The 252,556-nt window shown below is 41.4% G+C and overlaps 2 protein-coding genes across 2 annotated transcripts; one reads left to right on the forward strand and one right to left on the reverse strand.

The window, feature by feature from the left end:
* Positions 1 to 289: 289 nt before the first annotated feature.
* GPRC6A (G protein-coupled receptor class C group 6 member A) lies at positions 290 to 26,505 on the reverse strand. Its single transcript, XM_040350287.1, has 6 exons — positions 25,720 to 26,505; positions 17,921 to 18,224; positions 14,303 to 15,130; positions 9,201 to 9,416; positions 4,798 to 4,921; positions 290 to 2,212 (listed from the first exon to the last, which is right to left on the reverse strand). Exons 1-6 carry the CDS (start codon positions 25,911 to 25,913, stop codon positions 1,101 to 1,103), a joined length of 2,778 nt encoding a protein of 925 aa, XP_040206221.1. The 5' UTR covers positions 25,914 to 26,505; the 3' UTR covers positions 290 to 1,100.
* A 50,896-nt stretch (positions 26,506 to 77,401) lies between these two features.
* RFX6 (regulatory factor X6) lies at positions 77,402 to 191,201 on the forward strand. Its single transcript, XM_040350292.1, has 20 exons — positions 77,402 to 77,967; positions 80,634 to 80,790; positions 88,819 to 88,942; positions 110,732 to 110,793; positions 122,497 to 122,574; positions 123,058 to 123,085; positions 133,511 to 133,618; positions 144,785 to 144,862; positions 144,953 to 145,066; positions 145,168 to 145,217; positions 146,959 to 147,118; positions 158,917 to 159,065; positions 159,912 to 159,922; positions 165,155 to 165,249; positions 169,515 to 169,632; positions 172,249 to 172,371; positions 173,315 to 173,524; positions 174,341 to 174,841; positions 186,654 to 186,872; positions 189,113 to 191,201. The coding sequence occupies exons 1-20, from the start codon at positions 77,745 to 77,747 to the stop codon at positions 189,295 to 189,297; spliced, it is 2,793 nt and encodes a 930-aa protein (XP_040206226.1). The 5' UTR covers positions 77,402 to 77,744; the 3' UTR covers positions 189,298 to 191,201.
* The last annotated feature ends 61,355 nt before the right edge of the window (positions 191,202 to 252,556 follow it).

The raw sequence follows: 252,556 nt of genomic DNA on the forward strand, positions 1-252,556 counted from the left end.
TTACTTTAAACTGAAGTTTAAAGCAGTAAAGGCATTTAAAGCACCACATATTGATAATTTGTCACGCCCTATTTTGTTTGCTATTTTGTGGGAGCACATAGTTTTAAGGCTTGACTTATTTGGTATCTATCTACTCGACAGTACCTCACCTTTTATCAGAGGGGGCAACTGGTTAATGTTGGCAATACAATAAAATATGTATTTGTAAATAGAAATATTTTTTGTATAAAAAAAAAGTTGAAAATAAGTATTGCTTAATTTATACCAAAAATAAAATACTAGTGTACTGTCCGACATACTGTATATATGTTGTACTTTTTCATTGTTTATAAGCAGAAACATTTTTTTTTTATGACCAACTTAGAAGTAAAGAACTAGGTAAGGACCTATAAGGCTTCTTTAGACAGTCTATTATTTACAGCTGACAAATATACTCAGAAAATAGTAGTTAATGCACAAACCAAGGCTGCTATCCTGTTCTAATAATAATTCCAGGTTCTATTACATATACTATGTTTACTTTGTAAAGCAGATGTCCAATATTACATGATAGAACTCCTTTTATCAAAAGCATAAATATAACTTTAGGATAGGACTGGTATTTACATTAACATTACCCATAAAACATATTTACTCAAGTAATCTTAAAATGTTTGACAGCAAGCTAAGTAAATGATGTTGATTTACCACAAGTAACTCTATACAGGCAAACATAGATTTAAGTGATTTTCCTGTTTAGAAGGGATCCACTTTATGTTGTAACATGGAGCAGTTCCCACTCAACATAGGTTCCTATTTTGCTAAGATATAAATCTGCCATTGAAATATAGTTCCACCTAATGGTGAAATCTGGCATTGCTGCATGACCTTAACAGACAATTTATTCACTTTAGAAACAATTGTATTTTAGCACATAGTTTTTAGTCCACTGTTCTGTCCACTGGAATCTTCAAACACAAGTAATGTCTTAGCCAATTGGAGTAGAATGGGACAGCTGCATGATTATTCTAAACCACCGCTCCAGTATTTGATGAACATACAAGTGCAGGTGTATGTTTTTTTTAAGTCCATACAATCACAAGTTTTGGACAATGCCAACATCAAATGCTTGATAGTCTTTTCCTTTGGAGACATCTGGCTTTTGTCGAAGCTATATCTGCAGCTACAAGTCTCTCGTGGAATGAAAAACTATTACTTACAGAACTTACAGAAGGTCTACCTGACACACTGGGCACCGTGATATTGCTCTCGGGTAAGGCCAATGAACTTGAGGATACTTGACCAATAGTTAAACTGCTGGCACTTTTGGATGAATATTTATAGATCATTTTAAGGAAAGCAGATTTGGTATTTGTGTCTTGTTTATACAAGATAATATAGCATTTGGGTAGAAATGTACAAGACAGAATGCCATAGTTTGATATCAATATAACTATCATTTCAACAGCTGGTAAATATATACCAAATGTTGTAGCATATATTGGAATAAAGGTGATCCAAGCTATAAAGTAAATTAACATGCCAAATGTGATAAATTTGGCTTCATTATAATTTTCTGGTAGTTTCCTACCCCGAAATGCAAAAATAAAACAAATGAATGCCTGGAGAGCAATATAACCTAACATGATGCTAAATGCCACCGTAGAGCCTTCATCACACTCCAGTATGATGCTCTTTGGAAGCGAGAAATTCTCCTTCGTATATGGAGACCAGAATACCAGCCAAGTAGTACAAATGATGACCTGAATCCCGGTGCACACAATGATTAGGGTAAATGGTTTGTAGAGGCGCTTTAGAATACTTTGCAGTTTGGGTTCAAAGGTGAATGCTAGCAATATTTTGATTGACTTTAACAATATGCACGCCACTGCAACTGTGAAGCTAATGCCAAACATAGTCTGCCTCATTTTGCACTTGATGTCTTCTGGTTCCCCGATGAAGAAGACTGCACTGACAAAACTGAAAAGAATAGAGAGGAGGATGATGTAGCAAAGGAAGCCTCCAGATGCCTTGACAACAGGCGTATCAAAATTCTTTGTGAATAGCAGCGCTATAGCAACAATAATAAAAATACCAATAAAAGAAATGACGAGGAGAACAATTGCAAAGCCATCATCCCAGCGCAGAAATTCAATCTTTTTCAAGTAGCAGACAGAGCTGTTTACTGGAGACCAGTGAGTTTTATTGTTGCATTTAAGACAATAAACCATATCTGAAAAAAGTAAAAACACATAAGTGAAAATTAAATAGACAGTCTAAAAGCTTTTGATTAAAAATGGAAATTTAGCAATTTCAGCTAAACTGGAGAAAACTAATGAAGCAGTGCTGTGTTTCTTAAAATGTTTTTTTTTTTCAAGCCCATAGACACAATCTTAGTACTGAGTTATGCAATATTTACACAGGCGCATGGGGTGGCCAGGGGCAGCTGCCAGAAAGAATTGGTAGATTCTTGCCAACGGTACTTAATTCTGCCTGCACACACTATGTGCGAACAGGATCAGCTTTCAGCGGTGGCTGTCAGATTGCACTCTGTACAAATCAATGGCCAATCTGTCATCTGAGCAGTTACTTGTGAACAGAGCCTCTGACTGACCCAGTGGCGTCACTAGGGTTGGTGTCACCTGGTGCGGTAAAACATGGTGTCACCCCCCCCCCCCCCTCCCATATTTATTTTTCCCTATACAACACTGCATACATTGGCAATAGTAATGCTGTTATGGTGATTTCTGGATCGGAGAGCAGACATTGGCTTCATTGGTATTGATGATTTGATTTGGAATTTGGAACTGACTTTCTGACACTCTGGGGGTTATTTAATAAAGGCAAATCCACTTTGTACTACAAGGGAACTGCACTTTAAATTGCACTGAAAGTACACTTGGAAGTGCAGTCACTGTAGATCTGAGGGGGACATGCAAGGAAAATTATCTTTCACATGATTGGATGATAAAATAAGCAAATCTTCCCTCATTTCAGATCTTCCCCTTAGATCTACAGCGACTGCACATCCAAGTGCACTTTCAGTGCAATTTTAAGTGCACTTTGCTGTAGTTTGCACTTGTAGTGGATTTGCCTTTCGTAAATAACCCCCAGTGTGTTGCTTGCTGTGCGGGATCTGATCGCTGCAGGGAAGATGGTAAGATGCTGTGACCAGGCTGCTGACAAGGTGTGTTGCTTGCTTGACCGTGGACGGTATCTGATGGCTGCAGCCAGGGAAGATGGCAAGATGCTGCTGGATGGATCTAATGGGTGCAAGATGTGGGTGTGGGCAGGGTCAGTGCTCCTGCTAGGCAGCTGTCTAGGGGGCACAGCTATGGCCACTGACTCCCTCATTAGCCTGGCTGGGGAACATGAGGGGCCCTACACAGGGCTGGGGTTTGGACTAACTCTCCAGAGAAAGCAGCAGCTGTGAATGACATCCATCACAGCTGCTGCAGAGGAGGTTAGCAGCAGCTCAGCCTGTGAGGAGGGCTATAGCAGAGGAGGCAGGCACAAGGACAGCTGGAGAGGTGGAGGAAGCGGGCATGAGGTCAGCTGGGGAGGTGGAGGAGGCGGGCACGAGGACAGCTGGGGAGGTGGAGGAGGCGGGCATGAGGACAATAGAGGAGGTGGGCATGAGGACAATGGAGGAGGCGGGCATAGGGACAGATGGGGAGGTGGAGGAGGTGGACACGAGGACAGCTGGGGAGGTGGAGGAGGTGGGCACGAGGACAGCTGGGGAGCTGGGCACGAGGACAGCTGGGAAGGTGTAGGAGGTAGGCATGAGGACCACGGAGGAAGCAGGCATGAGGAAAGCTGGTGAGGCAGGCACAAGGACAGCTGGGGAGGCGGGCACAAGGACAGCTGGGGAGGCGGGCACAAGGACAGTGGAGGAGGTGGTCATCATGTCTCTGGATGTAGCTGCTGCCCCAGTGAGTCCGCTCTCTGATACTGTTTTAGTCACCTGCATGCCCTAGGCAAGACTAATGACAACCTGTCCCCCCCAACCCCGGACGGGGGGTGTGAGTCTTGCCTAGGGCACAAAATAGCCAAGCACCAGCCCTAGGCGTGTGGGTCACTGGGCTGTGGACAACTCAGGACAGCCCAGCTACTATACTTGGATTGTATAGCAGCAAACCCCCCCTAAATACTTAAATGATATGCTATAGCTATGTCCAACACCCTGTCATCACAGGAGCACAGAGCGCCAGACACAAACATAAAATATCTCTCCCTGTAACTGGGCGGCAGATACCATGCCAGCACCCCCTCCCCCCCTTTCTTGTCACATCAACTCACCAGCTCAGGCGGCAGAGGACACCCGGGGCTCTGCCATCACAATACGCCACTCCCGCTCGTTACAGCACCAGCTTAGGGTGTGGGCTCAGGTACACCAGGGCAGCAGCTTGGGAGTCCAGGGAGTTTTTATTTTATTTTTGCACATACTGCAAGAAATTACTGAAGAAATAAATTCCTCATGGCTAAGCTCTTTTATGCCTCTTATCAGTTTGGTTGCCCTAATGTCCTTTCTGTAAACTAGAACCCAAGACGGAACTGCATATTCCAGATAAGGAATATGCACAGGGACAAACGTATATCTCTCTCTCTCTCTCTGGAGTCTATACATCTTTTAATACAAATAAGTATTTTGCTTGCTTTAGAAACCTCAGCTTGGCATTGCATCCTATTACCAAGTCTATGATCTAACAAAACACCCAGATCCTTCTTCATTTTAGACTCCCCCAGTTGTACTCCTACTAGAATGGATGTTGCCCTTGATACCAGTAAAAAATGAACTGACATTTTCTCTCTCCATACCTGCAGTATTGGTGTAGTGGTTTTCAGGACAGGCAACACATTCATAACAACAAGTGTGTTGACTTGCTGACGTTTTTTTCATTTGTCCTGGTTTACATTCATCTGAGCATCGGGAACGGATTTTCTGAAATGCCAAAGAATATTTTGCAATGAAGCATTTAGTCAAGGTCAGATAATAATGTAGAATGAAAATGTTATTTTACTAGACCTGTTTAACTGTCTGTGCATGATTACATGCCCTTTCCCTGCTAAATATCTCTGTGATATTCAGAGCTGTGTGATGGGGATCAGAGATAATAGACAACTGCCTCAATACCTACCTCTGTGGCATCAATGCATGTTGGAGAAAGGGCACTTTTGCCCTTTAACTCTGTAGAGTTACAAAGGGTGCCAGAGCTGAACAGCACTGACTTCCACTCCCTGTGAAAGCAAACAAATGAAGTGATGTTGGGAGGGAAGTGATGTGCCGGATGTAGGCAGATTCTGTCTGTTGAGGTCCTTCATACTGCTATCATTAGGCTATATGGAGCAGTGCATATTGGGGTGCATAGGGGATATGGGGGGGTGCATGGTACAGTGTGTATTGAGTTGCATTGTGTGAAGTGTATTGGATGGCATAGTTTGGTGTGCATTGAGTTGTGTAACCTGAAGTGTGCTGGGATACATAGTGTGGTGTGGGCTTCATGTTGCGGAGTGTATTGGGTTTCATTGTGCAGTGTGCATTAAATTGAGTAATGTACAGTATATTATAGTACCTCCTGCAGTTTGTTTTGGGCCACACGGTGCAGTGTGTACTAGGTTGCATGATACACTGTGTATCAGGTTGCGGTGTGTGCGACCCATGCCACAGTGTAGCATTTACAATTTATCCCTAAACTCAGAAAAGGAAATTATAATTTACAGATTATGTGCAAACTTCACAATTATTATTTACAGATTGCCTATTTGTGTCACCCAGCATCTAGCACTAAGCCAAAAACCTGAAATAATCAGCATCTCGGCATCGATGCTTCTATAGAGTACCCCATAGGAATGTGCTGTAGAAGCAAATATAAATACACTAAGTTAATTTTACTACACACAAACACAATATAGTTCTACTTTTTTTTTGGTCCAATATAAAATATGTGGTTGGGTTGAGTAAATAGATTCCAAGCATGTCAAGCCTTAAAATTGCGTGCGCCCCTGAAATGGTGTAAACTTCTCCTACAATAGCCATACTTTATTTGAACATTGATCAAATACCACTACATGAAAAGTGGTAACTCATCTGCTCTTAGCAGCAAGGCTTTCAGTGACAAAGCTATGGAAAGTACCTACACCTCTAAACGTGCTTGATGTAGTTAATTTGACCCAAACCCATTACACTCATGAACCTTTACTAACTAGGGATAGAGAGACCTACTTACGCGAGAGTACAGACTGGTCCTCCTGGACTGAATGGTATGAACAATATACTAGAAGAAATTCTGTATAACTTACCCACTTTGCCCTGTTTGATATAAACCTAGTGCACTCCTTACATTATCCTTTGCCTTTTTTTTTTCATTGACTGGATGGAACAAGTTTGTTAACCATTATGTTGTTGATTTCTGTTACTTAGTGACCTGTATGTATCAATCGTACTACTGTGCAATCCCTTGTTTGGACACTTGTTCAAAAACTCAATAAAAATGTATTGAAATGAAATAATGTTAATTATGGTACCCAATAATGTCCAAAGGCGACACTTTAAAAGACTTTACAGATCATTGCTTAGAGTTAATAATAAATGATGACACTAGAATTATTGCTCTTACTCTGGTCTGCACAGCCTTACCCAATGTGTGTAGCATTTCATAGGTAGGTCGGACTGTTTGAAAGCTCACACTGCCACACAAATTTGTAGTTAAAGGCAAAGTATGGACACATCAAATATTGATTCAATTTAGAGTTTTGTAGATCATTAATTGAGAAAAATACAATTAATTTCATTTTTTTTTTAAAGCGTCCTCAATTTACAAGTGCCCAAAATGTATCCACAGTACTGTAGGTTAGTAAACAGAAGTGCAAACTAAGGGCCAAATTCACGTAGATGAGCGGCGGCGTAACGTATCGTAGATACGTTACACCGCCGCAATTTTTCATCGCAAGTGCCTGATTCACCAAGCACTTGCGATGAAAACCTACGCCGGTGGCCTCCGGCGCCGCAAGGCGGGCCAATTTAAATGGGCGTGTGCCATTTAAATTAGGCGCGCTCCCGCGCCGGACCTACCGCGCATGCTCCGTTTCCGAACTCCCTCCGTGCTTTGCGCGCCGTGACGTAATTTTTTCGAACGGCGACGCGCGTAGCGTAATTCCGTATTCCTGGACGGCTTACGCAAATAACGTTATTTTTTAAATTTCGACGCGGGAACGACGGCCATACTTTATACAGCAATACGATTGCTGTGTAAAGTTAAGGCACCAAAAAAAACGACTAACTTTGCGACGGGAAACTAGACTAGCGGCGACGTAGCGAACGCGAAAAACCGTCGGGAATCGCCGTAACTCCTAATTTGCATACCCGGCGCTGGTTTATGACGCAAACTCCCCCCAGCGGCGAGAGATACGCCGTCGTATCTGCTCTGTGAATCTGGCCCTAAGCTTTTAATAATCAATCCTTTGGCTTCAATGCTTTCTCAATTTTTGACCCTGGACCAATATACAAATAAGGAATTATGAAACTTTTCTGACACTCATTTACAACATACATGTTCAGGCTTCATAACTCAAAAACACTTAAAGCAGACACAACCAGGCAACTAACATTTTCTTCTGTAGGCCAACAATGCTAGTCCCTGTACTTAAAGGTTGTATAGTCATAATTTTTTTTATTTTTTTACCACCTATAAGGTAAAAGGCATAATGAGCTAGTATGCACCGCATACTAGCTCATTATGAAATACTTACCTTAGAACGAGGCATCAGTAACTTACCTGGTCCACGCTGAGGGAGATGACATCTTGCCTCAACGTTTCTTCCGGGTATCACGGCTCCAGGCCGTCGTCACTCCCGTGCATGCGCGCTGGAGACTTCTTCCCGGCAAGGTCCGGCGTCTGCTGGGCCTTCAGCTGAGAATCCCCTGTGCGCATGTGCCGCTGCAGTCAGCGGCTCATTGCGAGGGGAATATCTGCTAAACCGTAAAGATTTAGGAGATATTTTTTGTACCTACAGGTAAGCCTTATTATAGGCTTACCTGTAGGTAAAGGTTAAAAATGTGCCTATACAACCACTTTAATAAACTCTAATATTACCAGTGCCTTGGATGCTTAATTTTCTAAGTAAACCCCAGCAGCTGCTCTGAATGTGCTAGCATAGTCCAATTCCATGTGCCCTGATCCCAGGTGCCCCAGTTAGGTATGCATTCACCAGAGTATTTCGACCCTTAGTAAATATATGCACTACACTACACTACACAGAACAGCATCAGTCAGAGTATGTACAGACTCTCACAGCGCATCAACAGTTTTGTGGAGTAGTAATGGAATCCCATACCAGATAGAATGCATTTTGACCCATATATCCACTAACGGTCACAAAAGGGGAGTTTATACCTAAGTGGGGCACCTGGGACTGATTGCTGATTTGAAAGTTAAGGTGCAATAATGGTTTGGCACTGGAGCACAGTTTTGATCGGTAGTAGATCACAGTATCTTTGGACTTGGAGCACTTGTATTATCTCCATGGACACATAGAATTGGACTATGCTATCTCTGTCCTGAGTATTGAGAACACCAATAATTTTGTTACTGGACACAATATTGTGATCACTGTTGAGTGACTGAGGCCTTGTACACACGACCGAACATGTCTGCTGAAACTGGTCCGCAGACCAGTTTCAGCGGACAGATCCGACCGTGTGTACAGCCTAGCAGACAGGTTTCCAGCAGACAAAAGTTTTAAAGCATGCTTTAAAACTTGTCGGCTGGAAACCCGTCCGTCCGACATGTCCGCTGGTTAGTACACCTAACCAGCGGACAGAAATCTCTGCATGCGTCGAATGGATTCGACGCATGCGTGGAAGTATTTTACTTCCTGGTTTGATGACGTGGCGGCGTCAGCGTCACCGCCACGTCACCGCGCTGTCTGTCTGCGGGGATTTCGGTTTGATGGTGTGTACAGCCATCAGACCAAAATCTCCCAGTGGACATGTCCGATGAAAGCGGACCGTTTTTCATCGGACATGTTCTATCGTGTATATAGGGCCTGACAGTTCACTATAATTTTTTTATATTTTATTAAGTGTGTGTATGTATGTTATGTGTCACAATTAATTTTGGTTATAGATTCAGCGCTGCTCATATTTCGTATTAGTCCCTGTACTTCTCTTGTAAAAATGCCTTTTAAAATTTGAAAAGTGAAGCTTGCTGTTGTTTTCTTACCTTCAAAAGTTTGAATTCATTTTCCTTATCCTTGGTGCTGAATATAAACATGGCTTTCTGTGTGTCATATTCTGCAAATGGGGTGATATTTATGTTCCCATCAGGGCCCATTTTCCAGATCACAACATCATATCCTGTACTGGCATCACCTTTGGAATCAAAGTAGAGAGTCCTACCATTGTAAGTGAAGTTTACGGTCTTTAAGGTTTGTAGAAGCTGTGACAAACAAAGGTTATTAATATACAAAAAAAGGAATCATATTATCGTAAACATTCAGAAGCATCAATATTATCAAGCTAAATAGCTTTATATTTTTTAAAGGAACATAACAATTACAATAATAATAGATAAACGTAATCAAAGTTAAACCCAAACTGCTCTATAAATATCCAAATGATAGTAAAAACGTATTGCAGGACTATAGCACCTTAAAGTGGATGTAAACCCCAATTTTTTTTTGTTGATGTGAGTGAGTGAGTGAGAAACTTGTAAAGCGCAACACATGCGAACTGAATCGCCTCTGGGCGCTGTATCCATTTCATGGGTAAGGAACCCCCTGACCTCAGAAAAGATGGGTTTTAATCTTTAATCATATGTTATGTTATGTTTATCATAATATGAGGTGATTCACAGTTCATTGTATATTACCAGGATGTGTTATGTGGGGGAGGGGTGGATTTCTCACTTTTTATACTGTGGATTACCTCATATTATGATAAACATAACATAACATATGATAAACATGTCCAAGCTAGATATGTAAATAACCTGTCACTCAAAGCAAGGAGAGAGGAATGGACTTTTTATTTAGACATGGTTTTATCTGGAAGTCTGTTAATTTTCACTGAACAATAAAAGAGGATTGCTCAGAGCTGGATTAACTCTGTGTGGCAAGACTGGGCACAGATGATAGGAAATCTTATACTCTACATTGTGACATAAAAATAAATACATTTGGGGTTTACATCCACTTTAAGCCATGCACACATATATGTGCACTAACCCAAGTAATAGAAAGCCCTATGTTTCCCCCAGGCATGTTCTGTTCACAATTTCTCATGTGGACCCAGGACAATATGTCACTGCTCGTGATTGCCTTCGATAACAAACAACTGGCAACCCTCTCTGCGCTAACTTTGAGTCTACTGTCTCAGTATTTACAGCTCTGCTGGTTCCTCAACTCACTAGCCCAAAAAGCCTCCCTTCACTGGGATCTGACCCAGCTTGAAGCTCTGTGGGCCAGATCCACAGACGAAGTACGCTGTCGTATCTACTGATACGCCGGCGTATCTACTGATACGCCAGCGTACTTTAAAATTTCCCGCGTCGTATCTTTAGTTTGAATCCTCAAACCAAGATACAACGGCATCTGGGTAAGATCCGACAGGCGTACGGCTTTGTACGCCTTCAGATCTTAGATGCAATACTTCGGCGCCCGCTGGGTGGAGTTCGCGCCGTTTTCCGCGTCGGGTATGCAAATTCGCGATTTACGACGATCCACAAACGTACATGCGGCCGTCGCATTTTCTAACGTCGGCTTTTTCCGGCGTATAGTTAAAGCTGGTATTTTGCGACATATAGATAGACTTGCCATGTTAAGTATGGCCGTCGTTCCCGCGTCAAAATTTTTTTTTTTTGCGTAAGTCGTCCGTGAATAGGGATGGACGTAACGTACGTCTAAGTTAAAAAAATGACGTCCTAGCGACGTCATTTAGCGCAATGCACGGAGGGTACAGATTGGTATGGTCATGTGAATGAGGTCTAAAAAGTATTCACAGTGTGACTTATTATAAAATGTAAGCATAGAGGATCACATCAAAGAGGAAGTTTATTTTAACAGGTGGTTTACTGGGTAAGCTTTCTTTAACTTTAAGATTAAGGTGATCAAAGCGCATCATTCACTTGTTGCTGACCATCTGTTTTTGGAACTGCCTTTATTTTGCAACATGCCACTGCATTGTTTGAAAGAAGAAAAAAATTAAGTGCAAGAGCATGGTGCACATGAACCACCCCACATTCACTTTTACCGCACCTCATAGTAAAAATAAAAGTTAGGCAAAGAAAACTGGTTAGAGCTATTTCCCATGGTTAAAATCGTCCTGCCACTGGTCAATTTTACATTGATGTATCCTCTATTGTCTCTTAATGAGAATTCGATATTGGTAATGAGAACAAGGACAGCCTCAGCAAACCACTGGCCAATTTCTATCCATATATTGCACATGTCACTGCTAGAATGATCGAAAAAAGGCTTTTATTTAACCGCTTTTCCTGGCTGCTTCACATAAAAGTATGGCAGCAGAGCGTCTCTCCTGCGCTGGATCATGTATAGTATCAGTACCTGACCCAGCACTTCCTGGGTAGGGGGTGCTCATGCGGCCACTGCGCCGGCTGTGCTATGATTAGTCATAGCATAAGCTGATCAGCTGGTTCTGGCCAATGATTGACCACCGGCACCAGCTGATAAGGCAAGAGTATGACAGGACAGAGCTATGTGAATGTAAACAATACAGGCACACCCCTGTCATTAGGGATGTGCCTGCTTTTGTTTCCCTACAAAGCAGGGAGTAAAAACTGACACATTCCTTAGTAAAAACAGCACACAGTGAATGTACCAAGCACTGTTAGACACACATTTACCTCTTGATCACCCTAGATGATCTTCCCAGCCAGTGTCATGAATACAGTGACAGTGTATATTTCTAGCATTGATCATTGTATTGTATCACTGGTTCCCACAAAGTGTTAAAAGTGACAGTTAGTGTCAGATTGCCCACTATACTATTACAGTCCTACTATAAGTCGCTGATCACAGACATTACTAGTATAAAAAAAATTCCAGTATATATACTGTACCATAGTTTGTAGACACTATAACTTTCCTGCAAACCAATCAATATACGATTATTGGGATTTACTAACAATTTTTTGCCCTCCTTGTTGTAAACCCCTTCCCCTCCTTATTTTTCATATTACCTTTTTAATTCAGGTAAACTCCACTATAGTTGGTTGACATACCATTAGATTATGCTTATATTAGGGCCCAAATCAGCGGTAGATTAACTATAATGTTCCACTATTGAAAAGAGCACCAAATATACTAGAGGGGAGAAACAATATCAAGCAAGTGGACATTGATGGTCAGACTTTAAGGCCAAGGAAGTATGGTTTTGTAAAAATATATAATTTAATAGCATATAAATAAATTAGACAGGATATACATAAAATAAATAAGTTCAAGAAAAATTATCACAAATTCATCAACAACAGATGACCACTGTACATTCCTCCGAAGTCGCCATGGCGACTTCGGAGGAATGTACAGTGGTCATCTGTTGTTGATGAATTTGTGATAATTTTTCTTGAACTTATTTATTTTATGTATATCCTGTCTAATTTATTTATATGCTATTAAATTATATATTTTTACAAAACCATACTTCCTTGGCCTTAAAGTCTGACCATCAATGTCCACTTGCTTGATATTGTTTCTCCCCTAATATTATTACAGATGTGGCCCATGTGAGTGCTATCCTTGTGTTTCCACTTTAATTTTCTTCTTTCTCCCCCTACGCCCTTTTTTTCTCTCCTTCTTTCCCCTTCCTTTCTTCTTGCTTATTTCTCTTTTCTCCTCTCTCTTTTTTTCTCTCCTCTCTACTCTTTCCCTAGGTTCTTTAACCCACCCCTCCCTTCTTTGAATCATTACAAATATACTAGAGACTCTACATAAATTTATATATGTATATATATAAGGTAGATTCTCATTTAGATAGATAACTATGATTTACTGTATTGATCTGTCTTAATTTAATTCTTAACTAAACAATTATATGATGTCATAAGCGCCTAGAGATATACTTTCCGGTAATAAGATTATCTGAATGTTACAATGTAAAACATTTCTCTTTACTTATTACATTAAATGTTTTCTGATAATCTTTAATAAAAAACTTGAACAAGTAGAATTAACTAACATTATGTGTCCCTATAGGCTTCAGGGAGATTGGCTCAATAATTAGGGTATGCCAAATTTAAACCAGGATCGCCAACTTCTTGACAAAATGAACCTGGATAGTCCATCCCTACTTTGAATGTTATAAGGTTAATAAGGTTGCTATAATGCTATAAGGTTAAAGGGGTTGTAAAGGTTTGTTTTTATTTTCTAAATATCTTCCTTTAAGCTAGTGCATTGTTGGTTCACTTTTCTTTTCCTTCGATTTCCCTTTGAAATGTTTTTTTTTCTTTGTCTGAATTTCTCACTTCCTGTTCCTCCTCAGTAAGCTTTCCACCATCATCCGAGCGGTGGAAAGTCAGTCAGAACAGCTTACTGAACAGCTTACTGAGGAGGAACAGGAAGTGAGAAATTCAGGCAAAGAAAACAAATTAAAAAAACATTTAGAAGGGAAATCCAAGGAAAAGGTAAGTTAACCAACAATGCACTAGCTTAAAGGAACCTATTTGGAAAATAAAAAACTAACCTTTACAACCCCTTTAATTCGAAGCAATTTACCATAGAAAGGCTCCATTGCTATAAATGTATATAGCTAAATCTCAGACTAAAGAAATATTGTTTAAATACAAGCATGTGTAGTCTTACTTGATGAAACTTTGCAAACCCGCCAATACATGTCCTCCAACTTTTTATGGGCAAGCTATGTAAAACAGGCAGAATAAGCTTGGTACTGCGTCTCCTGAAATCCAGTCATACAGGGGAAGGTAAAATAAAGCCCCCCCCCCCCCAAAAAAAAGCTAATTAAATCTTCCTACCTGATGGATGCAGTGGTGTTGGCATAGGGAATGTAATTAATAAAGACACACACAAATCACTAGGAGCAAAGATACAATTCCAGGAGGAGCCCAATCACAGCTCTGCTCTTTTTATAGGCTCTGTGCAGCCCAGTGATTATGCCACCACTTTATTTTAGTAATTTCGGGGGTTTGCAAAGGCATTTAGTGATCAGTGAACCAATATCCTGGTCAACATTTGAGAGATACACTTAAACACATGTAATTGTGCTTGGAGATCAGCTCTATGTGTAACTGTAAGTTATCATTTGTAAATTATTAATAGTAAATATGAAATGCATCATAAATAATTATACCTCCCATGGTGCAAAGGCATTAGGATTTCTGCAGTTTCTATTCAAACACAGTTTTTGAATAGCATATGCTATAGCAGTCACTGCCAGCTGAGTGCTAAAGATAAACCCTGGTTGTACTGTGGCCGAAAGAAAATCCTCTCCCAGAGCTTTGTTCTTTATCCTAGTGGAGGTCACCACAGCTTCTTTGGAATAATTATTAACACAACTGTACATATCACTGTATTTCCTTTTTGAACAGTCAGACACAAGCACTGCGTATTGGTCTAGGAAACGATTCATCTCAAAGTCCTTTTGGTTTAGGTCTTTTAAATACTCCTGAAACGATGTAGTATCACCACTCTTAAACATAAATCCAATCACTTTGCCGATCTTTTGAATATCGGGTATGCTACTTAATCCTGTAGATACAGCCCAGCTATCACTTGCAATCCATGTCTTCTTTATTTTCTTCTCCATAACTTTTAAAAATAGCTTTACGATAAGTGAAGGTTTTAGAAAAGCTACAATGACATTGACCCCTTTTTCTTTTAGTATGGTTTGAATTGTCTTATCTATCTGAGACTGTATGTTGCTGTCAGATAAATGAGCAGGTATGACTTCTTTAAAGGCGATACATACATTGATAAAGTTAGCCTGAGCTCCAAAACTCTCTACAGCTGATCGCCCATAGTCATCATCCATGGTTATAAGTCCAATCCAATTCCATCCAGAGAAATGAATGAGTTTTGCCATTGCCTTAGTTTGGTAGGAGTCATTTGGAATTGTTCGTAAGAAAGCAGGAAATCTAAATTTATCACTTAGTATTTGAGCAGATGATGCATGACTGACCTGTCAAAAAAAGGTTTTCATATAAATATTTATTTTATCGCAATACAATTGAAATAATTTTATTATGTAATTTCAAACCCTACACATCAGATGCCAATAGTCTCTATACTAATGTGGGCAAACATGCCAACAACAAATTGGCCTGGTCTCTGTAAACTGCTAAGACTGATTTCTCCTCTCTGCCGGACCTTAATGCCCTGTACACACGATCGGCCCATCCGATGAAAATGGACTGATGGATTTTTTCAATGAAGCTGACTGATGATCAGTCGTGCCTACACACCATCGGTTAAAAAAACGATTGTGTTAGAACGCGGTCACGTAAACCACATACGACGGCACTATAAAGGGGAAGTTCAAATGCAATGGCGCCACCCTTGGGGCTGCTTTAGCTGATTTTGTGTTAGTAAAAGACGTTTCGCACTTTTCTGTCTGTTCCATAACGAACGCTAGTTTTACCAGAACGAGCGCTTCCGTCCCCTAATTTAGTCTGAGCATGCATGGATTTTCAACCGATGGACGTGCCTACAGACGATCGTTTTTTTCCTATCGGTTAGTTAACCATCAGATAATTTTAAAACAAGTTCCTAGTTTTTTAACCGATGGATAAAAAACCGATGGGGCCCACACACGATTGGTTAGTCTGATGAAAATGGTCCATCAGACCGTTTTCTTTAGACAAACCAATCGTGTGTACGCAGCATTAGAGCACATGCTCCGGGTGATGAAAATGTTGGGCCAGATACACATACATTTCTATCAGCGCATTGTATCAGAGATACACTACGCCGCCGTACCTTACCTGGCGGATATTCGAATCCTCAGCGATTTTGCGCCGTAAGTTACGGCGGCATAGTGTATCTCTCGGCGCGTAATTCAAATCGGAGGGTAGGGGGCGTGATTCATTTAAAAGAAGCGCGTCCCCGCGCCAAATGAACTGCGCATGCTCCGTTTTAAAATATCCCGCCGTGCTTTGCGCAAAATGACGTCGCAAACAACATAATTTTTTGGACTTAGAGACGTGAGTTACGTCCATCCCTATTTACGGACGACTTTCGCAAAAAAAAAAAAATTTCAAATTTTGACGCGGGAACGACAGCCATACTTAACATGGCAAGTCTATCTATACGCCGCAAAATACCAGCTTTAACTATACGCCGGAAAAAGCCGACTGGTTGGGATGAAAGAAAAGAAGCTGGGATAGCCGCACTCCAAAAAAACTCCTCCTTTAATTAAAAATCACAAAACGCATGCCACAGCAAAAAACAGCACAACAAAAGAAAAGCTGATGTTTAGCACTATGCCTTAGTGCTTATTCATAGCTAAAAAGCCGACTACAGATGACGTTAGAAAATGCGACGGCCGCGCGTACGTTCGTGGATCGTCATAAATCGCTAATTTGCATACCCGACGTGGAAAACGATGCAAACTCCACTCAGCGGGCGCCGAAGTATTGCATCTAAGATCCGAAGGCGTACGAAGCCGTACGCCTGTCGGATCTTACCCAGATGCCGTCGTATCTTGGTTTGAGAATTCAAACTAAAGATACGACGCGGGTAATTTGAAAGTACACCGGCGTATCAGGCTATACGCCGACGTACTTGCTCTGAGGATCTGCCCTGTTGTGTCTATGGGCAGCAGTGCATGATACTAGACACTTCTGTTGACAGATCTAGTGAGAAAAAGCAATCACTCATATTGGAGCTATTAATTCCTGCCTTATCAACCATTGGCAAAAGTGTCTGGCATTGACTCCCCATCCTACCTATATATTGCAGCCATGGCTCAATCAGGAAATGCAGGATTTATTGATACATGAGCCAAAGTTGGACTGTGGCTGCCCATCTGACTGCCCTCTAATGTCGATGACCTTAGCATCATCTTGCAGTAATAACATCTATTAGGTACCATTTCAAAATGCTTCACAAATATGATGATCATTATTTATATAAATGAAACCTCTGCCTATAGCAATCTATTTCTACAAGTCAAAAAAGTTGGCATAGATGCTCTCCTTCTGAAAATACTAGCTGCCTGGCCGTTAACCTGAGCAGTTCATGTTTTCTATCTCTCCATGTGGAATCAAAGGTTTTATTATTGATGGTTCTTTAATAAAAAAAACTTGGCATGATGGTGAATACCGAAGTTAGTAAACACATATGTATGCCCTAAGTCAGTATTTCTCAACTCCAGTCCTCAAGGCGCCTCAACAGGTCATGTTTTTAGGCTTTCCATTATTTTGCACAGGTGATTTAATCAGTTTCACGGCCTTAGTAATTACCACAGCTGTTGGGGCGCCTTGAGGACTGAAGTTGAGAAACACTGCCCTAAGTAACTGTCAAATTATTATGCATGCTGTTTATACAGACATTGGTTGATGCATCTTTCTCATATGTTATACTATGGTTATTAGTTCTGCCACTAGGTGGTAGTGTTAGCTTAATGTACAGTAGCTGGAAAGGGTGGGCCAACTTAATATTGAGCCCTTCGGACTAAGACTGGGATGCCGTTAAAGTTTATGTGCGTGTAAAGGCAGGTGTCCCAATACTTTTGGTATTGTAGTGGTTATACAATGAAATGTTCTTTCTCTTAGAACATCGTGGTTATGATATAATTTCCTGTCTGTATGCTTCTGTTGTTTTTCAACAAAACTAAAGGGTCATGTGTCCAGCAAGAATTTGCAACTGGTAAGAGCCATATCTGCAGCAACTTTCCAACAAATTCAACACTGAAGATGTTTGTTTTTACAGTTTTATGTCTCGACAACATGCATTTCGATTAAGCTCTTACCTGTGGTATAAGCTGGGTGTTTAGTAACTTTGCAACAGCAATGGACACTTCTGAATAACTGTCTCCTATTACAGCTTTTACTTTGGGTATATAGTCCGAATAGTTGCATTTAAATTGAACAGCGTCTCCTGATGTATTGTATGTAGACAGAAATCGTAATGTAGCTGATATTGCTAGTGTGGACTCTGAACAGGTATCATAGATTTCATATCCCAGTTTAACTCCAGATAAAAGCGTGGAATTGTTTATTGACTCTATAGTGTGAACCATGGCTAGTATCTGTAAGAATCCCTGCATCTCAAACCTGCAACGTAAAAAATAATAATGTTCAGTTTTACCCAGTTAGGTAAATAAATGCACTAATTACATGTAAGAAAACCAAAAAAACATTAGATGTTTGTATCCTGAGCTAATTACATAGACATTAGAACTGGGCAGAAAGACCCATTAGAACCAGGCTCATATCTCATTGTTTAAATCTTGATGTAAAAATTCTGTCTAAACTTGTAGCAATTCTACTAGCTTATATTATACCCACATTGATCCAGCCCGCACAATCTGGATTTGTCAAAGGCTTCTCAATAAATATCTATAAAGTCCTGATGGTCCTAGAACAAGCTGAAATTAACCAAGAGGGGTATCTTGCAATTATGACCCTGAACGCAGAGAAAGTTTTCAATAATGTTAGCTTTGAATGGCTTGAATGGAATTTGTGCTTTTTTTTAAATGGGTTTCTTGTGCCTCTTCTTCCATCTCATCAATACCATTTCAAAAACATCAAAAACATTTCTCTGATGGCCAGATTAGTGGTTGTGAGTCTCCTGGCAGATTACATCTGGCTGTTTAAGGGCACCAGGTAGGGCTGCTCTCTGTCCTCCTTATTGTTCAACCTCGCCCTTGAACCATTGTCCAGTAATCTAACTGAGATAGCCCCCTTACACGGTCCACCTATAAGTTGTTCAGAATTACATACCACTCTTTTTGCGGATGATGTCCTAATGTTCACCTCCAACCCACTATCCGATATGCTAATAATAAACATATTTTTGATGAATTTCACTTGTACTCAGGCAGAATGTTGGCTGTTTTGTTTTTTGAATCGGCAAATGTCTCCCGACATTCTGCTCGTGTGTACAGGGGTTTAGACTGGATTTTGGAAGCATTGCGATATTCTAACTGGTCACTAGAGTCAGAGATAGCTCACCCTACCACCCAGGGTTCAACACAATATACTACCGAGGGACCGCATGGAGAGAGATCCAAACAAAATGGGCCTCTCCCCTTTCATCTCCAGGCACTTACCCCTATGTTTCTCCCGGAACTGCAACATGAGGCCCTCTCAATGAGGCAATGCAAAGGTTAGAACCTTAGGCACATTGATGTGTAATCTGGATTCTGACAATTCTTTTTCCATCCAAGACATCGCCACAACATTTTCCATCCCATCAGACCATCTCTTCTGTTACTGGCAATGCCTAAGCAATGCAAATTCTTGCTGTCAAGATCAGAACAAGAGATTTCAGCTATCCCTGGTAGAAATGTTTACTAGACAAAAGATTTTACTCCATTTCGGACATCTTTAAGTGCTATTTCCTATTGAAGGCATTTTTCAGGCATTTTAGCGCTAAAAATAGTGCCTTTAAAGCATCTGAAAAACGCCTCCCATGCCACCCCAGTGTGAAAAGCCAGAGTGCTTTCACACTGGTTGTGTGCATTTGTGGGACATTGCAAAAAGTCCTGCAAGCAGCATCTTTGGGGCCGTTTGGGTGTGCTGTATACAGTGCTCCTATACCGCCCCTGCCCATTGGAATGCATTGGCAGCGCTTCCAAATCACTTGAAGAACACTTTAAAGGTGCCGCAACACGGGCAGTTTTAACCCCTTTTTTGGTCACTAACGGGGGTTAAAAGCACCCCACTAGCTTCTGAAAAGCGATTCCAAAACGACGATAAAGCGCTGCTAAAACTAGCGTTGCTTTACCGATAACACGGACCCAATGTGAAAGTGCCCTTTACCGCTAAATTGAAAATGTAGCCAAGTTCCTGACCCCCTTTTGTCTAATGAGAACCTCCAGAGTCGGGTATGGCTGACATCCTTCTATGTAGAGTGGGTTACAAGGCATGGTGGGTGCAATGCAAGATAGATTCATGGGCGCCAGCCACTTCTTGAATACACAGTAGCTGAAAAGGGTGGGCCAGGACACCCGTTTGGTAGTTGCAATGTTAATTGGCAGACTCCGAGACCTCTATAGGTAGACAGCCATGCAGGGAAAAGCACCCAGCCGGACACCACATCTGCATGTTTAGACACGTTGTCTCCTATGGCAACAATCTTGAACAGTTCCTAACAAAGGTTACAATGAACTCTTTCACTTCCTCTACAATCTCCTTTTGTAGATCTTCACTCAGCTGAGCTCCCAGTCTATCTCACTAGACTCCACTGCCACTGTATCTCCTAAGCTTATCCGATCTTCTTTCTCAGTATCTTCCTCAAGCGTCACCCCACTGACCTGCTCGGTCCTTACCTTGACACACACGGCTGTTCTGCAAGCGTCACCTCCGCTGGCTGGGTCCCTGGATTGACACCTGCTGAAGTCTCCCAATTCTTCACCATCCCCAGTTGGTGAGAATACTGCTCCGGTACTTTCTTCAGCTACTCACAGTGGTCCCTGGTAACAAGGTGGATGACAGCTTCCCTTCTACCTCCGACCATGTCAGGTTTTCCAGCCAGCAGAACTCTCACTTCTGGTTGGACTGCAAGTCACAGTCCCAACCATACATTGCTCTCTCTTGCTTCTGGATAGGCCCTCAGACAGCTTAGCAGCCAGATGTTCCCAGAATAGGCCTCAGGCTCTGGCCTAGCAGCCCGGGACAGCACAACACATGTCCGCCCAGACAGCTGTCTAGGTGGCACAGAACCCCCGATCACCTGATCTCACCCAAATAATCAGTCTCTCCCAGCAGGCCAAGGGACCCAAGAAGATCCCTGCCCATTGGCTGAGAAACCCCATTTATTCCTAATCTGTCCTTGCAATGCCCCTGTTTTATCTAATGCCACCAGATACCCAGTCATCTAGTGACAGAAGAGAAAAGTGCAACAATTCCAGAATTAGGGGGGGAATCAATTGATCTCCTATCATATGGACAAGGCAATTATACCTGGCAGGTAAATTTACTAGCAACCCTGCCTAAACATCAGGGTGCTACACCAATGTATGACCTCCTTCAGTTCCTCTACAGCTGCTAACTGGGGCAAGGACTTCCCCGCTGAGTCAATCGCTGATAAAAAACTGAGCGGGATTAACAATATTTTTCTATGTCTATGGTCATGCCCGCCTATGTCGCTTTATTTTGACCAGGTGATTGCTTTTATTTATTGGGTCACAGATCATCACCTTCCAAAAGATCCTCTTCTTCTGCTATTTGGCTATAGCGCCCCCAATCCTCAGTCCCCAACACCTGATCGGGCAACCTCCTATCACCTACCTTGGATCCTCATTGACCTATTAGTAGCATGTGGAGCCATTTAAAAAAAATGACTTTCTCTACCTATCTAATAATTTTAGATGTGAAAAAGGAACTGAAATTCTTACTGTATAGAGAAAAGTTGTACTCTGATTCATCCCATTCCTCTTCAATAACCTGTTTCTATCAGAGATGGGGATCCTTCATGTCAACTGCTCTATCCACAGCGGAAACCCCTTCCCTTGCTAAATATTTCAGCTACTTTCAAAGACAACTCCACGATCAGAATGTCATCACCTGATACAGTTTTTCTCTGCTGTCTTTGTTTTTGAATAGACACCACCAAACACTGAGATATCTTTACCAACTTCTCCTAAGGCACTATCTTGCTCAAGGTGTTTAGGACTGGTTTAATTGCTAATTACTAGTTTGAATATAGCTGTTTCCTTCTCACTAGAGATTAGATTTCCCCTTTTCACCTCTCTGTTGAGGACATGTATTTACATCCCTTTGTATCCCCCCTCCTTATTAACAGATAGACAGACAAACACCTGTTGATCGCTCCCGCCCTGTTACAGCGACAGGTGCTGGCTTTGCGCTAATCCATGGAGAAAATGAAACATCCTGGACTGCCGCACTCTGCTTAAGCAAACTTTATTCGAAAGTAGCAAAGGATAAAAAAAATCATGCAGACACAAGTCAAATGGTGGACATGCAGGGACAAAAATGCTTACTCATAGCTTATTAACGGAGATTCATCCTTGTCTCTTCTTTGCTAAAAGGATACCCACCCTTTTCCAGTTGTTTGATGAACTACATGTATTAAACTGCATAGCGGTGACATTGTTTATCTTTCTTGGCTTTTGGATTATGTAAAACTCAATACATTCTCTTAAAAAAAAAGAAGAACTGGGCAGTACATTTCAGAAGATAAATGGACACAATTTGCCAAATTTTGTCATTAACATAGGTAATCATCATACCTACTTTATGATAATTGCCCCTACGTAGACTTACACTTACACACAATCTTACACTTTATGTACAGCAACAATCGGTATATTAAAACCAGTAGACCAGCATGACATAAAAGCAACAAGGTTTTTTTTTATGTGTTTTGACTGTTTTTTTATACATAATTTATGAGTAGTAAAACAGAACAAGTTTCAAAGAAATACAGTTTCTTCAATATAAGTCAGTAAATCTAAAGATTACAGACAAAGAAATAACACATATAGAATATGGGAAAGGAAAGAAGAAGGGGAGGGTAATGAGACATTTATCTGACCAGCAAGATATACAGTAATTTAAAACATATTATCTGTATACACCCCCCCCCCTCCTGAACTCAGATGCAAATTTTAATATATATATTGGTTTTCTTAAAGCTAAAAGCCCCTTGGCCTAGGGATTTAGAAATTAATTATATTTGGAAATAAATTTGTCTTTTTATTGCTTTCAAATTATTCATCCATTCTTAAAAGAATGGTTTATAATGTTTCCAGTCAGGGCAATTATCTTAGTGGCTGCTATAGAAAAAGTGGTTAGATTATATATATATATTTTTATTTTTGTTTTTAAATCTATGTCAAACTTCAGCTTACAAGCCAAATATGACCCTCTTAATTGCATTTTCAGTACTATTTCTCCCTCTGACACCTTAGATGGGACACTTTTGTTTTCACTGACACCAACACACCAACAATGGAACACTATTCTTTCCAGTTACACCATTGATAAGACAGTGCCCTCTTCCCACTTACCAAAGGTGCCAGACTTCCACTGACCATCAATCTTGGAAATTTTTACTTCAAATGACAAGTAAGCCTGGAATATTGTTTACGCTAATACTCGTTCAGTACATTTTTACCTATTTCAATCCATTTTGTTAAGGCTTAATTGAACCCTTGTTCAAGAATTACTGTAATATAGCCGGCTGCATGTATAGTAATAAATATAGAGCTTTTTCATAACACTAGTAATTGCTGCTCCATACCAGACAAGGGTCTATAGATATCAAGGGGGAACCCATCCAAAAAACAAGAAAGAAAGTGTGCCCCCTCAAAAAAAAAAAAAGAGCCTTATCTGAACATGAAAACTGGCAGGCCATGAAAGGAAATGAGGCAGCTCCTAACAAAAAGGAAAGCATAACATTAGGTGGTCCCCAGATACTGCCCCCCATGAGAATGAATAAGAAGTACATACATGAAAATCCATCATTAATTATGTCATCCAGCAATACAGATCCACACCAGTCACAATGAACAATGCACCCAAAAAAAACACCAAATATAGTCAGTGGCTATCATTGGTTAGTGATACCATGCTAACGCCTTTTGTTTACATGGCCGTGGATTCTTGGGGCTGGGTGACATCACTGGTTGCTAAGGATGGGGTGGGTGTCAACACCTGCCGCTTCCTTAGCCACCTTTGTCAGCAAAGATGCTTTCACGTATAGCAGTAACATTTCTACTACTACTATAGATGAGTCCAGACAAACATCCCAACAGCCACAGTTGGGTGTGAACTTGTGTTTGGACTGAACTTTGAGCTCATCCCTACCGTACTGGAAGTCTTACTGTTATGGTTAAAGTAGAACTAAAGGCAAAACTTTTTTTTTTTTCATTTTGGCTAAAGTAAGGGAGGTTATAACTTCTCCCAAAACAGGAAGTCAACTCCCAAATGAGAGAAGTACCTGTTGGTCACAAGAGTCATGGGAACTAGTACCCTCATTGGAAAAGTTCCCCTCTATTTCTGTTCTGGGGACAACCAATCTTTTACTTTCACTTTTAGTGATAAATAAAGGGGATGAATCTCCAAAATGGGGGCACAAATAGCAATAGAAATCTGACAGGGGTTCTAATTCCTCTCCACTTTACCTGAAACCCCCAAAAAACTGTTTTAGTTATACATGAACTTTAAATTATTCTGGTCATATATTTCACAATGTAAAATCCCAAACCTGAAATATCAGTTCTGGATGGACTTTTTTCTTTGAGGAGATTCGTATCCGTATTCAGTTAAGAATGCAAGTTTACTCTAAAAACAGCGATTGATTCTGATTTGTTGCTGTGGGTTAAAGCACTTAAGTATATGGCTATTAATTTATACTAAAGGGTGGTATGTTCTGTGTTTCCAAACTGTCACAAATTGAATTTAGGATAAAGGACATAATTGTCGAAACACATCAATGATGCTACTACATAAATTTCCAAAGCAGTATGTATTTTATTGAAAAAAACATGAACCTTTGTTTCTTTTTGTGTGTCTGTGCCAGAGTAAACTAAGCAAAAAATAAAGCATTTATCAACCCAGAAATATAATACATTGCAGCTTACAAGTCTATAGATGTGGTGGCTTCCTTGGGTTTTTGGGTGGCTACACTAACTCCTCTATTTTATGTATGGAAGAGCAACATAACCACACTTGGACAGCAGCACTGTCTGCCTGTGGAGAGGGTAATGGTAGATAGACTAGTAGATTTAGATTACTTTACATAAGTGACCAACAAATTAAAAACTAACTTCATCTAACATTTTTTAGGCAGTTACAGTAACATATTTTTTTCCTTATGGGATAATGGCTTTAACTATATGAGTAAAAACTGATCATAGTAGGTACCCCTGCCAATGTTAAATAGTTTGTCCTTATCCTGTAACTGACACTTTTGCTAGACAGATTGGTCTTTTAAAGAAAGTTGTAAAGTAACAGACTTACTGGTAAGACAAACAGACGAAAATAAAAGAACAAGTCTAAAAAAAGAAAACAAATGCAGGGATTGGTGAAATAAAATGTTTTGTTTTAGGCTTCAGATACACTTGTTGACAGTTGCAAACCTGTTTTTTTATTTTTGCATATCCCACTTTATTTGAGTATACTTCACCTTTGAAAGGAAAATAAGCTCTAATGAGCAGGGCTCTCTGATTCCTTCTGTATTGAATTGTATTGTAACTGTACTGTCTGCCCTGATGTTGTAAAGCGCTGCGCAAACCGTTGGCGCTATATAAATCCTATATAATAATAATAATAAAAAAATATTGCATGGCTTACCCTCCTATTAACATTCCATGGCCATAATATATTCAATATTATATAGATATCAAAATTCATTTTGCTGGTTAAATAATTGATCATTAAATTGCCTTTTTATTGCTAAATTGCCAAGTAAAAATACTAAGTTGATATTACCATATTCTCTGTTGATAACAATTATGCCATCCTAGTCAATATTTTTTTTAAAATGTATCAGATTTATTTTACAGGTAATAATAAAGAACTATGACATTTTTTAAAAACACCAAAAACAATACTTGTATAATCTGAAAATATTACTCACCCGGCACAATTCTCGATAGCTGGTTTATGTGGATATCCCCGAACCGAGTTCATCATTTTGCCATGTACTGAAAACAGGCCCCCAATAATAATGTCCCCATGTGCTCTTGCGCCCACAAAATCATCAGGAATCACACAGCAGTATATTCCATTGATCAGTATCCCAGTGATGACAGACATTCCATACAGTGCCATGTCTCTAGATCATATTCCTGCTGCTGAGGTCAGACCACTAATTTATCAACTTCAGTACAGTTACTATGTAAGCAGCTAATAAGCAGTGTGAGCCGGATGCACCTTGCCTAGGCTAATTCTCTTTGTTATGGGTACAGCTGCTTCCTATTCTGTATGACAGCTACAAGTTCAGATATCAGTTCTAGATGATGATAAAACACACACACATACAGTACATGGACATATTCACAACTGACAGTAATACAAAGACATCATAATGCTTATTGAACATTAACACATTTGTTCTGTTACTTCCCTTCTGTGTTAGAGAGTCTATGAAACAATCATTTGTCTGGTTATATCTTACATATTGATTATTTTGGGGATTTTGGTGTGTGTCATAAATTTAAGTATGAGTTAAATCTAGAGCCATAAATCTTTATCTGTATAAATCCCATGAAGATGACACCACATCAATAGGTTCCTATCAAGATATCAGAGGCAAAGCAGACGTTGGTATATATTTGCTATCTGCCTCTTTATGAGGTGTACTGTGTTCCAGACACTACCTGTCACTGAAAGTGGATTTTATGTCAGTGTCATGATTACTATACATCTGTGTTTATTCCAAAGCAGGATATCACTCCTCCCCTTTGTTATAGAAGCATAAAAGAGAAATGTCAGAAAGGGACCATGTGGTCCAATAATTCTTTGTTTCTTTCTTGCTCTTTGTCTGAGTATAGCTCTGTTTATCCCAAACATGTCTAAATGTTTACTGGAAGTCTATTCCAGGATTTTAATGCCTCTTTCCGTAATACAGTAAAACCTTGGTTTGAGAGTAACTTGGTTTGAGAGCATTTTGCAAGACAAGCAAAATGTTTTAATAAATTTTGCCTTGATATACAAGCGATGTCTTGATATAAGAGTAGCGTCATGTCACAACTGAGTATAAAAAAGAACAGAGGAACCTCTAAGTGTAGCAATATGGTTACATTTAATGAAGTTACAACATTTAGCAACTTATTGCTACACTAATGCCGCGTACACACTATCGGTTCGTCTGATGAAAACGGTCGGATGGACCGTTTTCATCAGACAAACCGATCGTGTGTGGGATCCATCGGTTTGTTATCCATCGGTGAAAAAACTAGGATCTTGTTTTAAAATTATATGATGGTTAAAAAACTGATAGAAAAAAACGATCGTCTGTGGGCATGTTCATCGGTTAAATATCCACGCATGCTCAGACTGAATTAGGAGACGGGAGCGCTCGTTCTGGTAAAACTAGCATTCGTTATGGAGATGGCACATTTTAGATTTTTAAAAATCTTGTATCGTTTAATGCAGTGCCTTGTTTTCTTCGTTCTACTGCTAGAATAAAGATGTTGTTTTGCTGATGTTATTTAGACAGGGTTCTCACATACTGACTTAATTAAATTTGTGCTTGTGATCTCATGAATAATGTTTTTTTTTGTTTTTAAAAGCCAGATCTCCATAATAATTTGCTTTACTCAACATCTCTTTTTTTTGGTTTTCATTTGTTTTTTTATATTTTCTGGTGATCTTTTTTTTTATCAAGTTATAACAACAACATCCCCCCCCCCCCAAGGAGGTTGTGTCCTTTGTTAATTACACATTGTATTTCTGAAATGTTTTATGGCTATTCACCAGAAAAACAGAAAAACACATAGACAAGTATTTAACTTAAATTAAATCTCCATTTATTCTGGTTAAATAAATTAAAGATGAAGGGCAACAATTGAACAATCAGCCAAATATGTGCAGACTTTGGATCCCAAAGGCAGATTTCACCATGATAAACAACAAAATAAATAACATGAGGAGTCCCTCTAATTGGGATCACAATCTGGTCCCCAAATCACTGAAATCAGGAGCAGCAGCAGATGTCATACATGTCATACATGTCCCCAAGCTGTGGTACTCCAACAACAACCTCCGTTTTCTGGCAGATCAGCTTGAAGCCAGGAAATCACTTTCTGGTCTTCCTTGTAGCCTTCCTTCCACGGCTCCCTGCAGTGTTCCTTCCACGGCTTCCTCCACAGCCCCTTGCAGGCTGTGGCGCTGGTAATGAGAATGTGACAGCAGGAGGAGGAGGAGAAGGATGGGCCAGGTCACTGAGGTGTGTGGTTTCAGTCAGCAGGCCCCTTCTTCCCCTCTGAATCACAGAGGCAAAAAGATCTTCTGCCAGTCCCCGTTGTCCCTCCTCCATCCTTTGCAGTTGGTCTGCGAGGTAGCAGCTGTAGCCCTCTACAGGGTTAAGGGGGGCTTTCATAATTGCAGCTGCCTCCCTAATAACCTGCAGAGACTCCTCCTCCAGCTGGGACATGCGCTTAGGTCTTTTTGCTCTCATCTGGAGGGGAGGCACCTGTGATTCAGTGCTCCCACTGGGCCTGGGCACCTATTGACTGCCACTTGGCCCAGCCTCCTCCTGTCTGCCACTCACCCCTTCCTCCTCCTGGCTGCCACATTCTGGAGCCTCCTCCTCCTCTTGGCTAAGCTCTTCCTATGTATAAAAAAGGGACATGGTTTTATTTGTTGCTTCATCAATCACACACATTTTAAAGCTCATGACTGTTGCAATTAGAATGTTATTATTGAAATTGAACAGACTCTCATTCTGACCCCTGCAGTTGGCATCCCTGTCACACTAATTTCTGGCCACAACTTTTTATTTTGTTTCAAGCTTTCATTTTGGTTAAAAAAACATCTTGTTAAACCAACAATAATTCGAGGCCAAGAAATATGTTGTAAACTACTATACCTGACTGAAGATGTTCAGATCTGGCTCTTCGAGCTCAGCCTGCTCCTCGACACCCTCTGCAGGGGTGGGTGGAACGGTGGAAGGAACACTGGAAGGGAACGGTGGAAAGAAGGGTGGAAGGAAGACTGGAAAGTGATTCTCTGGCTTACATATGATCGTCCAGAAAACGGAGGTGCTTGAAGTACCACAGCTTGGGTACATGAACTTTATCTGCTGCTGCTCCTGACCTCCGCGAAGCGCGGACCGATTTGTACTGTTTTTATACGAATTCCTCATGTTATTTATTTTGTTGTTGATTCTGCCTCTGGGATCCATGTCTGCATATAAATGGCTAATTGCTCAATTGTTGCCTTTCTTACATTGCTGTTGTGATACAGGTTGTTCTTTATCTCCCAGAGGTTTCTCATTTCCCGGTATTTATCGATGAACCTCATCATGTTCTCTGGCTCACGCAATTTATCCATAATAATTTCTAGAAGATAAAACAAAAATCATATAAACACTAGGTTAGCTTAAATTGTCCTAATCTTATCACAATCTAGACCTTTAAATGCAGTGTCTACTGCTGCCACTAAATGCTGCCCAGCTCTGCCCCATTATTGTGTAATGATGATTTACCTGCAGACCCTGTGTTTACATCTAAATCAATAAGTGGCATTAATATACAAAAGTAATGAGAGCATTCATCAAGGCACCATTCATGTGTGTATATCAAGCCCCTCTGCATTGATGAGATGATACACTGCTTAATTACCTCTGTCCAAGAATCACAATTATTGCCTGATCTGATACACAGTAAAATAATCTGTTTTTGAGTCTCGCATATATATATATATTGTATATGTCTCAGAGCAGATGGAGAGCAAAATTGCATGGGGGGCCCCAAGATTAAATTGGTCAAGGGTCCAATCAACATAAATCCCGACATCCCCGCCTTGATATCATGACTCAAGTATATATAGGCCACTGCTGGCCCCATTTTCATTTTTACCTTTGTTTCAGTCGGTCGGAAATTCCGCTCGTCCTTACTCCGCGTAACCAATGCAGTCACGTCGTTCTATATATCCAGCGCATGCATGAAATGCCGCCCTCTTCACCCACCCATGACGGACTTTTTCCTCTATTCCACGCCCCTTCTCAGTGTGAAACGACAATATGGCAGTGACACATGTGCGTGGTTTAACCCGTACCAATGAGGAAAGCCCGGAGGCGGGAATGTCACGATCCAGGCCCAGACAATACAAAACCACGAATATGTCACTTGAAGAAATGGTGTAGATGGTGGACATACTGCGGAGGAAAGATTACGATGGCGATCATGGGCCATACCACACCCCTAATCTGAGGAAGGCCCAAATAATGGAAAAAGTAGCGAAGAGTCTTTACCATAAATTTGGGGTCAGGAGATCCAAGGAGCAGGTGGTCTAACCTGAAATTGCGGGAGCCGGAGCAGTATAGGAAGATCAAGAAAATTATTGACAAAAGTACGTATTTCTCACGTGTTTATTGCAAATTTCTTTATTATATTTTTGCATGTTTTTCTCCATGTGTTTGGTTGGCCTGGTTGAACTTTTGAACATGGCAACTTTCAGGTTAGTGGCCAAAGTGTAGTATTTTCACGTTCGTAGTAAATATCGTTCCTTTAAAATCCAAAGTTTTCCGCAGATCCAGGAAAACCACACATGGTCATGCCTATTTGGCGTAAAACAACGTTTATAAACATTGGCCCAGATTCAGGTATGACTTGCGCGGGAGCAAGTGTAATTTGCGCCGCGCAAGTACGGATTTGCTCCCAGGAAAATTTGCGGGTGACCCAGAAAGCAAGCTAAGCCTGAAATGTGCCATTTTTGCACGGAGGCAGTTTCTCTGCCCCGGCGCAATTAAGGGGCAATTTTGCTCAGGGAGCAACTTGCGCTCTCATGGTTTTCCCTCAACAAATATGCAAATGAGGAACTGCCACTGATTCATAAACTTGCGCATGTGAGGCGCATTTTGCTCCCAAAGCGCGCAAGCTGTTTGGCCGGGGCAAATTTGCACTTTATAAAAGCAGGGGCAAGTTAGCAACAGATGGCCACAGGTCAGCTGGAGAGCAACTACAGCAGCACCAAGACGGACGAGCTGAACAAGCAGAGCACCCACACTTTCTGGATCTCACATCTGTGTGCCAACATGCCAGGGGCAGCTACAAAATAAAAAAAAGCTCATAATCTGAGCATCAATAAAAAAAAAAAAAAAAAAAATCTGAGCATAACCAAAAAACAAGCTCATAATCTGAGCCACCAAAAAAAAAAATGGTCATAAATTATTTTTTTCTTTTGGACATCTTTGCCCCAAGGGTGCCCTGGCTCTGGCTCCTCAGACGCCGTGGTGGAGCATGGGGTGGGGATCCTCAACTGCCATCGGGTAAGTCTCCCCTCCTCCCGCACAGCAGCAGTGTTGGCCTCCACCGCACCTGCCAACCTGCTCACCTCCGAAGTTAATAATGCAGTGGCATCCTGCTGTTCAACCAGACAGGTCACAATGGCTGCGCAGTTGCCACTAACATCCTCCAGGGTCTCATTCTTTTGGTCCCCCCGGTCAGCATGCAGGGTGAGGGCCTGCTCAACAGAGGAGGAGGAGGATGCCAGGCTGTCCGCCACCCGCCTCAGATCTACCACCATGGCCCCTAGATGGCGGGTCTGCCGGGCCTGCTCCAACTTGCAGACCTTGACGGAGGCTGGAGGGTACACCGCTCGTTTTTGAAAGAGCCTTCCTGGGAGGAGGAGAGGCTGGGGCATGAACAGAGGGAGAAGAAGGGGAGGGGGCCACACTGGAGGGGGGGACACTGGAGGGGGGGACACTGGAGGGGCTTGCCCTGGAGGGGGATGACGTGATGGCCGGGGGGGTGGTGGGTTGGTCCGGGATGGTGGGATCCTCCTGGAGGTAGCCAGAGTCCTCCAGGTTGAGGATAAATGACTCCTCCACCACTTCCTCCTCCATACTTGGCCTTGGTAAAATCTCCTCCTCAACAAACATGGCCAGTATGTCCATGGGGCCTGACTGGACCCCATGCTCATGTGGGGATGGCGTGGGTCGCCCCGCAGCCGACGACGGCCCAGCTTCATCATCACCACCTGTGGATGACACAAAAAAAAACATGTTGCTGGAGCAACACACTTCTCATATGTTCACTTCTACCCCCTCCCATGATACACAGCAGATATGAAAACAAAAAGCTTGTTACATGTTGCCTTCTACCCCCTCATATGTTCACTTCTACCCCCTCCCATGATACACAGCAGATATGAAAACAAAAAACTTGTTACATGTTGCCTTCTACCCCCTCATATGTTCACTTCTACCCCCTCCCATGATACACAGCAAATATGAAAAAAAAAAATACCAGTCCCCAAGTCCCCAACAGTGGAGTCGTAGCCTGGGACTCCCTCCACCTGCTCCAGCGCTAGACTTTGCGCGATCACCTCCTCATCAGGATTTAGACGGATCTTGCAGGGTGGTCCTCCTCCCGTGCCACTCGTATGCTTACGGATAAGCACAAGCTTATCCCGGACCCTACGCCGCATGTCATTCAACTTCTTTTGAATGTCCTCCCACGTCCTTTCTTCATTACCCAGGGCATTTATGTCCAGGGTAATGCCATCATAGATATCCCTCCTTTGGGCTACAGTGGAGTGCTGCCGCTGGGCACCATACAGCACATCACTATGGCGCGTGAGTGCCGCAAGAAGTATCTCCATCTCTGAAGCTATAAAATTAGCTTTTTTTTTTTTTTTTCATGAGGAGGTGCCATATCAGCAAAAAGGGCAAAATTACCTTGCTCAGGGGGGGGGGGGGGGGGGCGGGGATGGGAAGCAGGATGTAATTTTGCACAGGACCTGCGCAGGTCTGCCCCTATTTATTTGCTCAGTGCAAGCAGGTGGGCAAAATTTGCCCTGAAAATAGGAGCAAACCACTGCTGAGTGGAAAAAAGATCATTTGCATAGGGCACACCCACTTTCACTTGCGCTGCCTTATGCCCTGATTTTTGCCTTACAAAGGAGCAAGTTAGCAGACAAAAGGAATCCTGAATCAGGTGGCAATCTTTCCAATTTGCCCCAGCGCAGAGCAAATCAGCTGCTCTTCACATGTGTAACTAAAGGGCAAATCTACCTGAATCTGGGCCACTGTTGTCCAGATGATGTGTTTGTTCGAACTTACTAGAATGTGAAATGCAAACCTGATTCATTCTGTGTAAAGGTAGAGGATACTAAGCAGCTGGTTACACATCTGTACTCAGGAGCACCTGTGTGGCCCAACAAAACAACCTTTTTAGGGTCTCACACAAAGGATACTTTGGGGTGCCTCCATGTGTGTCACTTTGACAAAAAGCGTCAGTATTTCAGCTTGGGGAAACTCTGAAAAAAAAGTGTTGCTTTTATGAATGAGCCCAAACAGACAATTGTACCCCACTTCCAAGCAATGTTTTCTATTTCTGCCCTCCAATATCTGTGTGCTGAGTATACCTTTTCTTTCATTTTATTAGGGGATAGAAGAATTGGAGGACATCATTCGGAGGAGGCAAGGAAGCACAGACATGCAAAACACCAACCTCAGCATGTGGAGGAGGTAGATGTGGAAGGAGGTGTGGAAGAAGGAGAGGTTGAAGGAGAGGTTGAAGAAGGAGAGGTTGAAGAAGGAGGTGTGGAAGAAGGAGGTGTGGAAGAAGGAGGTGCGGAAGAAGGAGGTGTGGAAGAAGAAGAGGTAGAAAAAGGAGAGGTAGAGATTATCAGCACAACAGGTCAGTGTCTGTCACCACAGCTTCAGGTAAAGAGATGTAGGCCTGCATATTTCTACTAATACCTTTTGTTAAAATGTTAGGGGATGAACATGTTGGTGTCACAGCAACTACTAGTACTCCTTTCTCCAGTGCTAGTGCAAAAATCGTGATACAAGAAATCATGGAATGCAGTAGTGAAATGGACATTATCAGTGGTGTCACTAGGGTTGGTGTCACCTGGTGCGGTAAAATATGGTGTCCCCCCCCCCCCCCCCCCAATAACATTTTTCAAATATTTTTTACCCTACTGTTTGCTCTCTGTTCTCCTTTCTTCCCCTTTTCTCTCTCTCCCTATCCATCTTTCTTGTTCGTTCTATCCCTTCTTCTTTCTCTCAATTTTTCTTTGTCCCCTCCCCCCACCTCTCTTGCTCCAGAACCGGAATTCACATCTCAGGAGCCTATAGGCCAGGGGCGTACCTAGAGCATTTGGCACCCCCCCCACGTTAAAATGTAAAAACACCCCACTGTGCCCCCTGCATACCTCTGCATCCTTCAATATCTTTTTGTTACTACTGTGTACCCCTCTCCACAACTGCACCTCTGGACCACTTTACATTACACAGCACCCTGCATCACTGGACCCCTTTACATTACACAGCCCCCTGCATCACTGGACCCCTTTACATTACACAGCCCCCTGCACCACTGCACCCCTTTACATTACACAGCCCCCTGCATCACTGGACCCCTTTACATTACACAGCCCCCTGCATCACTGGACCCCTTTAAAATTACACAGTACCCTGCATCACTGGACCCCTTTAAAATTACACAGCACCCTGTATCACTGGACCCCTTTACATCTCACAGCCCCCTTCACCTCTGGACCCTTTTACATTACACAGCACCCTGCACCTCTGGGCCCCTTTACATTACACAGCACCCTGCACCTTTTGACCTCTTTACATTACACAGCACCCTGCATCACTGGACCCCTTTACATTACACAGCCCCCTGCATCACTGGACCCCTTTACATTACACAGCCCCCTGCACCACTGCACCCCTTTACATTACACAGCCCCCTGCATCACTGGACCCCTTTACATTACACAGCCCCTGCATCACTGGACCCCTTTAAAATTACACAGTACCCTGCATCACTGGACCCCTTTAAAATTACACAGCACCCTGTATCACTGGACCCCTTTACATCTCACAGCCCCCTTCACCTCTGGACCCTTTTACATTACACAGCACCCTGCACCTCTGGGCCCCTTTACATTACACAGCACCCTGCACCTTTTGACCTCTTTACATTACACAGCCCTCTGCACCACTGGACCCATTTACATCACATAGCCCCCTGCACCTCTGGACCCCTTTACATTACACAGCACCCTGCACCTCTGGACCTCTTTACATTACACAGCCCCCTGCATCACTGGACCCCTTTAAATTTACACAGTACCCTGCATCACTGCACCCCTTTACATTACACAGCACCCTGCATCACTGGACCCCTTTACATCTCATAGCCCCCTGCACCTCTGGACCCTTTTACATTACACAGCCCCCTGCACCACTGGACCCCTTTACATCACATAGCCCCTTGCACCTCTGGACCCCTTTACATTACACAGCACCCTGCATCACTGGACCCCTTTACATTACACAGCACCCTGTACCTCTGGACCTCTTTACATTACACAGTACCCTGCATCACTGGACCCCTTTAAAATTACACAGCACCCTGCATCACTGGACCCCTTTACATCTCAAAGCCCCCTTCACCTCTGGACCCTTTTACATTACACAGCACCCTGCACCTCTGGGCCCCTTTACATTACACAGCACCCTGCACCTCTTTACATTACACAGCCCCTGCACCACTGGACCCCTTTACATCACATAGCCCCCTGCACCTCTGGACCCCTTTACATTACACAGCACCCTGCACCTCTGGACCCCTTTACATTACACAGCACCCTGCATCACTGGACCCCTTTACATCTCATAGCACCCTGCATCTCTGGACCATTTTACATTACACAGCACCCTGCATCACTGCACCCCATTTACATTACACAGCCGTCTGCACCTCTGCACCCCTTTACATCACATAGCCCCCTGCACCTCTGGACCCTTTTACACTACACAGCCCTCTGCACCCCTTTACATTACACAGCACCCTGCACCTCTGGACCCTTTTGCATTACACAGCACCCTGCACCTCTGGACCCCTTTACATTACACAGCATCCTGCATCACTGGACCCCTTTACATTACACAGCACCCTGCATCACTGGCCCCCCTTTACATCTCATAGCCCCCTGCACCTCTGGACCCTTTTACATTACACAACACCCTGCATCACTGCACCCCTTTTACATTACACAGCCACCTGCACCTCTGGACCCCTGCATGTTACACAGACCCCCTTCAGTGCAGACACCCCCTCAGTGCAGACCCCCCCCCCCCTTTGTGCAACCCCCTCAGTGCAAATCCCCCCCCTCAGTGCAAACCCCCTCGGTGCAACCCCCCCAGTGCAAACCCCCCTTAGTGAAAACCCCCTCAGTGCAAAAACCCCCTTAGTACAACCCCCCCCCCCGCCTCAGTGCAAACACCCCCCCCCTTCAGTGAAATCCCCCCAGGTGCAAACACCCCCCCTTCCCATTCAGTACCTCAGATCATCGCAGGCAGCGCCACGGCACATGGACAGAAGGTCCCCTCGGCCCCTCCCCCTCTGTACACACAAACAGAGAGGAAGGGGCTGTGCCTGTGTGCCGACTGCCGAGGACCGCTAACAGCCGGTGGCTGTGAGAGGAGGGGATGGATGGTGCTGCGGTGTCACCCCGCAACCCCCCTCCTCTTGTACCGCGGTGCTCGTCGCTCCGACTCCGTGGCGCTCATCGCTGCAGTCGCGGGGGCCCCCCCCCCCCACATGTCAGCTAAAAAAAAAAAAAAAAAACATTTTTTTTTTAAATCGGGATGGTGTCACCCCGTGCGGACCGCACCCCCCGCACCCCCCTAGCAACGCCTCTGGCTCGGCATGTTAGTTTAGGTGGATGGCCATGTCTTGGTAGGTTTGCAGTTGTGCCATAAGCTTTCCATTTTTGGATGATGGATTGAACAGTGCTCCATGAGATATTCAAAGCTTGGGGTATTTTTTTAACCTAACCCTGCTTTAAACTTCTCCACAACTTTATCCCTGACCTGTTTGGTGTGTTTCGTGGCCTTCATGATGCTGTTTGTTCACTAAGGTTCTCTAACAAACCTCTAAGGGCTTCACAAAACAGTTGTATTTATACTGAGATTAAATTACATTTACTAATTAGGTGACTTCTGAAGGAAATTGGTTCCATTAGATTTTAGTTAGGGGCATCAGAGTAAAAGGGGGGTGAAGACAAATGAACGCCACACTTTTCAGATATTTGTTTGTAAAACAAATTGAAAACCTTTTATCATTTTCTTCCACTTCACAATTATGTGCCACTTTGTGTTGATCTATCACATAAAATACTTTTACATTTTTTGGTTGCAACATGGCAAAATGTGGAAATTTTCAAGGGGTATGAATACGTTTTCAGGGCACTGTAGTAGTACGATTTTACATACAATTAGTAGTACATTTTACATACGATTTTACATGCAACAAATGTTGCTGTTTGTTGTGCATTTCTTGAAAGTGTCCACATACAGTAATTTTGATGATGGTTGGCCAGTGTATGTAGGTCAATATATAAAAACAGAGCACCTTCAACGGACAAAAAAAATATACTTTGCAGCTCTCTGAATTTGACAAGGTGAAGAGATTGGGTGGGGACGTCAGGATCTCAACCTCTTTCAATCAGACAATGCCTCTGTGAATGGTGGCAGTGAAGAGTGAATCGTACCCTGTGGTTTTTATACAGAACGGCAGATGCTTGTCACAGGACCTAGAAGACTGCTGCTATTACTACTACTACGACTACTACAGGGATTTTCAGCTTTCATAGGGATCATACTTCCATACCGGACCTATTCTGGCACTTCTCTCCTACATGTAAAAATCATATTTTTTTGCTAGAAAATTACTTAGAACCCCTATATATATATATATATATATATATATATATATATATATATATATTAGCAGACACTCTAGGAAATAAAATGCCAGTCATTGCAACTGTTTATCTCGCAAGGTATTTGCGCAATAATTTTTCAAACGCCTTTTTTTATTATTTTATTTTTTTCAGAAAGTAAAAAATAACAAAACAGTAAAGTTAGCCCAATTGTTTTGTATAATGTGAAAGATAATGTTACGCCGAGTAAATAGATACCCATTTCATGCTTTAAAATTGCACACACTTATGGAATAGTGCCAAACTTTGGTCTAATGCTAGAATTGTTGCTCGCACTCTAACTCACGCAGCGATACCTCACATGTGTGGTTTGAACGGCGTTTACATATGTGGGTGGGACTTACGTGTATGTTCGCTTCTGAGCGCGAATTACCGGGGACAGGGGCACTTAAAATAATTTTTTATTTTTACACTTTTTTTTTACATTTGAATCTTTTTGATCGCTTTTATTCCTATTACAAGGAATGTAAACATCCCTTGTAATAGGAATCTATTGTGAGATGTCTTTTTTATGGAGAGATGTGGGGTCAATAAGACCCCACATTTCTCCTCCAGGCTGGGAAGCATGAGATTGAGAAAAAAAAATCACGATCTCATGCTGACAGCCGCGATCACAGCTTTGTTTACATCTGGGTCCCTTTGACAGTCAAATCTCTATGCTTGTTATCTGGCGCCAGCTGATTCTTTCTCTGGGTCCCAGATGGCACGGGAGAGCCCGGAGAAGCACCGGATGGCGGCGGGAGGGGGGATGTAAGAACGATCAAGCGGAGTAACTACCGCAATGATCGTCTTACTGTGCACAGAATTTCCGGCAAAAAATAATGATATCTGAATGATGCCTGTAGCTGCAGGCATCATTCAGATGCCCGCTGAAAGTCCAGGACGTCATATGACGTCCTTGGGCTGGAAGTGGTTAAAATGGTTGTAAACCCTTACAGATATCCAGTGAAGTAACTAACCTCAGGTGATGCATAGACATGAAACACATTTTTCTACATTTGTGTTACCTGTTTATCGCCTGTTTATCTGCAGCAATCTCTTCTCTACAGGTGTTCAAAGTCCAGAATTTATAAAGCTTGTCTGAGCTGACCAAAAAAGGGTGGCGGAGAGCTGAAGCTACACTCTGCAGAATGCAGAGATGGGAGCTGATTAGAGGGAGGGACACACCCCCTTCACACAGTGCACAGGATCAGAACCGAGGCTGTCAATCAGCTGAAGCTCCCTCCCCTGTCACCTTTTTCTCTTGGTGGGGCAGAAAAACTTGTCAGAAGTGACTCATGCTGATAGCAGAGGAATGAAGCAGTAGAAAGAAATGACACTAAAGCCATGTACACACGGGCAAGAATCTCGTCAGGGAAAAAACGTTGTTTTTCCTGACGAGATTCTTGGCAAGAATCTCTTGCCGCCCGAGTGTACAGACTCTCCTTTCAAAAGAACCGCGGTTCTCTTGAAAGGCAAGAACGCAGTGACGTCATCGCGTACGAGGAGCATGCGCTCATCACATTCGATGCCGTCGCCGCCATCTTGCTGCACCCTACCTATGCCTAGGAAGCTACCGCGCATGCGTCAAAGTCATTTCGAGAATGCATGGGTTTCCACGGTGACCAGGTAAGTATACACACTCTCGGGTTTCTCGGCAGGAAAACTGCAGAGAATCTCAAGACGAGAAAATAGAGAACATGTTCTCTATTTTTCTCGTCTAGATTCTGGGCATGAGATGAAAGAAAAATCCTGGATTGCCGCACTCCTCAAAAAACGATGTCTTTATTCAAAACATGAAAAAACAACAAAAATTCAAATGGAAAAAACAGCCAAAATTCATGCAGTCAAACCAAGAAGTGGATTAGGAAAAAAGAGCTGACATGATTCGCATCCTGTGATGCCTGTGGGCAGTTTTCTTGTCGAGAATCCTGAAAGCCTCGTACACACGCTCTGTATACTTGGCAAGAAAGCTCTGCTCTAATTTGAGATAGACGCACACTATAGAGGGATATGCTTTGTTCATATTTCACGTCTGAGGTTTACAACCACACTAAGGTACAACATTTGCATACTTACAATTGTCCATCCTGGATATTATTGTCCTGATCTTCTCAGCAGACACATACTTGAACTCACAGTTTTCAACTGGCTGAAGCTAGTATCAGAGGCGTGGTGACCTGTGGGATCGTTTTTGTGAACTATTAAATTGTTCATAACAGCTAATAAAATAATGCTGACGGTTTTATAATAGCATTAGAGGTAGTAAAACACCACTACACACAGAGCAGGCTAAATAAAGACACTTATTCAACTTTCTAAACTGTACTGTATGTAACTCATATTATAAATTTAAAAAAAATAATAGCCAACAAAAGAAAACAGCTAAACAGAAAAGGAAAAAAAGAAAACAAGCATAGACTCCACATCTAAAGATTGGTGAGCTGTTTATATTACATTTTTTCTTTTGGGTTAACCCCTTTATGAAAAAGGTAAAACAAATCCTAGTGCTCTGAACACAATTTTGCAACTTTGACATGTGTTAGTAAAACTGTACATATCATCACAACTACTTAGTGTGTTCAGGTGAATTACACCTTGTTTTTTTTTTCAGGGCACATTGGGCCTTAATTTTATGTGCAGTGTGCTCCCAGCTCAAAGGCATGTATGCATATACTGTATGCAGTCTCACGGCAGAAGACCCTCTTCAGTGAGGCCACATATATATGTGTAAATGCTGCTGCAAGGGCTTAAGATGCTCTTTATATGTATGTGTAGCCAGTAGGGTATTTAGGTTTTGTGCTGCCCTAGGTCTGACTAAACTTGTGCACCCCCTAATTTAACTATTACCCACCCCTTCCCATCAAGGCCGCTCCTCTTGCTGTTTAAGACTCGCCCTGAAATGTACAAGTGGGGGCACTAGTTCTGAGTGTCTGGGGTTTCGGCAATGGATTCCCTTAATTTGCATAGATTTCCTCTCACTTCCTGTTTGGCTATGGGGCAGGAAGTGAAAGTAAATATCTCCAATGGGACAGGGATGGTAAAAAATAAACTGACAGGGGCTATAACCCTCCCTTACTCTATCCAAAATGAAAAAAAAAAAGTGGACACCGCAGCCAAGAAGAGCACACTGCGCCCGAGAGAAAGACAGAACACCACAGCCCCGCCACATAAGTGCCCGAGCCCACCGTTTTTTGAAGGCAATTAGAGCCTCAGGTTGTGCTTTAATAATAATAAAAACATTGAAATCCATGCATCCGGTGCCTGCATGTAGATTAGGGGGGCCGGACACATGGATGGGGGGCTGTGCCCAATGCGCCCTACATTACGGGCCACCACTGCTCCCTCCATATATTTTCTATAGGATTAAGGACTGGAGAATGGCTAGGCCACTCCTTGACCTTAATGTGCTTCTTCTTGAGCTACTCCCTTGTTGCCTTGGCAATATGTTTTGAGTCATTGTCATGCTGAAAGACCCATCCATGACCCATCTTCAGTGTTCTGGCTGAGGGAAGAAGGTTCTCATCCAAAATTTTACAATACGGGGCTCCATCCATTAGCCCCTCAATGCAGCAAGGTTGGTCTGTGCCTTTAGCAGAGAAACAGCAACAATGCATAATGTTTCCACCTCTGTGCATGACTCTAGGAATGGTGTTCTTAGGGTCATAGTCAGCATTTTTCTTCCTGCCTAAACCTTCCCTGTGTCATCCAAAATAATAAAAAAAATTAGGGATACAACTAAATTAAAAATCCCATTTACCTTGTTTATGACAAACTGACAAAAGGCGAAAAGAAGAAAGGTGAAAAGAATCATGCAGTACCATTTCTGTTAGTGCAGAATGGTCAGTGGACCCCACTATAGAAGGAGCCCACACTCAAGAAGAACAAAATCTCCATCCTCTGGTTAAGCTCTAGTCACCTGGTGAGATACAGTGGGATATATAGTTCTGACAAATGCAAGCCTCATTGGATCTGTTCCAACCTTTCCACCCTCTAGGCCGTCCTTTTTCAACCAGGGTGCCTTAAGGTTTCTTCAGGGGTGCCTTGGAAAAGTGCCTAAAAATTGCCCCAAAATTGTATACAAGCCAGTGGGTCGATGAAACCCTTTTAGTTACACAAAGCCACAGGTTTTTATTGTACATCATTACAACCTTCTAGTTGCCAACCTCCTAAAGACCAATGACATCATCATCAGTTGATAAGGAGGATGTCCCTTGCCTCTTTCCATCAGCTTTGGGGTTTTATTAGCTAAATGATGGAGAAAAACTGAGGGAGAAGAGAAACATTAGAGTTTGCAAAAGTGTATTTGCTTTGGAAGACTAAATCACCTCTAACATTGGGTGTCCTACATGTATTGATATTGCTGCATTATGTAAAACTATTAAGCCCTGTACACACGATCGGTGGGCTCTGTGGGCTGCATCAATTTGTTTTCCATCAGTGAAAAAAAATAAAACATGTTTTAAATCTTTCCTATGGATAAAGAACCGATAGAAAAAAACAATCGTCTGTGTGGAAGTCCATTGGTCAAAAATCCACGCATGCTCAGAATCAAGTCGACGCATGCTTGGAAGCATTGAACTTCATTTTTTTCAGCACGTCGTTGTGTTTTACGTCACCGCGTTTTGGCACGGTCGGATTTTTGACTGATGGTGTGTAGGTAAGACTGATGAAAGTCAGCTTCATCGGATATCCGACGAAAAAATCCATCGGATTAGATTCCATCAGATATCCGAGCGTGTGTACAGGGCTTTAGAATAGTTTTTAAATTTTAGAACCTCAAGACTGTCCATAATTTTAAAGGATGCCTTAACTGAAAAAAGGTTGAGAAACACTGCTGTAGGCAGTATATATCACATAAACTTCAGCAATAATTTCTCTGCAGCACAGTTCCTTGTATTTGGTGCCCTCTAATGGCCATAACGAAATTGTAACATTCTTCTAGCTAAATTTTCCACCGCACTCACTGTATATTCTGCAGAAGTATGACATCAACATTTGTTAATTTAACAATGTCAAGTATATACACTAGGGAAGAGCCCAATGTTTGAGTCAAACCGAATACTGAACTTTATGGGGCATTCGTTGGAAATACAAACGCCCCAAAATGCACTGCAAGATCACAGTGCATTGATGTGTGATGATTGGCCAAAGCATGCACCTGACCTGCATGCTTTGGCCAATCACAGCGTGCTCTGCTGCTGCGGCCATAATTGGCCAAAGGCAAGGTGCCTTTGGCCAATCATGGCTCAAGGGGACTAAGTCCACGCTCCCACCATACATAATACAGTGCAGTCGTTGTACAGTATATAATACAGTGTGTACCGTTTCTAATACACTTTAGGTGGTGTACACAGTATATAATACAGTGCAGCAGGTGAACAGTTTCTAATACAGTGCAGGCGGTGTACACAGTATATAATACAGTGCAGCAGGTGAACAGTTTCTAATACAGTGCAGGCGGTGTACACAGTATATAATACAGTGCAGCAGGCGAACAGTTTCTAATACAGTGCAGTCGTTGTACAGTATTTAATGCAATGTAGTGCGATGTTAAAAAAAATTCCTGGATGAGAGATGCGAGTGTTGCACCACCAAAACTGATAACGGATAGATTCTCTATATAGAGAGCAGAGGATAGGGGGTGGGGGTATAAAAAAAATATATAGAGACGTACATTGTAATCTTATAGGAATGTAAAAACGCAGCATAATGTATGTCAATTGAAATGTAATGGATGCCGAATAGGCATATTTATGTATGAAATAAGAAAATAAATAAAAATAAAGTGGAAAAAAAAATCCCCATCATGCCTGGAAGGCCACCAAAGAGAGGCAGATGCTGACAAGCCACTAAAAGAGTGAACTAGCCTCTGTGTCTACAGTGAACTGTGGTGGTCATGGACATGGTGCATCCTCTGCAGGCGGGTCATACTTGTCCTTTTTGTTCTGCTGCTGGCCGTATTATTGAGCCACAACATGCAGAAGAGTTGGTGGAGTGGATAACATAGTTACATAGTTACATAGTTAGTCAGGTTGAAAAAAGACACAAGTCCATCCAGTTCAACCACAAAAAATAAAAAAACAAAATAAAAAACAGTACAATCCTATACACCCAACTCCATACCCACAGTTGATCCAGAGGAAGGCAAAAAACCCCAGCAGAGCATGATCCAATTTGCTACAGCAGGGGAAAAAATTCCTTCCTGATCCCCCGAGATTTACCCTGGATCAACTTTACCTACAAATCTTAGTACTCAGTTATATTCTGTACATTTAGGAAAGAATCCAGGCCTTTCTTAAAGCAATCTACTGATCTGGCCAGAACCACCTCTGGAGGGAGTCTGTTCCACATTTTCACAGCTCTTACTGTGAAAAAACCTTTCCATATTTGGAGGTGAAATCTCTTTTCCTCTAGACGTAAAGAGTGCCCCCTTGTCCTCAGTGTTGACCGTAAAGTGAATAACTCAACACCAAGTTCACTGTATGGACCTCTTATATATTTGTACATGTTGATCATATCCCCCCTTATTCTCCTCTTCTCAAGAGTGAATAAATTTAGTTCTTCTAATCTTTCCTCATAGCTGAGCTCCTCCATTCCTCTTATCAGTTTGGTTGCCCTTCTCTGCACTTTCTCCAGTTCTCCGATATCCTTTTTGAGAACTGGTGCCCAAAACTGAACAGCATATTCCAGATGAGGTCTTACTAATGATTTGTACAGGGGCAAAATTATATCTCTGTCTCTGGAGTCCATCCCTCTCTTAATACAAGAAAGGACTTGCTTTGGAAACCGCAGCTTGGCATTGCATGCCATTATTGAGCTTATGATCAACTAAAACCCCCAGATCCTTCTCCACTACAGATCCCCCCAGTTGTACTCCCCCTAGTATGTATGATGCATGCATATTCTTAGCCCCCAAGTGCATAACTTTACATTTATCTACATTAAACCTCATCTGCCACTTAGTCGCCCAATTAGACAGAGCATTGAGGTCGGCTTGTAAATTGGAGACATCCTGCAAGGACGTTATTCCACTGCATAGCTTGGTGTCATCTGCAAAGACAGAAATTTTACTTTTGATCTCAGACCCAATATCATTTATAAATATATTGAAAAGTAAGGGTCCCAGCACTGAACCTTGGGGTACACCACTGATAAGCTTGGACCATTCAGAGTAAGAATCATTAACCACGACTCTCTGAATTCTGTCTTTCAGCCAGTTTTCTATCCATTTACAAACTGATATATCCAATCCTGTAGACCTTACCTTACACATGAGCCGTGTGTGCGGAACTGTATCGAACGCTTTTGCAAAATCCAAATATATCACGTCCACAGCCACGCCTCTGTCCAGGGTTTTACTTACCTCTTCATAAAAGGAAATCAGGTTTGTCTGACAACTTATGTCTTTCACGAATCCATGCTGTCTGTTGCTTAAATAGTTTTTTTCCAGCAAGAACTCATCCATGTGGTCTTTTATTAAATTAACGAAGCCGTCCTCATTATCTGTCACCCAGACTCATAATATTTTGCCTTCCAACGCAGCTGCTAAATCAGCCTTTTCCACCAGCTCCTTGTCCACAGTTACTCGTTCCGTAGCCCCGCCATCATGCACAGAGGAGTCACCAGAATTATTCGACCATAGTGTAAGTTACATGCTGCTGGAGGATGCACAGCAATTTGAAGGCTCCGATGTTGGTTCCCAGGTTGAGGAAGGGAGTAATATTAGCCTAAAGAGGGGGTGCCACAGAAGGGCAAGAAACTGTCAGTCATGTTCCCCCAGCTGCAGCATACTGCCAAATTTTCTCCAGTGATGAGAAGGGAGGGGATGATGAGGTCACTTACTGTACTTGGGTGCCTGAGAGAAGACAGGAGGAAAGTCGAGAGGAAGAGGCACAACTCCAATGAGGCAGAATGTCCTCCAGGGGTCAGCTTAAGCCAGCCAGCCCATTGCATCACACCACAGAGCTCCGCAGGTGCAGGGCACTGTTGACTCCCAACTGACTTGCAAAAGTTGCTTGGTGTGGGCTTTTTTCGACATGTATGCAGTAGATTGCACCGTTGCTGTTTGCAATCTATGTCTGAAGCGGATCAAGTGTAGCCAGAACAGCAGCCGATTGGACATCACATGCTTGACAAGACATATGATGACCTTCCATGCAGTCCGATGGCAACAGCATCTGAAAAACCCACATCATAGAAAAAGGAAGACTTCTCCTTGCTCCTCATCTGGGATCTCAAACCCTACTATACCTCCAGTCCTCTTAAAAACCTGCACTGAGAGGAATGAAGGTATAGCAATAGGTGCCACAAGTATTTGCAGCCAATCTGCTAGCAGTACACCACTAGATTTCGCTACCCCAGTTGCTGAATTGTAACAAAAAATTCTCTCCCATCAGCATCTAAATGCTAGCTTGGCCAAATTGCTAGCACAGCAACTGCTGCCTTTTCAGCTGGTAGACTCTGCTCACTATTGTAAAATTTGTGGAATGTGCTATACCACAGTGGCAGGTTCCAAAAGGCCATTCCAGCTCTCTACATTCACGTGAAAGGCAATGTGTTGACCCCCATGGACTGGGCAGTCAGCAGCAAGTTTCATATTACCGCTGACTCATGGTCCAGCAGGCATGGGCATGGACGTTACCTATCCTTTACGGCGCACTGGGTAACTCTGCTGGGAAGGATGCAGGACAGGGTTCAGTGTTGGAGCTTGTTTTACCACCATGCCTTCAAAAAGCTGGTGGTGATTCTGCCACATCTGTATGCTCCCCTCCCTCCTCTTCTTCTTCCTCTATGACCTCTTCTGCAGAATTGTCCTCTGAACGAGCAGTGCTCCGTAAGTGCTCAAGGTGCTACACAAGCAGTCAGGATAAAAGATGTCATGTGGTGCTTCAGTTGGTCTGCCTAGGGGACAGGAGCCACACTGGGGCAGAGATTCTGTCAGCTCTGCAGGGGCAGGCTCAGAGGGGGTTGCATGCAACAATGGCACCAACCTCCACTCCGCCCTCCAACAGGGACACTTGAACCATGTTCCATTTTTGGCACACATCCTCAATTTGGTGGTGCAGCGTTTCTTGACCAGATACCCACACTTACAAGATCTCCAGAGGAAGGCCATAAAAGTCTGTGGTTATTTCCAGCGGTCATACAATGCCAGTGCTAGGCTGGCTGATATTCAAAGGGAATTTAATCTGCTCACCAACTGCCTCATTTGTGATATAACCACCAGGTGGAACTCAACATTGGCAATGCTGCAGCAGCTGCACACACAGCAGAGAGCCATCAATGAGTACCTGTGTGAGTATGGCACCAGGACAAAGTCAGTGGTGCTTGGCTTCTTTTTGCCATGCCAGTGGCTACTGATCAAGGATGCATGCACAGTCCTGTCACCATTTGAGGAGGCCACATGGATGGGGAGCAATGGCAATGCATGCATTAGTGAAACTGTCCCTTTAGTCTTCCTGCTGGAGAACACGCTTTGTGGAATCATGGACAGGGCACTTGAGGCAGCGGGAGGAAGAGGAGGACTTCCTTTCCTCTCAAGGCCCCCTTTATGCAGATAGCATTCCTGTGGGACCGCCAAACACACAGGTGGAAGAGGAGGAGGAGGATTGTGTCAGCATGGATGTAGAGAATAACATGCAGCAGTCTTCAAGTGATGGTTTTCAGTCCCCAGAAACCCAATGAGTTGTACGTGGCTGGGAGGAGGTAGTTCCAGATAATGTTATCCTTAGTGACCCAGAGGACTCAGAATTGATTGCCTCTGCAAACTTACGCTGCATGGCCTCCCTGATTCTGCAAAACCTGTAATTTGGACCCTAGGATTTGTGGTATCAAGGAGAGGGATCATTACTGGCTGGCAACTCTTCTTAAACCATGTTACAAGGGGAAAGTTGCAGAACTCATCCTGCCTTTGCAGAGGCAGCCTTGAAGAAAAGTTTGTGTAACGCCTTTCCAGACCATGGAAGGTTAACATTTTCTGGTGCTGGACAACGTGCTGAGGCTTTGTTCGGATAGAGGAAGAGCCGTGGAGAAGGTGGCTCGCTGGCTGATGCCTTTAAACAATTTTTCAGTCCTATGCTCCAAGGTCTGATAGGTTCAAGCAACCATTGCCAGCGTCTGCATTATATGGTGCAGAAATATCTAGGGGCAAGAGCAGACTTGGAGATCTTTCCAGCAAAGAATCCACTGTGTTACTGGGTCTTGAGGATGGACCACTGGCCACTGGCCACCCCCCGGTTCTGTTCACAGCAGAACATGCGAACAGGCAAAAAATGTGTTCGAACACGCAAACACTGTTTAAGTCTATGGGACACGAACATTAAAAATCAAGTGCAAATTTTAAAGGCTAATATGCAAGTTATTGTCATAAAAAGTGTTTGGGGAGCAGTGATTTTACCAATTCTTAAAGTGAAACAATAAAAGTTAAATATTCCTTTAAATTTCGTACCTGGGGGGTGTCTATAGTATGCCTGTAAAGTGGCACATTTTTCCCGTGTTTATAACAGTCCCTGCACAAAATTAAATTTCTAAATGCGTCGAGCCCCATTTGGATGCCACAGTATTATTATACATTTTTAACCATGTACCTGTACCTGAGGCTGTTGTTAATAATTTTTTCAATCATTACCAACCATTTGGATTCTTTATGTGAACTCTGGTGTCAGTATTGGGTCCTCACCTTTCGTACAATACCATGTATATATATGAATTTACCCCATTTACTTATGTATATATTTTTTGCTTGCATTATGTATGTATTTATCTGTATTGTTATATGAAATAAATCCTTTACAGATACACAGTGCATTTTTTCCTCCTTTTTGCATGCTCGCTCGTCCCCCCGATCCTGGCCTGCCAGGCTGTTTGCTTGGATAAGGGTCTTTTATGGGTTTTGGGGGGGCTTCCACGCAATTTTTTTTAAAACTTTTGCGTGGTGTTCCCCTTAATGTCCATACTAGACCTGAAGTGCATGGTATGGACTGTGGGGGGAACCCCCACCAATTTTTTCCTTGATTTTTTATCTATATTTGCTCGGATGCGACAATATATTACAAATGTAATTTTTCTGCGGCACAGTAAAACACATGAAGTAGATGCGCCACTTTACAGGCATACTAAGGGGACCCTTGGCACGATATTTAAAGGAATATACTGCTCCTGAAAAAACAGACATTTAAAAAAAAAATATTTGTATTGATTCATGTCCCCTGGGGCAGTACCTGGGTCCCCATACACTTTTCATGGCAATAACTTGCATAAAAGCCTTTAAGATGAGCACTTTTGATTTTTCACATTCGTGTCCCATAAACTTTAACGGTGTTCCCATGTTCACACACATTTTTTGTCTGTTCGCATGTTCTGGTGCACCCGGGGGGTGTTCGGCTCATCCCTAATATACACATAGGAACTGTAGTGATCAAGGCTTGATGCTGACCTTAGAAACTAATAAGGGATTCAGCTACCTGATAACCCATGAAAGGCAGCAAAAACTGTGTTTAAAAATACATAAACACAGAATATTATTCCTGCCAGTGTTTCTGTTGATGGCAAAACAATTCCACGAGTTTTACTCATGACAGCACAAAGCACAAAGCAAGTTACTCCTTGTTTTGCAATCGGATTTACAAGATAATTCCTTAGATAACATAGACCACTAAGATAGGCGTACGACCATGTTAGTTTTACTGGCAAACATCCATGTCATGCACTGGCTAAAGAGGAGCAGTGCCTTGAAAAAGTATTCATACCCCTTGAAATTTTCCACATTTTGTCATGTTACAACCACAAACGTAAATGTATTTTATTGGGATGTGATAGACCAACACAAAGTGGCACATATTTTTGAAGTGAAAGGAAAATGAGAAATGCTTTTCAATTTTTTTTTTACAAATAAATATGTGAAAAGTGTGGCATGCATTTGTATTCAGCCCCCTTTACTCTGATACCCCTAACTAAAATCTAGTGGAACCAATTGCCTTTAGAAGTTATTTAATTTTCGTTTCACTTCACAATTATGTGCCACTTTATGTTGGTCTGTTGGTCTATCACATAAAATCCCAATAAAATACATTTACGTTTTTGGTTGTAACATGACAAAATGTGAAAAACTTCAAGGGGTATGAATACTTTTTTAAGGCACTGTATATGAACATGTGATATTGAAAATCTACAAACAAGAAAGAGGGTGTGGCTTTACCTCAAGAAAACAAAAGATACATATAATACTCTACTAAAATTTAATTAAGAATCTAATAACTCTGATTGTATATAGAATATAACTAAAACATGATTGACAATCAGCTTCAAAAGAATATACAATTAAGAAAAAATCCAATAAAAAAATATAAATCAAAACACTGTGATAAAATGTGAAAGAGTTCAAAAATATATTGTGAGGGATGCAGTTCTAAAGGTGATAAGAGTGTCAAATCACCCTAAAATATACATGGGGTGTTCAAACTCACCAGAGCAGTACACAGCAAATTAAAGGTTACCTTGAATGGAAGGGATCCTGCAGTATGAAAGATAGGCTGCACACAGACTTAAAGATAACCAAAGTAATACTTTACTTGAAATGGAAACAAAAGAACATGGGCAAAACAGTAACAGACTATCTGCAGAGCCCTGCAGGATCAGTAACAATAATAACATATAGGTGTGAGCTGAACTACAATATCATACAGACCTGTGTAAGCACACAGCAAGGGGGACCCCTTCAACAAAACATACACATTGAAACGCCCCCTTGCCAAGCCTCACCCAGCTCTCTGTCTCTCTACAATGCTATACAATGTAATAGAACCAATTACTCGATCAAAGAGCAATAAAATGAATATCAACAATATGCAACACTAAGTAGATAGTCTTTGAGTATTATAGCTATATATAATCAATATGATTTGGCGGGCCAGGCCAAACCTAAATATAATTTATACTACCTAATAGTTTGTGCACTTATGCGTCGGCGCGCAAAGAGAAATTTATAATCCAAAAGGGAAATAGTAAACTGGTGAAAGTTTCCTGAACAGTCAAACCGCAAAGATGGATATCAGCAATCCGCCCTCCCGCAAGACACTCAGTACTCTCGGGCAAGTGCCCGTCTCACCCAACCGGTTCAGGCCATGTCCTTCTGTGGCACTTCGTCCCGATCTCCAGTCACAGTCCTGTTAGCCGGCAGCCTCCGGTTCTCAGACAGGTTGCAGGGATACTGGAAGCCCGTCCGATCACTCCGACCGAGGTTCCGTCTCTTCTTCTCCAAGGCGCTCCGCCCGGGCGTATGTAGGCCTCAGCTGCGGCCTACTTCCCGTGGAGACACTTCTGGCACTGTACTCCTGGGTTGAAGAGGCGGTCCTGAGAAAGCGCGCCAAACATGACCTCTCCCTTAAATTACCTCCCCTAGCAGGCGGCGCGGAAGGCAAAGCATCTTGGGGTTGTACAGCTGCTCTCTGGGTAATGTAGTTTATTACAGGCCAGGGCAAATGGAGTCTCTTCTCCTCCTGAACTCAATTCCTCAACATTCTCTGCGGTACCAGAACAAAATGTAAACAACAGGTGGCTCTGACCCATCTCGCCACAAGAGGGAGCTGAGTTTCCTCACTAGGGATGAACTTTCGACTCGAACATCGTATGTTCGACAGTTCGTCGAAATACGAACGTTACGGGCCGTTCGTGCCAAATTCAAGTGGCGCATCACGGCCCATAATTCACTGCAGCATCGCAGTGCATTGCTGGCTGATGATTGGCCAAGCATGCACTATGACCCGCATGCTTGGCCAATCACAGCGCGCAAAAAACGGAGAGCCATAATTGGCCAAAGCCAGGGTGGCTTTGGCCAACTATGGCTCAGGGGGTTTAGTACACGCCCCACACTATAAAAGGCCGCCTGCAGGTCGGCCTTGTGTAGTGTGTTGCGGCGGTGGTTAAAGACAGACAGAGAGAGAGAGAGAGAGAGAGAGACAGTGTCATTTTACTAGGTAGATAGAGCAGGCAGGCTAGTCAGTTAAAATTACAGGGCCGGATTCAGATACCTGAGCGTATGTGTCTGGCCGGCGTAACGTATCTCCGATACGTTATGCCGCTCTAACTTTGGGCGCAAGTTCTGTATTCAGAAAGAACTTGCGCCCTTAGTTACGGCGGTGTAACGCATGTGTTGCGGCGTAAGGCCACGTAATTCAAATGGGGATGTAGGGGGTGTGTTTCATATAAATTTGGCTTGACCCCACGTATTTGACGTTTTTTTTGAACGGCACATGCGCCGTTCGTGAAAACATCCCAGTGCGCATGCTCGAAAATACGCCGCAAAACGGCATTGCTTTCGACGTGAACGTAAATTACGTCCAGCCGTATTCGCGAACGATTAACGCAAACAACGTAAACATTTCAAAACTCGGCGCGGGAACGACGGCCATACTTAACATAGGATACGCCGCACATACCCCTCATATAGCAGGGGGAACTTTACGCCGGAAAAAGCCAAACGCAAACGACATAAAAAAAAACGCCGGGCGGTCATTCGTTTCTGAATCGACGTAAATAGAAATTTGCATATTCCTCGCGTAAACAAACGGAAGCACCACCTAGCGGCCAGCGTGAAATTGCAGCCTAAGATACGACGGTGTAAGACACTTACACCTGTCGGATCTTAGGGATATCTATGCGTAACTGATTCTCTGAATCAGGCGCATAGATACGACCGAGCGCACTCGGAGATACGATGGCGTATCAGGAGATATGCCGTCGTATCTCTTTCTAAATCTGGCCCACAGTGTGTAGAGGATATATATGCATCCCAGGTGTTGTACATATATTTATACACTGTATAGTTTAGCTAGATCAGCTCTTCCTAATTTACTGGCAGGCAGGTGATTGTGCTAGCTGCAGTATTCTCATGTGGTGTATTGCCTGTGTCCTCTGTAGTGCCCACCATATAACTACGTGGTGTGTGTACTGCCTTTGTCCTCTGTAGTTTGTACCTAAAGCTACTTGGTGTGTACTGCCCGTGTGCTCTGCAGTTTGCACCTAAAGCTACTTGGTGTGTACTGCAAGTGTCCTCTGTAGATTGCACCTAAAGCTACGTGGTGTGTACTGCCTGTGTCCTCTGCAGTTTGCACCTAACTCTACTTGGTGTTTACTGCATGTGTCCTCTGTAGTTTGCACCTAAAGCTACTTGGTGTGTACTGCCCGTGTCCTCTGCAGTTTGCACCTAAAGCTACGTAGTGTGTACTGCACGTGTCCTCTGTAGTTTGCACCTTAAGCTACTTGGTGTGTACTGCCCGTGTCCTCTGTAGTTTGCACCTAAAGCTACTTGGTGTGTACTACCTTTGCCCTCTGCAGTTTGCACCTAAAGCTACTTGGTGTGTACTGCACGTCTCCGCTGCAGTTTGCACCTAAAGCTACATAGTGTGTGTACTGCCTTTGTCCTCTGCAGTTTACACCTAAAGCTACTTGGTGTGTACTGCCCGTGTCCTCTGTAGTTTGCACTTAAAGCTACTTGGTGTGTACTACACGTGTCCTCTGTAGTTTGAACCTAAAGCTAATTGGTGTGTACTGCACGTGTCCTCTGTAGTTTGCACCTAAAGCTACAAGGTGTGTGTACTGCCTTTGTCCTCTGCAGGCCATTAGTATGTCTGGAAGGACAACAAGGAGAGGCAGAGAGTCACGAGGGCAAGCAGTCTCTGTGTCTAAAGGCAACAGTGATGGTCGTGGACACGGTGCATCCTCATCAGCACGTGGTCGTTGGACACGCTCGTCCTTGTTTTCGGCAGCTGGCCGTGTTGAGCCGCAACATGCCGAAGACTTGGTAGAGTGGATGACCAAGCCGTCCTCATCCTCCTCATCCTCTCTCACCCAGGCTCAGTGTACTTTGTCTGGCAAAGCAGCTGCCAAGCTTCCTCTTCCCTCTGCTCAATGGCATCAGTCACTTCTTCCCTAGCCCCACCATGTCCTCCTGAGGAGTCCCCCGAACTGTTTTACCACAGTGTTGGGTACATGCCGCATGAGGATGCGCAGCGTTTTGAAGGCTCTGATGATGGTACACAGAAAGAGGAAGGCAGTAACGTGAGCCCAGAGAGAGGGGGTGCCCAAGAAGGACAGCAATCTGGCAGTCATGTTCCCCCAGCTGCAGCATACTGCCAGGTTTTCTACAGTGATGAGGAGGGAGGGGATGATGAGGTCACTGACTCTACATGGGTGCCTGATAGGGTAGGAGAGGAGGAGGCACAGGCACATCTCCAACGAGGCAGGATGCCCTCCAGGGGCCAGCTTAAGGGAACACTAAAGGCAGAATTTTTTTTTTAAATAACATGCAGCTCGTTTTGCACAGAGTGCCCCCGAATCCAGTCTTCTGGGGTCCCTCGACGGCTGTCTCGGCTCCTCCTCGCAAAAGCTTTCCACCTTCATGCGAGCGAGCATGAATGTTTTGGATTTGGATTTGGTGAGAGAGTTCTTTGGTCTATCTGAGTGGTCATCCTTCTCCCCCTTTCTCATTGACAAAGTGGTTTCATTAAAGGGGGCTTCCAGGTTTGGGTCAGGGTTGTGGGGAAGAGGCCCTTGTTCTCATCAACCTGGGGACAAGGTGCTTTGCTAGTGGTTCCCCCCCCCCCCCCAAGGTACTTCTGCCATATTGAGGGCATGTGGCTTGGTACGGTTCAGGAGGGGGGCCCACATTCTTTTTCCGGTTTCCTTGCTAGCCAGGCTATAAGGGTCTGAGGGAGCAAATTTTTTTTTTGGGGGGGGGGGGGGGGTCATCATATACACATGCTTTCTACATATGACAGCAGCAATATGAAGGGCGGAAAAATCCTAGACCCCATGAAAATGCTGTAGACAAAAACAAGTAGGTGTTAGGAGGTGCATGTTAACACTGATTGTCCTGTGACAGTTTGACTTGTGACAACAGCTAAAAATTACAGGGTGACCCCAGGAAATATTAGCCTTCATGATGTCTGAGTCACATGAGTTGATAAAAGTGTTTACCCAAAATTTTCAAAATTTTAGTAATTGAATAATGCAGTAAATAGGCATGTGCAAAAGGGAAAAATTTGTTTTGTTTCGTTTTAATTCGTTATTTAATTAATTTTGTTAAGTTAGATTCATTACATGTGTTAAATTCGTTTTCTGATTCGTTCGTTTTCGACCGAATTTCGAAAAATCCGGGCGAATTCGAGAATATTTTGACCGGATTCGATAATATTTCAATCGGATTCGAAAACAAATTCTATTCGAATCGAATTCGGATTCGAAATCAAAATCTAAAAAATATAAATCGATTTCTAAATAAGGATACAATAAAATAGAATATAAAATAATAAAACAATAGAATGAAAATCAAAGAATAGTAAAGAACAGAATGGAATTTAATAGAATGTAATCAAATACAATAGAATATGACCTGGCTTCTTCTATCTATCTTCTATCTATCTTCCATTTTCTGAAATTCGAAATTCATATAGAATGAACTCAAATTCGAATAGAAAAATATTAGAAGAGCAGAATAATAATAAAAAAAAAAAATATATATATATATATATATGTATATATATATATATATATTATTCTACTCTATTCTAATATTTTTCTATTCGAATTTGAGTTCATTCTATATGAATTTCGAATTTCAGAAGATGGTTATGTATATAAATGTAATTATATATATATATATATATATATATATATATATATATATATATATATATATATATATATATATATATATATATATATATATATATATATAAAATTACATTTATATATATAACCATCTTCTGAAATTCGAAATTCATATAGAATGAACTCAAATTCGAATAGAAAAATATTAGAATAGAGCAGAATAAAATATATTTATATTTTTATTATTCTACTCTTCTAATATTTTTCTATTAGAATTTGAGTTCATTCTATATGAATTTAGAATTTCAGAAAATGGAAGATAGATAGAAGATAGATAGAAGAAGCCAGGTCATATTCTATTGTATTTGATTACATTCTATTCAATTCCATTCTGTTCTTTACTATTCTTTGATTTTCATTCTATTGTTTTATTATTTTATATTCTATTTTGTTGTATTTTTTTTTAGAAATCGATTTATATTTTTTAGATTTTGATTCAAATTTGCTTTCAATTTTCATTAGAATTTGTTTTTGAATCGAATTTGTTTTCGAATTCGAGTCGAATAGAATTTGTTTTCGAATTCGAGTCCAATTTCGTCCGCGGGTTTTCGATTCGAAAACGTTCGTTCGGGATTCGGAAATTCGTTAATATTACAATTCGGGAATTCGTATACATCCGAATGTCCGAATAATGAAAAATTTGTCCGAATTTCGATTCGGAACGAAACTAAATGCACATGCCTAGCAGTAAATCAGCTACAAATACAATGAAATTTGAGTATACCTACATAAACCAGCCATACTTAAACTGTAGGGTGCATTTTTTTCATGGTAGAGTTTTCAAGCCAGCTGCAAAAACTGGCCACACTTTTATGTACAACCTTTTTCAAATGCAATTGTATGTTCCACTAATTGTAAGTAGGGACAACTGTGCTTGTTTTTGTGTGTGCATGGAGCTGTAGCTGCCTTATTTTCAGTGGGTACTGTCCTGGTCCGTATAGTACAAAAGGACTTGTGAGGCATGATTCTGTTCATGTGACTGATGTTGTATAAAAGCCTGCTATCTAAGTTACCCTTTCATCTTTATGAAAAAGCCTCACAGGCAGGGAAAAACTTGTCAGAAAAGCATAGCCGGGAGGAAATTAGGTTAAACTCCTCTTTACCTCTCTATGTGGTAGCTCGGTTCCAGTGTGCAGTGTTTTAACCTTTTGTTTTTCTAAAAATGATGGCGGTTGCTTTGTACATAGATATTCACAAGCTACAGTATATTTCTGTTAAATTAATTAACTCTACAATTTGTAATGAAATAGGTCAATATCTAATATCTATGTCTTTGTGTGTGCATAGAGCAGCAGCTGCCTTATTTTCGGTGGGTACTGTCTTGGTCCAGATAGTACAAACAGAAAAGGACTTGTGAGGTAGGATTCTGTTCATGTGACTGATCTTGTATAAAAGCCTGCTATCTCAGTTATCCTTTCATCTTTATGATTAAACCTTCAGACAGGTGGGGCAAAACATGTCAGAAGAGCATAGCCAAGAGGAGTTCAGGCCAAACACCTCTTTACTGTACCTCCCTATATGGAAGCTTGGTTCCAGTGTAAAGCGTTTCTATCCTTTGTTTTTCTAAAAATGATGGCTGCTGCTTTGTACATAGATATTTACAAGCTACAGTATTTTTCTGTTAAATTAATGGACTCTAAAATTTGTAATAAAATAGGTTAATATAGAATAAAATGATCGAACAATTTCTCCCATTCTTCTTTGCAGGACCTCTCAAGATCCATCAGGTTGGGTGGGGAGCTTTGATGCACAGCCATTTTAAGATCTATCCAGAGGTGTTCAATCAGGTTCATGTCTGGGCTCTGGCTGGGCTACTCAAGGACATTCACAGAGTTGTCTCATAGCCACTCCTTTGTTATCTTGGCTGTGTGCTTAGGGTCGTTGTCCTGTTGGAAGATGAACCTTTGCTCCAGTCTGAGGTCCAGAGCGCTCTGGAGCAGGTTTTCATCAAGGATGTCTCTGCACATGGCTGCTATCATCTTTCCGTTTAGTCTCCCAGTTTCTGCCACTGAAAAACATGACTTCACTGCAGGCAGTGGTGGCTGGTGCTCAAAATTTTTGGGGGAGCACAAACAAACTGAAAAAAACCCCTCATCAATTGCAGTCTCACAGTGTCCATCAAATTCAGCTACTGTGCCCATCAATTGCCGCCACTGTGCCCATCAAACGCTGCCACTGTACCCATAAATTGCCACCACTGTGCGCATTAAATGCTGCCACTGTGCCATCAAGCACTGCCACTGTGCCCATCAAACGCAGCCACTGTACCCATAAATTGCCGCCCCTGTGCCATCAAACGCAGCCACTGTAACCATCAATTGCTGCCAGGGTGCCCATCAATTGCCACCAGTGTGCCCCACCAATTGCCGCCAGTGTGCCCCATCAATTGCCGCCAGTGTGCCCCATCAATTGCTGCCAGTTTGCCCCTTCAATTGCTGCCAGTTTGCCCCATCATTAGCCATAAGTTTGCCCCATAAATTGCCACTAGTTTGCCCCATCAATTGCCACTAGTTTGCCCCATCAATTGCCGCCAGTGTGCCCCATCAATTGGCACTAGTTTGTCCCATAAAATGCTGCCAGTGTGCCCCCTCACCCGGCACTTACATGTCTCGGGTCAGCGCTGTCCTCCACTCTACCTCCGAGCCCTCAATGTCTTCTCCTGCCCTCTTCAGCTATGATTGGATGCCTGACAGGCATCCAATCACAGAGCCTGATGCTTCAGCCAATCAGGTGACAGGTAACCAGACCCGGTGCACCTAATTGGCTGAGAGGCGGATCAGTGTTAGGGAAGCGATTTATTCACCAGGTGATAAGTGGCTCCTGGTTTCCTTCAGACATTAGGCTTGTCATTCAGGCCAAAGAGTTTAATCCTTGTTTCATTAGACCAGAGAAATTTGTTTCTCATGGCCTGAGAGTCCTTCAGGTGCCTTTTGGAAAACTCCAGTTTACAGGAGTGGCTTCCCTTTGGCTACTCTACCATACATGCCTGATTGCTGGATGAGGCAGAGATGGTTGTTCTTTTGGAAGGTCCTCCTCTATTCACATAGAATCGCTGGAGCTCTGTCAGAGTGACCATTTGGCTGGGTGGCACGCTCTAGAAAGAGTCCTGGTTGTTCCAAACTTAAAACGTCTTCCATTTACGGATGATAGAGGCCACTGTGCTCATTGGGACCTTCAATGCTGCAGAGATTTTTCTGTACCCTTCCCCAGATCTGTGCCTTGATGCAATCCTGTCTCGGAGGTCTACAGACAATTCCTTGGACTTCATGGCTCAGACAGGCACTGTTAAATGTGGGACTTTGTGTAGACAGGTGTGTGCCTTTCCAAATCATGTCCAGTCAACTGAATTTACCTAAGGTGGACTTCAATCAAGTTGTAGAAACATCTCAAGGATGATCGGTGGAAACAGGGGGCCAGATTCAGAGACAATTACGTTATCCGCGGCGGCGTAACGTATCCCATTTACGTTACACCGCTGCAGGTTTACAGCGTAAGTGCCTGATTCACAAAGCTCTTACCTGTAAACTTGCGGCAGTGTAACGTAAATGCGCTCGGCGCAAGCCCGCCTAATTCAAATGGGGCGGGCACCATTTAAATTAGGCGCGTTCCCGTGCCGAACGATCTGCGCATGCTCCGTTAGGAAATTTCTCGACGTGCATTGCGCGAAATTACGGCGCCCCGATGGTTTTTTGAAATGCGACGTGCTTTACGGCGTTTCGTATTCCCGGATGTCTTACGCAAAAAAAAATAATCGAAATTCGACGCGGGAACGACGGCCATACTTTAACATGACTGATCTAAAGATAAGCCATGTTAAAGCAGGTGTAACTTTGCGACGGGTAAAAACGACTAGCGACGACGTACGGGATTGCGACGAACGCGCGGATTTTCGTGGATCGCCGTAACTAGTCATTTGCATATTCTACGCCGACCGCTATGGAATCGCCACCTAGCGGCCGGCATAGAATTGCATCCCAAGATCCGACGGTGTAAGTCAATTACACCTGTCGGATCTTTTGGCTATCTATGCGTAACTGATTCTATAAATCTGCCGCATAGTTAGGAGATACGCCGTCTTATCTCTTCTATGAATCTGGCCCTGGATGCTTCAGCAAAGGCTGTGAATACTTATGTATATGTGATTATTTAAAAAAAAAAATTTTTTATAAACTTGCAAAGATTTTAAACAAACTTTTTTCACATTGTCATTATGGGGTATTGTTTATAGTATTTTGAGGAAAATAATGAATTTAATCTATTTAAAAAAAAAGGCTGTAACATAACAAAATGTGGAAAAAGTGAAGCGCTGTGAATACTTTCTGGATGCACTGTATCCCTGTATACTTAACCCACACACAGATGCTATTATCTTTTCCTATGACTGAAATCTTTCGATTGCCCATACCCTTTCCAGCTATGGGCAAAGGAACTTTGCTATGATAGCATCTTACCATGACAGCAATAAGATGGTTTAAACCTAAATAGTCCTTATGTAGATTATAGGGGCAATACTCTGCTAGATATGGGTTTCTACATAGCTGCACGTCTTAGCTTGCATACAAGCTCATATGACTTTAGACATTGCTCTGCTTGCTTATGCACACTCATGTACATACAGTATACTGGACTACACAATAATTGTCCAACTGCAGCCAATTTTGCAGATGTGAACATTCTCTTCTTTACCACTAGATGGTGCAATGACTATACAAATATATGCATACTGGCGTATGTGTATTTACCTGTTAAAACAATATTCCATTCCTTCATCTCCCCAGCCACATCTAAAATAGATACAATTGATTGAATAGGTTGCCATCGAAGAACAGGTGGATATGGGTCTCATTCATATAAGCATTTTAAATTTGGATTCAAATGTGTGAAATTGGTGTCTGCAGTTGAATTATTATCTTACTGTATGTAGATTCCATAGACCATCCTGTTTATTTTTAAGTGTCTTTAAAGCAGACCTTCTGTAATTTTGTCATCTTTCCATCTATTAAATCTTCTGCCCCCTTGTTGTTTTAACTTTGGATAGTAAAACCTTTTTTTCTTCTGCCAGTAAATGCATTATACAGCCCACTTAATGCACAGTTCTCTCTCTCTCTCTCTCTCTCTCTCTCTCTCTGTGTGTTTGCCAGGAAGTGAGGGGGAATGAGCCATAAGAGAGCCAATGAGAGCTACAGAGCTGGAGGTGTGCTTCAGCTGCCCACAGTTAAAATGGTTGCAGCCAGACTCAGTGGAGCGATATTTCTGCAGCATATTTGGTACAGAATCACAGTATATATAAAATAATATGCAAAGTGGTTGGCAAAGATGTTTTTATTACAAATTATGTGAGCAGACTGCAGTTCCTCTTTAAGTCTTGTTTTTTCTAACTGCATTGCAATTACTGTCTGAGATTTGATACAGATTTGATACAGATAATTTGAAAGTCATGCTGTGCCTTCTCACCTTAACCTTAATACTATTTTATAGGTTAGTTTGATGTGAGCTGAGACAATGGGGTTGATTTTACCCTCTTGAGGTACTTAACCACTTCACCCTCGGAAGGTTTTACCCCCTTAATGACCAATGCACTTTTTACAATTTGGCACTGCGCTGTTTTAACTGGTAATTGTGTGGTCATGCAATTCTGTACACAAACAAAATGAGCGTCCTTTTTTTCCCCACAAATAGAGCTTTATATTGGTGGTATTTTATCACCTCTGGGATTTTTATTTTTGGAAAGTAGACACCCATTTTGGAAAGTAGACACCCCAAGCTATTTGCTGATAGGCATGTTGAGTCCATGGAATATTTTATATTTTGCCACAAGTTTCAGGAATTTTTTTTTTTTTTTTTTTACTCAAAGTTGTCACTAAATTATATATTGCTCATACATGCCATGGGTATACAGTATGTGGAATTACATTCCAAAATACATTCTGCTGCTTTTGAGTATGGGGATACCACATGTGTGAGACTTTTTGGGAGTCTAGCTGCGTACAGGACCCTGAAAACATTGAGCATGCAAAATACTCAACAATACTCAACATGGAAAATAGTCCACTTTTCACTGTGGACACAGAGGCTGCTTGCCCTCTTTTAGTGGCCTGTGAGCATCTGCCTTTCCTTGTTGGCCTTTCAGACATGATGGGGATTTTTTTCGGATATTTTTAAAACGTTTTATTATAGAGTGTGGGATGGGAATATGGTGCTTGGATGCAATACTTTTGTGCTGCTGCAAGAAAACTGAAAGACAGTAAATGTTAAAAAAATTAAGAAAGACCAAAAAAAAAAAAAAACAGTGGTGACGCAGAAGGAAGATCACCTGTGACCCAGAAGAAGGAACAGCAATTATGGAGAATTGTTTTTTGCTGCTGCTGGAAAAAAATAAAGAATTCAAAAAGCCTAAAAAAAGAAAAGAAAAAAGGGGAACCACTGCTAACGCAAAAAGAGGAACACCTGCAACGCAGAAGTGGGTACAGTAAATATGCCCTAAATATTCTTAGTGCTTCTGCGCAGAAAAAAAGAAAAAAGGAAAGCACTGCTTATGCAGAAAGAGAAATACCTATGAGGCAGAAGGGGGACAACAATTATGCCCTAAGTATGCCCTAAATTATTCACAACACTACACTGACTGCACTAAACTGACTGAACACACCATCTACTAACTACCCTGCCTATTCTCCACTAACACGCTGCACAAGACTGTTGTTTAAGCAGCCTCATATAGTGTTTAGCCCCTGAGCCATAATTGCCCAAAAGCATCCTGCCTTTGACCAATCATGGCTCTCACAGTACATTGTGCTGTAATTTTTTTACTGTAAGGTATTTATTACAATATGTGTGATTGTTTTCTTTATAAATTCATTAGATACATACCGGCTCCACATTGACTTCGGCCCCTGAAGAAGGGAAAACCCGAAACGCGTAGGACCTTGTACTCACTCTGTGGATCATCTTTTTCAACTTTTTTATTCATGTTCTTTGTTTTTAATCATTATGCTGTTTATGTCTTTTTCTATTTGAATAATAAAATTACTTTGTATATATTACCCTTACTTTAATTACTGTTGCCCTCAAAGCCCCACACTGGGGGATTCCTCGCTTTCCATTGTGCTGTAATTGGTCAAAGCATACAGATCAGGTGCATGCTTTGGCCAATCAGAAAATTATACATTTTTACTTGTCTCTACAGTCTCACAAAAAGGGCAAACGGTTTGGGCCAAGCAAAAGTTCAGCCTGAACATCGCCTGTTTGCCCATTTGGCGAACACCCGAATTTGCGGGGCGCTCAGCGGGATATTTGCCTGCTGAGTGCCCCACAATGCACTGCGTGCTGCACAGTGCATTCTAACATTCTAAGCCTTGATTGGGCAAAGCTTTGTGAGTGTATAGTGAATAGTTGGTTGTTAAGGAGCAGGCCAGGAAGCCAGCCGCTTAGGCCTTAAGAACAGATGAGTCATCAGCTATTAATGGGCTTCTACTGATTTATAGGGCACAAAGATATTTGCGCAAATGTTTATCAAAACAATATTTTTGCAAAAAATACACTAAAATCATTATTAGCAGATAAAAACACAGCACATGTTAGAACATTCCTGCTAAATTCCTACTAAATATAAAAGCTTAACCTGTATATTGAGTTAAGCAAAAATATAAATATCCAAATTTCTATAGAGGTTTTAATTTTTTCACTTTCAGAGTTTGTTAAAGACCCCACTAACCATTTATTTTCACACGACCTGCAGAATAAAAAGATGGTGCTACTACAAATATTTGTTCATTTTAAATTTCACCTTTTTGTGAAAACTAAATGCACTCAAAAATGTAAATAACCACATTTTAAAAATAATTTGGGGTTTTCATTTTTCACTTACAGCTTTCAGAGTTTGTAAAAGACACCCCCAAACTATACATTTTCTGAAAGCATAGGACCAGTACAATAAAAGGAAGGTGCTACTTATTTTTAAGGGACTGCAATATTTGCGCAAATGTTACGCTAAAATTTTACGATAACAAAATGCACTAAAATTAAACGTTGCCACTGTGCCCATCAAACGCAGCCACTGTACCCATAAATCGGTAGAGATCGCTGCCTGTGTCCATTATAGTACAGGGAGGGGGCTGGTAAACACATGCTTAAAGCCCCCCCAGCCCCAACCTCACCCGATCCACACTGCACTTCTCCTCCACACTCTTCAGACTGTCAGCTTGCTGGAGCTGAATGCCGGTCAGCAGCTGCAGATGGCGGGAGGGGAAAGAGGAAATGCCGCCCAGCAGCGATGGATTGGTGATGCAGGAGCCATTGTGGGGGGGGTGATTGGAGTGGTGGGAGGGACATATCTTGATCCCCTCTCAGCCCCTGTAGCACCTGAAGCTAGTGGGAGAGGCAGAGAAAGGCAGCCAGTGGGTCAAGGGTAGCTGCAGGGAATCAGGTTTTGGTCGGGGGGGGAGTCGGATCGGTGTGGAGGAGGAAATCAGTGATGGGGGGAAGGGGTAAATGAAGGAAATAGGAAAGAAGAGTGGGGGGAGCTGTCTTAGAAGAAGGGGAGTAGCGGGAGGTGGAGAGGCCGGAGACAGGGAAGCTGTGGCATGGGGGTTACATTTGAGGTGAAAAACTCTGATCAGCGGTAGAGATGAGTCGAACACCCCTCCCAGTTTGGTTCGCAGCAGAACATGCGAATAAGCAAAAAAATGTGTGCTAATTTTAAAGGTTAATATGCAAGTTATTGTCAGAAAAAGTGTATCAATGCAAAGAAAAGTTTTAAAAACGGACGTTTTTTCAGGAGCAGTGATTTTAATAATGCTTAAAGTGAAACAATAAAAGTGAAATATTCCTTTAAAATGTTGTACCTGGGGGTGTCTATAGCATGCCTGTAAAGTAGCGCATGTTTCCCATGTTTATAACAGTCTCTGCACAAAATGACATTTATAAAGGAAAAAAAGTAATTTAAAACTACTCGCGGCTATAATGAATGGTTGGGTCCCGGCAATACAGATCAAAGTCATTGAAAGTCATTGAAAAAGAAAAAAAAATGCGTGGGGGTCCCCCTAAAATCCATTACCAGGCCCTTCAGGTCTGGTGTGGATTTTAAGGGGAACCCCGCTCCATAATAAAAAAAAATGCGTGGAGTTCCCTCCAAAAATCCATACCAGACCCTTATCCGAGCACGCAACCTGGCAGGCCGCAGGAAAAGAGGGGGGAACGAGAGAGTGCCCCACTCCTGAACCGTACCAGGCCAAATGCCCTCAACATGGATAATGGATAATGGAAAAGGAGTCGGAACTTTATATGAAGCATGGGGATTGAAAGGATGTCCCCATGTTGATGGGGACAAGGGCCTCACCCCACAACCCTTGCCCGGTGGTTGTGGGGTTCAGCGGGCGGGGGCCTTATCGGAATCTGGAAGCCCCCTTTAACAAAGGGGAACTCCAGATCCGGCCCCCCCCATGTGAATTGGTACGAGGCGCGATCTTGCTTTGCTGGAGGCACCCGGCCAAATGACGCGCAAGCTCTTTGACAGGTCATTTATAACTGAGGGCTGGGCCCCCCGTGATGTGTGAACTCTTCTCTGATGCGTCACAGGAAACCCCCGTTGCGTCAGAGGGGCGGGATCACCCACCCACGTCACTGGCGGCCCCGCCCTCGGTTATAAAAGAGCTGTCAAAGAGCTTGCGTGTCATTGGGCCGGGTGCCTCTGTCAAGGCAGGATCGTACTTCGTTCCTTGCTGGAGAGAGCATCGCTGGAGAAGGGATCATCGCTGGACATCGAGAATGTATTACAACGCTGGACATCGAGACTGACATCGCTGGAATCGTTTTTTTTTTTTAATAAAGGACTTGTTCCAAGCCGTCTCCTGTCATTTTTTTAATTTTTACACTTTTATTTACAATGTACCCCTTACCAATTCACATGGGGAGGTGGGATCTGGAGTTCCCCTTTGTTAAAGGGTGCTTCCAGACTCCGATAAGCCCCCTGCCCGCAGACCCCCACAACCACCGAGTAAGGGTTGTGGGGATGAGGCCCTTGTCCCCATCAACATGGGGACAATGTCCCCATGTTGAGGGCATGTGACCTGGTACGGTTCAGGTGCTCTCTCGTCCCCCCCACCTCTTTTCCTGCAACCTCCTGGGTTGCATGCTCAGATAAGGGTCTGGTATGGATTTTTGGGGGGAACTCCACGCCATTTTTTTTATTTGGCGTAGGGTTCCTCTTAATATCCATACCAGACCTGAAGGGCCTGGTAAAGAAATTCAGGGGGACCCCCACGCATTTTTATTTTTTATTTTTCAATGACTTTCAATGACTTTGATTTGTATTGCTAGGGACCTGACAATTTATTATAGCCACCTGTTTTAAATGACTTTCTTTCCTTTAGAAATGTAATTTTGTGCAGAGACTGTTATAAACACGGGAAACATGAAATACTTTACAGGCATACTATAGACACCCCCCAGGTACTAAATTTAAAGGAATATTTAACTTTTATTGTTTAACTTCAAGCATTATTAAAATCACTGCTCCTGAAAAAATGGCAGTTTTTAAAACTTTTTTTCATTGATACATGTCCCCTGGGGCAGGACCCAGGTCCCCAAACACTTTTTATGACAATAACTTGCATACTAAGCTTTAAAATTAGCACTTTAGATTTCTCCCATAGACTTTTATAGGGTGTTCCGCGGCCTTTAGAATTTGCCGCAAACACCTCAAATTGTTCGCTGTACGGGGAACGGGCAAACAGCCAATGTTCGAGTCGAACTCATGTTTGGCTCGAACACAAAGCTCTTCCCTAATCAGCGGATTGTAATCCACTGATCAGAGCTATAGGTTTGTCTGCTAAACAATTCTGCTATACAGTAGGTGTTTGTGATATTGTGTTTTTAGCACGACAGCATCGCGCTGATTCTCGGCGACATGGTGCCGAGATCTCGACGACATCTCACACTCACTGGAATAGTGACAGCACATCCCAGCAAGCGCGTCATAGAAGCGACGGGAGATCCGACTTGGATTCCCGCCAATTCTACACGTGTGCGGCGTTTGTTATGAATCCTGAGGGGGAAGTCCCCGCCGGATTTTAAATAAAAATCCGGCATGGGTTCCCCCCTCAGGAGCATACCGGGCCCTTAGGTCTGTTATGGGTTGTAAGGAGAGCCCCCCTACGCCGAAAAAAATGGCGTAGGGGGTCCCCCTACAATCCATACCAGACCCGTATCCAAAGCACGCTACCCGGCCGGCCAGGAAGGGAGTGGGGACGAGCCAGCGCCCCCCCCCCTCCTGAGCCGTACCAGGCTGCATGCCCTCAACATGGGGGGGTTGGGTGCTCTGGGGCAGGGGGGCGCACTGCGGCCCCCCACCTCAGAGCACCCTGTCCCCATGTTGATGAGGACAGTGCCCCCTCCCGACAACCCTGGCCGTTGGTTGTCGGGGTATGCGGGCGGGAGGCTTATCGGAATCTGGAAACCCCCTTTAATAAGGGGGCCCCCAGATACCAGCCCCCCACCCTAAGTGAATGGATATGGGGTACATCGTACCCCTAACCATTCACCTGTAGGAAAAATGTCAAAGTTAATAAACACACCACACAAGGGTTTTTAAAATAATTTATTTTTCTGCTCCGGAGGCCCCCCCTGTCTTCTTTATTAGCTCTGTTTACCAGGGGGGGCTTCTTCTTTGACGTCTTCGGGTGGGTGGGGGCCGCCGTCTGATTCTCTTCCACCGCTGGGGGGGGTCGCTTTTAAAAAAGCCCCCACCCCCCGGCGGGTTTCCTCCGGCGTCTTCGGCGGGGGGGCTTCTTCTTCCGCTATCCCGACGGGTCTTCTCCGCTATCCGGGGGGTCTTCTCAACTCTCCGGGGGTCTCCTTCTATGTTCGCCACTCTCCGCTGTTGACTCGGCGCACCCCGGTTCTTCCTCTCGCTGTCCGGTGCCTTCTTCCGTGCTGTACGTCTTCTTCTCCTTCCGTGCTGTGAGTTCTTCTTCCGTGCTGTGACGTCATGTTCTTCACTTCTCTCCTTCTCCCGATGTTGACACGTCGCCTTTCCTCGCTGCAATGACAAGTGCGTGGCTTGCATCGGATTTATATAGACCTCACAATCCCATCATGCTCTGTACCTACCCATGTGATACCTACCCACGTGGGTAGGTATCACATGGGTAGGTACCAGAGCATGATGGAGCAGAAAAATAAATTATTTTAAAAACCCTTGTGTGGTGTGTTTATTAACTTTGACATTTTTCCTACAGGTGAATGGTTAGGGGTACGATGAACCCCATATCCATTCACTTAGGGTGGGGGGCCGGTATCTGGGGGCCCCCTTATTAAAGGGGGCTCCCAGATTCCGATAAGCCTCCCGCCCACATACCCCGACAACCAACGGCCAGGGTTGTCGGGAAGGGGCCCTGTCCTCATCAACATGGGGACAGGATGCTCTGAGGTGGGGGGGGCCGCAGTGCGCCCCCCTGCCCCAGAGCACCCAACCCCCCCATGTTGAGGGCATGCAGCCTGGTACGGCTCAGGAGGGGGGGGGGCGCTGGCTCGTCCCCACTTCCTTCCTGGCCGGCCGGGTAGCGTGCTTTGGATACGGGTCTGGTATGGATTGTAGGGGGCCGTTTTTTTTCGGCGTAGGGGGGCTCTCCTTACAACCCATAACAGACCTAAGGGCCCGGTATGCTCCTGAGGGGGGAACCCATGCCGGATTTTTATTTAAAATCCGGCTGGGACTTCCCCCTCAGGATTCATAACAAACGCCGCACACGTGTAGAATTGGCGGGAATCCAAGTCGGATCTCCCGTCGCTTCTATGACGGCTCTGTCTCCATCGCGGCAAGCCAGCTCGTAGGTGCTCAATCTCGCCGAGAAAGGGAGCGAGATTGACACAATATCGCGTTCACCTACTGTAGGTTTATCATCACTGAAGTAACCATAATCTTATAGCAGAAGGAGGAATGAGGTCCATATGGCGTACAAACCTGGTCAGCTGGAAGCAGTGCTGTAAGTCTGTACACCGTATGGACCTGGCAGTGAAAGGGTTAAATTATGGATTTGGGCAGGAGTAGACATACACAGGAGCAGTTGCCCATAGCAACCATAGCAAAAAAATAGCAATTGCATTTTTTCTAAGCTCATTGTTTTCTATTGTTAATCAATGTTCCACCCGTCATGTTTGACATATCACAATATTTGCAAATAGAATATATGGTAGGAAAGAAGATATCAACAAAATGGAGGTACCTGGGTGATCGCTACAAAAAATAACTCAATGGAGAGAGGTCCACAGAAAGAAGTGGAGTTGCTGCATCACACCATAGATCATGTATCACACCATGCAGAGGTCTCTTAATTTTTGATCTGCACCACGGAGATGCAACTGTATTTTTTGCATCCAATAAACCGCAAATACAGCCTACTCATAAGATAACTTCATGTTCAATGTACCTTATTATTTGCCCATGCCCATGTGGTGCTCAAAGTTCTATGCTATGATGTTTATGCAGAACTGTCTCAAAAACATGCAAATATGTTTTAAGGCAATGGAATGGAAGCAGAAACAAATCAATCAACAAATGAGGAGAAAGTACCTCCTAAAGAAAATCAAGAACTGACTCAAACAGCTGGGATATTTTTATTTGAAGATACATTTATCATAGGTTACTCAGGACAAAAAAACATTGTCCGGTCACATTCATAGAAATCTAGGTCCTGAGATCCACCTTGAACTTATAAATGGTATTGTTGACAACTTCATAAAAAAATTACAGCTGGTGTGTTGTGTTGTATTTTTAGATAAGCTTATTGAGTATTTTTCATTTTATTTACAAGCAAATGTTTATAACAGAGTTCAGATAATGCTGTTCTCAGCAAGAGCCCCCTATTGAAAACTTGTAATTGTCTTGAAGAATTTAAAAACATTTGCATACCTCAAACTCAGAAGTTGCTGATGAATTTGTAATATCTCAGACCCTGATGTAATGTTTTGCAGAATGTTCCTGTCTGTAATCAGCGTTCCCTCCTGAAAAGCGTATGGAAGTAAAAGGTAATATATATATATGCATATATTTTGTAAACTGTTTCCTCTTGCAAGTCCATTTCCTAGATTTCAGTCCTGGCGTTTGGGTTTTAATATACCTAGTGGCTCTTTTGCAAAATCACTGTCCAGCCCTAATTACCATCTGCCCCAGCTACGACCCATCCAAAAGTGACCACTTTACTGAGAATAATCTTCTTGATCCCCTTCAGTCTGGATTTTGCCCTCAACACTTCACTGAATCTGCTCTGCTAAAACTCACAAATGTTTTGCTATTGGCTAAATCCAATGGACACTATTCTGTATTCTGACTCCTGGACCTCTCTGCTGCCTTTGATATGTTGGATCAGCCCCTCTTCCTCAGAAAAATACAGGCCTATGGTCTCCATTCTACATATCCAACTGCACCATTAGCTTTTTTTACAATTCTACTTCCTCCTCTCCTCTTCCTTTCTCTGTCGGGTTCCCCCAAGATTCTATTCTTAAGACCTCTACTATTCTCCATCTACACCTCCTCCCTGGGTCAGCTAATAGCATCCCATGGCTTCCAATACCATCTCTACATTAACAACCCCCAAATGTATCTCAGACATACCAGCCTGGATGTCACACCACTTCCTCAAACTCAATCTATCCAAAACCGAGCTCATAATATTTCCTCCCCCATGTGCCTCTTCCTCTGATTTCTCTGTCTAGATTGATAGCACAATTATCAACCCGTCCCCGCATGCCAAGGTTCTAGGTGTAATCCTGGACTCTGAACCTTCCTTTCGGCCCCACATCCAATCACTGTCCAAATCTCGCCGCCTCAACCTACGCAACACCTCCAAAATATGCCCCTTCCTAACCAATAATACCACTAAGCTCCTACATAGGCTATTCCCCTGCAGTCCATCATGAATGCTACCTTCAGGCTCACCCACCTTACCAACCGTTCAGTGTCTGCTACTCCTCTCTGTCTATCACTGCACTGGCTTTCGCTCACCCAACCAATTAAATTCAAAATACTAACAACAACTTACAAAGCCATCCACGACTCAGCCCCCAACTACATCACTAACCTAGTCTCAAAATATCAACCTAATTGTTCTCATTGTTTCTCCCAAGACTTCCTGCTCTCTAGCTCCCTTGTTACCTCATCCCATGATTGCCCCCAGGCCTTTTCTTGAGCCTCTTCCAGCCTATGAATCTCTCTACCCCAATCTGTCAGACTATCTCCTACTATGTCCACTTAGACGTTCCCTGAAAACCCTTCTCTTTAGAGAAGCCTATTCTGCCCCCCACCTAACAACTGTACATTTATTTTCTCCACCATATCATCCCCACAGCTTTTACCTTTTGTATCACTTGACCCTCCCTCCTAGATTGTAAACTCAAATAAGCAGGGATCTCTGATTCCTCCTGTATTAAATTGTATTGTAACGGTACTGTCTGACCTCATGTTGTAAAGCGCTGGGCAAACTGTTGGTACTATATAAATCCTATATAATAATTTTACTAATCCTTATTCAGGACCCTCACAAATGTACCAGCCTTATGCATCCCATCAAGGTTTTCCATAAATGCATACCCAGATAGCAAGAAATTGTGCTGCAAGTTTGAAAATGACTTGCTAAGCTATTGCTAGACGCAGGCGGTCTGTTTCCATCTGACAGCCCCATAGAGAACAGCAGGGTTGTGTCACCCGCCTGCTCAGTGGGGATCAGTGTGGAAATCCCCTGCTGAGCATGTGGAAGTGCATTACTGAGCCCGTGTGAAATCAGCCTTAGTCTTTGGTCCTGCATCCTCCTGGAAGATGTAACATGGCATCCCAGGAGGCTGCAGGACTAAGAACGTGTGGCCATCAGGTCCTCTCCTGAACTGGGTGAACCAGAGGGTTTCTCTTCAGGAGAGCCCCTCACCTAGTATTCAGTGGTTGGCTATGGCTGACTACGAGGAGCGGGATCCGCCAGGCAGTCCTGGGACAAGGCCATTTGGTGCCCAGGGCGAAGATGGCAAACTGCGCCCCCCACCCGTTTTTAAGAAAGAATCAATGTCGTTTCAAAACAAGAATATACTTAAAACAATACAAATTCAATTAGGTTTAATGCGATAGAAACAGAGTTCAACACACACATTTTAATGATATGTATTTTTATTGGAGGCTCTTGGAAATAATAATGCAACAATTAAAGCTCTTTTTTTTTGTTTATAGCGTAAAAAATAAAAACTGCAGAGGTGATCAAATACCACCAAAAGAAAGCTCTATTCGTGGGAAAAAAGGACATAAATTGTATTTGGGTACAGCTTCACACGACAGCGCAATATACAAAGAAAAACCCTCTCTTACTATTCTGGGGTGCGTAACCGTGAGTTAACCCAAAAGACTGACTAGAGATCAGCTTGAAAACTTATGGCTGGAAAGGTGTCCACTATTTTAATAATTAATTTGGTTAGTTAGACACAATAGCAGAATTACAACAAAGTATTACATAAATACAGCAATGTATTCTGAATGTGAACGAAGACTGTAGCTGAAATACTTTCAGAGGTAATATTATCCATTAGGCAGAGAGTCAGAAAAGTAAGGCCTCATTCACACGACGAACCGTTCGGGTCCGCCTGTCAGTTTTGACGGCGGACCTGAACGGCCGCTCCATGCATCCCTATGGAGCATTGGATGTCAGCGGAGACATGTCCGCTGACATCCGACAGTATTCGATCTGCTAAAAACAGACGTATGATGGGCACGTCCCCATCCGTCCATGCGGATCGGATCGGGTAAGTTTTCATCAGATCGCTCCATAGGAGACAGCGGTGCCCGACAAGCCCCTCCCCGTTCAGTGAGCAGAGAGGAGCTTGTCATCCGTCGGCTCAGCGGAGATCTGCGGACTGATCTCCAGTTGAGCTGGCGGGAGCAGGCAGACTCCGTAGGAACGGAGTCCGCCTTGTGTGAATGGGGCCTCAATGTTATATGTCCTAATTAGAATCCTCCTCTCAGCCAGCCAGACAACCCCACCAGCACCCCCCCCCACTGACCCCCACCAAACCCAGGCCAAACACAGTCTGTCGGATCCGTCAACCATTTTATTATATCAGCTTCACTGTATGTCTTTATCTTGTATTTTACCCTATGTTCAAACCTATGTGTTTTTAGTGCCTTTTGCAGTTTGCAGAAATGCAGTACAGTCTATTTAAGGTTTTCTGTGGTACACGTTCACATCTATGCGTTTTGCAGCTGGTGCATTTTTGGAAAGGATCATTGACTTTTTTTAACGTTTTGCGTGTAATAGACTTCAATTGAATAGCACCAGAAACGCAAGTGTTGTGTTTGTGATGTGATTTTTGATGTGTTTTGCTTTTTTTATTTGTCTGGTTGCTAAGGAGGTGTCCGGGAAGCCGTCCACCGCATCCTTAACAACCGATGAGTCATGAGCTGTCAGCAGGGTTCCCCGCTGACAGCTGAATGTAAAATAAAAAAATTGCAGTAAAAAAAAAAAAAAGGCATGGGGTCCACCCAAAATCCATACCTGACATTTATCCGAGCATGCAGCCTGGCATGTCAGGAAAGGGAGGGGGACAAGCGAGCGCCCCCCACCTCCTTCCCGTGAACTATACCAGGCCCCATGTCCTCAACATGGGGGGTTGGGTGCCTTGGGGGGCTCTGGGGGTCCCCCTTGGGAACAAGGGCCTCTTCCAGACAACCCTGGCCAGTGGTTGTTGGGGTCTGCGGGCAGGGGGCTTATTGGAATCTGGATCCCCAGAAACCTCGGCCTCCCAATGTTAAAAGGGACCTGCGCATGTGTACCTGCAGGAGATTCATGCGGGATGCTTGCTGAACAGAGTCCATAATCGCATCAATCGCAAAACACAAGGCCTTAGAAAGGTCTTTATAACCTCAATCTCCTCTGTAGAGAGGAGGTTAATCATCTGCTTCATTTGTTCCTTGAGGAACTGACATACCAATTTCTGCAACTGCAGGTTGCACTACAGCACCAGCCATAGAGGAGGAGGCTTTCAATAGGGATTCCAGCTTTTTATCAGTTGGATCCTTAAAGCCCTGAGCATTGTCTTATAGGACAGGTTAGGCTTTTGTTTGCACAAGAAATAGCAGCATTATAGCAGGTACCCCCCATTTCTTAGTGAAACCTTCCTCCATAGGGAAAAACTGCTTAGGAGAAGAAATAGTTTATCTGGGTGAACCCAGTCATCATACATCAGTTTATCCAGCAAGGGATGAACTGGAAAAAAGCATGCAGCCTGTGGGGATTTCTGAGATCCCAAAGAGAACACAGAGGACATAGAAGCTTCAACAGGAGAAAATTTGCAAGTGGCACGCACCATCTCTGCCTAATATTGCACCTGCATCTTTAACGACTGATAGGTAGCAGGAATCCTCTCTTCCTCTAAGTCCTCAGACTGCAACTGATCCTCATCACCAGAGAGGGATTTTTTCACCCTCAAAATGCTCATCTGATGAGAGAGCCAGAGCAGATGAAGGTGATTTACCCTGTTTTCTGCTATCTTTCAAGGAGGTTGAGATTATAGTAGCAATCCTTCTTTCTAAGCCATCCAAAGCAACTTTTAGGCGTCCAGTGACGTATACAGGAGCTGCCATAGGAGAAGCTGCAGAACCAGACAGGGGGTTCATCCTGTGAGGCTGCTATCAGGCTGACAGAGGGGGATGGTAAACTACAAGCAAGCTCAGATTCCCTAGCCATAAGCGGGCATCTTCTAAAGCCTCTTTACTAGCCCTTGTACCTTTTCTCTGGGACATAGTCCTTACTGTAAAGCAAAGGTACTATCCACAAAAAAATGCAATAGTTATAGTATTACAATACACATATATTAGCTCACTGCACAACCTGATGCCGAGTAGGAGTCTTAGGTTTGCCTGGTTCAATACACAGGGATGCTTACAGCCCACAGCTCTGTGTCCGTGCCGCTTACAGAAGGCTTTTGGCGTGCTGGGTCTTTAAATCAGCCTCTTGGCGCCTGCACAACGGTGCGCCGTGTCTGCGCATGGGCACGAGCAACCACTCCCCTCCCTGACTCCATCTGCCCATTATACAGGATAAAGAACGCTCCCGGAACGTGCCGCTGTAATGGCGGCACCCAGGGCGAAGAGGAGAAGTGGGAGAGATTACTGAGGGCTTCATTGGGTGACCCCTGTATGTGTTTGTGGCAGAGCCTGCAGCAGAGGAGGTGAGTGGTGTTTTTATTTGACCGACTTCACTGAGCTTGTTCCTGGATGACTATGTAAGAATACACCAGGTATGCACTTACTCCCTCCACTGGTGAAAACCAGGAAAGACATCCTACTCACAGAAGATATGAATATAAAATAATCTAACCTCTTCTTACTTTATCCACGCCGCAGGAAAAGCTACTAATAAGTATTTCCAGCTTTCACCCATCACGGCGGGGAAGTTGTGACAACCTTCAGGTTTATCAAGGGTTCCATTAGAGAAACCTCAAAACTGGACCTGTAGAAGACTCTGCCAGAACCTTTCCTTTCCACAGTTGCATTAGTACACCAAAGTCTGGATCCCAGAGCCCAGACCTCCGCAGATAGACATTACAGGAAAACCTAATTTCTTCATTACACGAGGCCCGGTTACCACCCATCTTAGGCTTTTGATATCGGCCCAAGTTATAGATCCGGTTATAGCTCCTAGGCCTCCGCAGACAGACCATCAAAAGAACACTTTCTTCTTAGCACATGTTGAATGTGACCAACCACCTTAAACACTGGCGAAAAAACTGAGGCACTCTCCATTTGGGAGGGGTTATATAGGCGAGGAACTCAATTCTAATTGGGTTAACAAGTGTCCAATCACCTGTGGTGACTACATAACTCATTAAGTAATTAAGGCTCTGTGTCCCGTGATGTATGATCAAGAAATACCCTTTTTCCATTTTTTATAAGTGATCACATTCCCTCTGTTCTCAGCTGCATAAGAGCTGGAGGAGGAGAAGGAGCAGCACTCTGAGCAGCAGAGGTGTGTCAGGACAAGCCTGATCATTGGATGAGAGCATACTGAGTTCCCAGCATAGCTAGAAAACTGACCACAGTCTGTTCTCTGCCTAATGTGGTCAGTTTTAATTAGGAAAGCAAGGGGACTAGTGGATATTACAGTTGAAAAATGTGTAAAAAACTGTTTTATCCAACAATATAGTTCATAATCAACCAAATTTGGTTGTATAGTTTTTACCTCCTGCCAGGATGTGTCCCTGCCATCCAGTGACCTATTTTATATGTTAAGAAAGGAAATTGTGAGCTTGAACAAGATATGTCCTTTTTTGCCACTGTGTGCTGCATAGGGTTAGTGAACCTCTCTCATGCCTTATTCAGAGCCAAGACTATGTAAGGGGGGACCTTAGAAGGCTATGTGTGCAAATTGCATATTGTTCTCTTCTTGATACGAACACATGGAAGAAGGAGCATGAGCCTCTGGGAAAAAAAAGGTGAAATTCAAGGCTAGAATGAACATAAATAAAAAACCAACAAACATATTCAATTAAGTGGACTTACCTTTCTACACAAGAAAAATGTTGTCTATTTGGCGATGTCAAGTAAGTACGTGGTGTTGGCACATATGAGACTGAAAAACATCCTTCTTCTCAATGAGTCCCACAAAATGATTGGCACAAGCAGGTGCCACAGAGCTTTCCATTGCAGTGCAGCTGATTTGCTTGCACGTGGAATTTTGAAATCTAAAATAGTTGTTTTCAAGAATGCGTTCTGAACACTGTAGGATGAATTATTTTGGGATAACAGAAGTCTGTTTACGTAATACATTTTTAAAAGTAGCGATGCAATCCTGGTTAATAATGGTAAGGTATAGGGAGCTGATATCCATATTGGCTATAAAAAAATCAGAGGCATGTTCCATGTCAAATAATTTGGAAAGCAAATAAACCATATATGGTTGAATTATTTGGTCCAAAAATTTGGGCGAGTTACTGAGTCATGCGGTCTGAATCGGATACCATAGGCTGATATTTTAAAAGTGGGAAACCTTTATGGATCTTAGAAAATCCATATACCGGTATGTTAGGAAATACTGGATGATCCATGATGTGGAACTTGGTATTTTCTTTTGATAGAAACTCTAATGGACAGCATGAATTGCTAGTTGGGAATACACGTTGTCCTTCTCCTGTAGGCTTTTTACACTTGTTTTCTTTTTTAGTCTTTTTTTTAACCTTTGTTACTTTTTATTCTTTTTTTTTCATGTTGTTTTATGCTTCTTAGCAATTTGCACCAGGGCCATCTAGTGTTTGCTTTCCATAGTGCAGCCTGTGCATGAACCAGTCCTGGAATTTTTGTGATTCTTATGGGACAAATACACACAGGAAATGTGGGTTTTGTGAGAAATTTAGCTTACTGTGTACCAAACACATTTCATGTTTTTGGCCAGTTTGAATAGCTTTTCCCTCTTGATTATGATCTTGATTATGATAATTTTTAAATCTGTCAAAACCTAACACTTACATGCTGTGCTAATTATTTTTTAAAAAAAATGTTTGCCAGTTTATTATATAAAAAAATTGCAAGTATTATCTGAAGTGTAACATTTTTTACTGCTTTATAATTATGGAGAAACAATAAAAAATAAATAAAAGAAAAATCTACATTTAGGCAAAATCTGAAACTAGAGAAAATAACTTAAATTACCATGTTATAAGTAGGCAGCTGAAATTACTTGAGCAGATTCAGTCACTTACAGTATATGAATATTTTGTTATATAATATTGTATTAGTTCTCATTACATATTATTTGTAGGTCTATATACAGGTAAATGGGATAACTTTGTTCATTCTTGAAAGTGAGTCTATTGTTATATTATCATACAGAATCAGATTGATAAATTCAGATTCTTTTCCTTTATGGTTTCTAAATATATTTTATGCATACACTTTCCTTTGATTTTTATTCTGTCTCAGAGATGTAAAGACCACATATTTGACTCTAGCAGCTCTAGATATGGAAACACATAATAAACAAACATCCCTTTGCCTCACACAATCTGACAGGATTGTTTCAACCTGTTAATCATTAATATGGCTGATGTGATCACCACCATTTTTTCTATCTTTTTGAGACAACAGATAACCCAATTTACTGTGGCTACGTCACATCCAGAGTCATTATCTCTACCCCTCTGTGACTTTTTGTCAAAATAAAAGCACCTGAAAATCTAGGCTCCAACCTTTAGATGAACAACTGCCTTTCATTTGATAGGAGATATAGGCCAACAACAGGGTGTGCTTCTAGGTATACTTTAAAATAGCCAGTGATGTCAAAGCTTTTACAGCAACATTTGTCAGACCAGAAAGCAAATATTGTATGAAGCTCGTGAAGGACCAGACAAGCAATACTCTCCACATGGACTTTTACATGGTCTTCTTTATAATTCATATCTATTTTTACTCTATAACACCTGGGATGTTGGTTGGATTTTTTTTTAGACTGAAATTGTGATTTTGTCTTTTGAGTTTCTTTGACAGTTAATGTGCTGGAATAATTGTACATTTATATAATGCCAATTGAACAGTTTTCTGAGACACAAGAGGGAGACTGTCCATTCCAAACTGGGGAGCCACATAAAAAAAGTAACACAAGGATACCGGATTGCTATGGGTCTATGGTGGAGAAAGAGCTTATGGCTTATTCACAGGAAAGTCTCTGCACGGAGAGGAGTGATGGAATAATGCTTACACCAGATGAGGAAGAAACTCCAACTGGTCTTGGAATAAAAACAGGTATGAACTTCAGCTCTATATAATATTTAGTAGGCAGATCTTTCACAGAAAATGGGTGGCAGCGCAGGGTATACCTATCTAGTTCTTTGCACTAGAAGATATCCAGAACAGACCACTTTCAATAAGTAATGACCCCCTTTAAGAACTTTTTTTTTGGTTTTTAAAAAATGCCAGTGATTGATGATAGATTTTAGAATTTTTTTTAAGATATTGGTATCTGTAGGTGATTGTGAACACTGTTGCCCAAAAATGACTCAACCCTTAATTTCCATATCAGGCACATAGGGCATACATTTGAAAATGTCCATGAATATAATACAGCAGCCAGTTAATAAAGTACTGTATTTATTGGTGTATAATACTCACTTTTTTACCCTGAAAATAGAGGGTAAAATGTGCCTGCGTATAACCGTTATACGCAGGGGGCTGTGGATAGTTTTCTGAAACTTCCCTCTCAAAGTTAGGGTGCGTGTTATACGCCTGTGCGTGTTATACGCCGATAAATAACCATTATATTTCATGTTATGCATCTGATGCTCACATACACATACTGTACAGAGTTGTATTATATGGGGGGCAAATACTCTGAACCTCAGCAATAAAAAAAAAATTTTGCACAGCTAATATAGAAGTATAAGCTACTGGCAACAAAGTTCAAAGGTAACCAATGGTTTTGTACCAAGAGAACATGCTTAAAGATTACAATCCACACACAGCCCAATTCTAAAGATCTTCCAAAGGTGTAGGTATCTGACAACACACATCTTTTCTCTGTATTCAGTCCTGAGATGCCATATTTGCTTCAGATAATCAAATGTAAAATCAGAGTTCTCATATTTTTTGGTGGAAAACTGAAGTAAACACAGATTCTCAGGACTGCTACATTGTATATTGTACTTTTGGTAAAAATCAATATGTGATAATTTAACATTATTCAACATAGTATTATATTATTATTCTACAGGATTTGATATAGCACCAACAGTTTATGCAGCGCTTAAGGGAGGCAATACAACAATACAATTCAATACAAGAGGGTTAAGAGGAGCCCCTTGGAGCTTACAATCTAATAGAATAAAATAATAGTATGAAATATATCTAAATTTATATATGTGTTAAAAACGTAATTTTGCATGCATATCTCAGTGTAAATAGTGCATGTATTTGCGGGTTTGCTATAAATGCTTACATACATTTGCAACTGAGTTCAACATTTAGCTACAAGAATTGTCATTTGGAGTAATTACATCAAGGGAAACTATAGTGAATGAGCTTGGAGGATGCTACTGCCAACCTCTCCTTCTAAATTTAGTAATTACTTGACGGTCACAAGAGAGAGTTTGGATAGAATGGGGCAGCAGGATTTTCTCGGCACCGTCAAAGGATATTACAAGTTTTTTTTTAAATCAATACATTTTATTTACATACAGATACAAAATGTAACAAAATGTCCATCAGGACAAAAAGGGGTATTCCAACAATTCCCTCTTGACGGTTCCAACATCCCTACCATGGGAGTCAACACTAGTAGAGACATTACTCCATCAGGTTTCTCAACGTGTTTGGCTGTTGCCCACTTCTTCAGGAGAATACAGAGGGGGTAGATACTAAAATACAAATAAAGATTATTAGTATATATGCAAAGTTATAATGACAAATACATTTCATACAGTGAGAATACTTTTGGAACATATTAAAAGTAACGTGGGAACACTCACCCCAGGATCCAAACCTAGCCAATGAAAAGTTACACAGGGGGGCGATGACATGAATATTTTCCTTGTCACTGACTTATGCCACGTACACACGATCGTTTTTCGGCATGATCGTGTGTGGGCTTCACATCGTTTTTCGGCTTCTGAAAAACGACAAAAAAAAAATTCGAACATGCTGCATTTTTTAACGTTGTTTTTTAAAATGAAGTTTTTCGGTTTTCTGGTAAAACTACCATTCATAATAGAGTAGGCACATTCATCACGCTGTAACAGACAAAAAAGCACGAATCGTCTTTTACTAACACGGAATCAGCTAAAAGCAGCCCAAAGGCGAATAGAACTTCCCCTTTAGAGTGCCGTTGTACGTGTTGTAAGTCACCGCGCTTTGTTCGTCATTTTTCAAAAACGATGGTGTGTGGGCAACATCGTTTTTAATGATGAAGTTGGAAAAACATAGTTTTTTGGACATGCTAAAAAACTTCATTTTTTTCATGCCGAAAAACGATCATGTGTACACGGCTTTTAGACCTAGTAGTTAATTTAGGAGTACTGACTTTTCTAATGTGCATGCATGTTCCAAGCCAGTGTCTCAATTAAGCTGAAGCCAGAAACAGCCAGGCAACTAGTATTTTCAGGAACAATGGCAGTCTCTGTATTTCTCCAGAACAGTTTTTTTTTTATATATAGTAGGCGATGTTTAGAATGTAAAGTTAAGATGAAGAGCAGGCACTTTTGGTACATTGTACATTTGTATATGAAGTACATAGTCGAATTACCGTATACATACATATTTTTTTTTCTGTGGCATCAATAAAGTAGAGAATATTATTTATTTTTACAAGTACCAGAAATAAATACGTTTTTAGTTATGTTATCTATATGAAGAAATTGATAAGAATATAAATGATACATACATTTACATATCCTATGTTTTTTGCTTACTGTATTCAGAGATGCATCTGACGAATGACACATGTTCATCAGAAGATGAGGACCTTGATATCATTTATAGGAAGGATAGAGTTATTTGCAATAAGGCAGCACAGAAAAAATCAATCACACAGATTATTAAGGATAAGAAGAAACAGACACAACTCACTTTACAATGGTGAGTATATAAAAATGTATATGAAATACAAATTTTCTTCAGATTCTTAGATTCGTAAGAGAATGTTAATGGTGTCCATGAATCCAGCAATGTTATAGTATTATCAACCTGCTTTTGATCATAAAAATAGTTTCAGTGGGCCAGATTCTTGTAGATTCTTGTACACTACGCCGCCACAACTTACAGGAGCAAGTGCTGTATTCCCCAAACACTTGCTCTGTAATTTGCGGCGGCGTAGTGTAAAAGGCCCGGCGTATCCCCGCGTAATTCCAAGGGGGCGGCTTGTATTTAAATTAAGCGCGCCCCCGTGCCGATCGAACTGCGCAGGCTTAAAATAGCCCAGTGCGCATGCTCCAGTTCTCGACGGAAAACGTCAATGACGCCGACGTGTGCGTCATTGACGTAAAGTCGTATTCAAGAACGCCTTTGGAAAACGATGTACCCGACGGGAAAAGATGACACGGACCCGACGCCATACTTAACATGGCATACGGCGGACTGGCGTAAGGTTACCCCTCATATAGCAGGGGTAACCTTACGCTTACGCAAACGACGTAAGCGACGGCTACGCAACGCAAATTCGTTCGGGAATCGGCGTATCAGGCTCATTTGCATAAACAACTGAGACCTGAACGTAAACGCCACCTAGCGGTCGGCGTTGTATTGCATTTAGGATCCGACTGTGTAAGTGATTTACACCAGTCGGATCCTAGTCTAAATCCGTCGTATCATGTTTTGCGAATCCAAAACAATGATACGACGGCGGGAAATTCGAATTACGCCGGTGTATCAGTAGATACTCCGGCGTAACTCTTCTGAGAATCTGGCCCAGTGTTTTTTTTTTTTTTTTATTCTTTATTTTACATCTTTTTTTTCCAGAAATATCCATTGTAAGTTGTTACATTTACAAACATACATGACTTCTATATGTTGCTACATGCATTATTACAGTCTTCTTAGCCACTTCCAAGTTCTGTATATTGCTGTTTAAATTAACAACCACACCTTGTCAATAACCTAAACTTATAACTCATCCACCAGTATCCAACTCATCGCCTAGTAACCCCTTTCCTCCCCTCCCTCCCTTCTCCTAAACACAAAAAAAGTGTTTTTAAAAGTGGTTGAAATTGTCAAAAAATGTTTATGAATAACCCCAATAATAACAGCAAGGCATTGGGGGAGATTTACTAAAACTGGTGCACACAGAATCTGAGCAGCTGTGCATAGAAACCAATCAACTTCCAAGTTTTATTGTCAAAAAATAATGAAACAAGCTAGAAGTTGACCGGTTACTATGCACAGCTACACCAGATTCTGTGTGCAACAGTCTTAGTAAACCCCCCAACCCACCTATTTATTGGATGTTGTGAGTCTCCCTGTCCAGCTCCCAGTGCCTGAAACCTGTTAAGCAGCACTATGCAATGGTAGAATGACTCAATGCATATCATCCCTTGATTCCTATTAAACAAGGAAATGTGGAAACATAATATTTTCTCTTCAATTTTTGGGTGCTTGATGATCAGGGCCCTTTCATACGGGTGGACCAATCGGGTCTGCCTGTCAGTTTTTCAGGCAGACATGATCAGACCCTCCAGTCTCCTCTATAGAGTGGTGCGTGTCAATGTACATGTGTCCATTGACACCCGCTGACATCCAATCCGATCCTGTCTGCTAAAAACATCTGTTCCCCATCTGTCTGGCAGATCAGATTGGATGGCAGTCGAGTGTAAAGGGACAGGTGGTCTGTTTACATCCAATCGCCCATAGAGGAGAGCGGGCTGTGTCTGCTCTGCATCACCAGAGTGGTTACAGACCAGTTCATTGGACTTGATTTAGGTCATCAGACTAGTTTTGTCCTTTCTTCATATTATGTTGGATGTATTTTCTTTCCATATTGAATGATTACCACCATGTTGGACTTTCTTGTTCATTCACTTCATGAATGATTACTAAAAACATTCCTTCTTTTATGTGCACTTTCATTTCACATAAGGGTTAGCGCTACATTCCATCCACATTCCACCTTGAATACACACAATCGGGCAAACCGATGAGAACGGTTATTTTTTAAAGTCTCTTTCGTTTTGATAGATATATTTAGCGCTAAACCGATGAGAACAGTCTTATGGACCGTTTTCATCGGACCAAACCGATCGTGTGTGGGCCCATCGGTTATTTATCCATAGGTTAAAAAAAAGCAATCTTGTTTTAAATTTAACCGATGGACACCTAACCGATCGTTTGTAGGCACGTCCTTCGGTTAAAAATCCAGGCACGCTCAGAATCAAGTCGACGCATGCTTGGAAGCATTGAACTTCGTTGTTTTCAGCACGTCGTTGTGTTTTACGTCACCGTGTTCTGATACGATCATTTTTTTGAAGTCAGCTTCATCGGTTAACCGATGAAAACGGTCCATCAGACTGTTCTCATCGGTTTACCGCTAAATATATGTATCAAAACGAAAGAGACTTTAAAAAATAAGTCTTATAATCATAAAGTGTTAACACCAAGGTGCTCAAAAGTCCATAATAAGTGGTAAATAATTGCAATCTTAGTAAAGTTCCAAATCCAAAAAGATCCAAAACAGATGTGACATGTTGTGGAAAGTAGAACCACCAAGGTATAAACTGGAGGCTTTCCAGAGAAAGTGGACCTAAATAAGCATATACTTAATAGGTCATGAAGGCTTAAAAGGGTAGCGGTATCCCGGTTCCCAAAACAGCTTGTGGACAGGAAGGATAGAATTTACGTTGGCGTATCGTTTGATACGCCGCGTAAGTTCTAGGAAGCGCCGGCATATCTTCTTTCTGTATTCAGAAAGCAAGATACGCCAGAATTTTACTAAGATACGGCCAAGGTAAGTCTCTTACACCGTCGTATCTTAGTTGCATATTTACACTGGCCGCTAGGTGGCGCTTCCGTAGATTTACGTGTAGAATATGCAAATTAGGTAGATACGCTCCATTCACACTAGTGCGATTTCAGATGTGACTTGACTCAACAGAATTGTTGTTTCAATTTTGCTCATTCACATCAATGCAGTTCAGCACTGTGCGATTTTGAAAAAGGTTCCTATACTACTTTGGTGCAATTAGAGTGTGATTTTGGCCTCATAGAATATTAAAACTACATTCAAGTTCCATCCAAGTTGAACTACATAGTGGCACTGAAAATTGGATTAAAATGGGATTTCAGCAGTGTGATTCTGGCATAAATGTATTTCTGTGTATAGTTTGTAAACTAAAATGTACATAAAGCAGTTATAGTCCCTCATTACATGTGCTTCCTGCTCACAGTTGCTGCCAGTATTGTTTGCTTAAAGCCCATTACACACGTACCGAAACAGCAGGAACTAGACAATTTTTGGTACATGTGTACCACTGTCTGTTTACTAGAAGCCAGTCTAATGTCCAGCTTCTGTCAAATGGTCTTGATGGAAAACCAGCATTCGATCGTGCTTGCAGCTGTATTTTGGTGGGGAGAAAGTCCCCCCTATCAAAAAACAATTGCTCAGTGGGAGAGATCCCTGCACCACACATCATTGTGTTGATGTTGGGACCTGTCAGTTTCTACTGGTTGAAAGGTAAAAAAAAAAAAAAAAAAACGTAATGCGTATACCCAGCTTAACTGTTCCTTTCTCTTATTAAAGTCAGTGAATCAGATCTGAGAAACTGAAAACAATACACTCTCTATAGGACTAAGGCCGACCATAATTTCTTTCCTGCAACCACAGGTTCTTACAGGGGAATCCCTCCCACCGAGCCATTGTGTTCTCCCAACTGGGGTGGGGGAAGTCATCCCTGCTGGGAAAACACAATGTCTCGGCGAGAGGGATTCCCCTGTAACAACCTGTGGTTACAGTAAAGAAATGTACTTTGTCTATAGCCGGGTGTTCTCCCGGCAAGGGTGGTGGGGTAGCGGAAACCATCCCCACCGGTAGAACACAGTGATTATTGCTAATGGATATAACAGCTGCTAGAAATAATCACATGTAAAATCCAGCAGGCTTGTTGTACCCAAGTTGATCGATCAATCAGCTTGGGTACATTCAGCCTGCACATACATGGTTTGAATCTCGGCCGGTTCCTGCTGAACCAGCCAAGATTTTAACTGTCTTTGGCCGAATTAACTGATCTTATTCCAGGAGGCTAAGGAGCAAAAAGAAAAACCCTATGAAATTTTCCAAAAATACACTATAGATTGACCTTGAAATACCCATGCTTTGCCCATGCAGACCAAGGTAATTCCTGCTCCCCACCAATACAGATTCACCTTCCTAAACAAAGGAACTGCTTTGTACTTTCGGGTATTGGAGAGCATGTGACTGAGCCCATGTGACAGGTTTGGGCTAAACAGCAAGCATTCTCACATTGGGTGAATCCATAGTCCAATGTGAACTAATACTCATGGCTTACACAAGCAGCTTCTTCTGCTCCAGCTGCGGCACAGACCAAATTTTAGTTCAGACAAAAGGAGCCTCAAGTAGGCTTTTAGGATAGTTTAGGAGCTGCTGAGGTTAGAGGAGGTTCTACTTCCCCTAACCTCCCTCTCCTGAACATGGAAGAATCGCATCCAGAATAGCAATGTTTTGACCGCGGGCAGCGGTCAAAATAGTTCCAGTGTACATAAAGCCTAAGACCGCTACTTCTGTTCTGTCTCTTAGCTAACCTAATCCTTTGTAATATATTAAATGCCTATTTGTAAAATCAAAGACAGCATACATATTGCATAAATTATATAAACAGTGATTTAAAAACAGTCTGCAGTGGATAGTAATGAGCTGGGAGCTGTGTGGTAGTCCTTGGTGGAGAAGAAAGCTGGCAGTAGTGGGGAGCAAGATGAGCCTGGAGTCCGTGAAGGAAGACCGGCATCTGTCAGGCTGCCCTGTGTGGCTGTGATGGTATATCCAAAAATCAGATGTGTGCCCAAAGACAACGTGTCCAGCTGGAGAAGTGAGGAGCTGTCTGTCCAACCACTGTGTGAGCCAATCGGGGCGCCTTTCGGAAGCTTAACTACGCCTCCTTCATCACCCAATCAGGCTGATGAAGGAGGCTTAGTTAAGCTTCCGAAACACGTCCGAAACACATCCCGATTGGCTTACACAGCATTTGGACTGACAGCTCCTCTCACTAGTCCACATGGACACATCGTCTTTGGGCGGACATCCGATTTCTGGATATACCATCACAGCCCAGGGCAGCCTGACGCCGGTCTCCCTGCTCAGACTCCCTTTAAACTAGTAGAAGTGTAAAAACAATTATTGGGCCTAGTTTAGATCTTCTATTTTATTTATTTTCAATTCTAGCAGCACCTACCCCAACCCCAGCTTTAGAAACAATACATTTAGAGGTCTCAATGGATATGTGATCTTTTTAAACATAACTATGGAACAATTTAATCAGATCTAAAAAGTGCCAACTTTCATTTTAACATGCGTTTTTATCAGTTATTTTGGCCTCATTCACATGGGTGCTGTGGCCCATGAATCATGAATCAGCCTTTACTCATGCAACTGCAGGCTCCAGGAGCTGCATGTCTATTTACACTATCTCACAAAAGAGAGTACACCCATCACATTTTTGTAAATATTTTATTATATCTTTTCATGTGAAGAAATTACACTTTAATACAATGTAAAGTAATGAGTGTACAGCTTGTATAACAATGTAAATTTGCTGTCTTCTCAAAATAACTCTACGCACAGCCATTAATGTCTAAACTGCTGCAAAAAAAGTGAGTACATCACTTAGTGAAAATGTCCAAATAGGTCCCAATTAGCCATTTTCCCTCCCCGGTGCCATGTGACCCGTTAGTGTTACAGGGTCTCAGGTGTGAATGGGGAGCAGGTGTGTTAAATTTGGTGTTATGACTCTCACTTTCTCATGCTGGTTACTGGAAGTTCAACATGGCACCTCATGCCAAAGAACTCTCTGAGGAGCTAAAAAAAAAAGAATTGTTGCTCTACATAAAGATGGCCTAGGCTATAAGAAGATTGCCAAGACCCTGAAACTGAGCTGCAGCATGGTGGCCAAGACCATGCAGTGATTTACCAGGACAGGTTTCACTCAGAACAGGCCTTGACATGGTCAACCAAAGAAACTGAGTGCACATGCTCAGCGTCATATCTAGAGGTTGTCTTTGGGAAATAGACATACGAGTGCTGCCAGCATTGCTGCTGAGGTTGAAGGGGAGAGGGGTCAGTGCTCCGACAAGCACATTGCATCAAATTGGTCTGCATGGTGGTGGGAGTGTCATGGTCTGGGGCTGCATGAGTGCTGCTAGCACTATGGAGCTAGCTACAGTTCATTGAGGGAACCATGAATACCAACATGTACTGTGACATACTGAAGCAGAGCATGATCCCCTCCAATCGGACACTGGGCCGTAGGGCAGTATCCCAACATGATAACGACCCCAAACACACCTCCGAGATGACCACTGCCTTGCTAAAGAAGCTGAGGGTAAAAGTAATGGACTGGCCAAGCATGTCTTCAGACCTAAAATCTATTGAGCATCTGCCGGGGAATCATCAAACAGAAGGTGGAGGAGCGCAAGGTCTCTAACATCCACCAGCTCTGTGATGTTGTCATGGAGGAGTGGAAGAGGACTCCAGTGGTAACCTGTGAAGCTCTGGTAAACTCCCTGCCCAAGAGGGTTAAGGCAGTGCTGATAAATAATGGTGGCCACACAAAATATTGACACTTTGGGCCCAATTTGGACATTTTCACTTAGGGGTGTACTCACTTTGGTTGTCAGCAGTTTAGACATTAATAGCTGTGTGTTGAGTTATTTTGAAGGGACAGAAAATGTATACTGTTATACAAGCTGTGCACTCAGTACTTTACATTGTAGCAAAGTGTAATTTCTTCAGTGATATAATAAGATATAATAAAATATTTACAAAAATGTGAGGGGTGCACTCACTTTTGTGAGATACTGTAACTGTATGGGGATGAAGCAGCTGTATGGACAGCTGCTTGTCCTAATTTGACAGGCATGCAGGGTTGTGCGTGCGGCCCTAAATGCACAAGGGTTTATTTCTGAAAATTTGAGTTTGCAATATCTGATGAAGCTGTGCATGGTAGTCAATCAGCTTCTAACTTCAGCTTGTTTAGTTAAAGCGGTTGTATACCCGCATTTTTTTATTTATTTTTTTACACCTGTAAGTAAGGCAAAAGCCATATTGAGCTAGTATGCACCGCATATTAGCTCATTATGAAATACTTACCTTAAAACGAGGTGTAGAGAACTTACCTGGTCCACGCCGAGCGAGATGTCATCTTGCCTGGCGTGTCTTCCAGGTATCGCCGCTCCAGCGCTGTGATTGGCTGGAGCGGCGATGTCGTCACTCCCGCGCATGCACGTGGGAGATTTTATTCCGGCAAGGTCCAGCGGCTGCCAGCCCTTTAGCCGAGGATCCCCCCTGTGCATGCGCCGCTGCAATCAGTGGCGCATTGTGGGGAGAATATCTCATAAACCGTACAGGTTTAGGAGATATTCTTTATACCTACAGGTAAGCCTTATTATAGGCTTACGTGTAGGTAAAAGTTAAACAAATGACTATACAACCACTTTAAGCTTTGACAATAAAACCTGGAAACTGATTGGTTTCTATGCAGAGCTGCACCACATTTTTAACCACACACTGACAGTATTTGGGGCTGCACACCCACGCCTGTCAAGTTAGCTTCTATACAGTGGCTACATCCCTATATACTTACATAGGCTGCCTGCACACAGATCCAGGCAGTTTCAGCCACATAAACAAAGGGCCAATTCATGATGTACAGGCCTTAGTGCCCATGGAAACATCTCTCTATTCAATGATTAAATTATGAAAGAAATGTCTAAATATAGTAATTTACAAAAAAAATTTGGGTTACATTGATAATGGCTAGAGAAGAGAAAGCATGTGATAAGTTTATAAAGAAATTATCTCCCCCAGTCTGTTAAATTCAAACAAACGTAGTATGACTTGTAAAAGGAGTGAGATGAATACAAATGAAACGTATGACTTTTACATCACAGGTTGGAAGAAAACTACATTGTATGTGAAGGGGTATGCTTGCCAAGGTGTATACTGTACGCACATTATCTAGATTTCTGCAGAAAGGAGAAATTGGAGCCAGCTTGTGCAGCGACTTTTGGAAAGGTATGTTGTTTTTCATATATACTCTAGAAATGGACTGGGTTTTGTAGTCATAGGTCTGGAAGCAATAATAGTCTCTTTTACATGTTTGTGCAACTTTTGTTAAAAATGTCTCTCCTGGTAAATTATAGACATTGCAAGGATTCCCATTGTAATGTTTTCTGTGGATAGCAAAATGCCATGTTTGACATTATTTTGAGTTTTTTAAGTTTTAGATGTTAGAACTGGCTGCCGATTTAACGGAAAGGTCAGATGCACAGTAAAGAGGGGCAGTTAGGAGTGGACTCTAGGATTAAGCTCTGGGGTTAGCTCTTCTGTGGTGGAACTATAGCAACCTATCATACTGATTGTTATTACTGACTGGCTGTTAGCATGGTTCTGTTTGTAGGTGTCAAAGACATGAAATGGTTTCTACGATCATGACTGAATCAGGAGACACTCATGTCACATCCATAGGTATCCTTACGTTTAGGATCCAGTTTATGTTCTGCTCTCGGCAGTCTGAATAGTGTCAACTAAGCAACTTGTATTTGGAAGATCGCATACATGGAATTACTGTAAGTTGTTTTATAATGAAAGTGACTTTTTAGGGTCAGTTTATCATTTTTTTTTAAACAAAAATTCACACAACTTTTCATTCAATGTGAAAAATATATGAATCTTGGATGAAAGTTGTGCGACTCTTGGGTAAAATATCGAAGAATCGACCTTCTGAGTGGAAAAGGAAAATTTTTGCATCCAAAACCAAAAAAGTTGTCTGCTGGATAGAGAAAAATTAGTAGTGGTATATCTGACATCATCAGATATCAGCAATAGCGATGGGTGAACGGTTCAGCCGGAGCATGAGTTCGGGCCAAACTTTGTCTGTTCGGCCGTTCTCCGAACAACAGAATTATTAGGACGTTCGACCATTTGTTCGGCCCACCGAACAACCACAATGTGCCGTGCCGTTGCTGTGTTAAGCTGAAGCTCCCAGCCGGCCCTAGTACCTCCACTGTACGTGACTTCTGTGTTTACAGGTGATAGTGGTAGGCAGAGAGCCTGAGCCAGAAGTGGTGGAACTGAGTTCATCAAGTTCCATCTGAAAAAAGCCCTGGCGATTATTCATCTTTCACCTACATTAGTGTGAATGTAGGGATAGTTCAGTCAGTGTGAGTATAGTGTGACCACCATTTATCTTTACATTAGTGTGAATGTAGGGATAGTTCAGTCAGTGTGAGTGTAGTGACCATTTAACACAGTATATTTCATGGCGTTGCTGCAAATTTAATGTTGTATATTTCAGTGCGTCAAGTGCCATTTAATGCAATACATTTCTGTGCATTAGTGCACGCTTAACGCAGTATATTTCAGTTGCGTTTACTGCAAGTTTAACGCCATACAGTTCGGTGCGTTACTGCAAGTTTAATGCCGTATATTTCAGTGAATTACGTGGCATATAATGCAGTACATTTGTGGGCGTTACTGCACGCTTAACACAGTATGTTTCAGTTGTGTTACTGCAAGTTTAATGCCATATAGTTTTGTGCGTTACTGCACTGTATCTGTGGAGTGTGTCTTTGTAGTGAATACTCAAATTAAAGTGCACCAAACACCACTTTCCATTGATTAAAGTGTATCCACGTACACATCTTTATTACATTTTGTTAATAAGCACCCCCACCCCCCCATCATGTCTGGGAGGACAGCAAGGAGAGCCAGAAGTCCCCATGGCACTGTAAGTGGGCCAGTAGTGTATGTGTCTATAGGCAAAGGTGGACGTGGTCAGGGCAACATTTCCTCTGTTTAGTGATGTTGCTCGTGCTATCCAGCCACAGCATGCAGAGAAGGTGGTGGACTGGCTTACTAAACCATCCTCATCCTCCGTCACCCAAGCAGAGACTAGTGCACAGTCCCCTGCAGCTGCCAGTCTGGCAAACCTGTCTCCTTGTCCTCAGCTATTCCTGCCATAGCCCCAGCATCAGGCCAGGAGAAGTTAGCAGAGTTATTTGAACACAGCGTCATATGGAAAAAAGCTGTAACACAATTACAGTCTGTTCAATTTGAGAGCCGCGATTATCATGTAAACAATTAGTACAACAAAACAAAATAAGAAAAAATAAATAAATCGCGCTACCGCTTAACCATGTGATAAACTTAATTAAAAGGATCACAAAAGATTAAGGGCCAGATTCTTGTAGAGCAAGTGCTGTATTCCCCAAACACTTGCTCCGTAGTTTGTAATTGGCCCGGTGTATCCCCGCATAATTCCAAGGGGGCGGCTTGTATTTAAATTAAGCACGCACCTGTGCCGTTCGAACTGCGCATTTCCGGGCTTAAAATAGCCCAGTGCGCATGCTCCAGTTCTCGACGGAAAACGTCAATGATGCCGACGTGTGCGTCATTGACGTAAAGTCGTATTCAAGAACGACTTAGTAAAACGACGTACCCGACGGGAAATGACGACGCAGACCCGACGCCATACTTAACATGGCATACGTGGGACTGGCGTAAGGTTACCCCTCATATAGCAGGGGTAACCTTACGCTTACGCAAACGACGTAAGCGACGGTTACGCGATTTCGTTCGGGAATCGGCGTATCAGGCTCATTTGCATAAACAAATGAGACCTGAACGTAAACGCCATCTAGCGGCCGGCGACAAATTACATTTAGGATCCGACAGTGTAAGTGACTTACACTAGTCAGATCCTAGCCTAAATCCGGCGTATCTTGTTTTGGGAATACAAAACAATGATACGCCGGCGGGAAATTTGATTTACGCCGGTGTATCAGTAGATACACCGGCGTAACTTGTTTGAGAATATGGCCCTAAAACTACCAAAAAGTGATGTAAATTGTGAATGGTGGCATATAGTGTGGTGTCACTAATATGCCAAAAAAAGAGGGATCAGTTGCCACTTAACCACTTAAGGACCGCCTCCTGCAAATATATGTCAGCAGAATGGCACGGCTGGGCAGATGTACATACTGATACGTCCTGTACATCTACCCAGCCGTGGGTTGCAGGCGCGCGCCCGGGCGCGCATCCGCGACCTGATCCGAAGCTCCGAGACCGGGTCCGTGGGTACCGCAGACCCGATCGCCACTGGGGTCCCGCGATCGGTCCCCAGAGCTGAAGAACAGGGAGAGCCGTATGTAAACACGGCTTTCCCGTGCTTCGCTGTGTATAGGGAGACACAATCGATGACGTCACTCCTACAGCCACACCTCCCTACAGTTGTAAACGCACACTAGGTGAAACATAACTCCTTCAGTGCCCCCTGTGGGTAACTCCCAAACTGCAACTGTCATTTCCACAATAAACAATGCATTTTAAATGCATTTTTTGCTGTGAAAATGACAATGGTCCCAAAAATGTGTCAAAATTATCCGAAGTGTCCGCCATAATGTCTCAGTCACGAAAAAATCGCTGATCGCCGCCATTAGTAGTAATTTTTTTTTTTATAAAAATGCAATAAAACAATCTTCTATTTTGTAAACGCTATAAATTTTGCGCAAACCAACCGATAAACGCTTATTGCGATTTTTTTACCAAAAATATGTAGAATAATACAATTTTTTTTATATATTTTTGAGGGATATTTATTATAGCAAAAAGTAAAAAATATTGATTTTTTTTCAAAATTGTCGCTCTATTTTTGTTTATAGCGCAAAAAATAAAAACCGCAGAGGTGATCAAATACCACCAAAAGAAAGCTCTATTTGTGGGAAAAAAAGGACGCCAATTTTGTTTGGGAGCCACGTCGCACGACCGCGCAATTGTCAGTTAAAGCGACGCAGTGCCAAATCGCAAAAAGGGGCCTGGTCCTTTACCTGCATTTTGGTCCTTAAGTGGTTAAAGCAATCTCATACCAATCAGTGAACATAAGCCAATGATTATAATATTATTATAAAAATGTAAACATCAAAATTAATATTAAAATCAAAATAAATGTTTACATTAAATCAATCAAATCAAAGGTATAGTCCATAAGTGCTCAATCAGTGGATGCTATACACCCGTGCTCTGTGCCAAAATCCAACTTCTGATAATTAACATGTCCAAGAAAAGGTGATAAATCATCCACCAATCAATAAAAAGTGGCTCCTTACCGACTCTTATGACAGGGGATCATTAACAGTGTATGATTAAGGATGTCACTCCAGTTCAAACAAATTCGGTCTTTAAAGCAATGAATCTTGTCCAATAGTAATTGTAGATCACCACCATGCAAAAAACAATGACAGCTCCACATAGCGCATTAAAAGTGTAAAAAAAAATGATTAAAAAAGATTGTATTGCACTTACAAGTTTGCAAAAAAAATAATGCCTTAAATCTGGTGTGTCGGCCGGTACACAAATTCCGGACACCCGTCCTGCTGGGGGATCGTTTGGAGCTCTGGGTGACGTCAGCGCGCCGCTCCGCCCTACGTCCGTTTCGTAATATCTTACCTCTTCCAGAGCACGGGTGTATAGCATCCACTGATTGAGCTATACACCCGATTGATTTAAGGCATACCTTTGATTTGATTGATTTAATGTAAACATTTATTTTGATTTTAATATTAATGTTTACATTTTTATAATACTATAATCATTGGTTTATGTTCACTGATTGGTATGAGATTGCTTTAAGTGGCAACTGATCCCTCTTTTTTTTTGGCATATTAGTGACACCACACTATATGCCACCATTCACAATTTACATCACTTATTTTGTTTATTAATTTTTTGGTAATTTTAATCTTTTGTGATCCTTTTAATTAAGTTTATCACATGGTTAAGGGGTAGCGCGATTTATTTATTTTTTCTGAACACAGCGTCAGCCACTTGCTCCTTGAGGATGCACAGCCATTACTGGATTCAGATGTTGGTTCTGAGGTTGAGGAAGGCAGGAACATGAGCCTACAGAGAGGGGAGAACACTGGTACACAAATTGGCATTCATGTTCCCCCAGCCGCAGCATATTGCCAAGTTGTCTCCAGTGGTAATGTGGATGAAGATGATGATGATGATGCGGTCACTGACTCCACTTGGGTGTCGGATAGAGCAAAGGAGGAAAGTGAGGCACAACCCCAAGGGGCAGCAACCATGGAAGAGTAGAGAGGAGCTACCCTATTCCATCACATTGTTGAGCTGTTATCTCCAGGTCCACTTCCCACAGCTTAGCTGACTGTTTTTTTTTTGTAAATGTGCAGCCGTTCTCACTATTTACAAACTTTGTCTCAAGCACACCAAGAGTGGCAAAAACACCAACCTTTTGGGTACCCCATGCTTGACAAGGCATTTAACCTTCCACCACTCAGCCGTTGGCAAGAGCACTTAAAGGCCACACAAAAGGGGCACAAATCTGTCCCTCCTCCTTGCTTACCTCAGTCTGTCCCTGCTATACCTCATGACCTCTCAGCCTCCTCCACTGACAGGGATGATGGTATAGCGCATGGTGTTCCTTGCTGCACATCTGCCAACAGCACACCACCAGCTGTAGACTATAGATGGAAAATTTCTCTCCCCCATCTGCTGCAGAGGAAAAAAAAATTACAGTCCCTGCCACCCAAATGCCCAGCATCTAAATGCAAGCTTGTCAAAGCCGCTGGCTCTACAACTACTGCCTTTCCACTTGCTGAATTCTGCCCCTTCCTTGAAATATGCAGAACGTGCTGTAACACAATGGCAGGTTCCCAGTCGCTATTTCTTTTTAGGAGGGCTATTCTAGCTCTTTATCATCACCCATCACTTGCAAGGTTATGTTGTGGCATCGTTGGGCAAAGCAGTCAGCCGCAAAGTCCACGTTACTGCTGACACGTGGTCCAGCAAGCAAGGGCAGGGACGATATATTTTGTTCACAGCACACTGGGTAACTCTGCTTGCAACTCAGAAAGATGCAGGACAGGGCTTAGTGCTGCAGCTGGTTGTGCCCCCATATCTCCATACAGCTGGTGATGATGCAAGATTTGTCAGCTCTACCCCTCTTCTCCTCCTCCATGCCATCCTCTGCTGAATTGTCCTATGAACCTCAAGTACCCCCTAAGTGTTCAAAGGGCTATTCAATGAGTCAGGATAAAAGGTGCAATGCAGTGCTTCTGCTGGTGTATCTAGGGGACAGGAACCACACCGGAGCAGAGATTCTTGCAGTTCTGCAGTGACAGGCCCAGAGGTGGTTCACGCCAGCTGGTGCAAGGAATGGTGATGTGTGATAAAGGCACAAACCTCCTGTCCGCCCTTATACAGGGAAAGTTGACACAATTTGGTGGTGCAGTGTTTCCTAAATAGGTACCCAGAGATCGAAGAGCTACTAAAGCCAGCAAGAAGTAGTGATTTTAGGCAGTCATACACAGCCAGTGCTCAGTTGGCTGAAATTCCGCGGGAATTCCACCTGCCCGTAAACTGCTTGATTTGTGACATTTGTGTTGACTTTGGCAATGCTGCAGTGGCTGCACATGCAGCAGAGGGCCAGACAGGCTCAGGCCAGTTCAGATTTTTTCCCCATGCCAATGGCTGCTCATAAAGGATGCATGCACTGTACTGTCACCATTTGAGGAGGCCACAAGGATGGTGAGCCGTGACAATGCATGCATCAGTGACACAATTCCTGTTGTGTTCCTGCTGGAGCAGACGCTGGGTGGCATTATGGACAGGGCCCTCAAGGCAAGAAGAAGAGGAGGACTACCTTTACTCTCAAGGTCCACTTTATGCAGACACCATTGTCCCTATGCCACAGAACACACAAGAGGAGAGAGAGGAGGATTCTGGCAGTTTCGGAGGTATTGAAGCAGAGGAAGACATACGTCAAACAATAAGAGATGGTTTTCCATCTCCAGAACCCTTGGGAGTAGTAAGTGGCTGGGAGGTGGAAGTTCCAGATACTGTAATCCTCAGTGACCCGGGGTGTCTGCTTTTCATTCCTCCGCAAATTTGTGGTCCTTGGGCTCCATAATGTTTCAAAGCCTGCTAAAGGACCCAAGAATACATGGCGTAAATGAAAAGGATCACTATTGGTTGGCAACACTCCTTGACCACTGTTATAAGGGGAAAATCTCAGAATTTATCCCATCCCCAAAGAGAGTGCAGAAGAAATCTCTTGAGGACACCTTAAAGAGGAGTTTATCAAACATTTTCCCGACTCTGGTAGGTTACAGTGTCATGAAAAACATAGTTTTGAGGCTTCTGTTTGTCAAGAGAGGAGCAGTGGAGAAGGCATTTCTAAAAAAAAATTAGTTCTCGCCGCCCAGGGCTGTCAGCTTCCGCACCCCATCGGCAGCGTCTGCAGCACATGGTGGACAATTATCTAGGGCCGAAAACAGAGTTGGAGAGCTTTCCAGTCGACGATCCACTAGCTTACTGGGTCATGAGAAAAGACCCAAATAAAAAATTCCAAAAGGAAAACACTGCGCTCAATATGAATGTGAATAATAAACACCAATAATGAGTGTTATACAATAAATGAATAGCTGCCAGTACCAAATATTTGTGATACAAAAATTAATAAAACAATGGAATATACGGTACAGCGCTCAAAAGAATTGAGAAATTTCTGACTGTGAACATATATTATATATGGCTATAATAGCAAGGTGAATAATGAGACTTATATCTCACAATAACAAATTCAATAACAAATTCAAGTGAAAAAACAATTGTGTAACACAAATGAATATGAGTGCAAAAAAGGTAAAGGAAATGAAGAAGAAAAGTCCCACTACATTAGATGAATGAAAAATCAATCCTCATTGGATAAAGATGTCCTTATGAAATTATTCAAATGTTCATCCAAAAAAATAGGTAGAAGGATAGAGCGAACTTCATCCACCAGAGAAAAGGCACCCAGGAGTAGTGTTGCAGTCTCCTTACCATATTAATGTGACCACTATTACAGTGGTCTCAGCAAGCGTGGGGATTTTAGGTCTCCCTCCTGACCTTCTATGGTGTGCCTGAGGCGATGTCCATTTATCTCAAATTATCAAAAAAGAGAGAAGAAGACCATAGCATAATACCAAAGTGTAAAATTTATTGTGCTAAAAAGCTTTTCATTGATACATGCCCCCAGGGCAGTACCCAGACTCCTATAACCATTATAGCAAATTACTTGCATATAAGCCTTCATGTGATTTTTCACATTCGGGTCCCATAGACTTCAATGGGGTTTGTTATTCGGTTTCGAACTTTCACAATGTTCGAATGTTCCGGTGTAAACCGAACAGGGTTCCCTAATCAGCAATATCTGATATTGCAGATATCAGTTTGCTTAGTCAGCTCCCATGATTCTAGAGAATCAAGAAGAGGGTTTTTATCTAATTTCAATTGAAGGTTGCCAAATTTGGTAACATTTTGGGGCAAGCTCTGCTGTTATGTATTATCTGAAATTTGGGTAAAATACTATCTGCTACCACCAATAACTGATTAAACTTGGCAAAAACTTCACTCTAAATGGGAAATTCTGCTTCATGTTCTCCCCCACCTCTACTATATTTGGCACGTTAAATTTTTTTTTGGAGGAGCGGGTACCTAGGCAATCTTGGCAAAAGGCCCCCCTCTCTTTGCCTGCAGCCGTCTGGGAGACATTACAGATCCCAGAAGCCTGCAGGACCATTCACAAAGTGCAGTGTGGCTTGCGCATGTGCAGGGCCGTCTTAATAGCATCATGGGCCCCTGGGCAAAGTAATGCACTGCGACCCTACCAGCCTGCCCCAATTTACGCACTTACTCAAGAATTAGTTGATAGAATTAAACATACATTTATTAGTACTTTCAATAAAATAGATTTTAAACAATATAAAAAGCATTCGATAAATCAAGGAGGGCACGATATTGGGATCAGGAAGGCACAGCACAGGTTCCAGAATGCTGCTTAGGACATGGCCATTCTGGGACACCTTAGTAAAACGCATGACTGATCTGGGAAATCCGGGACAGTTGGCATGCATGATGTAACGCAAGACTATTATTGGGCCCCCTATGTACCTGGGGCCCCTGGGCAGTGCCCATGCAGAATTTTTTTTTTTACTCATCTGGAAATGCCTGTTGCTATGCTGTCCCACGAAATCTGCCTTTGAAACCACCTAGGATTCTGACATCATCTCCCTCTAATGCTCCTGGGAAATGTGTGTCATCATTTCCCAGGATGCAGTGCGCTGTCCAATTATCACTCCCCATCCAACACTTCCAGGAAGTAAGTGCCTGTAGGCTTCACAATGCCCACAAGCAAAATGACAACGGTGTAGATATAGTTTTATAAACTATCTTTTTTGAATATCTATGCGGATCAGCGGCGGATTGTAAAATATTAGGTGACCAGATTTATATTATAAAAACGCAGGATGAAAGGACATACATTTAAAAAATGCTAATTGTGGTTGGAACTCCGCTTTAATGTTGATAGGACCCTGGGCAAACATTTTCTTGGACCCCCCCTCCATTCTGAGACATACAAAAAAATAGCAGGCAGAATTTACTGCAGCAGATCACATACTGAAGTTGGTTGCCAGAGGTTACAGCTTATCCTTACTGCTCAATGATTGGTTGCTAGAGATTACAGCACATCATTACGACTCACTGATTGGTGGTGAGAGATTAGAGCAGATCACTACTGTTCACTGATTGGTTGCTACAGGTTACTGCCCATCATTACCACTCACTGAGCAGTGGAGCAATCCCACATAATTGCGGCACATCAATACACATACTACAGGAGAAGGTCAGAGAATGCGGACATACTACAGGAGATGGTCAGAGACGGCAGACATACTACAGAAGATGGTCAGGGACTGCGGACATACTACAGGAGATGGTCAGAGACTGCAGATATAGTACAGGAGACAGTCAAAGATTGTGGACATACTACAGGAGACAGTCAGAGATTGCAGGCATGCTACAGGAGACTGTCAGAGACTAGGGACATACTGCAGGAGAATGTCAGAGACTGCAGACATACTGCAGAAGACTGTCAGAGACTGCAGACATACTGCAGAAGACAGAGACTGAGGACATACTACAGAACATAATCAAAGACTGCGGAAATACTATAGGAGACGGTCAGAGACTGAAGATATGGTACAAGAGACAGTCAGAGACAGCAGACATACTGCAGGAGACTGTCAGAGACTGCGGACATAGAACATGAGACAATCAGAGACTGCGGACATAGTACAGGAGACAATCAGAGACTGCGGACATAGTACAGGAGATAATCAGAGACTGACAATTTTGCCAAAGAAAAGGGAACACCTGATGTGAGGGGACGTGCGTGGGGTGTGCTCTAGCTCTGGCTCTTTCATCCTCTTTAATCCTGCTGACTAACTTCCCCTGGCTTCCCTTGCTCCAGCACTTATCTTTGGCCTGTGTGTGAGGCTGGTGTGTGTGATCCTCTGCAGTGTGGTGGACTTCTTCTTCACGCTGTTCTCTGACCTCCCGGATAGCGGATTGCAGCTGACTTCCGAATCTCCTGCATTGTAGTCAGGTGGAGTCTTCCCCTGCTGGTGTGTCCATCTCTCCCAGGTCTCTCCTTGGCTGCTCCTTGTCATCTGCTTTTCTCCACCCCTGGCTGTGTTGCAAGGCTCTGAGAGGATTCAGCACTGCATCGGCTGGCGCAGTATAGAGTCGGCGGTGCTCCAGAGATACACCAGATAGACTGGCAGTGCTCGAGTTAGGTTCGGCAGAATTAAGACAAGCTCATCTAAGTGAAGTATTGAAGCACAACACATTTATTCAGAAGGTTAACAACTCACATATTAAAAGTCTTGAGCATGACATATCATAATGGTATCTTCCTGCTGTATCCCTGGTTTGTCCTACTGTGCCCTAAGGTCAGCTACTAGAACTCCATTATGGTATGCCATACTCAAGACTTTCAATATGTGAGGCCTTGTACACACGGGCAAACATGTCCGATGAAAACGGTCCGCTGACCGTTTTCATCGGACATATCCGCTGGGATCATTTGGTCTGATGGCTGTACACACCATCAGACCAAATTCCCCGCGGACAGGATACGCGGTGACGTGGCCGCGACGATGACGCGGCGACGTGCGCGACCCTGGAAGGTCAATGCTTCCACGCATGCGTCGAATCACTTTTGACGCATGCGAGGGCTTTCGCTTGAGCGGACATGTCCGGTGAGTCATACAGACGACCGAACATGTCCGACGGACAGGCTTCCAGCGAACATGTTTCTTAGCATGCTACAGACGACCGAACATGTCTGCGGAAACTGGTCCGCGGACCAGTTTCAGCAAACATGTTCGGTCGTGTGTACGAGGCCTGAGTTGTTCACCTTCTGAATAAATGTGTTCTGCTGCAATACAACATTTAGTAGGTACTGCTTTTCTCCCCTTGTCTCCTTAACCACTACCCGACGGCCGTACGACTTTATACGGCCGCGGGGTGGTTCTGAATCTCTAACAGGCTGTAAAAACACGGCCTGCGCGCGCATCCAGCGGCGGCGCGCGCGTGCTCGCCGCATCGCTGAGATGCCGATGCGAGTGCCTGGCGGCCGTGATGTCCGCCAGGGACTCGGGATCGGCGGCTACAGGGACAAGACGTGGAGCTCTGTGTGTAAACACAGAGATCCATGTCCTGTCAGGGGAGAGAGGAGACCGATCTGTGTCCCTTGTACATAGGGACATAGATCGGTCACCTCCCCCAGTCACCCCCCCTCCACCTACAGTTAGAACATAATTCAGGGTACACATTTAACCCCTTCCTCACCCCCTAGTGTTAACCCCTTCAATGCCAGTCACATTTATACAGTAATTAGTGCATATTTATAGCACTGATCGCTGTATAAATGTGAATGGCGCCAAAAATGTGTCAAAAGTGTCCGATGTGTCCGCCATAATGTCGCAGTCACGAAAAAAATGCTGATTGCCGCCATTAGTAGTAAAAAAAATAATAAAAAAATAATAATAATAATTCTGTCCCCTATTTTGCAAGAGCAATAACTTTTGCGCAAACCAGACGCTTCTTGCGATTTTTTTCTTTTTTTTTCCAAAAATATGTAGAAGAATACGTATCGCCTAGACTGAGAAAAAAAATGTTTTTTTTAAAAAAATGGGCTATTTATTATAGCAACAATTAAAAAATATTGTTTTTTTTTCAAAATTGTCGCTCTATTTTTGTTTATATCGCAAAAAATAAAAACCGCAGAGGCGATCAAATACCACCAAAAGAAAGCTCTATTTGTGAGGAAAAAAGGACGTCAATTTTGTTTGGGAGCCACGTCGCACGACCGCGCAATTGTCAGTTAAAGTGACGCAGTGCCACAAGCTGAAATTTCACCTGGTCAGGAAGGGGTATATGTGCCCAGTAAGGAAGTGGTTAAAGATGTCTGCTGAACTTCTACATTAATGAATATTCAGTTTAACCCTGTCAACACTGCAAAAGGATAATGCAGTAGCAACAAAGAAAGAAGTTCCACAGCAGTTCAGCTACAGTCCAGGTTACAGTGACAACATTGCCTAGGCACAGATACGGTTAGCAAGCATTGCCAGCCTAGGACAGGAAGTTTTTTACTGACAGAATCACCAGGTGAAAATAAAGGCTGATAAGAGAAAACTGATGCTGCAATATATTACATTTTTGTTCTTGTGTTTAGAAGAAAAACACCATCAGTGCAGTTGCTCCAGAGCTTAGTAAGTGAGGTTAAGCTTCATGTTGCAAAGAATACCCAATCATGTACCAGGGAAGAAAAAAAATGCATTTTTGCTTGCACGTGATTGGATGATGAAAGTCAGTAGAGCTTCTGCTGATTTACTAAGCACTTGGGCAATTGCTCTTTCAAAGTGCAACTGCACTTAGTAAAGTGCACCACCTGTTTGCCTTTAGTAAATCAACCCCACAGTGTGAATGAGGAAATGTGATATGTGCTGACTATGACTATTTTTTAAAGATTTTAGCTGAGAGTGAAAAAAAGAAAGACTCATGCCACGTACGCACAACCGTTTTTCATGACGAGAAAAATGCAATTTTTTAAATTGGTCATTAAAAACTATTGTGTGTAGGCTCCAGAGCATTTTTCTCGACGAGAAAAATGGCCATTAAAAGTTTAGAACCTGCTCTATTTTTTCTCGTCGTTTTTCACCTCGTTTTTCTCGTAGTGAAAAACGGTTGTGTGTAGGCTTTTACGACGGGGAGAAAAAACGTGCATGCTCAGAAGCAAGTTATAAGAAGGGAAATTTGCATAATCAGCCCAAAGGGTGATACCAATCGAATGGATCTTCCCCTTTATAGTGCCACCGTACGTGTTGTACGTCACCGCGCTTTGCTCGAGCATTTTTTTTCACGATCATGTGTATGCAAGGAAGGCTTCACAAGAATCACGTAGATAAAAACGTTGTATTTTTCAATGACATGAAAAACGGTCGTGTGTATGCGGCATCAGCAGTGAAAGTACTTGTGAGACAAAAACTGGTTAACACAAGACTAATGCTTATGTTAGATAATGGACTTCTCCATTGATGTAATGTCACTTTTCTGATTAAGCTAATATTTCAGGTCAGTAGATATTGGCAGCAAATTATTGCCTAGTTTGTACTTTTCTGAGGTTTTCAGTTCTAAACAATGAGCATATTTGGGTATATCATATGTGTCAGAAAGGAAATTAAATATAAGAGGCAGAGAAGTAATAAACTGTTGGCAGGTGGCTAAAAATCTTGTAATTTTAGAATTTGCCAGAAGGTCAAGTATACGTGGGCTGGTGAGAGCTACTAAGGGCTGCTCTACTGCACTTATTTTATTAATATGATTGTAAAAATCACTGCAATGTTTACTTTACAGCTAGGAGCTTTTACTGTAATACATTTGGTAATGGTACAGATAAAGATTGCTTTATTGTGCTTAGTAACAGCAGGTAGTGTACATAATATTACATTTGTAAACTATGTGGGTAATATTTAAAAAGCAGTGATTGCGATATTCACTAAATATTCAGTGTAGGTGAATATGCCTGGTGCATGCCTTTTAAATGACAGAGAATAAATAACTTAATGTGTTTGGTAAATGTCATATTCACTATTCTATAAACTAGCCTTATGAGTTAATATTGTTTCTTATTCCACTTTTGGCAATGGCTGTTTAAAAATGTTAATGTTAAAACATTGTTGTTTTTTTTAGTTAGCTTTGCTAATACTAATACTGATATGTTTGGTGCCCTTGCTTAGAAAAAAAAAATGATATGCTATTTTCTGAATATGAAATTTTTGCCTGGCCATATACAGAAAAAGAACATTGAATGATATTTGCACAATCTTACAAAATTCCATGTGTATAGGGTGGGACATATTAAACTCTCAGGCCTCGTACACACGACCGAGTTTCTCGGCAAAAACCAGAAAGAAACTTGCTGGGAGATATTTTTTTGCCGAGGAAACCGGTCGTGTGTACATTTTCGTCGAGGAAACTGTCGAGAAACTCGACGAGCCAAAAAGAGAGCAAGTTCTCTATTTCCTCAACGGGAATGGAGAAACTTGCCTTGTCGAGTTCCTCGACAGCCTAACAAGGAACTCGACGAGGAAAACTATGTGTTTCGCCCGTCGAGTTCCTCGGTCGTGTGTACGAGGCTTCAGCCTCAACCTGTGCAGAGATTGTCCAGGTGGCATGAAAACAACCGAAGCACCAGCAGAGTGATCATCATTGGGGCCAGTTAGCTCCACAGTTAAAATGGATGTAAACCCACTCTCATCCTTTCTAAACTACTGCCATAGTGCTGATCTATAAGGATATACATTCCTTCTGCATGTATCCATACTTGTATCCTTACTTGTCAAATGTCTCCCCTCTGTCTGTTATAAGAACTGAAAAACTGCAGATTCTGTGGGTGGATCTGTTGTCTGGAGCTCCGTGGGGGGAGTTCCTGCCCTCCTCTACACTCCCCTTGTCAACATGCATTTTTTCCTGTGTATTCCTTACACTAAATTCTGCTATGATCACTAACATCCAGTCAAAATCCAGAAGAGTAAACACATGACATCAGAAAAGGAGTGGGGGTGGGAATTAAAAAGGAATGCCTGTCTCCAAGCTAGTGCATGAGATATGTAAACAACCTGTCACTCACAGCAAGGGGGCGGAACGGAAGGTTTTTCTCTGTAAGTTACTCTGTAAGTTTTATTTCACAGAACAATAAAAGAGGATTGCTCAGAGCTGGGTTAACTCTGTGTGGCAAGACTGGGCACAGTTGATAGGAAATCTTATACTGTACATTGTGACATAAAAAAAAAAACAATTTGGGTTTACATCCACTTTAACTCTCTACACAAACAAATGGTTGCAGCCACCATGTGTTTTAATGTAAATACTCTGGTTTCATAGCATTTGCTATTGCTGTTCTAACTTTTATGAAATGTCTGTGGCACTCGCTGCCATGTTCAGAAAGGAATGTATCAGAGTTACACAAAGCCCTCATGGAGGTAAAGATTATTTAATTTCGGATTTAAACATTCAGTGGCTCAACATAGCAATTGTAAAATATACTGTAATTTGGATGGAAAAAGAAAAACAGTGCAATAAAATATTTACAGAAAAGATGTTAAAAAACTGACAATAAGCAACAGTAAAATAAACAGGATTAAAAATGACAGGTTTAAAATGAAAAAATACTTAAATTATGGTCATGGCGATTAAACAACACTTTACTGCAGGACTCTCGTAATGGCAGAGATGCATAAAGCATGACTGAATATTTCAAACAGAACAACATCCCTTCCTTGTGACCTTGTAATCTCATGTGAAGCTCAAAAGCCTTCAACGTAGAGGGGGCTTACTCTGTTTTCATTGGACTCATTGAGGGCCCATATCACATTATTGTCCTAATTGACGCCTGATTTCCCTGCTCAATGTGGATCTAAAACTGTTGAGGGTACTTCAAAAAATTATCCATCATGATCAGGTTGGTTTTATACCTACCAGAGAGGCCCAGGATAAAGTAATCAAGACCATGGTTATCGATCTGATGGATTGGACATTCATGGAACTGACTATCAAACATAATGGTCTCAGTAAATGGATGATGACTTGGATCAGAGCTGTATACTCAAGGCCATTGGCTCAGGTCAAGAGTAATGGTATGTTTTCTTTGCCCTTTGAAATAATGAATGGCACACAGAAGAATTGCTCCTCATTTATTTCCATGTTTTATTCCTACTTTGGAACCATTCTTGTTCAGGGTAAGCTCAAATCCCAAAACTACGACTATGTTTCTGGGGATGTGGATAACTTTGTATTCTATGTCACCAATCAAATTATCTCTCTACCAAACTACCTGGCAGAGTTTTTCAAATAACTACTAAAATGCAGAGGCCCTAAATATTTCCCTCCCAGACAAGATTATGCAGCACATATGAGACAACGTTGTCTTTAAATGGTTGGACTCTGTCATTGGATACTTAGGTACTAATAGTCTTCACAACCTATCTCAAATATATGCGGTTAGTTTCCCTCCCATACTTAGCCAAAATAAGAAAGATCTCACTCAATGGCATCACAAGAGATTTCCCTGGTTTGGCAGTTACATTGTTCTGAAAATGAATATCCTGCCATGAATATTGTACCTACATTTGAACAGTTTTATGGTCTCATAAATCCCTGAGATTAAAACGGGATCGCTTTATCAGATGCTTCACTACACAATGCAGCCTGTCATCTAACAAGCCCAAACAATGGTGAACGTAAAGCAAGACTTTACCGTCATCCGACTGAAAACACTCTTGGTGTTAGGAAAATGTCCCTGCCTTAGTAAAAACCCACCCCACTGTTGGTACCACATGGACCATGTGTCAGAAATTATTTTCAGTAGGAATGGATATGGTGGACCGCTCACAGTGTATTGGAGTATGGGAGATACAAGCGGTCTCCGTGTTACAAACAAGATAGGGTCTGTAGGTTTGTTCTTAAAGTGAAGGTTCACCCAAAAAATCTATTTTTAACATTAGATTGAGGCTAATTACTGGAGGCAGAATCGGGTGTTTTGTTTAAAATCAATGCAGTACTTACCGTTTTAGAGATAGATGTTCTCCGCCGCTTCCGGGTATGGGCTGCGGGACTGGGCGTATTCTTATTTGATTGACAGCCTTCCGACTGTTGCATACAGCGCGTCACCAGTTTCCGAAAGTAGCCGAACGTCGGTGCGCAGGCGCCGTATAGAGCCGCACCGACGTTCGGCAACTCGTGACGCGCTGTATGCGACCGTCGGGAGGCTGTCAATCAAATAGGAATGCTCAGTCCCGAGCATTGATGCACTGAGCATTGTACTGCATTGATTTAAAAAAAACACCCGATTCTGCCTCCAGTAATTAGCCTCAATCTAATGTTAACATTTTTTTTTCGGGTGAACCCCCACTTTAAGTTGAAGTCAGAAAAGGTACATTTTTTAAGTGTAGATCCAGCCAAAAAAAAAAAGATTTTTTAAGCTTTATGGATAGCATAGGGAAGGGTTAACACGCCTGTAACATTGGTTTTGCTTACTCTGCCCCTGTTCAGAAGATTTCACCTAACTTTATGTCCCAATGACAATTGAATTTTGAACATTTTGGGTTGTGGAAACAAACCTTTTTCCCATAGTAGCTCTTACAGGAGTGAATTTCCCTTCCTACGGGTAGATTTCCTCTCACTTCCTGTTGTCTCCCTCCATTTGTAAGTAGGAGTAGTTTGTAAGTCAGATGTTTGTAACTAGGAGACCGCCTGTATACCTCATTTGTGTGTCCTGTGTGTTCTTCTCCCCACCTTTCCAACTTCCATATTGTAAACTGGACCATACAATGGCTCAAATCTTTTGGACACTTCGGTGCACCTATTTTTGTTTGTTTTAAAATCTTCCTGCTGACAACTTACCGTAATTGTCAGCATGTGATGTATTTATACTGAGATGCAATGTACCTCTAATGGTATAGAATGGTAATTTGTGCATTTTTGGTCAGTAGGTATTTTATGCCTTTGTATCTGTATCATGTTTGGTAAACGTTTGATCTTTGCTACTTCCTCTACTGTATGACTTTTGATATAAAAAAAAAAAAATAATTTGCAAAATGTCTTTGGCTCTGTGTCGAGTAAATTCAGTTTAATTTATCAGAATTCCGGGCTTGTCTTAGGCATGTTTGGTATCTAACCGATTTTTATTTTCTCATTCGTTAGTGTGACCAGGAAAAAAATCTAAAAGATTTCTCAAACCACGTGTGAATAATTGAATCTCCCGCTGCACCCATTGTATTACCTAACCAGTGACTGCATCTGATTGGATGCAGCTACTGTTCAGCCTAAAATATTTTCCATCGGACTCCTTTCATTTTGCAATTGAAAGATGTCAGATGGGCAAGCAGCCATGGGTATACCCACACACAGAATTTCAGTTTGTCAGGATCTGGATAAAATGTTCATCGTGTATGGCCAGCTTTAATTTAGACTGTAATGTGTTTCTACCCATAAATGCCTAGAGCAGAAATTTGATTTTTTAAACATTTTGTTTTGACTTAGACTTTGGAAAAATTAGGGTGGTACAGTGTTTAGTACAACACTTCCATTCTTCCCTATTGGATGATAATAGGGTCTGATGGACACCTAATTATCACATAAAGCACATATTGTTTCAATTAATGAAAGGACTGTCAGTCCATGAAAGTCAACAGGCTGGAAAATGTTACTTATCAGTTTCAATGTCTAAACCTGCAAATGAGATTTGTCAGCATTACCATATACTTGGAATCTCACATATGTAACAGTGGATAAGCATATAAGGAACATGGGAATTTTGCAGTTTTGTCCCGAATACTGAACAACTTGGGTTGTTGGCTTATTGTAGATCCATAATACACTATTTAAAAGGGATGCCAAAGAACCCTATACCTTTCATGTCAAACTATTATTTACCATATGCTTTTCTAACTAATGTGGAATAAAAGTGTTTAACCACTTCAGCCCGGACCATATTGCTGGTCAAAGACCAGGCCACTTTTTGCGATTCGGCACTGCGTCGCGTTTTAACTGACAATTGCGCGGTCGTGCGACATGGCTCCCAAACAAAATTGGCGTCCTTTTTTTCCCACAAATAGAGCTTTCTTTTGGTGGTATTTGATCACCTCTGTGGTTTTTAGTTTTTGCGCTATAAACAAAAATAGAGCGACAATTTTGAAAAAATAATAATATTTTTTACTTTTTGCTGTAATAAATATCCCCAAAAATATAAAAAAAAAAAAATTTTCCCACAGTTTAGGCCGATACCTATTCTTCTACATATTTTTCGTAAAAAAATTGCAATAATCGTTTATTGATTGGTTTGCGCAAAAGTTTTAGCGTTTACAAAATAGGGGATAGTTTTATGGCATTTTTATTAATATTTATTTTTTTACGAGTAATGGCGGCAATCAGCGATTTTTATCGGTACTGCGACATTATGGCAGGACACTTCAGACACTTTTGACACATTTTTGGGACCATTGGCATTTTTATAGCGATCAGTGCTATAAAGCCATATAGGCTGCTCGGCGAGATGACGTAGATATACGTGATCTTGCCCAGCAGAGCCGACCTGCCGCCGTAAAACTGCTGCGGCTGGTCAGCAAGCGGTTAATGAAGCTATTAAAGCTTAGATCAGTGGTTCTCAACCTTTCTAATTTCGTGACCCCTTGATAAAATTTCCCAAGTTGTGGGGACCCCTAACAGTAAAATTATTTTCGTAGAGTGGGTTGTCAGCACCCAAGGCAAGACAAGAAATTTTCACCCCTAACCCAAGGACATTTAGCACTCCCTGAGTGCCTTCCTCTCGTACAGTATTAAACCCCTTATGGTACATTTGAGGATGTACCACTCTTTCTCTTTGTTCTCCTTTTATTTCCATTTTATCTCTCTATCCTAATTTCTTGTTTGTATTCCCCATCCCTCTCTAGCCATCTTTCTTGTTCTTTCTCTTATTCTTTCTCTCCCTTTTTCTTTGTTCCTCCCCTTCTTTTCCTCTGCCTTCCGTGTATTCTCTGTTTATTCCTTTTCTTACTCCCTGGTGGGGGGAATGGGATGAGTGGCAATGCTGACGGGGAGTTGGGTTGAGTGGCAGTGCTGGCGGAGAGTTGGGATGAGTGTCAGTGATGGCGGGGAGTTGGGATGAGTGGCAGTGCTGGCAGGGAGTTGGGATGAGTGGCAGTGCTGGCGGGGAGTTCTGATCAGCCAACTTAGGTGCTCTTGATCAAGGTGAGAACTGTAGTGTGGACTTTTAAAGGCAACTATAATCACAGGTAGTGGGGTGTCTCGTAGCAGTGACACCTATGCTTAAATCAGCAGAAAGGGTCTCCTCCAGCCCCTCCCACTTCACATTCCTCACCAGTCAGCTGACCTCTAGTCCCTGCTCCCAAGCCATGCCGTGAACTGAATGGGCAGCTGCAGGCTTCAGGAACAGCCCAGGATTCAGTGACCCCTGGCAAATCCTCATTTGACCCCCAAGGGGGTCCCAACCCCCAGGTTGAGAACCATGGCATTAGATAATTGACTAGTTGATCCTAAAATAAAAAGCAGCCAGTTGACATATTATAATTTAATGTTTAAGAAAGGAAAGATGTTTAAACATTATTGAACTTCATGTACAGTATAACTATATGCAGTACACTCTAAGGCCCCTTTCACAAGGGGCGGACCCTGTTAAGCTCAGCAGCAGATCAGCAGAGTCGGCCCCATGTAGAAAGGGCCTTAAGCCCCATACACACTATCATTTTTCCTGCAGGTTTTCTCTTAAGGTTTACCAAAACCATATAATATGAGGTCAAACCTCAAGAGTTTGAATTTGTATGCAATCAGGCAGGTCCTTGCAGTACATGGTTTTGGTAAACCCGAAGAGAAAACCTGCAGGAAAACTGATAGTGTGTATGGGGCTTTAGAGTATAGTCATACTGCATATTGTCATACTGTACAGAACAAAGTGGACAGATGAGGCACCTGTGTCCAATTTGTTTCTGCGCAGCAGACACAGACAGAGCTCATGCTACTCTATGGGCAGTCAAGAGTAAACTGCCCGATCTGTTTGTTTAAATGCTCTTCTCTGTTTCTATGTTTCTGTACTAATCCTGAAATGTTAACTAATTTGTAGATCATAGAAGTATGCCTGAATGATAGTGATTGGCTTCTGAAAAACAAAAAATGCTTGGCTGCTGTAAACCTGTCATACCCAGAGTTGGGATCTAGAGTACTATGACAGAAAGGGCAGAGTGGAAGACTGCTAGAGGGAGTAGTTAAATTGTTACTAAACTCAGGACCTATGAGGCTACAGGACACCTGACCCTCTGTCTGGACAGTGCTGATTGGACCTGTGCCGATCACATGCACCCTCCCAAGAATAGGGTCGCCACCTCATCCCTTTAAACCCGAACACATAAATTACACAGGTTCTGAGGCCAATTTAATGAGTGAGTGAGTTTAATTACCACTTTAATCAGACACAGAACCTGTGTAATTTATATGTGTTCGGGTTTAAAGGGGTGAGGTGGTAACCCTACCCAAGAAGGTTCCTGCCTGAGATTTGATCCATGTATGTATGTATGTATGTATGTATGTATGTATGCATGTATGGCCGGCCTAAGTAACCTATGGAAAGAAAGAGGAAAACAAATGTGCAAGGGAAAAGCAGGAGACATTATTGAAAGAAGTGATAGAGACTTGGCACTGATTTTGGGATGTCATTGTTGTCTGGATATTTGAAAATTAGTCCTATCGCTATACAACCATACAGCAGTCTCCATTACAGTACATAATTTCTCTGGTTACTTAAAATAAAGCAGTACTGTATTTTTCATTTAAAACATAACTGGAAAATGTAGGCTTTCTTATGTCTTGTATGTATGTTTTTAGACAATTCGACAGAAGTTTCCTCTTCTGACCACAAGAAGACTGGGCACCAGAGGACATTCAAAGTAAGACCAGTATTTTATAACTGTATTTTTATAAATGTTTAATAGTGATTATGTTTACCCCCAACAAACAAGCAGATTTCAGCCAGACAGCAGTGGCCAACCACAAATTGCAAGGATTTGCTCTAGTCAACATAAACTACTGCTTGTAGAGTCATTAAGGTACTTTTAAGTTACTTTTTATGTTGCAGTAGTTAGTGTAAACTCTAGTGTATAAGTACAAGAAGATTACAGTATTTGCTCAATATCTGATAGGATGCTAAAGAGCAGGGATGGAAGTAGATGTTGGAAATGATCATGTATTCATTTTGTTCTGTTTTGGGCCCACACAAGAGATGTTCAGTTCAGATAACTAGTTTAAAGTTGGGCTTTTGTGCATTAGAGTGATGTTCCGAATTAAGGCATCCGAGCAAACCATGTGTTAGTGTGTTTATTACCATGTGTTGTGTATATAGAACATATTTTTGCGCTTAGCGTACATTTAAAATATAGGATGCAGCTCTCTAATTGTCTGAATATATGACAAAAACCTCCATGTTGGTCCATCCCCCTGACGATATTGGTTGGTAGTGTAACGCATTGGGTGGGGCTTGGCCTGTGATGTCATCATGCCCTCAGACTCCCAAAAGTGTGCCGCTCTGTGCTTGTGATTTCTCTGTATTGTAAGTACCTCTTCAGTGTACAATAAAGTGATTCATCTGGTGGTATTACTGTTTTGGTTTCTTTTAAAGATGATTTTACCCAGTGTGGCATGCTTTTAACCTTTGATGTGCCCTGGTGGGAACATTGGTGGTTATTACTAACTAGAGGAGGCGGTCTCCCAAGGGATTCATCCACATTGAGCCTATTGAGAGCATATTGACCTATTTTTATTATTTATGTTTTTATTATTTAATCCTTTTTAAAAGGGGAGATTAATGTGATCTGGTTAGAGGCTGTGTGATCTTTGATGAAAGAGTCACAGATGAAGCAGTTACCTGTTTTCTGCTTCTTTGCATTTTTTTTTATTTTTTTTTGCATTGACTTATGGCCACAACACTCATTGATTATTCAGACTTTACACTTTCCTTTTTTTATTTGAAAAGCGTGAATTATTGGTCACATAAGCACTGTTAATTATATATTTATTATTAAATCTCTAGTGAGTTTTTTTTTACTTATCTATTTTTAAAAGGTTCTTCATTTGGTTTGTATATGCAATTGGGGGAATGTTCTTTATTTATATGAAAAAAATTGTTGCATATCAATTTGTATATTTTAGCACTAGCACTTTAACCTGTTGCCGCCATTTGTGCTATAGCCAAATGGAGGCTACAGTATGGGCTTACTTTGTCGGGAGGGCATCTATTGATCGTGCTTCCTGCGTACCCCCTGTGGCGTGCGATAGCGTGCTCTGTGATCGATGAGTCTGAAGGACTCAGCTGATCACAGATCAAGGTAAAGGGCCAATCACACTGTCAGCATGAGGAGAAAAGAAGTAAGCCGATAGCCAGCTTGTGTTAAAGGGACATCGGCTCTGATAATCAGGGCACTTATTATCAGTGTCCTGATTATCAGTGCAGTCCCAAGAGTGCCCACCAATGCTACCAATCAGTGCTGCCAATCAACGTCCACCAGTGCTGCCAAACAGTGCTCATTAGTGCTGCCAATCAGGGCCCACCAGTGCCATATATCAGTGCAACCTATCAGAGCCCATCAGTGCCACATATCAGTGCCCATCTAGGCCACCTATCAATGCAACCTCATCAGTGCCGCCCATCAGTGCCGCCTCATCAGTGCAGCCCATCAGTGTCTGTCAGTTCAGCCTATCAGTGCCCATCAGTGCAGCCTCATCTGCTCACATCAGTGAAGGAAAAAATAACTGTTTGCAAAATTTTATAACAAATTATGTTTTTTTTTTGTTTTTTTAATGGTCTGTCTGTATTTCTTTCCTTGTTTAGCAACAAATAGAAAACCCTGTGGTTATCAAATACCACCTAAAGAAAGCTCTATTGGCATATATATATATATATATATATATATATATATATATATATATATATATATATATATATAAAAATTAATTTGGGTACAGTGTTGCATGACACAATTTTAATTCAAAGTGTGACAGCCCTGAAAGCTGAAAATTGGGCTGGTCGAGAAGGGGGTAAAAGTGCCCAGAAGGCAAGTGGTTAAAGTACATTAAGATACCAACAATCTATGCAATTGTGGAAGCTCACCTATCTGCTTAGAGCTTTTACCATGTGTTACCATAAAGAATAGGTATGACAGGAAAGTAAAGTGTATTTTCAGTGAGAATATATTGTGATTCATGGAAAGCTTGAAACAACTCAGAAGGGAATCAGGAGCAGCTCAGAAAAGCATCAAATTCAGCTATAAATGAAATGTAGACTAGCCACTAAAATTGCTTTGTCTAATTGCTTAACACCCGTCAGATGACCTATTGACAAACAGCTGCTATTGCCTTAGTTAATGAACCCCTATTAGGTAGAGACTGTTTACTAAGCAAAGTAAATGTTCCTATAGATTAGTAAGTAAAGCAAAGTTTGCTGCGGGTGAATACAGCTTGACCTTTATATTCACTTTGTAGAAATTAACGTTCACTACTCCTTTAGTAAATCAACCCCATAGAATTGAATTGTGTGGAAGTACATTATGTGTTACTAAAATGCAAGAGGCTTGCATGTCTAATGAGCAGATATAGCTGCCTCTTGTATTTACAAATTATACAAAAACCAAGGTTTTTTATTACAATACTACAGCCAAAAGTTTTGAGAATGACACAAATATTAATTTTCAGTCTGCTGCTTCAGTGTTTTTAGATCTTTTTGTTAGATGTTACTATGGTATATTGAAGTATAATTACAAGTGTAGCACGCACCCCCGGCCATGAAGGCCGCCACACGGGGGTGGTGGGACGACAGACCCAGGATAGGCGACCACCCCGGACTAGCGACGTCTGTCCCTTAAGTACTCCTCCCCAGCATGCTCAGCGGGACGATCAACTCCCTCTGATTTGCTGCCGAAGGGGAACACCCAAAACACCTTGACCTGACTGCTGCCACCCTCGGCCTGGAATAATAACAACAACACCCCAGACAACAATAGTGGTCACTCACAGTACAGCCTGGCTGGAACAAAGGCCCATATTTAGTGAAAAATCTTACAGTCTGAGCCAACTAACTCTCAGACTACCCTCTAAATTTAAAGCAGCGCCAGCTAAAAAGTAGCAGGTCGCTACATTTGTATTTTGAAACACTTAAAAGAGCAGTGCAAATAGTTTACTGTGGTGGTGCACTGCCTTGACTTGGCCCGTCGTTAGAGGTTTTATGCATCTGTGGGGTTGAATTAGGGCAAAAAATTTAGTTATTTTGATTTTTTTTTCTTACTCACCCCACATAGTCAGCTCTAAATTGTCCCTCTATAATATACTACGGGCATACCCCACTTTTAAGTACAAAATGGGGTTTATTTACTGGGGAGTGCAAAATCAGGCTCACTTCTGCATATAAACCAATGAGCTTCCAACACCAGCTTGTTCAATTAAGCTTTGGTAATAAAACCTGGAAGCTCATTGGTTTCTATGCAGAAGTGAGCCTGATTTTGCACTTTCCAGTGATAGTAAATAAACCCCACTGTGTACTTAAAAGTGGGGTATGCCTGTACATGTATGTGCCTTTAGGTGCCCTGTGCCATGCAAAAAATATTGACAGTGCCACTCCCAGTGACCACATCCCACTATATATATCCAATTCTGGGTAAGCAGCAGCTGAGAGATGTTATGAAATCACTCCCATTAAGATTCAGTGACTAAGTGCACAACATGACAAACAAACAGCTATTACTTCAGAATAACAAAAGGTATGCAATATAACTGCAAGAAAGTTTATTAAAAATACCTGCAATGTACATAGATAAGACTGTTCTCAACAAAAGTTAAGTGTACTGTGCTTACTTTTGTACTGTATAAATTTTGGGATGAGTTGTACAGAATGGAGGCCTGTAATGCTGCAGAGTACTCTGGACGGTGGTCTGAGGAGGCCTGTAATGCTGCACAGTGCTCTGGATGGTGGTCTGAGGAGGCCTGTAATGCTGCACAGTGCTCTGGATGGTGGTCTGAGGAGGCCTGTAATGATGCACAGTGCTCTGGATGGTGGTCTGAGGAGGCCTGTAATGCTGCATAGTGCTCTAGACGAGCCATTGAGACGCTCCCTGCCCCTCCACAGCTCAGCGCTCCAGTGAGCGTGGAGGAATAGAGCAGGAGACATGCTGACTGACAGCAGATCTCTGCTAAGGGAGGATTGAGAACCGAGCCATCAGCAGCATTCGGTGGCTCTGTTCTCAGTGCAGAGTCTGATACTGCATCCACCTAGGTAAGTATGAATCTCAAAAAACAAAACAAAAACCATATTTCTCTTTTAAGTTCATTTTCATGGCAAAGAGGGACTTTGCAATTGATTGGCATTCATCTGATCACTCTTCATAACATTTTGGAGTATATGTAAATTCCCATCATAAAAAGAGAGGCAGCAGACTTTGTGAAAAATTATATTTGTGTAATTCGCAAAACTTTTGATTATTCACATGAGGCTGATACTTTTCATATATGTTTGTCTAAAAAAAGAAAAAATTAAATGCACCATACAATCTTGTTTAACTCGTGGAATGAAACTTTCAGTCGGGGGTTAGACAGTTCCAAGAAATCCACTAATTGGGACAATGATAGATAGACCAGCTAGATCAATCTAGCTATTGTCTTTATGTAGATTATTTTTAGCTCTTTGGAGATGAAGTACAAATAGCAGAACCTTTTTTAGGAGATGTGATTGAACATGCTGAAAAAATGGCATGACAGCTGGCCTGGTGATAACATGTTATTGCAGGCTGGAGATAGCTTCCTTATATCAATCTGCTTATCAGCCGTTGTTTGTGGCAGTGCATGATAAAGACAGGTCTTGTGGGTGCACACACAAAAAGTGAACATATGCTGCAGGAAATGTATAGTATCTTTCAAATAAAGAAGCCATAAATGCTGCAAATTAAATATCAACCTCCTTTTTAAACTAACAATTGTGTAAATTGAAGTGATATGCAGTAAGAGCAATGTGAAATATTTGTGGCAAAGATAAGCAATGTTTAGTTTACAATATACTTTAGGTTAAATGGATTCAAGTGTTTTAAGGTAATAGGATTTAAGATGGGTGATGTCTTTTAATTTGCTATATGACTAAAAAAGGATTATACTACTTGTGTTTATTTAACCCTTCAAAAAACATAGGTGACATCATTATCAGTTTCTTGAGGACTCTAATAAATACAGCTGAATTAAGTATTGAGGACATTAGGACCTAAGCATGCTAAAGTAAAATGATTAAAAGCGCAGAAATTATTATTATTATGATTATTATATTATATTATACATAATTTATATAGCGCCAACAGTTTATGCAGCGCTTTACAATGTAGATGGGGGACAGCACAATTACAATACAGTTCAATACAGAAGGGACAGGAGGGCTTACATTCTAAAGGGAGGGGGTGGTGGTACAAAAGGTAATAGCTGCAGGGAATGATTTGATAGGGGTGGCTCTGGGACAGTTCTTAGGTGGGTGTGGGATAGGCTTCTCTGAATAAATTTGTTTTCAGGTTTTTTCTAAAGGTGGGCAGGTTAGGGGCTAATCAGACATACTGGGGCAGGGAGTTCCAGAGGATGGTAGAGGCCCTGGAGAAGTCCTGAAGGCAAGGGTGGGAGGAGGTAACAAGGGAGCTAGAGAGCAGGAGGTCCTGGGAGGAGTGGAGGGGACGATTTGGGCGATATCTGCAGATGAGGTTGGCGATCTAGCTGGGGGCGATGTTGTGAATGAATTGTTAGTTGTGGTTAGTGTTTCAAATTTTATACAGTGGGGTAGGGGAAGCCAGTGAAGGGATTGGCAGAGAGGAGCAGCAGTCACGGATCGGTTAGTGAGGTGTATTAGTCTAGCAGCAGCATTCATAATAAACTGAAGGGGGATAGCCTGTATAAGAGTAGGCCATAAAGGAGAGAGTTGCATTAATCAAGGCGGGAAATTACCAAGAAGTGAATAAGTTGTGGTGTCATTAGTCAGGAAGGGTCAAATTCTGGAAATGTTGCAGAGGTAAAGCGGGCAGGATTTAGCCAGTGATTGGATGTGGGGGCTGAAGGAGAGGTCAGAGTCAAGGATTACACGCAGCACCCTAGCATGTGTGGAGGGACCGAAGGTTGTGCTGTTGATATCAATGGTAAAGTCATGGGGGGGAGGGACCGGGAAGGAGGAAATATAGCAAGCTCAGTTTTATAAAGATTGAGTTTGAGAAAGTGGTGTGACATCCATACCGATATGTCAATGGAAGAGACATGTGATATCAAGTAAAAGGTGCGTCCATAGAGGACGCCAGAGCGCCGCCCCCTCTCGCTCCCGCACCGCCACTGAATACAATACATAGATTCATGCATTGCATGAATCTGTGTATTGCCGCTGCCGCCAACTATTCAGATAGCCGACCCCCTGGTGAGCGCCGGCCATCTGAATAACGGCAGCTGGTTGGCTGTGGAAGTGCCTATCAGAGCCAGCGGCACAGGGCACAGTAGCGACAATTACAGGGCACAGTGGCGACAATTAAAGGGCACAGTAGCGACAATTGGCACAGTGGCGACAATTGATGGGCACAGTGGCTGCATTTGATGGCATGGCACAGTGGCTGCATTTGATGGCATGGCACAGTGGTGACAATTGATGGCACAGTGGCTGCGTTTTATGGGCCCAATGGCTGCATTTGATGGGCACAGTGAGGCTCCAATTGTTTTTTTTTTTCGCTTGTTTGCGCCCCCCCCTACAAAATTTGAGCACCAGCCGCCACTGCTGTATTTACCATTAGGCATTAGGCTTGTACCTATAGGTAGCAAAGGCAAAAAAAAGTTGCTTTTTCCTCTACAGAGATCCACCACACATTTTTTATCATTATAATAAAAAAATCAAGTATCGTAAGCTTGTTTACACAATATTGCTATATTCTCAGTTAGTAAATAGCAATATAGTTTCCATAGCTCTTTGGTTAACCACCTCAGCTGTGGAAGATTTTACCTCCAGGCCATCTTTACTTTACCACTTTAGTGATTGCGCGGTCATGCAATGCTGTAACCAAACAACATTTATATATTTTTTTTCACACAAATAGAGTTTTTTTTTTTGGTGATATATGATTACCATTGGCCTTTTTTTTGTTTTTTGCAAAACAAACAATAAAAGACCAAAAACAAAAACAAAAATATATTTTTTACTTTCTGCTATAAAACATATCCAATAAAAAACAATTCTTCATACATTTTTGGCAAAATGTATTCTGCTACATAATCTGCTACATAATTTTGATTAAAAAAAGAGAAGACATTTAGGCCTGTTATGGGTCGACGGTGGTTTGGGTCTTTGGGGTCAAGTGTGTTTTTTTTAGAATTGGTTTGATTATGCCTTGTTTCAGCAGGGTTGGCACCATGCCCTCCTTGAATGACTGGTTTATGAGCTGCGTGATAGCTGGTGCTGATATCATTGGGTGCTGTGCTATTTCGCAGAGTAACGATGATATTTTTAATGGCATCGATGGAAATGGGTTTTAGAGTGAAATTAGTCGATTGCGGCGGATTTATGTGGGTATTAGCTTTGTGATTTAGGGGGGGTAGATGAAGGTTCTATTTTGCTGAATACTTTCACGGATTTTGTCAATTTTGTTAATGAAATAATCCGATAATTTGTTGCAAAATTCTTGTGAATCAGAATTCGGGGCCTCTAGACAGACTGGGTTCATGGTCTGGGTGACTAGATTAAAGAGTTCGCGGGGGCGGTTTAGGGCATTTGCGATAATGTTGGAAAAATGTTTTTTTTTTTTGGCTTTAAAGATTTCTTTATGGTATTTCTTAGCGCCTACAATCTATGATATACAGTATACTGTAATTTTTTTTTTAATACTACTAATGGCTGCGATCAACAACTTATAATAGGACTGCGATAGCGTGGCAGGCAATTTGTCGCTAACTGACACTGGGGAAAACTGACTAACTGCCACTGACATCACCAGTGACATTAATACAGTGATCTGTGATAATACTATACACTATCACTGTACTAATGACACTGGCTGGGAAGGGGTTAACATCAAGGGCGATTAAGGGGTTAAATATGTGCCTAACTATGTGTAATGTGTGTAAAGTGTGCTGTTTTTGGTAAGAGATCTCTGCCAGATTTCTCCCTCTGTGCATAGCTCTGTGTTGTTTACCAACTGTAGGGGAGATTTACTAAAACTGGAGCATTTAGAGTCTGGTGCAGCTGTGTATGGTATCCAATCAGCTCCTAACTTTAGCTTGCTCAATTAAGCTTTGACAATAAAACCTGTAAGCTGATTAGTTTCTATGCAGAGCTGCACCAGATGTTGCACTCTCCAGTTTTAGTAAATCCACCCCACTAAACTCTGGGCTGTGATCATACACAACCAATCAGCAACCGTAAATCATTGGCCGGGACTTGCTGACAGGCTCCCGCTGTGTACAATCACATGTTGCTTTTTACAATCGGGTACATCATCTTGCCTACAGCGGCCGCCCATCCATGGTATGTTGTGGGCGGCAGTTGCTAAGTGATTAAAGGGGTTGTAAAGCGTCGTGTTTTTTCACCTTAACCTCTCTGGTGGTATGATTATGTCAGATTTTTTATGCTGAAAGTGGTACATTGTTTTGCATAGAAATTTGGCGTTTTATATTGGAGGCCTGTAATTCTTAGAAATAACTCACTTAAATCTGTCCAAACAAGAGTCTAGTAGACATCCTGGGTATGATAAAGTTTGAAACACAAAATCATAAATTATAATATAATAAATAACTATAAATAATTATAACAAATAATAATATAATAATAATAACAATTATTCAATAATGTCATCAAATCAAAAACACTGAAATTTGCTCAGTTGCAGAATTGTCGCTGTCATTACTTACAGTGTTTGATGACGAATTTCCCAACAAATCGCTATCGCTCAATTCTAATTTATTATCGCTGTTTTCTAGCTGGTCTAAAAACACTTTTGATGTAAAGGGACACGTTTTTGGTTGCTATGGACAATCTCCAGTTTCCAGGCAAAAAGAACAGTATTTATAATATAAAAGTGCATGCAGGACACTGGACAAGCCACTAGGGACATAAGGGATGTGTAATTATTTGATACAGTACTGTAATCTGTAAGATTACAGTGTACTATATGTATACTGTTTTTAAAAAAAAGTTATTTAGCGCAAGCTCTGTCCCCGTGCTTCGTAATGCTCGCAGGGAACTGAGCTTGGCACTGTGAATCGAGTGGAGGACACATGGCTGGCAGACTCCAGGGCACAAGGTAATAACCTGTACATGGATTTTGCGATGCAATCCCAAGTGTGGCTCGGGGTTACCGCTTTTGGTAATGAAAATTCACCCCGAGCCTAACTCGGGAATACCGCTAAGGAGGTTAATACATCCTATACATTAAGGTGAAAAAACACCTTGCACTCTCCGGTCCCCCCGAGCCCCCGTTTTACTTACCTGAGCCCTGAAACTCCGTGGGCACGATCCCGCGTTGCTTTACCCCAGCTCCCGTGGGCTCTACATTGGATGATTGATATGATTGATAGCAGAGTAGTCATTGGCTTCCGCTGCTGTCAATCAAATCAATGATGAGGCTTGTCGGAAGGCGGGGGCCGAATGACACACTTGGCGGCTATGGCCGCCGACTGTATCACACGGGAGAGCGCCCGCAAGCTAACCCCCTTGGGAGAGCTCTTCCCAGAGGGGGGTTAGCTCTTGCGGGGAGAAGCCAAGACAGCCACGAGGAACCCCAGAAGACATGGATCAGGGCCACTCTGTGCAAAACAAACTGCACTGTGGAGGTAAGTATGGTATGTTTGCTATTTAAAATAAGAGGAACCTATAGTGTCACTTTAAAGAAGACAAAAAGTAACATTTAAGATTATATGCGTTCATAATTAGGTTGAATGTTAAACCAAAGTTTTCCCGTTTGGTTGAATTTGTCTATTTTATTCATATGATGAAATATAAATGTAACACTTCCCTATTCTATTCAAAACTTTGAGTCGAGTTCCTCTTTAAAATGTAGTGTATGGAAAAAAAATCACATTCTGTCCAGTTTAGTTAACAGTGAGGCCTCGTACACACGACCGAGGAACTCGACGGGCGAAACACATCGTTTTGCTCGTCGAGTTCCTTGTTAGGCTGTCGAGGAACTCGACGTGCCAATTTTCTTCATTCCCGTCGAGGAAAAAGAGAACATGCTTTCTTTTTGGCTCGACGAGTTCCTCGACAGTTTCCTCGACGAAAAATGTACACACGATTGGTTTCCTCGTCAAAAAACAAAACAAAACAGCAAGTTTCTTGCTGTTTTTTGCCGAGAAACTAGGTCGTGTATACGAGTGATTTTCATGTTTGTGGTTAATCCATGGTTCTCACTGATGCGAATTCCAATGCGTTCCAGAATTCATGGAATCACATGACAAGTTAAATAACATGACTTTCTATGTATGCCATTTACATATATACAACACAAATCTGATGCAATTTTTTTTGTTTCAATAGATTTTTATTGGTATTTCATTTTTCATACATAAGCAAGTCGTTGATGTAAGTAGTATTAACAATGAATAAACAATATCGTATGACACAAGAAAAAAATACGGGATGCACCATATATATAACTGTACGTAAGAGTGACTTTGCATAAGAAAGAAAATAGTAAATCAGTAAAGAAGCACAGTATACTATTATCATTCCTAAAATCTGCAATAAATAAAATACTATTCAATAATCAAAAAAATGTATAGAAGAAATATCCTTCTCTATTGTGTTCTCGAACATGACATACCTGGAAAAAGGTATTCCTAGAAAATGAAAACTTCAGACATCGAACAACAAAATGGGCATTTAATCCTTGTGGTCAAACCATGTTTTCCAAGGGGCCCATGCAATATCATGTTTGTATAAAGTATTTTGGGATATAGCCAACAAGCGTTCATATGACATATGGAGATTCGTAAGATCAATAGCTTCAATTACAGAAGGGGGGCAGGAATCCTTCCATCTCCTGGTAATTGAAAGTCTGGCGGCAAGAAGTAAGTGGATAATAGAATAGCGTTGGGTAGACTGAAAGTTTTCTACACCAAGGGACAATAAAGCCAATGCTGGATTAGGGTTTATTTTAGTATCCGTCATGCATGTTATAATACTAAATATGTTTTCCCAGTAATCTTTCAGTTTAGGGCATTTCCATAAGATATGGAGCAGGTCCCCCCTAGTTCCACATAATCTCCAGCATTTATCTGATGCAATTTTAAAAAGGGTCCTGTGCGTGTTTAGAGCGGTGTGGTGTGATTCTTAGCTCCTTAGACTAGAATGGTAATAATCACATGCAATACACCTATCTGTCCTATAGTAACACGATTCCAGTACGTTTTCTGCAAGTTTTTGCAAGAGAAAGAAAGCGAGAAAGAATGACAGCTGTATCCAAAGTGCATCAAAAGCGTATCTGAACCAAACCAAATCGCACTGCAAAACAAATTCTACTCGCACTGCATTAGTGTGAACCTAGGCTAAAGTAACTGCAGGTTTCTTTCATCATTTATTTTCCCTATAATAAAAATGTGCTCTTTTTTTTGTACAGATATCATTACTACGGCATTGGCATAAAGGAAAGCAGTGCATATTATCATTCAGTGTACTCTGGAAAGGGGCTGACAAGGTATGAATGTTTTAAAAACAGATCAATATATATATTGATATTAGGAAAACGAATTATCATCATCATAGTCATCATTTCTATTGTGTTTTAAAAGCTGTTTGTCAAAATTACATCCTGATAAAAATTAAAAAAAATAAACATCAAATTGCATGCATGTGGCACAGACTGCCTGGTTAGTACTTTTTGATTCAGTCATTGCTGTAGTGCCCTAATCCAACCAAGTCCTTTTTATTGGTGATCTGGGAACTCCTGCTTGTAATGTATAAGAGGTATTCCCAAACACACCCACTACAGTCTCTATGCTGCAGTGGGTGCACCACAAGGGACAGAATCTCTGAGTTCAGGCTGCATTGGGTTACAAAGCATTAAGATATACTGATCTGTCTATCGACCTATCTATCTATATCCATGTCTATTTATATTTATGTCCCATTATATGTCTTATGCCTCACTATCTAATTTGTCATATTTATTTTCATAAAGGTTTTCTGGCAGCAAGTTGAAGAGTGAGGTATGTCAGTTTGTCTTGCTGTCTTTGAAACAACAGTCTTGTTTCGTTGTTTTGTTTAAACTCTATCTACTGTAAACCCAAGAATAAAATGTAATATATTGCGGCAGGCCATAGATGATTTAATTTTCTTTCCTGCAAACCACGGTTCGCGGGAAAGAAAATCGCTCGATTACGTCATCAACACAATCAGTTTTGATGGAGGAGTGCTATTTTGTTGTGCTGGCGAAGGAGTAGGGGCGTAGGGAGCCTTCCTGACCGGCGAAAAAAAATGATTACTGCTAGCAGTTATGGCAGCAATCGCATTCCATAAATCCGACTGGCTAGTTGTACTGCAGTTGATCGATGGATCGACTTCAGTACAACCAGGCTGCCCATACATTGACCAAATGTATTTTCTGTTATTTCTAACTGATGATTTTTTTAGATTCTCAGAGAGTTCTTTGCCATGAGGTGCCATGTTGAACTTCCAGTGACCAGTAGGAGAAAGTGAGAGCGAGAACACCAAATTGAACCCACCTGCTCCCCATTCACACCTCAGACCTTAACACTAATGAGTCACATGACACCGGGGAGGGAAAATGTGTAATTGGGCCTAATTTGGGCATTTGCACTTAAGGGTGTACTCACTTCCTTTGCCAGCGGTTTAGGAGTGCTCAATTAGTACAACTGTACCAAATTTGTCTACAGAATACCATCCTGACTGAATAGGGTTGGAGGCAGAAGCTAGTCCCTCACTACCTTTATACCTTCTTTATTCCACTCCCTATGTCTCTGGGACATGGTGTGCAAATTATACCCTGTATAGTGAGGTGAGGGGCGCTATATCAAAATAGTGGATGCGTGTCACAATGTGCGTTTGAGTAGTACACAGTGTAACTGTGTACCCAAATCTATGTGAAAAACCAAACAGATTATAGTCTAAACTCTATAAGTACAATAGTGCCAAATGCCGTGGAAAATAAATAAAATATAAAATATAAAAAAAAAAAGCTGTACGCTTCCTGAAGACGGTTTAACTGAAACGTGACGTCGAGGCGGTATCCGGGCGCGCACGCATAGCCACGCACTTCCGGTCTCACTGGTTGATGGACAACTAGCGGTGGAACGCACGCTAGTGGACCAGGACGCGGCCATCTCTTATCTTGTCTTACTATCCCCACCACCTACAGCCTTGGCATTGTAATTTTAACTTTTGTATATTAAATGGTTTTACACTATGGTGGTATCTCTTCTCTTTTCTTGGTACACCATTTGCTGCAATCGCTGACATTGGAATCAATGAGACCCTGCTGATCCTCATTTAAAACAAGCCTGATTGACCATATTTTAAGTAATCTGGTCAACACCGTGTGGTAAGGAGCCATCCATTATTATTCTGGTGACCTATAGGTGAAGGCGGATCACTTCTTTCTCGCACTTTGGCTATTTTGAATGTTCACAAGCACTTTAGCATTTGCACTTTTCCCTGCGATTTGGGATTGGATTATTTGCATTTTGCACCTGGACTTGATACAACACTGGATCCATTTTGCACTTAACTATTTATTTGCTGGACATTCTTTTAAATTTTTTTATTTTTTTTTATTTTTTTTTATATTTTATATTTTATTTATTTTCCACGGCATTTGGCCCTATTGTACTTATAGAGTTTAGACTATATTCTGTTTGGTTTTTCACATAGATTTGGGTACACAGTTACACTGTGTACTACTCAAACGCACATTGTGACACGCATCCACTATTTTGATATAGCGCCCCTCACCTCACTATACAATATATGCAAGTCAGTCACCTGATTTTATTTGGGAGCAGCTTCACTCAGTTAGTCACTTGATTTATCAAGTATATAATTTAGTGTAATTCATTTGGCGCGAGTTTTTTTTTTTCCTGTATGCAAATTATACCCGCTAAGGTCTGCCCATTTTCCTGTGGCCCCTATAATTAATAACCAAAATTTCTTCCAGGACAGAATCCCCAACAAATGGTGGATTAACAAAGGCCTTTACAGGAAAGCACATTTCATAGTTCACAAAGGTTTGCGGACTTGCTAGATGAGATCCCTAGACATCTCCCATCCCAATTTTTTTTTCATTTTATTAGCAGCTGAAATTACTATAGCGCGAGCATGGAAATCTTCAGTGTTTAATGTAGCATTAGTAAAGCATAAACTTTACTGGATCATGTTCAGGGACAAACGAGCCAGATTTAAAAAGATGTGGTCCCCCTGGATTAAATACCTTTAAGCCCCATTAAGCGGTCAGGAGCCTAGGCTGAGGGAATTGACTCCTGCTTCTTTCTTCTTCTTTTCACCCCTTTTTATGCTTAATGACATTTACCTTATGGATGCAAATGGAGAGACATACAGCCTCTAATTTTTCAATGTCAATGTGGGAGCTACATAAAGTGCCTTGAAGCAGGGCCATCTTAATAGCATCATGGGCCCCTGGGCAAAGTAATGCTCTGGGGCCCCTACAATGCAGACAGTGCAGGTTAACAGATATCAAGTATGTAGGAGGCAGACAAGCGGAGCTTCCCCTATTGGGTGGAGATCCGCATTAACTACATGAACAATCATTCTGTAATTCAAAGAAACAGTGGGAAAATACTACATACATAAAGTAACAAAGCTGTCCTGTGCATATAATATATATGCTCGATTGATGCCTACCCAGCACGATGACCCCTCTGCACCGCTGCCAGCCTGCCTCCCCTGTGTATCCATCACTCTCAGTGCCACTATGGGGCCCCCAATTTCAGGGCAGCGTGGACTCAAGGACCAGCTGCTTTTGGGGAAATTGCAGGGGCTCCCCATGCAGCTGGGGCCCCTGGACAGTGCCCAGGTGTGCCCTCTCATTAAGACAGCCCTGCCTTGAAGTGATAGATTAACCATGGTGATTAGTGCTCCTATCTCTAGTTATACTATTGTCCTACAGTTGAATCAACTGTTGCAGGGATGTTTTTTGGAGTAATGTTTCTGAATTGTTTATGCTACAGAGTAAGTATGATTATATTATACTGTATATGTCCTGGGCAAGCAGTAGCTTAATTTAGTTGGATTCACTTTTCCATGTATTATATTTACAATGGTCTGACACTTGATTACCCTTGAGGATGCCTGGATCTTTCTATATCTGTATGATACTAATTGTATCCTAAGAAGTTTGTTAAACTTTTGAATAAAAATCTATTGCAAACAAAATAAAAAAAGTTAAAAATCAACTGACACTGTCCACTCCCCTACTGATACCAATCTCTGCCCTACTGACACTGTCAGTGTATATATGCATAGATGTTTGAGCTTTTGGGTGCACACCCTAATGCAATAGACTGCGCACTCCTATGTATATAGATGTACATATATATTTTTTATTTGGCCAAAACATGGGGGGAATTTACTTACCTATCATGCTCATGCTAAAGTTTATCTAAACCCAAGAACTGATATTTAAAGGCTAAGTTCGCCTTTATTTAAAGAGGAAGTAAACCCATAAACAAAAATGAAAAAACAAAAAACCCTCCAAGACAAAGGCATAATGAGCTAGTATGCAAGCTGAAGTTGGCTACCATGCACAGCTGCACAGTATTCTGACTGCACCAGTTTTAGTAAATCCCCCCTCCCCCTCTGTGTCAGAAAACCTGCTACAAAATATGATCTGCTGGCACTGATTAATCACCAAAGGCCATCTGACCTACAAAATTAAAGCAGTTTTCAGCATACTACCCGCTCATTGGGCTGTTTGATATAGCAGCAGCATGATCTGCTTCTCACAAATAGGGTATGAGTATAGGAAAGTTAAGTCAGTGCCAATATTTTCTATTTAAGCTTCTCTTCTCTTCTTTCTTTTTGTGCCACATTTGCAGTCTCTGGTGGTTTGTAGTCTTTCACCCTGGAGATGCAAATTTGTTTGAGCAAATGCCCAAAATCCCCATGTGCTAAAATTCTAATTTGCAGGTAAGGCATACCTCCCAACATTTTGAGATGGGAATGAGGGACACTAGCAAACACATGTAGGTGTATGACACACCCCCTGCCACACCCCCTTAAAGGAGAATTAACCAAAAAATGATTAAATAAATCCACAAGGGCTTTTTCTTACCACTACTATTCCTTTATATTGTCTTTAAAAATGTACAAATGCAGCAATTTAGAATTTGGATGAAAGATTTAGCACTGGGAAACACTTTTTGAAAGCTAAAAAGTGAATTTTATATCCAAGTATATAGATCAGACCAAAATGAAGGACAAATGAGGAGGAAAGAGGGACAGAGGGACATTGCTCCAAATTAGGGACTGTCCCTCTAAATCAGGGACAGTTGGGAGCTATGGGTAAGGGAGTATAGGACTCCATAGCATATAGTTGGAAAAAAATGTACATTTGCAAATGGTGAATTCAAAAAATTACTTGGACTGGCAGCTGTACTAATGTGGCCAATATTACTGAGACATGCATTGCCTCTTGAAATATGGCAAGTGCAAATTTGCCACTGACAAATGCCCTTTAAACTCCAGTAAAAGATCCAATAGCACTTTGGCAGGAAATAAGCAGCGTATGACTGGCAGACCGGTTCCTTTATAAATATAAAGTGTCCATCGTAGAGCCACTTTTTTATGTAACCAGGTTGCTATCATAATATGAGTGAGGCTTGTTATACCTGTATGCAGCCCTTGACCCGTCTCCTGCAACTTGATAACAGACTGTTGACTTATTAAACAGGATCACAACTATCTAATTTTTGTACTGTTTCAAAGTATCTTTGGAATACATTTAATTAACATACCTGTATTGTATATGTATACATTCTTTTTAATATATGATTGTAATATACATTTTATATATAATGAACAGTCAGACAGTGGGGAGGGTGCTTGCAGTTAAATAGACCCAGTGATGTAACACCTATCAATAAAAAGGATTAGCACACAGGTCGGTAAGTGCAGAGGAAGTCACATATGTTTCATATCAGTGATTTATAGGTAGGGTAGCGTGTGTTAAACATAATTAAGTGATACGCTTGATTCTTTTCTTATGAAAGCTTTTACGATTTTCTTCCTATTAGATGTCCTGAACATGGCTAAGCAGTAGTTTAAGGCTGGGTTCACACTATGTGGGTTATTTACTAAAATTGAAGTGTGCAAAATCTGATGCAGCTCAGCATTAAAACCAATCACCTTCCAGCGTTTATTGTCAAAGCATAATTGAACAAGCTGAAGTTAGAAGCTGATTGGCTACCATGCACAGCTGCACCAGACTCTGAGTCCACCAGTTTTAGTAAATCTCCACCTATAACACACTGTGGCTCACAGCAGGAGTCCGGTGCGTCTCAATTCACCATTTCAGGTCCGATTTCAGCTCACATTTTTTGCTGAATTCGGACCTGAAACGGACAAAAAGACACACAGGGAGCCGCTGAGAAGATATGTAAACCGGCTCAATAGAGAGCCGGTCACAATCTCCTGCTATGCAAATTGGATGCAGGGAAAGCCACATTCAATTCACATAGGTGGGAACCCAGCCTAATGGAAAATATGATACCGGCAGAGTTTTTGTAGTGAATAGTAGTATTTGGTTACTTGGATTTACCGTTCTAGTCTGCATTTAAAAAACAAAAATTGTAAATGAACAATATCTAAAATGTAGTAAGTAACTTATATCAAAAATGGAATCACATATGGACTTTTTTTTTAATCCATGAATCAACAAAGTAAAATAGATGTGTGGCACTTACCATTAGTAACTCTGGAGGGAGCTCAGACTAGTACTTTGAAGTTATTGCCATGGAGTTCCCACATTATCAGAAATCACAAAATCACTGCTCAGGCAATCATTTAATGTCAATATTGGTAACTTACCTGAAGATACATACAAAAGCATCACGTGCTACTGTATGCATTTACAGTGCTTACATTGGGCCCATACATACGGTGCAAGCCAGAGGGCAGCTAGGAAATGGGGTCAGCAACATCAACATAGCCTTATGCTGCAACCAACACGCAGTTCAGAACGATTCAATGAGCACTACAAGTATTGAACCGTTTTTATCAATAATTTTACTGTGTATAGGTCAATTATTTTACCTGATCAATATTCCCTCAGACAATGGAGGGGGGTCAAGATGGAAAAAGCTGGTTAAACAGTGATAGCATCTGCCCATGTATACACAGCTGCTTCTATTACACATTTGTTAAATTTGGTAACTTAAACTTTGGATACGGCTGGATAATAATTATATGCTCATCAAAACAATGTCCACATATATTATGCCACCCTGTATAACTGCAGCTGTTGGCCTTTTCAGAATTTAAATATGTGTAGTTTGCTTCTAATAATTCTTTCTGATACTTAAACTAAGAAATCTGCATGTTACAAATGAATATAATAGGATAATGATGCAAGGGGAAGTCTGGTTTGTTGCCATAGTACTCAGCCTGTGTAGCCTGTTCAGTCCTTACTTGAGACTGTTGTGCTATGTATTGCCAACTTCAGTCTGTTTTTAAAGGGTAACTCTACTTTCATGGGGAAAATATTAGCAAATAAAAAAATATATATATATAGCATATACAATTGCGACATAAGTCATATTGTGATTGAATGTTATTAAAAATGTTCTTTCCTTTTCAATCTGCAGCTCTGTAATTTTCTATAAAATGCATTGCAATATGGCTACCTGGGTGTATTCTGTACACAAAATATGTAAAGAACCCCCCCCCCCCAGAAACATAATGTCCTGCTTGTGTAATTTACTCACTGATTTACCTAGAAGTCTACACTAATGCCACATACTCACGATCCGAATATTTTACGAAAAATGACGTCCGAGGAAGAATCGTCCGCTAATCGGATCGTTAGTACAGGGATTCCGTGAGCCGATCATGACAGTTCATCCGATATTATTTTATCGGACATGCACGAAAATTTTCCTCGTACGATACCAGATCGTACGATTTTCGTTTGGTCAGTACAGTTGTCGTCCGAAAATACAACACAAATACATTACAACACATGACATCACTTCCGATATTTTTTTCTGTCGTACGAGAATTTTTTTGACTTTAGTAACCTATTCAATTTCTACTTGCGACTAGTAAACGGAAAAAGTCGGACCATCTGTCGTCCGATTTTCGGATCGTGTGTACGTGGCATTAGATACAAGTCAGATTTCAGGCATTTGCATTTTTGGTGAGATACTCCAATAGGAAATCACGTCTAAAGGGATGCAGGCCCTGTAATTTTCCTCATTAGGGATTTATTTCATCAAAATAAAACAAAAGTTAGGAATCTGCAACAAAGTTTGTTTAACTCCTTGTAATGTACATAGATCACCCTGGGGGGAATGTTTTTTTCTCAGCAAAAGTGAAGTTACTTTAAAGTTTTTTTTATGGGTGACTGGCCATTATCCACATGCTTCACTATGCTTCGCTTTATAAAAACTCAGCAGAAAAAGAGTACCAGTCAGTTGAACTTTTTAGGTACATAAATATTAACAGCTACTTGAAATTCAGGTTTCAGGTTTCCTATTCAGTACAAGGAAACAATGATTTGTAAAAAAAAAAACAAAAAAAACAAACACATGTAATAGTGCACTATACCTATATAATCATACAACACGAAATGAAAAGTCGCCACCTCTAAATTAGGCCCATACACACATACTGTAAGGATTACATAAATTCAAAACAGTATAGTTGCAATATGTTGACCTCTATTGGGCCAAAAAAATACTTCATCTCAGTTCATAAATAATCCACTTCTTCAAGAGGAATGTTGAGGGGAATATCCTCCTAAGAATGTACCTGTTTGTGGGTATGCCATAGAGTGGCGGGGAACCCAGGAGCTATAAAAGGTCCGTATGACATAGAAACCAGTAGGAGGGATGAGATGGATGATATGTACCAAAAACCCATAAGGGCATTACTGTATATATACAATGTGAAGTGAGGGGCCTCCCAGGAACAAATTGTTAAAGTGAAGAATAAATTAAACCATGGGCCACCAATGCAGGTATATCCATTACTAAATAACAAGTAATTATAAGCCAGGAGATCCTCGATGGTTATAATATACCATGGTCAGTTTATACAGTAAGTAATGTATACAGTATGGCAGCAATGAATTCACATTGCTGATATGCAATATGGTCAGACTTTACAATAGCAAGCATCCAATGTAAAGCCAAGTCCTTACAAGCATCTATTGACAATCACATCCTATGGTGTGCTTTATAAATACACTTACACATTTGGAAGACCAAAACTTATACTTAATGCATATTCACATTTCAGAATTTTAGAACCAAATATCACAAAAACTCAGTAACATTATGATGCTGCTTGTTACCCTAATATACCATAATGACTTTAATCTTATCTACTTGCTAATGAACAATTTCAAACAGATGGCATGCCTTAAAATTTCAGTATATATACCAGTACAATATACCAGATAAACATTCTAAGTAAATCCATTAGTTTTACTAAATGCTTTGCATTAAGAAGCCCTTTGCCACTCAGCCATTGCTTTTAATACACATAATGAGTAATGTAATTACTTAATTGCACACTTTATCAATATAAACGAAACTTAATATTTACAGTTAACTGATTGACTATAAAATATTGATTTAGTATACATGTTTTGCTTGTTTTATTGTAAAATCTTTTTTCCAGCCTGTGTTTAATGTCCCCTTTCACTATCCTTATCTCTATTCATATTACTTGTATGCATAAAAGTAATTAATAAGTAGGATCTTTTTTTTTTTTTAAATAACAAACATGTTATGCTTACCTGTACTGTGTAATGGTTTTGCACAAAGCAGCCCTGATCCCCCCCTTCTGGGGTCCCCCACAGACGCTATTGGCTCCTTCTGCCTTTGAGTATCACCCTTAGCAAGCCGCTTACTGGGGGGGATATTTGTGCATGCTCGATCATTATCACCTCCTCCTATATTCGCCTCCAGGACTTTTCCTGAGCCTCTCCCATCCTTTAGAATACCCTACCCCAATCTGTCAGACTATCTCCAAATCTATCTACATTTAGGTGATACCTGGAAACTTTTCTCTTCAGAGAAGCCTATACTGCCTCCACGTAACAACTGTTCTTTTATTTTCTTCATCAGCTCATCCCCCATAGTTACTACCCTTTCTTATCACTTGACCTTCCCTCCTAGATTGTAAGCTGTAACGAGCAGAACCCTCTGATTCTTCCTGTATTGAATTGTTATTGTAATGTCTGCCCGAATGTTGTAAAGCTCTGACGCCAATTAAATCCTGTATAATAATAATTGCCCACATATAAATTATATCCTTTTTTGAACAGAGGGTATGCCAGCTCGGACTCTGATCCACTACCCTCTACTGGCTTGTATTCCAAACCAGAATAGGATGATGGGAGCGCCCTGCTGCTCTCATCATCTGACATGGTAAGCATGGCATATGCCTTCTCAGGTGTGTAAACTCTTTTGGCCATGATGAAGGTACTTATGGCAGGCCTGTGTGACGGTACTGATGGCGGGCCTGTGTGTCGGTACTGCTGGTGGTACTGACAAGTCACTGATGGTGGGCCTGGGTGACCAAACTGATAGCAGTACTGATGGCGGGATTGTGTGACGGTACTGCTAGTGGTACTGACAGGTCACTGATGGCAGGCCTGGGTTATGTACTGATGGCAGTACTGATGGTGGGCGTATGTGACGGTACTGATGGCTTACCGATGGTGTGGTGGTACTGATGGCTAACCTGTGTGACAGATCCATATGGGCTATGTGACAGATTGTGTGACAGATCCAGATTGACTGTGACAGATCCAGATGGGCTGTGTGACAGTACTGGTGACAGGTTCTCTTTATTGGGGGGGTACGGTGCACAGTAAGGTGTAAAACACTCAGGCAGACAATAATCACTCACTCCTAATGATCAGTGTGTGAGAAGAAGCAGGGATCAGATAGTGTTTACATTTGTGACCGGCTGTGATTGGACACAGCTGATCACGTGGTAAACAGCAAATTTCATTAGCTGTTTACCCTGATCGGGGATGGGCTATGTCCGAGGGATGTGCACTATCCACAATCACAGCGGTGCACGCCTCCTCTACTGCTGACAAAATTGATCAGCTGTGATTTTACACAGCCGATCGCGTGGTAAACTTGTTGCTTGTTTTCTGTTTCAAATGCCGCACAGCATAAACTCACTAATGAATCTGCTATATAACTAATTTTAAATATTTTTACATATGTTTGCTATATCTAGGGGTTGCCCAAACTATAAATTCAGTGATGTTTTTGTTTTACAAAATGTACTAAATTAGTAACAATAATATGAAATAAATGGTAAAAAGGTTTAGTTTCCTAGTTTTCTGTTGAATTTGTTTTAGATTTTAGTATCCTGTAAAACATTTTCAAACTCACAAATGTATTTATTATTATATACAGGGTGGCTTTACCAGAAAGTATTCCCTTAGCTCAAAGACTGGAACTCTACTACCAGAATTTCCTAGTGCACAGCATCTTGTTTTACAAGGATGTTTATCTAAAGAAAAGGTAAGAATAACGGCATACCACACTTCAATGAAAAAAAAAAAAAATCTGGAAATTTTTCTGCTCCCAAGTTAAAGTTGGATACCTTCTGCTTGTCTGGAAGGGAAAGAACACACCAGAAGTTTTTTTTTTTGTGACAGTTTATTGCATCATTTGACACATTTCACCACGCAAAAGACTAATCATCTGAAAGTTTTAATTATTTAATGTGGTAAAACAAATCAGAGTTCACCTTTCTAAATTTAGATGAATTCAGGGTGAATTGATAGGCGCCTGCTGTACCATTGTATGCAAAATTATTATATTCTCTGTATATTGTTTCCTTTACATGAAATACCCGGTGTTCCTGCCAGTCCCTTTACTTTCCTATTATAAACTGACCACATTAAGTACACAGTGGTCATTTCTATAGCTATTCTGGGAACTCAGCCTGCTCTCTTCCAATAACCAGACTTTTCCCGCCACACCCCCACCTGCACAACCTTTCACTGGGAAGATCAGTGTTCTGCTGTTTCTCCTTACCCCAGCTCTTATGCAGCTGAGAACAAAGGGGATGTGATCACTTATAAAAAAGGTACCGTATTTATCGGCGTATAACACACACTTTTTCCCCTTAAAATCAGGGGAAAATCGTGGGTGCGTGTTATACGTCGAACGGCTGCCTTGGAGGGAACGAGCCGAAATAGACAAAGCCGAGTGTACTGTGTACTTGGCTCCGCTAGGCTCCACTCGCAGTTACACCTCCCACCATTGGAGCGGTGTTATGTACATCATAGAAGTTGCGCCAAGGGGCGGTACTGCGAGACGAGCCAAGAAATCCGAGTACACTGGACATCCGGCTCTGTGTATCTCGGCGACGCTCATTCCCTCAAAGCTGCAGATTGACACTGGATGGGGCAAGGCTGCAGATGGATGGGGGCAAGGCTGCAGATGGATGACAAGGTGGCAAGGCTGCAGATGGATGGCAAGGCTGCAGATGGATGGGCATTGATAAGGCTGTATTGATGGGCATTTAAAATGTTTTTTCCTCAAACTTCCCTCCTAAAATTTTTTTTCCTTAAACTTCCCTCTTAAAGTTAGGGTGCATGTTATATGCCGACGCGTGTTATACGGCGATAATGTTTTCTTGTTTTTTTTTATATCTAGACACAAATGTTTTACCTTTTATTTCTATTTTAAAGGGAATGGGTTGTTTTACAAGTTGATCATTTACAATCACTTTAAATTATTATTTAATCCTTTGTGTAAAAAAAACGTATCAACTAAACATGTGCGGTTCTTTTCATCTTGAATCAATATACAAATTTTCATTATTTGGAAAGTCGGACATCTCGGAATACCGGAATTACAATATGAACTCATTTTACAGAATTCTCAGAATAATGAAAGGGAATCATCCAAATTTTGGAAATTCAAATCAAATTTTATATCGAACTCCGGTTGAATTCTAACTGTACACATATTTCAGGGATCAAAGACTGTGTGTGTTATTAGAGTACCATTTTGAAATAATGCTGTTTCCATTAACCTCCCTGGCGGTATGATTCTTTCAGAAAAAACATGCTGAAAGCGGTACCATTATTTGCAAGGAAATTTGGCGTTTTATATTGTAGGTCTGTCATTTTTAGAAATAACTCACTTAAATCTGACCAAACAAGCTTCTAATAGGCATCCCGGGTATGACATTTTTTTAAAAACAAAATTATAAATTATAATATAATAAATAATTATAAATAATTATAACAAATAATAATATAATTATAATAAAAATTATTCAATAATGTAATCAAATCAAAATCACTGAAATTTGCTCAGTTGCAGAATTGTTGCTGTCATTATTTTTTTTTTTTTATGACGAATTTCCCCACAAATCGCTATCGCACAATTCTGCAAGTGATTATAATTTATTATCGCTGTTTTTTAGCTGATCTAAAACTATTTTTGACATAAAGGGACACTTTTGGTTGCTATGGACAATCTACAGTTTGCAGGGAGAAAGAAACGTTTTTATTATATAAAATGACATGCATGACACAGGACAGACCACTAGGGACAAGGGGGGTGTGTTTTTTTTTACATACAGTACTGTAATCTATAAGATTACAGTATACTGTATGTATAGTGTTTGTTTACTTTTTTTTGAATTTGGCGCCGTTCTCCGTCCCCGTGCGTCGTAACGTCGCAGGGAACGGAGATCGGCGTCACACGGAGGCACTGTGTGAATCGAGCGAGGTCCTGCTCGCTCACACAGCGCGGTGGCATCGCTGGATCCAGGGACAAGGTAAGTAACTTTGCCTGTGGATCTAGCGAGGCAAGCCCGAGTCTGACTCGCGGTTACCGCTCGCAGCAGGAAAATCTAACCCCGAGTCAGACTCGGGAACACCGCCAGGCAGGTTAAGGCAATGGGGATTTAAAGAGTCATTGTAATCATCTGATGAAGATTTTTATTTTCTTTGTTCACTTTGTCACAAGTCTAAAGTTTTCAATTTGGGCTTTTTAAAATGTATCGATTTGAATGTTTCGCATTGAAAAAAATCTGTGAATTCAAACAAAACTTGAAAAATTCCGAATACGAATTCTGAATATGAATCCCACATACGAATTGAACGAATCAATCAAATTTTTTTTTGTATAATCAGTATTTATTGAAGGAATAAAGGGAACAGAAAATAAAGAGGGGGGGGGGGGAAGGGAGGTATATAAGGTATAGGACAGGCACGTCCAACGGGGTTGTTACATATCACAATCCGGCCTCGCAGGACCGTCAAACAGCCAAGGTTTACCTCGGACAAATTATAACTTATATGCATCTATCATCATCTTTATTAAACGCAATTGTAAGCCCGGGGACCACCACGGCGGCCGCCACCCAAGAGGGCGCCGGCAGCCGCGTCAGCCCCAGGGCGGCAAGGTAGCCAGGTGGGCGGCCTTCTAAGAGGGCACGGAGGCAAACAACAACAGAACGGAGCCTCAGAGGAAAAAAGCTAAGGTATCCGCCGAACCCCCCGAACCCGGGGATGAGCCAGGCAGGGAGTTCAAATATGTGCCATTGCAAGAAGCTAGAAACAATAGGGGGACTAAGAGGCCGCAAGGCCCGGACCCGGATCCGCGCCCACACCCAGGGCGGAGGGGGGGGGCACTGAGGCCTCCAACTACCACCCACCGCCCCCGGGTGAGCCAGAGGGCCAGGGCCATGGGGCCAGCCAAGGCACTTAGGCGGGGCCGTGATATCAGTCACGGTCCAGTAGCGGTTTACGGTTAACCTCTCAGCGTGTCTAACATACACAGGCATAAAGGTCCCACTGGCAAATATCACAGAAATTAAGAAAAGAGATAAAACTGAAGGGTAAGAGAGAGGGAAAGAGGGAGAAGCCCCAGAAACTGAGTAGTAAATGAGAGGCGTAGAGAGAGCGAAGAGGGGGAGAGGATGAGAGGGGGTAGGGAAAAGAAGGAAAGAAGGAAAAAAGAAAAAAGGAAGGAAGGAAGGAAAAAAAAAAAAAAAAAAGGGGGAAAGGGGAAGGGGGGATAAGAAAGGGGGGAAAGAGGAGCAGTGCGTACCTCAAAAGCTAGCGAAGGGCACATCCACTTCCACACCGGGCGCATCACTCCAGGCCAAAGTTCCATCATCGACCGGCCACGTCCTTATCTAACTAGCAAGGGGCTCATCCTCTCCACCAGCGAGAGCCTGCAGCCTGCGGGTCTTAAGGGAGGGCTCCGCAAGTTCCAGCAGGGCGACATCTAGGCTACTGGGAACTAAGTTAGGGTCCGAGACGTAATCCGTCCACGGCGCCCAAATGGCCGTATGCTGTTCGCTACGGTCGCGGCAGGTCGCCACCCACCTCTCAGCCTCTCCGATGGCACTCACCACCCGCGTCCAGTCCTCACGACCAGGGACTTTGGACTGCTTCCAGTAAATTGGAAGCAGCCGCCTGGCTGCGTTAAGTAGATGTGGTATAACACTTTTCTTATACTGACTTAGAGGGACTGTCGGGACATGGAGAAGGAAGTGCACCGGAGAGAGGGGGATATCAATTCCCGTGATTATCAGTATCTGATCTTTAACGTCTGCCCAGAAGGGTACAATCAAGGGGCAGTCCCACCAAACATGGAAGAGCGTGCCCCTGTGCCCACACCCGCGCCAGCACAACCCGGATTCAGTAGGGTAAATGCATGCCATGTCTGCCGGCACCCGATACCAGCGAGACAAAATTTTAAAATTTGTCTCTTGGGTTTTAGAGTCTACCGAGGAGGTATGAGTGAGGCGGTAGAGATGGGTCAATTGTGTTTCCGTCAGGACCTGATCCAGATCCCTCTCCCATCTCCGTATATAAACAGGTGTAGGCAGAGGGGCAGCAGACCCCAGCAGGCGGTACAGCTCCGATACCAAGTGGGGGGTAGGATCCTCACTAGCAAAAAGACTTTCAAACGGGGTAAGAGAGGAGGGGTCCCTGATCCTATGGCCCTGTTTCCCAAAAAAGTGGTGCAGCTGCCTATAGCGCCAAAAATTCATCCGTGGGCCGTGTTGTCCCGTAGGGAGGGCCTCATAAGCTAGGAGTTTACCATCTTTTATAAGTTTCCCGCAACTGGCGTTTCCATCATCCAACCATGGTTCAAAAAAGGCTATTTGTTCTCCCGGAGGGAACCAAAGAAAGCCACCCAATGGGGCCAGCGGCGACACAGGGGGAGACAATTGAAGCGCAACATTCATTCTGTCCCAGACCGCAAGTACATGCTTCGTCAATGGGGAAGTCGTCTCTGAAAGTCCCCTGTGTTCCCGCTGTAACCATGGTGCGTATGATAGGTTCCGTCCCGCAAGACATTTCTCCAGTGACACCCAGAGTTTCGAGTGAGTATGGAAACGCCAATTGAGTATCCTCTGAAGAGCCACCGCTCTGTAATATCGCCTAACGTCAGGGAATCCCAATCCCCCCTCTTCCTTAGAGCGTTTCAGCATCTTAAGAGCTATTCGGGGCTTACGTGCATTCCAAACAAACTCAGTTAGCATGCTAGAGAGGCGGTCGAAGAACGGCCTGGGCAATCGAATCGGAAGCATCTGAAAATAAAAAAGGATGCGGGGCAAAACGTTCATTTTCACCACGTTCACCCGGCCCAGCCAGGTGAAGGCAGTGCGAGTCCACTGGGAAAGGTCCGCCTTAATTGCGGCTAGCAGGGGGGGGAAGTTGGCATTGTATAGGGCGTCATATCTATCTGTGAGCTGTACGCCTAGATAGCGCAGAGATGTCTTGGCCCATGAAAATGGGAAGGCGTCCTTAAGTCTCTTCGCTAGATCCGGTGACAAGTTAACGGGGAGGATCTCAGATTTCCCATAATTTATTTTAAAGTTGGATAGGGTTCCGAAGTGTTTAAGTTCCTTCAACAGATTCGGCAACGAGATCAGGGGGTTCTCTAGGTGGAAAAGGACATCATCAGCATAAGCCGAAAGCTTATGCTCCACATTCCCGACCTGCAGACCCTTAATATCACCGTTTGCTCTAACAGTGCGGAGCAAAGGCTCTAGCACCAGAGCAAAAAGGAGGGGTGAGAGAGGACAGCCCTGCCTCGTGCCGTTCCTGATGGGGAAGCGGGAAGAAAGGGTACCGTTCACCTTCACTTGTGCACATGGATCAGAGTAAAGAGCTAAGACAGAAGCATACATGCGGGGTCCCAGGCCTAAATGGCTAAGCACCTCCTGCATGTATGACCAATCAACCCGGTCAAATGCCTTTTCGGCATCGGTTGATAAGATAAGGTAGGGCTGGGGGTCTGTGCGGGAGCGGGCCCAGTGTATAAGCTGAATCGCTCTCAGGGAGTTGTCTCTGGCTTCCCTACCTGGAATAAAGCCCGTCTGATCAAGGTGCACAAGTCCGGGCAACAGATGTTTGAGCCTATTAGCCAAAATTTTTGCTAGTATCTTCACGTCCAGGTTGAGGAGCGAAATAGGGCGGTAACTCTGTGGAGCGGCTGGGTCCTTGCCCTCTTTCGGAATTACCGTGATGTGAGCTAATAAAGCTTCCGGGGGAATTGTTTTGCCCTCTGCTATAGAGTTGAAGTAACTCAACAAGGGTGCCTCTAAATGGGAGAGAAATGTCGCATAGTAGGCCTTAGTGAACCCATCCGGGCCCGGGCTCTTCCCATTGGGTAGAGACTTAACTGTCAGTCTGAGCTCAGACAGGGTAATTGGTTGTTCTAAGATTGAAGACTGATCGTCCGTGAGTGAAGGGAGACCCGACGAGGTCAAGTAGTCTCGAATCGCCTGACGCTTGGTGTCCCACGCCGAGGGGGGGAGTCCAGAGTTCAAGTTGTATAAAGTGGCGTAGTAGTCCCGAAAGCCCGCGGCAATTTTAGAGGACAGCACCGTCGGCTCCCCCGAAGGGGAATACAGCTTGTGGACATGCATCTGCGCAGTCCGAGCTCGCAGCGCTCGCGCTAGCATGCGCCCGCATTTATTCCCATGTTCATAGAACTTATGGGACATGTAGCGGAATCGTTTGTGCGTCTGTCTGTCCAAAAGGCGCAGGAGCAATTCCCGCAGCTCAGTCAAGTTACTCAGTGCCTCTGGTCCCCCCGTCGCCTTATGGTGGAGTTCAGCCTTCTGGAGGGCGGTGTACACCCTGTGAAAGTCCGCCATGCGTTCCCGCTTCAACCGGGACCCCTGAGAGATCAATGCCCCTCTAACCACGGCCTTATGGGCCTCCCACAACGTGCCCTCACTCACATCTCCTGTAGAGTTTTCAGAGAAGTAATGGGACAAGGTACCCGAGACTTCGCCCACCACCCCCGTATCGTCTAATAAGTTATCATTGAGCCGCCATGTCCAGGAGCGTCGCGATCCCGAGGGAAGAGCAAGGACGACAGAAATCGGCGCGTGATCTGAGATGGTGATCGAGCCTATAGAGGCAGATTGCAGGAGTTCCAGTGTGTTCCGGTCCACATATAAGTGGTCTATGCGGGTATAAACGTCGTGTACCTTGGAATAGTAGCTAAAGTCACGGTCAGTGGGGTGTAGCAAGCGCCAACTGTCTGTCAGCAGGAGGGACTGAAGGGATTTGCGAAAATGCTTAAGGAACGCATGAGAATGCGTTGGTCTAGCGTGGGATGTGTCCAGCAAGGGGTCAGGGCTGACATTGAAGTCTCCCCCCAAGATCAGGAAGCCCTCTCTAAATTCCCCCAATCGTTCCAATGTAGAATCGAGGAAACCCAACTGATTTGTGTTAGGGGCGTAGATGGACGCTAACGTGTATATATGTCCCGCTAGGGAGCCCTTTAAGAACACATAGCGACCTAAAGGGTCAATCAGGGTATCAGTGGGTTGAAAAGGGCACGACCGGTGTATGGCAATAGCTGTACCCCTGGACTTAGGGGTCGGAGACGTGCTAAGAAACCACTGGCTAAAAAGATGTTTAGGGAGCTTGGGTAGCGACCGTGGCGTGAAGTGGGTCTCCTGTAGGAACACCACCTGTGCCTTCAGCCGCTTCAACTCCCCCCAAAGCTTGCTACGTTTGTGAGGAGAGCACAAGCCTCGAACATTATAGGAGCTTACCTGCAGGGTGGCCATAGGTAGAGTCGGAGAGAATGGAGTTGCTGATCATTGCGAGGCGCCCGGTGTGGAAGGCAGAGCAGTAAGACGCACCTAGGAAGAGGAGAGAGGGGGGCAAGACGAGGGAAGGGGGAGGGAGAAGAGGAAAAAAGGGGGGCATAGAAAAGAGATAGGAGGGAGATAAAAAAACAAGCATCAAAAAAACGTAAAGACATAGGAAACATGACAAGATGGCCTAGGCCAAACAGTCTAACGGAATCACTATGGACCCTGTCCGGGACCCCAGTCCTTACGGAGGGGGGGCTCGGACCCCAGTCCAAGATCCCAATGGGGATCAGTACCCAAAATGAGAGGGTGGCCTACTGGGGGAACGTGGCCAACATGGAAAGAGGGAGAGGGGGGGCATCCGCCATCGTCCACCGCGTCAGACTTGGGGTGGTGAGGGTGAGAGGGGCAGGGAGCCGTAAAATCACTAGTGAAGCAGGTACAAAGGGCACAAGCACTGCCAGGCCTGTGGTAGGCGGGCGTCAGCGTGCCAATGTCAGGATTCTTCCAGCATCTCCAGCCGGAGATGTAAAAATAAAAAAGAGAAGGGGAGGAAGAAGCTGCATAGTGAGCCTATGTCCAAAAGTTCTTCAGTCTCCGACCGGATCAGGGCCCTGTGAGGATTCAGAGATGCGCTGACCACGTCCTCTTCTGCGGTTCCTGCGCTTGGCTGTCTGCCAAGGACCTGAGGGTGGAAGGGAGATAGTGGGGAGAGCCGAAGAGGTCCTCCAGTCTGGGAAGTCCACCGGGTCCAGGTCGAGGGAAGATAAGAAGTGCGGTAGGTCATCTTTCGTGCGAAGGGTCACAGTTCTGCCTTCTTTAGTGGCCTGCAGATAAAAGGGGAAACCCCATCGGTATGACAGGCCTGCTTCTTGTAGGGCTACCAGGAGAGGCCGCAGCAACCGTCGCTGCATGAGAGTGCGTCTGGAAATGTCTTGGTAAAAGGACAAGTGCGCACCGTCAAAATCATAGTGGGATTTACCCCGCATTTTTTGCATGATACGGTCCTTAAGCGTATATTTATGGAGTTTGCATATGACATCGCGCGGGTTATTCACATCTTGGGACGGGGGCTTGAGAGCTCTGTGCGCGCGGTCAATTTCCACCACAGCAGTGGCAGGCAGGCCCAAGATATCCTTAAATATGTCCTCCAGGGTAGGAACAATGTCTCTGGCGCTTGTCGCCTCAGGCAGGCCCCGTATCCGGATATTCGCCCTGCGACTGCGATTCTCCATGTCATCTAAATGGCACAACAGGGCCTCTATCTGGTGACTTTGAGCGGAGCATGTTTCTTGTAGTTGGGAGATGACTGGGAGCACATCCTCCAGCTTTTGTTCCAGGGTTTCCACCCTGTTACCTAGGTGGGTAGTGTCAGCCTTGAGCTGGGCCACGTCTTCCTTCAGGGCCCTCTCGACCCGATCCGCAAAGCGCTCCAAATCTGCTTTGGTAGGGAGGGCCCAAATATGGCGTCTGATGTCCGCGTCTTCCAGAGGGTCAGGCCCCTCTGACAGGCCCAGTAGTGAGGAGGGCGAGCTCGGGGAAATCGGGGCCGTCGGGTCACTCACCAGCGATGGGGAAGGCACAGGTGAGCATGTCTGTAGCTGGGATCGAGACGTGGCAGCCTGTGAAGCCTGCGCTGCGTGCTGTGATTTCCCGGCCGGCGCCATCTTGGAGGTCTCGCGGCCGCTCCTATTTGGCTCCGTGAGGAAGGAATCCAGCTGTCCCTGCTTTGTGCGGTCTGCCCGGGGGGGCTGCGAGGATGCCCGGTTCTTGTGTGACATCCTAGGAGGTGTTCGGCGGAGATTTCACTCTCTTAGCTGTGATAATGTGCGGCGGTGGAACGGAGCAGCAGACACACACGTCCTCACTCCTCCATAGCCAGGACACGCCCCCGAATCAATCAAATTTAACATAAATAAATAGATTAGCGAATCAAAACAAAATACATTTTATCGTCATGCACATGTCTATTCTCAACTAAAATATCATAATATAGTCTAAAATGTAATTCCTTTTTACCAATTCATTTAGTAAATTATGATATTTCCTTAATGAAATTCCTACCCTTCATCTTGTGATTCAGGGTTTCCCCTTTACTTCTGGTTGCGGAGTGTGCACCCAATCTTTTCCCTATGGTTTTAATGGCAGGACTGCATATCCCATGATACATTGCATGCATATTGCTAATGTGCATACACAATGATAAATCTGAGTGTTTCTGCTCATTTTGAAGCAGTTTTTATTTTTCTAATTCATTTTATTTCTCTTCACGAACAACACTCAATGTGCCCCCTGTGCATGTCTGCACCTGACTTTCCATTGTAGTTTAGGGGGGAGAATGTGCACATTATGCTGGCTACAATAGGGCTCCAAAGGGACCCTTCTACTGAATGTAACCACCACAAAATTGCAAGTAAACCTGAGTAAACGTCAGATCACCCCTCAGGCCCCATACACACGACCGAGTTTCTCGGCAGAATTCAGCCAGAAACTCGGTCGGACCTGGATTCTGCCGAGAAACTCGGTCGTGTGTACACTTTTCAGCGAGGAAGCCGACGAGGAACTCGTCGGGCCGAAAAGAGAACATGTTCTCTTTTTCCTCGTTGTTCAATGAGGAAAGTCGGCCCGCCGAGCTCCTCGGCGGCTTCCACACTGAACTCGACGAGGAACTCGATGTGTTTGGCACGTCGAGTTCCTCGGTCGTGTGTACGGGGCCTAAGAAGAACAAATAATACTTGCTATGTGATAATAGATTTTTTGTGTTTAAAAATATTTTAAAGCATGTACTAATACCATTCTGTGATTCTGCCTTAAAGTGGAAGTCCACCCTAACACTTAAATTATCACCTTGCAATCAGTAATGTGAGCTAAGTTCAGCCTTATGCCTCAAAATGAAAAAATCCCAGCTCTTCTACCTTTATTTTGCAATATCCAGTGCCATCACATAACTTCAATTCTACTTCCTTTTGAGTCTAAAAGCAGCCAGTGGTTGTGGTTACTGAAATCACTGTCAGTGTTCACAGTCACAGTCTACAATCAGCTCACAGTCTACAATCATCATCATAGTACAGGCAATGTATTGCCTGTTCAAAATTGAAAAGAGTTAGCTTAGGATATGAAGGCTATTATTTTGGAGTAGAAGCCAAGGTTATATGTTAATCGTCATTTTTAAGGGTTAAGTAATGTGTTAGGAGTTTGTGTAAAGCTCAGAGTAAGCATACTTTGACCATTTCATTGGGCTATAACATCTATGGTCCCCCTGTAGATATAATTGTGCTGTGTTGGTTTTCATTTTCCAAAACAAAATAGATTATGCTCACAAGTAAACACAGCCTGAAACTATACTGAAAGGCTTTTAGAAAGTAGAGAATGTAGAGAAACCGTCAACCATTTACTGATAGTTATATAAATGAGACAGAATGCAATCCATGATCATGGTAAATAATAACATTGTTTTTTTTGTTTATTTTTTAATTCATAACATCTTAGTTCACTTTTGTAGGTTTTAATTCATTTTAATTTCTATAACATGTCATGTTCAAGTATATGTTTTACTTATATATAACCATTTTTTTATTTTTTCTTAGGTAGACACACTTATCATGATGTACAAAACACACTGTCAATGCATACTTGACAACGCCATTAATGGAAATTTTGAGGAGGTAAAATGTTTACATATGTCGAGGTGGATATTACAGTGTTATCTACAATTATTACAAAAACATATTTTTTATTAATTTTTTTGGTTTTAGATCCAGCACTTTTTACTGCATTTTTGGCAAGGGATGCCAGATCACCTGCTACCTTTGCTTGAAAATCCTGTTATAATAGATATATTTTGTGTTTGTGATTCTATTCTTTTCAAGGTACGTTGTTATTTTTTAAAATTGTTTTTTTTTTATTATTATTATTATACAATCCTTTTTTGACATTATGAGCTTCATTTACATGATGTTGTTTATTTTAGGTTCTCACAGATGTCCTTATACCAGCAACAATGCAGGAAATGCCTGAAAGGTATATAAGAAAGCATGTTTTCATATTCATTATTCATCTACTGTTATACATTACATTGGACAGAAATCTAACACAAGGAAATGCATACGTTTTACTATAGTTTATGTTTGAGTGGTTTATTTAGCAAACAGATGTGGGGCTTTTGCGTAGAAGTATTAGTGTCTTGTATTGGTGAATTTTGTGTATCTATGGCTCACACCTTGAAAAAGCAAATGCATTTTTAAAATATCCTCTTGCCACAGTGGTGGATCCAGAGCCTAGTCTCTGGAGGGGCAGTGCATTACAAATTAAACTTTGCTAAAAGTCTTGAGTGCTGCTGCTTGTGTAATCGAGCCCATTGTTAGCTAGATAGATTTACAGCGTAAGCAGACATAGATTATAGTATAGCAATTAATCCTATAATATAAGCAATTTGATGATCAGCAAGTATCATCAAAGGAGACTTTTGGGTAATTTGGTCATACAATTTTCAAAACACCTTAGTCTTATTCTAATAAATTATTTTTAAACTTGTCCCGCACCTGCAAGGAATGCCAATCCTTGGAAATGGAATCCTGTCAGACAGTGTCACTATTTTTCCTCCAATACGGCTGGGAGGAAGTGACCTATTAAAATTATGCCACTTCCTATCGGAGGAGGAAGGGAAAAATAGTAAGACCTGCCAACCACAGTGATGAAAGTGTTAAGTGATGAAAGTGATGAAAGTGCTAAATATTTCTCCAGAGCGACGAAACTAGTCTAGGGAAAGTTACACGGCACACCAAGGAAGCGTCTGAGTACCGACCACCGCATGTGTAGTGTGTTTTTGAAGTGACGAGTGACGAGTGAGACAAACGGAGCAGGAGGTGAGGCTGACGGTTTTTATTTAGGTCTGCTGTGACCATAATGCAACAAGATAATCACCTGTGAGGAACTCGCTGCTTAGTTCACTATTGAAGTGCCTTGATTTGCTGTATCAAATGTGAGTGCAATGTGTGAAGCTTTTTCACTGATTTTAAATAAACAATTTTGATATACTTCACCATTGGAGTCACTTTACCTTTCATGTGGAACAACGATTCGGCTTGTGAGAATCACTGGTGGAATTGGTCAGTTTGTGTGGATAAATATTTTGCTGTTTGTGCCAAGCATGAGAATGCAAGGCATATCGCATTGGTAAGCGAATTTCTTATGGGTGTGGAGTCACTGAGCACTTTGGTGTGGTAAAAGGTCTCATATTAAGAATTTTTTTTGAAGATTTGTTTTTCTTTGGACACTTTAATTGTTTTCACCTGGAATATTATCACCTTGGATTTTCTATGTGGACGCTTTTTCACATATATATTTATACAATTTTTTCACTTTATTTATATATTCCTGCATTCCTCACAATATGTTTTGTATCACGAATGTATTGTTTAATATTTAGAAACGTTTAGTTATTTTTTAGCGCTACTATTTTGTTCATTCAGAATTTTTGGTATGCAACATGGGTACCTAGGTACAGTAAGAAGGTGTACTGTTATTTTTTAGGAGGAATTAACAAAAACAAGTACATTTTTAGGATACTGCTTAGACACAAATAACATTTCTGGATTGTTCCTCTAAAATAGTAAATCTTCAATTTTGGAGTTCAGGTCCACTTTAATTTGTGCTTGTTTTTCCTTAAATCTTAAAAGAATGTTATTTTTTTTGTTGATTCATATTTGTTCTATTGACATATTGCTGTATCAATCTAAAGGGTACATTTTTTTTTGTGTAGTTTACTAGCTGACATAAGAAACTTTGCTAAACACTGGGAGCAATGGGTTACTACATCATTGGAAAACCTTCCAGAATCACTCTCAGAAAAGAAACTGCCAATTGTTAGAAGATTTGTGTCATCCCTGAAGAGACAGACTTCATTCTTGCACTTAGCACAAGTAAGTTCTGAAAATCACATTTTATCTTCAGCTACAGTCTACCTCCTAGTGAACTGAAAGACCTCAGAACCATTAAGATAACAACAATTATAGGACTGGCTCTCCATATAATACTTATTTTTTTAGTGTTGAATGGAGCAGGGATGGGTTAGTACCGCTAACAGATTGTATTGCTTTCTGTGCTTCTGTTGGAGAGGTTTCTCCTCACTTCATGTCCTGATGATCATACAGGGTATTGATAATCTCCCTCAATGGGGTGGACACAGCCTGCAGTATAATCTCAACAGAAGTTCTAACAATTCCCCACTCTTAGGAACACAAAAAATTATTTTGATTGGGATTGGCTTCCTAACTATGATTTCAGAAGATTACAATTATTTTGGTTGAACTTGATGGGCAACTGTGTAATGATGTTACAATTACTATACATAAACATGTCTTGCACAAGAGACTTGTGTGCATGAGGCTGGGTTCACACTACTACACTACTTTCATCCTACTTTGCTCTGCTACATCGGTCCTACATTTATCCTACATTGGTCCTACATCCATCCTACTTTCATGAACAGGATACTACTTTGGTCCGACTTCAATGATATTCAATGGGCCTGAAGTAGGATCAATGTAGGACCAAAAGTAGTACAGGGAGCATTTTCAAAGTCGGACAGACTTGTGTAGGACGCTACAAGACGCTCTCATAGGGAAACATTGAACACAGAGCAAAGTAGGATGAAAGTAGTGTAGTAGTGTGAACCCAGCCTTATGCCTTTTCCAAGATTATGAATACACCTGACAAGCATTTATGAGTTAGAGTAACAGCTGGGCTCTGATAATCTTTCCTTTCTCCCCTACCCATGTTACTTACCAAAGGCTTCAAATTGCCTTAGAAGATTCCCCATGCATTTAAATTCAGACAGGAAAAAATTAAGTGCTGAATAATAGTTTCACTGAAGAAATTGTCTTCAGTTGTAATTGCATAATAGAAAAATTGGCAGATCCAGAGATACAGTATACAGAGATGAAGATTTCTGCATATAATATATGTATAGTGTACATTTTGAGCTTGGCTTTGACCCCTTTCACACTTTGGTCCTTTATAGTAAAGGACAACTTCATGGACCCATAGGAGCTAGGAACCTGAGGGTAGGGTGTAAGCACAACTTTTATATAGAAAGCCAGGATCTGCATATATCTTCAGTTGCATATGCAGCATTTATGGATCTAGAGATCCTGATGATATAAAGCTTTTACTGGAAAAAAAAAAATCCTTTAAAAAATATGTCATGATTTGTTCAGTTAGAATTACTAGATGTGTGTAAGATTGACCAAAGCTAGATTCACTATCAGGTACTGTAGGTTTATGCCAACAGATGGCAGAGGCAAAGTAGTGGCTTATCCCTATATAATTATTAGGCATTTGCTTTAGCTGATTTGTGGAAATATTATCTCCTAAACATTTATTTACATATTGTTCTAAAATTGTAATCCAGGTTAGGACAAATGTGCTGGGTTCAGTTCTGTGAACATTCGGTGTACGTTTTCAGAAGTTCAGATCCAGACTTCATACCCAATGGAAATCAATGGCAGCTGAATGTTCGTTTTCAGTAATGGCTATTTTCTAAGCTAAATGGATTGAAAAAGGAAAGGGCATGGGGGCCGGCCAGGCATTGAGCATGCACTGGGAACATGCATCATTGAAGAAAAAATAAATAAAAAAATATCATTCAAGAAAGGACATTTTAGAACAGCTCAAAGAGCAACACATAAAATATTCAATTTCTTTAAATACATGCTTGAGGGTCTTTCTTTATGTGTAATTACACAATGTTATGACTCTCGGGGCAGTAACAGTCACACTATATTCTGGCATCACATAAATTGCATGTCTAATAATGTACTTTAGTTTTAAATATTTGCTTTGCTCACATACAGCAACATCAATTTAATTTGATTGATTTCCACCCAAAATAAATTGGTAGTAGGTAGTTTTTGCAAAAACAATAGATTTTTTGTGTAGCAGTGCTAAAGTGGTTGTAGAGGCAGAAGATTTTTTTATCCTAATACAATCTACAATTTCTGAGGGATAGAGCAGGCAGGCAATTTACACCAGGAAATTATGTGTCAGTAACTTTGTTTTTGGACACCGAAGATAGAACTGCAACATAACTTTAAAACCTTCATTGTCAAGGCTTTATGAGGGAGAGAGTAGCCAGGTTGCAATTAGCTCCAAAAAGGGCGTCTTTTTTCATGTGTGAGAAAGGACCACTTGAGTGGAAGAGAGAGAAAAAGAGAGAGAAAGAGCAAGCAGATTGTACTTTATACATTTTTACACAAAAATGAAGGTATCTGCCAGCACAGCTTTTATACCCATTATGAAGGGGCTGCTGTTTCTGACCAACAGAGCGGGCAGATTTAAATTTAAATAATTACATTAAACTGTGTATTTGCAGAGATATGATACAAATATTGTACATATTTCAAACAGAGAATCTCATTATTATTAATGGACACACTAGGTGCATTAAGTGCACATCGATAATGGGAGTTTTAGAACACACTGTAATTCGCACATTAACACATTGGCCTCGTACACACGTCCGAGGAACTCGACGGGCAAAACACATCGTTTTGCTCGTCGAGTTCCTTGTGAAGCCGCCGAGGATCTCGGCAAGCCGAAATTTCCCATTGAACAACGAGGAAATAGAGAACATGTTCTCTATTTCCTCGCCGAGATCCTCGTCGGCTTCCTCGGCCAAAGTGTACACCCGCCCAGGTTTCTAGGCAGAATTCAGCTCCGATCAAGTTTCTGGCTGAATTCTGCTGAGAAACTCGGTCGTGTGTACGAAGCCTTAGTTTTTAAGATTCTGGTAGATGTTATATTGTAGCCAGAATCAATCAATCCAGCTGTTATTATTCTGACACATAATTCTTTCAAACAAAATTCACAACATTTGCACAGTTGATAAAAAGTTTAGGGTGCCGCATTATAAATTGCTGTTGCAAAGAACAGCAGCTATGGCTCCATTTTTAGACAGTAATGGTAGCAGGCCTACAACAATGGCAGGCGATGTTAACAGTGGTGGGTAAAGGGATGTGCTAATTGTGGATGGGTGTACTCAGGGAGAATAGGTATAATAATTGAGACAACATGTGTATACATATACATATGTATTTCATCAACTGCTGTGCCAAACAAGGTTGCTGTGATAGACTGCACCTGGGCGACAAAGGAAGAGGACAATGATGGCTTGGTTCGTCACTCCAACACCTCTTTCTCATGCTCTTGCTGTATAGCATGCCCAAATGGAAAACATGCTCTTCTTCTAGATTATGCACCACATTCATGACCATCAGTTTGGCCTGTGGATATAAAGACTGCTGCTTGTGCCCTCATAGGCTGCACATGTAGGCCTGCCAGACATGATGCTGATAAAGTGGGGCTTTTATTTTCAACTATTGGAAGAGCTGTGTCCTTTCACCTGCCACTTCTCTAGATCACCATTATTTAATCATATACTTGTATCTGTGCCTTTCTATATCAATCTAAAGCATTGTTTGTCTGTTGAAAAGATAAGTCATCTGCTAATTCCATATATCTCTTCAGGATTCCACCATTCACTGGCTGCTATTTGATTGACAGCTGAAAATGTAATCAGCTCTCATTGCCCTAATTCTCTATAGTGTATGAATAATAATTGTGTCAGATTGGGAGAGATTGATTGTCCCCCCACCTTAAATGTGATCAAGTACCTTGATAATAGTATAATAGTGGAGGGACAGAACCTGCTGATGAAATCTGTTAGATTTAGTCTAACATATGTACGGGCCAACTTACAGTAGATCATTATAACAAGAGGGCACCAACAATTATTATTTGCCCCACTAGCGAATTCACCCAAAATATGACCTTTATACTCAAACCCAAAGTAAAACATGTAATGACAAAATACATTTCTTATACACATGTCAGGTTGCTGTTATGAAAAGAATGTACACATATCAATACAATCATCAATAGTTCAACATTTCCTTCCAATACTGTTTAGCCCCATACACACAGGGTTTTCTCTTCAGGTTTACCAAAACCATCTAATATGAGGTCAAACCTTAAGAGTTTCAATTTGTATGCAATCAGGCAGGCCCTTGCACTACATGGTTTTGATAAATCTGAAGAGAAAAACCTGCAGGAAAACTGATAGTGTGTATGGGGCTTCAGTCTGTAATATTGGTTGTCTGCACAGAGAAATATTTCCCCATACCACCAAAGGGTATGCACGTCACTCATTAATGTGTCACCCATTAGGATGTCATTTAAATATGCAACATATAGTCTTGTACCTGTGGGTCATGATTACGTTATCATGTAATATAAAAGAAAATGTGATTCCTGAGTCAATTCATACAGTTAAAGTGGTTGTAAACTCTCATAAAAAATAACAACCTGCAAGCCAAAGGGATAATAAGTTGGTATGCATTGCATATATCACTGCAACAAGTGCTTAGGTGCTTCCAATAATATATCCCACACTGCTTGAAAGAAAGTAATATAAAATTACCCCCTGATGTAGTGACAACTTCAATCTGCAGACTGTTCTCTGCAAGGCTAAAAGAGGAGGAACACCTCGCTCCTGGCACAGATCCCAAGGCATACATCAGGACTGTCTCTTCCCAACATCTGTGCCATGTCAGTGGTGAAATCTGAAGATTCTAGGACCAATAAGATGATCTTCTTTCTGGCTACATGGAACTTTGAGAAGTCTTAAAGAAACAGTATCTCTGCTATCCTGGGAAGCACCTAGTGGGGTTCTAAGGAAGACCTCAGTGGACGGAGGTGGAAGTGGTCCCACACAGAGGGTCTAGACATCCAAGAGTCTATCTATACAGGCTTTATGTTCCCTAAGTGGAGGTGAAAGTTCTGGGAGCCTGGAGGTAGCATGAGGTATTCTTTTATATTATTTATTTGACACGGTGTAGGATTTATTATTGGAAGCACCTAAGCACTTGATGTGAAGATATTCATAAAAAATCTTGAAGTATATTCTGGCATTTATGGACTTATATATTAAGGACTTTAAAGACTGATTTTTCCTCATAGATTTAGTCATTGTTTTTGAGATATTTAATTTATTTATTGTTTGAGCACTGGAGTTCTATGCAGCGTCACACTATATAATGTACAACAAAAACTATTACATCTGCAAAACATTAGATACATAACCCCCTCTGTGTGACAATTTAAAAAATGTCTTGTTCTAATTGTTTTGCCTGTTTGCCATTATTGTTCCCACAGGGATATCTACAGTATTTACAAGTCTAAAGCCTCTTACACACGGGCCAGAATCTCGTCAGGAAAAAAAACTGTGTTTTTCCTGACGAGATTCTTGCAAGGGTCTCTTGCCGCCCGAGTGTACAGACACTCCTTTCAAAAGAACCACGGTTCTCTTGAAAGGCAAGAACGTGGTAATGTCATCACGTACGACGAGCATGCGCTCGTCACATTCGATGCTGTTGCCGCCATCTTGCTGCACCCTACCTATGCCTAGGAAGCTACCGCGCATGCGTCAAAGACAGTTCGAGCATGCGCGGGTTTCCACGGCGACCAAGTAAGTATATACACTGTCGGGTTTCTCGCAGGAAAACTGCCGATAATCTCATGACGAGAAAAAAGAGAACATGTTCTCTATTTTTCTCGTCTAGATTCTGGGCTGTTTTCTTGTCGAGAAACCTAAAAGCCTCGTACACACGCTCGGCAAGAAAGCTCTGCCAGCAGTTTTCATGTCTACAACAAACTTTCAGAAAAGATTTCTTATCCCTATTTGTATATGTGTATATGTGATATTTGTATATGTGATTTGTGACTGGTCAGTCCAGATTTAACTATTGCTAGATCTTCTTTCTGTACCAATGTTTTTTTAAAAGGGGGTGTAATCATAATAAAACTTGCATAGAAATTTGCCCAGTGAAAGTGCATGCACATTTGTTCTGTGTGAATAGGACAAAAAGAAAAACACTATGATATCAAGCTATTTCCCGGACTACACAAATGGAATTGATTGGAAAGTGCTGCACTTAGCACAATCTTATGGCCAAACGCAGTCATTTGCATTTCAAATCTATGAAATTCATTTGTCCAGCACAAGAAATAGCCTAATAACAATAGTTTATTGCCCCATTTGCACAGGAGGAATGTACATGTACTTTTACTAGACAAATTGTCATGCAAATATGTTATATATACACCCCTGTTATTGATTGCATTGAAAATGTTGTAGCTAATCACAGTTTATCCTCACTTTTTTTCTTTCTGCAATTTTTAATATTCACCATAACAATACAATCCTGTTTCTTCACTCAATTGCTTGCCTTGCATAACGCCCGATTATTGGGTTCAGGACTCTCCTAATAAGAGTATGTGGGTAATTGCTACTGATTTTAAGAATCATGCCCATTGCCATAGGTTTTCTGTACTACATAGTGATCAATTTCCTAATTGCATTCCTACAAACTGAGATATCAAAAGAAGGTAGGAACTTGGTGTCTTAGGTATTTGTGAATTTTAAATTATTCACATAGCAGCAAAGTCCTTCAGCTGGGTTTCTGTAACAGATCAATGGAGGAGAAGAAGCTTAGTAAAATTGTGCTAACAGCGGGTGGAGTTTAAATCATGATTTACAGAATGCAGGGGTCAGAAGTATATAATGTATAGAGTGCAGTATTTAAATGTGTGTCATGTACACAGTACAGGGGTCAGAAGTATGTCATGTACATAGTGCAAGGGTCAGGTGTATGTAAAATCCACAGTACAGGGGTCAGAAGTATAAACAAGCCAGTGCACAGCACCATCTATGATTCATTGCACCACCACCCTCTTTTGCAGATAATAAACACATACATACATACACGCTGTATACACATGTACGCACACACACACACTTAATACATATACACACGGTATACATATATATATACACACACACTGTATAAACATAGACACAGTGCCAGATTTGGTGCAGTGCTCGACTAATAGTTGCCCAGTGGACAGATTCTCCCACTTGAGCTGTGGATCTCTGTAGCTCCTTCAGAGGTGCCATGGGCCTCTTGACTGCTTCTCTTAGTAATGCTCTCCTTGCCTGGCATGTCAGTTTAGGTGGACAGCCATGTATTGGTAGGTTTGCAGTTGTGCCATACTCTTTCCATTTTTAGAAGATGGATTGAACAGGGCTCAGTGAGATATTCAAAGCTTGGGATATTTTTTTATAACCTGAAAAAAGAAAAGCATGCATGAAAGATAGTAGGGCTGCACACCAAAATGGGATTCAATGTCATGAATTTGTTTTAAATATGAGCTCTGGTTACACATTAAAGGACATGTTCCATCATACAGGTCATTCTCAAAAAATTAGCATATTGTGATAAAGTTCATTATTTTCTGTAATGTACTGATAAACATTAGACTTTCATATATTTTAGATTCATTACACACAACTGAAGTAGTTCAAGCCTTTTTATTGTTTTAATATTGATGATTTTGGCATACAGCTCATGAAAACCCAAAATTCATATCTCAAAAAATTAGCATATCATGAAAAGGTTCTCTAAACGAGCTCTTAACCTAATCATCTGAATCAATTAATTAACTCTAAACATCTGCAAAAGATTCCTGAGGCTTTTAAAAACTCCCAGCCTGGTTCATTACTCCAAACCGCAATCATGGGTAAGACTGCCGACCTGACTGCTGTCCAGAAGGCCATCATTGACACCCTCAAGCAAGAGGGTAAGACACAGAAAGAAATTTCTGAACGAATAGGCTGTTCCCAGAGTGCTGTATCAAGGCACCTCAGTGGGAAGTCTGTGGGAAGGAAAAAGTGTGGCAGAAAACGCTGCACAACGAGAAGAGGTGACCGGACCCTGAGGAAGATTGTGGAGAAGGACCGATTCCAGACCTTGGGGGACCTGCGGAAGCAGTGGACTGAGTCTGGAGTAGAAACATCCAGATCCACCGTGTACAGGCGTGTGCAGGAAATGGGCTACAGGTGCCGCATTCCCCAGGTCAAGCCACTTTTGAACCAGAAACAGCGGCAGAAGCGCCTGACCTGGGCTACAGAGAAGCAACACTGGACTGTTGCTCAGTGGTCCAAAGTACTTTTTTTCGGATGAAAGCAAATTTTGCATGTCATTCGGTAATCAAGGTGCCAGAGTCTGGAGGAAGACTGGGAGAGGGAAATGCCAAAATGCCTGAAGTCCAGTGTCAAGTACCCACAGTCAGTGATGGTCTGGGGTGCCAATGTCAGCTGCTGGTGTTGGTCCACTGTGTTTTATCAAGGGCAGGGTGAATGCAGCTAGCTATCAGGAGATTTTGGAGCACTTCATGCTTCCATCTGCTGAAAAGCTTTATGGAGATGAAGATTTCATTTTTCAGCACGACCTGGCACCTGCTCACAGTGCCAAAACCACTGGTAAATGGTTTACTGACCATGGCATTACTGTGCTCAATTGGCCTGCCAACTCTCCTGACCTGAACCCCAAACCCCATAGAGAATCTGTGGGATATTGGGAAGAGAAAGCTCTGGATGAGCTAAAAGGGTCACTAAAGGAATTTTTTTTTTTGCTGAAATTACTGTTTATTGGGTATAGAGACATAAAAGTTAACTGATTCCTTTTAAAAATGATTAAAAATTGAATTTAATCTATCATATAATGTGCCTCTAGTTTGTTTCACTTTCGGCTTTAAAGGACATACATGAAGTTCCGGGTGAGAGGTGAGTCGGGAAGACTCACAGAACAAAAACCAACAAATTCAGGGCAGTGTTTTGTTTTTAAAATGAATCTGATTGGTTCTGAGGAGTTTTAGACACACAGTAATGACAGCTTAGACCACCGTGAGAAAGCTCCCAGTATGATGGTTATAAGGAAACAGGCAACCAGGAAGTGTGGAGATCACAGCAGAATTACAGCTACTTCAAAGCAAAAACGAACAATGAGGACATGAAACCAGTACTGCAGTAAGGTAAAGGAAGCTATTTAGCTAAAAAAAAAAATTCCTTTAGTGACCCTTTAAGGCCGCTACCGAAGCATCCTGGGCCTCCATAACACCTCAGCAGTGCCACAGGCTGATTTCCTCCATGCCACGCCGCATTGAAGCAGTCATTTCTGCAAAAGGATTCCCGACCAAGTATTGAGTGCATAACTCAACATAATTATTTGAAGGTTGACTTTTTTTTTTATTAAAAACACTTTTCTTTTATTGGTCGGATGAAATATGCTAATTTTTTGAGATAGGAATTTGGGGTTTTCATGAGCTGTATGCCAAAATCATCAATATTAAAACAATAAAAAGGCTTGAACTACTTCAGTTGTGTGTAATGAATCTAAAATATATGAAAGTCTAATGTTTATCAGTACATTACAGAAAATAATGAACTTTATCACAATATGCTATTTTTTTGAGAATGACCTGTACATGGTGATATTAGCACAGTGCAGTGCCGATCCTGACCGAAAATGACATGTCACATTAAAGTTGAGAAGTGGGGGGGGGGGGGGCGCTGCTGACAGTGACATGACACATTAAAGATTAAAGTTGAGAAGCGGGGGGAGGGGGTGTTCTGCTTTTGGAAATGACATCTTACATTAAAGTGAGAAGCGAGGGGTGCTGACTTCTTACCTCTTCTCCCATGCAGCCAGTGAGTTGAGAACTGGGGTGAGGGGTCGAAAATGACTTCTCACCAGGCGGGGTCTCCAGTAATTTTGGTTGGGGGCCCTCCGCCGCTTTGCAGGGCCTCCAGCGGCTTGCATAGTGAGCCTATAGGGCTGATCGGCCCTGGCACAGTGGAGCAAAACATTACATTATGCCAGCTCCATTAATACCCCAACGTGTTTCGACCCATGTAGTCATGGTCTTGTTCAGGTGAATTTTTATTCTAGTAAGTAATATAAAAAAACTCAGAATTCTAACATATGATATACAGGCACCTACATACATAATAATGGTATATTTACCGCTAGAGAAGTATAATTGGGAAAAAGTCCTGTAACCAGAAATTTAAAAGAAGTTCAGTGATCCAGAGGCCTCCATGAGCCGTCCCCATCTCCCCAAGGTGAATCCAGCTCCAAAAAGCTTACAAGAAGCCACACTCCTGGACCTCCAGAAAATAAGAAAACAGCACCTGCGATGCAGTTTCCAAATAATAATAAATTAGTAAGTAATAGAAAATCATACTTTAGTAGTGCTGACAAAGTGACAGAAAATACCAGACTAGCAACAAAAGGGAATAATTATAGTATTGTTCGTGTTAATTGATTTTAATTGTAAGATATGTTCATGTAATATATATATATATATATATATATATATATATATATATATATATATATATATATATACACAAAATCTTGTGTATTGTTGAGGAAATTAATTTATGGTGTGCATTTTTTTAATAAGAAGTGAGGTCCCAGCAAGATAGGAATAATAGGGGGCAAGTCTGCAAAGTCAGATAATCGTAGTCCGCTCCCAGCTACATATAAATTAAATTCTGATTGGTGACACAGAATGTATACCCTTTGGGGTATTTTCCTGCACAGGCAACAGCTTTGAAAGGAAGTGTTAAACTATTGACAATTGTATTGATGTGTGCAGAATTGGATTATTTTCATAACAATAACCTGATAAGTACAAGCCATGTGATTATCCTAGAGATGTTTTGATCAATAGCTTTATCTACACAGGCTTGTTTTACATCAGTCACTATTCAGCATTCTAGTATGTTACAGATTTATGGAATTTATGGGGATGATTCTTCCTGTCAGTTACAAGATCTGAAATACCATAGTTCATTTAAAGCTGAACTTTAGGATGAAAAAAGTATTACAGTGTACTCCTCTACACATAGATTTTCCAAGCATTTGAACTTTGAAATGCAGGGAAGTCACTGCAATGGTATTTATTTTGGTACCCCGGAGTTGGGCAGTGTTATACCATATGCTTTGAACTACAGGAGCCTTTTTTGCCTCTCATGTTGATTAACCTTATAAACATTTTTTGCCTCCAAAAAAGGATGTTATTAACACTTATTTCTCCCTTACCTGATGATTATCACTATTGAAGTCTGGGTAATATATGTTATTTACTGAAGGAACTGTATATATGCATATTGCAGACATTAGAAAGTTCAATCTCCTATATAACTGAGCTGAAACCAATAGTCATTATACTTATGGATATATATTTTCAATAAAATACACAATTTTCTGCGGTCCATTGCACTTCAAGGAGAAAAACTCCTTTACATGTTTTTAAAGAAATTTTCTGTGGGTCTATTTTTAACCTTTTTTTAATTGTGAAGTCTTAAAATAAGTTTGAATATCATTTTTTTATGTTTTCTATTTTGTTTTGTATGTATTCAATTTTTATTTATTTACTTCAAATTTGTGTATTAAGTCCATCATTTTTGGGATATCCATATTGCCTAAAAGGTGGGATCTTCCTCTCAAACTTTATGTTGAAGTGTCCTGCTGTGCTAGTTACAATGACAGGCAGTGGGATTTACACAATTCATAGAGGGCTATGCCCTTGAAAACTGGAACTGTATGTATTTGCCCTGGGCCTACCAGTCACAAAAAACATGTTTCACATGTATGGTTAAATCATTTGCCTGGTTTATTATGGGGAATTGAACATTATGGTGATCCCTGGTAAAAAGGCACCCTGTAAAGAAATGTAACGCATATGTATTTTAAATGCATTAAAAATTTTTTAGTGAAATAATCATTAACATAAAACCTGCATTTTAATTAACCAGATTGCACGGCCAGCTTTGTTTGATCAGAATGTGGTAAACTCCATGACTGCAGACATCGAGAAGGTAGATTTGTACAGCATTGGATCTCAGGCTCTTCTTAGCAGTTGTAATGGTGCTGATTCGGACAGTGAGGTCTACACGGAGCGTGAGTCTACAACCAAACTTTTTTTTTGCAGCATTCAAAAAGACTTACATTGTTTTTATCTATTTCTTCATTATTTTTGCATAGTTACTTGGTACTGTAATTTAATTATTTAAAATACACTTCACAAGACTAATTAATTTGCTACTTTAAAGATGAATGGGTCAGAAGGTTTACCTTAAATTGCTGGGCACTTTTTATTAATTATTGTCTTGCATATCAACAGCTGCCTCCGCAGGGCACTAAAACGTTTGATGGGATTCTCACAGACCCAACACATGCATATAACTGTTTATTATTTTAACTCAACCATAACATCAGGGTTAGAGCCGGTTCACACAGGGGCGGCACGACATTGGGGGCGACTCGGCCAGGCGACCTGAAGACGACATCTAAGGCGATTTGCAAAATGACTTCTGTATAGAAGTCAATGCAAATCGCCCCGAGTCGCCCCCGAAGTCGTACAAGAACCTTTTTCTTAGTCGGAGCGACTTGCGGCGCTCCTATTAGAACAGTTCTATTCACTACAATGGGACGCGACTTGTCAGGCGGCTGTGTCGCCCGACGAGTCGCCCCAGTGTGAACCGGGTCTAAGTCATTAAAAGGAAGAAAAGTAGTAAAAGTAATGAAAACATACATAACATCTAATTCTTTAAAACACAAACCCAATATATATAAACCCATCCACAGCATGACAGAGATTACATTTATCCAACTTGGGAGCCATCATAGTGAAAGCTAGCCATATAAAAATAGACATATACAGTACGCGTTACATAATAGATAAAGACATTTGCTGTGGAGGCGTTTAATTTTCTGTCTTTTTTTCGCTTATATTGTAAAAAAAAAATAGAAAAATCAGTGGTGATGAAATACAGCCAAAAGATTGCTCTATTTGTGTGAAAAAATGCTCTGGTAATGAAAGGGTTAAATCTTCTGGAGCTGATTACCATTAAAGTGGTAGTAAACTCCCATCTCTGACTTTTACCTATAGGTAAGCCTATATAAAAGGCTTACCTATAGGTAGTGTAAATATCTCCTAAACCTGCACCGTTTAGGAGATATTTACTGTACACGCAGTCAGTGACGGCCACCTGGACTGTTCCTTCAGAGCCCTGTGCCATAAACGGTGGCTCCAGTGCACAGGCGCCGGAGTGATGTCATCGCGGCTTCAGGAAGTCACAGAGCTGAAGTCCACGTGAACCCGGAAGCACAGCGGGTGAAGATGGGAGCGCCATACTAGCACATTATGACATTACCTTGCAGGGTAAAAAAAAAAAAAACTTCAAGTGGTTTACAACCACTTTAATATACCTCTGCGGAAAAATTAAAGCTTTCTATGATTTTTAGAACAAGGCCTTACCTCAGCCTTGGTGTGTTCCACAAAAAGGTTGATGACTTCCTGATATGTAGATTTGGGACACAAAAACTGTTAGGACACAGGAAGAAGCTTGCCAGCTGACCTCATTAGCACACAAACCCTGCATCCACCAACTATGTTTGCCTGGCATCCCGGACCCCTCCAGGGGTGCATTTGCCTGGCTTGCCAATGTAGGCTGCCATGTTTTCACAGCATACCCAACCTCTCTCCAGATGGACACAGGCCCCATGCTAAACTCTCTCGGGTCACATGTGGGCTGTGGGTTGGACACACCTGATATAGTGCAAGGGCCTGCCTGATTGGATACAGAGTAAATAGATAGATGGGTGGGTCCTCCTATTTCATAATTTTGGTAAATCTAAAGGGAATTTTTCAGAGATTGTACAATAAGATTATATAGTGTATGGCCAACTTTATAAATCTACATAGGAGGGAGTTGACAGAGACACACAGCTGTCAAGCCCCAATCATATCTCTGTATTTGTTTTTTGGGGGGCCCTTTTTTGAGCGTTTCTGTTCATCGTGCATAGGGCAGCCAATTCACTTGAATGGACTGCCCTACGCATGACAAACACTCCACAGAAGCTCCAAAACTCTTTTTTGAGTGGGGGTGGTGCGTTTGAAGCACATTTGTCGTGGGACAAAATGCATTGGCCAACATGCGCCTGATACCCAGGCTTGGGGTGCCATTAACATTTAATGGTAACACAAGCGTCATGTGCATTTGCAGTACCTTTCCAAAATGCATGACAAAGCGAGCATTTTCTGTTCAGAAACACACAGATGTAAATGGAGCCTCATTGTTCTTGTGTAAACACACCAATTTCACTTTCAGGCCCCATTTATGCCTAACATAGTGAGACTGTAAGTTTTTGGCTCTATTTTTTCCATGATATGCATAGCGCAACCCATTGGTTTTAATAGGCTGCCCTAGACGAAGCAAAGAAGCTCATTGGATATTTTGGTGTTTTGCAGTTTGTGCGCTTTTTACTGTGCATTTTGTGGCTTTGACACTTATTTTTTCACTTGGCACAATGTATGTTTGCTTCCTGTGCCAAACAAAACCATAAAGAAGAAAACAGGGTGTACATTTGTACACTTGACAGTAATTATCTATTCTAATAGATTGAACATTTAAGTATATATACTTGTGTATGTTTTTAAAAATGTATTTTGTATAATAAATCATATTAGATATTTTTATATGATGGTTTGGTGTATCTTGTTATGAAATGTAAATACCAGCAGGCCACCCTTGAACACCCTGTTTTCTTCTTTGTGTTTTTGTTTTGCTTTTTGGGTTGTGACCTTCCAGCACAGACATCGTTTTGACTCCAACTGCTGCATAGGCAGCCCTACTGTTTATACATTTGTATGATTTTTGCTTCCCATGCCATTCTGCCGGCAATGCCCTGCAAACATTGATTGGTGCAGGGTGTGTATGCACTAATTTTACTAAACAGTTTTCACGTCCCAAATCTACATACCAGGAAGTCATGAACTTTTCTATGGAATACACTAGGGCTGAGGTAAGGCCTTGTTCTAAAAAATCATAGAAAGATTTTATTTTTTTGCAACAGAGGTACATTAACGGTATGTTGGTACATAGGAGAGCTGGAATTTAAAAACAAAAAGAATAGGTAAACCTGCCCTTTAAAAAATAAAGATTTGTGTGCTAGTAAATTAAGTGATCATATGAATACAATTAGGTGAAACCAATCAGAATAAGGATAGCAGCAATCATGAATATTGCACATAACAATAAATTAAAACAGTAGATAAAAAATTGATGCACTTGACTAAAAATCATAAAGAACATAATGCATTAAATACCAAATCATCAAAGTGCAATAGTGCAATATAGTGTAAACATAATCTATAAATGATTTCCAAATAATATATGAGTATATTATGCAAACTCCTAGAAAGAGGAAATCACATATATAACATATATATCGTGTTGATATAGAAACAATTGTGCAAAGTCCCATAAAACAATAGTGTGATCAAGAAAAAGTCCCAGAAACCAATCGGATTTAGAATGTATAATTGGTTCCAGATAGGGTTATAATCAGAATAATCACTGTAATGTGCTCCACTGCAAACAATAGAGAATTTGCCTCCTCCCAAAAAATCTGACCTTTACAGGTCAGATAGAGCCTTTAACCACTTAAGACCCGGACCTTTAGGCAGCTAAAGGACCTGGCCAGTTTTTGCGATTCGGTACTGCGTCGCTTTAACTGACAATTGCGCGATCGTGCGACATGGCTCCCAAACAAAATTGGCGTCCTTTTTTTCCCACAAATAGAGCTTTCTTTTGGTGGTATTTGATCACCTCTGCGGTTTTTATTTTTTGCGCTATAAACAAAAATATAGCGACAATTTTGAAAAAAAATCCATTTTTTTTCCTTTTTGCTATAATAAATAGCCCCCAAAAATATATAAAAATTTTTTTTTTCCTCAGTTTAGGCCGATACGTATTCTTCTACCTATTTTTGGTAAAAAAAATCGCAATAAGCGTTTATCGATTGGTTTGCGCAAAATTTATAGCGTTTACAAAATAGGGGATAGTTTTATTGCATTTTTGTTAATTATTTTTTTTACTACTAATGGCGGCGATCAGCGATTTTTTTCGTGACTGCGACATTATGGCGGACACTTCGGACAATTTTGACACATTTTTGGGACCATTGTCATTTTCACAGAAAAAAATGCATTAAAAATGCATTGTTTACTGTGAAAATTACAATTGCAGGTTGGGAGTAAACCACAAGGGGGCGATGAAGGGGTTAAGTGTGACCTCATTTGTGTTTCTAACTGTAGGGGGGTGTGGCTGTAGGTGTGATGTCATTGATTGTGTTTCCCTATAAAAGAGAACACACGATCAATGACGGCACCACAGTGAAGAACGGGGCAGCTGTGTTCATACACAGCTCTCCCCGTTCTTCAGCTCCGGGGACCGATCGCGGGACTCCAGCGGCGATCGAGTCCGCGGGTCCCGCGGTCACAGAGCTTCGGACCGGGTCGCAGAGGTGCATTGCGGGCGGTATTGCCGCGGTTTCCCATTGTTTTCAATGGGAAGGAGCGGTGAAGGAGCGGTATACACGCCGCTCCTCTCGCCGCTCCAAAGATGCTGCTGACAGGAGATTTTTTCGTCTCCCACCAACGCATTGCCTTAGGCCCAGTACACACGACCAGTTTCCTTGGCAGAATTCAGCTTCCGACCGAGTTTCTGGCTGAATTCTGCCGAGAAACCCGGCCGTGTGTACACTTTCGGCCGAGGAAGCCGACGAGGACCTCGGCGAGGAAATAGAGAACATGTTCTCTATTTCCTCGTTGTTCTATGGGAGCTCTCGGCCCGCCGAGCTCCTCGGCGGCTTCAGGGCTGAACTGGCCGAGGAACTCGACGTGTTTGGCACGTCGAGTTCCTTGGCCGTGTGTACAGGGCCTGAGTGTAAAAACCCTCGGGCTTTCACATTGAGTCTGCAGTGAAGGAGTTTTTCAGGCGGTATAGCAGTGCTATTTTTAGCGCTGTACCACCTGAAAAACTCCTCAGTGTGAAAGGGGTCTAAGAGTTTCAATTCGTATGCAATCAGGCAGGCCCTTGCACTACATGGTTTTGGTAAACCTGAAGAGAAAAACCTTCAGGAAAACTGATAGTGTGTATGGGGCTTGACACTTCTTGGCAAATCCAGGCACTTGATATGGAAGATCTCACCACAGTTCCTCAAGCCAGCATCATTTTTTTATTAAGAAAAATATTCACAAGGAGGAAGATAAAAACAGGCATATCGATCTGAACAACGTTTAGCATTCTGCAGACATATTGACGTTGCTGCTACTCCTACTCCTAATAAAAAAATGTGAACATATCTGACCCTGCCATTGTACCCTACTAAATGATAGATTTCCAACTAACAGCAGTTTCCTTCCTAATGACATTGGTGAACAGGACAATTATTGAATCTAACTAATGGGAACACATAGCAATAAAAACCTGACAGTGGTTTTAACCCTTTACAACTCTTCTAATCTTAAAACTAATTTTGCCGTTACCTATTCTAAAAAATGAACAAAGACTGGTCATGCAAAGTTAATGTTCAGAAGGCTAATGCCGCATACACACGATTGGAAATTCCCACAAGAAAAGTTTGATGCAAGCTTTTGGTCGGAAATTCCGACCGTGTGTAGGCCCCATCGGACATTTTCTGTCAGAATTTGAGAGCTGGTTCTCAAATTTTCAGACGGAAAAGTTCTTGTCAGAAATTCTGATCGTCTGTATGCAATCCTACTTCATTTTCTTTGGCTCGTCGTGGTGTTGTACATGACCATGTTCTTGACATTCGGAATTTCCGATAACATTTGTGTGACCGTGTGTATGCAACACAAGTTTGAGCCAACATTTCGTCAGAAAAAAATCCACGGTTTTCTTGTCGAAAATTCTGATCGCGTGTACGCGGCATTAGTCTGTATACATTGAATACCCGATCATGTGTAGGGTTAAAGGAGAGGATTTTGCCATGAACATGATTGGTTGATCTTAATTTAAATACTTTGGTATACAACTTTGAATTATTTTGTTCTATCTTCTTATAACCTGTATCTGCTATTATTCCATATCTGTATTGATCTTAAAGTATCTGACAATTATTTCAAGTGTACATTAGTTCCAGGACATCCACAAAAATGTCATATTGTGCCTAAATATATTGCAGTCTTTCATGAACTAAAAGACCTTTTGAAGAAAAATGCAACAGTGGAGTCCTTCATTGAGTGGTTGGATAATGTTGTAGAGCAAAGAGTTATTAAGGTAACTATTTGAATTTAAAGAAAAAAAAACAGCAATTCTGAGCTTTGTGTACAAATCATATTTAAGATAAAGGAGGCAGCAATTAAAAGTAGGGTATGTTTCTTTCTGCATTTTAAAGTATACCTAAAGCCAAATGTTTAATTGTTATTTCTTTTTTGGGTAAAGTAGGTTATACTCCATCAGTTTATTTATTTTAAATTTTTATCACTTTCCCTCACTTCTGTTCTATTGGTTGAACTGGATTGACTTGTGTCTTTTTTTTAACCAGACTAATTATGTTAGCTAAGTAACTTCCTGTCCTATAGACACGGCAAAAAATTAGATAACCCTCTTCAATGTGAGGAAAATCTTCTTTTAAAAAACTGTTGTCTAAAAATGTGCCCCTATTGGAAGATATTCCTTCAATCTCTGTTCGGGTGATGACTTTCAGGCCCCGTACACACGACCGAGTTTCTCGGCAGAATTCAGCCAGAAACTCGATTGGAGTCGTATTCTGCCGAGAAACCCGGTCGTGTGTACACTTTTGGCCGAGGAAACCGACGAGGATCTCGTCGGGCCAAATAGAGAACATGTTCTCTATTTCCTCGTTAGTCAATGAGGAAACTTGGCTCGCCGAGATCCTCGGCGGCTTCACAAGGAACTCGACGAGCAAAACGATGTGTTTTGCTCATCGAGTTTCTCGGACGTGTGTACGGGGCCTAAGTGGAAATGAACCCTCCTATCATTTCAGCTAAGAAAGTTGCCATCTTGGCCTTTGTTTGATCTTCAACTGCCATGATGCTGCACATGTGATCAGTTATGACACCAGCCATTTGATAGTTTACCAGTTTGACTGGGAGCACAATGTGACTGTTACATTTCCAGCACGTGTTTTTTATGAAACTGTTAAATTGATGGGTTTAGTTCCACTTTAAAATTTAGAATTATCCCTCCATTTCAGTCCCAATGGCAGTGGAATGAATCAGTGATGACACAGACAACAATAAACACAAATTCTGCACAAAATCCTTCCAAAACAAAAAAAATATGCTTTCGCTTTCAGTAAACTTTAAGGGCTGGTTCACACCACAAAAACACACTCCATTCTGGCTGCATTTCTGCACGTGCATTTTTAACCACTTAAGCCCCGGACCTTTAGGCAGCTAAATGCCCAGGCCAGGTTTTGCGATTCGGCACTGCGTAATTTTTATTATTATTTTTTTTTACTACTAATGGCGGCGATCAGCGATTTTTTTCATGACTGTGACATTATGGTGGACACTTCGGACAATTTTGACACATTTTTTGGACCATTGTCATTTTCACAGCAAAAAATGCATTTAAATTGTATTGTTTATTGTGAAAATGACAGTTGCAGTTTGGGAGTTAACCACAGGGGGCGCTGAAGGAGTTATGTTTCACCTAGTGTGTGTTTACAACTGTAGGGGGGTGTGGCTGTAGGTCTGACGTCATCTTTTATGTCTCCCTATAAAAGGGATGGCACGTTCGATGCAGCCGCCACAGAGAAGCACGGGGAAGCCGTGTTTACATACGGCTCTCCACGTTCTTCAGCTCCGGGGAGTGATCGAGAGATGGCGGCTAGAAATGAATAGCCGCGCCCTCATCCCGATCGCTCCCCCGACGATTTCCGACAGCCGCATGTACCGGGGGGTCCCGATCGGACCCCCGACCCGCGGAAAGACAGGGACGAACATGTACGCCCATCTGCCTGTACGTGCTATTCTGTGGACGTACATATACATGCGGTGGTCGTTAAGCGGTTAATGCGTTTCTGGATGCATTCCAGATGCTTTTTTTCTTTTTTTTTCTCAGTTTTATCTTCACTGTACTGGGGTCTGACACACTGTTCATGTGTTCCAGTGCATTTCGGTGTGTTTTTGATGCGTTTTACCGTGTTTTGGCACAGTCCAGTGTAGGAAAAATGCAGCATGTTCTACTTTTTTTTCTGGAACGCCCTGGAACTGACTGCACCGGTCTCATCAATGCCATTGGAAACCATTCAACCTACTTTCCATGCATTTTTGATGCAGAAAAAAATCTGCGTGGGACTGCATGTGGTTTAAACTAGCCCTAACGCTCCCCTTTTATTTTTTGAATGTGATACTTTTAATTACTTTACTGCAGAAGTCACTACAGGTATGTTTGATTTTTTTATTACATAATTGTTTTAACCCATATACATTAGATTAGGTATAAGAATGAATTCACCTATTTTAGTTTATATATAGTGAATCTGTAAAAAATAGCCACTATTATCTGACACACTGTAATGCCATTGTGCATTCAGTGTAATTTCATAAATAAGACCCTAGGTTATGTTTTCTAATGAGTAAGCCATAAAATCTTTATGTGTTTGAGTTTATGAGTTTTTGGAAGTATGGAAACAGAAATCTGAATAGATCTTTACCAATGCCCATCTTGTTTAATACCAAGCTTTAAACTGAAGTTATTTTTGCGTAACCTTTATGTTTCACATGCAGGTTCTTACATATTTTAATAATTGTTTAAATATAGATATTTTTTGAAACAATAAACTGCAGTTTCCAAAGCAAGCAAAATACTTTCTTGTATTAAAAGAGGTATAGATTCCAGAGAGAGACATCAATTTGCCCCTTTACAAATCATTAGTAAGACCTCATCTGAAGCATACTGTTCAGTTTTGGCCACCAGTCCACCAAAAGGATATTGGGGAAATGGAGAAAGTGCAGAAAAGGGCAACCAAACTGATAAGAGGCATAGAGAAGCTCAGCTATGAGGTAAGATTAGCTGAACTAAATTTAGAAGAGGCTATTAGGGGGGATACATAGGTGGTCCATATGGTGAACTTCTTTTGGAGTTATTGACTTTAAGGTCATCACAAAGGACAAAGGGGGCACTCTTGATGCCTGAAGGTAAAACAAATCTTAATGCCTGAACACAATTTATGTGTTAGTACAACCGTACATATCATTGTAACTACTAGTGTATCTAGATAAATTTTCAAGATACATTGGGCCTTCATGTGGTGATATATGTTAATGGATATCTTCTGACTTTATATTGATATTGTCAAACTGGCCCAAAATAGTAAAAAAAAAAAGAAATGTTCTAATGTTAACTGTATATTTTTTGCCATCACCATGATCCACAACCAAAAGATCCCCCTGTTTAAAAAAAAAAAAAAATACTGACACCAATCCTTAAAGGGGTTGTAAATTTATTTTTGTTTTTAAATAACAAACATGTTATACTTACCTCCACTGTGCAGCTGGTCTTCTGGGGTCCCTCGGCGGCTGTCTCGGCTCCTCCACGCAAGAACGCAACACCTTCATGCAAGAGAGCTCGCATTGTGTGTAGTTCCTGGGGGCGCGCTCCCGTGATACAGCCAGCGGCTATTGACGCTTACTGTATCACTCGGCCCCGCCCCCGGCGCACCGCGTCATTGGATGTGATTGACAGCAGCATGAGCCTATGGCTGCGCTGCTTTCAACCATCCAGTGTAGCCAATCAACGGGCAGGCTCAGAAACGAGGAGGAAGACGGGGCGAGGGGGTGTTATTGTCGGATGTTTTTTCACCTTAATGCATAGGATGCATTAAGGTGAAAAAACATTTACCTTTACAACCCCTTTAATATAGCTTAATATAGCTATTTTATCTATAGTTATTATACTTTTTAACACACAAACCTTTTTTTTAATTTACATTTACCTAGTGGAAGAAAAATATACGAGGGACATTTTTTTTTAAAACTGGAGCAAGCAGAATCTAGAGCTTCTATCTTCAACTTGTTCAGTTAAGTTTTGAAATCGGAAGCTCGGATCTGATTGGTTGCTATGCACAGATGCTCCAGATTTTGTCTGTTCCGGTTTTGCTAAATTCCTATAAATGTATTTCTTTCTACATTCTGAAGGAGTAGGAGAGGTTTACATAGTGATCACTGTGATAGCCAATCACAGGCTATTACAATGATTATGTGATCAAGAGCAGGTTCTTCCAGCTCCTACATTTTACATGAATACATTTGCAAACATTCTAAAATTCTGTTTTCACTTTGTCTTTATGGGGTTCTGAGTGAAGATTCATGAGAAAAAAATTATAATTTAAACAACTGTAGTATCAGGCTGTCATATAACAAAATTGAAATAGGTGCAGACTTTCCATTTTTTTTTTTTCTATGAATTGAACGTAATGGACTTATGTCTTCTTCAACTAAATATGTACATATGTACAGAATTGCCTAATTTTATGTTATTATCATTCTTTTGTTTTCCTTTTTTTTAATCAGACGAGCAAACAAAGTGGCAAGTCACTGAAGAAGAGAGCTCAGGATTTCCTGTTAAAGTGGAGTTTTTTCGGTGCCAGAGTTATGCACAACCTAACATTAAACAACGCATCTAGCTTTGGTAGGAATCACAATATATTTCCCTGGCGGTATGATTCTTTCAGAAAAAAGGTGCTGAAAGCATTTATTTGCAAGGAAATTTGGCGTTTTATATTGTAGGTCTGTAATTTTTAGAAATAACTCACTTAAATCTGACCAAACAAGAGTCTTGTAGGCATCCCGGGTATGACATTTTTTTAAAAACAAAATTATAAATTATAATATAATAAATAATTATAAATAATTATAACAAATAATAATATAATTATAATAAAAATTATTCAATAATGTAATCAAATCAAAATCACTGAAATTTGCTCAGTTGCAGAATTGTCGCTGTCATTATTATTTTTTTTTTATGACGAATTTCCCCACAAATCGCTATCGCACAATTCTGCAAGTGATTATAATTTATTATCGCTGTTTTTTAGCTGATCTAAAACTATTTTTGACATAAAGGGACACTTTTGGTTGCTATGGACAATCTACAGTTTGCAGGGAGAAAAAAACGTTTTTATTATATAAAAGAACATGCATGACACAGGACAGACCACTAGGGACAACGGGGGTGTGTTTTTTTTTACATACAGTACTGTAATCTATAAGATTACAGTATACTGTATGTAAAGTGTTTGTTTACTTTTTTGAATTTGGCGCCGTTCTCCGTTCCCGTGCGTCGTAACGTCGCAGGGAACGGAGATCGGCGGCACAGGAGGACGCTGTGTGAATCGAGCGAGGTCCCGCTCACTCACACAGCGCGGTGGCATCGCTGGATCCAGGGATAAGGTAAGTAAACAGTGCCTGTGGATCTAGCGAGGCAAGCCCGAGTCTGACTCGGGGTTACCGCTCGCAGCAGGAAAATCTAACCCCGAGTCAGACTCGGGAATACCGCCAGGCAGGTTAAAGCCTCAAGTAGTCTTAAAGTACTTTTTTCTTACAGTAATCTAATTTTGTGCAGGGACAGTTCTAAACACGTGCCACTACTATAGACACCCAGCAGGTACGATATTTAAAGGAATTTTTAATTTTTTTTCACTTTAAGCATCATTAAAATCGCTGCTCCAGAAAAAACAACTGTTTTTAAAACTTTTTTTTCCATTGATACATGTTCCCTGGGGCAAGACCCGGGTTCTCAAATACATTTCCGACAATAACTTGCATTTTGGGCTTCAAAATTAGCACTTTTGAATTCGAACGTTCGAGTCCCATTGAAGTCAATGGGGTTCTAAATGTTCGCGCAAACGTTCGGTCCGTTCGAAGGTTCTGGTGCGAACCGAACAGGGGGGGGGTGTTCGGCTCATCCCTACTCCCTAGTAGGGATGAGCCGAACAACCCCCCGTTCCGTTTGCACCAGAACCCTCGAACGGGGCGAACGTTCGCGCAAACTTTTAGAACCCCATTGAAGTCTATGGGACTCGAACGTTCGAATTCAAAAGTGCTAATTTTAAAGGCTAATATGCAAGTTATTGTCGTAAAATTGGATTGAGAACCCAGGTCTTGCTCCAGGGAACATGTATCAATGGAAAAAAAAGTTTTAAAAACGGTCGTTTTTTTCTGGAGCAGTGATTTTAATGATGCTTAACCCTCCTAGCGGTATTCCCGAGTCTGACTCGGGGTGAGATTTTTATACCAAAAGCGGTAACCCCGAGTCAGACTCAGGCTTGCCTCACTGCAGCCACAGACAAAGTTACTTACCTTGTCCCTGGACCTCGCTCGATTCACACAGTGTCCTCCTGTGCCGCTGATCTCCGTTCCCTGCGATGTTACGACGCACGGGAGCGGAGAACGGCGCCAAATTCAAAAACGTTAACAAACACATTACATACAGTATACTGTAATCTTATAGATTCCAGTACTGTATGTAAAAAATACACACCCCCCTTGTCCCTAGTGGTCGCTGTGTATGAAGGGGAGCTGTAGCTGTTTGCATAGAAAACTTTAGTTTTGGAGTTTTTAGAGACGATCAAGTAAAATGTATACAGGAAATGTTATGTTTTTTTTTAAGTTATTCTATGTGAGTATGAACATGTATCAAATATAAAGAATGCATTATCCCAATTGGGCTTCAAAAGTGGAAGCACACTTTAAATTTGTGCAGTAACTATATTATGACAGAGGAAATTCTAATAGCCTTGCACAAGTACAAAAATGTAACTGCAAGAGACCACACAGACCACACTCTCTTCCAGATTAATGTGCGGTTGTGGTGGAAGTAAATAATGCTAGATAAGGTGTTAATTTGTTTCCAAATGTCCATATACTTCGACTGGACCCTACAGATTTGGTGTTCTTTGCTGTATTTGGACAAGAGATAAAGTAAACACATATAAGTCATCCAGGCTTATTGTGAATGACTTTATTTGCATTTCCTTTAGTATAAGGCATGTCTTGCTTTCATCAACTTGGTCTCTGATCTAATTTGTGTGCTTTGAGGTAGTAAATATATTGAACCATGTGGTTTATTCATCCTAAGATTAGAATTAGAAATCTAACTTTAGAAACTATCCTTTGTTGGTTTTGGTAGGTCATATAAAGTGCATTGATTGTTTATTTTTTGCCTTCACTTGTGCCTTGAAGATTGTGGTCAGATGTTCATGAAGATAGTATCAATACTCCACTCTCTCTTTTCTGTTTGTAGGTTCATTTCACCTAATACGAATGCTTCTTGATGAATATATTCTACTTGCTGTGGAGACACAGTTTAATAATGATAAAGAACAGGAACTTCAGAATCTGTTAGATAAATACATGAAGAATGCAGGTAAACTAGAATTCATCAACTAGAAAAAACTAAAACTGCTAAGGACCGCACTTAGTTGTATATATAAAAAATGCTAAGGAATTGTGGAACTTACCATCAGCCAATTAGCCACTGACTCACCATCAGGTATATTGGCATTATCCAAGTAACTAAAAAAATATCAATTACAGGCTGCGGCTGAAAGGAACTCAAAAGAATGTTACTAATTTGACCAATTTCAGCCCTAGCCTGTAATTGAAATTAGAATACATTTCTATCTTCCCAAATAACATGAAAATCTTTAAATGCATGATATGGTAGAAATTCATATTTAATGTATTATTTTTTTAATTGAATACGTAATTATCTATTTATGAAGATTTGGGTTTTGATAATACTAGACACAACCTGGATTAAAATGATTTGTGATCATCATATATCGATATCAACAAATCTTCACCGTTCTGCCATCTACACCAAGCACAGAGGAGTTGATTTAATAAAAGCAAAAATATGTTTACTTTGCTAGGGAATTTTTCTCATAGCTTAGTGAATGAGGGGAAGCTTTGTTGACTTTCATCATCTAATCATGTGCAAGCAGGAAAAAACGGTTGTTCTTTTTTTCTGATTATTTTTCTTGCATATGATTGGGTATGTTTTGCAAAGTGAAATTACTACATTCTCTGAGCTCTGGGGGGGGGGGGAATTCCCGTAGAAAGTGCTCCTTCCCTCACAAAGTAAACAGCCTATTTTCTTTTAGTAAATCAACGCCAAAGTGTGTCTTAGCTGGACCAACATAACTATGTAAAAATTGCCATACCTAAACTTACGCTTTAATTGCCCCATTACCTAATTTTATTCAACCTTGCTTTTTTCAGTCCATGTATTTAAGAAAAACAAATGTGTGTTTCTTTCATGATTTCTTAACTTTATTTAGTGAGCCATTTTTTTTGTATCTACCTAGATGCAAGTAAAGCAACATTTACAGCATCTCCTAGCTCTTGCTTTCTTGCTAGTCGCAACAAAACTAGTAGTCTTCCAAATGAATCCACTGTCAAAAATGAGTGTCAGCAAGAACAAGGTTACCCAGCAATGTCACCAGATCACCATGCTGGTCTTGTACGTGGACTGCACACCTTCTCGAATGAAGATAGCGAAAATATTCCAATTACAGGTAAATGTTTGAAGTTAAACTGTCGCCTTCTGGCTCCCCTCCACAGTGCTCTCCCTCCCAGAGCATGCAGGTTCGACTTCAGCTCTAATTCAGGAATGGGCAGTACTCATTAATGCAGAAAGTGGCATTGACATGATTTCATCACTACTCCCCGCATTATTGTATGTGGTAGCGGGACATTGTGGTGTCACGCACTCAGGAGGTAGGTCCACGACACCCTGCATTTAAAGGATGTTCTCATATCTAGAAGCAGAAAATAATTTCGGTGGGGGAAAGCACCAAAGAGGAAATACCAGAGATTCTTTTCCCCTACTGAGGGACCAAAAAAATTGATGACAGCTACATGGTGCAATTTATAAAAAACATATTATGTTATTTTAAAAATCTACCGTACATTACCATGATTATTAAGACCGGAAACAAAATCAATCCAACATTCAGTAACCTGAAACAAATTAATGTCCTACATTAGGCCAAATGTCAGCTGTTAAAGAAGATTAGAATCCCTAGAACCATTTATCTTCTCGTTTTGTTAATTTAAGGGGACGTCTCACCAAAAGTTTAATGATGCAGGAAAAAGTTAAAGCTGTCAGTTTATTTTACTGTTATGTCCACAATGAGGAGTTGATAGGTGTTAGACAGAAAAGTGAGGTCAATTCTCCCCAAACAGGCCAAAAAAGCAATTAAAATATGATTAATGTTTAACCATTCCCTTCCCTACTTAATACAAAAACGAGAGATGCTGATTTAGTTGATGATATATCATGTATTTTGCATAATTTTAACCTTTTTATCCATATCAAATTATGTTTATAGATCAGATGGACGTTACTCAAAGTACAGCTCATTTGATGACTCCACCAATGTCACCTGCTATGTTAAATCGTGGTAGTGTTATAAACCAAGGACCAATGGCTTTAAGGCCTTCTAGTGCAGGCCAAGGACTAGCTAGTCATTCTCAAGTTTCTTCATTTTCTGAGCCACTCTACCAGAACCTTCCTCAGTCTAATCAAAACTACTTGTCATCTGGATCAAACTACCAAGCCATGTTCCGAACTCATGCTCAGACTACTCCTGGAGCCTTCCATCACAGATTGGATCGTTACCAGCAGATAAATGAGCAGCAGGCTTCACGAGATTATTTCAGCAACAGTTGTGCAGTGACTTCATTTAGTGCTCGTCCTTCCTCAAATTATGGAAATTCATCAAATCCTCAAGAAATTCAGAGCATGCAGTTTTTGAATGCTAGTGGATTCAATTTTCTAAATGGTTCCGGAAGCTGCCAAGGAGGAGCCTATTCTTCAAACACACCTAATGGTAGTGTTTACAGCTTGCCACAGTTATTGTGATTATAGATTATTTTTTCCACAGATATTTGTAATGTGATTTTTGCACACTTTTTATAAAGTTTTTTTTTTCTATTTAGCCCACAGATGTAATAATTTTAATCAGTAATTAATATGATAGTGTTATTTTATCCCCAATGGTACTATCTTCTGCTCTTCACAATATACATATTTTAGCTATTGCAGCATTTTTATGTAACTTTTTATTTTTTATCAAGAGTAAAGATTTGTAGATTATACACTAGAGGCAGGGTTAATTACCCACTAAAATGATTTTGCTTTACAACTTTTGAGATAAGATTTTAGCTAAGGGGCCTGGGGGGTGGAAGGGGCCCCTGATTTAGAGGGGCTCTTGTGGAAAATTAAGCATAAAAAAATCTGTGTGCATGTGAAGATAACATAAATCTAGTACTGTATCATTAGAGATTGCAAGGGTGTCATTTGACACTAACCATGTATCCTCTGTGACATTTCCAAACAAATACAGCTCCAGGCTTTTCAATTAACCTGGCCATACCTGTATTCTTGTTCAGCTAGCAGGCTGAAAGGAAAAAATTGAACCAATTCCCCTATCCACATATTTGAGGTGGATACGGGAATACTCCCCACTGTGCCATTGTATTCTTATGTGCTGATTGAAGCAACATTTTCCAACAGATTAACTTTGTGAGAAGTTATTTGTTAGATTGCCTTCCTATGAATTGAAATGGCCTTAGATGTATCCAAATGTTGCCAGTCCTTGATCCATGAGACAAATTTCAATCTGTCTATAGACAGCCTAATGCGGAGTTCCGGCCACTGAAAATATATATTTTTTCCCAGGCATCCCCTCACACTGCAGTAATAAGACACATAAACTATATGTGTATATGTTAGTGGACAGTAATCATATTATTATTTTTTTACTTAAGATTTAGCTGATCCTCTTCTGGCCATTGCCATGATGGGCATATGACGCCCAATCGCAACCTCTTCCTGGATAACTGATCGAGGTAACCAGTATGCACCTCTCGATCTTGCACATGCACGATGCTCTGGCAGCCATAGCGCCAATTGTTAATCAAGTTGCCATAACAATGGGCGGCGACAGAGGAAGGTCCCGCCCCCGTTGTTATGGCAACATAGATAGATAGATCCGCCTTAAATCGCGTTATTTCCCGACAGGGGCACACAGTCCTGCCCACTGACTTCTGACAAATGATGACTCACATTTCCTAGGAGCACAGGCGAGGGAGGGAGTAATGTGGAGGGCAGTGGAGCTGGAAGTGGCAGATTAGGAGCCACCACCTAGCAACAGGGCACTTCTGGTAAGTAAAAAACATTTTTTCACTCCAAATTATTATTATTATTAATCAAGGACTGGGAAAATTAAAAAAAAAACTCTGCTTTAAGGAAGATCTGTTTAGCTGTCTTAGCAGTGTAGCTGCATTGCCCTTAGAGCTTCTGTACATTCTTGTCATGAAACTAACCCTGTGTGTTTAGCACACTCTTTCTCAGGCTGCATAAAAGCCCAGAGTGTCTCCCCAGCTAAAAACTGATAAGATAGCTTTATGTAGTTCTGCAAAATAACAGCCACAATTTAAAGACGTTTGTATTAAGGTTAGGCCCGCTGTTCTGTCAAAATAGTCAGCTTGTCGAAATCTTCAACTACATCACTTCTGGTGACTCTCCAGCAGCATATTTCAATGAGTTGGCTCTACTGGCAATGTGCGCGCATGCACCCAACAGAATAACAGAAACCCCGGCAGCTGTTGGCTAAATCTGTTGCTGGAGAGTCACCGGAAGTGACGTAGTTGGAGATTTTGACGAGTTGGCTATTTTGACAGAACATCGGTTCACATTAGTGCGACTTTGAGAGCACATGTCGCATCACAAGTTGCACCCATTAAGTGCAATGATACCGTTCTAATAGGAGCGACTTTAGTTGCTCCGAGTTAGAAAACATTTCCTGCACTACCTTTGATCTGACTTCAGCATGACTTGCATACGACTTCTGTTAAAGAAGTCGATTGCAAGTCGTACCGAAGTCACGCTGGGATGTCCACTTCAAGACATTGAAGTCATGGCAGTGTGAACCAGACCTTATAGAAATCTACTTCTAGACCACCTATTTCAGTACTTGCTTGGTGTGGTAGTGGGAGGGTTCAGAATGTGGACTGAGGTCCTGAGATTGGAAATGCTGATAAAAACTGCTGAGCTACTGAAGGCAGAGTAAAATAAAGGTGACAGTTATTTCCATGAACTGATGCCCGTCTCTTTCCTAACAACTTCTGTCCACGACTCTGGTCTCTAGTGTTATGCTGACAGCTTTCTTGCTGTCTCTCCTTTATATTAGGATTAATGATATTAGAGAGGTTGCTGGGGGCTCCATCAAAATTTGCTATTTGGCTCCATGATCTATATTTATGACTCTGATAAAAACCAGGTTGGCAAAACATTAAAGCACACTGATTGTTATCTATATAAAACTGACAGTCAGAAGGTTTTGTAAGCAAACACATAGGCATTAATCTTTTAAACTGAATTTTATATACAAAGTATGAGGAAAAATAACAGAAAATTTGGAAAAGTTCTGGTAATATATGCGACAATGGCTTACGTAGCATTTTTGATGCCCAGAGTGGATTTTTTTTAATGCCCCCACTTTGTATTACAACATTTTTTCAGTAATAATCATGAAATGCAACGAAAAAACATGGGGGTTATTTACGAAAGGCAAATCCACTTTGCACTACAAGTGCAAAGTGCACTTGGAAGTGCAGTCGCTGTAAATCTGAGGGGTAGATCTGAAATGAGGCTCTGCTGATTTTATTATACAATCGTGTGCAAGCTAAAATTATGTCCTCCTCGGATCTACAGTGACTGAACTTCCAAGTGCACTTTCAGTGCAATTTCAAGTGCACTTTGCACTTGTAGTGCAAAGTGGATTTGCCTTTAGTAAATAACCCCCATGGTCTGAAATGAAAAAAAGACCGTGAAAATTGAAGAATCCCCTTACCATGATGTCTGTGGAGGAGTGCCCTCTTTAATAGTCAGGTCGTGTAGTCTTGTGGTTAGTGGCAGGAAGAGTGCCCCAAAGGGAGCAATTTTATATTGGTAGGAAGAATACCCTTTACATTAGTGTTCAGTGAAAGGAGGAATGTCCATTACATTGGTTATTAGTGGCAGGAAGAACGCCCTTGCATGAGTAGTCTATGGGGAAAAAGATTGCCCCTTACAGAGGTGGTCAGTAGAAAAAAATGCCCTGTTACACTGGTGGTCAGTGTAAGAAATGTTCCTTACATTAGTGTTGGTTCAGTGGAAGAAAACATTGTCCTTATATTGTAATCAGTCAGTAATATTTCCCTTTACATTATTAGTCAGTGGGAAGACTCCTCCACAGGTTTTCAGTAGGAGTAGTGCCCCATTACTTTGAAGGTCAGTGGGAATAGAGACCCTTACATTGGTGTTCATTATGGTCAGTTGAAGAAGCCCCCCCCTAAATTGGTGATTAGTAACAGGAAGAATCCCCCCTTACATTGGTAGTTTGTGAGAACAATGCATCAAAAATTGGTGGCCGGTGGGCAGAGTAATTAATTACATTGTTGGTAAGTAGGTGAAACTCCCATTGAATTGGCGATAAGTGACAGGATGAATGCCTTTTTATATTGGTTGACTGTGGGATGAAGGATTGTTCCTTAGATTGGTGGTCAGTGAGAAGAAAAGTGCCACGTCCTACAATGTTGGCTAGTAGGGAAATGAATGCCCTTCATATTTTTGCTCAGTAGGAAATAGAATGCCCCTTTACATTGGTGGTCTTTGGGACGATCACTCTTATATTAGTTTCCAGTGATTAAAATGCCCCTTTACATGAATGTTTAGTGGTAAGAGTGACCACCTAACACTGGGTAGAATTATCCTTGAATTGGTGGTCAGTCAGCTGAAAGGGAAATGATTGTGAATGGTTAGTCTGGGAAAATGAAATTTTCCACTGGTCAAGGGCAGCAGATCAATCTACTCAAATGTCCTGCTCAGAGTCAATGCACCCCCTTGTTGTCATCACCCTAATTTTGGCATGCAAATGCAATATGATTTAATCTTTAAAGGATTTAACCAGATGAGCATAGGGTGAGGGCTGCTAGTGCCGTCTAACCCATAAATGGTCACCAGGAATAGGGATGTTGATGTGGATTTTTCTAGGCACTGATAACACAACAAAAAAAGTAGAATAAAAAATATTTATTAAACATAAAAACTATACAAGTTTAAAAACATTTGAGCCAAACCCCACAATAGAAAATGTCATTGTTGATAACGAAGAACCATCACGTGTCTGTTGTAGTGGAGGAAGGCAAAAACCTCAACCGGTTTTGCGGTTAACACCGCTTCTTCAGGAGGGTCTGTATAATATATAATGCAGTATACATAAACTAGAAAAGATATAAACATAGTACATATACAAAAATACAGCATTTTAACATCATGATTTAATTGATTTAAAAGTTAGTATATGCCACTTTATGGGGCAGAACGTGGACCTGCTGTTTGCTTGGGTACTGTCTCTTTGGGAAGGCATTGCTATTGAACCTGTTATACAGATGTTGGGGTTTTAATGTGAGACATAGCGCCCAGCAGAAGGTTTGCTGCTAATGGTGGGATCTGGAAATTTATGATGCCTATTATTCAGAGGTGAAATCAGTTTGACTAGCTTAGGCACAGAAAAGGAAAATATGTGTTGTGTGTGTCATCGGCGCAAAAAAAACAAACATTTTTTTTTGCGTCAATATGTTTTAAATATTTTAAACAATGAGTTTGCTGCAGTTACGTTTTTCCCACAAATATTATTGGGTAATATATGTCACAAGAAAAAAGTGATAACTGCACAATCCCTATAATTACGTATATTACCACTACTCCTTCAACAGTGAATGTTCAGTATTAATAAATGCCATCACGTGCATAGTATAAGTGAACAATAATAATAAAACTTTTTTATTAAAACAAGTGATATAAGTGACCATATGTTTCAAGCATAATAACAAATTGGAAAATGAGATAGCAATTTTTTTTTAAATATATAAGGTTATATAGTCCACAAGTTGCTCTTCAAAGCTGATCAACTACTTCCCATGTGCTCGAATCCACATCCTTGACTGAACAAAGCTATTTCTGCACCAACTCGTCATGACACCACCACCTTCTGAAATGGTCACTCACCAGAAACAAGCTACATATGTGCCTTTGGTTTATGTCAGGGTTAACCTGAGTGGAGTGGTTAACCCTGACATAAACCAAAAGGTGTATCTGTAGCTTAAAAATAATGAATTGACATTTAGAGGAAAACTTGTTATTTTACATGTTCTCATCAATGGCTTGGAGCAGCATTTTTCAACCAGGGTGCCCAAGCACCCTGGGGTGCCTTGAGGTTACTTCAGGGGCACCCTATCAAAATGCCTAACAGTTGATTAAAAATTGTATACAAGCCAGCGGGTTGATCAAGCCTGCCTTTTCGTTGTACAAAGCCACAGGTTTTCATTATGCACCATTACGACTTTCTTTAGACACTGGCATCCTAACAACCAATGATGTCATCAGTTAATAAGGAGGATGTCTGTTGCCTCCTTGTTTGACCCTCCTGTGCTCCTCTCCCTCAGCACTGGGGTGACATTAGCTGACTGATGGAGAGAAATTGAGGGAGAAGTGAAACATTGGAATAATAGTCAGTACCACTGTGCAAAAGTGTATTTGCTTTAGAGAATAAAATCACCTCTAATGTTGGGTGTCCTATGTGTGGATGTTGTTGCATTATGTAAAGCTATTAGTATAGTTTTTTACATTTTAGAATGGGGTGCCTTGAGACTGTCCATAATTTTAAAGGGCGTCTTGACTGGAAAAAAAGGTTAAGAAACACTGACTTGAAGACATTTTTACTGCACTGCAGCTCAACTTATACAGGGTCTGTCTGCTTCTAATAGTTTGTGGTCTCCAGCAATTGCATAGTGAATTGCAAAAAAAAAACTCTTAATTTCCGGCTCTTGCAACTAAAAGACTAAACAATTTACAATTGCAAAAGAGAATGCTTACTTAGCTTTGTAAATGAGTTGAAGTTGTGTTCACTTCAATATGCCAGTCGTGTGCAAGCAAAAATTCTATCTTTTAATATTTCTTTCACATGACCAAGAACATTTACTTTGTTAAAGCTGAACTCCAGGCAATTCAAACGTATACCTACCACCCCCTGAGCTTGACCCTGTTTTTCTTTCTTCTTTTTAATAGGGCGATATGCTTCCCTTTTGCCTCTGCAACGTCATTATAGGGCTTCTAAATCTTCATACATCAACAGAGAACTGGGATGAGTGGTAGGGGGCATTACTGTGAGTGTTGGCAGGTGAACAGAGAACTCCCTTGTCATTGCAGATGCTGTACATACTGTCCCCTTTTCATCGGTCTCTGTTGTATGAAAAAAAGCATAATGACCACGGCCATTTAGATCCAAAATTGCTTTTTGGTTCATGATTATTATAATAATATAGTATATAGTTGATCTATTTAATTGTTCTGTCTATGGTCCCAGAGCAAACAGCAAAGCCCCTATGCTTTGCAGATCCTATTCAGGGGCCAACACTGGAACACTGAACACAGCTGCAAAACAATAGGGCAGGGATATGCAATTAGCGGACCTCCAGTTGTTGCAGAACAACAAGTCCCATGAGGCATAGCAAGACCTGACAGCCACAAGCATGACACCCAGAGGCAGAGGCACGATAGTACTTGTAGTTTTGCAACAGCTGGAGATCGGCTAATCGCATATCTCTGCAATAGGGCTTAGATGTTTGCTATCCTTCATGTAGCTTTATTCACTTTATAAAACAAGACTGCATAGGGAGAAAGTCTAGGACGTGCCTTTCCAGCATACACATTGCTATCAGTGTTCTGAGCTCCTGGGACAATTAGCAGCAGACTAACAGAGAGACTATAGTTACCAGAAATCCAAAAGATTTACACCACCCTGTCAAAATCCTGAGCTAGGACAGCGAGAAGAAGAGGCTATCAGCCTAAAATGTATACCTCTCAGTGTCCTAAGCTCCTGCCATATGTCCTGAGAAGAATAGGGATATGCAAAGCTAGCATAGCAGGCAGCGAGAGGCTTCTGAGCAGTTTGATTACATTAGCAAGCACAACCATACAGCCGAAGCCTTACACAACCCTATTAGTGTCCTGGGCCCCTAGCCAGTGTGAGAGTGATGATGCCAACCGATTAGAGCTTTTAGGGGCAATGTGGGGACCAGTCACCCTGCTGCACATTGGGTAGACACAGGTATCAGCTCTCCTGAACAGGAAATATGAGAATAGGTCAGTAGGGTAACTTTGGGAGAGGATATCACAACAATGTAGGAAAAAAATTTCTACGCAGGGATAAAAAAGCAAAAAGTTATTAACATCCCTGCTAAGAAAAACTGTTTTGCCTGGAGATGAGCTTTAAGCAGAAAACGTAAATTATTTTACATAATCAAACCTGGCGAATGTAACAATAGGGAGAATGTATCAACATTGGGGCAGACATTATCTGAAACAGCTGTGCATTCGCAACCAATTAGTTTCTATCTTTCCTTTTTAAAGACTATCTGAACAATTTGAGGATTGAAGCAGATTGATTGCCATGCACAATTGCTCCAGATATTGGATGCTGCAGTTTTGATAAATTCCCCTAATACATTCCTCTTTTCCTCTAGTCAATAGGAACTGAACAAGCCCATTTCGATGTGGCTGACTAGTACTAGCTTTTGTCTACAGTTATAGAACAGCTGCAGAGCTAAATGTTAACAGAGAAGTGTTTACTAGGGATGGGCGAATGGTTCGGCCCGAGCATAAGTGTGGGCCGAACTTTCGCTGTTTGGACGGTTGGGAAACAGCCAAACTTTCGGGATGTTCGACCGTTTGTTCGCCCCCGAACTGACCACAATGCATTGCGGTGCTTTACAGAGCATTGCAAGCCCTGATTGGCTGAAGCAGTGAACATTTCAGCCAATCAGGGAACAGAGCACTGTCATGATGTTGGACACTGTCATCATGACTTTATCCAATCATGGCTCATTCCCGCCCCACAGTATAAAAATATTCTTGCAATCGCAGCCATTATAAGTGTGATTTTGACATGGAGAGAGATAGAACATGGCTCTGTTCAGTGCTTTTAGCTAGTTAGTGTAATAAAGTGTGTTATTTCGCTTCAATTGTCAGTGTAGAATATTAGTTTAGTGTCAGTCTAGGGATAGTGTGAGTGTAGTGAGGAGGACCATCATTCAGCTTTGCATAGTGTGCAGCTAGAGTAGGGACAGCTCAGATAGTTTCACTGTAGTGTAGTAAGACCGTGTCATTTATACATACATTAGTGTAGAGTAGTGACAGCTCAGATAGTTTCACTGTAGTGTAGTGAAACTGTGTCAGTAATCTTGACATTAGTGTATAGCTAGAGTAGGGACAATTTAGATGTCAGTGTAGTGACGGTTGAACACCGTCTATTTCATTGCGTTACTTCCAGTTTAACACCATTTATTTCTGTATGCATTACTGCCAGTTTAACGCCATATAGTTTTGCGTGCATTACTGCCAGTTAAATGCCATATCGTTTTGCGCGTGTTACTGCCAGTTTAACGCCTTATAGTTCTGTCCGTCACTGTACGTTTGGCGCATTATATTTCAGTATATTATAATGTATCCGTGGAGTGTGTCTGTGTAGTGTGAGTACTCAAATTAAAGGGCACCAAACACCTCTTTACATTGATTAAAGTGCGTCTATGTACAGATTTCAACTTCTCCTTTACATTTGCTTATAAGCACCGCCCCCTCCCTCCCAATAATGTCTGGGAGGACAACAAGGAGAGGCAGACGTTTCTCTTGCCACTGTAAGGGGGCCAGCAACAAATGTATCCACAGGCAAAGGTGGACGTGGTGGTCAAAGACCAATTTTTCAGTACCTGCCTGACAGGTGCATATCATTGCAATTTTTTACAGCAATGCATATTCTTGCTTTCATCAAGATTATCTCAATAGGATTATGGTGGAAAAGCGCCACGACACCCAAAGACCAATTTTAGTCAAAGTGACACCAGAATGTATCCAAAAAATCTCTAAACACCCAGTGCACTAGATTGTGGCCTCATCATACACAATGGCTTGGCTCCCTAGCTGTTGCTGTTTTTTTTTGTTGGCTTTATAAATTCAATTATTGCTGCAGCTGATTATAGACATGGTACAGATATGCCACTTTACATTTAGACTAAGGGGACCCCCCAGACGCTATATTGGAAGGAATTTATAATGTTTAGGCTTTCGCTTTAAAATAAAAAAAAAACACTGCTCATTTAAAAATTACGTTTTCCACAAAGTTTTTTTTATTGATATATGTCCCCCAGGGCAGGACCCAGACCCCTATAACCATTGTATGCCCAATTACTTGCATTTAAAGGGGTTGTAAAGGTTTGTTTTTTATTTTCTAAATAGGCTCCTTTGACCTCCCTGGCGGTATGATTCTTTCAGAAAAAACATGCTGAAAGCGGTACCATTATTTGCAAGGAAATTTGGCGTTTTATACTGTAGGCCTGTAATTTTTAGGAATAACTCACTTAAATCTGACCAAACAAGAATCTAATAGGCATCCCGGGTATGACATTTTTTTAAAAACAAAATTATAAATTATAATATAATAAATAATTATAAATAATTATAACAAATAATAATATAATTATAATAAAAATTATTCAATAATGTAATCAAATCAAAATCACTGAAATTTGCTCAGTTGCAGAATTGTTGCTGTCATTATTTTTTTTTTTTATGACGAATTTCCCCACAAATCGCTATCGCACAATTCTGCAAGTGATTATAATTTATTATCACTGTTTTTTAGCTGATCTAAAACTATTTTTGACATAAAGGGACACTTTTGGTTGCTATGGACAATCTACAGTTTGCAGGGAGAAAGAAACGTTTTTATTATATAAAATGACATGCATGACACAGGACAGACCACTAGGGACAAGGGGTGTGTGTTTTTTTTACATACAGTACTGTAATCTATAAGATTACAGTATACTGTATGTAAAGTGTTTGTTTACTTTTTTGAATTTGGCGCCGTTCTCCGTCCCCGTGCGTCGTAACGTTGCAGGGAACGGAGATCGGCGTCACACAGAGGCACTGTGTGAATCGAGCGAGGTCCCGCTCGCTCACACAGCGCGGTGGCATCGCTGGATCCAGGGACAAGGTAAGTAAACCATGCCTGTGGTTCTAGCGAGGCAAGCCCGAGTCTGACTCGGGGTTACCGCTCGCAGCAGGAAAATCTAACCCCGAGTCAGACTCGGGAATACCGCCAGGCAGGTTAAGCTAGTGCATTGTTGGTTCACTTACCTTTTCCTTTGATTTCCCTTCTAAATGTTTTTTTTCTTTGTCTGAATTTCTCACTTCCTGTTTCTCCTCAGTAAGCTTGGCCCCATCATCCGAGCCATTCTGGCTGGGGGTTAGTCAGCATGCTCGCCCCCTCCCTTGGGACTACATCCCTGCGGGGAGACGCTGTGAAGCCTTCAAAATGGAAACTTTTGATATTTGACGTTTGGGTCCCATTGACTTTAATGGGGTTCATTATTCAGGTCCGAACTTTTGCGGTGCTCGAACAATAGGGTCTGAACCGAACAGGGGTCTGTTTGGCCCATCCCTAGTGTTTACACTGGCCTGTGATTACATCTCACAATGCGTATGTATAGAGATGCTTCAACAAAAAGGTTACTGTATATTTGCAAAGTTGATGTGCATCCCTTAGCATATTAAAGATGGTGGTTTATTTACTAAAATAGACTGCACACTGTGCAAGTGCAGTTTAACTCATTATTTTCCAGATCTTAGTAAATGTGGTGAAGCTTCACTTTGTAAAAAAACACTCAATCAGGTGCAAGGAAATAAAAAAAAAACTGTATTTTTGCTTGCACATGATTGGACGATGAAAATCAGCAAAACGTCATCACATTTACTAAGTTCTGGGGAAAATTAGTACAACTTCACTTGCAAAGTACACACTCTATTTGCCTTCAGCAAATCAACGTAAGTATGTTTTAAAAGAATAGTTATCTGTAAAGTATGTTTTAATTTAATACCTGGAAATGTTGAAATGTAATATGTATAGCTAATGATATACTGTATATATTATTCATTTAAATAACTGAATATATCTAGTATTCAAAGTATTCAAGTCAAAATCCCTCCTGGGTTTTGCCATTCAAGTGGCTTCAGAGATTTAAAAAAGAACTCCTGATAAGTGGTGAAATTCTTCCAAGATTACACAACATTTGTACTTGACATAAAGTGCATCTAAAGTCATTATGATTTTATTTTCAGTTTGGGGAAAAAGTTGTCTCCTGTGTCCCCATTGGGGAGATTTACCGCCTTATTTGTCCTGGTGACCATTGTTGCCTAAACTGAAAGCAAGGAAAAAATCCAATATTTTGTCAGTGGGTCAGGAATTAGCGTAAAAATCTTTCAACTGTTTCAGAGACAAGTGTCTAATAGATAATTTTTCTTACATTAGAGATATTTCCTTTCAATTCCTGTTACATCTTGAGAAAGGAAGTAAAGGAAACGCTCTGCAAACGGACAGAGACAAAACAGATATTTTAACAATACTCCATCTAAAATTTTAAATTATAGTTTTGCGTTAGATATACTTCTAAGTTGACTTGATATGTTCATCTGCTTTATCTGATATGTTTATCTTTTTTATCTGCTACAAATAACTGTGGTCCCCTCTTTTTTTACAGGATACTATGGAAATCATTTAGGCTATTCAGAGTCCCATCGACTTGGATCAATGATTGACCAACATGTATCTGTGATTAGCAGCATTAGTTCTATACGTCCATTGCATTCTTTTAATGATATTCATGATCCACTCAATATTTTAGAAGACAGTGGAAGAAAGCAGTTGGGATCTTATTATACAGAAGCATCACCTCCTATTCTCTGTCGCAATTCAATGGGTAAGTAAAGTGGCAAGATCATCCACAGCGCCCTGTGTATAACACGCAGGCACAGTTTAACATCTATTTTCAGGGTAAAAAAGTGAGTGTTATACGCCAATAAATACAGTAAGTTGAATAAAGACACCCATAGAGTCCATTAAGTTCAGAGAAATAAAAAACACCATGCTTTCTTAAAACTTTAAACCAATGTTTGATTCACAGTGCCACAGAAAGTTAAAAAACCCTGAAACATGGCTCTGCTACCATAGGGGAAGTATTTTTCTATATAGAAACAGAACCATGTTTTAGAGTTTTTTACCTTACTTTTTCAAAAAAATAAATAAGACTATTGGTTAACTCTCTGGATGAATATTCTAAAAAGTTTCATATTTTCTATAATTATTATTACACCTTGATGTTTTGTGTTTTTAGAAATATATCCAACATTTTTAAAAGTTAAGAATTTATACTGTATGCAGAGGTCAAACCTTAGGTGCAAAAAGTTCCCTCTCATCGTTTATGGTGACTTTCAAGTGTAAAATATTTACATTAATTGAATATAACCTCTTTTAGGGCCCATTCACACCAGAAACTGTGCATTTACTGCGTGATTTTGCATGCACAGTGACATGAATTTGATGCACATTTTTTTACGTTCATTTGCATGCATTTTTCATAAGCATGCGGTTTCTTTGAGGTCACTTCCGTGTTCTTTCCTCTCTGGGATTTGTAGTGCATTTGTATGCATTTACATGCATTTGCCCACGCTTCTGTGCATTTTCAGTTTTCTGTATTTTTTTTTTTACTGCAGTGTACTGCAATAGTGTGAACTATGCCCATAGAATAACATGGATTTTGGACTGTCTATGCAGTTGGAGTGCTGTCAAAAATGCATCCCACTGCATTTGGTGTGAATAGGGCCCTTAATATTCTAGGTTGATTAGGTTAATATTAGTTAGTTGAGGTTCTTCATGTCCCCTTATTAATTTAGTTGCCCTTCTCTACACTTCTTTTATTTACAGACATCTTTGTTTGGTCTAGTGCCCACAGTTGAACATCACATTTACATAGGTCTTACTCAGGTTTTACCAATGTTTTTTGGAGAGGAAAGACTATGGGGGTGATTTACCAAAGGAGTCTAGGCTTTTCCCCTAGCAAAGTGAAGCTCTGTTACTTTAAATACCCAATCACCTGGCTGGAAACTTAAAAAAGCAAGAATTCTGCTAATACATAGTTGGTTGATTGATGTAAACAAAGCTTCAGCTTATTTACAAATGTGCATTTCACAAACAAACCCAATGTTTTTTATTGTTTGTGAAGAGATCAGCATGGTGAAGCAACTCCACGTGACATGTCTGTATGCTGAAAAATGTTTTACAGTCAAAACGAACATTTCTTACAGAGAAAATGGATTTTTAAGCATTAGCTTTAACCCATTCTGCTGGAAAGCTGAACATTTTGTCAAAGTTACAACTGCTTAAAAAGCCTTAAGCCTCGTACACACGTCTGAGGAACTCGACGGGCGAAACACATCGTTTTGCTCGTCGAGTTCCTTGTGAAGCCGCCGAGGATCTCGGCGAGCCAAATTTTCCCATTCCCGTCAAGGAAATAGAGAACATGTTCTCTTTTTGGCCCCACGAGATCCTTGACGGTTTCCTAGTCGAAAAGTGTACACACGACCGGTTTCCTCGGCAAAAAAAGAAACTCGGTCGTGTGTACGAGGCCTTATTCATTGGGGCCTGAGTATAGGGACAGTTTTAAAAACAAAGAAGGAACATTTTTGAGTTCTGGGTTTGACCCTTCATAAATGACCACACTCTAACCCTAATCACTATTTAAAAATGTGCCAATGGACAGACTAAGGGCATTCAAGCATTTGCATATTCTTAAAAAAAATAAAAAAAGCAAAAAAGACACTAGTGACCTCTATAGCTGCAGACACTGAACTAATCGAACCTTGATGTTTACAGCAGATGTGCTGAAGTTGTTTAAACCTCTCAGAAATGAAAAGTTAGAAGGCTGAAAGGCTGCTGTGTCACAACTGGGTTGGAGGAAGGGGAGAGGCTGATCGGAGCTGCTAAGTGAAGGACTTACGAGACTTTAGTGCTTCTGCTGTGAACTTTGAGGATGAATTGCTCCACAGTGCCTGTAGCTGCAGACATCAGAAGGTGCTTCATTTAAAGAATATCCACAGCATGGTTACAAGTTTATCTTAACTGTGAACCTCACATAATGAATGTTTTTCCTTTTTTTTTTAGCAGGTTCAAATATGCAAAGTGTGATATCCGCCCCCACCTCCCAATGCATGTATGGAATGACAGAACAATATGGCCCTCAAGAATCACTGGAGACCCATGTCCAGTCTAGTGACATTAGGGAGATAATGTCCTCTTTACCGCCAATCAATACAGTCTTCATGGGAACATCTTCAGAAAATGCATAAGTCAATTCTGAGAAAATAAGTAAAAACTATACTTTACAAACCTAAATTATACTTATTTATCCACATTCCTGACAGCTTTGGTATTATTATTATTATGAACGATGGAAATGAGACATTGGGATAATCAGCTCAGTGAGGGACACTAGACCATGCCATTTGGGTTATACTGCCTCTTTTACTATGTTTAGGTAAAAAAAAAAATTCCCTAGAGGAATACTGTAACTCAGGTAGCCTTAGCACCACCTCACTTCTGAACCCACCTTTTCTTCAACCTGCTCTCCTTCTTTATAAGGTTAACTAAAGGAAAACATGTGGTACCCCTAACAATACACTTAGCCATACCTACATCCATCTTTCTCCTCGGTTGATTGTGGTCCTTCTCTTGGGTTTGCATTCTGGGTAAAATTAATTTCTCTACTCTTTTGCAGGGATATTTCCTGACACACCCCTCATAATATTAAATCTTTTGCCTTTTAGCCAAAGCCAAATGCTTAATCTAAACTTACTACTTTTATCTGTTTCTTTATTTATAGACATATTTTGATGTCTCCTAGTGTATTCTTTCCCTATAGCCAAGGGATTGGTATTTCAGTGTTGGACCTTTATAATATTAAAACATTTATAGTACACCACTTTGCTTACCGTTTATCTGTTGGACTAAATCATCTCCTATTTAGTACTTGTGGCCCCACCAGCATTTTTCTATGCAACCCAGTGGGTTGAATGGAACAAAAAAAAACGTAAAAGTAAAGTTGGTATAGCGATCTCCCCTGTTGAGCTGTTGTGTTCTGACACTTGGCCATTGGCTGAGAGCGCTGATCAGGAGTTGGTCAGCTGCTGGCTTTCCAGCATGCTCGTCTGACAGAAGCCGGCCAAATGGCTGGCTTCTGTTGGACAGGGTGGCCTACACACTGGCCGAATGTCAGCTGTTTTTCCTGAACCAGACGATGTTTCCCTACATTTGGCCCGTGTGTACAGGGCTTTATTTTACATTCCTGTGTTCATCAAAGGATGATAAATAAAAGAAAATATTTGTAATTACAGTAAAATCTTTTTCTGCCTCTCTATATTTTTTGGTCTTATGTATTACTTGCTCAGTGACTGGCTTATCTTTTTTAGTATTTTGCCAGTATCCAAACCTCTTGTAGTTGACAGTATAACCCATATGTCATAGACTATTCTACAGTTCTGTGTCCCTTGATGAACTCCAATAAAAAGATTTTACATAGTTAGTCTGGCTGAAAAAAGACACAAGGCCATCTAATTACATTTTTGTACAATAAGTACAAAAGTTTTCTAATTGTTACTAACCGCAGTGTACATGTATATTTATTGTGCATGCAACCTTGTACTGTAACTAGTGATGAATTAATGGTTTTGTAAATCAGCAATAGGGAAAATTCCTAAAAAAAAATATTCATTGGTATATATACATATAGATTTTTCTGAACTGCAGAGAAGCGTACAATTAGTGAATTAGAATTGCCTGGATTTTTGAATTTTCTGGTTTTACTGATCATGGAGGTCTGAATGCTAATACTCAGGTACTGTAAATGAAAAATTACCCAATAAGGTATTATAAGGATTAACAGAACAAGATATGTAATGAGCATAGCATATATACATATTATCCTATTGCCTGGCCCAACAGTATAAAATGTGATACAAAAAATTAGATAATTATAGTTTGCTGACTGAATAAACAGCCCCTAAAATAAACCTGAAGATGAAAAAAAAAAAACACAACAAAATTTAAGTTATCCTTTTTAGTATATTCCAACATTTATTCACAAATATAATTTTGACAGTTGATGATGTATTTCAAAACATGGATGTGGAACTTTAAGAGTTTTATACAAGTGAATTGCCACACTTACATATGGGCTCCTGTTAGTAAAAATGGAATATATATATTTTTAATATTCTAACGTATTTAAAATAAAATATTGTTTAAAGGACCTTTGGTATAACTTGTCCTTTCTTGTCCTTTAAGTCACCCCCCCCCCCCCCTCCGAGTGCAGACCACCTGGTCCAATACTACTTTCCTCTGCACCCATTCCAGCACTCTTCAATGTGCATCCCAGTTTAGAGATACACAATTTCCTACAATATAAAAAAAAATAAAAAAAAATCTGAAAAAAAGTTTGACTTTAGACAAACTTTAAGATTCATAGAAATCCGACAACCTAATAAGCTCAGAAGTAGAACCCACAGAGCTTCACATTGGTGTTTTGCCATACTTTTGTTGGGTCTTTATCCTTTTGGTTGACTTGTTACTTTAAGTACTGAAAAGTCTGGTCTACATGGTAAAAACCGTGCCAAAGTTAAGCAATCCTTTTTGTGTTAATACATTTCCAGCTTGACTCTTTTTAAGACAAAATAGCCTATTAGATTTTAGTTTCTCAAAATCATATAAATTAAAAATACATTTCTGATTGGCTGCTATTGGTTACTGCACTTTCAGCTTTAGCACTTTACATTGAATTGTTAAGTATATCCAATAATTTTAGTTTGCATGCATAGTGCATGTCTCTACATGTCTCTGATAACTGAAAAACATATGCTGATTTGCAAAATAGAAAAACAAAAAAACAGTTCAACTGTATGCCCAGCCAGTGTGATACAAATATGCTAATGCTTGCCTGTTCTCTACCTTGATATCACCCATTATTATGTAAAAGTAGGCTGATACTGTGGCACATTACAGATAGAGGACAATACCTATATATTTTTTTTTTAATCTCTTAATTTATTTTTAAAATGCACGAGTGTCAGCCTGCTACTACAAAGCTGTGAAAAACGAAGTTGGTAAAGGACCAGAGGAAGGCAGTCACTGGCATACCAAGTATGTACTTTGATATAATGTGGTATGTTACCACATGATGCATTGGGCTGGTCATGGCTGTATCTTCTGTGGCTCTTCATTAACCACTGATGTGTCTGCCATTTGCATACATTAAACCATCATAATCTAACCATTTTGGATGTATATATTTTTAACATGTGTATATGTGTGTCTACCTGTAAAATATATGTATATTTAGACATGTATTATATTATCAATATTTATTACTGCTAGAATATACGTTTACTAGAATTTACTTGACATAACGTCAGGATACATTTTCTACCTCCTATGGAATTGTTTACAAATTCATACAGTAAGCTTTCTTGTTATTCTTCATTAAACTACGTTCTTTCCACGTGAATGGCAGTCTGATTTATTTACATGTGTTTTTAGTAAATTATGATCTTTAGGTTAGGTTATTACAAGTACTTGCACCGTCATAACTGATACACATTAAACTGCTCTCCATAAGGTGTTTAAGTGGGGAGGGGGATTACACCACAACTAAAAGGTATAGCTATTAGTAGTTAGTGTTACTCAAAGTTAACATATGTTTTTATTATACACACATACATATACTGTATATATATATATATATATATATACAGTACAGACCAAAAGTTTGGACACACCTTCTCATTCAAAGAGTTTTCTTTATTTTTATGACTATGAAAATTGTAGATTCACACTGAAGGCATCAAAACTATGAATTTACACATGTGGAATTTATACCTAACAAAAAAGTGTGAAATAACTGAAAATAAATTTCATATTCTAGGTTCTTCAAAGTAGCTACCTTTTGCAGCAGACACATCTCTAGAACTGTTAAGAGGTGACTGTGTGAATCAGGCCTTCATGGTAGAATATCTGCTAGGAAACCACTGCTAAAGAAAGGCAACAAGCAGAAGAGACTCGTTTGGGCTAAAGAACACAAGGAATGGACATTATACCAGTGGAAATCTGTGCTTTGGTCTGATGAGTCCAAACTTGAGATCTTTGGTTCCAACCCCCGTGTCTTTGTGCGACGCAGAAAAGGTGAACGGATGGACTCTACATGCCTGGTTCCCACCGTGAAGCATGGAGGAGGAGGTGTGATTGTGTGGGGGTGCTTTGCTGGTGACACTGTTGGGGATTTATTCAAAATTGAAGGCATACTGAACCAGCATGGCTACCACAGCATCTTGCAGCGGCATGCTATTCCATCCGGTTTGCGTTTAGTTGGACCATCATTTATTTTTAAACAGGACAATGACCCCAAACACACCTCCAGGCTGTGTAAGGGCTATTTGACCAAGAACGAGAGTGAAGGGGTGCTGCGCCAGGTGACTACCTCTTGAAGCTCATCAAGAGAATGCCAAGAGTGGGCAAAGCAGTAATCAAAGCAAAAGGTGGCTACTTTGAAGAACCTAGAATATGAAATATATTTTCAGTTGTTACACACTTTTTTGTTATGTATAATTTCCACATGTGTTAATTCATAGTTTTGATGCCTTCAGTGTGAATCTACAATTTTCATAGTCATGAAAATAAAGAAAACTCTTTGAATGACAAGGTGTGTCCAAACTTTTGGTCTGTACTGTATATATATATATATATATATATATATATATATATATATATATATATATATATATATATATATATATATATATATATATTACATTTTTCTGCTTCATGTATAAAACATTTACAGTTCTAATTAGTGTCAGCAACAAACCACATTATTTATATCCACACAGGGAGAGCTGTTTGGATAGGCAGAGAAACATCTTCAACAATACAAAACAGATCAGTTGAATGCAACAAATTACTATTAGGTACACTATGAAGATCAATTGTAGGGAGCAAGGGAAATCAAGATGCTGCTAATACAAGTCGCAGTGATGATACTATTAATAAACAGGTTTTCTATAAGTATTTATATACACCAAAAAAACGCGCTATCACAACACAGTAATTTCAGGCAGCGGCTAGCGTGTGATGACAAGAAAAAATAAAACAATATAAAAAGCCGCGCCAAGTATCAACAAAAAATTGAATATAAAAGTTCAACAGTCCACAAATGGTATGAGTAAGTGGAATCGCTGTATTGATCAGAGGCTGATTTGCATGCAGAGATGTTCAGCTTTTCAATGCACCAGGTGACATATATACAATGTGTGAGATCCCACCACCGAAATTGTATATCAGCTTACCAGATAGCAAGCCTTTAGTGCAGTTGGCTATAGCCCAGCCACGGCCTTTGAATCCCCTGGGCTAAGATGTTTCAAGATTCCCAATCAAATGGCAGACTTGGAGTTGAAAGCGATGCTTGTTTGCGATTTAAGACACCCAGCACCTCCTCAATAATCACAGTAACGTGATAAGCGTAACCCAATCCGGTTCACATGCGGGCAGGAAGATAGAAAGGGACGCAATAGCGTGATATCGTAGGTAACAGATTTATTAAAAAAAAGTATTGTACTTACACTTAGACAGTATAAACACAGCATATAAACAGGTAAAAAAGCCGGCCGGCTTACGGAGCCCTCCTCCTCGGCGTGATGACGTCACTGACGCTGCCTCCAGACGCGTTTCGTCCTATTGGACATTCTCAATGGGGGTAGGGCTAGCAGCAGTGTGTCATCTTATATAACAGCCACTCAATGCAAAGGGAGGTCCATAGAAACTGACCCCGCCATCTTTGTTGAGGGAAAAAATTTCCCATACAACCGCGCATAATCTCGCGGCCAGGGAAGAGAGTATAAAGCATTCACCAACGTTCTATAACGGAGATGAAAGTACTCTCACTACGGATTGATAACGTAAATATAAAATTAGATTAAATTTAAAAAGTGTAGTCTTAATACCTACAGCATAGAGAGAGCTGAGGAACCGAGGGAAAGACTAATGTCTGGCACAAGACAAGGATCCCTTGGCTCACTGTGGCCATCTTGTGGACAAAATTAAAAACTCTTTTTGAAAAGGGTAAATTCATTCGTAACAATACATAGTTTAAGAGGAATCAAGCCTCCAAACTAACATGAGATTATAATGGGTTTTATTGACCATGTTAATAGGAGATTCTCAAGATCTCATATAACATTTAGTAAAGTCCTCATCCAAAATTCCTTTGATTCATTATGTTAACCCAAATATATAAGGCTTTATAGTGTACTAAAGACAATTAAGGAAAATTAGTGCTATTAGAAATCTATAAATATTATATGAAAAAAAGTAAAAAGAAAAAAACCAGATCACAGGGCCTGTTATAATACACACCCTATGGTCAGCGTGATCCGAGGGTCTTTAATGGCCCAAGGATATCAATATTAAATAGTGTATATAAACTATTCTACCTTTAGTGCTAATTACATTAGTTATCTTATATGAAAGTGAATACACACATATATCGTGAAAAATTACATTAATATTAAATCCACCCAGTTTTTCAAAAAACTCAAGGGGGAAAGGCCAAAGAACGGCCAAAACTCGTGCTAAAAATATACAAACAAATTCATCTAATGTAAAAAAATATTTTTATGTGAAAAAAAATTTTATTTGTTAATTTTTATGTGAAAAAAATTTGATTTGAAAAAAAATTTTTCTTTATATTTTGAGGCTATAGTACCTCCTTTAAACAGAATATGCGAATCGTATAGGAGCAGACTCTAAATCTAAATATTAAACCCAAAATGTTAACATAATTACAGTCTGGGATTTACTTAAAGATTGACTTAAAATTTTGACTTTAAAAAAACCGCGTCTGTTTCTATGGGACCCTATGCAAAGGTTCACATCAGGCGTTGTTAATGAAAGCGTTCACGTTAGTTTCAATGTTCAGGCCATGGGGGCTATATGCTTTCAAACGATGGATCCACCCCATTTCCATTTTAGAAATTTCCCTCACAAGATTACTTCCCCTCCAATGTGCCTTATACTTGTCAATCCCAAGGAAAAGGGTATTGGAGGGGTCCTTGTGATGTTTAAGCCTGTAATGGTTGGACACGGAGTGGTTCCTAAAGCCCGCTAGGATTTTTGTGATGTGTTCATTAACCCTTACTTGCATTGATCTCTTGGTCCGGCCTACGTATTGAAGCCCGCAAGGGCATTGGACCAAATATACCACCCCTGTGGATGCACAGGTGATGCATGGTGCAATTTTAAATTCTTTTGATGTAACTGTAGAAATAAATGATGTTACACATCTTTGGTGATTGCTACTAAGGGCACATACTCGGCACTTGTTGCATTTGTAGTAGCCTTTAAGCTGATCGAAAAAACCAATACCTCTAAGGGGAGGGTCAATAACATTAATAGAGATCTTATTTCTAAGAGACTGCACCCCTTTGAAGATCACCTTGGGTTTTGATGGTAAAATTTCCCTCAACACTGGATCACTCCTGGCAATATGCCAATGCTTGTGAATTAAATGTGAAATGGAACGGTGTTGGATGGAATATGAGGTAATGAAAGGTACGCCATCCGAAAATTGACTACCCACACTCCGTTCTCTTTCTTGTAGAAGTTCACCTCTATCTAGGGTTGTGATTTGGTCTAGGGTTTCTTTCAAGGATCGCTCATTGTACCCTTTCTCCAAAAACCTCTCAGTTAGGACCCCCGCTTGATTCAAGAACTCCTGGTGGTCCGAACAATTGCGCCTTAGCCTGAGGTATTGGCTCTTAGGGACCCCTTTTAGCCAGGGAGCATGATGACAGCTGTCAGTGGGGATAAAGGCATTGCGGTCGGTATCCTTGAAATAAGTGGAGGTGACAAAGGCACCATTTTTTATACTAATCTTCAGGTCCAAATAATGGACACTAACTCGACTTGCCTCATGTTTTAATTCAATCCCCCTGGTGTTAGAGTTGAGATCAGTAATAAACTGATTGAGATCCTCATACTCACCGGCCCATAGGAGGAGGATGTCATCGATGTACCTTGCCCATAGGGCCACTTGGGGTACATTTCTTAAAAAGATGACATCCTCCTCCCATTTGGCCATAAATAGATTGGCCAGACTAGGGGCATATTTTGCCCCCATAGCCACCCCCGTCTCCTGCTTGTAGAACTCATTGTCAAACCAAAAATAGTTTGATCCGGCGGCATACTTAAGTAGAGCCATAATAAATTCTATCTGTTTGGTATTTAGGCCTGATTCTCTAGACAGAAAATACAGAACTGCCTCCATGCCTAAGGCATGGGGTATGATGGTATATAAAGACTTCACGTCTATAGTTACCATCCACATATTTGGAATCACTGTAAAACTGGACAGGATGTTCATTATATGTCTCGAGTCCTTGACATACGAAGGCATCCTTTTGACTAGAGGCTGTAGATAGAAGTCAATATATCTGCCCACCCGGGACGTGATCGAATCTATCCCACTAACAATGGGACGTCCCGGGGGGCAGATAGGATCCTTGTGCAGTTTCGGGAGATAATATATCGTGGGGGTTCGAGGCGCCTTGGGAATAAGAAACAGTTTTTCCCTGATGGTAAGTATGCCTTCAAACAAACCCCTTTCTACAAGGATTTCCAAATCCCTTTTAAATTTGAGCTTTGGGTCCCCAGGAAGAATAGAGTAAGTGTTGGTGTCGTCAACAATATTGTGCATCTCCCTCATGTAGTCCACTTTGTCTAACACCACAATACCCCCTCCCTTATCCGCTGGTCGAATAATCAAATCTTTATTGTTACAAAGGGAATCTAATCCCTCCTGCAGATCTTTATTAAGTTTTGCCTTCTTAATTTCCATAACCTCCAGGTCCCTTAATAGGACATCCCTAAAAGTTCTTAGAGATGGTGCCATTCCACCCGGAGGGTTAAACAAAGAAGAATTGGCAAGGCCTGAATGAACATAGCCATTAGATATCTGTCGGTCAGTGGGGGTGATTCCCGCCATGTACCTCTTAATATGGATCCTTCTAATAAATTTATGTATGTCCATATACGTACTAAACCTGTTGAGACTTTGTGGGGGTGCATATTTCAACCCCTTATCTAATAAAAGTTTTTCTGGGTCTGTCAGGGTTTTGGTACTAAGGTTAAAAATACCCCTTCCCACTACGTTTTGGGGCGTTTGGACCCTGTGTTTCCTCCCCCCTCTGTTTCCTCTCCTCTTTCTACCAATCTTTTGGTGCCCTGGCCGGGTCTGTGAAAACCCCAATTGTAGGATCCACTTGGGGCAGCGGAAGCACCGGACAGGGAAGGTGCATCCAGGTACTGTGAAGATGGAGGTGCGTACCAAGCTCCCTCAGCTGCCAAATTGTAAGTAGAAGTATCAGGGGCCTGATATCTTTCTGGTCCCTCCCTGTCTCTCAGTGGGAAGAAGGCGTTGGAAACAGGTATGTTATAATCCCAACCCAATCCAGACTCCGGTTGAAAATAAGCCGGAGAGGGATATTCAGGTTCTCCTATTGGGCCCTGGCGCCAATTATCGGTGTTATCCAAATAGTGGCCCCTATCCACAGGAGCCCCTGTCTGCCACCCCCTTGATTGAGGCCTTGACCCTAAAGGTCTAGATGTCCCATTATGATAATAATTTGGGGGTACCCTATTTGGGGGATATTGGTAACCCGAGGGTCCTTGTTGGGAACCCCCCAGGTTTTGAGAACCCGGAAAAGGCCTAAAGGCACCCTGTGGACGGTTATGGTTTTTTACAGCTGGGCCTCTAAACTGTCCATTCCCTCTCCTCGGAGACGCTCTACTTGAGCTACCTTTTAGATATTGTAGATTTTTCTTAGGTCCCGGAATAGTAACGGGCTGCTCCCCCGGAGCGGGGTTTGAAACTTCCATCTCTAAAGGGGCCTGTTTGTTCATTTCTTCAAGGAGTTTTTTTTGCCAATTGAAGACAAGACCATTTTGATAGTCCTCCAAATCCCTGTTGAACTTCTTTTTCTTTTTCTTTTTTTGGTCCCTATCTTCTTTCTCTAAAAGGTTAAGAAGGTTGGCAGATTTATCTTTATATTCTTCACTTTCTTTCAGGGGGTCTAGTTTGATTTTTAAGGTCTTAATCTCATCATCCAGACTCCCTAATTTAGTGATTTTTTTGTCAACCAAAAATTTAAGAAACGAAATTCCTGCAGTATTAAAATACTTAAACCACCCATCAAAGTCAAGGTCACCCTTCTGGGGAGGTACCTCCCACCTAAGACTTCTGGGCACCATACCTAATTTCATATAGGACTCCAAATAAGCGATATCCCATTTTGTATGGTTTTCAGAAACAAGGACATTTTTCAACCTTGTAAATAAGCCATTCAAATCACCCTCGTCCTCTTTGTAGGACTCAAATACACCATCGGTGTTGAGCAATTTTTTGGCACGAAATTCAAAAATGTCCATTGTAAATATAGTCAGTATAACCAGACTAATAAGTGAAGCAGCAGTAATAATATCAGAAAAGCAAATATACACCAAAAAAACCGCGCTATCACAACACAGTAATTTCAGGCAGCGGCTAGCGTGTGATGACAAGAAAAAATAAAACAATATAAAAAGCCGCGCCAAGTATCAACAAAAAATTGAATATAAAAGTTCAACAGTCCACAAATGGTATGAGTAAGTGGAATCGCTGTATTGATCAGAGGCTGATTTGCATGCAGAGATGTTCAGCTTTTCAATGCACCAGGTGACATATATACAATGTGTGAGATCCCACCACCGAAATTGTATATCAGCTTACCAGATAGCTATTGCGTCCCTTTCTATCTTCCTGCCCGCATGTGAACCGGATTGGGTTACGCTTATCACGTTACTGTGATTATTGAGGAGGTGCTGGGTGTCTTAAATCGCAAACAAGCATCGCTTTCAACTCCAAGTCTGCCATTTGATTGGGAATCTTGAAACATCTTAGCCCAGGGGATTCAAAGGCCGTGGCTGGGCTATAGCCAACTGCACTAAAGGCTTGCTATCTGGTAAGCTGATATACAATTTCGGTGGTGGGATCTCACACATTGTATATATGTCACCTGGTGCATTGAAAAGCTGAACATCTCTGCATGCAAATCAGCCTCTGATCAATACAGCGATTCCACTTACTCATACCATTTGTGGACTGTTGAACTTTTATATTCAATTTTCTATAAGTATTATATGTATATACACACTGAATTGACTGTTATAGGCTTACAAAAACATAAAAAAATACCCATAGTTTTTATAGTTTTCCTTTAATCTGAATTGTCTGCAATCCACTGTCAAATTTTCTTTCCATATTTGTAAAGAGTAAGCTTACTTCCTAAAACTCGTACCGTGTATGTTTCTTTCTTTGCATGATAGATCACAAATCCAATTCATACTTTAATACTGCTTTGAATCTGATTAGTAACTGTGATAATGCAGCTCCGTTGAATTCAGCAGGGACAGTTTGACATGTCAGTTACATAAGATTATTATCATTATTATTATTATTATTATAATACAGGATTTATATATTGCCAACAGTTTAGGCAGGGTTTTACAATGTAAAAGGAAGACAATACAGTGGGGAATGAACTGGTGCAAGTGATAGAAAATTATTTGGAGGAGTGACAGGCTTCAGGGATCGCCTGAAGGCAACCAGAGGTAGAGAGTTCCAGAGGATGGGAGAGCCTCTAGAGAAGTCCTGCAGACGAGCATGGGGGAGGTGACAAGGGAGCTTGAGAGTAGAAGGTCTTAGGAGGAACAGAGAGGACGGCTTGGGTGATATTTGGAGATAAGATTGGTGATGTAACTTGGTAAGTTATGAATGGCTTTGTTAGTATAAGAGATTCTATTTCTTCATAAACCTTGGTCAGATTATCCTCCATTTTGTTTCATTCTGATGTTTTAGAGAGCCACAGTGGTGATGGGCAGCACTAGTTGTTGATGTCGCATTGTGCACGGATCAGAATGCTCCTTCAGTGGCTCTGGTATGCATGCACTAGTCTTTAAAGTGTGTTTAAATTTCGAACACAGATATATATATTACAGCTAACCAGTCCTTTAATGAGGTGCTTTAGTTAGTTTTCTTTTTCCAGGCTTCTTCCCATTATTTTTACCTGGTATTTCCTGTCCCTGGGTGGCTATGCTCACTACGCTACTGTATCTGTGTGGGGAGCCAAGATTGTTACCCAAGCTGGACTTCAAACATGTTTCCCTTGTTTATCTTCATTTAATGAGGGTGAGGGGATCAATAGTTTACAGAAGAAATAAAACATTATTTTACGATCAGCAGAATAGTCTGTTCTTCCTGAAATGTAGTAATAAACTAATTTGGCCACCACATCGAAGGACTGGTAAGCTGCAACATATTACATTTTTGTTCTAAGGTTTAGTTATACTTTAAGGCCAGTACATCAAAAACATTTCATTAATGGTGAGTACTCCTATAGAGGAAACTGTTACAGTGTCATTAAATAAAATCTCTGTGTGGTGGACACAAAATTGTCAACAGCAGAGCTTTTTTTCTCAGAAAATAGGTGCAGGAACTCAACCACGACCCTGTTCAGTTTTCCCAAACAGTAGAAGGGTCTTAAAGGGGCATTAAATACCAGGATTGCATAACATACAGAGTGCAGAGTTCGGGGGGTTACACACAGAGGGGCAGATCCATGTAGAGCGGCGCTTCTCTCCGCCGGGCGCAGCGTATCTAAGATACACTACGCCGCCGTAACTTATTTTTTTTATTTGAATCCTCAAAGAATTCACGCCGTAAGTTACGGCGGCGTAGTGTATCTTTGGCGGCGTAAGGGCCGGGATTCAAATGTAATGGGGGCGTGTTTTATGTAAATACGTTGTGACCCGACGTAAACAACGTTTTTTTTTAACTGCGCATGCGCCGTCCGTGGGGGTATCCCAGTGCGCATGCTCGAAATTAACCCGGAACAAGCCAATGCTCACGACGGTGACGTCATTCTACGCAAATCCCTATTCGCAAATGACTTACGCAAACAACGTAAAAAATTCAAAATGCGAGGCGGGAACGCCGGCCATACTTAACATTGAGTACGCCTCATAACAGTAGCTTTACCCATACGCCGGAAAAAGCGGAATGCAAATGACGTAAAAAAATGCGCCGGACGTACATTCGTGGATCGCCGTAACTAGCTAATTTGCATATTTGATGCGGATTTCGACAGAAACGCCACCTAGCGGGCGCCGAAAAATTGCAGCTGATGCCGTTGTATCTTGTTTTGAAGATACAAAACAAAGATACGACACGCAAAATTTGAAATTACGCGGCGTATCAAGAGATACGCCGGCATAATTCTTTCGTGGATCTGGCCCCTAGTGTAGAGCTGTCACTTGTAAACACAAAAAACAGACTTCTGTGTTTACAAGTGATTGTGGTGAGTAGGCACCAAAGGGTCTGAGCCAGAGGTGGTGGAACTGAGTTCCCCCAAGTTCCCCCTGAAAAAAAGCCCTGATCAACAGTATTGTAGACAAAAAAAAGAAAGAAAGAATAAAAAAACTGGCAGAGGAGAGAGAAAGAGACTGAAGGGAAAGATGGAATGTAGGGGGGAGGAGATGCTGAGGGATAAATATATATATTAAAAAAAAGACTTGTAGCAAGATAAAAAAAATCATTGTTAGAGTAGAAAAAAAGATATGGAGAAAGTGAAAAGAGCAGAGTGAAACCAAATAAATAGCGTAGAGAAGTGCTATGTCACAAAAGGAATTAATTTGCCACAAACAAAGCTTCTGATGGTTTGTGTGTACAAATTAGACAGGCATTAGAAATAAGAATCAGGTTTTCCACTACCATGGGTTTGCATCAAATCTCCAGGATTTGTGAATGACAAACTTGGGGCTGAAATGTTTGCTGCCAGATTTCTAGAAAGTTCTGTAATGCTGTGCATTGCCATTGCCCATAGTCAGGTAGGACACAAGAGCCAATAATTTTAAGGAATGGATAGCCCAGCGACCTTTCTAAAATAGAGTGGGCTCACAGTGGCCATATTGTCAGTGTGCATTGAATCTGTTGACGAGAGCTAACAATTCTATGTAGAGAGATACTCTTTTTTTATTTTTCATTTTTTTTTTCATTTTGGAATTGGTAAATATGTTAATGACAGTGCCCAGATTCTCATGCCTTTTGTTTGACAATAGCTTACTCATTAGCCCCACAAATGATTAGAATTGAATAACAAGGTTTACCTTTTAAGTCTTCAATGGATTTAGCCATGATGTTCTTAAACTTCAAGGAACTGTTCACACACAATAGCCAGGCAGATTCACTCATTCCTAACAATCGCCTCGGGTAGTGTACACCTACAAGAAAGAGAACATGAAAATTAAACAAATTGTTTACTGACGTATATAAAATACCTCCATAACTCATCCAACCTATAATGTTCTAGCAAATAGTTTAGGTTAAGTTGGAACTAACTGCTGAGTTTGTGAAAATTGTATTTACGGACTATGTCTAAGTCAATAACAGCTTGTTATCTGTTCTCAATACAGAGAAAAGCAGAAGAAAACACATTTGCTGAAAATGCACACATTTCTGAAGCTTGAGTCATGTGTCAATCCTTTAAGTTTAATTTTCTTTTTCTTTATTAAATATAAAGTACATACAGTATTTCAATCACAATCGTATAGCCTGTACAGGCCCAATTCATACAAAGATAATTCATTTTCCAGTTTTAAGAAAAACCCGTCCCTAACCCTTCCCCTGCCCCTACCTCCTACCCACCCTCTTCTCTCCGACCAACCATCATCTCATGTCGTGTCTACCTTTACCTATCGTCCTTCTTGCTCTATACCATCCACTCTGCAAATCTGTGTGTCTGCTTATATTTTAACCAGTCTTGTCATTTCAATTTGAAATTTCAATGTGTTAATCCTTTAAGTTAAGTGAACATGTCTACTGAAATTTCTGCAGCAATTATATTTTTAGTTCAAATGTGTTTGGCAAAATTTCAAAAATCATCACAAAGCATCCGAGTCTATTCTGTAGCATTGTGCATTGTTTTGCAGGAATGTACAGGAATGCTATCAATGTAATTCTGAAGCAGAAGCTTGGGATGTTTTGTTATTCAGTGACATTGCTGTAAACTGAGTTTAGGAAATTTATACTGGTTCAAAATGTTGAAAAGAGCCTATAAGAGTTTTTCATGTTTTTTGTCGTGTTTGCAGTATTGCTGTTTGTTGTAATTGTTGTGTTGGTATTGGATCAAGTTCAAAGCAACAAATTGTTGAAATATATTGTGTGAAGTTTTGAAATTCAGGATGCTTTTACGGATGGCACAGTTCACAAATGGGGGCTCCTCTTGACTCAAAGCGTGTGTATAAGAGCTAAAATAAAAGAATAAAAAAACAAATTAAAAAAAAAGGAGGTGGACTAATTCAAATTTTTTTCAAGACAATAAAAAATTCCAATGCATTTGAGGTTTCTTACAATATAGAGCTTTCAGTGCTTAGAGCTTGGACAGAGAGCTAATGTCTACTAAATTATCTTAACCACTTCCCGACCAGCCTCCGCAGTTCTACTGCGACAGGTTGGCTCTCCTGGGCAAATCGGCCTCATTGTACGTCGGCCGCATACATGGCAATCTGTGGGCGCACGTGCATCCCCATTCACTGGCGGGAGAGCCAATCAACGGATCTGCCAGTGTAAAAAAACAGATCCCTGTTCTGTCAGGGGAATAGAGTGAGATGATTAGGAACAGCGATCTCTCTCTGCTCCCTGTCAGTCCAATACACCCACAGTTAGAAAGCACGTCCCTAGGGAACATTGAACCCTTTGATTAACCCTGTTGTTAACCCCTTCACTGTCAGTGTCATTTATGCAGTAATCAGTGCATTTGTATAGCACTGATCGCTGTATAAATGGCACTGGTCCCAAAAAAGTGTCAAAAGTGTCTGCTTCAATGTTGCAATCCCGCTAAAAATACCAGATCACCGCCATTACTAGTAAAAACGTAATAAATAATAATCATGGCATAAATCTATTCCCTATTTTGTAGACGTGATTTTGCACAGACCAATTAATATAATCTAATTGGGATTTTTTTTACCAAAAATATGTAGAAGAATATATATCGGCCTAAACTGAGGAAAAAATTTGTTTTTTACTTTTTCTTGGGGGGATTTTTTTTATAGCGAAAAGTAAAAATGGTCTTTTTTTGTTTATAGCGAAAAAAAATAAAACCGCAGAGGTGATCAATTACCACCACCAAAAGAAAGTTGTGGAAAAAAAGGAAATACATTTATTTTGGGTACAACGTTGCGCGACCGCGCAATTGTCCGTTAAAGCGACGTAGTGCTGTACCGCAAAAATGGCCTGGTCAGGAAGTGGGTAAATCCTTCTGGGGCTGAGGTGGTTAAAGCATGTTCTTATTTGTAAAGTTATTGCAGTACATAGGTTAAACCATCTGGCAGCAGTTTGGTGGTTGGCAGTTGGTGTTATATACTATAATAGGTATAATAATAATATACAGAAAGGTGAAGATTTAGGCCCTATGTTGGAGGAATTTGTCCCCAAAGCCTCTCTTCTACACAGAAGCTCATACAGCTGTTTATTTTACACAGTACATTACTGTACACACCCCCATACAATTATCCCAATAGCACTGAGGAAAATTCCAACATTATCCCAGATGTGATCGAGGTCCAGCTGATCTAATTCAAATGTTGTGGTTATGCTCTGAACTACACTGATACTAGCTGGATATTCTAAATATTATCACCACTGCTTTTAAGGTTTCAATACTGCTAAACCCAGATATATGCCTGTCAGGTGCAATAGATAAAGAATGTATTCCTCCAGAGATATACACTCACCAGCCACTTTATTAGGTACAACTTGCTAGTACCGTCTTGGACCCCATTTTGCCTTCAGAACTGCCTTAAATCTTTGTAGCATAGATTCAACAAGGTGTTGTAAACATTCCTCAGAGGTTTTGGTTCATATTGACATGATAGCATCATGCTGTTGCTACAGATTTGTTGGCTGCACATCCATGATGCGAATCTCCCATTCCACCACATCCCAAAGGTGTTCTACTGGATTGAGATCTAGTAACTGTGGAGGCCATTGGAGTACAGTGAACTCATTGTTATGTTCAAGAAACCAGTTTGATATGATTTGACTTTTGTGCATTATCCTGCTGGAAGTACCCATCAGAAGATGGGTACACTGTAGTCAAAGGGATGGACATGGTCAGCAACAATACTCAGGTAGAAAGTGGCATTTAAACAATACTCATTTGGTACTAAGGGGCCCAAAGTGTGCCAAGAAAACGTCCCTCACACCATAACACCACCACCAGCCTGACCTGTTGATACAAGGCAGGATGAATCCATGCTTCCATGTTGTTTACGCCAATTTCTGACTCTACTATCTGAATGCTGCATCTGCAATCGAGACTCATCAGGCCAGGCAATGTTTTTCCAATCTTCTATTGTGCAACTTGGTAAGCCTGTGCGGATTGTAGCCTCAGTTTTTTTGTTCTTAGCTGACAGCAGTGGCTCCCGTGTAGTCAACTGCTGCTATAGCCCATCTGCTCCAAGATTCGATATGTTGTGTATTCAGAGATGGTATCTGCATACCTTGGTTGTAATGAGTGGTTATTTGAGTTACTGTAGCCTTTCTATCATCTCAAACTAGTCTGCCCATTCTCTTCTGACCTCTAACATTAACAAGACATTTTTTCTGCACAACTGCCACTCTTCTTCAGACCATTCTCTGCAAACCCAAGAGAATATTATGCCTGAAAATCCCAGTAGATCAGCAGTTTTTTAAATACTCAGTGTAAAAATTAAGGGAGTGATACCGCATCAAAAACTAACACATAACCACTAATTGGTAAATTAAATAGTAAATTAGGAAAAACAGCAGCAGCGTTGACGTGACATCCGCAACAAAAATACAAATACAATATTAGGAAGCTGCGCTAATTAATGATTAATATGTGACTAATAAATGAAATAGACCACACCTATAGTGAAACAATCAGAAATTGCCAAATACATTGAACCTGGAAATTCATGTGGTTAAATAAAATTGTACGTGAAACTAAAATTGTCTCTAGAAAATATAGTGAAAGTCCATATAGGGTGCAGAGATGAGATGAGTGGCACACTTGTAGGTGCAAAAAATAGAAAGATGAGCCTCAAATTTAACACCGACAAAACACTTGTGATCCACCACCGCATAGATTTTCTGCTTTTAAAGGCAAGCTATAACCATAACCAAACTGTAATATAAGAAATGCTGGCCGGCATGCGGGTGCCCGTCCAGTCGCGATGACGTCGGCGCGTCAACCTCCCGACGTATGTTTCGTCTCACATAGACATTGTCCAGACCAGCCCAACAACCATGCCATGTTCTAAGTCACTTAAATTCTCTTTCTTCCATATTCTAATGCTTAGTTTGAACTTCAGCAAGCCGTCTTCACCATGTCTAGATGCCTAAATGCATTGAGTTGCTGCCATGTGATTGGCTGATTTGTGTTACCAAGCAATTGAATTAGGTGTACCTAATAAAGTGGCCGGTAAGTGTATGTTCCCATTATCAAATTACTTGTTTGGGCAGTGTCAGTGGAAAATACATTTTTCAACACAGGAGCTGCCCCCAGAAGTTTAGTAAACTGTGGAATCAATGGTTATTTGTCCCAGGTCTAGTGCATTTTGCTTTAATATCACAAATACGACTACAATAATGACATGCATAGCATACTAGACCTCTAAAAATCAATGCACAAAAAGGTTTTACAAGGACATATAATTAAGTATTTGTCTCTTTTTCCATCAAAATGGGCGGGTCAAGGTAAGCTTTTTGTTTGTGGTGTGTGTGTGTACACTGGCTGCTTTTGGGGCCAGTCCCCCGGACCTTCACACCTGTCACATTAGGGTGAGCAGCTGTATCTGTGCAGCCACTGCATCCCCATAGAATTAAAAAGGCTGCCTCCTGTACCCACCAGCTGTCTAAGTTTATATCTGCATTTTAAATAGACCTAAGGAAAAAACAATATGTTCGCAATGATTTAAATACAACTGTGTGTAAAACAATATCACCTTATGTTTAACTATATATTTTTCCAGTAAAAAGGTCCACATAAGTGACTTGCCATCCATTAGACAGAACAAGAACTGACCTTTTTTTTGTATGTTTACTTCCTTGCACAAGTGCTGTTTCTGGCAGTAGCTGAGCTCTTCTATTGATGGCACAGATGGACATACCATTTGAAAACATATAAAGATTACAATAAACTGGTAAAATATGAGGACCGACTTGTTGTGCTGCTAGGTTAGTTGAATATTATCCTTGTTCAAATAATGGACCACATGCTCACTTCACTCAGTTCTGGTTGCTGCAACAAAGACTGACAGGAATAGGAAGGCCACAATTTTAAAAAGATGACAGCAGATTATATATATTTTTTTTTAAACATAGATTTCATTTTTCCCTGTCACCTTGAAAATAAAGAGAATGGAACATCATATGATTACATAAGTGCTATAGCACAAATGCAATCAATCAAAAACCTTTTGTTTCAGGCTTTTAACTATGTATTCTTTTTAACCTGGCTATGTAACAGTCCTTTTTTTTTTTTTTACCCATTTGATCATAATCAAATGTTTGAGTGGATTGTACATGCATCTACTGTAGACCCTTTTAATGTCACCCTTATCCCAGGATAACAAATATCGATGGACAATAATCCAATCAGGATAGTCAAACCTTGACAAGCCTTGAATACAACACTGTATTCAATAATACATCTTTAAGCCCCTGTTCACAACGGTGCAGCGTTGAAACCATGCTACTTCAGCATGATTTCAAAGCCACATACCAGTGTGATTTGCACTGCCGATTTCATTGCGGCTTGCGACTTTATTTAACAGAAGTCTATGCAAGTTGTAGTTAATTCAGTAAAAAGAAGTGCAGGAATGCAGCTATATGAATGGTTCCATTGCCAGCAATGGGGTGTGACTTGTCATGCGATTTAGAACTGTCAAATTGCACGAAGAGTCGCACCGGTGTGAACAGGGGCTAAATGTATTAATTAAAAGGCATGTACACAAATGGTAGGAGTCTGGCGAACAAAATGAAATGGAAGAGCTAGAACTTCTACTACTCAAGGATGACTTTGACTTTGTGGGGGTATAAGAAACCTGGTTAGACAGTTAGGTTTATAAAGAAGAAAAAGATGGATTCAATAATCACAAGAGTAAGGCCCCGTACACACGGCCGAGGAACTCGACGTGCCTAAACACATATCGAGTTCCTCGGCCAGTTCAGCCCTAAAGCCGCCGAGGAGCTCGGCGGGCCGAGAGCTCCCATAGAACAACGAGAAAATAGAGAACATGTTCTCTATTTTCTCGACGAGTTCCTCGGCGGCTCCATCGGGCCGAAAGTGTACACACGACAGAGTTTCTCTGCAGAATCTGTCTCTGACCGAGTTTCTCGCCGAATTCTGCCGAGAAACTCTGTCGTGTGTACGAGGCCTAATGGTAATACCAGCAAGCAGACTTAAGGTGCTAAATTAAATCAAGTTAAAAAAAAAGAAAAATAATGTAACAAGAGCAAATCTAAATGACCAGATGGCTTACATCCACAAGTCCTCAAAGCGTTTAGCCAAATAATAGCTAGACCATTGTTGCTAAGTTTTAAGGAGACATTACTAACTGAAATATTACCAATCAGTTGGCAAAAAAGAAAATGTATTACTGACTGAGAAATATACAAGGTAACTACAGATCAGTCAGTCTAATGCCGCATACAGACGATCGGACATTCCGACAACAAAACTGTGGATTTTTTCCAGATGGATATTGGCTAAAACTTGTCTTGCATACACACGTTCACACAAATGTTGTTGGAAAGTCCAATCTCCAAGAATGTGGTCACGTACAACATGTACGACGGCACTATTAAAGGGAAGTTCAATACTAGTCGTGTTAGTAGAAGTTTGGTGAGAGACGATTCTCGCTATTCTGCCTTGTGCTTTTCAGTCCATTACAACGAATGTGCTATCTCCATTGCGAACGCTAGTACTTGATTAAGAGCATGCGTGGAATTTTGTGCATTGGAATTGTCTACACATGATCGGAATTTACAAGAACGGATGTTGTTGTCAGAAAATTTGAGAACCAGCTCTCAAGCTTTTGTTGTCGGAAATTCCGACAGCAAATGTCCGATGGAGCCTACACACAGTCAGAAATTTCCGACAAAAAGCTCCCATCGAACATTTGTTGTCAAAAATTCAGAGCATGTGTACGCGGCATTACACTGAGGCCTCGTACACACGGCCGAGGAACTCGACGTGCCAAACACATCGAGTTCCTCGGCCAGTTCAGCACTGAAGCCGCCGAGGAGCTCGGCGGGACGAGAGCTCCCATAGAACAATGAGGAAATAGAGAACATGTTCTCTATTTCCTCTTCGAGCTCCTCGTCGGCTTCCTCGGCCGAAAGTGTACACACGACCAGTTTCCTCGGCAGAATTCAGCCAGAAACTCGGTCGGAAGCTGAATTCTGTCGAGGAAACTGGTCGTGTGTACGGGGCCTGATAGTATTCAAAGTATGTAAAGCAATGGTAAGAGAATATATTCAAGAAATCGCCAGCAGAAATAGGTATCATAAGTGACAATAGGTATCATAAGTGACCATTCTTGTCAGACCAACCTAACACTCTATGAGGAACGTAGCAGCAATTTAAAGCAGAGGTCTGCCTAAAAAAAATTAAAAGCCAGCAGCTACAAATACTGCAGCTGCTGACTTTTAATAAATGGACACTTACCTGGCCAGGGTGCCTGCAATGTCAGCAGCCAAAGCCGAGCAATTGCACGGCTCTCGGCTTCCCCCACCACCATCCTCGGTGAGGGAATCAGAAAGTGAAGCATTGCGGGTTCATTTCCTGATTCCCTACTGTGCATGCACGAGCCATGCTGCGTGTCCTTACTGGTCCCTGCTGTCTCCTGGGACCTGTGTGATTCCCAGAAGAGAGCGAGGGGGGGAGTGAGGTAGACCCCTGCAGATTCTGCGGGGTCTATGCCCGGAAGTGGGTGCAAATACCTGTATTATACAGGTATCTGCACCCCCTCCCCCTTGAAAGGTGCCAAATGTGACACCGGAGGGGGGAGGTTTCCGAAAAGCGGAGGTTGCATTTTTGTGTGGACCTCCGCTTTAAATAGAAGGGAGGCCAGGGGACATGGTCTATCTGGACTTTGCTAAAGCATTCTTTACAGTTCCCCACAAACACCTAAGCCTGGTACACACAATGAGATTATTGGGTGAATAAACATCTGTTTTCTTTGAATGCTAGTATCCATATCGAAAATGAAGAGGTTACTAAAGTTACAAAATTCTCATATAACAGAATAACAATTCGGAAGTGATATACTGTATTGCATTGTATTTGTATTGTATTTTTGGATGAAATTTGTACTGATTAAACAAAAATCGTACGATCTGGTATCGTACAAGGAAACGTACGTGTTTGTCCCTTTGAATAATTTTGGGCGCACTGTCGTGATCGGCTCTCAAAAACTGTGTACTAATGATTATCGTACAATCACTTTGAAAGCAGTATTTTTCATTTAATTTTCTGACCGTGTGTTATAGGCTTTAATTTATTTATTTAGGACCATTGGCATTGAAGGAATTGTATGTGGACGAATAGGAAACTGGTTACAGGATCATGTCCAGAGGGCAGTGATAAATGGCTAATTTTCTAAATGATCATCACCACACTAGTCCCAGTGTCACCAGTCCAGTGTATGCTAACGCTAGACTGCATTCATGGAATCAGATCACATGTGGTATTTAGGTGTTTTCCCAAATACCGCAATCAATCCTGAAAATGCCAATTCACTATTGCTTAATGCCGTATTTACGGCATAAAACAAAAATGCCCGGGAAATACCACATAAAACAGGAGTGAAAGTCAATTCACAAGAAAAGAAAAAAATGCATGTGGTAATAAGTAGTTAGTTGTCCTGACATGCGTTATTTAAGGAAATGGCAGCCGCTGGCTCCCTTAACCACTTCAAAACAGGGCATTTTCACCCCCTTCCTGTCCAGGTAAATTTTCAGCTTTTGGCGCTGTAACATTTTGAATGACAATTGCACGGTCATGAGCAACAACTTTGAAAAAATCACAATATTTTTTACTTTTTGCTATAATAAATATCCCATTTTTTTTAAACACATTTTTTCCTCAGTTTAGGCCGATATGTATTCTTGTACATTTTTGAGTAAAAAAAAAAATCGCAATAAACGTATATTGATTGGTTTGCACAATGTTTATAGCACCTACAAAATAGGTTATTATTTTATGGCCGTTTTTATTATTATTATTTTTTTACCAGTAATTACGGTGACTGCGACATTGCGATGGACAGGTCTGATACTTTTGACACTATTTTGGGACCATTGACATTTATGCAGCAACCAGTGCTATAAATATGCACTGATCACTGTATAAATGTCACTGACAGGGAAGTAGTTAATACTAGGGAGCGATCACGGGGTTAAATGTGTTACCTAGGGAGTGATTCTAACTGTGGGGGCATGGGACTGACTGGGGGTGGAGACCGATCGGTGTTCCTATATACTAGGAACACGCAATCTTTCTCCTCTCCCCTGAGTTCACAAACACAGATCCACGTTCCTGCTCTGTCACGAGCGATCGTGGGTTTCGGCAGACATCATAGCCGTTGGGCACGTGCATCGGCTCCATCGCGTATCGGCTCCATTGGTGCGCCCCCTATATCGCCGGGAAGCCGAGGATGTCATATGAGGCCAGCCCAGGATGGAAGATTCCATCTGCGGACATCAAATTACAATAGGCGGGTTTTGAAATGGTTAAGAACCAGTAAACAACATAGTTGTTAAGGAGTGGGCGGCTGCCGCGTTCTTTACAATCGGTAAATCATCAGCTGTCAGCGGGCTGAATTAAAACAAAAATGCCCCCCAAGCACCTTATGTGAATGAGTAAGGGGTACATAATGTAGTGTTAAAAACGTAGCTAGGTAGTTTTTGATAAGTCTTTTATTTAACCACTTCCTGCCCGGTCAATAGCATATTGACGTCAGGGAAGTGGCTCTGTTATCCTGACTTGGCGTCATATGACCCCTGAGGGCGCGCAGTGCTGCAATCGCGAGTGCGGCGTGTTGGTCTGACATTCCGCATCTCCAATCGTGATTAGGAGCCTCTGTCAGCTCTGTTACCAAGATCCCACTTTGTGAATGGAGCCCAGTGTTCCTTATATGAGCCACAAAAGTCTCAGTGTCACCAGGGCAGTGTAAGCCAGCAACGATTTCCCTAATTATTGTCACACCAAATACAGTGTCACCAGACTAGTGTAAGTCAGCAACAGTGTTTCTGATTGCTGCCACACTAGTCCCCAGTGTCACTAGAGCAATGTAAGTGAGCAACATCGTTCCTGATTGTTGTTACAGAAGTCTCTGTGTCACCAGACCGGCTAGCAACAGGGATTCTATTGCTGCCGCACCAGTGCAGTATTGCCTTTGCCTGTCACCTTGTGTTGCCAACCTACCAGATTGGAATATACTTACATGAAACCCAGCATTTACTGGCACAGCCAAGTTTTTACTGGCATATCCAAAAGTTATCTAATTGCAGTTTTAAGTGCAAATTACTGTATTTTAGACTAAAAACAAGTACAATATGCAATTAGCAATGTAAGTAGGTAGATATTAAGGCAAGAAACATATATATTTTTTTACATAGTAAGAAAATAGCTCAGGGACAGGACTCACCGACATGACGCATCCCATCCTAAGTCACAGTGACAGTCTCTCTCCATGTCAGGTGGTCCCTTCAGTCCAGTCCAGTCCAGTCCAGTCCAAACAGCACTGACAGTGACACTCATATGCAGACTTGCACACAAGGCTCTGGCCGCTCCGCTTGGCTGCCTTGCACCATGACATCACACAACACACTCAGGCACGGCCTCCGCCCCAGACCCACCCCCCTCATTCAGCAACTGAACACACTGTAGGAGGCACTCGGATGGTCTTTTTTTAATCAATAAATATTTGGTGATTAAATACCACTAAAAGAAAGCTATATCTGTGGAAACAAATGATCTAAAATGTATTTGAGTTCAGTGTTGCATTCGTCTAGTTTGGATTAATGCAACTATTCAATGCATATGAATAATGGGGGGAACTAATCCGCAAACCACACTGGTCACAGATTAAGCTAAGAGGTCTAAACTAAAACCTAAATAAATACCATAATATTACGCAGCAGCCATGGCTAAAAAAACGGGGAAAACTGATGCGTGAATTAATGCTGGCCATACACTTTACGAAAAATCGTCCGAACAAACTTTCGAAAAACGAACATTCGGTCGTGAGCGCAAACGATAGTGACATCATGTAATGACCGATAAATCGTTCAGTGAACATAAATAAAAAAAATTTGGTTCGTTTTTTTTTACATATATCTAGTGCAGAAAGTTCGGACGGGAAACACATTAACCTTCCGATTTATCGTTCGTTTTGCAGAACATTTCCCAACGATTTTCGATTTTGTGCCCATTAACTGTTCGAAAAACGAAAGATCTTTCTGAACGACCGAATTTCGGCCGAATTTTCGTATAGTGTATGGCCAGCATAACTCAAATAAATAATCAATCAATAGCAGCAGCCACAACCAAAATAGTGCTCACACACTGACAATAATATAAAAACGAGGGCTGTTGGGGCGCTTACTAATAACACCAAAATAAATAGCATAAACCTATAAACGTGATAATAAGCATAAGACAGTAAAATAAATACTGTAATTAGTGCAAATAAGTGCATAACATATATGAACCAAATAATGTGAAAAAAAAGGAGTGCTAACAATATTAATATTATAATTAATACAATATTGTGAGAATAAAGAAATCTTCATGCAATGTGCAATCCAAAAAGTCTCTGTAAAAAATAGCAATCAGGGCTAAACTCCAAAAAGCATGCAGCCCAAAAAAGATGAATGTCCACAATTTTTTCCAAAGGTTAAGTGCTCCAAAAAACAAATCACAAAGTGCTCCACTCCAGGTGCCCTGTTTCCCCCAGCCTCTCACCTCCAGCTGGCTTACAACAAAGCCTTAATAACGTATATCATTGGCAGCAGCTCCTCTCTCAATACTTGTATCACCATACGAAGGTCTCTTTAAATCCCTAGCAGTCACGTCAATGCAGCGTCTGAGAACCTCTCCCCTTTAATCAATGGCTCCCCACAGGGTACATACAGGAAGGAAGAAACGCTCCAAATATTATTTATTAAAACATAGTATGAACTTACATTTAAAACCGATGACAACAGCATCCGACACAGTAATTTTCTCCGCTCCCGGCCGAAAGCGGAGATGACGTCACTGGCGGCTCACTTCCCTTACGCGTTACGTGGCTGCACACGCCACTTACTCATAGGGTGTAGAGCTGTAGGTGTGATTGGTGACTTATAGCTGCCGTGCCTAATATTGTTAGCACTCCTTTTTTTGTTCACGTTATTTGGTTCAAATATGTTATGCACTTATTTTCACTAATTATTTACAGTATTTATATTACTGTCTTATGCTTATTATCACGTTTAAAGGTTTATGCTATTTCTTTTGGTGTTATTAGTAAGCGCCCCAACACCCCTCGTTTTTATATTTAATGCATATACCATACCTGTGGGATCCCTCAAAAGCTGGAAATCTCTAGTAGAGACCATGACTACAGTGATCTCCACTGACTATTGTGTCCTGTGATGAGCCCCTGTCTTGCTGCATTATAAATTCTGAAGGTGGGCAGCTTGGCCTTAACCCCTTAGTGCTTAGTGCCGGTGCCTTCCAGCCCTTTTAGGGGTTTCTGATGCCAGGAGGTGGGGTGGGGTCTATTGACATGTGACCGCCATGAATGGCTGTCACAGCGGTCACATGTTCGGGGAAGCTCCCAATGGCAAGTAGCGAGTTCCGGTAGCTGTGCTGGAAGTGCGCATGGCTCTTTACATTTTGGGATGCAAAAATGCGGCCTCTCTGCGTCAAGATCCACCTGCTGAGAGGCCACATATTTGCATACTGTCAGTGCTAGGAGGTTAAAGTTGTTAATAGTAGTTTTATCTCAGAATGTGCTATCTGTTAAGATTAGTAAGCCAGACACTCAAGTGCTACAGGAACCACATCAATTAAATATTTTTAAAGGTGACATAAAGTAAAACATATTAGGGTTGATTAGCATCCTTTTTTGTGGAAATACTCTCTGCAATTTAAAATTGTTGGCTGGAAACAACAGCAATTAATTGCACATGTGAATATATTTTCTTTGACTCGACCACATGATTTTTTTTTTTTTATTTGCCACAGAAACTGAATTTAAAAGATAAGAGATTGAAAAGGCAATTCTGTATTGGAAAAGAAAACACATTTGATATTTATCATCCAAGAAGTATTGTTAACTAATATAAAAAATATGTATATATTTAATAATTATGCTACTTGACAACTTGCATGGGAGACTAAACATGTGATTGACTAACAGTGTAAGGATAATAAAACAAAAGAACAGTGAACTGAAAGCAATTGATTGAGAGTCAAGATAATTACATGACCAATATTGCAAAACAGTTTTTTTTTTCATTGTGAAAAGTGAAAACCCAAAGATGTATGTGTCAAATAAAATTCTTTACAAAGTTATAGGTTGACCTATGACAAGTTTTTTTTTTTAGTCAGGAGCATTTGCGATTTCTGCTGCGATTGTAGTGCGTTTTGTCGCTTGACAATCGCGGCAAAAATCTCACCGCATTAAGAAATAAGGGCATTGCAAATACGTTCCACATTTTGCCGCGATTCTCGATTCATGAGCAAAATTGTGGCGGTTCCGCCCACGAGCCAAATGGCTTAGATGTGAATAAAGCCTTATGGGAAAGTCAAATGCATGAAGAGACTTCATAACTGACACAGTCATCTAAATCTGTCTTTTTTTGTGTACATTTACCTAAAGTTTATGTTGAATTATGTAACTTATTAAAGCTTATTGATAACTTACCTGTTCTTAGATGCAGTTGATGCATTCGTTTTAGTTTTTCAGTCCTGGTGATTCTGCCACTAACACATTTCCTGTGCTAGTGGCAAGACTCAATCACTGCATTGTATTTACAGATGAGCAGCATTGTGACCTTAGCACATAAAGTGTGTTACGACTACTGAACAACTCCATCTTTACTCATCTTCTTAATATAAGGGGAGGTATTCTGGAGGTAACTGTGCAGGGATAATAACACTACATACAACACAATCAATTCATAATTTAATAATTAATATATTATTATCATTATTATTATTATTATTATTAATAATACTAATAATAATAAAAAAGAATTAAGACCAAAAAAAAAAAAAACAGATAGCAGCATAAAAAAATCATCCAATGTCCTGGCATTTCACTATTGATACCAATTGCACATTTCATTAACGCTAGCAAATTAAAGAGCTAATTTCGTCTACAAAACAATAAAAAACAATATTAAACTACTATCAATGGTATAATTAACAGGTTCAAATTACCATATAAGAGAAGTTCATTGTTGCGGTTTTCATACACTTTTGAACATATTTCTAAAGCAGTGAACTTGACACTCTTCACTCATTGTTGGTAAATATTTACTGTATATTAAAGAAGAATTACAGGTATGGCATTTTTTATATATGTAGTTACATTGGTTCAGCTTGGACCAATGTAACTATGCATATACCATACCTGTTGAATCCCTCTAGAGCCTGGAAATAACTGTGGTAGACACCACTACTGCAGTGATCTTTACTGGTTTCTTGGTCCCATGCCGAGTGGCTGCCTTGCTGAATTCTGAACCAGGAGGTTCAGAATTCAGTGTTCTCTGAATGAATGAGTTGGAGAGGCAGGGTGGTGACATCATACCTGAAATTCTTCTTTAAAACACATTTACCAGGCAAATACACCTGCAGTGAATGTCCAGTGAATATCACATTCAGTGCTGTATAAATGTGCAATTTTAATTAATAAACTAATTAACAGGAACATTTTGTTAAATGTCAGATTAGTCCTTTGCTTGTAGTATTATAACCTGTGATTTTTATTACATTTTTTTACAAAATAGAGATTATAATGGGATCATGTAATATGTCATATTAATCACTCATTTTATTCTGCAAAAAATGCTAATCCCCTACTTTATAATTAAGCACTTACGCATTTCATGGTATCTTTTGTTATTACATGTATGCTTTTCTGGTGGTAAGCATGTGTTCTAGCTGTTGAAATATAGTCATTAGTGCACATACTGCTTTATGTTTTGCCATTTTACTAGAAAGGCCATTATCTTCAACTTCAAAATCCATACAACATAATTAGCTTACTGGGTGATTTAGCAAATTCTGATAAAATTGTTTCCATCGTAGGCCATAATACATGTTAAAGTCTGAAGTGCACTTATTTAATAAATTCACTCTAATTTTAGCAATGCAAAAAATGCAGCTATTGTAGTATGATGTTCTCCCTACTTTGCTAATATTATGTTGACTTTAAATTATGCTTAAGGATAACATTGAAATATACCAAAATTTGACACTGATTTTCTAACATTGTTTTTTTTTTAATAGTGTGGGGCAGTGTTTACCTCTAGGGTAGAGCAAAAGTCCAGGCCTACGTAGACAACACTCCTCAAACTAACAGACTCCAAAACAATTAACAGGATTTGAAGGCAGTTGCAGATACCATTTATTTTTCTATGGTTAAAAATTTTAGTTTTAATTCATGGGACACAAACCCTTCAAATGTAGACAAATTCACTTTTTGTAAATTAGTGATAATAGGTTAATATCATCATTGCTGCGTTTTGTGATTTTTTTCTAGTAAGGGCCTTTTTTTCCTCTTCTCTCATCTCAAAAAAAAAAAAAAAGTTACTCTGTACTGTTTCTGTGCAAGTCTCGAAAATCCAAATCACATACTGATGAACAACCAAGTTTAAAGTGTATGTAAATTCAACCGCTAAAATGTTATATAGGCTCTGATGCAATTTCAAAGGTAATTTTCAATATTTTTAAAACTGCTTACATTGAAAGAGCTTGTGGTCATTCTGCCATATAGGTCCTTGTTAAGGCAAGTTTGTGCTGTTCCTATAATAAACAAAAATGCAACAAATTGGGACTTTTCATGTGTTACTTAGATTGAAAAAACATAGGGGTTGATTTACTAAAACTGGAGAGTGCAAAATCTGGTAAAGCTCTTCATAGAACCCAATCAGCTTAATTTATTTGTGTCAAGGCTTAATTGAACAAGCTGATGTTAGAAGCTGATTGGCTACCATGCACAGCTGAACCAGATTTTGCAATATCAAGTTCTAATAAATCAGCCCCATTAATAATAATATTTTTGTCTTAATGAAAACATCATAGCATCAAGAAAATGGCTTTGCTGTACATATTAAGTCAGTCTGAATAGTCAGAATTATGTAGAATAAGATAACAAATAGTTTCCACCCATGGAGTGACCCTACATATCTCCTCTACTCTAATACCCAGCAAATGTGGTGCGCATGGATAGTATAAGCCATTTTATAATTACTTACAATAAACAGGTTAACCTGTGTGAATCGGGCTCGCCTCGCTGGATCCACAGGCAGTGTTTTCTTACCTTGTCCCTGGATCCAGCGATGCCACCGCGCTGTGTGAGCGAGCGGGACCTCGCTCGATTCACACAGCGTCCTCCTGTGCCGCCGATCTCCGATCTACAACGCACGGGAGCAGAGAACAGCGCCAAATTCAAAAACGTAAACAAACACAATACATACAGTATACTATAATCTTATAGATCACAGTACTGTATGTAAAAAATACACACCCCCCTTGTCCCTAGTGGTCTGCCCAGTGTCCTGCATGTACTTTTATATAATAAAAACTGTTCTTTCTGCCTGCAAACTGTAGATTGTCCATAGCAACCAAAAGTGTCTTTTTATGTCAAAAATGGTTTTAGAGCAGCTAGAAAACAGCGATAATAAATTATAATCACTTGCAGAATTGTGCGATAGCGATTTGTGGGGAAATTCATCATAAAAAAATAAAAGTAATGACAGCGACAATTCTGCAACTGTGCAAATTTCAGTGATTTTGAGTTGATTCCATTTTTGAATAATTTTTATTATAATTATATTATTATTTGTTATAATTATTTATAATTATTTATTAGATTATAATTTATAATTTTGTTTTTAAAAAAAAGTCATACCCGGGATGCCTACAAGACTCTTGTTTGGTCAGATTTAAGTGAGTTATTCCTAAGAATTACAGGCCTACAGTATAAAACGCCAAATTTCCTTGCAAATAATGGTACCGCTTTCAGCACCTTTTTTCTGAAATAATCATACCGCCAGGGAGGTTAAACATACCTACAAATTAATTGCTTACATTAAAAAAAAAAAAAAATTGTCCTAATACTGAGACCCTGTATTTAGATGTAAATAGAAATACAACTATTGAGACATCGTAAATAGAGCATGGTGTAGAAAAATGACCTTAGTTAGAGGGCACCTAAAATTAATACTAATCTCTATATCTAGACATAATAATTTGTTTTTATTTTATGATTAATAGCTTAGTTTAACAAATGTTTCTTTTAATGTACATAAATTACATGATTTGTATAAAATATTTGAACTGAAAGTCATTAAACGTTCTCAAATAGGAAGTCACGGAAGACACTGAATTCATACAAGCTATAAAAATATACTAAACTATATTTTTTTTCTCTTCCATCTGGCAAAAAATGAACCTTATACTATAACAGATGGCGTTTAATGCATTGATTACAAAAATCCTGAAGTTAAAATACTTTAATTACTAAGTCAATACCACCTACAACCTTTGTTGAGGCTTTAGTGTAAAAACAACAGACGGTATAAGGCATCCGGCAGGACAATATTTAACTAGAACTTTGCATTAGCGGCTTTCCTGCAGACTTTGAATGCTAAAGATCACCTGGATCATAGTTTGTTTTATTAACTAGCTCAGCTTACGCAGCATGTATTTACTAGGTACAGCACATAAAAGCAAATCTCTGCAGCTATTTACTGCCAATGTTGTATTTTAATGAATCTGATTTGAACAAATATTCAGAATATATTTAGATTTGTCACTAATAAACAAATGTGAGTATTTCTTGGTGAAATCAGTGCATTACCAAAGTAGGGCTTTGTTTTCAGTTTTCAGTGTATTTGTGTGATTGTCCTCCATTTGCTCCAATTTTCCCGACAAGCCAAAAACATATTTGACAGATTTGATAGAAAAAGTAAATTCTCTAGTAAAACTTCTTTCCTCCTTGCACATTATAGCCCTTACCACCTTGGAAGTGTCTCTATTTACTCTCTGTAGTAACCCAGCATCTCCACCCCTTTCCTCACCTCCCTATGTAACCTTTTATTTATTTACCAAGAGAGGAGAAAAGGGGAATGCTATACAGTGTCACTTGCGTGACAGTATTGAGAGTCTGCTGGGGCTGCTGCTGACATCACATCCAAGATGGCGGCAACCCAGCAGTCTCAGGACTTTTAAATGTGTAAATAGAAGAAGAAATGGCTGCATATCGATAAAAATCCAAATGCTGTTTATTGATCACCAAAATGACATCAAAGAACACCAAAACACAAGTCTTGTAGATGCGTTTCACACACTACAATTGTACTTAGTCATTACAAAGACATATCCTGCTGATAACACTATTATAGAGCCACCCCCTCTAAACACAGAGGGTGGTAATTGGAAGCAGGACACAAACTTGATCAATTGTTCCATTGGACCAAAGTGCAAGTCTTGGTCTGAAATAAACATACCATTAACAAATGCAATATACTAATCGAAAATAAGTCACAGTTAAGATGAATAAAGGTGCCTAAACCACATCCACTTTAGTAGTTTTTGAATAATAACATTTCTTGTATATACTATATATCTTTTTAGTGGTACAGTATAGACATATGCACACTGAAATATTTTGTTTCGTAATTTCGTTTTCGTCCGAAAAATACATTTATTTAGTTACTCCCGAAATTCGTTTTTATTTATTTTGTTTTTCGTTAAAAAAATGAATTCGTCCGAAAATCCAAATTAATTAAGGTTGAATCTGTCATTGAAGGCTTATGGTGTCTGTCGAATGTTCTAAGAAAAAAAAAAATTAGACGGTGCAACGAAACTGTACGATGCCGCATCGAATGTTCCGCCTACAAGCTATAGAAGAATTCTAATGTTGTATGACTAATAATAATTATATTTATTAATTATTATTACTAGTCAACCAACATTAGAATTCTTCTATAGCCTATGGGCAGAGCTTTTCACCATAAATGCTGCGATCGTATGTTATGTCGAATCTTCATGTCTCTCTATGTCGAATCTTTTCTCTCTATGTCGAATCTTTTCTCTCTATGTCGACTCTTCTTCATGTCTCTATAATGTCGAATCTTTCTCTCTATGTCGAATCTTTTCTCTTTATGTAGAATAATATTGAACTAATAGAGTTAAGGTTAGGCACATTTGACCGCAACGAAAACGAAAATATAGCATTTTTTTATGTCGGTTTTTGTTTTCTGTGCTTTCGTTATCGTTTGTTAAAACGATAAAGAAAATACCTGAAATTCAGACGAAAATGCATTCGGACGAAAATGCATTCGGACGAAAACAAATGCACATGTCTAATATATATATAATGTAAAAGGTGTGATTTTCACGCCAACAATACGTGTACGTGTTGGATGAACCCACACGTGTAGATTAAACAAATACACAATAGTGTCTATGTTACATTTTTTGAGCTGCTCCTCTGTTGTGATGGAGTGGATACCTCCTATCTAAGTCATAAGTGAATGATAGGGGGCGCTAAGTGGTAAGTAAAATTAATAGAAACTAATACCTATCTTTAAATAGGATATGTATATTAATTAATAAATGTGACATAACTGAGAAAATAAATAGTTGATCCCAAACAAATGTGCCAGACAATAAGTGAATGACTAGCTGCCAGTGCAAAAATCTAAAGGTGAATAAATAAATAAACAATAATGATTTTCCGCCACTGGATAGATCTTGATGTGCTTATAGATGTCTCCTCATACAAATGGTGCCTGTAATATGTCCTTCAACATACTAATCATATGATCGACACCCAAAAGTGCTCAAAAGATGGTAATGAGCTTACCAGAACCTGTGCACCTCTTTAGTGAAAAAGATGGTCGGAATCACTTATGTAGGATAATGCCTGCATACATATACTGCGCCAGGAGTAAATAGTGTAGACCTTTTTCCTCCGATTAGATTAAGGATGGGATATGAAACAGAAAGAGAACTTCCATAGTGCAACCAGATTTATTTAAAATATGGAATAAAAACATAGGCCAAGTGGCCGCTTACATTAAAAAGTGCTCATCCCGGCACTGGGGCTGCAGGCGCGTTGGGGGCGTGATTCATTTAAATGAAGCGCGTCCCCGCGCCGAATGAACTGCGCATGCTCCGTTTTGAAATTTCCCGCCGCGCTTTGCGCGAAATGACGTCGCACCGACGTAATTTTTTTAACTTAGACGTGAGTTAGCCCTTTCCTATTCACGGATGACTTACGCAAAAAAAAAATTTAAATTTAGACTCGGGAACGACGGCCATATTTAACATGGCAAGTCTATCTATACGCCGCAAAATAGCAGCTTTAACTATACGCCGGGAAAAGCCGACTAGCGACGACGTAAGAGAATGCGACGGGCGCGCGTACCTTCGTGGATCAACGGAAAAAGCTAATTAGCATACCCGACGCGGAAAACGACGCAAACTCCACCCAGCGGGCTCCGAAGTATTGCATCTATGATCCAAAGGCATACGAAGCCGTACACCTGTCGGATCGAAGCCAGAAGCCGTCGTATCTTGGTTTGAGGATTCAAACTAAAGATACGACGTGGCAAATTTGAAAGTACGCCGGCGTATCAGTAGATACACCGTCGTACTCGCTCTGTGAATCTGGCCCCATAAGCCTTCAATGACAGATTCAACCTTAATTTGGATTTTTGGACGAATGCATTTTTTTAACGAAAAACTAAATAAATAAAAACAAATTTCGGGAGTAACTAAATAAATTTATTTTGCGGATGAAAATGAAATTACGAAACGAAATATTTCAGTGTGTGTACATGTCTAATATATATATATATATATATATATATATATATATATATATATATATATATATATATTTATATTTATCATGTTGTAGTATTTTACACCTATCTTGCACCTGGGTGTATTTTGTATTTATATACACGTTTTTTTCCTTTCTTTTCCATTATTTGTCCTTATAATCTTTATATATATTTTCCTTTTATGATTGTGATTAATTATACTGTGTGACTGTGGGTCCCTTGCATTGCATCATTTTTTATGTGGTTTACGCACCTTTATTCATCTTAATTGTGAATTATTTTCGATTAGTATATTGCATTTGTTATTGGTATGGTTATTTTAGACCAAGACTCGCACTTTGGTCCAATGAAACAATTGATCAAGTTTGTGTCCTACTTCCAATTAATATAGAGTGGCTCCGTATTAGTGTTCTTAGCAAGATATGTCTTTGCAATGATTAAGCACAATTGTACTGTGACTCTACAAGACTTGTGTGTTGGTGTTCTTTGATGTCATTTTAGTGATAAATAAATGGCATTTGGATTTCTATCGATGTGCAGCAATTTCTTCTTCTATTCACATACTGACGGAGGCGGGTCGGGACTAACACTTGACTGGAGTTCCCATCAAGCATCAGCCAATTCACCTGGAGCGGTGAGTTATTTATTACTTTTAGCCTAGGTTCACATTGAAGCTATTTGTCATACGATTTGAGAGATCAAATCACATACCAAGTCGCAGGCTATTGGAGGCAATGGCACTGTTCCAATCAGTGCGACACAGATTTTGCGGCGCCGCACCGATTTGCAAAAGTAGTTTCTACACTACTTTTGCCAATTTCAGGTGCGACTTCAATAGACATGGCACCTGAAATCACGCTGACCTTGCTACTTTGAAATTGCACTACTTCAAGTGAAGTAGAGTGATTTCAAGGTAGCATCAATGTGAACCAGGGCTTAAATGTGTGCACAAGAAACCTTTACAGATAAATACCATGCATAAAATGTATTACCTGTACATATAGAGGTTGACTTACTAAAACTGGTGAGTGCAAAATCTTGTGCAACTGCATCCATTCAGCTTCTAACTTCAGCTTGTTCAATTAAGCTTTGACAAAAAAAAATGGAAGTTGATTGGTTACCACGCAGAGCTGCACCAGATTTTGCACTTTCCGATTTTAGTAATTTAACCCAATAATCTCACCTGAAGATTGTTGTTGAAATGAACGGTCTTTTGAGAGGGTCTGTTTAAGCAATGGTAGTCAATGTATTCGAGTGCAGTGTGCAAATAAATGCATAGATTAGGTGAATTGGTCATTTTTATTTCTTCTCATATGCATCCAATCCAGTTCATGAATCATGGATCCCTAAATTGTGTGATCAACCACAAATTGGAGACAAGCAAATCAACTAAAGATCAAGCCTTGATATATCTGTGCTGTCAGATCAATGCAAGCATATTCATGACCATGTAATTGCATTGTCCATAAGGGTTTCATCCCTGACTAGCATTAATGAATGCTTGAGATTGGTAATTTTAGGCAATATAAAAAGTAGTGTAGTCATCCTACAACTTCAATGTTTACTGTGTAAAAAAATATGATTTGCAATTCTGCCATAAGTGATTGGTTCATTACATGCAAGTTATGATTCTATGCTACATGCAATAAACACTGATAAACTCTAAATATGCCACTGTAGCATGAAGAAGATGATGCAGTTGGTGCCAAGCAACCATAAAGACTACTTGTATCCTGAATTAGAGCAGTTAGATCTCATAGTATAAGATAAATGCCTGTATACATAGCATTGCTAAATACAGTAAAACCTTGGTTTGAGAGTAACTTGGGTTAAGAGCTTTTTACAAGACAAGCAAACTTTTTAAATACATTTTGACTTGATATACAAGCGATGTCTTGAGAGTAGCGTCATGTCACAACTGATTATAAAACAGAAGAGAGGTGCCTCTAAGTGTAGCAATATGGTTACATTTAATGAAGATACAACATTTAGCAACTCACATGGTTGATGATTAAAACAGGTACATCTAAGGCCCCGTACACACGACCGAGGAACTCGACGTGCCAAACACATCGAGTTCCTCGGCGAGTTCAGTGTGGAAGCCGCCGAGGAGCTCGGCGGGCCGACTTTCCTCATTGAACAACGAGGAAATAGATAACATGTTTTCTTTTCGGCCCGACGAGTTCCTCGACGGGTTCCTCGCTGAAAAGTGTACACACGACCGAGTTTCTCGGCAGAATCCAGCTCCGACCGAGTTTCTGGCTGAATTCTGCCGAGAAGCTCGGTCGTGTGTACGGGGCCTCAGTATGCAGGCATCCGGGGTAAAGCTGTCCACAATCCCGGGCACTGCCATCAAAGTCATCCCTTTCATGCTGTGCTCCACGAGCGCTTCAAGCCTCGCTTTCAGATCGCTGTACTGCAGGGTAGTCTTCCCTGTCACGATTGCAGACTGACAGCAGAGAGAGCCGGCGGTGTGGAGGATGGTCTATGTTGACAGCTTTACCCCGGATGTCTTCATACTAAGATTTGCCTCTTTTAATCAACCATGTGAGTTGCTAAATGTTGTACCTTTATTAAATGTAACCGTATTGCTACACTTAGAGGCGCCTCTCTTCTCTATTACACTCTGTAGATCCTGCTGGATTTTGCTTCTTATTCCCTCGTGGAGGCTTCCATTGTGGATGGACATTTTATGGTTACACAACCGATCACATTGCTATAATCTTTATATGGACTATAAACTGAAATGTCCCGTACACACGTGCGGGATTTCCGACGGGAAAAGTTCCTGTCGGAAATCCCGAGGGGAAAGCCGAACTGGTTCTCTTTTTTTGCCGGCGGTTTTTGGGTAGTTTTCACCACTGGAAAAACTGCGAGGAGCATACACACGGACAGGTTTCCCGGCCAAAAGCCCTCCTCACAATTTTCATGTTGTGAAAACTGATCGTGTGTGCAAGGCAAAAGACTTATCAATTTGTGGAATTTGTGGTTGTGGAATGAATCATCTGAGTTTCTATTATTTCGTATGGGGAAATGTGCTTTGATATACAAGTGCTTGGCATTACAAGCATGTTTCTGGAATAAATTTTGCTCGCAATCCAAGGTTTTACTGTATACTGTTTCTGTTTTTAGCAAACACTTCAAAGAAGAAGATAATTTCTAGAATCCTTTGAATGGACTGCTGCATGATTCTATTCAGAATCCTCTGCAATTGAGATACGTTTACCCTTAACTCTGGCCAGCAACCCTATCCTCAGAAATACACACACCTTCTTTGAAATTATACCTAAAAGTTGTGTGCACCAATGGGGCTGATTTACTGAAGCAGTAAAGGCCATTTACTTGGCAAAGTGGATGATTATAATTACAAAGAACCTGCATTTATTTAATACCCAATCATGTGCAAAGATATTTAAAAAAGGGGACATTGGCTAGTGTTACAACATGATTGGTGTTTTAAGTAAATACAGCCTAATCTTATTTATGAGGCTCAGTGGATATTACATTAGTTAAGTGAGAAGTCCCTATTTCTTACAGAAGAAAATAATGTATTTTATTGTCTCCATTACAGCTGGCACCACAATCCCCATTGTTGGATGCTAAGGGGGTGACATCATTCCCTTGGTCAAGTGCCAGTGCTTGGGCCTAGCTGTTGGCTGCTAGACCCGAGCTCTGTGAAATGGGTCACATGATCCCCCATGCCTGGAAGTACAAGCTGAGTATCAGGGGTGAATAGACAAGGGTATGTTTTGGATATGTTTAGCTGACTTTTTTGAAGTGACTTTGTCACATAAAAAAGAAAGCCCCTAACAACTAAAAATTGCTGTACTCACATGTAGCAACCTTTCTTCTACACCTAAATGCTGGGCCATTGTGATTGACCAAAGCTATAAGGCCTCGTACACACGGCCGAGGAACTCGACGTGCCAAACACATCGAGTTCCTCGGCCAGTTCAGCACTGAAGCCGCCGAGGAGCTCGGCGGGGCGAGAGCTCCCATAGAACAACGAGGAAATAGAGAACATGTTCTCTATTTCCTCGCCGAGCTCCTCGCCGGCTTCCTCGGCCGAAAGTGTACACACGGCCGGGTTTCTCGGCAGAATTCAGCCAGAAACTCGGTCGGAAGCTGAATTCTGCCGAGGAAACTGGTCGTGTGTACGGGGCCTTACACTTTCTGGTAATGTTGATACTTGTCTGATTACTCCGTCCTCCCACACATTCCAACTAGCTAATTACAATGATGAAAATCCATCCAAAATAGATAATAATATTTTTTAGAAATCCCTCTTAAAAAGGCAAACAAATAAAGCTGAAATCATTTAATCTACCAGAGCATAACAGTCCTATGCTTTCACTGTATAAACCTCATATCCAGCTGTATCTCACTATGCTCATAACTGTGCTAGGAAAGAGGAGCCTATCTGACGTGGGAGTCTCTCCTGCTGTCAGAGCTCCCTATGACCCTGGTTGCAGATTATCTGTATCAAAAATTGACAGTGGATCCTGATACACAATGTAGGAATGGCTGTGAAACTGTAAGCAGAGCCCTGCAAACTACAACAGCAGTGCAATTGGCAGGGCGGGCCTGTCACTTTGACAGCTGGTCCACTGTGTATCGAGAGTGTTGACAGCAACTCCTGTATGATTTACCCCTGCATTGCCATTGCAGCCATCATTCATTGATAACATAATCATTTAAGGATTGAGCCTAGGTTCACACTGCTGCGAATTCAAAATCGCGGTAAAATGCGCGATTTTACAGCGATTTCGTGGCCGCGATTTTGCCGCGATTTTGCCGCGATTTCGGCCGCAATTTAATGTAAATCGCGGCCCGAAATCGCAAAAAGTAGTACAGGAACTACTTTTTGAAATCGCAGATGCGGCGTCGCACTGATTAGGACAGTGCCATTGCCGACAATTGCCGCCGATTTTGAGATGCGATTTGACATGTCAAATCGCATCTCAAATCGTTCCAAATCGTACCCAGTGTGAACCAGGGCTAAAGTATTGTCTTTTGATCTGCATATAATATTAGCTCCAGTAAACCATCACTTTGTTTTTGTAGTGTCTCATCACATAAGTACACACAAAAAAAAATATTTTTTAATTTGTTCATTTTTTGTTCTTTTTTTTTCGTCACATAATATTGAGGCCATTGTGAAATGGGGCAAATAACATTTACTAATGCAATGAATTATAAGCCACCTCAATTCCCAAGTGAAAGCGCTAAATTTTATTTATCATAAAATCTATGATAACTTGGCTCTATTTTACCATACTCATGACTAAATCACACTAGTTTAACCATTTTGGAACACTTCCCCTTTTTATTTTAGTTTTTTATGCACCAAGAAGTGGCAACCCAAGGGTCAGAGGACAGCAACTGTCATTTCTGCACCCTGTCCCAGCTAAGCCACTGTACATGCAAACACTATACGGCTCAGTTGGGGAGTGAGGATGGGGAATGCAAACTTTGACTTAGGTGCCAAGCTGCCATCACCATGCATGGCTTTCAAATATAAAGGCACCCTTCTCCTAATGCTGGGAAACTGTACTGCTGCATGCTGTGCTTCCAACCTCCAACTCCTATGTGACTATATGAAAATTAGAGACCTAGAGATTTTAGAGTGGAACAACAACAAATGGAAGGGGACACATGTATCTTATGCCTCGTTTCCACTGAGTGAATCGGTTCGGTACGTGTTTCCATTATGGAAGCGGCCCATACAACCGAACCCTGTATGGCCCCTAACGGTCCGACTTGCAGTGGAAACGCTCACCAGAAAAGACCGGACCATTCTAAGCATTCCAAACTGTACCGACCCGAACCGTTCCGCTCAGTGGAAACGAGGCATAATAGTCCCAGGAATAATGAATACTTTAAAGTCTGAGAAATGATGAAGCAATGAAACAGAGTGACGATAAAAGGCACTGGCCACTGTAGAGGTGCAAAAAAAGGCTCTTCTTTGGCAGGGAACTGATCTTATAATTTATTTAAAGGACATTATTCATGGGGGAGATTAATGGATCACTTTAAACTATCAGTTCCAGACCCCCAGAACACAGAACCTATTCACTACACCTAGTGATTTTATTTATAACTAAGCAGAATTAGCTAACTTGAAAATTGTTGTCTGATTCAGAAATTTAATTTTACCTCAAAGAACAGCTTGGCCGCATGTGCTATAAATAAAAATACACAAATACAATATGAATTTATATGACAAATATGAGGGAATATAATCCTTTCAGTGGTTGGATCATTGACAAACACTCTCCAAAGTCTATAGCAGTGTTTTTCAACTAGGGTGCTTTCAGGTTTCTTGAGGGGTGTCTTGGCAACTTGCCTAAAAACTGCCCAGAAATTGTATACATGCCAGCGGGTGGATCAGGCCTGCCTTTTAGTTACACAAAGCCACAGTTTTTCATTGTACACTATTATGACCTTCTAGCTGCCGGCATCCTAACAACCAATAACATCATCAGTTGATAAGGAGGATGTCGGTCACCTTTGCAGGACCTTTGTTTGCCCCTCCCCTGATTTACTCCATCAGCACTGGGGTCACATTAGCTGGGTGATAGAGAGAAACTGAGGAAGATGCGAAACACTGAAATATTAGTCAGTACCAGTGTGCAAAGATGTATTAGCTTGGAAGAATAAATCGCCTCTAATGTTGGGTATCCCACGTGTGTGGTTGTTGCTGCATTATGTAGAATTATTAGAATTGATTTTTTCTTTTACATATTAGAATGGGGTGCCTCGAGACCGTCCATAATTTTAAAAGGTGCCTCAAGGCTGTCCATAATTTAAAAGGGTGCCTTGGCTGCAAAAAGGTCTATGGCATGCTTTAGAAAACTATTTATTTTTCCTATATACAGCAGACATTAAAGCGGAGTTCCACCCAAAAATTGAATTTCCGCTTTTCGGAATCCTCCCCCCCCCTCTGGTGTCACATTTGGCACCTTTCAGGGGAAGGGGAGCAGATACCTGTCTAATCCAGGTATTTGCTTCCACCACCGGGCATAGATCATCGCTGTATACGCGGCAATCCATGCCATGTCCGGCCCCTCCTCCTGCCCCGCTGTCTTCTGGGAGACACATAGGTCCCAGAAGACAGCAGGGACCGGTGAGAAAGTGCAGTGTGACTCGCGCATGTGCAGTATGGAACCAGGAAGTGAAGCCTTATTCCCTTACCGAAGTTGGCAGCGCCTCTACTTGAGAGCCAAGGGACTGATCGGCTTCGGGTGCTGACATGTTTGCTCTGCGGCATCAGTCCTACATTGGTCCTACATCCATCCGACTTGAATGAACATGAAACTACTTTGATCCAACTTTTTGATAGTCTGACTTGTTCTTAGACCGATCAAAACAATCCCCAATCCCAGTGTGAAATAAATTCCTTTTACTGCTGCTGTAATCACCATGTCAGATGTCAAAAGTCGGATGGTAAGGACAAGGGGCCAGATTCACAAAAGAGATACGACGGCGAATCTCCTGATACGCCATTGTATCTCTGTGATCCGCCCGTCCTAACTATGCGGCTGATTCATAGAATCAGTTACGCATAGATAGCCCTAAGATCCGACAGGTGTAATTGAATTACACCGTCGGATCTTAGTATGCAATTCTAGGCCGGCCGCTAGGTGGCGATTCCATAGCGGTCGGTGTAGAATATGCAAATGACTAGTTACGGCAATTCACGAACGTCCGCGTTACCCGTCGCTCTAACTTTACGTTGTTTCCATTGAGATACGCCGCGTAAAACTAGGGCTGCCCTCTAGGTCGACTAAACAATGTAAAGTATGGCCGTCGTTCCCGCGTCGAAATTTAAAAAATCACGTCGTTTGCGTAAGTCGTCCGTGAATGGCGCTGGACGCCATTTACGTTAACGTCTAAACAAATGACGTCTGCGCGACATCATTTAGCGCAACGCACGTCGGGTAATTGCGTAGTACGTTCGGCGTGGAAACGCGCCTAATTTAAATGGTGCCCACCCCATTTGAATTAGGCGGGCTTGCGCCGAGCGGATTTACGTTACACCGCCGCAAGTTTACAGGTAAGAGCTTTGTGAATCAGGCACTTACGCTGTAAACTTGCGGCGGTGTAACGTAAATCAGATACATTACGCTGCCGCGGAGCAATGTAAATGTACCTGAATCTGGCCCAAGGATCCAACTTTGATCCGACCTCAGTGATATTCAGTGATATTCAAGTAGGACCAAAGTCGGACCAAAGTAGTACAGGGAGCATTTTCAAAGTCGGACCGACTTGTGTCGGACCAGTTAAGACGGTTCATGCATGATGAGCTCCCAATGTCAGAGCGTTTGTCGTACGAGTGTGAACCCAGCCTAAAAGTGATTGTAAAGATTTTTTTTTTTTTAAATAACAAACATGTCATACGTACCTTCACTGTGCAGCTTGTTTTGCACATAGTGACCCCAATCCTCGACTTCTGGGGTCCCTCGGCGGCTCACATCAGATAACCCCCTAGGAGAAGCGCTCTCCCGGGGGTTACCTTGCGGGTCCATAGACACGAATGCCGGACTTGATTGACAGCAGCTGGAGCCAATGGCTGCACTGCTATCAATCTATCCAATCAAGAGCCTGGACCCCGTGCAGAGAGTGACAGTGCATCTCTGCCAAGGGAAATCATGCTTAAGATGCATTAAGGTGAAAAACATGAGGGTTTACAACCCCTTTAACCACTTCAATACCAGCCCATTGTCATATGACGTCCACAAAGGACCTCTACCATTCCGGGTGGACGTCATATGACGTCCTGGGCTTTGTGGGGGGATATCTGAATGATGCCTGCAGCTAGAGGCATCATTCAGATATCCTTCTCTTCTGCCGGAGATTCTGTGCAACATAAGAATGATCATAGCGGCGGTTCTGCCGCTTGATCGTTCTTATAGGCGGCGGGAGGGGACATCCCCCCCCTCCCGCTGCCATCCGGTGCTTCTCCGGGCTCTCCCGTGCCATCGGGGGCCCGGAGAACGAATCGTCCGGCGCTGGCAGGAAGCATAGAGATGACTGGTGACCAGATGGTCACCAGTCATTTCTATGACCGTCGGAGGACCCGGGCGCGATGTGATGACGTCACGCCCGGGTCCCCATAAGTAAACAAAGCCGCGATTGCGGCTGCTAAGCAATAGTAATCATGAGATCGGTGAATTTTTTTTCACCGATTTCATGCTTTCCAGCCTGGAGGAGAGATGTGGGGTCTTATTGACCCCGCATCTCTCCATAAAGAGTACCTGTCACACACATTCCTATTACAAGGGATTCCTTGTAATAGGAATAAAAGTGATAATAAAAAAAATAAAATAAAAAAGTGTAAAAAAATAAATAAATATGTAAAAAAAAAAAAAAGAAATCCAATTTTTTTTTTAACGCCCCTGTCCCCAGTAGCTCGCGCACAGAAGCGAACGCACACGCAAGTGCCGCCAACATATGTAAACGCCGTTTAAACCACATATGTGAGGTATCGCCGCGTGCGTTAGAGTGCCAGCAACAATTCTAGCACTAGATCTCCTCTGTAAATCTAAACTGGTAACCTGTAAAAATGTTCAAAGCGTTGCCTATGGAGATTTTTAAGTACCGAAGTTTGGCGCCATTCCATGAGTGCGCAATTTTAAAGCATGACGTGTTAGGTATCTATTTACTCGGTGTAACATCATCTTTCATATTTTACAAACAAATTTGGCTAACTTTACTGTTTTGTTATTTTTTTTAATTCATGAAACACAAAAAAAAAGGCGTTTGAAAAATTATTGCCCAAATACCGTGCAAGATAAAACGTTTAAATGACCGTTGTTTTATTCCCTAGGGTGTCTGCTAAAAAAACATATATAATGTTTGGGGGTTCTGCGTAATTTTCTAGCAAAAAAGTTATGGTTTGTACATGTAGGAGAGAAGTGCCAGAATAGGCCTGGTATGGATGTGTGTATAAAAGCCCTGTATGGAAGTGGTTAAGCACTGTGTCTTGAGAAATCAGATTTTTATGTAGGGTCCATATTCGGCAAATATCAAGATAAAAGTCAAGTCATTGTTTATCTTTTGGGATTTAAGGGCCAGATCCACAAAAACCTGGCGCAACTTAAAAAATCCCATTTAAGTTACACTGCCTTAAAATTTCTACCTAAGTGCCCGATCCACAAAGCACTTACCTAGAAATTTCAGGCTGTGTAACTTAAATCCGGCCGGCGCAAGGCGTTCCTATTCAAATGGGGTGAGTCCCATTTAAATGAGGCGCGCTCCCGCGCCAGCCGTACTGCGCATGCGTGAAGTTACGTTACGCCGAGTTTTGTGGATCGCGCCGGCTTAAAAAAGTTGCGTTGGGAAAAAAAAAAAAAAAATTTGACAGCGTCGCTCGGCATGCATTCCTGAGGGAGAACTCCATGCCAATTTTCAAATAAAAAAACGGCATGGGTTCCCCCCCCAGGAGCATACCAGGCCCTTAGGTCTGTTATGGGTTGTAAGGAGACCCCCCCTACGCCGAAAAATCGACGTAGGGGGTCCCCCTACAATCCATACCAGACCCGTATCCAAAGCACGCTACCCGGCCGGCCAGGAATGGGAGTGGGGACGCACTGCGGGCCCCCCCACCACCCCAGAGCACCCTGTCCCCATGTTGATGAGGACAGGACCTCTTCCCGACAACCCTGGCCGTTGGTTGTCGGGGTCTGTGGGCGGGGTGCTTATCGGAATCTGGGAGTCCCCTCAAATAAGGGGGCCCCCAGATACCGGCCCCCCACCCTAAGTGAATGGATATGGGGTACATCGTACCCCTACCCATTCACCTGGAGGAAAAGTGATAGTTATTAAACACACAACACAAGGGTTTTTAAAATCATTTATTAGTCTGCTCCGGAGGCCCCCCCTGTCTTCTTTAGCTCTAATACCAGGGGGGGCTTCTTCTTCCGCTCTCCGGGGGTCTTCTCCGCTCTCCGGGGGGGTTTCTTCTTCCGCTCTCCGGGGGGGTCTTCTCCACTCTCCGGGGGTCTTCTTCTATCTTCGCCGCTCTCCGTTGTTGACTCGGCGCACCCCGGTTCTTCTGCAGCTGTCCGGTGCCTTCTCCTTCAGCGCTGGCTGCCTGCTATCTTCGTGTGTTAGCTCAATTACTAGCAGGCAGCCAGCGCGGTCTTCTGTGACGTCATGTTCTTCTCTTCTGTTCTTCTCCCCACGTGGGTACCTACCGGAGCATGATGGGACGGTGATGCCTATATAAATGGGATGCAAGGCGCGCTTCCATCATTGCAGTGAGAAGAGGCGTCGAGTCAACATCGGAAGAGGGGAGAAGAACAGAAGAGAAGAACATGACGTCACAGAAGACCGCGCTGGCTGCCTGCTAGTAATTGAGCAGGCAGCCAGCGCTGAAGGAGAAGGCACCGGACAGCTGCAGAAGAACCGGGGTTCGCCGAGTCAACAGCGGAGAGCGGCGAAGATAGAAGAAGACCCCCGGAGAGCGGAGAAGACCCCCCCCGGAGAGCGGAAGAAGAAACCCCCCCCGGAGAGCGGAGAAGACCCCCGGAGAGCGGAAGAAGCCCCCCCTGGTATTAGAGCTAAAGAAGACAGGGGGGCCTCCGGAGCAGACTAATAAATTTTTTTAAAAACCCTTGTGTTGTGTGTTTAATAACTATCACTTTTCCTCCAGGTGAATGGGTAGGGGTACGATGTACCCCATATCCATTCACTTAGGGTGGGGGGACGGTATCTGGGGGCCCCCTTATTTGAGGGGACTCCCAGATTCCGATAAGCACCCCGCCCGCAGACCCCGACAACCAACGGCCAGGGTTGTCGGGAAGTGGTCCTGTCCTCATCAACATGGGGACAGGGTGCTCTGGGGTGGGGGGGCCCGCAGTGCGCCCCCCTGCCCCAGAGCACCCAACCCCCCCATGTTGAGGGCATGCGGCCTGGTACGGCTCATGAGGGGGGGGCGCTCGCTCGTCCCCACTCCCATTCCTGGCCGGCCGGGTAGCGTGCTTTGGATACGGGTCTGGTATGGATTGTAGGAGGACCCCCTACGTCAATTTTTCGGCGTAGGGGGGGTCTCCTTACAACCCATACCAGACCTAAGGGCCTGGTATGCTCCTGGGGGGGGAACCCATGCCGGTTTTGATTTTACAAATTGCCGTGGAGTTCTCCCTCAGGAATGCATACCAAATGCCGTCACTTGAATGGGCTTTTACATGGTGTGACTAACTTTCCACTTTGTAAAACCAGCCCTAGTTTTACACTTGCAAACTAAAACTTACGGCGAAAAAACGAAGCTGAAAAGCTTTGTGGATCGCCCTAAGTGCTAATTTGCATACTAGAAGCGGCATTTCGACTCGAAATGCCCCCAGCGGCGGATGCGGTACTGCATCCTAAGATTCGGCAGTGTAATTCTATTACACATGCCGGATCTTCTGCCTAACTTTGGAAAACTGCTTCTGGGGATCAGTTCCAAAGTTAGGACAAGGGATACGATGGAGTAACAGCAGTTACTCCGTCGTATCTCTTTTGTGGATCTGGCCCTAAATGTCTGTGAACAAACATACACATTTGCACAAAAAATAGGTGTTGTGCTTGTTCTGGAGATATGAATTGCATTTTGCTATTGTTAAAGAAGGTCATCATCAATATATTATAGGTAAAAGTAAATACAAATCAGCAGCAAACGCGACATTGTGGTTTCAAATGAGTTGCTATTTTCCCTACATTTCATTTCATAATGATATTGGCAACAAAGCTATTGGACTTTTCAAAAGCCTGTAACACCGTCTGATAGCTCTTCTATTCCCAGTATTAAAGCATGAATTGGTTTAAAATATAAACATGATCCGTTTCCTAATGTATTTTTGCTCTTAAAATATCTGTGTTGGGAAGAATTATTAGTGGCCATTATTTAGCAACAGAGTCATTTGAAAACTAGCTGATTTATCTAGAGCAGATGTTGGTTTGGTTGTACTTGCGGTGTGTGTTAACATTGCCACCTGTCTCCTGCTATGGATACTGGAGGGCATGTGCTACTTTAATTCGCTACTAATCTTTTGTAAATATTAAAAAAAGGCAACTTGACAGCATCCAAATATTTTATATTCCATTTTACACCACTCATATAATTAGTACACAAACTGATATTTGTTTCCTTAATCTAGTCTACACTTTTTTAGGTGATGAGTAAATTGACTGATCTACAATCCATGGAAAAGCTTCTGTTCCCGTAGATAAAGAATATACCTGATGTTTATTTGAATGAATAGTATAACTGAAAATGCTGTCAAGACTTTGGTAAAAATAGACAAACAAATGTAAAAACATATTCAAAAATTGCAATTTTTTTCTTGAAATTCAAGCAATGATTCTGCCTGCTCAATTCCCGTTGTCTGAAGCCTCGTACACACGCTCGCCGAGTAAACCGAGCGTGTGTACAAGGTTTCTCATCTTAAAATCTGGCCAGAATCTCGATGAGAAAAATAGAGATCCTGCTCTCTATTTTTTCATCGAGAAATCTTGTTGGCCTGTTTCCCCCACGAGAAACTCGAGAGTGTGTATACTTACCTGTCGCCGTGGAAACCTGCGCATGCTCGAAAATGACTTTGACGCATGCGCGGTAGCTTCCACTGCATAGGTAGGGTGAAGCAAGATGGCGGCGACGGCATCAAATGTGACGAGCGCATGCTCGTCGTACGCGATGACGTCACCGCGTTCTTGCCTTTATAGAGAACGGCAGTTCTTTTGAAAGGTCTGTGAACCCTGCCTTGTGATGCAGTAGAGGGATTCTCAAACACACTGACTGCAGGCTCCCTGCTGTCACGCATACACAGAAAACATAATGTAAAAAATGTCAACACTGAGAATTTTCTTACAGCCAACAAAGAAATTCAAACCTGCTTTAAAAGCATGTAATTGCTGGAGCAGAGAGATAGCAAGTTACGTAGAACACACTTTTGGTAGTACACCTGCAATGACACTGTGCATCCTGGTCACAGAGGTTTACACAGAATACAGGTTAAGGTAAATTGAGTCAACCAACATTAGCACAGACAGATTGTTTTCCCGGGTAACACTAAAGCTTCGTACACAGGATCAGATTTCCATCGGACAAAGCCGTGGAATTTAGACCGAAGGGCATTGGCCGTGAACTTGTTCTGCCTACAGACGGCAAAATTTTGTCAGCCGACAAATATGAAACTACGTGGTTTTTCTGCTCTTTAGCGCCACCCTTTGGGCAACTTCTGCTAATGTTATGTTATGGTTAGCATTGCTTCTGAGCATGCGTGTTTTTACTTTGGACTTGTGTACACACGATCGGATAATCCGACGGCACACATTTGTTGTCAGAAAATTTGAAAACATGCTATCCAACATTTGTTGTCGCAAGATTTGACAACAATTGTCCGATGGAGCATACAAACGGTCGGATTTTCCGACAAAACCCTGCCATCACACATTTGTTGTCGGAAAATCCAATCGTGTGTACAAGGCTTTATACACACGATCAGATTATCCAACGGGAATTGTGTGATGGCAGGCGGTTGTCGGATAATTCAACCATTTGTATGATCCATCGGACAATTGTTGTTGTATTTTCCGCCAACAAATGTGGGATAGCATGCTTTAAAATTGTCCGCCAACAAATGTGTGTTGTCGGATTATCTGATCGTGTGTACACAAGTTCTTCGGACAAAACTCTAAAGTACAAACACGCATGCTCAGAAGCAATGCTAACCATAACACAACATTAGCATAAGTTGCCCAAAGGGTGGCGCTAAAGAGCTGAAAAAACACATAGTTTTGTGTTTGTTGGCCAACGCCCTTCGGAGAAAAGTCCTACGCTTTGTCCGCAGGAAATCCGATCGTGTGTACCAGGCTTAAGAGTTAATGGGTTGCTTTCATCATTTTGAAACAGGAAGATAATGTATATAAGATATATTAACATGTAAACCCAAGAACAAAAATGTAATATCTTGCAACTTACCTATCCTTCTTAGATGTGATGGCTGGATAAGTTTTCATTTTAAAATCTTTTTTTCCTTTATTTTCACTGAGTGATCTTGCCAGTGACAACATTCTCTGTACCATATCTATGCAGGAGCAGTGTTGTCACCCTACAACAGGAAGATTGTAAAGATATCACTGCTTGAAATAACACTGCAAAATCAACAAATATTCTTTCTTTTTTACACAAATTGAAAAAATATGTGTAGAATAGCTAAAGGTTGTAATGTGGCTCTTATTGAAAAAAAAAACCCCATTAAAAATGACATAAAATAGCTTATTCTTATAAAACAGGTAGTGTGGCGCTTAAAGCGGAGTTCCACACAAATTTACAACTTCATCTTATCGCATTTAGTAAATTGCATAGATATTCCATCGTTACTCCAATATTTTTTTTGCTATTTAAATACCTTGTTATTTATGTTGTAATTGTTACATCCGGTCTATCGCTCCCACAGGAGTTGACCTGTATCCTGTATTCCCCGTTTCCGCACTGTCTCATGGGAGCTAACCGTCATGCTTCCCAAGATTTGGTGCAGAACGCCACCCAGCGAAATCTCACGTGATGTGATGGCCGTTGTGATGGCAACCCTCAGTGTTGACAACTGAGCATGCGCAGGATCGAGTGCTGAATGCTGGGAAATAAGCATTCACTGCATCCCAGAAATAGGTGCTTGTGGGCTTTGCTTGCCCACAAGCAAAATGGAAACCTCCTTCTGCAATTTTTATAAGTTATCCTTGAGAAAGAATACGGACTGCAGATGTCTTAGAAAACTGAAACAGTGAGTAATGATTTGTAATGGGGTAAATAAGTCAATGGACAAAAAAAAAAACGAATCGCCGCGGGACCTCCACTTTAAAATACAAGATGCTTGATCCTAAATTTTGCAGGTATTATTCATAAAGTCACCAATGAAGTAATTAAATGGAAATTCCAAAGGGATAGATCCAAATAATTAAAGCGTCCGGTTCAATTATTCTCTCATAGGAAAATTATATAGCAAATGATTATCAAACCAATGCCATATAACATGTTCGATTGGCATACAACAGTAATATATGCAACGTGAATGTGCAAAGCAGCAATCCAAACAGTGCCAAGGAGACGATAATCCGTGAGTGTCCTTAACAGAATAATATTAGGACAAAAGTCCTGTATGTGCAAATAAAAAATAAATAAAAAATGCAGATACAAGATGAATCTAAAAAACTTGAGAAGGATCGACAATTAATATTTATAAAAAATTTAAATTAATAAATATGAAACAAAAAAACAATATGATTGTGCAATAAAGTGCAAAAAAAGTGTGCAATAATATAGAGTCCAAAGTACATGTGAAGAAAATGTGCCAAAAAAATTATTTGGAAAAAATGTGTCAGTGGGGAGCCGGGTGACGTAATTTCCGGTTGCGGCTGAGATTGGAAGTACTGTATTCTGTTTACACAACGCTGTTCGTTATATTTCAAATTGTGAGTTATTATATGTTTTTTAAACATATTTATTATTAATACTGCACTATGGAGTCCTCCTCTCTTCCCTTATGCTACTGAGTGCACTACCCTGTGATTGTGATCCCGCCATGGAGGACCTGGGAATCGATCGACCTGGAAATTTTTAAAGCGTCGCCTGTGGATATTTCTAAAGTACCCTAGTGTATCGCCATTCCACAAGTGTGCACAATTTTAAAGCATGACATGTTAGTTATGTATTTACTCAGCATAATATCATCTTTAAATATACAAAAAAATGTGTCTAACTTTACTGTTTTTTTTTTAATTCATGAAAGTGTATTTCTTCCAAAAAAAATCCATTTGAAAGCAAATACAGTGTGATATAAAATATTGCAACAACCACAATTTTATTCTCTAGGGTAAAAACAACAACAAAAAAGATCCATAGGCTGTGCACTGAACAAAGCAAAATGGAGTCCTTATATTTGATCAAATTTCTCTGAGCAACACCCCAGTGATTCACACAATTGCAAGTGCCCACCACTGTAATAACTGTCCGCTTACTAGAAGGCAAGCACAAAGAGCATTCGGCTATAGCCCAGCCGGGGCCTTTGGCTTGCATGCAGAGTGGAAAAACCAGGATTGAACCAGGAAGCTGAATGACCAGCTGGATAACCCCCACCGTATCATAGAAGTCTGTGACCATAGGTAGAATAACTCAAGGAAAAAAGAAGAATACGGACCATAGCGTAATACCATCTGTATATTTTAATAAATAAAAGTATTGCATTAATATTTAAGTAAAATATTGCATAAAAAGTTACCGGCCGGCACATACTGGAGCCTGTCTTCCTCTGAAGCAGTGTGGTGACGTCAATACGCCGCACCCAGACACGTTTCATCACAGTCTGACTTTTTCAATGGGGACTGTGACGAAACGCATCTGGGTGCGGCATATTGACGTCACCATGCTGCTTCAGAGGAGGCTGGGCTCCTGTATGTGCCAGCTGGCAACTTCTTATGCAATATTTCACTCAACTATATGTAAGTGCAATACTTGTATTTATTAAAATATACAGACGGTATTACGCTATGGTTTATATTGTTTTTTCCTTGAGTTATTCTACCTATGGTCACGAACAAGTGCAGACAAAAAAGCTTTGGCTATCCTTCTCCTTTTTTAAGGTAGAATACAAAACCTAAATTATATAATGTGCAGAATCAGGAAATCTAAAAAAAATTTAAAAAAATGCTCTTGGAATGAAAGATCATGAAGAAAAAGATTCAAGTGGTGAACTCATATACATCTATACACAACATCAGCATGCCAAAGAGGATTCCTTACTGGCACAGTATGACAATATGACCTGGAGATTGTAAATGTTTTTTGTCAGAAGCAAGTCATCTCTCCTCTGTGTTAACTGTGTACCATCTTCAGAAAAAGTGTTTATTTGGGTAAATAAGTATTAGAAAACAAGATTACAGCAATCCTTTTTAAACAAATGGGGGTGTAAAATTTGTTCCAGAAATTCTACATGTGGTATCTAAACAGGAAAACAAATATTCAAGGATCTTTCCTGTCCCCATTTCAATAATAACAGCCAGGCAACAAATGCTTTATAAAAAGACAGATGGTGTTTCTTTTGTCAGTAAATTTGTTTTCTGAAGGATATTTCCATAAAGATGAGGTGACATCCGGGCATATAAAAACGGCAGTGTCTGAAACAGGTCAGCATAGCTCCCAACTATCCCTGATTTTGAGGGACTGTCCTTGATTTGGAACAATGTCCCTCTGTCCCTCTTTCCTCCTCATTTGTCCCTCATTTTGGTCTGATCAATATAGCTGTATATAAAATGCACTTTTTATCTATCAAAAGGTGTTTCCCAGTGCTAAGCCTTTCATCTGTTTTTGAAATTGATGCATTTATAAATTCCAAGAGCCAATATAAAGGAATAGTAGTGGTAAAAAAAAAAAGCACTTGTGGGTTTAACCAATCTTGTTTTTTTTGTACAATTCTCCTTTGAAGGGGCACGGTAAGGGGTGTGTCCTATGCCTGCATACTTTTGCTGATAGGTGTCCCTCATTCCCATCTCAAAAATTTGGGAGGTAGGGGCGTGGTGACCGGACTCCATGATGGACACTTAGCCCTGGAGCTCCGCTCGCCTACCGGAGATAATCCGAATCCATCAGTGTCCACCGGTGCCATCCACAGCCCTAAACACCACCATCCAGCCGGCTGTCACCCGCTGCACTGACTGAGGATGACGAGGAAAAGAAAGAAGCCCCAGCAGCCGCAAAAACTGGACAGCTTCCTCATCCATCCCGGGCGCGGGCTTCAACAAAATGACGGTGGTGCCAGGGACACACGGCCGGATTACAGGCCCGGAGTGCAGCCCAATAGCCATGATCTGCCCTCAGACACCATCCGCCCGGCCTTACAGTCCAGTGAGTCCTCCTCTGGGACATCCAGCCCCACCACGCAGAGCCAAGTAAAATCCAAGCCTGTCCCTGAGATCCTCCCTACAGTCTGATATGTTTAAAGGGTTAAACGAATGCCAGAGAGAAGTTCAAGCCCTGGGGCACAGAGTCCACCAAGTAGAAACCAAGATGGATGAATATACATCCTCATACAATACAATGGAGGAGGCACACACAGCGCAGGGAGAAGACATAGAGTGGATAAAAGACAAAATGGCGGACCCCGAGGACAGGTCCAGGAGGAAAAATCTCAAACTGAGGGGCATACCTGAATCTGTTCCCCCTAACCAGCTCCTGCAATATGCCCAGACCCTGTTTTCTACTCTGTTACCAGGGGCAACAGCGCAGGATCTCCTTGTGGACAGGATTCACAGGGTCCCTAAACCGTTGTTCCTCCCTGATGAGACTCCCAGAGACGTACTGCTGAGGGTACATTTCTACCACATCAAGGACCAAAACTTACAGGCCTCATGCAAGCAGAGAGACAGCCACAATCAGACTGCTGCTGGATTTATCCAGGCACACACTACAACGCCATCACAAACTGCTGACTATCACTAAAGCACCGAGGAACCACAACATCCTCCACCAATGGAAATATCCTGCTACCCTTACTATAACTCACAACGGGAGCACCATATCTGTGTCCAAATTGGAAGAAGGGATGGGCGTCTTACGCCAATGGGGTATAATTCCCGATCAACCTGCCCAACAACCACCTCTCTCAGGCTTACAACCCATGCAAAACGACTGGCAGGGGGTGTCCCACAAGCTCTGTTCTAAAAAGAAAACCGGTGGTAACGCATGACTCCAAGCCACAATTATACACGAATATCTCTGGGGTCGAGATATTGCTGTTTGAATCTCCTTTACACCCCTCTCCTATCAGTAGCAGCTACGACTGCACGAGAATCAGTTTATGGATCCATTTCTTATCCTTACCCAGTTGACTTTTTTTGTTCTTTTTTGTTCTTCGTATTGTTTACTTGATATTCACAGATCTGCCAGAAATGACGTGACCACGGTTATTGGAGAAGTTAAGACCCAGCTACCCTCCCAGCACAGCATGACATCATCTAAGCGCGAATCCCATGGGAACAGTAAGTACCCGCACGACATCACATGAACTCTCTCATTTCTATTACAATGATGATCAAATTTCTATCACTTTATGCCAGGGGGTAAAATCACCCAGTGAAGCGATTCTCCGTGTAGAATGAAGCCACTTAATAAGGGGCAGACATTCTTTGCGTACAAGAAATGCATTTCCAGCTACACAAATCACTGCAATGCTCGCATAAAGACTTCCCGTTTGTATATTTGGCCTGTACACATGACAGCAAAAAAGGAGGTGTCTTACTTGCCATCAAGAACTTTCTCTCCTTCCAACCCAAAGACACTGTTCTTGACGAAGAAGGCAGGCACATAATTGTTACAGGGGACATAAACTCCAAACCATACACGATCGCTATGGTGTACGCCCCCAACTCACACCAAATCCGCTTTATAAAAAAAGTTCTCATCAAAGCAAACTCCATATGGCAACCTTTTGATATGCAGAGACTTTAACACAAAAAGTTGGGAGGTATGGGTCAGGTTGGATGTCAAGAAAGGTATTGGGTAGTGAGTTGGGCTAAAGTACACCAATGTCATGGTCTAGTTTAGGTCTAGCTTGAGGGTGGGCAATGCAGAGGGGACACTCATAATCAGTGAAGAAAGGCTCCCGTACACTGGTGACCAAAAAGCAAAAATGTCACCCTATATTGGTGGTCAATGGGAGAAGGTTGCACTTACAATGTTTGTCAGTTGGAGAAAGAATGTTCCCCTTACATTTGTGGTCAGTGGAAGCAGGGCACCCTTCCAATATGGTTCAGCTGGAGTAATAATAAACTTTACATTGGTAGTCAGTGGTGGAAAGATTGCCCCTGTACATTGGTGCCTAATTGTAAAAGATTCCCCTATATAGAAGGCCCTCCCTTATATTACTTGAGTTTTGCAGAAGGAGCTCCCATTACAATGGTAGTGAATGGAAATAATGCCTCCTTAAATGGGTTGGAGTTGGGTTCATTAGAATGGTTAAATAAAAATCAAGAAAAATCCATGCTAGGTGTTTTTCAACAAGCTGTCCCTCAAGGCAGCGGCCACTTGTTTCTGTCGAAAAATAGACTTAGTGGCAGGATCTTACCAGCTGAAAATAAAGGAAGGAAAGCCTACAAAAGAAAACAAATTCAACCATCACATCTAAGAAATAGGTGTACGGAGATACTCTTTGACAACACCATTGTTTGGAGAGTATATAAGTCATTGGTAGTAAAACGCGTCGGATTTGGCTGTTACTGACGACACCACGCTTACCAAGCTGCTACTCACAGCGTTCCTCTCTCACAAGTTGACAGTCTGCTGGTCTGTCTGTTACAGCGTGATGAATGTGCTTACTCCATTATGAACAGTAGTTTTACCAGAACGAGCGCTCCCGTCTTATAACTTGCTTCTGAGCATGCGCGGATTTAAAACTTAGTTTTAGCCCACACACAATCATTTTTTACAACCCGAAAAACGACATAGTTTAAAATGACGTTAAAAAATGCAGCATGTTCAAATTTTTTTTTGTCGTTTTTCAGAACCCAAAAATTATGTGTAGCCCACACACGATCATTTAAAAAGACATTTTTCAAAATTGACATTTTTTTCATGCCGAAAAATGATCGTGTGTATGCGGCATCACAGTCATAATACAAAAAAAAATAAAAAAAATCGCTGATGGCTGGCATTACCAGTGAAAAAAAAAATGATTATTTAAAAATGCAATAAAATTATCCCCTATTTTGTAGATGCTATAACTTCTGCGCAAACCGATCAATAAACGCTTATTGCAATTTTTTTACCAAAAATATGTAGAAGAATACGTATCGGCCTAAACTGAGGAATTTTTTTTTTATTGGGGATATTTATTATAGCAAAAAGTTAAAAATATTGCATTTTTTTCAAAATTGTAGCTCTATTTTTGTATATAGCGCAAAAAATAAAAACCGCAGAGGTGATCAAATACCACCAAAAGAAAGCTCTATTTGTGGGAAAAAAAGGACGTCAATTTTGTTTGGGAGCCACGTTGCACGGCCGCACAATTGTTAGTTAAAGCGACGCAGTGCCAAATCGTAAAAAGTGGCCTGGTCATTGACCAGCAAAATGGTCCGGGGCTTAAGTGGTTAAACAAAGACATAGATGAGTGGAAATTCCCAATTAGTCCTGCACCAGGCAGACCATCAATCCACCTGAGAAACATGCATGCGGAAAATGCACCCTTTTTTTCCCCTTATTTATAATGGACATTATTCTGTCCTATTGCTGTCCTATATGTAGCGCCCCCTTTCTTTCAGTATGGGCACTACGCTACAGTTAGTGGGGAATGGGAGAGTTATTTTGCTCCCATTCATGATTTGTTAGATTTTTGGGCTGCTTTCATTCCTGAACTGTCCTGTGGGTCAGTCTGCACTTCAGGGGTGCCGATCCCACCCCTGGGCGACAGGTGGCGCTAGAGGGGTTCTGGCAGAGCAATTTTCCCCAGCAGCCAATTGGAGGAGTTTTCCCTTGTGGGGCATGCTGGGGGAGAGTATATCTGTGGCAGACACCATTTTTGTTGGTTCTTCGCGGGTTCCAGGTTCCGGGTGCGGCACCTACCTTTTGGGTGTGCGCATCCAACAGACCCCGGCGATATGGCCTACTAGGCCGGGGTCGCATGCTACGCGGAGCTCCATGTTGCTGTAAGGGGCCCCAGTGACTTACTGGGTCCCCAGCTCTACTGAGGAGATCCCAGGCTGTATGCTGTTCGATGCGGGGTCGGCTTGAGGAGAACCCAGAGGCAGGTTGTCCAATAGGGCTTGAACGAACCATCAGGGATCTGGTGACCGGGACATTGACAGGTACACTTTGCTGTCATCCGGTGACCCTGACTTCATTTACTGGGAGGATTCACTCAATCCGTACAGCTCATCCAAGTATTAGACCTGTGGCAGAGGTCCCCAGAGCCGGGTCTGTGGCAGAGGCCTGTTCCTCCCAGCAATCTAAAGTGACACTTCGGCTGCCAGGCTCGTGGCAGGAGTCTGTCCGGGGGCACTTCTCCCACTCTGGCTGGAGTGGCGATGAACTGTAACTACTACTACTGTGCTACTGAGAGCAGGATTGCTCTTTCTCATATCCAGGCCTGATACCGCAAAGTTCTCTATCGCTTCATCAACCTTTTCTCTCTACCTCATGTTGATGTTGGTCATGTTGGGCCGAGAATAAAGCATTCAAAAAAACTTCATTTATTGACTGGACATTCGCTCACTAATCTACTCATCAACTTCACCCCTAGACAACAGTAAGGGGTAACTTAATATGCCGATCCCAACAACAATCAGCGGCTCCTGAGGGGGTAGCGCTACATATATAATTAGAATTTCTGCCCGGAACTTTAATTTTCTTTAGTTTATGTTTGCCATCAATAGTCATATCTGTAATGTTGGATCTGTAACTATTATTTTTAGAATATATTTGCCGGCTAGTGTGTTTTTATTTACTGTCCTCCAGCTAGAACCTTTGGGGATTCATATTGTTGAAGTACTTGCAATCTTTAGCTGGGTTACATCTAGATGGTGAAAGAACTCTGCATTAAAAACAATTACCATGCTTTCAATATTGTTTATTTTTCCCTTTTCATTCTTTGTTGTGTATCACTGCTGATTCCCTGCAGCCTCTTTGTAGCTGCTGCATGGCAATTCTCAAGGTAGATTTCCTGGTGATAACAACAGTAGAACATGCCTGTGCACTGTAAATCTGCACATTTATTTGTAGTCTGTTTGCAACTGAGAGACAGGGACAATGATATGTCACCCCATAACAGCAAGTGTCTTAACAAGGATCCTCACTGCAGGCTCACCAATATTATTTCAGAGAAAGATATTGCTTTTTAGAACCAGCAGTCGACTCTCCTGTAATAGCAATTGGCGCGGCTTACTAGGTTTGATTTCTATTACTAGTAGTGAGAGGGGACACCTTCCTCCCGCCGGCTTCCTTGGCTCTCTCTGGCTCTCCCATCCCACCGGTAGATCCAAGTGACCATCCGGCACATCCACTGGCTGGCCAGACAGCCAAGCAAAGCTGGGACCCGCTTTGATTGGCCGTTGGTAACAGTAAACTGGAAGCGATGACATAACATCATCTCCAGTTTACTCGGAAACCATCGGCACCAGTTTTTAAAAATTGGAAGCGTTCAAAAATACTGATCTTGGTGTTTTGAATGCTTTTAAAAGCAAAGGAGGGATCTGGGGTCTTATAGACCCCAGATCTTTCCATAAAAAGTACCTGTCACATGCCTAGTGCGGTCACAAGGATGTTCACATTCCTTGAGACTGCAATAAAGGTGCCAAGAAAAAAATAAAACAATTAAGGCGAAAGCACTTGTCAGTCCTGCAAGCACGCACACAGCAATCGTCCCATACATGTATAGTACCACCGTGAACGTCATATCGTGGGCAGTAATTCTAGCACCAGCAGACCTCCTGTGTAAATCCAAAATGGTAACCTGTAAAGGCTTTTAACCACTTGACGTCTGCGCTATAGCCAAATGACGGCTACAGTGTGGACCTGAATTTACGGGAGGCCGTCAATAGACGCGCTGTGATCACCAGTCACTGAGACTCTTACAGATCCGAGTAAGGGGCCGGTCTCGGCCCCTTACCACATAATCACCTGTCAGCCAATGACAGCCGATCACGTGATGTAAACAAAGCTCAGTAATTGTTTTTTTTTTTTCTACTCACGCTGACAGAGTGAGGAGAAAAAAAAAAGCCAATTTTGTGTAAGGGACATCGGTCCCCAGTGGAAGAGGCACATCCGCCTCATCAGTGCCCACCAGTATCACCTGCCAGTGCCACCTGCCAGTGCACACAGTTCCCACCAGTGCAATAAAGTGCCACCTATTAATTCCCACCAGTGGTGCCAATCAGTGCCACCTAGCAGTGCTGCCTATCAATCTCACCTACCAGTGCCCATCAGTGCCACCTATCAGTGCCCTTCAGTGCCACCTATCAGTGCCACCTATCAATGCCACCTATCAATGCCCTTCAGTGCCTACCAGTGCTGCCTATCAGTGCCACCTATCAGTGCCCACCAGTGGCGCCTATCAGTGCCCATCAATGAAGGAGAAAAATTACCCGTTTGCTAAATTTTATAACAAAATATAAAACGGTTTTATATATTTTTTTTACAATTCTGCCTTTTTTATTTATTTAACAAAAAAAAAAAAAAAAAAACTGCAGAGGTGATCAAATACCACCAAAAGAAAGCTCTATTTGTATGAAAAAAAAAGGATATAAATTCATTCATATCATTTGGATACAGTGTTGTATGACCGCGCAATTGTCATTCAAAGAGTGAGAGCACTGAAAGCTGAAAATTGGTCTGGGCAGGAGGGAGGTTTAAGTGCCCAGTAAGCAAGTGGTTAGAGTGTCGCCTGTGGAAAATAAAACTTACATTGTTTGCACAGCGTGCTCAATTTTAAATCAGCTGGGACAGAACAAATGTAGATGGGGGGGAGCGTACCGATTTTAGTCTCGCCAAGGACAACACAAATCACCACTATGAAAAGGGAGAATATGAGTATGCATATCACCAAACCTCCATGGAGCAATGGTCCTGGCTTCCAGCTAGGATATTATATAGGATGTATTTTTCTTGAATTCTTTGTTATGTTAGGCTGCCACCTAGTGGCAAATGTTTGAAAATTCATCTTACTAATTTTCCATTGTTCTATAAAAAGTATCTGCAAGTTCATACAAGGTCAAACTCATTTATTAATTATTATGATGACCCATGCTAATGACTAATATGCCCACGCTGCTGATTTCTATAATCTTGGTTATAATGCACACAGCTAAAAATACAACTGATAATACTACATTTATGACACATATTTTTTGGAAAAGCATGTGCTTAAAGGCGAAGTTCAACTTTTTCAGAAAAAAGCTTATGTAGTCAAGGGGTCCCTGTAGATAGAGGGGTCCCAAGCATCTGAAGGGACATAAATGGCTTACAGGTAAAACAATACAATTAATGATCATTTTACAAAGCTGTTTTTAATATATTTTTAGGGCCCCTTGGCTGCATAGGTTATTTTCTGCCCCGGAGGATTTGGCTGCCAAATGACCTGGCCACTTTTTTCGATTCGGCACTGCATCGCTTTAACTGACAATTGTCCGGTCGTGCGACGTGGCTCCCAAACAATTTTTTGTAAATAAGTAATTTGTCTCCTTCACTGATGTGCGCTGATAGGCTGGATTATTGGGCACTGATGACACAGCACTGAAGAGCACTGATGAGGCGGCACCGATAAGGAGGCCCTAATTTGCAGCACTGATGGGCACTGATAGGCTGCAATGATGGGCACTGATAGGTGGCACATATGGGCGAACCACATACATTACAGATTTGTAAAGTATGTAAAATTTGTCACCCACTCAAAAAATTATATTATATTCTTAGCAATGTAGCACCTTGTAGTATGGAGTGCTAGTGTAAATAGGTTTTGTGATAGTGTAGGTAAATTTGGCCTGGCTAAGAATCTGGGTCAGGGTGACTCAGGGAGGCTGAATGACTCATCAGGCAGCCACTGGTATCTCCCCCTACTTTCTGGGACCTTGGAGAAGCTTTCAAAGGAATGAAAGGGGTGTTAGGAGGAGCTGCCTGGAGTATTGAGGGGGGCCCTAGCCAATCCCCAGCAAATGGGTCAGCAGTGGGTAGGCCCCTCATAAATACTTATGGTTAGGCCTACAGGGGCAGTGTGGAGTTTGGATGGAACCTAGAGATGGATTGCTGAGAAGGCCAACGGTGGTCCTTGAGGGTAACCCCCTAGTCTAGGGAAGGGGAGATGACCCTGGGCCTGGGGCTCAGGTGCTGAAGGGATCCTCTTAAGACAAATGGAGTAGTCCTGTCCAGAAGAACAGGAGCAAGAGTGAGGACAGCAGGAGCCAGCAAGCATGTCCAGGAGATCTCCAGTGAGAAGACAGCCAGGTGGCTGGTGAGTGTGGCAGTCTAGGATGACTGTGGGAAGTAGCCGGGAGGGCTAGTGAAATGGGCATCTGCTAGCCAGGTGGGCTAGCAGTGCCTGCTGCTGGGATCAGTAGCCACAGGAATGTAGCTGGACTTTTTCTCTACACACAGAGCTCAGGGGTGCAGGATAAACAGAGTGCAGAATTCAGGGGTGCGTGACGTACAGAGTGCAGAGTTCAGGGGTGTGCGATGTACAGAATGCAGAGTTCAGGGATGCGGAATGAACAGAGGATAGAGGGAGGGATGGATTGATAGAGGGAGGTAGAGATGGATGGATGGATATAAGGAGGGATAGAGGGAGGGACGGATGAAGGGATGGAAAGAGGGATTGAGGGATAGAAAGAGAGATGCATTGATGGAAGGATGGATGGGGGGATGGATGGATGGATGGAGAGAGGGGTGGATGGAGGGAGGGAGGGAAAGAACACACAGACATCCTGTCCCAGTGCTGCTCTTCTAACTTTCTGTATCACACACTGTGAAGACAGCCTCTGCTCTCTCACTTCTGGCACAAGCTGTTTCTTTAGACTCACAGGCTCACTGCAGAGGCTGAGAAATGATCTGCCTGCGTCTTGAAATCCATCCTCCATAGCAGGCTGTGTTCTATCCACTCATTTCCTGTCGCCCTCCTATTGATCTGCCAGCACCTCCTCCTGAATCTGATACAGCTTAGCTTAGAATTCAAATCAGGTTGTGGTGACCGGGGAGGGTGAGCCCCACGGCCACACACATGCGCTTGATGGTTAGCTACTTGGTTCTTGGGGCTAGGAGCCCAGGGTCAGGTGGTATTAACCCTTAGTGAGGGCCAGATGGTATTAACCCTCTCTGTCACGTGACGCCACTGTAGTCTTGGAATACCCCGGGAAACTACAGCTCCGGGGGCCTCCGTATCCCCGCTAGTTAGGATGGTAATAACACAGTCCACAACAGGGGTTAAAACAACAAAGGCTTTACTGGCATGAAGGCAGGTGTCAAAATCTTCACAGCGTTTAAACAGAGTGTCAAAATGTTCTGCAGGCAGTCTCTGGATCACACGGCTGATAATGCTTGAGCTTAGCTGATCATATATATATATATACTCGGCTGCAAAAGCCGGATTAGTAATTCAGGGCCTATGCTTAACTAGGCTGAAAAATAGATACACTTACTGAAGTGTCTGTAGACTTGAGGCTTTTCGCCAGAATAACGGATTGATCCGATAAATGAGCTGAAGTACTGGTTCTGTAATGTTTAGGGATACTCCACTCTTTGCTGTATTTTCTCCTGACCTGGAGGCTTCTGGCCTGCACTTCTTCTCTGACTGTGT

The sequence above is a fragment of the Rana temporaria genome, chromosome 4, assembly GCF_905171775.1.
Source record: "Rana temporaria chromosome 4, aRanTem1.1, whole genome shotgun sequence".
Taxonomy (NCBI): domain Eukaryota; kingdom Metazoa; phylum Chordata; class Amphibia; order Anura; family Ranidae; genus Rana; species Rana temporaria.

Bases quoted from the DNA above. Each gene is read 5' to 3' on its own strand.
- GPRC6A (XM_040350287.1), bottom strand. From the start codon at position 25,913: ATGGCACTGTATGGAATGTCTGTCATCACTGGGATACTGATCAATGGA. The intron at 18,225-25,719 runs GTGAGTAATATT...TTTACGTTGCAG, and splicing joins GCTATCGAGAATTGTGCCGG to GTTTGAGATGCAGGGATTCT. The intron at 2,213-4,797 runs GTATGGAGAGAG...TACTTTTTTCAG, and splicing joins CCACTACACCAATACTGCAG to ATATGGTTTATTGTCTTAAA.
- RFX6 (XM_040350292.1), top strand. From the start codon at position 77,745: ATGCCAATTGAACAGTTTTCTGAGACACAAGAGGGAGACTGTCCATTC. The intron at 122,575-123,057 runs GTATGAATGTTT...ATTTTCATAAAG, and splicing joins TCTGGAAAGGGGCTGACAAG to GTTTTCTGGCAGCAAGTTGA. The intron at 144,863-144,952 runs GTAAAATGTTTA...TTTTGGTTTTAG, and splicing joins TTAATGGAAATTTTGAGGAG to ATCCAGCACTTTTTACTGCA.